A 288,358-nucleotide genomic window follows, 5' to 3' on the forward strand; every position below is an offset into this window, starting at 1 on the left:
AAGTTGTGGGGTGACTTTACCTATCCCTCCTATGAAGCTAAAAGAAAGCATTTCTGTCCTTTGGTCTAGAAAGCAGAAACCCATTTATAATCTCTCGTGCTGTGCATGCTGGGATGGAAGGATGGAGAGGCCCAGCAGGTCAGAGCAGGGCTAGCTATGGCCTTCAATATCTGCTGTCAGGATGAGAGGTGATAGGATGCACTCCCAGGCAAGGGGTGACTAAGTAGCCCAAGCTTGTAGGTTGTCCCAGTCAGGCACGGTCCTCTTCCTCATATTTTTTATCCCAAGTCAGAAGATATGATGCAAAAGTATTCGTGTTTGTGTTTTCCCGTTTCTTTTCATGAGGTCTCATTAACAAGTAGTGATACTTTCACTAAAAATAATGATTCCAAGAAATTAGAAATGTCTCCCTAAGCCCGGGATGTAATAGCAGTACCTATGGAATATTTGCCAATTAAGAATCCACTATTGACATTTTTTAAAGTGAGGGTCTAATGCCACTTAGGCTATGAACTTGTTATATATCCAGGAATGATATCAAACTTGTAGCCCTTCTGCCTCTACCTCCCAAGTGTTGGGATTACAGGTTTATGTTAGGGATTGAAGCCCTGGCTTCATGCATGCTAGGTAAGAGCTCTACCAAAGAGCCACATCTCCAGTCCCAGGAACATGCTTTTGTAAAGTGGCCTTTTCTTTCTCTTTTTACTACATTTCCCTTTACATGTGTTGAATTATGAGCACATGATTATACTGTATGGTCACAGACTTTGTTAGTGTACATTATTATAGGTCCCACACAGGACAGAAATCTCTGCCAGATTATTCTCCCATCTCATAGTGCTCTCTTCAAAGGGCATCAATTAACTTAGGTGGATATAAAGTTCACCACCTGACTAATGGCTGATTATAGGCCTTCTGCATTTAGCCTGAATACAGAACAGCTTCCTCCCATGCATCTCTCGGAGTTAACACTGGATCCAGTGCCCCTCATTAGCCCAGCATCTAGGAAGAAGCTTCCTAGAGGAATAGCAGCGGCTACTTTATGCCTGTCCTCAGCAAGCCAGCATCAGAGTGTGCGCCACCTTTACTTTCTGTGAAGCTGCTTTGTCAGACCTTCATTTGGTGGCATTGCCATCAGCTTTTATCCCAAGTCATTATGAGGAACAGGTCGGTGACTCTTTCCTCTCCATGGAGACTAGAGGGGGAAGTTAATTTCGGGGGGTCAGTGGAAGGGATAATGGTCTTTTATTTACTCAGTAACCATTTCTTGATAACCTATGGTATACAGACGCTGTGAGGTGCTGTGGACAGACTTATAAATGTAGTAGTGAAGACACAACTCAACTCACCAATTATTTCATCAACTATTATACTTTTGGTAATTGTCACTGCAAGAAATCAGAGGAACTTAAGGATGATAGAAAGGGAACACAAGAGCCAAAGAAGGTTTAGGAAATTATGTTTCTCCTGAGCAGTTACTGAATGTTTGCTACTCATTCACACTGGTTCTCTTCACTTTGGCTTCTAGAAAGCTTAAAAAATTGAAAAATTAAGAAGTTAAGTTTGTCCGGGCAGTAGTGACGCACGCCTTTAGTTCCAGCACTCTGGAGGCAGAGGCAGGCAGATTTCTGTGAGTTTGAGACCAACCTGGTCTACAAGAGCGAGTTCCAGGACAGCCTCCAAAGCCACAGAGAAACCCTGTCTCGAAATCCTCACCACCACCACCACCCCCCGCCGCCGCCGCCGCAAAATGTGAAAAAGAAGTTAAGCTTGTAACTCACCCCTGAAAAAAATCTGTGCTCTAATTTTATTTCTGGATTTCCTTATTTGTGAAATAACTACTTACTAAAAGCCTACTTGTGCTGAGGCTGGAGAGACACTGAGCAAACAAAAGAAATAAAAAGGTCTTTGACTTCAAAGAGCCAATAAACAAGCAGGAGATGTGGATGAAACTCAAATTATTAAAGGATGATGACCAAATGCTGTGTTTGGGACACACAATCAGCACAAGCATCAAAGATGAGTACCACTGGAAGAAGCTCCTTGGTACAGTTGTTAGGACTGGGTTGGGGCTCTGTTATTACTTCTCAGCCTCCATCTCAGCATCAAGGAAAGATGTGCTCATAGCAATTTAAACATTTTAAAAAGCCATGTGTGTATATATGTATGTGTTTGCCCACCACACCAGGCATTTTTACATGGGTTCTGGGGATTGAACTTGGGTCCTCATGTTTGCAAGGCTTTTACTGGTTTTGTCTTAAAGGCAGTGAGGTGTCACTGAAAAGTAAAGTTCTTTGGAAGGCAGAGGTGTTTCCGTGATTTCAAGGCCAAGCTGGTCTACACAGAAACTATATATCTATATCTATATCTATATCTATATCTATATCTATATGTAATCTATATCTATAATCAGAAGTAAGTTCTTACCACCATTTGGTGGGGATTTATTGATGGATGTCGATGGTAAATACGATCCAAGAGACCAGATGGGAAAGGTGTGACAAGGGAGTCTGTGGAGTTTCTGGGACCAGAATAATCTCTTACTGGGCAAGGCATGGGCTCTGGGGATACTGTTAACATCATCAGCCATTCACCACCATCCAGATAAGCTTGTCATGGTGGATGCATACACTTTGGTTCTTATACTCTTGACACCAACATCTCCATTTACTCCACATCACAAAGTGTGACAAGGACATGACAGACTTCAGGACCCATGACAGTACCATTCTCTTTCTTGTCAAATACCTGAAGGCCTACAACATAAGCCTTACAGGTTCCTAACCCTTATTCTTTGCTACAGTCCACAGCATGGAGAGTAGGTACTCAAAGTCCAGAATCTTCTTATTCATTTCTTTGCTTTTTGGGCTTATTAGAACCTTGGCCACCTTGGCATTGGAGTGGTTCTAGCCCAGAGCTCTCATCAAGTACCCAAGCTGGGTGTATAGAATCTTACTGTCTGTTCAGTCCAGAAGCTGGAAAACCTTCTTGAATTCTATGATTTGATCCTTAGTGAAGTCACAAATTTTACTGTTCAGGATTGTAGGACTTTTTCTCTCATATTTTACACACACACACACACACACACACACACACACACAGAGAGAGAGAGAGAGAGAGAGAGAGAGAGAGAGAGAGAGAGAGAGAGAGCACTTTAAATTCTTTGTGATCAGAGAGATTATAATCCATGAATTCACTAAGTAGGTAAACAAGTGAATTAAGGTGAGGAGACCTAACTTGACGTTCATATTATGACAATATGCAGCCAACAAGAAAGGCTATATATTCGGCTGGAGAGCTGGGTCAGAGGTTAAGAGCATTGACTGCTCTTCCAGAAGTCCTGAGTTCAAGCCCCAGCAACCACATAGTGGCTCACAGCCATCTATAATGAGATCTGGTGCCCTTTTCTGGTGTGTAGAAATACATAGATGCAGAATTCTACATACATAATTAATAAATAAATCTTTAAAAAGGCTATATATGCATTCACAGGGTATTCCTTTAATGGATAAACAAGAAACTGGGAATAGCAGTTGTCTCTGAGCAGAAACTGGGAACTGGGGCACAGGTGTGGCCTTTACATGCATGCTTTCCTTTTTGTCTTCTGAATTTTGTGTCATGTGTATGCTTTTTTAAAAACTCTATTATAATTTTAGAATATTCTCAATCTATAAAAGCTGACAACATATTTGATAATAGCTGTTGTCTCTCTTCTGCTTTGTCTCTCACTGAGGTAATCTATGAGATTGCTAGACATAGTGACCACATGGTGATGTGAGCGTCCAGGGAAGGTTCCATGCTGGGCAGAATGAGGGGGACAGCATGGAAGGATGATTCAAAGGGAATGACACACTTGCCTTGGGAGGCCATTTGCATTCACTGCAGTCTAGTCTTCATAATCTAGCGCAGTGGTTCTCAACATTCCTAATACAGCCCTTTAATACATACAGTTCCTCATGTGGTGACCCCCCCAGCAATAAAATTGTTTTTGTTGCTACATTATAACTATAATTTTGCTGGTTATGAATCACAATGTAAATATCTGTTTCCCAATAGTCTTAGGTGACCCCTGATATTGGAAGTATTTCATTTACATTCACTCCATTTTGGTCTTCATCATCTATAAGATAGCGATAATGGTAGCTTTTTCATTAGAGGGTACTTGTGAGAAAGATGTTAGATCCTTCTTATTAAAAGGTGAACAAGATTGTACCTGATAAATAAATGGAGGCAAAGAAAGGTTAAGTAACCTCAAAGAGATTCCAATCTGGGTAGAGGAGACAGACAAGTAAATAAGCAATGCCAGCACCCTGTGACAAACACCTCAGGCATCACCCAGTAAGCTGAGGATGTGTGGGAGGGATGCTGTCTTAATCAAGTCCTCTGGGAACATGGCCTGAGGTGGAGCTCTGGTATCAGGGAATGACCGGTGGGCTGGAGGGCTCAGCGCCTTTAAACTACACCTGGAAACCTTGGGTGGAGTTGTATAACTGAACGTGAGTGCTGTATATAAAGTTTCTGGGGGGGCTGGAGGGATGGTTCAGAGGTTAAGAGCACTGACTGCTTTTCCAGAGGTCCTGAGTTCAATTCCCAGCAACCACATGGTGGCTCACAACCATCTATTATGAGATCTGGTGCCCTCTTCTGGTGTGCAGATATGGAAGCAGAATGTTGTATACATAATAAATAAAATCTATAAAACAAAGTTTTTGAATGCACAACCACCAAAATGAATTCAAAGTCAAATGTGATTAATGTAAGATAGCTTTTGGCAGTGGGCACCTGTGTTGTATAACGTGATTTTTACCACAGCCTTGGTTCTAGGCATACAATGTGTACTCACTTTGCATGTACATGCAAAGCCAGTGACTTTCGCCTGAAACATCTCGGTTCAGATTTAAATCTGTTGCATGCTATGAGCTACAGAGGACATGCTGAGTTTTCTGCTGTTTTTGAAGCCTAGTAGTTTAATGACAGAAAACACTTTCCATATTTTCCTGCCATCATTCCTTAGCATCAAATTTGTATATTTTTGGATTGTATTGTGTTAGAATTGGATGCATATGAGTTGGCAGAGAGCTTTTCTGTTATAGAGGAAGCCCTGGGCTCAGTGCACAATACCAGGCAAAACAAGCACGGTGGTCCATATCTTTAATCCTTGAATTTGGGAAGAGGAGGTAGAAGGATCAGAAGTTCAAGCTTGTCCTAATACTTAAAAAAGGGAAAAGAATGTTTGGTTAAGAAATTGTTGTTGGCTGGGCATTGGTGGCACATGCCTTTAATTCCAGCACTCGGGAGGCAGAGGCAGGCAGATCTCTGTGAGTTCGAGACCAGCCTGGTCTACAAGAGCTAGTTCCAGGACAGCCTCCAAAGCCACAGAGAAACCCTGTCTCAAAAAAAAAAAAAAAAAAAAAAAAAAAAAAAAAAAAAAGAAAGAAAGAAAGAAAGAAAGAAAAAAGGTCTACGGCCATACCACCCTGAACGCACCTGATCTCGTCTGATCTTGGAAAAAAAAAAAATTGTTTGGGGGATTGGAGAGATTACTCAGTGGTTAAGGACACTGGTTCAGAGGACATGAGTTCAATTCCCAGCAACCACATGGGGCACAACCTCTTCTGGCCCACAGTGATAAATGTAGAACATTCAATCATAAAATTAAATAAAATTTATAAAAATTTTTTGTTTGGGTTGATTTGAATTTCTTAAGAATCATTAAATGACTTTGGCTTGAGATTAGATTTCCAGCAATTTCTGAAGTGGCTATAAACAGTTCTGACAGTTCCCATTACACATTTAGTCTTCTCATCACTGATGATTATAAAATAAAATTCATCAACTCTGGAAAACCTTGAAGATACCCTATGTCCTGCAAGTATTCAATCAAGATTGTGGTGTGTGTGTGTGTGTGTGTGTGTGTGTGTGTGTGTGTGTGTGTGTGTTTGCTGGGCACATGTGGAGGCTAAGAGGCCAAAGGTTAATGCTAGAATGTCTTCTTCAAATGTTTCTTCAGCTTAATTTTTCAGTCAGGGTCTCTCACTGAACCCAGAGCTTGCCTTTTTGGCTAGATTTGCTGGCCTGGCCAATAAACCCTTGAGATCTGTCTGTGCCCCCTGGTGCTGAGATTACCGGTGTCTGCTGCCTTGTCCCTCTTTTCATGTAGGTGCTGGAGATTCAAACTCAGGCTTGTGCAGGAAGCACTAATTCTTTAAAAATATGCAAGTCACTCATTTCAGTAGTATGCAAATTGCCTTCATGTTTTAAATACATATATTTTAATGTTTTTTATATATATAATTATCTTAAATTTCTTTGAGATCTATTATCATTAAATGTTTGGTTTATATATCTATATGCCTAGGGTTACTTCTTGGGTGAAAAGGGGTTATGGGTAGAAAATGTTTCCTGCTCTAGGCTAAATCCCATGAAGGAGTGAGGGGAACAACACAGGGCAAGGAAGCAGCTAAGCAATATGTGTGATTCATTTAGGAACTGGCAAGCTTTGGCCTTCATACCAATTCTGTACTACTGTAAAGAAAGTTTTATTGAAGCCGGGTGGTGGTGGCACACGCCTTTATTCCCAGCATTCGGGAGGCAGAGGCAAGCAGATCTCAGTGAGTTTGAGGCTAGCCTGGTCTACAGAGTGAGTGCCAAGACAGGCTCCAAAGCTACACAGAAAATGCCTGTCTTGAAAAACCGTAAACCCCTCAAAAAGTTTTATTGAAACAGTTTGCTTAGGACAAGCCACACTTACTTCATTATGCATTGTGGAATATTCCTTTACACTGTGTGAAGATGTGCCACCATGTTTTGTTTAACAAAAAGCTAAACAGCCAATAGCTAGGCAGGAGGTATAGCAGGGACTTCTGGACAGAGAGAGCTCTGGGAAGAGTCACCAGCTGGATGTGGAGGAAGGAGGATGGGCAAAATGGAGATGAGATAATGAGCACATGGAAGAGCATAGATTAAAAAATATGGGTATATTAAGTTCTAAGGGCTAGTGGGACACACCTAACCTATAGGCTGAGCTTTTATAATTAAGTCTCCATGTCATTCATTATTGGGGAACCAATGGTCCCTATGAAAAAAATCCAACTACAAATGATGTCCAATGTGGGGGCACATATTTCCATATAAGACCTGAGAAAGCTTAAAAGAAGGTTCCAAACACACAAAAATGGAGCCAAAAGTATCTTCCTAGTCCTGCAGTCTCTCATGAAGGTCATGGTACAGAGATGTGTCTCTTGGCCACTGCCTGTGGGGTTGAGCCACCAGCACGAACTAAGCTGTGTGGTGTTTTAAGGTTTTGTTCATGTAGACAGGAAATGTTACAGATACACAGTAAAAACTGATCCAGACAGAAAAAACTCTAAAGAGATTGCAGTGTGTTTAAAAAATATGCATAGGCTTAAAAAATTAAATGGGTATAGACAATCATAGAAAAAAGTTTACAAATAATACAATAAAGTCTGTAAAGAGAGAATAAAATAATATAAAAAGATAAGCCACATAAAGATTGAAAATACAGAGTCTGGATCTTATATGGTGTCTTGTTGATTTTGAATTTTTGAATGCTAATGAACAGAGAATGACAGCTACTTAGAGACATTGGATTATGGAAGGGACTGCTGAATTAAACTAGCCTAGATACTTTAGGAATGCCTTAACTTTAAAAATGAAAGTCAGAAGATGTATTGCTTTGGGAAAGCAGTTATGTTCTTTTGTTTTTGTTTTTTTGTTTTTGTTTTTTTTTTTGTTTTTTGAGACAGGGTTTCTCTGTGTAGCTTTGGAGCCTATCCTGGCACTCGCTCTGGAGACCAGGCTGGCCTCAAACTCACAGACATCCTCCTGCCTCTGCCTCCTGACTGCTGGGATTAAAGGCGTGCGCCACCAACGCCGGCTGTGCAGTTATCTTCTTGTTTCCACAGAAAATTAAAGGCTGTGAATTTGTTCAAGGTTAAAGAGGATCAGGTTTGCTGGGCATTGGTGGCAAATGCCTTTAATCCCAGCAGTCAGGATGCAGAGGCAGGCGGATCTCTGTGAGTTCAAAGCCAGCCTGGTCTACAGAATGAGTTCCAGGACAGGCTCCAAAGTAGTACAGAGAAACCCCGTTTTAAAAAAAAAGAAAAAAAAAAAAAGAGGATCAGGTTTATTGGGAAAGAACCCCTGAAAATCCTGACTACAGACAAAAACAAACAAACAAAACCTAGAAAAAACTAAAAGATAGGTGATGTATATTTTATCTGATCAAACATAAAACAAAAAAAATCATCTTTGTCTAGTTTGTGTACAACACACAGTCCATACTTGTGTTAATGCAGATATATATGTTAGCTTTAGAAGTCTGTGTATCTTCAGAGCAAGGGAAACATACACCAATGAAAATGGGGAAAATGGGTCTCCCAGGTGATCCAGCCCCTTAGAGTGCCTCTGTTGCAATTTCCTCAGATTTCTTTTGTTGTTGTTGTTTCGGATTTTTGGTTTTGTTTTTTGAGACACGGTTTAGCTTGTGTGTAGCTTTGGAGCATATCCTGGAACTAGCTCTTGTCGACCACACTGGTCTTAAACTCACAAAGATCCACCTGCCTCTCCCTCCTGAGTGCTGGGACTAAAGGCGTGTGCCACCAACACCCGGCTAGTTGTTTTTTTTTTTTTTTTTTTTTTTTTTTTTTTTCCGAGACAGGGTTTCTCTGTAGCTTTGGAGCCTATCCTGGCACTCGCTCTGGAGACCAGGCTGGCCTTGAACTCACAGAGATCTGCCTGCCTCTGCCTCCCTAGTGCAGTTGTTCTTATTGTATATAGTTTTGTTAAGACTTTTTTTTATTTAGACAAAAGGGGGAAATGTTGTGGGATATTCCTTTACACTATGTGAAGATGTGCCACTGTAATTGGTTTAATAAAAAGTTAAACCGCCAATAGTTAGGCAGGAGGTATAGCAGGGACTTCTGGACAGAGAGCGCTCTGGGAAGAATGCAGGCAGAGTCACCAGCCAGAAAGAGAGGAAGCAGGATGGGGAGAACAGAGTAAAGATAATCAAGCCACATAAAAGAACATACAGTAAAACATATGGGTTAATTCAAGTTGTAAGAGCTAGTTAGGAACCAGCCTAAGCTAAGGCTGTGCTTTCATAATAAGTCTCCATGTCATTTTTTTTTTGTGAGCTGTGCTGGCAGCCCAAACAACAATCTGACTTACAATTATGTATTATCTGTTTCTGTGCTATGTAGTTAGAGCTCACTTGTTTATGTCACATCAAGTACCTGCCCTCTATAGAAAGTTTGCCTTGACCTCATTCTCTGAGGAGCTGTCAACCGTGAAAGGCATCACAAAAAGCCAGGCATAGTTGGAGGGCAAGGTGCCTAGCTGACTCAGGACTGCACGAGGAGGGAATTACTAATGACGTTCAGAACAAGTCCAGGCTGGGAACAGAAACAGCAGAGTTGTCATTTTGAAGATTATTATTTGGAAGATGATTTTTAGATGGAAACTTTTTGAATGAGCCCTGCAGCAGACCAGTATTCATGGGTCAAGAAGAGAACCTAGGGACATCCAGAAAGAAACGCCTATAAAATTAGAAAAAAAAAAAATTGAATGTGTTTCCTAGAAGCCAAGGGAAGGATATTTTAGGGAGGGAATGACCAGCTGGGACGCACAGATGTCAGTGTACGGGGCTGGAAGGGACACACTATGGCTGCACACAAAAGCTTACAGGAAGATAACCTTGTAAGTCTATAAGGTTAGGGAAACAAGCTCTCCAGGTATGTGAGCATTCACACGTGTGCATTCACACCATGTACACATGGTCTTCCTTTGGGGCCTGAGAAGAGTTGGGATTAGAGTCTGCATCGAGGTACAGAGAATAGGTTTGGGGACACAAATTTCATTTTTGACAAAACCTTTTTGATGGAATTACAGAACATGAGCGGGGCTGGAGACATGGCCTCGTACAAAAAGAGGAGGGGAAAACCCCAGAGATGGCTAGTGTCAACGTTTTTCATGAATTTTGCTGAGAAGTGACAGAAATGGGTGGACCAGAGATGGATGTAGACCCCCCAAAACCGGGGCTCTGGGTTAACATGGGAGAAATTCTAACATTTCTGCATAGGGGCAGTGGAAAGAGAAAACTGATAATGTGAGAGGGAGACATTCCAGACATTGCGGAGCTGACAAACTTACATGGCACCTGAAGCAGTGGGGAGAGGCTGACCTCTTCAGTGCAGTCACCTGTCCTCAGGAGAAAGGACAATGCTTGCCTATAGACATAAAAGCAGGCTGATAGACGGAAGTTCTTCTGGTGGCTTCCATTGTCTTTGTGAAATGGGAAACTGAGACTACGGGATGGAGACTGGAAAGGAGTGAAAGGGTTCCCCAGAAGAGTGGCTGGGCGAGGGGTTCATTTTTGTACCCCTTGAGAGGCTTCTTGGTGCTCAAGAGTTTGGACATGCTGGCAGGTTCAGAGCACACTGTTGGTTCAGATTTGGAATAGTCCAGAAGTCTCTGAGAGCAGTCCCTATAGAGGTCTTCTAATTGGTTTCTTGGAATTCCACCGGTCTGAGTCATTTTCCTGTAAAACCAGTGTGGTCATGGCAGGTATACCTTTTCTTTAACGTTTTCAGTGAAGACAGAAAAAAGTGGTAAATTGCTTCTAAGGAAGGAAACAGGCCCACTGGTGTTCGGGGTCCAAGTTTGACTTTCCGTGGAAACCCTGGTGTAGTGTTCGTGGTGGAGGGTATTAAAAACCCACATTGATTTGCACACTTTTCAAAATACAAAACCAGCGATTCTCAACTCATGGGTCGCGACCCCTTCAGGATCCAATGACCACAGGTATCACCTGAGACCATCCATTAGAAAACAGATATTTACATTACGATTCGTAACAGTAGCAAGCTTGCAGTTATTAAGTAGCAAGGAGAACGATTTTATGCCTGGAGGTCACCACAGCATTAGGTTTGAGGTTGACAAACACTGCCTCAGAGGTTTCTACAGCTTTCTACTCTCCTTAGGGGAATAAAACCTTTCTTCTATGGTGCTCTGCAGGGGGCTGCCCTTCCAACCTCACCAGCCTGCTCTGTTCACTCTGCTAGGCTCCTCTGGGCCTCGCCTGGAGTCTGCACACAGGCCTTTTTTCCCCTGCTTCATTTTCTACTCCCCCTTCCCTTCTCTGTCCTTGCCAGTCAACATCCGTCTGTGCTTCAGTCCCTTTTCTGTCCCAATGCCACACACGTGCTCGCCACCCGCTGCACACGAACGCGCCCAGTCCCGAGCATTTCAGGAGGAGGCATCTGTAAAAATGTCTTCTAGTTGCTAGGAGCGGGTCCATTTGGCCTCCCTACACCCTCGGGGGTCTATGGGAGGACACCCCACGCAGTGCGCGAACATGGGCCCGTGACACTATAGTCTCGTGACCATTGTCTGAAGCAGCCACCGTCAGGGCACGTGAGGAAGGCAGGCTGACGGGGAGCTCAAGCCGAGAGGCCCGGCCTCAGGGTGACATGAAGCGGCACCGGGAGGAGGCCGCGCGGGGCGAGACCACGAGATGGCCTGGCCCGCAGGCCGAGGGAAGGCGGACGGCCAGAGCGTCCGCCGGCTATTGCGGGACGAGGCGAAGTGTGCGTGCCGGGGAGACGAGAGTCACACAGCAGCCGCCGCCGCACCGGGGGCGACAAGGCTGGCGCACCCGAGGCCCACCCACGGCGGCCACATAACACGCCCGGGGGGGAAAGAGGGGGCGGGACGCCCCACGCATGCGCGCCCTAGCCCCGCCCCTCCCCGCCCTCTGCGTGCGCACCGCCCGGAGCCCGCCTCTCAGAAAGACGGCTGGCGCATGCGGCGCGGCCGAGCACTGGCTGCCCGAGCCTCACCGCGCCCGCGTCTGCCTCGTTGTCGCTGACGTGAGACTCTGAAGCCGGCCTCAGGTAGGCTGACTTCAGGGATCCCGGAGGAACGGCTCCCGGTGCAGGAGCCTGTGGCGCCGACAGAGCCCCGGCGCGGACGGCCACGCCGCCGGGGTGATAAACGCCTGTCCTCACCAATCAGGGGAGAGGCGTCCGGGCGTCCTGCCCAATGGGCTGCATCTCTAACGGGAGTGGGGCGGGCAGCCACGGAACGCGAGGTGCCGGCTCCCGCGCGCGGGCCGCGTGGCCCTGCTGAGGAGAGGGGGCCGGCCCTCCCGGGCCCGGGCAGCCTGGCTTTGGTGTGGTGGCGGGCGCCGAGGGCCGCCGCGGAGGGGCTTCCGGGGCCTCAGCCTGTGGTGGGGCCTGGCTGGCGGCCTGGTGAATCCTTCCGGCCCTACCCCGCGGGAGGAGGGGGCTTGGAGGCTCGCTGGGCCTCACGGGCCCGACCGCCCGGCCGCTGTCGCCCTTTGCAGTCCGGGGCGAAGATGCTGGCGTTCTGGATTTCGTCTACGTCAGCGTGGCTCGCTTACGTCCACACTCATTATTTTGAATCCTCAGCACCCCGGTGACGCGAGTGCTGCGGTGGTTCTCGTCTCACTTTTTACGGCGGTGCGAACCCAGGCATCAGGCGCCTCAGGGGGCTAGATTGAGATTTTAGCACATCGGCGGTGGAGTCTGAGCTTAGTTTCACAACTTATTATTTTTTTTTCTAAAGCTTTCAAATTTCTCATCTTTCAATTTCTCTGGTGCGTCTTGATCTATATTGATCCGGTACTTGAAAATCTTTTGTGTCTTGCGGAAAAAGTTCATCGTGGATATTCAACTTTGCCCATGAGTTAGCCCTTTGCCTCCATCTTCTTTCCTTGGTGCATCCTCTGGGCTCACCTGCTTGTTCACGCTTTGCGGTTCGTTAGCTTGGTTCAATCAGTCAGCCTTTAAGGCCCATTGCAAGGCAGGTTTTCAAAACAAGAGTGCTTGGGGCCTCCCTGACTCCGGGTCGTCCCTCCCTGCCTTCTGAAGGGCCCCAGTAGGTTACCTTGGTCTTGGCACTGGAAGATGGGCTTTTTTATTTCCCTTTTAGAGCCTTGATGTGTTCTGCTTCCTTTCCTCAAACCTTATTACTTATTTTTAAATGTTTTAACTGGACTGCTTATCTGACTTATTTTTGTGGTGTCTCCATCATGTGAGTAGCTTTTCCATGGTAGGAAGTCTGTAAATATTAGGGAATGGGTCCTCTCCAACTGGATCTTTGTGGTTGTTGGGTTATTTTTTGCCAGTCACTGTGAGAGACTGCCAGAATCTTCTCTAGAGAGGTCCACTCTCTCTGAATAAAGCCGGGGCAACTCTTGGACTAATAACCTGCTCTGAACTCTTTTGGAGTGGCTGAGGAGTCTGTAGGAACATCAGAACTTTCAGTGTGTCTACTCTAGGCTTAGTAAGGTATGTCAGGTTAGGACATATCTAAAATATAGCTAAATTTGGTATGCATGCGCTAATAAGGAACCGTTCAATTATGAGGTAATGAGTGTTTCTCCTAAATAATCTTTTAATTTAAGGAAGCTGTGTGCTATATACTTTTTGGCATTCACAATATGCATGGGTTAGAGATTAGTCAGCATTTCTTTTGATTTTTCTGCTCATAAAGTCTCCTTTCCTTCTTTTGAGATAGTCTTTATAAATGTAGAAGTCTGTCTTCAAACTTGGGGCAGCCCTCCCTCCTCTTCCTCTTTTTACAGACACCACATCCAGGCAGACCCTTTCTGGAAAATCCGATTGCATTTTGCAGAAACATTTTTGAAACACTGCAGCAGAGAACAGAAAAAGCAGGATAACATTCCTTGTTGTTTGGGGGGAAAGGTATTTCAAGCATGATTTCATTTTCGTGTGTTCATTCCTGTTCCTTGGAGGACTGGGGCTGGGAAATGCTTCCAGCAGAACTTAGCTTTCCTTGTTCCTTAGCTTATTTTTGTTTTAATTTGACTTCACACAGAGGGACTCTAGAGGAGGAAAGTGTCTTCTCCATGCTAAAGTAAGCATTTCCTGCCACTTTACTGCATTTTTTCTTTGGTGACATTTGGTTTTCTTGATCAAGGTGGTCTCCCAAGCTGGGGAGTGGTGATGAATAAATCTTTTGGTATGTCACCATCTCAATTGCGTGTTGATGCTGCTTTCGCTTGACTCTGCTGTCCTTGCTTGTCAAGTGTTTCTTTTACAACCTACCATACCTTACTACTCTCTGGGATTAATGTGATCTCTGTGTGCTTCAGACTGGGTTTTTTCACAAGTTCCCATTTCTTTCAGCCTCTGTCATCTCTTTAGGGCATACCTGGGAGACATTGCTGCCAAAAAGCAATTTACGAAAATACAGATGAGAACTACATGTAATTGAAGGAACTGGAGGTTTTGTATGGCTTCTTTTAAGTGCTTAGCAGTTCTTTCCTGTTGGTCAGTCTTCTAGAACTTAGCTTTGTTCTCTGTGTGTGATAGTTTAGCCAAAGGCATTCTTTCAAGGAGAATTGGGATGCTCTTTCAAGGTTGTGATGTCCCCCTCCCCCCACATAGGGGAAATATTGAGACATTTGCCTGGTATGTCAGTGTTTGGCAATGATACTGGCTAACTGGCTATAAAGATTTATTTGTAAGATGTATGTATATAAGTATGTGTGTGTTTATATGTAAATTTCCCTTCTAGGTTAAAAAGGAAAATGAAGTACATTCTAGTTACTGGTGGTGTTATATCAGGAATTGGAAAAGGAGTCATTGCCAGTAGTGTGGGCACAATACTCAAGTCATGTGGCTTACATGTAACATCAATTAAAATTGACCCCTACATTAACATTGATGCAGGAACATTCTCTCCTTATGAGCATGGTAAGCAAACTGCATATTTCTCTCTTTTCTAAATAGTAACTGTGGAACAACATGCTAGCACATGGAGCTTAGGTGCACATCTTGCGAACTTCATTTCCTGCCTTCTACAATGGCCTTAGTGTAACAGAATGATGCTTTTTCTCTCAGCTTTTTTTTTTTTTGGAAGCAGCTATCTTAATAGATAACTAGAAGAGTTTCTATAACAGATGTGAAGAGTGGGGGCCAGGTGGGAGTGGTGGCAGCTGAGTGAAAATTTTTCCATTTCATTTGAAAAGTGGAACATATTTGAGAAGACGAAATATGCTGTTTTGTGGCCCAAGTCTTTAAAAATTACATGGGTAAGTAGAAGCTGTAAGAGAGTAGCTTTTGACCCTGTTATAACAAGTGTCCTTCAAACAGAGCGTGTTGCTTTGTAGGGATGCAAGCATCGGGTAAGCTTGGAAATCTATTTTGCTGCTGGAGTTTGAATAATGTTTATAATGAGGATCTTTTGAAGTGAATGAAAGTAAGCTTGGGGATCTATTTTGCTGCTGGAGTTTTAATAATATTTACAATAAGGATCTTGTAAGGAAGTGAGTGAAAGTTGAAACTGTGAATATGGGTGGAAGATAGCATTTTGCTTCTTTGTTACTGAATTCATACTTATGGTGTGATGAATGAGTGGCATATCCAGTATTCTTTGTTTAATTGGAAAAGCAATGTTAAAACATGCTTTAAAGCTGGGTCTGGTGGCATAGGCCTGTAGTAGTAATCCTAGCATTTAAGGAGACTGAGGAGACAGGAGGATTGCAAGTTTGAGGCCAGCATGAACTAACTACACATTGAGCCCAAGGCCAACCTGGGTTACTTGTTCAAGGCTAGCTAGGAATATATAGCAAGACCCTGTCAAAACATTGGAACACATTAAGACCCTGTGCCTTCAAGTATTAAAAATCTTTTTTTTTTTCTTTCTGAGACAGGGTTTCTCTCTATTGTTTTGGAGCCTGTCCTGGCACTCACTCTGTAGACCAGGCTGGCCTCAAACCCACAGAGATCTGTCTGCCTCTGCCTCCTGAGCTGGGACTAAAGGTGTGCATCACCAACAACCACCTAAGTATTAAAATTCTGTATGTTTGCTTCTATCTATAAGGATGTATACTGCTGTTAGCAATATGTAGCATCAGAAGATCCACATACTAGAGGAATTTTTTGTTGTTGTTCTCTCATTTCTGGCTTTGTGCATGCCAGTACTGCACACTCATCTTTGGAGGGATTTTAATATAAAGTTCATGAGCAGAGGATGGGTTTTCTCTCTGAAGGGTGAGATGAGCTTGTCCCCAATTTTGATGGTGGGAATGAATCATTCTAGGCAGCATTTCCACCATGAAGTTGCAAAAAAAAAAAAAAAAAAAAAAAGTGAAACAAAGGAATGGGGCAACTTGGACTGTTGGATCAACTGCGTAGATGTAAAGTGTAGCTCAGAAGCTGGCTTTTAAAATCAATACAGCCTTTCTTTGTATATGTCAAAGGAGTTTTGAATCATTCTGCTTCTGTTGTTCTTGAACATTTTCTGCTTGGGTAGGTCTTTTGCTCAAGATGTTGTATTGCTGTAAAGCCCCTTCACCCACAGCCTTCATTGCTGGGCTTTTCCTCCATTCTGTTTAACTCTTCCCAATAAAGAATGAGTTCAGACTAGAAGCATAAAGCACTCTTTTGAAGAATAATTCGCAGTTGTTTTTGTGACATTTTATTTTCTAGAAATGATGTCCTTGTTTTGAAATCAGGTTGTGCAGACTTTGTTCCATCTGAATGTTTATATTTCAAGAGTGAAATTGCACCATGGCCAATGTGTTTTTCATTTCCTTGAATGTGTTCACTCTTCACTGAAGGAGAAGTCTTTGTGCTGGATGATGGTGGAGAAGTTGACCTTGACTTGGGAAATTATGAAAGGTTCCTTGATATCCGCCTCACCAAGGACAATAATCTGACCACAGGGAAGATATACCAGTATGTTATTAACAAGGAACGCAAAGGAGATTACTTGGGGAAAACTGTCCAAGGTAAGACTGGATTAACCTTTAAGGCAAAAACTATTAGCCAATTTAATTTCTTTTTCTTTTCTTTTTTTCTTTTTTTTTGGGGGGGGGGGTTTGAGACAGGATTTCTCTGTTGCTTTGGAGGCTGTCCTGGAACTAGCTCTTGTAGACCAGGCTGGTCTCAAACTCACAGAGATCCTCCTGCCTCTGCCTCCCGAGTGCTGGGATTAAAGGTGTGCGCCACCAACGTCTGGCCCAATTTAATTTCTTTTGAGTGTAAAACTTTGATTTTTATGTGACTTCAGTATTTTGTCAGGGTATTATAACCAAAATACCTTTTAGTTGAAAATTCAGAAGTATATGATTATTCACTCAAAATAATTTGAGAAAGCTGCTGTTCCTCTAGTAATGGCATAGATGTAGTCAGTATAGCGGCATGGTTGGAGTTCAGAGAGCTGTTGCTTTTGCATGTTGATCAGGGAAGGAGTTACCTGAGGCATTCGTTATGCCTGGTGGCTTGTGTAAGTGATGAGGTAACGAGATTCTATTGCATATGTTGGATTTTCAGGCTTTTCATCTGTGTCATGTAGGCTGGTGGGAGTCTGAGAAGTGGGATTCAGGACCCTCTTGAGCTTTCACCAGCTTAGCTGTTATCTGTTGACTGTTCTGGAATTTTCTGTAAGTAGTCATTTGGGAACAGTGTTCCCTGCTTTGAAAAAGTGGCATTGGGACTCCATTGGTTTAGTGGGATGACAGTATGCCAGTTTGGGCCATCGCTTTCCTCTGAGTTATAAGAGCAGATTTGCATTTATTTGATTTGCCTTTGCTGCACTGAGAACTAAGGTTCAGCCTGGCTCTGGCCTGGGGCTGCCCTGGCCAGATTCTTGTCTAATCATTTTGTAATTTGGGGCTTGGCTCTGTTAATTACTAGCCCTATGAACACAGGAAGGAAAAATCTGTACCCTTTTGAGATGTGGTTTTCTTTTCTGTAAAATGGAGGTGGCAAAGGCTCCTGCTTATTGAGCTGTTAAGAATTAAAACTAGGGTGCTGGAGAGATGGCTCAGAGGTTAAGAGCACTGACTGCTCTTCCAGAGGTTCTGAGTTCAATTCCCGGCAACCACATGGTGGCTCACAACCACCTTGAATGAGATTTGAATTTAAAAAAATATTTTTTTATTATTTATTAAGTATACAGTCTTCTGCCTGCATGTGCCCGGCAGAAGACTGTATACTTAATAAATAATAAAAAATTAAAAAAAAAAGAATTAAAACTACATCAGTATGGTGCTGCTCCACCTTTCTGACGGAGAGAGGGTCTGTTGTGAATTAAGGTTATGTTGGTTGTGCAGTTTGTTGTCATCATGCAATATTTATACTGTGGTCAGACCCTTACCCTTACTGGTGCTCATTGTAAGTGATGAAGAGATCATTGAGGTCCTCATGTTAGTTGGCCATGGGACAGACAGAAAACAAATTAAATGAGATGTCTCATAAGAGGTGGGAAAGCCACTCCATAAGGTGGCTAAGGCTCCAGGAGAGAACTTGAGTTTAGGAGCCAGTCAAGAAGAGTGAAGGAGGGCGCACAGGTACACAGGCTCCAGACCTCAGGGATCTGTAGGCAAAGGACTAGAGGGGATGCGATTGTGGTTGAGACAGTATGGTTTGTGGCAACAGCAGTCACCCGGTGGGTCTTGTGTGAGGCTTTCACTGAGTACTAAGAAGTTTAAATATGGAGTAGTGGATTCTGATTAGTGTTTGTAGATCACTTGGCTGCTCTGTGTGACATAGATAATGGATATCTATGCAAGAGCACTGGTGCTTAATGCCAGATCATTCCAGTTACCTTTATACTTTAGGGGATTTCATTCTTGAGTCCAACAACCGTGATTCTAAAAATGTCCCACAATAGCTGGTTATTACTGAGTCCTGGATGCTCTGCTGTCTTATAAGATATCCTGACAAGTAGAGGTAACAATTACCTCTACTTAATAGATGGAGACACCAAGCTTAAAGATAAAGAGAGTCATAGCTGGTGAACTGAAATTCGACCCTAGATGCTGTGCCTTTCACTACTTTGCTGTGGTATGTCTCTTGCAGTGGATTGACTACACTTTGTCTAAACTGGAAACAAATGGCACAGGGCTCTGGCAGTCTATTTGCTCTTGGAAAAGTACTCAGGTGTGATGTACCCACTGCAGCCTCAGCTGAGAGCGGTAGGGGTGGTCACAGGACAGGTATTCTGAGGTACTTAGGGAGTCATTCTTCTCACATGGCTTCCAGCAACGACCTAGAAGTCTGGAAAGGAGGCCTAGGGAAGTATGAGCCCAAAGATTTATTGAGTCATTAAAGGCAAAGAGTACATCTATACCCCATTGCTTGTTCATCTAGGCAAAAAAGTGTATCAGTTTAACAGTAAATGTATTTGCCTTTATAAATGCTGATTGATAGGAAAATGTAAATTACAGGTTTCTCTTCTTTTTCTTAGTTGTCCCTCACATCACAGATGCAATCCAAGAGTGGGTGATGAGACAGGCCTTAATACCTGTAGATGAAGATGGCTTGGAGCCTCAAGTGTGTGTTATTGAGGTTTGTATGACTCTTATTTGTGTGAACTGGTTCAGTCATTCCTTTCCTTAGCTATCAGTAGGACCATGCCCAGTAAAAACCCAGTCTTCTATTTCTGTCCATGCAGTGTGCAGCAGCATATAGAATGGTGCACAGGGGAAGTAACATTTTCCCCAATGATGCTCCCTTTCAGTGTGTGTTGGACCATCTAACACCTACTCAGAGTGGCAGGACACATTTTTTTGTCCCTTTTTTGATGTTGGCAGCCCTTTGCTTGCCTCTGGCAGAGTTTAGCCTACTAGTTTCCTTTGATTTGTTTCTATTCTGTCTGTCCATCGAAGCTCAGAATTCCCAACAGTTTTGTTATAATTGGTGGTTTTCACTAGAAAAGTTATTTATACTTAACTAAGGAGACACATCTAGATTTCATTTATTTATTTGATTGTTTATTCTTTGTGGCTCTCAAGTGAATTAGTGGTATCTAAGAATTACAGTCTATCTAGTTTCTGGTACTTTTATTTTTTTGGTTTTTCGATACATGGTTTCTCTGTGTAGCCTTGGCTGTCCTGGAACCCACTCTGTTAGGTCAGGCTGGTCCTGAACTCATAGAGCTCAGCCTGCCTCTATCTCTTGAGTCCTGGGATTAAAGGTGTGTATGACCACCGCCTGATTCCTGGTACCTTTCAAACCCAACCATTTTCTTAAAATGTTTAGGTGCTATCTGTAATATTCTTGAGGAAATCAGGAGTCCCTAATAGTATCAACTTTGAGCACAAAGCAGTGTCTAAAGACTGACATTCTGCAGGGCTAGGAGTTTGCAGTTATACTGTAATCTGGGCACTGAGTGGTAGAGATTCAGTATTAATCTCTAAGATGGTGTGCTTTTTCAGCTTGGTGGCACAGTGGGAGACATTGAAAGCATGCCCTTCATTGAGGCCTTCCGCCAGTTCCAGTTCAAGGTCAAGAGGGAAAACTTTTGTAATATCCATGTCAGTCTGGTTCCTCAGGTAAGGCATTCGGTCTAGGTCTAAGCTTTTAATACTGGAGGTACAAGAAATAGGAAATAACGAACTTCTGTGAATTTATTATGATCACATGCTTTATGTTTATTTATTTGGTGTGTGTAGAGGGGTGGAGAACATATATGCCCATACCTGCTGAGCCTTCTTGCCAGTCCATGTTTTGAAAGATTAAGTGGAAAAGGTTTGAACAATGAATCTGGACAGTTGTAATAAATGTGGTAGACTGAATATGTATGCTTGTGTTTGCTATCTGTCAAAATTAGAGTGAAATAATTTAAGACAGAAATTGAAAAAACAGCATGAGGATGAGTTGGCAGTGATAAGAATAAGGAATTCACAAAGCATACTAACATATAAAAACTGAGCAGCCTTGGTGTGTACCTGCAGCAGAAAGAACCAAAAAGCCATCCTTTTTGCCCTGTGGACCCTCCAGAGGCATAAGGTGGACAATGTCAGGTTCTTTTGGGAGTAGGATGAGGACAGGATTCACTGCAAAGGCTACCCATACTTATTTGCTTATGTGCCCAGTGAGGCATCTGTGTCTCTTTCTTGCTATAATATAGTCCTAGAGAGAGTTTCCTGACAAGCAGACACTGTGGACAGTTGAGAGTAGTTGAACTATATGTTCAACTATATATATGTTGAACTATAAACATGCTATGTTGCTGAGATACTTGCTGTCTTTTACCTGTTGGTTCTCAGAGTCTTCAGAGCCAATCTAGGTCTCTCCACATGGGAAGTCTGAGACTTCTGTTACGTGTGACTAACCTAGGAAAAGACACTGCCCCTCAAGGCTCACCAGTCACCCAGTCTGTCCCTCATAGGGAACTTGTAGTTTGCTTTAGATAGGAGTCAGGAGCTAGTAACTGCATGTGCTCAGCAGGAACTGGATGCTGTAAGACAGGAACATGAGATAGGAAAGAATTGAAGTTAAGAATTAGATAAAACAGATGAAAGTAAGAAGGAGGGAAGCTGAAGAAACACCCAGGAAGTTGGACAGAGACAGAGAATAGGAGAGAAGAGGTAAGAATTGGTATAGATCTGCTATGTATAGCAGGAAACCCTGAAAGTTAGAACAAAGAAATGAAGAGGGAAATGTAGTCTGAACCACAGGTTGACAGGTTGTGCTGGGGGCCAAGGGCTATTGTTTGGCTTTTTTTTTTTTTTTAAGATTTATTTATTATGTTTATAGTGGTCTGTCTGCATGTTTGCCTGCAGGCCAGAAGAAGACATGTATATCTCATTATATGTGGTTGTGAGCCTCCATGTGGTTGCTGGGAATTGAATTCAGGGCCTCAGGAAGAACAGTCAGTGCTTTTAACCTCTGAGCCATTTCTCCAGCCCCTGATTGGCTATTTTTAAAAAATCTTGTTTTATGGAAATGGATCTATATTCCTTGGTTGATGTGTCATCTGTGGCTACTTTTATGCTGAAAACAACAAACTCGAGTATATATGAGTATATATGACAAGCCATATGGTCCTCAAAGCTCAAAATAATAACAGTAGTAATAATAATGGGCTTTGGGATAGATAATGTGTCATAGTATAGCTCAGAGTGGTCTGGACCACTGTGTAGTCTAGGCTGCTGGCCTTGAACTTTTAACAGCCTCTTAAATGTTCAGGTAATGGGCATGAGCCATTATGCAAGGTTGACCCTTAAAATAGTTGTTATCTGCCTTTTTACAGAGTTTTCTGACCTCTGATCTGAACAGGGAAACTTTAAGACACAGTTTCTAGATTTGAAGAGCCCACTAAGTGCTTACTATATTGAGTGTAAAATGGCCAGCACTAAGGTTCACAACTATGAGAGTTCAGAAAAATGGAGCAGAAGGCCTCAAAGGCCCTAAGGAAAATAAAATCAAGTCAGTACGGCCAAACTCAGAACTAGAAAGTGAAACCATTGCATTAAACATTCTTGAGGCAATGGTTCTTAACCTGTCTAATGCTGCAGCCCTTTAATACAGTTCCTTATGTTGTTGTGATCCCCAATTATAAAATTTCTTTTGTTGCTACTTCATAACTGTAATTTTGCTACTATTATGAATTATAATAGAAATATCTGTTTTCTGCTGGTCTTAGGTGACTCCTGTGGAAAGGTCACATGACTCACAAGGGGTCATGATCCACTGGTTGAAAACTACCATTCTAAGGGAAGGTTCTATACGACTGAGAGAACTCTAAACGTAGCAGATCTATCTCAAGGAGGAAAATAGCTACTTTACTATAGACATAAGTATGGTACATGGCTTAATTGAATACTATAAATACTCAAAGTGCACAGCCTTATGGGGCAGGAGGGAGAGATCAAGTGAGCATGCCTTAGACAAGTGCTGAGTTGCAGTAAAGTATGGCAATAGACTTGGGAGTTGACATGGACTGGGGTCAGAGCTCAATGGCAACCCTTGTCTTTATAAAGTGTGGACCATGCCCTGGTTCAGTTCTGCCCTAAATATAGATACAAAAACCCCATTATTTGTAGGGTTTGGAGTGTGGGAGGACAAGGCCATATAATACTGTTAAGCCAAACTCCATAGAACTATTCGAGTCTAAAATATATACATGTGTAACTTCATTAAAAATCGAGGCTGAATTGTACAATCAAAATTTCCATTTAAAGGTTTAGAGAAAAGTCATGCTTGGGAACTGTCAGAGAAATGAATTTTTTTTTTTTTTTTCCCTAAAACAGCCAAGTTCAACAGGGGAACAAAAGACAAAACCTACCCAGAACAGTGTTCGGGAGCTTAGAGGACTTGGGCTTTCTCCAGACTTGGTAAGGTTTCCCTCTGTGCCTAGTTTTGGTGTCATTGCCCACGTTTAATTAAAATCTGGCCTCAATGGCAGGCTGGATGTTTGTCAGCAGGTGTTTGATGGTGGATGGAGAAAATGGTGCTTTGAGTGGGACTGTAGTTTTTGATTTTCTTGCTGGCACATGTGAAGCCTTATACTTCCTGTGTCTTGCTTCTCACAGTCCTTCATTCCTCCCAAGAACATTGAGGAAGAGAAAACCAGTTAGCTCCTGTAGTTCACTGTTTCCCCCTGTCTCCCATGCTCTGCTTGGGATGTAGGAGTTTTGGTTTTGAAAACCAAGTGGTGGATCATGTGCACTGTGCTTAGAACTAACATTTTTATCCATCTCAGAGCCTTACCTCTTTTAATTTCAGTTGTGGAAAGCCCTACTTTGACCCTTCCTTCTTCTCTAAGTCCCTTGTTTTCTTAATTGCTAGGTGGTGTGCAGGTGTTCAAATCCTCTGGACACATCTGTGAAAGAGAAAATATCAATGTTCTGCCATGTGGAACCTGAACAAGTAAGTACATTTCACTTCTGGAAATGGCTTTTTACTTCTAATTGCCTAAATAAAGCCTTGACTGTGATCCACTTCTCAAGACTTCTTACTGTGTCACAGTTAGTGACAGAAGACTGTTTCCTAGATCTTAATACAACTTTTTTCTCTCTTCTTCCATTTCTTGTTTTTTTTTTTTTTTTTTTTTTTTGTTTGTTGTTGTTGTTGTTGTTGTTGTTGTTGTTGTTGTTCAAGGTAGCATTTATCTGTGTAGCTCTGACTGTCCTGGAGCTCACTCTGTAGACCTGGCTGGTCTTAAACTCACAGATACCTGTCTGCCTCTGCCTCTCAAGTGCTGGGATTAAAGGCATGTACCACCATTGTATGTCCCTGTTTCCTTGTTCTTTATGCACTGTCTGGGGTGAACGTCTTTGTTTCTGTAGGGTCCTACTTTATTTTTTGGTATCCAGGGCTTTGTGCATGCTAGACAGAATTGAGCATCCTGAGCCCTTAGTCTGGCCTTGACCTTTGCTTAGCCTTAAGTCTCTCAGGTGCTGGGATTACAGGGATGTGTCCGCAGCCTAGCTATTTCTTTGCTTTTGTGCTTGGTAATTCCTGTTCAGGAACCAAGTCCCCTGTTTCTGTTCGCCCAGCATTTCCTCTTGTTTATTTTATTACTAAGGGTCTAGCCAGGTCAGTGTTACCCGCCAGTGGTCAGGGTCTATGCCAAGTGTTTTCAGGTTTTTGTACTCTTATCCAAAAAATTGGAATAAAGACTCATAGATTTGCACAAGAAGCAAGCCAACTTTAGAGCTAAGTGGTTGAGGATTGACTGTGTGCCACATGAGTGAGAGTACTCATGGACCTAATTATTGCTCAGAGTTTAAGATAAGGAGAAGTTAGATACTAAAGGGCATAGTTTGGATTGATAGATAAATCATATACGTTCTCTTAGTTTGCAGGTCTCTTCCCACAGTGCATCTGATTTTAATCAAATGTAAATCCAGTCATACATAGTCATTAGATGGTAAATAGGGGATTATCCCAAAATGAATGCTAAAGGATACAATTTTGTCTTTCTTAAGCATGCATAGCCCAAACCAGTTCGGGCCAAATCAGTCCTTCTATTTTTCATACCCACATATGTTAGGAGTTTTCTTGAATACAAATGGATACATTTGGTTGTTACATCTTCACTGGCAGGGAAATTTACAGTATTGCTCAGAGATGGTAGTACATGTAGGCTGGTACAGATTTGGGGTTGAGGGAATCTGAGGTTACTGGTACATTGTTTGAAGATGGGTGTGTATGCACAATATGTGCAAGTGAAGGAACAAGGTTGCCAAATACAGTATTAAAAGGTGTGTGTATGGGGGGGGGTACATAACCCAAAATCAAATATGGGTCCCAAGCTAAACTGTCTCCTGTATTTGCCTAAGTACTTATGAAAAGTTTTACCACACCCTTTTTAACCCTTGAGGCTAATCATTTCTGTCTTTGGGTTGCTTGTATGTCTCAGATATGCTGGTGGTGAATCTGTCATGTTCCCCTTGATGCATGTGTACACATGCATCCACTTTATATAAAGTTTCTGATGTCTGGTATTTAGGATATTGAGGCTCTCATGTGCATTTTAGTCTGTTGCTGTGTTAATGAATCCTATAATGTCTAAGTATGGCACTTATTTATGGAAACTCTAGTGGGTATAAATAGAGCTTATGGTACTAGTCAGTGTGTTGTGATTTTTAAAAAATTTATTTTATGAGTGTTTTGTTTGCGTGTATGTCTGTGTTCTGTATGCATGCCTGGTACCTGCAGAGGCCAGAAGTGGGCATTGGATCTGGAACTGTAGTTGCAGATGATTGTGAGGTACCTTGTGGGTGTTGGGACTTGCACTTAGGTCCTCTGGAAGAACAGCAGTGTTCTTAACAGCTGAGTGATCTTGTTAGCCCCAGCTTTTCATTCTTATAGCAAAATACCTGACGCAACTAATTAAAGAAAGAAAGCAGGTTTGTTATAGTTTGGAGGCTGAGTCTAAACAGCATAGTACAGACTCTGGGAAGGTCCCATGGTAGCAGCTAGTAAAGAGTGCAGGGTTGCAAAGATGAACTTTTCCGCCAAGCTGCAGAGAGATGGACCAGGTTCCTTGTGGGAATTCAAGCTTTATAGGGAGATTGTCTTAATTCCTTCCAAGGGAGGATTTCCAATGACTCAAGGACTTCCTAGACCTGAGTTCCACAAAACCTTCCAGTTATGCCAGTTTGGGCCCAATCCTCCAGCCACATTGGGCGGTTGAGGGGCCTCAAATCCTGTGGAAACCATAACACTCAGAATTGGCTGAAGGAGATCAGAAGGAAGGTACAGGCAAGGAGTTTTTTAGATGGGTGTATGTAGAGTTTGTTTTACTGTTCCATGACTGAGGGTCAGGAGAGCAAACAGAAGAGCCCAGCAGACCTGGTTGGGGACAGCAAAACGGGCTTTAAAATGAGAGCAATCCACTTAATGAGACTTGGGAAAAGGGGCAGTTCAGATCATTGGCTTAGCATAGACATGCATGGAGCCAGAGGAAATTTCCTTGAATTTTTACTGAGGACTTCTCCATGAGGACTCAGGCCTTGGGGTAAGGGTATCTGGGACTGGAGTGGGGTTCCTTTTGTGACTCCTAAGCTAGGGGCTCCTTCTTAGGTTCTGCTTCACACTCAACCCATGGAGCACAGAATGATTTTTAGTTTTTCACAGTGGCCCTTTATTGTGCACTTCATTTCAGGTATTTCTGTCTTCACAAGTGAAGAGGGGGAGATTGCTGTCTTTTTGTTTTTTCGAGACAGGGTTTCTCTGTGTAGCTTTGGAGCCGAGATTCCTGTCTTCAGCAGAATTGACATTCACAAGAACTATTCTTTGGGCATGGCAATGTACTCCTTTAATCCCAGTATTTCGGAGGCTGAGGCAGGTTTATCTCTCTTAAGTTTGAGGCCAGCCTACTCTAAATAGCTAGTTCTAGGACAGCCAGGACTACTACATGTTTCAAAACAAAACAAAACAAAACAAAAACAAAAAAAGAAAAGCTGTGAAAACTTTACTGTTATTCACTAACATAGATTTGAATTCCTGGTCTTCTGCCTATTTTAAACATTAGGTTGATTATATCAAGTTGTAAGAAGTTAGTATGAATGTAGTCGTTTGTCAGGTATATGATGTGCAGTGTTTTTTCTCAGCCTCTGGCTTGCTTTTATGCTCTTAGTGGAGCATAGAAACTTTTAAATGCTCAAAGTTTTCTTTTGTGGGTTGTGCTGCTTTCTGGCTATTTTTAAAACCCTGCTTAATCATGGTCATGAAGATTTTCCTCAATTTTCTCTAGAGTTTTATATTATATCAGACACATTTTTAGTCAGCATTTGTGTACAGTGCAAGGTAAGGATTGACAAACTATCTTTTCATGTATGGGTATCCAGGTATCCAGCCCTGTTTGTTGTTGAAAGGGCTATTTGTGATCATCTTTTCTTGTATTATATGTAAGATTTGCTTCATAAACGTTAGGATTATGTATGACTTCATGAATTTTGTTACCATAGTGAATAATATTTTTAAAAATTGTATTCTTGATTAGAAATGGCCCACATGTGGGGCACCTTGGTGGTTTCTTATGGTCTATAGTCTAGCATCCTAATAAAATTCTGTTAGATACAGTTTTCTGTAAGTCTTATTTTTTATGGGCACACACAGGCAGTCATGATGCACGCATGTAGTACCAGTTATTTAGTTTTTCAAATCATATGGTGTTTCTTGTTTGACTATAATCGGTGACATCACCAGGATCTCTGAATAGTGACAAGGGCCATCTTCCCTTGTTCTTTTAAGAGTAAGCAGGAGTTTTAAGTGTTAGAATGTGGGTATTTTATATCTCCAGAATATTTCAGAATATTTTTCCTAATATTCTTTTTATTTATTAGTAGTTTGGTTTTTTTGAGACAGGGTTTCTCGGTGTATCAGTCCTAGGTGTCCTGGAACTTTCGTAGACCAGGCTTGCCTCAAACTCACAGAGATCCGCCTACCTCTGACTCCTGAGTGCTAGGATTAAAGGCATGTGCCATCACCATCCTGCTATAATACTCTTTTTTTTTTTTTTGTGGCGGGCGGGCGGGGGGGGGGGTGTTCGAGACAGGGTTTCTCTGTTTGGCTTTGGAGGCTGTCCTGGAACTAGCTGTTGTAGACCAGGCTGGTCTCGAACTCACAGAGATCCACCTGCCTCTGCCTCCCGAGTACTGGGATTAAAGGCGTGCGCCACCCACTGCCCGACTCCAGTGACATTTTATTTTTTTCCTTTTTAATGTGTTCATGTGGCATGTTCGGTGTTGCTCTTAATATTGGCGTATACTCATTGTACAGAAGGATCAGTTTGTTTATAACATTTCCATAGTATATATCATGAACTTTGAATTTATTTACTATTTATTTATTTTTGGTTTTTTTTTGAGTCAGCGTTTCTTTGTGTAGTCCTGGCTGTACTGGAACTTGCTCTGTACACCATACTGGTCTCGAACTCACAGAAATGGGCTTTCCTTTCCCCAGTGCTGGGATTAAAGGCATGCACCACCACCACCTGGCTCCAATTATCCCCTCCCCCTCTTTTTAAAAACTTCTTATTTCCCACTTCCTGCTAGTTTTCTGCCTTTTCCCTACTGTATAAATCCCCTTCTACTTTCATGTCTTGTATTTGTTCTTAAAATCTAGATTCCTTATGGGAGAGAAGCCAGATTCCACTTTAAAATGACCCACTGCAGTGGATTTCAAATTTGGCTACACACTGGGATAAGCCGGGAACCTCCCACCTCCAGAGACTTGGACCTGAGTGGTCATGGGTACAGCATAGACTTAGAAATTCTTATAAACTCCCTCAGAGATTCTTCTGTACAGCTGATTTTGAGAACCATTGATTTAAGCTGTCAGGGCTCTGTGGGCATACTTTTGTTGTTTGAGGTACTAAGCTGGCCTCCAATTTATGCTTTACCTGTCTTAGCATCCTGAGTGCAGGTATTACAGGTATGTACCACCACATCTGGCTCTCTTTATAGGATTTTGCATCCTTGTTCATAATAGTCTCCACTTATTTTCTATTCTTGAATCAGTTGGAAGTTTATCTTTTTCTAGAAAAATCACCTTTCTATTTTTGTTTCAAATTTAAAGTTTTTTTCCCCTTAAGATCATGTAGATGTAACCCTATTTAGTTGTTTTTATTAAATCCCTCCCCTCTTCTTTTTAAACAGGTGATCTGTGTTCATGATGTTTCATCCATCTACCGGGTACCCTTGTTGTTAGAAGAGCAAGGGGTTGTAGACTATTTTCTTCGGAGACTTGACCTTCCTATTGAGAGACAGTCACGAAAAATGCTGATGAAATGGAAGGAGATGGCAGACAGGTTTGTCATAAATTGTTGTGTATGCGTGCCTTAGTCTTTTGTACAGGCTCTGTTTACCATAGTAAGAAAGGAGCACAGAGGAGGAGGACCTGGCTAGGCTGGTACTAGAACTCCAAGCAGTGAGTTCAGATTACAAAGAGTGTGCTGTACTCTCTCTCATCAACTCAACAGCAGTCTAGTGGCTGAGAGGCACATGTATTCCCAGAGCCTGCAGGAATGCTAGCCTTGGCTGCTGTACTCCTGAGTCATATCACTGATATCTAAGCTGTGTTTGGGAACATGCCATTCACTCAGCTAGAAAGGGCTGAGCAGGAGTGGACTGCTGCCACCTTGTCCTAAAGCTCTAAGGTTGTCTCATTTCTGTGATACTAACTCATTGCCTAGAGCAGGGTTAGTCAAAATGTTGGAAAATAACTGTGATAACATTGTGTGCACACATAGTCTGTGATAACTGCTTTCATTTGGACAGGTTTTTGTTTTGTTTTGTTTGTGGCCATTTATGTGGCTATCTTTTGTGTCCATTTGCATGTAGCCATAAAAATAGCCTATAGTTTTTTGGGTTTTGTTTGTTTGTTTGTTTGTTTTTGTTTTTTTTTCGAGACAAGGTTTCTCTGCATTGCTTTGGAGTCTGTCCTGGAACTGGCTCTAGACCAGGCTGGCCTCGAACTCACAGAGATCCGCCTGCCTCTGCCTCTGCCTCCCAAGTGCTGGGACTAAAGGCGTGCGCCACCAACACCTGGCATTGATTTTTTTTTTTTTAATGACATTTATTTTTGTTATGTTTGTGTGATTGGATGTATGCATGGCATGGTGTATATGTGGAGGTCAGAGGACAACTTGTGGAGGTCTGTTTTTTCTCACACTGTCGATTCTGGGGACGGTGTATATGTGGAGGTCAGAGGACAACTTGTGGAGGTCTTTTTTTCTCACACTGTCGATTCTGGGGATGGATCTCAGATCATCAAGCTTGCGTGACAAGTGCTTTTACCCACTGAACCATCTCCTTACTCCAATCCTACTCTCTTTCCAAGACTGCCCTTTTGATCTGAGGGTCCTTTTCGTTCTGCACACGGTACTGGGGTGATACTCTATCACCTTCCCAGGCATGTTTCCCCCTTCTGCAGAAGTAATTTCAGTCCCATGATAGTGTGGATATTGTAAGTAACTGTCTTGACCCTTATTTGCTAGATATGATCGCTTGTTGGAGACCTGCTCTATCGCTCTTGTGGGCAAATACACCAAATTCTCAGACTCCTATGCATCTGTCATTAAAGCTCTAGAGCATTCTGCATTGGCTATTAACCACAAGTTGGAGATAAAGGTAAGGAAGGGTGTGTAGGTACAACTAAGGAGTACATGGAAGTAGCTTGTGTGTGTTTTACACATTAAAAAATTTATCGTGTGTAGGAATATGTGGGTGCATCTGTGTGTGTGCCATGGCACACATGTAGAGGTCAGAAGACAATTTATAGAAGTCCATTTTTTAATTTCCACAATGTGGGTTCTAGGGATTAAACTAGGTTGTCAGGCTTGACAACAAATTCCTTTACTCACTGAGTCGTCTAGAAGACTCAAGCCTTGTGATCTTGTAGATACTTCATGCCTGTCTGCTTTATGGTTTTTGGACCTCTGCATTCATTTTTAGGGATAAGAAAGATTTGATGGATGGGCGGTGGTGGCATGCACCTTTAATCCCAGCACTCGGTAGGCAGAGGGAGGTGGATCTATGTGAGTTGGAGGCCAGCCTGGTCTACAAAACTACACAGAAAAACACTGTCTCAAAAAACCAAAAAGAAAAAGAAAAAAATCCACAAAAAAGAAAGATTCATGTTGGTTTTTGGCTCCAAGGAGACACCAGAATATTTTCCAGAAATAATGAAAGGGCCTTAGTGCATGGGTCTGTGTGTCAGTCCCTGTAGAATGGGAGGGCTTGGTGGACATAGGTACAGCGCACAGCTGATGCTGCTGTCTAAGACTCCCTTCCCAATAGCTGCTCTGGTGCAGTGTCAGTATATACTCCCATCAAGTATCACAGTTAAAGGCACAGACTTCAGAGCGGTGGTCAGACCTGGGGTGCTGGCTCTATTGCCCAAGTGCTCTGTGATCTTGGATATATTAGCCTTCTCCTGCCTAGGTTTTCTTTAAAGGGGGATTGTGATAGCCCTTTCTCCTGTGGTTAAGAGCTAAATAAATGGTACTGGGAACTGCTGAGATTGAGTCTGCTATATAGTAACTGCTGGATTAGTCACTTCCTTTGGAAGTCAGCTGGTCTGTTTAGAGCTTTTAGTTCTCTTGCACTGGCTGGAGCTTTTCTAGGAGATGGAGGAGAGGTGAATAGGAGCTTGGTACCCAGGGCCCATGAAGGCACATAAGTTCCCACTACAGGGTGATTACCTTGTGGCCACCATGCATTTAATGGTGGGGGCTGAGAGAAAAATAAAGAATTGAAAGTCCCAGCTTTTTAGAAATATTCAGGCTCTCAGACATAGAACACCTAGGAAAGAGGATCACTTGCCTTGGTAGATATCTGAGAGAGGAAGGCCCCTGAAGAGGTTGAAAAGGGCTTGGGATGGCAGAGGGAAGGAAGGGTGTCCAAGGACCTGGAGAGTAGAACAGTTGACTGAACTAGAGAGGATCTGTAGGTGGTAGGGAGGACATGAACTAGGTCAACACAGATTTTTGCCCTGAGGTTTTGGGAAGTAACTGCAAGGTATTAGACAGGAGATTAGGCACAATAGCAAAAAAAAAAAAAAAAAAATCCAATAAGATTTGAAGAGAGGATTCTATAAGAAATAAACCAGTATAATCTGAGCAGCTTTTAGGTCAAGTGAAATTGGGATGGATCAAGCAAGGTAAGATCAGAACCTCAAGGTCATTTTCATTTACATTGTATTAGAATCTAATACTGCTAAAATGCTCATATCTTATTATTTAAGTCATACTTTGATTTGGGTTTTATCTAGCTTGGAATATATGAGACCTATCAAAAAGGAAGAGGGAGAGGCAAGGAAAGAAGTTGTAAAATAAGATGCAATAGGATAGATGCTTAGCACTTGATTTTCACAGAAATAATTGCAAATGAGTCTCAATGGGCTGGCAGCACATACCCAAAGGGTGGCTGAGAGGACAGGGGACCTTGTGCATGCTGCCAGGAAGGTGTGTTAAAGGGGCACTGACAGTTTCATATCAAAGTAGAATAGTATTATGCTTTCATTCCCTGGTATTTACTCAAGAGAAATGGAAATGTTGGCTGAGGAGGTTGCTCAGTTGGTAGAGTGCTTGCTTACCTGGCATTCAGTGAATCTCTCTGTTCAGTTCTCAGCACCTCATAAAACTTGGCATGGTGCTGTATGCCTGTAATCTCAGCATTTGGGAAGTAGAGACTGGAGGATCAGAAGTTCAGAGTCGTTCACAGCTATATAAGACAGGTGGAGGCTAGCCTGGGGTATATGAGACCCTGTTTAAAAAAAAAAAAAACAATACAAAAAGATTTTATGCCAGCTCAAGTCTAGAAACAACTCAAATGTCTATAGCAGTTCAGTGGGTAGAGTGATATATTTATGCAGTGGAAATTGATTCAGCAATACAAAGGAACAAATATCCATAGTGTATGTCAGATGGATGTCAGACAAAAGAAACCAGACTCAAGACTACAAGTTTGTAGTCTTGACTCTTTAAGAAAAGCAGCGTGCTGCCATGCAACAGGGTTTAAGCAGGGGGCTTTTTTTTTTTTTTTCTTACATTAGGGAAAGGGATCATAAAAAGGGGAGGGGTGAGACCAGCCTCCCAGGACAGGAGCAGCAGGAGAGAGGAAAAGGGGGTGGGGGGGGAAACAGACAGACAGAGAGTGAAAGAGAGAAAAGGATGAGAGGTGGGCAGGACCCTTTTAAAAGGGAACATAGTGAATATGCACTTAGTGGCTGCAGCTGAGGATATATCCTGTCAGAACTCCAATGACAGGCCAGTACAGTTACCTGAGAGTTCTAGAAAAGATGAGTTGTAGAAGAGGCAAGGCCAATCTGTGGTGGCAGAATCAGTCCTGTGGTTGTTTGGAATTGAGAAGCAGTGAACAACTGTCCCCAGGGTGAAAGGGTGTTTTGGGACAATGGCACTGTATCTGTAACTGGGTGATAATCTTCATGGGGTACCTTCTGTTTTCAGGGGTATATTCTGTCTTCACGGGGTATGTCTGTCTTAAGGGTTATGTCTTAGTCAGGGTTACTATTGCTGTGATGAAACCATGACCAAAGCGACTTGGAGGAAAGGGTTCATCTGGCTTATGCTGCCACATCACAGTTCATTATCAAAGGAAGTCAAGATATAAATTCAATCAAGGGAGGAACCTGGAGGCAGGAACTGATGCAGTGGCCATGGAGGGGTGTTGCTTACTGGCTTGTTCCCCATGGCTTGCTCATTCTGTGTTTAATATAGAACTCAGGACCACCAGCCCAGGGATGGCACCACCCACAATGGGCTGGGTTCTCCCCTATCAATGACCAATCAAGAATATGCTCCACAGGCTTGCCTTTAGCCTGATCTTCAATAGGCATTTTCTCAACTGTGTCTCCCGCCTTTGTGATGGCTAGCTTGTGTCAAGTTGACATAAAACTAGCCATTAAAGGGTACATTGTTTCTAAGTCATACTTTGATTCAGGTGGGGAAAAAAAAAATGGAAAAACCAGCTAGCAAATCCACCAAAAACATATATGGAGATGGCTTGTGGAAACTGTCATTTGAACAGAGGATAGTCTCTCCCCTCCAGTGGCTTACTTGCAAGATCTAAATACTCTGAGTGGAGTGGGAGTGGGTAGAATTGGACTTGAAGATTAAATAATTTTAGAAGAACCTTAATTAAAATATTTAATTTTATTAAATTATTAAATACTAAATTATTGAGTTTAATTATGTTCACTTTAAAACTAAAATCAAGAGAGAGGGAACATTGATAATGTTACTTGAAAGTTTAGAGTGTGGTTGGATTTATAACTCCTGTTACTCTCCCTGCCTGGTGCCCCAGTACATTGATTCCACAGACCTGGAGCCTAGCACCCTGCAGGAGGAGCCTGTGCGTTACCATGAGGCATGGCAGAAGCTCTGCAGTGCTCAGTAAGTAGACTTCTCTGACATGGCGCTTATGCCAATCAACAACACAGACCTGTGCTTCCAGTGTTGAGGGAGGTCATTTGCCTGTTAAAATGCCTTTTAATGATTAGAACGCCTAATTCTCATTTACTGGGAAGTTTGAATGCACTAGAACACTCAGGGTTATGAGCTCTGAGATGTTTAGTCAGTGTGACACAGTGCTGAGGAGGAAAGGCGCCCCACCTCCCCCACCATGGGAAATGAGAAGCATTGGAATCCTGAGGAAATGTGATACTTAAGGAAATAGTTTAGTACTTAAGCTGAGGCAGTATAGCCCAGGTTATACTGAAAAGAAACATGAATAATGAACTAGGGGCAAGGGCAGTAGTATCATCATCATGATAGACCATTATTTGTTCATGTCATGGAGCCCATGTTTCTGTTTGCACTTAGTCCATCCTGTTTACAAGCATAGAAATTGCACCCATAGTCTCCCAGTTAAAGACTCAGACCCTGGGAGCTTAGATATATGGGAAGTAAGTTAATGGCTCCGTGTTTTGGCAGTGGCTTCTTTGGTATGACTGAGGGCTGGATTAGTGGGAAAGGGAAGTTGCTTTGTGTCTTCTCTCTGCAGTGGAGTGCTGGTTCCAGGAGGATTTGGTGTTCGAGGAACAGAAGGAAAAATTCAAGCAATTGCCTGGGCTCGGAAACAGAAGAAGCCTTTTTTGGGTACGGAGCTCTACTGTGCCCTCTTCTCCTGGGAGAAAGAAGAATGAGGGAAGTTGCCAGTGAAGCAAGACATGCACACATTTTGTTTTTCTAGAGAGGAGAATTTTCTGGAGGAAATTCAATTACATTTATTTATGTGTATGTGCTTAGGCACATGCCATGGCACACATGTAGAGGTCAGAGAACGACTTGCTGGGGGGTCTGTTCTCTCCTACTGTTTTTGCCCCAGGAATTGAACTTAGGTTATCAGACGCGGTGGCAAGCACCTTTACCTACTGAGCCATCTTGTTGGCCCTCAGATTCGTAATATGGAAAGTTTATGAGCTCCATGTATATGACAAGGAATTTTGAGAAAGTGGACTTTGGGTAGGAAATGCTGTTTGCAGTGCATGTAAGGCTGTGCTTTGTGTCCTCACTTGGCAAACCAGCCAATAACTGGGCAAAGTGATTTTTGGATGCTTCCTGTTGCTGCAGATGTATGTAGCTTTTAACTTGATCAACCTGTAAATGAGAACTTAACTGAGAAAGGATTAGGAGCTTGGATTTTAAGGTACTGAGTGGAGTTTTATTTCTTTAATTGAGGAGATTTGCAGAACCCCAAATCTTCACACATAGGTCCTGGTTTTAATTCAGTACAGGTAGAGCTGTGGGTGTTTCTGACGTGATCTTAAGCATGTGATTTCCACTCAGGACATGAAAACACTGACAGGCTTGGGAACCTTAGGAGTTTCCCTCTCAGTGGAGATTGACAGGTTTTCCTTCTCTTGGAAGGTGTGTGCTTAGGAATGCAGCTAGCAGTGGTAGAATTCTCAAGAAATGTGCTGGGATGGCAAGGTAAGTAAGTATATGCTTAATAACTGATTCCTGGAGGGGCCGGACAGCCATTGTGTGCTGCTGGTGGTTGAGAGCTGTGAGCATGATGCCTGCTGTCTCAGTATGTCTCAGTGTTCAGGGAAGTAGGCACCTTGTATCCCTCTATATATGCATGAGGGAGCTCCTGAGTGAGTAGGTCTTTGGATATTGCCCCTGCCTTTCTTGTCTCAAGATTCTCACTTTGTTGAATACACTGACCACCACCCAGATGGTACCCAGTAAGAAGCCACTGACCTACTGGAGGGTTGTGTGCAGTTATAGACTTGGGCTCAAATTTTGGCTTTATCACTAAATAAGGTGATTTTAGGCAACTTAGTCTCTCTGGCTTCGGTTGGCCTGTAAAATAGGCATCAGAGTGGATCCTACTTGAAAAAATTAGGTGAAGCTGGGTGGTAGTGGTGGTGGCTACATCAGCACATGCCTTTGATCCCTCGGGAGGCAGAGGCAGAGGCAGGTGGATCTCTTGATTTCAAGGTCAGCCTGGTCTACAGAATGATTTCCAGGTCAGCCAGGGCTATACAGAGAAACCAGGTCTTGAAAAATAACAACAAAAGTAGTTGAAATACTATAAACAAATAGTCCCTAGCAGTCCTTGGCAGGTAGAAAGTGTTCAGATAGTGTAAGATCTACCTCAAACTGGATGTCCATGGGAAACCATCTGAACATCACTGTCTTCTCACAGCTCAGACTTACTTTTGAGATTGCTACAAAATTAAGCAGCATGTAGGTGTGGAAAAGCTGTCTGATTTATGTAGTGTAAGACAATCTGGGCAGCTGACTTGTGGCCAAGGCTGCATTTCATCTCACAACCCTGGGAACCATGACTCAGTGGGATAAGCAGCTTGTCCTTTATTTCTGGTGTCAGAGTCTTTACAAGGACTGTCTGCCCATCACCAAGAGCTCCTGCATCCCCCTGGGGTTCCCAATCGGGCATGTGGCCTGATGATATGCTTAGCCTGGTTTTCGGCCCAGGCAGGGAACAGTACCTTATTTTCATACAGAAAGAACCAAAAACAGTGCTAGGTACTTTGCCTTTTTAACTAGTGGCTTTGCTTATGGTTATATGATACATTTCATGAAGTATAGAAAGGTTGTTTATGTTGAAATTGGTTAACTTCCCAGCTATTTCATAGACTGAGACAGGATAGGATCACAGATAGAAGCCTGCATACAGAACAAGTTCCATGATGGCCTGGTCTCTACAGCAAGACCCTGTCTCAAACTAAAAATGAAAAAGGGCTGGACATGTGCAAGACCCTGGATTCAGCTCCAGTGCTGCAAAGAAAAACAACAAACTAGCTAATTACTAACTTAGCTGAGGATGACAGCATAATAGATGCTGAGGAAAGGTAGACGAGCCATTCTTGTTCATCCTAGAGAACCTATAACAGAATGAAAAGTTAATGTAAGAACTGTTCGACTTTCCAGAAAGTTAAAGGTTTGATAGGGCAAATTTGCCTGTGTTAAGTCTTATTTTAAAAATGCTGTCCCCTGGGGCTGGAGAGATGGCTCAGAGGTTAAGAGCACCGACTACTCTTCCAGAGGTCCTGAGTTCAATTCCCAGCAACCACATGGTGGCTCGCAACCATCCCTTAAGAGATCTGGTGCCCTCTTCTGATGTACAGATATACATGGAAGCAGAATGTTGTATACATAATAAATAAATAAAATCTTAAAAAAAAAAAAAAATGCTGTCCCCTGAAGGGGGAAAAGCCATGTGATCATGTTTTAACTAAAATTCTTAGTTTTCTCTTTTTCTTTTCTTTCTTTTTTTTTTTTTCTTTTTCTTTGTTTGAGACAAAGTCTCACTGTGTAACTCTAGTTGGCTTGAAACTCTATGTAGACCAGGATCCACCAGAGATCCACCTGCTTTTGCCTACTGAGTGCTGAGATTAAAGACATGTGCCACCACATCTGGCTATTGATGTTCCATAGTTTTCTAATCATTTATTATTTATTTATTTTTACTTTGTGCATGAGTGTTCGCCTGCATGTATGTTAAGTACAATCTGCTTGTTTGGTGTCCATGGAGGTCAGAAAGCAGTGGATCTGGAACTGGAGTTATGTATGGTTGTCAGTTGCTGTGTGGGTGCTGCAAATCAAACCTAGGTTGTCTGGAAGAGCAGTGAGTGCTCTTAAACTATGTGGCCATTCTTCCCAGCCTGTAATTATTGACTTCAAACTGAGAGAGATCATGATTTGATGCTTGGCATGAAACTAGTAACAGGTTTTGTTTATACCTATTTTCATAACTAAAATTATTATAACTTTTCAGATGCCAATTCTACAGAATTTGACCCTAAGACTAGTCATCCTGTGGTGAGTCAAGCATTTGAACCTCTCAGGACTTAGAAGGGGTGGATGGACATCTGTGATGCAGGGCAGGGTAGACAGGCAGTGAGGACAATATGTCCCAAAGACCTCTCAGACCTCATGACAAGAGCTTTTTTTTTTTTTTTTTTTGGTTTTAGACACAGGGTTTCTCTGTGGTTTTGGAGGCTGGCCTCGAACTCACAGAGATCCTCCTGCCTCTGCCTTTCAAGTGCTGGGACTAAAGGCGTGCACCACCATTGCCGCCTGGCTATGACAAGAATTTTTTGAGTTTTCATTTAGTTCCTTACCAGTCTTTCCAGGTTACCACAGGGAACATGGAATGGACAGGTATGATCCCTGCTAGCAAGGGGAGATAGCTCTCCTGTCTGCTCAGTTCCTGGAGGGAAGTGTGTGGATGGAGGCTTGCTTCATGGTAGCCACTTTTCTCCGTTCCATATAACAGTTCATGTTCTCCCTGGTGCCAGTCTGGAAGGTTGACAAGCTCAGGGGTGGTGATTTCTTTAGTGATAAGTGAAATTTTTCTAGGCTGCAATCCTGCTGTTGTTGAACACCTGGGGGCATGTGGGCTAGTCAGCCTGTGATGGTATTAAGGCTCACTGAGAAGGGGCAGTGTCTTTGTCTTTGAATCCCTAGTCCATGAGTGACAGGCATATTAAACATTTTCTTTTTTAGTATTCAGCAAATGCTGAGCATTGGTTATGTATGAGGGACTATTTTGTCAACGAGAACACTTTGAAAAGGTGGACAAGTTTTTTGTCTCAGTGACTTCGCATCTGCATATTTGTTGATATGAAGTTGGAGTTTTGTTAATGTAAGAACAATGGGCTGAGGGAGTAGAGCATAGGGAACCATGGACGGGTTTGTAAGATGCTGAGGTATGCGGTCCCAGGAGGTGGGTTAGGCTAGACCCTTCTGGCATGCCACAGTCTACCTGTTCATAGACTTGTTAAAGGCTTTTCTCAGGCTCACAGAACAGCTGTGTCTGATTAGTTAGTTAGTCTTGTGTCCATATTGCTGTGCCACAGTACATAGCCTTTAGCATCCCAAGTGCTAGGGCAAGGGACAGCATCATTAGGCAGGGTGAAGCACTGAACTCCTGCCTGGGAGTGCTCCATTTGGGGAACGAGGTCTGAGTCTAACAGCAGCAGAGTGTGGTAGTCAGATTTGTTTTCTGAACATTTCTAGGTCATAGACATGCCAGAACATAACCCTGGGCAGATGGGTGGAACCATGAGGCTGGGCAAGAGAAGAACCCTGTTCCAGACCAAGAACTCAGTCATGAGTAAGTTGTTTCACATGAGTCTGGCTTTTGTCCTGGTCTGTACAGGACACATGGGCTAGGTGGTGCTGTAGCTCCAAAGAGCCATGCCAACCTTTTATTGGCTTTGTTCCTCCTGCTTTTGCAATTCTTTCCTCCTCCCTCTTTCTCGTGCTTGTTTAGGATGTACTGTGTTAGCTAGACAGTCTTTGGCAATACACCTGAGCCCTTGGATATGGACTCCTGAACAAGACAGGCTATTAGGTTGAATTCATTGCAATTTGCTGTTACTTTCTTATAATAGTAAATAAAACTGTGGAATTTGGTAGTTAAAAGAAAAATCACATAGTTTAATTTAATCATAGTTTAAAAACTTAATGGGAATTGGAGGAGGAAAATACCTAAGAAAATTAGATATTAGACATTGCCTTGCCCAATGGAAATGCTGTTTTAACCATTAGTAGAGGTACTCTATGCCTGCCTGGGGGTTCCAGTGCCAAACTAGTTTGAGAATCATTTATACCATTTTCAAGTTCTTTCAACTGTGCTGTTCTATGGGCTTGGGGGTCTCAGTAGGCAGTGAGGAGTGAGTCAGTAAGCACCCCATCTGCACACATTGTGTCTGTTCATCCATAGTCACCAGGTGCCCACCAGCTTTTCATTTCCCTTCCAGACACACTGTTCTTGGGGAGCTGACTCTCTAGGATGGCCTAGCCTGGTCCTGTGGTGGTTCCCAGTAGCACAGTGCTTTATATTTAGCAGGAGGTTGTGAAAGTTTGTTCCTGTTATGGTACTTGGTTCGGGCAGAGAGACAGAGCCCAGGAATTATTTGTCAGAATTATATTAAGAGCAGGTGAATGTGGCTAGCAGAATTTTGGTAGCTTGGTTTACCTACATAATAGAGTGAATTGGGAAGTTAGTATTTTGCATGGATTGTTTGTGCAGGCAGAAATCATACAAATTGCCCGATTTTTTTGCAGGAAAACTCTATGGAGACACAGACTACTTGGAAGAGAGGCACCGCCACCGATTTGAGGTGAGGATGTGAGTCTGCTCCTTCTGTTACTCTGCAAAGAAAGGAGTGGAGAGGCCAGCACAATGAGTTTTTCTGTCCTACTAGGTGAATCCAGTCTTGAAAAAGTGCTTGGAAGAGCAAGGCTTGAAGTTTGTTGGCCAAGATGTTGAAGGCGAGAGGATGGAGATTGTGGAGTTGGAAGGTGACTGTATGGGTAGTGATAATTCCTTGGTGTGTGGGGAAATAAAAAAATGTGTTACCCAGGTGTGGTGGTGTCACACACTTGAAATTCCCATACTTGGAGAGCTGGGGGAGGAGGATAATGAGTTCCAGGCCAGCTGGGGCTAGAGCTAGACCTTGTTTCAAGAAAAAGAAAAGCTCAGAATCCTGACGAAGCAGCAGTATCTGGGGAGCAGCTAGCTTTTGACACAGCTCTAGAGATGGGAGATGCATCCCTAACCATGGCTTCCACAGCAGCCATATAGCCCTGGGCTCAAGTTCCTCCCCTAGCATGAAGAGCTGGTGCTAAATCCCTTTCAGCTTTCATGTGAACTGTGGGGCTCAACCTGTGCAAGTCACAGGATACTCAGATGGGACTCCAGAGAGAGCAGGAGACTCAGCCGTGAGGTACACGGTATTGAGCAAAGTGTCAGCTCACTCCTGCTTTGGACTTCCCTTTACCCAAAACTGGGTGATAGAGTTACTTTCAAATACTCTTAGGTTTTGTCTCATCTTTGGATGCACAGAATACTAATTGTTCCTTCTGAATTTGTGTTGCAGATCATCCATTCTTTATTGGGGTGCAATACCACCCCGAGTTCCTGTCAAGGCCTATCAAGCCCTCCCCGCCCTACTTTGGCCTCCTCCTGGCCTCTGTTGGGAGGCTCTCACACTACTTACAGAAAGGCTGCCGGCTCTCACCCAGGTAGGGGTACTAATTATGGTGAGGATCTACATAGTCTTAAGAAAAAGCCAGGTGGCAGGCCTGGTCCTTGTGCTGATGAAGCTTCCCATCCTTTCCCTGGGGTTTTGTTAGGCTTCTCCTGTCTTACTGGCTAGGCCTCATCTCTAGTTTCTGGGTTCTGATAATGCTGCTAGGCAGATCCTGTCCATGGCAATTGAGTCATGACCAGGTGGGCTTATGCTCGATTACTTTTTTTTATTATTATTATCTGAAACTGGTTTCTCTGAGTAGGTGGCTAGTATATCAGTTCTGAAGTATTCAGGGGCAGGGGTGGATCTCTGGGAACTAGAGGAAGGAAATCCCTCCACAGCCTCCCATGTGTGTTAGAGATAGTTGCCATGAGTGGACACATACTGCTGTATAACAGTGGTTACAAAGATGGGTAAGTAAAGTGAGTGTTTTCTGGGAGATAAGTAAATCTTCTGAATTCCACAGGGACACCTACAGTGACAGAAGCGGGAGCAGCTCCCCCGATTCTGAAATCACTGAACTGAAGTTTCCATCAATAAATCAGGACTGATCTGGTAAGTGACATTTTTAAGGTTTATTAAAAAAAGAAAAAGTGGAAACAGACTGTTGGTGAGCTGTAGAGTCTTTGAGAAATTGTCTCAAAAAGCTGGAGAGTGACAGGAAGACACTTGTCAACCTGTGTTCTCCACATAGACACACACACACACAGATCCATATACTCACACTCCCTCCACACATGCAGGCATTTGTCAGTCATTGGGACTTGCTTTCTCAGCAGCCTTGAAACAGGCTGCTGCTGTGGACAGAGTGCTTGCATCTGGCTGAGCACAGCATAGAGGTTGCTGCAGGCCTTGATGGTGCGTGATTCTGTGGAATTGCAAATGTAGGCTTCTGCAGTTCCCACAGGAACAGGACTTGTGCCTGTGGTGGCTGGCAGCTGACCAGGTAAAAATCACTTCTCTAATAAAACATCATGTAATTCTAGCCCCCCCCCTTTTTTTTTAAAACAGGATGATTCTTCAAGAAAGCCTTTGACCTGATAGTTTACAACTATGATTTTACACTCTGCTTTTGACACTTCCTTTAAATTATGTTTTTATTAAGATTATTTTATTATGGGGGAAAGGTATTTGGAAAACTTTGTCACTTGCATGTCCTATCATTTATATTGGATCCTGTGACATACCTGTTTGTGAGAAAATTCCTTTGCAGTTTCTGTTTCTGACATGGGAAGTAGGACTCTGGATGTGACCTGATGGTGGCCAGCGGCTGGTGGAAGGTCATCAACTACCCTGTTTTTCCGACCACTTGAGTCACTGTCATCCAAGTGTGATGCTGTTATTTCCCTGGGGTGCCAGTACTTACAGTCCTGGGCTGCTAACTGTGGGTGTTGCTGGAATCTCAGTGCTGCTGAGTTGTGGGGAACTCTTGGTGCCAGCTGTGGTTGGCCCTGGCCATCTAGAGGGATGTTTGGTTCTCTGGTACATCAGACAAGCTCTATGAAGTGTCACATAAAAACCCTGGGCGCTGGCTGCATTTCCTGTTCTTGGGGCTGAGAACACTCCTTGCATCAAGGGGTCAAGAAACAAGGAATCTTGGAAACTAGTTCTGAAGCCCTCTCGTGTATGCAGCATTGACTTGGGGGTATTTTTTTCTTCCAGAACGGTGTTATTGCAGTTGACATGCAATTCGAAAAGTTATTTTCTTAATGTGACACCGCAATGGGCATGGTCACGTGCCTGTACTATGGTGGCTGGCTCAGTGTATGCTCATAACTTAATAAATAATGCAGAACCATTGGTGTGCTTTCTCATTTTGCCACTTGCTGGGGTGATTTTCCATGGGCACTGAGCTTCGATTCTGGGCTGCTCCTAAGCCAGCAATCTGATCTTTATATCAAATTAAGCTGTAAGCCTTCTTAGCAACCAGAATTTCTCAGCAAGGCTTCCGTTTGTCATGACATATCATGTGCCAAGGGATCAAGAGCCAATTGCTGCTGTGTGCTACTTAGCAGGGGAAAAGAGGAACCATGGGCTGCCTGGATAGGGTCCTTTGCACATTGCAGACAGGACACTTCACACATGGAGCCAGACAGCTGATCTCCGGGCTGTTTTAACCAGCTGGTCTGCTTTCTCTCCCACTTTGCACTCATTCTTGACCTCTAGAGTTGAGGCTCAAAAATTTAAGATCACGGGGACAGGATACTTTCCAAAATTAACATTCACTCACTCTCAGGCTGGAGGCCTGGCAGTGTATAAGTGGTAACATCCTTCACTTGCTGCAAGTTGAGACATAGAGCCTTGGGGAGGAATATGCGTCTCACCAGTTATCCCAGCTCCTAACCTCAACTCCTCTCATTCCCTGGTCCAATGCCTCCAATCAAAAGCATCTGTCTTTCTCTTATTTCTCAGTGAGCTCACATGTTCACTTCTGTAAAAATCCTGTCTGGATTGTGGCTGATTGTACTTCCCACCCAGTGGTCTCATCATTACCCATACTGAGGCAGTGTGTCCCAGAGGGACCACTGCTGTTACTGCAACTGTGAGGGCTTGGCTGGGTGTGGAGTGGTTTGGAAGAGCCATTCCTGATGTTTCTCTTCTGATGAAGATGGCCTCACTATTGACCAGTTGCCACAGGCCAGCTACCCTTATAACCTGTCAGCAAAAGGAATCCCTACATGGCTCCCCATAGTTTGTCATGGGGTGGTGCTGGAAGGCAGCCCTCCATGTCCAATGACTACCAGGGCTCAGAGGCTTCTCCCTAGCAGGAGGAAACCTGCCAGGCTTCTATCCTTAGTGTGCTCACCTCAGACCTATGGGACAAGGGCAGGTGGCAGCTGTGTTGTCTGTGACTACCTGCCTTAGCAGAAACCAGCTTCCAGAGAAAGTGCTTCTGAGGATGCTGCCACCTGGACTAAAATCTAGCATGATGTTTGGTACATGGGTTGGTGATACCCAGAAATATTCTCTGCCTTCTTGAGCAATGACATTATCTTAACTTTCATTTATTTGATTATCCTGGGGCTAGAACCCATGGCTTTACTCAAGCTAATAAGTGAAATGCTCTACTACTGAGCCACAATTCAGCCTCAGCAGTGCATTCTTTGTGTAGTCCTGTGGACACCATTGTGTGGGTAAAGGGAATCTGGTGGCCTGTCTTGAGCATTTATAGTCATGTTTGATCCCTAGCAGCATTGTGGGTGGTCCAGGGAGTGTTCAGTAGCCGGTGAGTGGGGCATGGGAACTGAATTTTCAAAATTTGTGTGTGCACAGATACCAAAGAGGATACAACACCTGCCAGCACTCAGCGCTTTCCTCTTTGCTGCCTACTCTGAATGTAGCTAAGAACCTCAAGAAAGTGCAATAACTACATACTTTCATGGCAACCCTTGTCTTTTGAAATGCTATTTATGAGTACTCCATGATTATCTGGTAACCGAGAACCCAAGTTTAAGAGTATCCGTGAGTGTTTCATTAGGGAATTACTAGGTACTTACCACATGCCTGTGTGTCTTGTGAACACAGAGCACATCATATCCCTTACTTGGAGTGTGTACTTTAGTGGGAGAAACTATGGCATTGCTATACAGAGGGGGGAAAACGTAAGCTGAACATAGTTGCTCCTTCCTGTAATCCCAGCACCTTGGCAGTAGCAGGGGTATGGAGGTATTGAAGCAGGAGTGCCACAAGTCCAAGGCCAACCTGGAGGAAAGCTAAGTTCTGCAGCTCTTGAGAGATGTCTCTAGGCAGGGTAATACCCAGGGTAGAGATGGGGTGGGGTGGTTGCTGCGGCATGCATGGCTGGTGTAAGAGGAAGCAGGATCAGCTAGCACAGGTGGCTTTCTTGTGATGAAATGGGTGTGGACAGGCAAGTGGGGCAGGATCCAGCTTTTGATTTAGTGCCAGTTAAAGGGGAGACAATCATCCTGTGGCTAGACTCCTGTGAATGGCTGTTCTGCCACAGCCAGCAGATACCAGATACATGGTGGTGACAAAATGCCCCTTGCCCACTGTCACTGTCCTCACGGGTGACAAGGCTGAGGCAGAAATAGGTACTGTTGCCTCAAGTGCTGAGTCTTAGGGTAGCGCTGCAGTGGTTGCTGAGTGGCTGCAGTGCTGTGGTATCTCAGAATTGGCTCTGCCTCCTGAGCAGATGTGGGCTGGGCATGAGACATGACGCAGCAGCAGCAGCTGGCTGGCCAGGTGACCAAGTAAGTGTCTAGACGTAACTAAGCATTCTTGTGCATGCAGTGCATAAGGAGCAATGATAAGCAAGTTAGGGGTAAGAGCTGCAGGGTTGCCCATGCCCTCTAACTAGTTACGAAATACGTCTTGCTAGCTGCAAGTGGCCTTTCCAAGCTGACAAATTTCCTAGCCTGATAAATTGGCTTAGGCAAAGGTGCATGTTGGGATTAGAGTTACAGTCCCTTGGAGCTCAGTTCTAGAATGACTAGCCAAGGTTTCCCTGAAAGCAGGGCTCCTTGCGGGTGTGCCGAGAACTGATGATCATGCAATGCTGAAGGAGAGAGGCGGTGGGTGGCCCTTGCATGTTTTATTCCAGGCCTTAGCCCACATCTTCCTCATCCTCACAGGACACAGCAGCTGCAGGACAGGGACCGTCGTTGCCTCAGCTGCTGCTGAAGCTGCTCCTTTTCCACCATCAGCTCCTTCACCTTCTCCTCCAGCTTGCCCAGCTCCATCGTCCACTTCTGAGAGGACAGTGTGGCAGCAGATATCAGGCTGCCATTGTCCTAGGCCATCTTCTTTCGTGGCGTGGGCCAAATAGCCTGGGGGCCCTGGCCAAGGGTCTTGAAGTTGCCTGTATACCACCCACTGGGATGGAGTCTCCTTTGCAGCCTCCCAAGGGGACTGACAAGGGACCTGATCACCACCCTGACCATGTCTCCAGTGTCAACTCCCTTGCCCTCTGCTTTTCGACCATCGATGGTTCCCTCATAGAAAAGACTTCACCTTGGGACTCGGTCCATCCCTGCCCTGCCCCCTCACCAGGCTCTACCCAGCTACATACAGTGCATACTACTTGTTGTTTCCTTTTAACCCCTCAGTAGGCTGATCTTCCTGATTCCCTGGTCCTTCAACAACATAATGACTGAACTGCTGAGGCAGGGTGGGTGGGGCTGTGTACTGTGGGAGGGGCTACAGGTTTTAAAACTACTGCTGGGACTCTGGCTACTGAAGTATAAAATTTGGGAGGAGTTCCTTCCATCTAAGCCCTTCCTTCTCTAGGCTTGCCCAGCACTTTGAGGGTGAATGGTTGGAGGGGTCTGAGTCAGCTTGACCCTAGCCCACCTTGGCTGGGGCCTCCTCACCTGCCTGCACCAGTCCTGGATGGCGCTAACAGACAGTGGGCCCTGGATGCTTCCATCACGCCGTAGAAATACTTCCCCCTGGTCTGTCTCATATAGCTGTGGCTCACCCTGGGCCTTGGGGGTGTGCACGGTCAGACGGAGTACCTTAGCAGGGGCAACAGCAGCTCAAAGAGTGCCACACCTGATGGTGGCAGCCCCACACTTTAGCTCCCAGAAGCCTGGTGGGCTCACTGCTACCCACCCTTAGGCCATTCAGTAATGTCACAAGGCAGTCCCACTGTCCTGAGTGAGGACAGATACCAGTAGCTCACCTTGAGAGGCATGTTGGCTGTGGAAGTGCTTATTACAGGGATGAAGGTGAGGGTGTACGCATCAGGGAAGACCTGGGGTTTGAAGCCCTGCAGGATGGAGTCTACCAGCAGGCGTGTTCGGTCCTCATCACGGTGGCTACAGTGAATGCCCTGTACCAAGCCACTGTCCTCGACACCTACCAGCAGGCTGCCACCCTCACTGTTGAGAAAGGCACACACGTAGCGCCGTACGTGGTGCTTGAAAGCCAGGCTCAGGTACTCACCGCTGCCTCGCTTAAATTCCACATTCCGTGTCTCACTGCCAAGGAAGGCACCCTGGAATAGCTGCTCCTGGCCCAAGATCTCCTGGTGCACAATGGCACTGTCAGAGCGCACGCCACTGGGTCGGTTCTGAGAGATCTGCCGATGCCTAGCCCAGCACCAGTTAGGGGAAGGGTCTGGCAGTTGGGGCAGCTGCGGGCGCCTGAAGCCTGGGCTGGGGCCAGGGCTGGGGCTGGGGCTTGGGCCACTGTCGTCCTGCTGGGGTGGGGGATCAAGAGTGGGTGTATAGGCAAAGACAGAGGCAGGGGGCCCTAAAATAAGAGACTGCCAGCCCCCCCCCCCATCACACTCCTGCCAGTGGTCCTCTCCCAGGCTGAGGGCCCAATTCTGTATGTGTGCAAAAGCCAGGGCCCAAGCCAGTTCTTGGGCTCTTCCTTGGCACCTGCTGTAGGATGTCTGGGTGGGTAAAGAAATTGCCCTTTGGAGCTGGGGGACAGCACACCTGTGGGCCAGTCTTTTCTCCACTTGGGAGTCCCCAGGCCCAGATGTTCTCAGGAAGCATCATGGTACCCCCTGCAGTCCTCTGGGTGGAGCTGCAGGTCTCTGAACTGAGGGACCCTACCCCTACTCTCTTTGTTGTCCCTGGAATGTCTGCCAGCTACTTCCTGGCCAATGAAAAGTCCCCTGAATCTTAGCTTTCTCTGCCCTTCCTGAGTTCCTTTGTGTCTCCTGCTTTGTCTCTAGGGCTCTGGGCATTTTGTTTCTGCATGGCAACTTCCTTAGGGTCTTGACAGCCCATCAGCTTCCTCTTCCCATCCTCTCAGTAGCTCTAAATGCCAATCCAAGGGCCGTTCTCATTTCCCAGCAGCCTTCACCTCTACAGGGCTGGAGACTCAGTGGGACTGCTAGTGGAGACAGACAGAAGCTAGCAGCCCAGCAGCTCCCCCAGAGAAGATGAATTTAGCCTCAGACACGTAATAGAACCAGCACCAGTTAGGTGCTGTGCACAAACAGGTGCACAGCGATCAACGGTATCTCGTGGGCTTACCCTCTGGGCAGAAGACCAAGGACATTGGTAGTATAAGCTTTCAGCCCCAACAAAACTGGCCAGGACCCTGCTTTGCTCTAAGTCATTACAGCTGTAGCAATCTGGACCTACCCTCTGGTCCAGCTTCTTCCTCAGCTGCCTCTCTGGCCTCCAGACTCAGCTCCAGAGACCCCAAACAGCCTGTCCTACGTCACTACCTGAACATCTTTTCTTGGAGTGCCTTCTGTGTTCTGTAAGTCCTAAGCTTGGATTTCTGGTCCCCTGTAAATCTGTCCCCAGTAGGAAGTGAGGGCTTGCCTGTTCTCCCACAGCCACCCCGACTTTGGGACTGGCAGAGTTGGTTCTTCTCTTGGAGGGCTTGCCAAGATGGCACAGGTTGCCTGCTTCACCCTTGCTGCTGGTACAGTATAGGTATTGGTGTTTGTCAACGGAACAAATGAGGTGGGGCAAGGAGAAAACCAGGAATTGGTATGGCCTGGTCCTCCCAAACCTAATTGGAACGCAAAAATTAGTCTCCCTCGGAGAAGAGGGGCCAGTCATTTGAGTCACATCCACAGGGTGTGCAGTTCCCCATGACATTCACACGAGTCTCTTCCTTGGCAAGCCTTTCAGGGCACACTTGGGTAAATAGCACACACTTACCTCCCTGTGGTTTAGGGACTCAAAGCCCTCACTCAACACCAGCTCCTTGCCACGGGCTGTGAGCTCTTTGAGGATTAGCTGCTCCTCCAAGGCCATCTGCAGGCGCCAGGGGAGTGAAGCCAGGACATCCTTGGGGGCAGCTACCCGTACCAGTGCATAAGTGTTTCGTGGCCGCCTCACTACCTCAATCTGTTCACGGGCCACTGGTAGCTCCAGCCGCTCAAGGGTGTCTCGTAGCAGGCAGGCAAGCACAGGAACAGAGAACTGGGGGTTCAGGTGGCCCACATAAAGAGTATGTGTGCTGGGAACTGCCTTGAGGCCAGAGTCCTCAGGTGAGGGCTCCTTCAGAGGCAGCTCTGGCAGGAGCTGCTTGCCCTGGGACACCACAGGGGACTTCCACATCTGTGTCTGTGCTGACTTCCTGAGGGTCTTGCAGTCTTCCTCAGAAGGGATTTTGGTAGTCCTTACTGCTGAATGCTCTTCCTGGGCCTGGCTCTCAGACTGGCCAGGGCTTCCCAGTGGACTCACAGGTGCCGAGGCTTCTGGAGGCTTCTAGACTGGCAGAGGCTAGGCAGGATCAGAAAGAAAGGAGGGCAGAGGGCCAGTAACTCCTCTTGGTGCCTAGGAAAGAACCCACTGGGCCTGAGCCTGGCCTCTGGGCCTGGGGCTGGATAAGGGACTTGTCTGGAGGGTTAGGCGGGATCTTTGAGTCTTCCATACCCTCTAGGTGCCTTCCTTGTCATAATTCCTCAACCTATGTCTAGGACTTCCTAGCTGTCACTGGGGAATGCTCACATCTAGAAGGTTCTTAAAGTATCCAGGCCTTTATAAGAAGGTTACAGAGGGCCTCAGAGAAGAGGCCATTGTTCCAAACTCTCAGGGCTAGTCAGTAGCCCCATCACTGTCTCTCATCTAGTTTAAAACCTGCCGGGAGGCTAGTATGAGTCATTGAAACTATTTAGGATTGGGTTGGCAGGTTCTTGGGTTTTGACACACTGACAACAGCTATAGTCTCTCCCCATGAAAAGGGCCTTTGCATATATACATAAAACTTGACGCCAGGTGGTGGTGGCACACGCCTTTAATCCCAGCTTGGGAGGCAGAGGCAGGATGATCTCTGTGAGTTCCAGGACAGCCAGGACTACAAAGACAGATCCTGTCTTGAAAAACTAACCAACCAAGTACAAACTCAATTTGAGGTGCCTCAGGAACTAGACCTCAGTTGCATGTCACCCTAGGCTTGGAAACTCATTTACAATTGGTGCCACAGGCCCTCTACTCACCCCCAAGCCCCCGGCCTCCACCTTGGGTGGCAGGTACCACCAGCCCGCATCTTTCCAGATTGGATTCTTGAGGTGGTTAGAGTCTGAGAGCCACCACAGCTGCAGTGAGGGCATTCAGGGCAAGCAGGAAGAGGAAGAAAGAGGAGGCCTATGGTCTTCATGTCCTGCTAGCTCCTGTGGGGGCATGGGAGGTGCTAGCCCTGAGCTCCCACAGCTCCATGGCCCAGAATACTTAGGACTTGGCATGGAGGCAGAGAGAACCAGGGTCTAGGGAGTGGGCGGGGCCTGCACACTGGCCTCTGTGATCTCATGAAGGCCAACAATGCCTTCTGGTTCAGCCACTAGCAGCAAGCAGGGCTGGGGGATGCTGAGCAAGGATTGTCCTCAACTACCATAGTCTCTGCTAGACATAGTAAGCAGACACAGCTTGGCCATGGCAGCCCTTGGAGCAGCTTGTAGAATTGAGGGCCCAAAAACACTTCTTCCTGCTCTATCACCTCTTCAGACCCCAGCATTCACACAACCCACTAGTTACCACTTTTTTGGCTCTGCTATCTAAAGTCTCCACCCCCTTAGTCCCCAACCCCAATCTCCACTGAGTGCTAGCAGGACCTAGCTGCTCCCAGGATGAACCAAAATGTACAGGGTGGTGTCCAGGGATCCCTTGATACAACAGCCCTTTCTGTGCCAAACAGACGTTTCTTATTAGAGATTATTATCTAGAAGGGCCTGAAAACCAGCTAGGCTTGGGTGACATGCAGCCTCTGCCAGTGAGGCCTGTTCCTTGAGGGCAGGGCTTAGCTTAGATTCGTTCTCTCTCTCTCTCTCTCTCTCTCTCTCTCTCTCTCTCTCTCTCTCTCTCTCTCTGTTTCTCTGTTTCTCTCTCTGTTTCTCTCTCTGTTTCTCTCTCTCTGTTTCTCTGTGTAGCCTTGGCTGTCCTGGAATGTACCCTATAGATTAGGAGATCTGCCTGCTTCTGCCTCCTGAGTTCTGGGATTAAAGGCATACACCACCACTACTCAGAAAAATATATTTTTATTTGCATTGGTGTTTTGCCTGCATGTATGTTTGTATGAGGGTGTTGGATTCCCTGGAACTGGAGTTACAGACAGTTGTGGGTGCTGGGAATTGAACCTGGATCCTCTCGAAGAGCAGCCAGCACTCTTAACTGCTAGAGCCACCTCTTCAGCCCCAAGTACCTTTATATTATATTATTAAAAAACTGATTTATTACTATGTATGATGTTGGGGAAGAGAGCGTATGTGTCAAGCACACATGTGGAGCTGGTTCTCCTTCCTCCTGTGAGTTTTGGGGTCCAAATGCAGGTCTCAAGACTTGCACAAAAACACCTTTACCGACTGGCTCTCAGGTAAAACTTTCTTACACACTCTACATTCCTAGTAGCCCTTATTACTTACTGGGAGCAAGGGGGAGACCTTCACTCAAGTAGCCGTTTGCCTTCCTGTGGGCCACTTAAAGGCATGCCTGGATATGGCATGTTGCATGGATTGGAAGCAGAAGCTTGGGAAGGGAAATAAGACAATTGTGTACAAACAGAAAGGAAGAGGCCCAGCTCCACAGCAGGGTGGCCGAGTGAAGCTCTATGAAGTCCTGGCAGGTGCTAAATCTTTCACCCCTGCAGCCATACTTGCCCCAGCTGTCCCATAGCTCTGAGTCACCCAGCAACAGTGAAGCTCAGTGTGCTCCCTGGCCGTTGTCTCAGGTTGTCCTGTCCTATACTGTGGCTCCAGACAGCCTTCTCCACCTTCTATAAACCTGTTTACGTTGTAAGCCAACAGGCTGTGTGACCCTGGGCTTGGATTCCAGGCCCTGGTTGGTGCGATGGGTACTGTGAAGGCCTGTACTGCCTCACTTCTCACCTCACGAGGAGGATAAAGCAGCTTACTGAGGCTTTTGGGAGTTTCCAGCCCTTTGGTTGCTTCTGATGAAGCTGCAGTGCTAACAACTGTCTGACCGACAAAGGAAAGCAGCTTGGGCCTGCAAGGTTTTGGGTGCTGCAGGCACTTGGACCGTGGGACTAGAAGAGTTCCGAGGGACAATCTGGCTAAGGCTCCTTGTTTTACATGTGTGAACACCAATACTAAGTAAAGGGACAACCTTCTTGCTGAGAAACCTGGATGCCAATTAGTTAAAAAGACACAGGCATTTGTACTGTTTTTTATTTATAAACAAACGACATAAAATAGTCCAGATGGCAGTGGGGGCAGCAGTGCTGCTGACTTGCTTAGGAGGAAGCACAGTAGCTAGTAGAGGGCAAAACCCCTCCAGCCTAGAGGTCCTCCCTCCCACCATGGGGGCCCCGTGGCCTAAAGGCATTAGGCCCCATCTTTTGCAGCAATTCTGACCAGGGCAGGGAGCTGTGATGCGGGCAGGGGGTTGGGAAAACTCCATCAGAGATAGAGACTGGGGCTACAGAGGGCCTGGTGTAGGAAGAGGGAGCCTCACCTTTCCATGCCCAGTGTGCATATACCTCTCTGTCCATCCCACAGAGAAAGAGCCCTAGGGCAGTGTCCTCTGAAACAGGGCCATACTTCTCTGGAGAGGCCCTCTCTGGATCACAGAGGGTGGTCTCCTTCCCAAAAATGTCTGGTGCAAGAAAAGCATTAAGTCCAAGTGCCAGAAGCAATAAATTAGCAACAAGAAAAGATCTTTTTTAAAAGGTCTGCACCGTAAGTTCAGAGTTTGGGGATCTGTTGAGAAGGCATGGCTGGGGCCATGGACACTAGACCAAGCCCAGGAGGTGGTAAGGGGCCTGGGTTCCAGGGCCTTTTAAGGCCCTAGAATTGGCCTCTTCCTCCATCTCTGCAAGGTGCTCAGTCTAAACTTCCCGTGAGAGGCTTGGCTAGCCTTGAAATAAATAGAAGGGCCTGGGAGCCACAGCAGGCTAAGGGGGAAGAACAGCACCAGCCCTGGGCCCACATTCTTCCCTCCTCAGTCCTTCATGGAAGGACACATCATGGCAGGAAGGTAGCAGTGGTGGTTCTCCAGCCTCCTGGAGTCCTGAGGTCACCCAGAGCCCTACAGAGGTGCCTGGGAGCTGGCTGGTGGCTTCCGGGGAGAAGAATGGCTCCTGTTCAGAACTTGCCCTGCTTCAGCCGGTCAATGTGAAAGGAGAGCTTGAGGGCGGGCCCCAGCTTCAGGCCCATGTACTTCATCATCATGTCACTGCGCAGCAGGAGCAGGGCCTTGCCATCGATCTCCTGGGGGTGGGGAGGAGCCATCAGATGCCTGGTTGGTCTGACTGCCTCAGGTGTCATCAAAGACTACCCAGAGCAGTGGGAGGCACACAGTGCAGTCAGGCTGCTGGGATCCTAAAGCCTGCTCTTCTCCCTGGCCCTCTGAGTACTTCTCTCCAGGTAGGCAGGCACTATAGGACATGCTCCTCCCCCACCCTGCTCTTCTCGCTGCTTTCCTGGGCTAAGCCTCTGAGAAGCCTTGCAGTGAGTGTTCAGGCTGTGTTTATATCTACCCTCAAGATGCATTGTACCCTGAGCCCAAAGTGGACCTCTTGGGGGCAGTGGTGATCTTAAGGCTGCTTTGAAGCCCTTTCAAACCCACCACCTAAAAGATTTCCATTGTCAGTGACAGGGGGCAGACTTTGTAACCACAGGAAGGATGGCACTGAGAAGCACAGAGGTAGGGAAATGGGTTTGAATCCTAAAGTTGGGGTGTGGTCAGAGCAGGAGGGCAATGCCTAATCATGAAACCAAGTGGTCTCTTGAAGGGAGCACTGGGCTCACAGATAGGTCAGCAGAGTTGGGGACTGGTGACAAAGAGGCAGAGGCTACTTGCAAAGGATTCTTTAACTTGGGCTGAAATCCTTGAATCTCACACCAAAGCAGATGGGGTAAAGCACCCTTGGGAAGAGACAGATGGATCCTGTAACCTAGAACCAAGCCCAAATCACAAACCAGCAGGAATCTGGCTCAATGAGAGCCTGTGCTAAGAGAGTGAGGTAAACACAGTGCCCAATGGTGTCTGCTTGAGACAACATCATTTATCTTGTTTCAATGGACAGAACAGACAGCCAGGCCCTCTAAGATTGAGAGGTTGCCACATTCACAGGAGGTCAGACAGAGGCACCTACGTGTTTCCGGAAGAGGTCAGCATGGGGTCCGAGCTGAGGATCTGCTTCCCGGACAAACTGCATCACATCCTCCACCGTCCATGAAGAAGGATCCCGGCCACTCAGGCGAGGAGCATCTCGGCTCTCCAGATACCGATCTGACCCTGAAGGACAGAAGGGCACCTACCATAACGCATGAAATGACTGCTGGTCCATCCCCACTAGTCTCCTTGCACACTCCATGGCCTCAGAGGTGATGCTCACAGCAACACTGAAGTGGTAGGAGATGACTGGAGGTTGTCTGGGGAATGAAGACTTTTTCCACTGAGAGAATCCACATTTCATTCTGTAATGCAGGCCTGGCTTTTGGGAATTTTACACTGGGGCAGTGAATTGCACTGAACCTGAGGGAGGCACCTGGGTTTGGTGGTGGGGCAGGAAGGAGTGGGTATTTATTTTTACCTTGGCTTTGGGGACCAAATAAATAGCAGTACTTGAGTGAAACTAGAGCCAATTCTTTGGGGACTAGAGATAAAACTGATAAAGCACACTCTGGGTCCTCTCCTGAGGCTTGGAGAATAAGTGGCTTCCTTATAGTCTCATGTACTAGGGCAAAAACTGGTTTTTTGCCTTGGCTACCAAGAATGTCAGTATTAATTTAGGGCCCTGTTTATAGGTGTTTGTTTGTTTGTTTGTTTGTATCTCAATCATGGTTGAAACACAGCTCTTCTGTTTTCCCTATGTGATTTGGGATCTGATTATTTTGGTCATCCACCATTGTAGATCCCTTGCACATGTGTTCCCTCTGCCTTCCTTCCCTCCTCTTCCTCCAATTTCTCCATTTCTTCAGGCAAACTCCAGCTTAGCTAAGGTGGTCTTGGCTCCAAGGACCTGATCCTTTCTGTTTCAATGCTGAAATGAAGGGTCCCTCAAAGCTTTTCTTGTAGTGGTTACAGCCTGTTCTGTGGACAGTTGGTTGCTCCAACTGTGTGAGAAGGCTGGCTCCCACAGTCTGGTGAGAACAGGTGTTTAGGACAAGGAGAGAACTTGGTAATAGTTTAGGCAACAGACAACCACAAGATGCACCACAGAGGTATTTAGGAAAGCAGATGCACAGAGTAGTGCTCTACAAGTTAGAAGAAGACCTCCCCTGTTCTCAGCTCCTGGACCTCTAAAGCAGCCCTTGAAGGAGGCACCAACACCATGTCAGCATAGAAAGGCGGAAACTGAGGCCAGCGAGGTGAAATGACTAGCTAAGACTACCCGGCTAGGAAGGAGATGAGTTAGTGCCTTATCTTTGACTTGTCCTGGCCTCTTTCTGTAGAGAGTGGACCTCAGGATCCCCATTTCTACACTCAGGGAAGGCAGACTGTCTCAGTCTGAGGATGAGTGAGTGGGTCAGGCAGCGAGCATCAACAAGAAGCCATGTTAGCACACTTGCACCTGGTCCTCTGGATTAAAGAAAAAGAAGGGGCATAGACTCAAATTCTTAAGTTTATGCACCAAGCAATCTAGAGCTCTTCAAATAGAATCCTCTAGCCTTAGAGGTTCTTCATGGACAAGGGAGCTTTGAGTATGACCTGGACAGAGACTCACGATGTGTTTAGAGAGGGGAGAGCTGAGGCTCCAGAGCCAGGAGGAAAGGCAGCCCATCGCAATGCACCCCTACCAGAACCAGACCTTGCCTAGCAGGAGATGAAAAGCACAGGAATTCCCCACATACCTGGGGAATGATTTCGTTTCCAGAATGATTCCATATCCCTTCTTTCATTTGTTCCTTTTAACACTCCTGTGGAAAGAGCAGGTGGAGATGAGCATTTCCATTCTTCAGGAGGAACACTGCATGTGGGAGACGTGAGGTGAGACAACTCACTCCAGTCTCCAGGCGAGGAAACTGAGGGAGCCACGTGCTACGCCTCTATTCAGCAGCTTCCTGCTTCAGTCAGCCTCTCTCCAGGCTGGGGGAGAGCACAGGCTCCTTCCTTTGTCTCGGTTTTTATGAAAAGCTCTCCTCAAAGTCATCTTTCCCTTGTTATTGGAATCTTTTTATTTTTCTGCACTTCACATACCCTGGGCTGGGGGAGGCCAGGCCAGGCTGTGAGGATAGAATCCTCCTGCTTCCTGTTGGTGTTTCTAGACCATCCTTCTATGAAACTAACATTTCAGAGGCTAAACCTGTATCCAACCACCTGTTCTTTCTGATCACTACTATTTATCAGTAAGTCTCTGTATTGTGCTCCTTATTAAAATGAAGACCACTTTCTGTTCCACCCCAGTTCCTGCTGCTGTCTGTGGGGCAATCCATTCTCACTGTTGGTCTGGCCCATTCTTTTGACTTCCTAACTGGTCTTTCAATCCAGTACTCAGTAGCAGTTAAACAGAGTTCTGTTTGTGCCTTGCGTCTGATTGGATGCCACTGGTAGCTTAACTCTGCTCAAATGATCAACTCCAAACTCCTTAGTTTGGAAGTTTTTAATAACATAAGCCCTGACCTTTCCAGGCTTTCCCAGAGAAGTCCCAACATGACATTATGTTTCAGAAATACCAAAGTACATACAGTTCTGATACTATCCATTCTACTCTCTACCTTTTGCCCCACCCTTTCTTCCTGGAAAGCTCCCTCTTCCCCAGCCAAGACACAGCCATTCATCCAGTCTCATCTAGACAAGGTGTCACTCTCCAAGAAAGAGGGCCTTGAAGACACAGCTGGGATTAGGTATCCCTTCCTGCAATTTCATATTATCAATTATATATCTTTATTGTTTTACAAGTACCTTTTAAAAGTGTCTTATACATACGACACTTTTGTATTCTTCCCATACAAAATACAAATGGTATTCAAATAAATGGCTAAAGGCTGGAAGAACAAACCCTGCCTGTCCCTCCTAGTTCTAGGTCTTTGCTCCCAATTTATGGGTTTTTTGTTTGTTTTGTTGTTTCAAACCAAGCTCAGAACACCAACACCAATTACATTCCAGATGGCTGGGCAAGGCACAATAGTGAGCATAGCTTCAGTCCCAACATCATGAAGTAGGAGGGCAGCATAACTAGTTTCCTTTTGTACTCTTTGATCCCAGGGACAAAGGAAGGAGAATGGGCAAGGAGTCCTGAGGAGCTTACCCCTGGAGCAGAGCCTACGCACAGCTGAGGCAGTGCTCAATGGGAGGCCACACGAGGGAAGCAAGGGCCGATAACCTGGAGTTCGAAGGTTTTGGGAGGTGCTGACAAGGTTGGCAGGCTTCAAGGCAGAGTCCATTAAGTCTGAGTGTGTTTCCAAGGACCGGGCCAGGCTATTTCCAAGGACAAAGGATTCACCTGGGAAATAAAACCAGAGTTAAAGTCAGAACTGCCTTAGAAAGACTGGCAGAGTGCTGCGGGCGCCAGGTACATGGAACAAGAAGACATAAAGCCCTTTAGGGATTCAGAATGCCTGTGCATCAGTCATGGCTCCTGGCTCCCACTAGGAGCTCAAGACTTGGGTTCCTCTCTGGACTCTGGTTTTTCTAGACTGTTCCTCTTGGCCTGGGATAGTAGTAGGCCTTTTCTGTATAAGGACAACTTAAAAAGAAACTAGAGCTACTTTAGGTGGAAGACAATCCCATAGTCCTAAGATGCTAGAAAGAGGGTCAGGGCTGGTGGGAAGGGGGGCACGTGCTCAGAGGAGGATTCTGTATGCACCCATGCACACACATGTGGAGGCCAGAGAAGTGTCTTCCTTCTATCACTTTCTACCCAATTCCCTGAGCCAAGGTCTCTCACTGAACCTGAAAGTCACTGTTTTGGCTAGTTTGGATGGCTAGTGAGATTGCAAGATCTGCCTGTCCTTGCCACAAAGTGTTGGAGTTACAGACACATACCCAGCTTTTATGTGGGTACCAAGGATTCAAACTCAAGTCCTCAGTTTCAGAGCAAGTGCTCTTAGTTACTGAGCTGTCTCCCAAGGTCTCGGATGAGGATTCTTTAGAAGCAGAACTACTCTATGACACCTGGTTAAAGGCCTGTCTGCAGAGAACTGGCTCCTCCCATGCCTCTAGTCACCTGTATTGACTTTGTTCTACAGAAGCATTCCAGGGAAATTGGGGGAGCTCAGGCACAGCGATCAGGATCAGGGTTAGAACTTGACTCTGTCACTCAGCAGAGTGCTTCTCACTACATCTTGGGAAACCCAGAAGTCCATCCATACCACAGGAAGTCTTCTGAGGGGTTGGGGAACATCTATAAGCTTTTGTGAAGGGAATCTCATGCCAATTCTGCCCCTCCATGGCCAATATCAGGTAGTAAAACCCACATCATGGTCCTACTATATCACCACACAATGGAAGCTAAATCTGAGACCATCTTAGGATGGCATGCTAGCTGGTCTCCGTCAGCTTGACACAAACTAGAATTATTGGAAAGGAGGGAACTTAATTGAGAAAATGCCTCCATAAGATCCAGCCATTAAGATATTTTCTTGATAATACAAAATTGCAGGAAGGGACACCTAATCCCAGCTATGCCTTGTTCAAGGCCCTCTTCCTTAGAGAGTGACACCTTATCCAGATGAGGAATAGCCATGTCCCAGCTGGGGAAGAGGAGCATTCCAGGAAGAAAGGGGGGGGGAGGTTCACGGTAGAGAGTAGAACAGTAGATAGTACCAGGACTGTATGTGCTTTGGTTTTAAATGAATGGGGGAGGGGCCAGCCTATTGTGGGTGGTGCCACCCTGGGCTGATGGTCCTGGGTTCTATAAGAAAGCAGGCTGAGCAAGTCATGTAACAACCAGTAAGCAGATCCCTTCCATGGCCTCTGCATTAGCCCCTGCCTCTGGGTTCCTGCCCTGTTTGAGTTCCTGTCCTGGCTTCCTTTGGTGATGGACTAAAATGTGGAAGTGTGAGCCCAACAAACCCCTTCCTCCCCAATTTGCTTTTTGTTCATAGTGTTTTGTAACAGCAATAGAAACCCTAACTTAGGGGCTGGAGAGATGACTCAGAGGTTAAAAGCACTGGACTGCCCTTCCAGAGATCCTGAGTTCAATTCCCAGCAACCACATGGTGGCTCACAACCATCTATCATGAGATCTGGTGCCCTCTACTGGTGTGCAGGCAAATATGCAAACAGAACACTGTATATGTAACAAAAATATGCAAATAAACTGAAAGGTTTATTCATTAAAAAAAAAGAAACCCTAACTTAGACAGATAGTTCTACCTAAACTAAATCAGTTCCCTAGCCTTGGTCACATGTGAGGGACTTAAGTATCAGAAGATCTTACTGTCCAAGTATTTATCTTTGAGATTATGTGATTAAATATAAATTCATTATCTGGCTAAAGAGACCCTAAGTGGTAAGATGCCCTAGGATTTTAGGACTATTTCTATTACCTAAATTAGCTTAGCAAGCTTGGACCCAAAGTCAAATCTATCTTTAGTAACTATCCTCTGCAGGAGGTTAGTTGTGGAAACATTTTCCTAAAAGTGATTTGGAAAGAGTTTTTGAGGCTCCAGAGATACCTAAACCATGTACCCACACTCCTTCTGTAGTTGACAATCCCAATTCCTGCTTTCCAGGAGAGATGTTATAACAGTAGCAAGCATGTCCCATTTTGAGACATGAGAAAGCCAGCGCCCACTTAGGAGACCTGGTTCTACATCTGGCTTCTTCCTTTTATAAGGCAAAGGAGTTTGTCTTCTCTGAGGACCTGCTCCCTTGTGTATAAAAATGGAGAATACCAAATGAGAAGATGAATCTGAGAAACTGTTTTGTTTTTGTTCAGAGTAACAACAGCAACCTCGAGTTCTCTGCCATAGAGCATGTTTACTTAGCCATGGCTGTGGAGCTGTTTCTTGAAGTTAACAGATGTGAGGAAAATTATGACAGCAGTGCTAGGAATCACCAGAGTTGATACAAACCAGTGAGAGTTTCTTTCTTTCAACAAAGCTAAGGAAGCCACTTAGGCCTGGGTTCTGAGTTGAGGGATCTCAAAGCCTGGACTGGTGATGTCTGAAACTAGGTATGGCTATTAGGCCTTGTCTTAAGGAGGTGTATTAGGAAAATGAGGCCTCATGCCCACACTCTATGAGGCACTAGTTCTTGTAGGGCTGGTAAGGTGGGGTCCTGGCTGCCTCTGGTAGGGCAAGGCCTAGACAAGACCACAGCCCTTTCCAGTTGTGCTCCACTGAGTCTCAAGGTCCTTTATAGGGAAGCTCTTGGCTTTATCCCAGCATCAGTCAAAATATCTCTTGCTTTAAATGATCAACAATGGCAATTCATACAATCCTACTTTTTTTTGCAAAAATAATTTTTGCTAGTTACAATGAAATTTCCTTGTCTCTTTCTCTCTAGCTTCCATCTAGTCTTCAGTTTGTCATAAGGTGATTCCATTTTTCATAATCCTGTAGCTCACAGAAGCAAGAACAGTAAGGTCTCTGAAGGTACCCTTCATGAGCACATAGCTTTTCTCATGGAACCATCAGAGTTTGGGTGACTAATGTGTTAACTGTTCTGCAGACCAGCTTAAACATCCAATTGCTAGGGACACCTCATCTGAGAGGAGATGGGGAGGGGGGTCCTTCTGTGTATATGTTTGTCTTATTGGTTGATAAATAAAGTACTGTTGGCCAACAGGAAAGCAAGATAGGTGGGACTAGGAGTCAAGGATTCTGGGAAATGTAGTAAGAAGTCTTGTGATACAGGCAGGAAGTGACATAGCAGGCAGACTCATATATAAGCAGGAACAAACAGGAAGTTGCTCTCTTGCTCTTGCTCTTCCTCCTGATCTCTGCTCTGGTGCCACCATGTTATCCCAGGAAGAGGATGCCAGCGGAAGGCGTCTAAATATACAGATTTATGATAATTAAGACTGAGCTAGCATATAAGAAATCCTAGTCAATTGGCCAACAGCACTGTAAACTAATATAAGACTCTGTGTGTTATTTTGGGCAACCACATGGTGGCGGGCAGAACTCGGGCAGCAGTGTAAAGACTTATCGTTAAAGAATGATGTCAGCAAGTGGGATAACTCCATGCCCGAAGGTTCCTAGAGGAAGCGGTGAACCTGCAGCTGCTGCAGCCAGCCCTGTCCAGCTGCTGCCCGGCATCGGAGCAGCTTCCATATGCTTGTGCTGTCCTGTGCTCTTGGGTTTGGACTTGGCACTTCCAAGACATCCTGCAGCCCTTGAGAGTTCTAGACGTTAGGGTCTGTGCTTTAGAGCCGCCTTCCCGAGACTAGTCAAGTGATGGCAGAACCTGGGCGGCTGGTGGTAGTGTTATGAACTTCCATGTAAACTTCACAAAAGCTTAAAAAGGAATTTTAGCAGCAAAAGAACAGAGACAAGCACAACTTCTTGTTAGCAGCATTTTCTCGGGTGGGCTCTGTTTTGCTGGAGACAAACAAAGACTCGAGCAGTTCCTTTAAGAGAGGTTTCTTGCTTTCTTAAGCAAGAAACTCAGCAAAAGCAGAAAAAAACCCACAGGGCTCTTTTTAGGAGGCCTGGCTAGCTCAGTTGGTAGAGCATGAGACTCTTAATGTGGGTTCGTGCCCCACGCAGCTAGCGGTTGCAGTGACCACATCTCCAAGCCAGCAGCATGCTCCTTGATGGCAACATAGACCAAGGCAGTGAGCACAGCTCTCAGAGCTGATGGTAAATATACTCCTGCCATCTTGGAAATAAAGCAGCTAAGAAACCTGCCGCTTTAATTCTGGCGGTGTTGTTTTAACAGTTAAAAGATTGCGTGGCCAGAAAAAGGTAAAGATTTACAGTAAAGACAGATTCAGATGAAGAAAAACCTCTAAACGTTTACACTGTATTTAAAAATATATGTAGGCTTGTGAGGGAAAAAGAAACAGAAGGAAATAGAGTAGCTGGACAGTGGGAGCACACACCTTTAATTCCAGCACTCCAAAAGCAGAGGCAGGCAGATTTCCACAGAGAAACCCTGTCTCAGGAAAAAAGAAAAAAGAAGGAAGTAAAGGAAATAGAATAATAAAAAGTTATGTAAAGATGGAAAATACACAGAGAGTCTGGATACTATATGCTATATTGTTGTCTTTATTTGATTGCCGAGGAAAGAGGTACAGCTGCTACAATATGTTTGATTATAAATGCTGCTAAATTAATCCAACTTACACATTTTAAAAATGCTTTGACTTCAAAATTTAAGTCTAAGGACAGGCTACTTGGGAAAAGATTTCTTGCTTGTATTTCCACAGAAAATGGAAAGCTGTGGATTCCTTCCAGACTAACATGGTTTGATCAAGCAAGACCCCCTGAAGCAGTGGCCCAACTGATCCTACATCCAAAACAGCTGAGATGATGCAGCCATAGACGACTACGGCCAGATTTCTGTGTTTTATCATGATCCCCATGGTATAGACATCACCCCCAACCTGCAGGAAGCAGTTTGGAATGAACGACGCCCAAATTCCCAAATATTGTTTATAAATGTTTGTTTTCATTTAAATGGGTTTGGTTATAAATGGTGATGATCACAGTCAATCTCTTTTTAAAGGAAAAAAAAGGGAATAGGATATGGAGATGGATACTTTACATTGGTATGGATTTTCATTTATTGATACAAATTTAAGGTCAATTTTGTGATATGCATAATTAAATATAGATTATATAGTCACTTATAATAGTCACAACCTACAGTTAGGTTAGTTAGGTTTTCTAGATATACAGAGATGTTTTTGAGATGGATAGATAATCTTCAAACCTTACAAAGACCTACAGAATATATGGCATTTAAATGGTTTAGGGTTTTTCTTGACAGTGAGACACAACTGCTTCTGGCACACCAATTACGCAGAAAGGAGGATGGGCATCGAAGAAACTAGTTATATGGAGTTTGCCTTCAACATGGCAAGATTATCCATTTGGGCAAGAAACTGCTCTTGCCTGGACTGTGATAAACTGGACATGCAGGATCCACAGGAAAGTGACTGCTGAAGTTACAAAACAAGATGAACAGTCCTGAAGGGTTCCTGCTGAAATGGAGAAGTGTGCCAGACACACTGTGGCCTGTGGGCTGAAGATGGATGCCCCAACGTTATAGAGGAACTTTGGGTGACTGTCCAGGTAGTGAGATATCTCTGTCAGTTCTAGAGTTTATGTATTATCCTTCTGTGGTCTTTGATGGAGCTGAAGACAGATAGTTATAGTTATAGTTTTCTTCAGTTATTATAAAAGATAAGTTACCCTTCTTTTTATTTAGACAGAAAAGAGGAGATGATGGGGTCGGTCCTTTTGTGTATATGTTTATCTTATTGGTTATTGAATAAAGCACTGTTGGCCAATAGGGGAGCAAGATAGGTAGGACTAGGAGTCGAGGAGAATTCTGGGAAATGTAGGAAAGAGAAGTCTTGTGATACAGGTAAGAAGTGACATAGCAGGCAGACTCATATATAAGCAAGGACAAACAGGAAGTGGTTCTCTTGCTCTTCTTCCTGTTGTCTTCTCTGTGCTGTCACCGCCATGTGATCATGGGAAGAGGACGCCAGCGGAAGACGTCCTCGATAAGATAAATATCATAAAACATATAGATTTATGATAATTAAGACTGAGCTAGCATATAAGAAATCCTAGTCAATTGGCCAGCAGGATTGTAAACTAATATAAGTCTCTGTATATTATTTGGTGCCCTAACTCAGTGGATGGAACTTGGGCGGCTGGTGGAAGGCTTTGGCGTAAAGACTTATCATACAGAGAGGGCTATGTAAATACTGTTCCTTTTGTTTGTAATATTTCAACTTCACAACTTTTTAATCTACTTGTACTTTGTTGTTCTTCTCATTAAGCTCAGATGTCTCAAATTCCAGCAAGGATAAGGGGAAGTTCCATTACTGACAAGGAATTATTTGCAACTGATGCTTCTTGGGAAAGGGAAAATCAGTTTTCTCCAGTGGAGTGTTATGCCCCATGTCCAACACAAAACAACAAAATGGACTCCCATATGTGTGTGTGCTTTTTGTCTTGTTATTTTTTGCCTTACTAGTTTTTTTTGGGCGCGGGGGGGTCTGTTTTGACCTTTGTTTCTTATTTTCTTATTTGTTTCTTCTTTTTTATTTGAGAGAGTGAATGTATGAAGTTTGGTGGGCAGGGATGTGGGAAGGATCTGGGAGAAGTTGGGAAAGAATATGATCAAAGTATATTATGTGCAAAAATTTTTAAAAAACAAAAAAATTAAAAGATTGACTATCTCACAAGGACTGAGCCAATCTCACTGTCAGCTGCCCAAGTGCTACATGAAATGTGATAGCTTTTCTAGGTGAGAGCAGCAGAGGGTAGGAATATGAGCCAGAAGAGGACTTCCTTTAGCATGGATATGCCGTCAGCATGTACAAAGCCTGCACTTGTGTCTATGCTGGAGTGAGAATGCTCCCACAGCTCTAGCTCCATGTTCGCTCAATCACCCCTGCAAGGAACCCTGGGACCCTGGCTGTTAGCCTGGAACCCTGGAACCTTGGATGGATAGATAATATTCTCTATGCTCAGTGACTGTCTGATCTCTGCTTGATAAAGACCCCAATGAATGGTTGTTCTCTTGGGGGATTTTTGGCAATCATTTTAATGAGAGGTTTGATGGATAAAATGCCCTCCCTTTTTTTAGCTGAAATCAGTCTTCTTACAAATCCTCCTTCATGCTTTACTCTCTGTACTCCAAAATAACAGCTCTGTCTTTCCTGTCTTCCCAGAGTTCCCTGGGAGTATTTGTTACCTGTGACTTCTCCATACTCCTTCCCCACCCTTTCTCTTCTCCTCACTGCTTTGCTGGCTACCCTCCACTGCGAATCTTGTAGGGCAGCTTTGCAGTAAGATCTGCAGAGCAGCTACCTCTTATTGAGGGTGTAAGTCCCGGACAAGGGTCTTGCCTCTGCCCACTGACATTCAGTAGAGCAGTAGCACACCCTCATTCTTCAGCAACCCAAGGAAAAGTTAACTTACATTAGCCCTATATGGTTAGAGATTTCCATCTCTATCTTAATAGATGAGCAAGCTGATGCCCAGGACAAAGGGCAGTGGAGATGGATGAATGATCATGCCAGCAACATAACTCAAGTCTTTGAGTCCTAAAACAATGGCACTATTTCTCCTAGCAGGTAACAGCCAGGAAATCTCAAAACAGCAGATCTGGAAGTTAATGCTAGGCAGATTTCAGTTATAGCTACTGTTAATATCTACAACAAGTAGCTGAAAAAATTTCCTGCCTCATATTACCAATTATTTAGCAAGTCCAAAGGAGCTCCTTACTGTAGTTTCCAGAAGCCTGGCACTTGACTCAGAACACATGTGGTCCTGTAGAAGGGGCTCTACTCTTACGCTGCTTAGTCCAGCAATCCTTTCATCCATTTTCTTTGACTTTTTCTTTCTAATCACAAGTAGCTGGGTTGGAGCATCTCTGCTCCATGCTCTTAACCAAATACCTCTTTCCTCTTAGCTTTCAGAGTGCAGGGGTTCAGCCTGTTTTACCTCTGTCTCCCAAAATCTAGTATAGATTCTGGAAAACAGTGAGAATTTAAAAAAATTTTGATGACCTAAAGTCAAAATGCCTACATTGGGTCCTTCAAAATGCCCATGCAGTCAGAGAAGACAGAAAGAGTAGAGAACAGCTCTAGAGAAAGGGAGCTTAAGAGTCAGGGCAATGAAATGTACAAAATGATCTTTTTTTTTTTACTCTAAATTAGAGAAAAACAAAACAAAAAACAGCTAAAAAGGACAACAGAGATAACTTGGGAAATTCTGATGTGGGTGGTACAGGAGCACAGGAGTATTTTATTTGCATTTAAATTTAACACAAAAATACTGTCCTTCCTGTTGCCTTTCCACACTTCTCGCCCATTCTCCCTCCTTCCCCTCCTCTCCCTCTTCTTTCTCTTTCTCACAGAGGGCTTCTCTGTGTAGCCCAGGCTACCATTAACTTGTGAACTTCTTGCCTCAAATTCCTGAGGGCTGATATTACAGGTATGTGCCTATGTTCTGTGCTCTTTAAAAGATATATATATATATATATATATATAATATATATATATACTGTTGTGTGCTAAATAAACAAAAGCTATATATACATATATATTAAATATATAGATACAAATATATCTGCAAACAAAGAGACAGAGCAAATATTGCATAAAGCTAAAAGTGACTCTTGGTGAAGGAATTATTTTATATTTGTTGTTGTTACCATTTTTCTGTATGTTTGAAAGTTTCCAAAATAAAGCAGTGAAAAAAGCAATAGTCTAAAACTTTAGGTAAAGAAACTTTAAGGAATATGGACTTTTGATAGCTATGAAGTACATGGTCAGTTGGGCGCAGTCTATAGAGAGAGGGAATCTGATGGCAAGGCAGGAATGGGGGAAGGGCTCCAGTAAGCACCCCAGTCAATATAGATGGGACCCACAGATGCCACATCAGTAGAAGTGTATGACTGTGCAGATGGGCAGGAATGGCAACAACAACAACAAAAAAGACAGGTTTAAAGAAAAAGTAAAAGAAAGCTGTGGTACTGATGGGAGTTTTCTGCAGGGGTCGATAAGTAATCAGAATAATATAGGTGCTGATGAGGTGTCAGAGGCAGAGCAAAGGGTCAGTAAGACAGCAGGCAGGCAGGGAAGACAAGCTGCAGAGTAGAGAGGAAGTCCAGACAAGGCCCTGGCTTGTCTGGGCACAGTTGAAACACTGCTTCTGAGAAGCCAACGGCAGCCAGGATGAAGCAGACAATGTGCTGAAAGTTTCCTTGAGAAACTGAGTTTGGTGAGCGGAAGAGGATCAGAGGTGGTGCAGTCTGTCTGGAAGTGGGCTAGAGAAAGGACACAGCCAACAGCTGAAAGTGACACCCCTGTTCTTTGTCTTTTCTTTTAGCTGGTGAGGCAGGAAGAAGAGTCTGGATGAAGCTTGCTTCTCTTATAGGGTACTGGACACAAACCAGAACACAAGTCCCAGGAAAGGCTGTGGCATGTGCCAATTTCCAAACACTTTCATGACTGGAAGCCCATCGTGGGCATGTCCCCAGAAGCCTCTGAATCCACTGCCAATGTACTTCCCCTAGTTCCTGAAGGGCAGTGCTCCATTTAAGAATTCTGAGTGTTTGTTTCTTTGAGCAGTTAGCTGCCCTATTGGACATGTACCTTCTCTTTCAGACTTCCAGTTAGGCCTTTCATTAGGGGAACAGAGCCCAGGGCTCCTAGATGACAATGGCTGAGAATATTTAACACTTTGTCTTTGTCTGTACCAACTCCATCCTGTCCAGTACAACATTATAACTGCAGGGCTGTTCTTACAAGTTCTGATGCTGAAGAAAGCAATCTAGAGCAGGTAGTTTAAGAAGTTCCCGCTGAAGAAAAGAACCAGCTGAGGAGCAGGGGACAGCTTAGGGACCAGATGTCTGGTTTGCTTGCCAGCATATGAGAAATTTAGGTATCTTTTCACCCCAAATCATACCAGCAATTCTCACATGGTTGCAGAGGTACAGAGGGGACAGAGGAGGAGACTGGGTGTGGGCTCCCTTCCCCAAGCACGTCCTCCGTTAAGAGTTTGATGAAAAGACAACAAGGGAGTGTGAAACTCATGTAGAAGACCTCAGACTCCTGCACCCCGCAGCAAGCAGAGCAGGTGTGCCTCCTCTCTGCTCAGGACACCATCTACAGAGCAATCCCTCCCTCTTAACAGCAACCTACCTCTCTATGTTTGGGACCAAGCTTTCCTCCCTCCCTCGATTCTGCGTCCTGTACTCCAGATCAGAGGTGCCGAGCTCCACTCACTCTTCAACCTCTCTTGGAAGTGCTTAGTCACCCACCCAGCCACGTGGCATCCGCTTCTTCATTGTGGGTCTGGTATGTTAACTAAGAAAGTTATTTTCCAGCCTAGTTGGAAACAGCAGGAACTTGAACTGACTTGTTAGACTGGCAATGCTACAAGAGTTAGGGCCATATGCCAAAGAAAAGAATGGGTGGCCAATCAACAGGGAGCAGCTTTCTTAATCTCTACCTAAGACTAACCCTTGTTTCTGGTGAAGGAAAGCTATATGAGGCCTCTGACACCCGATTCACACTGGGAGATGTCCTGGGACTTCATGTGGAGCCCAGATGGAAATCAGAGACAGGGTCCTGGGGAAAGAGAAATTGTAGGGTGACAACAAAACCCTCAAGAGCTAAGGTGATAGAAGACCAAAAGTCCTAGATGTGACCCAGATATGGCAAGGTTAGTAAAGAGTAGAAAACCAGATCTCTGGACAGTGGGTGCTAGTCTCCAAGGCCTGAGGGCTACCCCTGGGCCCTTGCAGATGCTGCTGGCTGCCCAGCCCCCTTGCAGCCCAGGCCCCATCCCAGCTCCTACCTGGTAGGTACCTGTCGTGGCTGTGACTGTACTCTGTGGCAGTGAGGGGTAAGTGAGTCTGTGTAAAGGGCTGGTTGCCAAACAGATTGTCACTCCGAAGGTTGTGGCAGAGTTTCTCCAGGAAGCGGAGGACATAGGTGATGCTGTTGACTGCTGGGAGGTTGAGGGTGTGCTGTTCCCGGTCAAACATGGCTGTGGAGTTAAGTAAACAATGCAAGTCAGTTGTGTAGTGCAGTGCAGTGCTAGCCAGAGAAGCCCAGCTCACTGCTTGTTTTGGGGTTGGCTGGTTACATAAAGGTAATGCCCAAGCTGCTTGCCCATTTGTCTTCTTCCTGCTACCCTCCCTTGCTCAAGGGCTTTGATTTTTGCTTCTAACTCCAAAGGGTGTGCAATCAGGGAAGTGGCCAGGCCAAGCCTATTGCACCCTCAGGGCCCTGGAATGATTTCACTCAACCTGTGAAAATGACTCCGAACAGAATGCTGTCTGCTTCATTCAACACCTGGCTGGGCTTCCTTCAGGAAATGTGTTCGCCTAGGGTGCTGTTTTCACAAGAAAACTGCCCAGGAACAGGTAAGCAGTACAGAAGGGAATACTGCCATTGGTAGCAAGGACTTAGGTAAACAATTCCAACTTTTATGTGGACACTAGATTTGGGTAACATTTGGAGATGTTTCATGCTTATTTTTATGTTATATCCTATCTAGTTCTATCAAAATATTGGCATAATTTTTAAAAAGCAAAAAGGTTCATATAGTAGTCTTTGAGGAAAGTGAGATCTGGGGAGATAAATCCCTCTTAGAAAGTTTTGAAGAGGAAGAACTCTAGGCAGGTAGAGGTGAGGGCAACTCCAGGCACTACCCTGCAGACTGCTGCAAGGGAGAGGCCCGAGACTGGTCTGGGCCTCCAAAGGACAGACTTCATGTATTGGCAGTTTCCATTCTCCATGTAGCCAGCTATTGCCTAGACTTGGCTCCCTGACATTTCTCTGTTGTCACCCTTCCACAGACCAGTGAGACTAGAGTCTGTCATCTTCTGTTTTCCCTTTTCCTGGCCAATGTATGGCAGAAAACTCTGACACAGTAAAAGATCAATAGGTATTTGCTAAAAGAACAGTTTGGCTACTTATGTTCCCTGTTGGCTGGTTTCCTGAAGCTAGTTACAAGCTTGATAAGGAGGAAGGGAGGAGGCTGTAAGGCAGCATTACAGTAGAGACTGGAAGGCTGCAGGTCAAGCCTCTAGGCTTAGTGGGTAAAAATGATTCTGAACTTAAGAAAACTGAAACAGAAATGGTGCACAGCAACAAAGTATTTTCAGTTACAGCAAAAAGTACCACACTGTTAAACTCTCATTTTCCCCTTTGTCCTGGGATTCAGCTCCCTTTTTATGGGTCCTATAAATACAGAAGCTATGGAAGCAGAGGGATGAGAGGAGGGCAGAAGTCCTCTGAAGCCATTTGGGGAAATTCTCTTGTGGCAACAACATAGCTCCTATGTATCCTTCCTCTGGAATGGCTTTAAGCCACATACTCATATATTCTGTGGGGACAGGAGAGAGGACTCTAAGAAGAGGCTGTACTAGGCAGTCTGTTTGGCTATTCTTGGCAGATGTATGGCATATACCATATGTGGCACATGGTTCAGAAGAGCCTGGAGCTGGAAGTGAGGACTCTTGAGAAATGGTATAATTTTGCATTCTCCAGAGTTGGTAAGTATGAATTTGGAACTAGGATGCTTCATCAGAATGAAAGCTTGCTAGAACAAACAGCCTGAAAGTGTTTACCTGAGATGACCTCACCGCCGTGGCCTTGTTTGAGGAAGCTGAAGACAGTTTTCTGGTGATAAGCACAGTCAATGCAAGCCTGGACGGCCTGCTGCAACACCACAGAGGCACGGGCTGGCCCAAAATGGTCAGGAAGTCGTTGGATCTTCTTCTTATCCAAGTGGGGGCCTGTGCTGCCGCTCTTGTTCAAGTAGATACAAACTATAGGGAACAAAGAACCCGAGAACCTTACAGTGTTCAGACAGAAGTCAGCGCAGCTCTCTTCCATCTGCTAATGTCTGGACTTGGCTCCACTGCGATTCCCCACAACTACAGAGCAAAACACTGTGGGTGATAAAGGGAGGTTTGGAAAATCCCGTGTCTAGTTGCCACCCCCACAAGCTGCATGAGCAAAGTCTCTGGAGATACAGCCTATTAGGAGAAAAAACACAGAACAGAAATCAAGACACAGAGCTTGTGTTTTGTTTTCTGGACCTTGAAAAGAAAGTGTAAGCTCTTGTTTTTTTCCCCAGAATTCTCTAAAGTGAATCAGAGCACAAGCAAAGAGACAGCCAATAGGATTGTGGAAAGTAGACAGCAGATTGGAGAAGTAGCTACTGACTTAGCAGACCCCAAGAAGCTGTGTCCTAAAGCAGGAAGGAGACTGACTCCAATGTACCTAATTGGCAGAATAAAGGTGCCTATGGAGGTGACTATGAGGGTCACTCTATGAAAAGAAGGATCAGTCTAGGTCTGCTAAGAAATAGGGCTTGGGGGACTATGGAGATGTTCAGTGGATAAAGTGCTTGCTGTACAAGCCTGAGGACTGGAGTTAGGACCCCAAGAACTCATGTAAACACTAAATAGGCATGATGGCCACCTATAATCCAAACACTTGAGAGGCAGAGACAGAAGATTGTTGGAGCTAGCTAGCTACATAGACTATGCCATATTGGTGAGCTCTGGGTTCAACTGAGACCCTGCCTCAGTGAATAAGGTAGAAAGAGATCAAAGAGGACTATTGGCCTCTACATGCACACACATATAAGCACACATACTACACACATACATGTGAAAAAAAAAAAAACCAGGACATGGCACTGAACATCTGTAATCCCAGCATTTAGGATTCTGAGGCACTATTCTGAGTCCAAATTTAAGAAAACAATAATAAAAAGCAAAAGGTTAAAAAAAAAAAAAAAAGAAAAAGGGAAGATTTTCATGTTTGGTAGTGTGGCCCTGGTACTGAAATCACTAAAAATGGAGGAACCCAGAAACAAGACACTTAACACAAATGTTCATACCAGTATTTACAACAATTTCAAATTAAAACCATCTCAAGTGTCCATCAGTAGGAGAATGAACATGCAAACTATGGTATGTTCATTTAATGGAATACCACTTGACAAAAAGAAAACCTTGACTTATGGATAGGTACAACATAAATGCCTTTCATTTTGTTGTTGTTGTTGTTGTTTTTTGAGACAGGGTTTCTCTGTGGCTTTGGAAGCTGTCCTGGAACTTGCTTTGTAGACCTGGCTGGTCTTGAACTCACAGAGATCTGCCTGCCTCTGCCTCTAGAGTGCTGGGATTAAAGGCGTGCACCAACACTGCCCAGCTTCAAAAAAATTTTTTTGAGTGAAAGAAACCAAATACAAGAATGCATACAGACAGCATGGTTAATTTATATTAAATTCAAGATCTGCAAAATCTAATTTATGATAAAAAAGTATTTCAATCACAGTGGAGACAGAGACTGACTGCAAGGAGCCTGCTGGAGCTTCTGGAGTATCAGAAGTATCCTATGTCTTGATCACATGGGGATGGGGGAGTTATACAGATGCTGATATTTACTAAAATTCAGCAAATTGGCTGAGCAGTGGTGGTGCACGCCTTTAATCCCAGCACTCGGGAGACAGAGGCAGGTGGATCTCTGTGAGTTTGAGGCCAGCCTGGTCTACAGAGTTAGCTTTAGGACAGCCAAAGCTATGCAAAGAAATCCTGTCTAAAAAAAAAAAACCCAAAAAATGAAATTCAGCAAATTGTATATGAGTGTACAATATATTTGCAACTAAGATTTTGTATATTTCATGGATGTGAGTCTGATATGATTATTCTAATGGTGATTTTAAAATTAATTTTTCATGGTCATATGGTGAAACACCAAAGACCAAACCATTCAACCTTTAGAAGACTGTCAGTTTGAGAACATGGCTCTGCAAGTCTTTGGCATGCCTCTTACTGTTCTCTGTCACACTTGACAGCAGTAGGAATGATACAATGCCAGTTTCTGGCCCTAGGATTAAGAAACCAGCAGTTTCTACTTCTGGTTTCTTGGTATATTTACTCTTGAATACCAACTATTTATTATGTGTGAGAAAACAAATCATCATGTGGAGAGGTTCATGTGGTGAAACGGTAGAATCAATATGCCAGTCATGTGGGAAAAGTGGATCCCCAAGCCTAGTCAGGTTCACTCCCCATCCGGCACTGTATGCAATACATGAGTGTCTTCACAGTTGTCCCCGAAGGTTTCAAACCAGAAAGTTTTGTAGTAGCTTGTCAAAAGCAAAAGCTTACCAGAATAGATTCTGATCAAGATGCTTCAGGAACAAATGTCAAACACACAACACTAGCTTTGGAACTGGGTGGCAGAAAGCACTATTGGCAAAGTACCAGTAAGAACTCAAGCCTTAGGGTAGCTATTATTTTTTTCTTTAGTGCTGAGGATCAAATCCAGTGCTTCATCCAACTAAGCAAGTGCTCTACCACTGAGCTACATTCCCAGTCCCTTTAAGAGTTGGAAAGTGAAGACAACTGGAAGATGAAGGATGGGCACATGTGCTAGGAAGGGTCTGAACGTTTGACATAACTGTTGCCCATAGCATAAAACAGGAAATGTACTTGATGAGCTCAATGAAATCGCTAAGACACTTTTGTTTTTGTTTGTTTTTCAAGACAGGGTTTCTCTGTGTAACTTTGGAGCCTGTCCTGGCACTTGCTCTGGAGACCAGGATGGCCTCAAACTCACAGAGATCCACCTGCCTCTGCCTCCTGAGTGCTGGGATTAAAGGGGTGTACTACCAACGCCCGGCTAGCTAAGACTTTTAAAGCCATCAAAGTGCTACCTACCTTCTTGCTGCTTATAATAAAATGTAAGATGAGAGATAAAATCCTTTTTTTTAAAAAAAAAAGATTTTATTTACCCATTATGTATACAGTCTTCTGCCTGCATGCCAGCAGAGGACACCAGATTTCATTCAAGGAGGTTGCCGGGAATTGAACTCAGGACCTCTGGAAGAACAGTCAGTGCTCTCAACCGCTGAGCCATCTCTCCATCCCTGATAAAATCCTTTTTGAAGAGGGCTGGAGAGATGGCTCAGCGGTTAAGAGCACTGGTTGCTCTTCCACAAGTCCTGAGTTCAGTTCCCAGCAACCACATGGTAGCTCACATCTATCTGTAATGAGATCTGGTGCCCTCTTCTGGCCTTCAGGCATACATGCAGTCAGAACACTGTATTCATAATAAGATAAATAAATCTCCTAAAAAAGACTTGGGCTGGAGAGATGGCTCAGAGGTTAAGAGCACTGGCTGCTCTTCCAGAGGTCCTTAGTTCAATTCCCAGCAACCATCTATAATGAGGTCTGGTGTCCCCTTCTGGCATACAGGTGTACATGCAAACAGAACACTATATGTAATAAAAATAAATAATTTTTAAAAAAAGGGGGTAAGAAAGAAGGTGGGAGTACAGCGGCATACATCTTTAATCCCAGCATTCACAACAAAGGCAGGTGGATTTCTGAGTCTGGGGCCAGTCTGATCTATACCTGAGTACCAGGCCAGCCAGAAGACCTTGTCTTCTCAAAAAACCAAACCAAACAAACAAAAAGAATCTGAAGGGTCTAAGAATATGCTTCATAGATTTCTTTCAGACCAAAGATTTCCATAGGAATTTGCTAGGGGTAGTTCTTGAAGACTCTTTATACAAGATTAATTTTTTCTCTTTAATATTTTAATTAAAATAAAATTACATAATTAACCCTCTCACACAAATCCTTCCCATGTCCCCGTCTTTCCATTCCCTCTCAAATTCATGGCCTCTTTTTTTTTTTTAATTATTAAGCTTCTCTAGGGTTCATTTAGCTGTAAATGCAGAGGAAGTGAACCCTGAGCTACTCAAAGAAACCCCTCAAACTGTTAAGATAGTCATTTTGTTATAATGATTGCCAACATGACCTTAGAAGGTTCAGAGACAGTATAAAATCGCAAACGTCTGTGTGTGTTGCTCTGTTTCCACTTTGTTATTGTCTGTTTTATTCTTCTCTCATATATTATATCCAAACCAGTTTCCTCTCCCTCCTCTTCTCCCAGTGCCCTCCCCCACCTTTTCCCCAAGATCCACTCCTCCTCTGCTTTCCTTCAGAAAAGGGCAGGCCTCCCAGAGATATCAACTAAGCATGGCATATCAAGTTACAATAAGACTACAGTCCCAGAGGACCTGACACACTTTTCTAGCCTTTGTATAGGTACCACACACACACACACACACACACACACACACACACACACACACACACACACACACACACACACACGGAATACACAGATACATATTTGCAGGCAAGATACTCATATACATATAATATATATAAAACCTGCCTTCACTTCTTAATTTCTTTGGACTCCCAACCTTTCTTAGGCAAGGAGAAAGGCTAAGACTACTAGGTCTTAGCCTCATGACAAAGGACAAAACAAAACTAGGCAGCAGCACCAGACCTAATTAAGAAACTGGCTCATGTGCTCATTTGAATTCTGGAATTTCTGTGATTAGTGACTGCTACACATTATAAAGTCATTTTAACTCTGGTCCACAGCCACATGTTCACTATGTGATTCTTTAGTCCAAGGGTCTTCTGATGGAGAGGAACAACACCCACGTCCTGTGGCTGAGAAACGTCACATAAAGAGGACTTAGGCACCTATACCTCATTCAGAGAATGAGATGCTGGACATGTTGCCTTATGTTGTAAAGAGATGAGAGTTTTGATGAAAAGTCCTGTGAGGGAAGAACTGACTTCTCAAGCAGGAAAAATGTAAATAATTTATATTTAGAGAGTTGTCTGAAGTAGTTTTAAAATACAGGTCACGAATCTTTAATCCTCTTTCACTGACAGGTAAGGTCTGCTCAGGAATTCCCTATTGAATTTAGGTTCTATGGCTGATTGATAGCAGATGGTTGAAATGATGCTATGCTAAGTTTGGGGCTTTGGCATTAGTGTCTTCCTAACCATATTCTATTGATAGTAGGTATTGCAGGTAGCAGAAGTTGGAGTTATCAGGAAGAGGCATCAATTTCTCAATTGAGAAAATGCCTCCACATGACTGGCCTACATGCAAGTCTGTAGGGCATTTTCTTGATTGATGATTGATGTGGAAGGACCCAGCTCACTGTGGGTGGTGCTAACCCTGGGCAAGTAGTCCTGGATGGTATAAGAAAGCAGACTGAGTAAGCGATGAGGAGCAAGCCACTAAGCAGCACTTCTAGGTAGCTTCTTCAGTTCCTGCCTCTAAGTTGCTGCCCTGACTTCCTTTGAGAGTGGAATGTGATACGAAAGTATAAACCAGATAAAACCTTTCCTTACCATGTTTCTTTTGGTCATGTGGGCTTTTGTTTGCTTTTTAGACAGGATTTCCATGTTTAGCCCTGGCTGTCCTGGAATTTGCTCTGTAGACCAGGCTGTCCTCAAACTCAGAGATCTGCCTGCCTCTGTCCTCTGAGTGCTGGGATTAAAGGTGTCTGCCACTACCACTGGGCTTGGTCATGCCATTGTATTACAGCAATAGGAAACTCTAAATTAGGATGATCAAAGGATCAGTCAACTCTAAGCTGGGCAGTGGTGGTGCACACCTTTAATCCCAGCACTTGGGAGGCAGAGGCAGGTGGATCTCTGTGAGTTCCAGGCCAGCCTGGTCTACAAAGCTACACAGAGAAACCCTGTCTCGAACCCCCCCAAATCAGTCAACCGTCTAGACATAAAGAGTTTAAGACCAACTTGGACAATACTGAAAGACTGTCCCAAAACAAAACAAAACACCAAAAAATCAAAACAAACAACTATCAACAAAACCAAAACAACAAATATTAAAAGAAGTCAGGTGGAAAAATCATCTTACCTATAGGTTAATATCTCAGAAATCATGCAAACATAGAGAAAATATAATGGAATATCTCAATTATTATGAGAAAAGCCCCTACCAACCTAGACTTCTGAACCCCATGAAATTCTCCTTCAAATGTGAAGGTGAAATAAAGAAAAACAAATGCTAAAATAGTATCTTTCAAGAAATGTTAAGTCCTTCAGTAAGAAATAAAACAGGAATCTAGATTTTGAAAAAATGAAGGGCTCAGTGATAGAATAATTGCCTAGGACAAGACCCTAGGCTTGATTACCATAACTATTAATAAATAAGAAAATAAATGAACAAAAGAAAGGAAAATAGGAGAAAGACTAAATGAAGACAACAAGGAACAAACATTTTTATTCTCAATCTGCTAAAATTAAATCTAAATAATAATTATCAATAATATATTTGCTTACCTGTGCTTATAGGTACACACACACACACACACACACACACACACACACACACACACACACACTATGCTTAAATATAAGTGAAATGATTAGTACCAATGTCGTAGTCTATTGCTGTGAAGAGAAACCATGACCAACATAACTCTTTTTGTGTGTGTGTTTTGTTTTGAGACAGGTTTTCTCTACATAGCCCTGCCTGTCCTGAAACTCACTATGTAGACTAGGCTGGCCTCGAACTCACAGAGATATGCCTGCTTCTGCCTTCTGAGTGATAGAATTAAAGGTATATGTCATCATACATGGCAACAAAGTCAACTCTGCTAAAAATAAATCATTTAATTGGGGACTTATTTACAGTTTCAAAGGTTTAGTCTATTTTCATCATGGTGGCACACATAGTGCTGGAGCAGTAGCTGAGAGCTACATCCTGATTCACGGGCAGAAGGGGGAAGCGGGAGGTGGAGGCACATAGACAGACAGACAGACACACACACATACACACCACACCGCACCACACCACACTGAGGGCCTGAGTTCAGACAACCTGAGTTCAATACCTAGGACCCACAAAGTGGAAGGAGAGAACAAAATTGTCCTCTGATCTCCACACTTGCCCTGTGGCACATGCCAACCCCAAGTATATAAATACAAAACAAAATAAAACAACAAAAATAACCCAAACCCAGAAAACCAGATAGAACTACAATAAGTCAATTATTGTAGATGGAGACTTCAACATCCTTCTATCAGAACTGGATAGATACAATAGGACAAAATAAAAATGAAGTCATCAAGAATATAATTGAAATCAATAGTATCATTAATCAACTATCTATAATTGATATCTAACAACTATTTTATCCAGTAACTCTAGCTCAAGCTCACAAAGACCAGTCACAATAGACAGACCACATTCTGGGCCATAAGACACATTTGAACAAATTTAAAAAAGAAACCAAATAGTGTTCTCTTTCACACCACAGTAGAATTAAGATAGGAAGCAAATATCTAAATATATGTTCATTAAACAACATATCCCTCAAAAACACGTAAGTCAACAGTATGAGAAATTAAAAAAATATTCTTTAACTTAATATGTGAAAAACATCTTACTGACACTTGTGAGATACAACAGAAGCAGGGTTGAGAAACAAAGCACAACAATGAACAGATTTAGGAAAGAAAAATATAAAGTCAAAAATACAAGTGTATACCCAAAGAAACTCAAAAATAGAAACTTAAACCCAGACTAAGCAGAAGAGAATAAAAATTAGAGGAGAAATTAATAAAATTTAAAGAAAAAAATTAGAAAAATCCCAATGAAATCAGAAGTTGATTTTGTAAAAAGATAAAAAGATGGCACAAATAACCCCTATCAGAAGTGATAAAGGAGACATTGCTACATGTCATATAGTCAGTATAAGGATACTAATATTATGAATCCCCCTGTTACCTGACTTTGGTGTGGAACCAGTGAAACTCTAGTTCTCCATAGTCTTTTTTATTGTTTATATCTCTAGCTTATCTCCATTCCTTTGAGATTCCCTGCTGACCCGTAGAAACACTTTCTACCAGGGACACATAGTTGTCACAGTTGGGTGGGGTTTAAAACTTCTCTTTACCAGGGACCCCATAGCTGCCACAATTGGCTAGAACCCAGAATGGGGAAATAGCAATGATAGAACAAAATACACCTGTGGTGGTTTGAAAGAAAATAGCCCGATGATGGGGGGACGTCCTTCTGTGTATATATTTGTCTTATTGGTTGATGAATAAAGCACTGTTGGCCAATAGGAAAGCAAAGGGGGGAGTAGGAGTTGAGGAGGATTCTGGGAAATGTAGTAGAGGGAGAGTCACCATGTGATCCAGAGAAGAATGGACGCACTCAGCCAGCATCCTCGATAAGTCTTTATAAATACATAGATTAATAATTATGATTGATATTTAAGACAGAGATAGCAGACACGAAATCCTAGTCATTGGCTAGCAGCACTGTACCTAATGTAAGTCTCTCTGTGTTATTTGGTGCCCCAAAATGTCGGGGTGGAACTCAGGCAGCTGGCGGAAAGACTTATTACAAAATGGTGTCAGAAGTCTTTTGATTCAGGCAGGATCCTAGGAGGTGTGGCTTTGTTAGAGAGGGTGTGGTTTTGTTGAAGGAAGTATGTCATTGTAGGGGTGGGCTTTGAGGTCTCATATATGCTCAAGCCACACCCAGTGTTCAGTTAACTTCCTGTTGCCTGCAAGATATAGAACTCTCAGTTACTTCTCCAGCACCAGGTCTGTCTGCATGCTTCCATGTCCTGCCACAATGATGAGGACTGAACCTGTGAAACTGTAAGCTTCCACCTCAATTAAATGTTTTCCTCTATAAGAGTTGCCATGAGCCGGGCGGTGGTGGCACACACCTTTAATCCCAGCACTTGGGATGCAGAGGCAGGAGGATCTCTGTGAGTTCGAGGCCAGCCTGGTCTACAAAAGCTAGTTCCAGGTCAGCCTCCAAAGCCACAGAGAAACCCTGTCTCGAAAAACAAAACAAAACAAAAAACAGCAACAACTACAACAACAAAAAGTGTTGCCATGGTCATGGTGTCTCCTCACAGCAATAGAAACCCTAACTAAGATTACACCCATCAAAGGTGAGGCCAGGTATTTATACCAAGAAACATCCCAAACATCTTAATGCTCGATGCCTAGATCCCAGTGCAAACGTGATCAAGACAATATGCCCAGGGCGGGGAGGGCGCCTGCTGAGGTGGCTGCGGCAGTTGTGCCCTAGGATTGCTGCGGTGAGGTGGGGCCGAATTCATCAAACACTAGGAGAATGAGAAGGGAGAAGAGGAAGGATGAGGAGGACATAAGGGAGCAGGAAGGTTGTGTAAGGGGAAGAATAGAGGAGAGCAAAATAAGAGATCCCATAAGAGAGGGAGACATTATAGGTTTAAAGAGAAATCAGGCACTAGGGAAATGTCTGGGGATCTACAAAGATGACACCAACTAACCATCTAAGCAACAGTGGAGAGGCTACTTTAAATGCCCTCCCCTGATAATGAGATTGATGACTAACTTATATGCCCTCCTAGAGCCTTCACCCAGCAACTGGTGGAAGTAGAAGCAGACACCCACAGCTAAACACTGAACTGAACTGGAATCCAGTTGCAGAGGAGGAGGAGTGATGAGCAAAGGGGTCAAGACCAGGCTGGTGAAACCCACAGAAACAGCTGACCTGAATAAGGGGTGCTCTTGGTCCCCAGACTGATCACTGGGAAACCAGCAAGGAACTGATCCAGATCCAATGAATATGGGTGCCAGTGAGGAGGCCTGGGGAATATATGGAGCCTGTTGTAGTAGATTAGTACTTATCCATAGCATAGGAATGGACTTTGGGAGCCCATTTCACATAAAGGGATACTCCCTCAGCCTAGACACACCACAGGGGAGGGCCTAGGCCCTATCGCAAAGGATATGACAGACTCTGAAGATCCCCCATGGAAGGCCTCACCCTCCCTGGGGAGCAGAAATGGAATGGGGTAGGTAGGGTGTTAGTGGGGGCAGGGGAGGAGGGGAGGGAGAGGGAACTGGAATTGACATGTAAAACAATCTTGTTTCTAATTTAAATAAAAAATGGAGAGAAAAAAAAGACAATATACCCTTAGCAGAAGCCATCAGTCCTACTGTAGTAGGCTCTGAGGACCTTAAAGTGGAAATTAATAAATGCCTTAATGAAGACCATGAAAACAGAAATAGCTGAATGAAATAATGAAAACAACTTAAGACATGAAAGTAGAATTTGGCAAGAAATAGAATTGCTAAAGAAAAGACAAATTGAAATAAAACTCAAAATGAAAAACTCACGAAGTTAAACAACAGATCAAAAGACATGGAACTGAGAATTTCAGGTCTTGAAGACAAAGCAGAAGAAAAATGTAGTATAGCCAAAGAAAATTTTATTTATATATATATATATATATATATATTATATATATATATATTCCCCAACCTAAAGCAAGGGATGTTTACCAAGGTACATGAGACATACAGAACATCAAACAGACAGGACCAGAAAAGAAAATCCCCATGACATACGATAATCAAAACACTGAATGCAGAAAAAAAAGAAAGGATTTTGAAAGCTGCAAGGAAGGAAGACCAAGTCACATATAAAGGCAGGCCCATTAGAATAACACCTGGATTTCAATGGAACCTAGAAAAGGCAGAGGGGCCTGGACATATTTTCTACAAACTGAGAAACTACAGATGCTAACTCAGACTACCAATCAAATACACAGCAAAACTACCAATCATAAGGAGAAAGAAAAATATTTCAGGATAAAAACAAATCTGAACATTTTCTCCCTACTAATCAAGCTCCACAGAAAGCACTAGAAGGAAAACTCTGGTCTGAAGGGAAGGTTAACTACACCAATGAGGACACAAGGACTAAATAATCCCAGAATAGTCAATCAAAAGGGTAGACAATAAAGCAAACCATAAAAACAAAATAATAGGAATTAATAAACATTCCTCTATTATATCTCTCACTATCAATAGTCTCATTTTCTCAATAAAAAGATTGAATTAGAAAACAGGATCCATCTTTTTGCTGTATCCAAAAACCACACCTCACCATCAAGGACAGACACCACCTCAGGGTGAAGGGACAGAAGACAATATCCCAAGGAAATGGAACCAAAAAGGAAGCAGTAGGCTGTAGGGCTTGGTTGGACACCAATTGTGGGTGGATTAAGGAAGTTCACGAGCATCCGAGTAAAAGAATAACAAATACTTATTTAGGGAACACTCACACACTGAAGGTAAGCTGCCGCCGTGGTCTTCTGCCCTTGGAGGCACAGAATGCTACCATGCAGGATGATGATCAGGTTTCAGATCATCAACCCAAGTGACAGTCAGCATGACCCCTCCTCTTCCAAAACCATGCCCTAAGACTCCAAAACTATTGGCGGAAACAAATTCCCACTACAGAATAAAGCTACTGAAAGGTGGAAGGGATCACTAAGGGAATGACCCAACTAAGCAAGATGAGCATTACTCTAAACTGGGTCAGCAAGCTCTGAATGTTTCCCTATTCCTTGCAACTGGACCCACTTTCCCAGCTTTGAGTGCACAGAACAATTACCCCAGTGTGTGTGTGTGTGTGTGTGTGTGTGTGTGTGTGTGTGTGTGTTTTATATTGCTCTGACAAACAAAATGAAATTTCTATAACACTATTTCAAACACCATAGGAAATTTTTTTTTAATTTATTTATTTATTATGTGTACTGCATGTATGCCTGCAGGCCAGAGGAGGGCAACAGATCTCATTACAGATGGCTGTGAGCCACCATGTGGTTGCTGGGAATTGAACTCAGGACCTTTGGAAGAACAAGCAGTGCTCTTAACCACTGAGCCATCTCTCCAGCCCCCCATAGAAAAATTTTTTAACCTAGGTTCTACCTATGTTTAGATGTGGACAGGGCTAGTTATCGGTAGAAAACAAGAGGCTATGTAGACACTATGCCTCAGGGGTAAACTGCAGCTAGTTTTGTCCTCTGCTCTTACCTGTGGGGGCCTGCATGGCTGAACTGGGGATGGTGGCAGCATCTTGGGGAACAGTGCTGGTATCCGGTTCAGGGGTGCTGGTTGTTGGTGAGGTGGGTGGTGGGCTCAGCAAAGTCCGAGGTTTCCTCTGTTAAAATAGATGGGGAAAAGTTTGCTACCTGTGAAAGGTAACTTCCTTTTCATTCCTCTATTCTTAGCAGTCACACCCATGAAACAAACAAATTTATGAATGGAACCACACTTTATTTTCTGCTGAGTAAATGGTCCCAAAGTTGTATATATTGAAAGTACTTAGTAAACATTTTCTGAATGTATGTACATGATTTTGGTCTTCTACAGAGAAAGAGCTTAATACACTTTTATGATAGATTCATCATCATAAGAACTCTAAATCCTTTATAAATTGGGCAGATAAAAGCAGACAGCATTCTATGGCTTACTGTTATTACTTTGTTTCTTTCTTTAAATGGAAATGGACCTTCCGACTCTACCAGCTGCTTTCCTCTGCCTCTTCTCTTCAGCTCATTACCTGCTAGTCCTTCCCTTAGTAATCTAAGAGTTCCTGATTATACAACTTCTCTAACACCCTGCACTTTTACCTGGCTCACATCTTTATAATTTAAACTTTCTCTTTAACAGGAAATGTTCTTTCTTGTTCACATTATACATTTATGTCCATCTAGGAAGCTTTCTTACTTCCCCTCTTCACTCCACACTTTGTATTCTCCATGTATTGTTATTACCTGCTTGCACACTGATGCTCCCCTTTAACCCAGAGCTCTGTGAGGGTCTGAGTGTCATTCCTCACATGACACTAGACATATAAGTATTAATAAATGTTTATCATGAAGCACACAATGTAGATTACCAATAAATGGATAATGAAGAAGATCTGAGAGAAAACTATTATTGTTAGTATTTTTTTCTGGAACTCAAGAATGTTTCCAGAAACAGTTTCTAAAACCTTTTGGTATGCAAGAAAAACAACCATTACCAAGATCCAAAAATCCTCTTTCACAAAGTGTTTGTGTAAAGTACACTGCTGTATAAATCTGTCTGCCTTCTAGGGACACATAATCTAGAGAGACCTGCTGACAATAGCGGCCATACATCAAATGACTTCACATAAGGAAGCCATCATGAAAAACCCTCAGAAATGGACAAAGGCTCACATTATCAGGTAATCCTGAAAGTAGAATTTCATGTAAGTAGTAAGTCATGATAGAAGGGAAATAAATACTAGTTCAACTTCAATGAGTTGGTGCTATGATTTTAAGGGTCCCTCAGAGAGCTGCCTAGTGAGTTGAGTACCCAAATGTTGTAGAAGAAAGCAGAAAGATGGAAGCTACCACTAGCATTTTAGATAGGTGTAATTACATGAGTTACATAGATTCATGTATTAGCTTAGCTCCATTTCACTGGGGAGAAGGGGGCTCAGTACTTGACTGAAAGAAAGTATTCCAAAGTCACATAGCTGACCATAAATGGGGGATGAGATCAAAGCCTAAATGTGTCTGTTTTCTAATTCTTCCTTTTTGTTTCAAAAAGAATTTGTGTTATCACAGGGAAAGCACATATTTTAACAGAATCATGCAAAAGAATAAAAGGGGGAATTAGGGTCAGAAGCTAGGACAAAAACATAGAATATCATGAGAACTTTTACCTTCAAGAGGATGGAAAGAGGACATTGGCTACTATGTTTTTGATTTCCTGAAGGGGGCAGAAGAGCGAAATCATAATATCTGAGGTCTTAGTTTTCAAGGGATATTAAAGGCACTTTAATATAATCATCTTCAAAAACAAGAAAACAAAAACAAACAAAACCACTTCAATCCTCCATCTTTCCCCTCTCTCCATTTGTCTTGGTGGCATTGGGAGCTGCTGTGTGTCATGCAGTATATCCTTCTGTCTAAACAGCTTTACTTGGCAAATGTTCATTGTGTAATGTGTTGTTGGTCAGGTTCAAGGCCTCTGGCATCTGGTACACCATCAATACTAGACCCTCACCAACATTACTCTTGGATATCCTGATGCTTCCTTGAGTCATTTTTCTTGGTTTTGTTTTGGTCTTTTTGTTTGTTTTGAAATTAATATTCTTATTTGTATTTTATTTTTATTATTTCTTTTTACGGTTTCCCTTGGGGAAACCTTAAACATTACAAAAGTGAAGGGTGAATATGGAGGGATTGGGAGATGAGTGGGATTGGAATGAATGATGTCAAATTCCCAAAGAATCAATAAAAATTATGATAAAAGACTGAAGATTATAGTAATTTTAATACTTAGCATTCTGATTCTATGATTGTGATGTGTTTTTTCCTACTTATTCTGTTTTATTCTGAAGAGAAATTCTAGAATAAATATATTTAAATGGCTTATACTTTGTTAACTACCAAAATGTATGCTAGACAAATTAAAAAAGATTTAGTGACAGGTAACAGATAAAATGAAAAAAATACCATCTTTAGTATTTCTTTCTTCCTTTTCCTGAATCAGACCCCTGGTAGAGCCACCCAATCCCCAAGAAAACAATCACAGGAGCTTACTACTATTTGAAATAGTGCCTTATGTATTGAAACAAAGCCCTTCTGTTTGAATTTCCATTTACTAGCTCTCATTTTTGTTTTTGGAGTCTCTCAGATACATACATTCCCTCTTTTGACTACCCTCAAGATATGCCCACATAATCAAAACCATGCCTCTTTGGCCTTGGCATCCTTAAGGCCTTCACTCAGCCTCCCTCTCCTCTACAACAGGAGAAAGAGAAGAATAAATAAATAGTGTAATAAAGTAATAATAGTAGTCGTAGTTGTAGTCGTAATGATAACAGTGTAGTAGATAAGAGTCAGGACCAGAGTTAGGTATTAGTGGCAATGGGTCAGAAATAACATTGAATGTTATACAGAAAGATTAAACGTGACACTGAGAATTCAAATCCAATAAAAAAGAGACAATTAAGAGTGGTAATATCATGACTAAAATCATCCATCTACCCACCCATCCATTTTGCATATACAGAACATTTCGCAAGAGACAAGGTACTGCAGGAGGAAAAGAGAAGGGGAAGATTAGGAGCTTGACCTTGAGGAGCTTATATTCTATAAGGACTAATGCTAGCTAGAGTTACTAACAAGCATAGTAAATCAAGCAAATAACCAGCTCTGGGGAAAATATGGGACTGCAATGGAGGTTCATGGAGAACAAGACATCATTTCCACTGGGTGATTTAAGTAATTAAATTCAGGAGGGAGGCTTTGAGAAATCCTTGATCACTGGTAAGTGATGGAAGAGAGATGCTTAGGGTCCTAGAGAAGCTAGGACCAGTGCTTCTTCTAGGGAAGCTATCTATGAAAACACTGAGTGACTTAAGAGGTAGCACTTTCAGTACCATGCTCAGTGAAGTTTGACTTGATCTTTTACCACATTAGAGGGAAGTATACAGCCCTTAGGTATAGAAGATGTGTGTGTGCAGTAGTGATCTTGGAACTGGATCTAGGAACCAATCAATGCAGTCTTTGTCATTCACTTGCTATTTCTCACATCTAAGTTTTAATTTATTACACAATAAAGTAATGCTAATAGAATCTCCCAGAGCTTTGTGATGATCATGGTATGGATGCAATGGCATCCAATATAGTCTGTCATTCAATGAAGTTTTTAAAAGAAGTGGTAGCAATAGCAAAAGAAATATATTTACAGAACTAAGATACTCTCTGTTTACATGTTGGGCATCTGTTTTGTGAAGGTTATTGAGGCAGGATCTTTTATCTATGGAAGACATTGGATAGAATCTCTCAAAACTAAAATTGGGTTCTACCCCTACTATCCTATCTTAAACATTAGCAAACTCCAGATTAGTGCTAAACAGGGATGGCAATCTAGATTTCTCTTAAAAACCTTCAACTAGGTAGACAGGATGGCTAGATGTGCTTCTTTTTGAGATGAAATGTGTGGATGCATTGCCTCTTTGCTGCCCTGTACCTATTTCTGGGAAGCCCACATTTTTACCTACCTTACTGCCAGGCTTGGGACCCCTCTTCTTTGGGAATTTCAAAGGTTCAGCTGACTTGGATGGGGTAGAGGTGGGATGGGGAATAAGGATCTTGGGTGTTCGGCCCCGCTTCTTTCCTGGTTTGCGCCCCCTCTGCCCTGGTTGATGCTCCAAGACAGTTTTGGTGCTGTGGACGCTGGACTTCTCAGTGTTCACATCAGATGCAGGGGAAGGATTCTTTGGAATCACAACTGTAAGAAAAAAGACTCATTCCATTATCCCTTCTCCTGTATTCACATCTGTTTTAGTTGGAGTTTCTATTGCTGCTACAAAACACAATGACCAAAAAGCAAGTTGGGGAGAATAGGGTATATTGGGTTTACATTTTCACATTGTAGTCCATCACCGAAGGAAGCCAGGATAGGAACTCAAACAGGACAGGAACCTGGAGGCAGGAGCTGATGCAGAGGCCATGAAGGGGTGTTGCTTACTGTCTTGTTCCTCATGGCTTGCTCAGCTTGTTTTCTTATGGAACCCAGGACCACAGCCCAGGGATGACTGGGCTCTCACCCATAAATCGCTAATTAAGAAAATGCCTTATAGCTGGATCTTATGGAGGCATTGATCAATTGAGATTCCCTCCTTTCAGATAACTCTAGCTTGTGTCAAGTTTACATAAGATCAGCCAGCATAACATCCCAGACAGAAGGAAAAATAACTTGTATTTTTGTCCAGAGAGTTTGCCCAGGAACTAAGTTTCTTGGCATTTGATATAGGTGCTTAGAAAATTACAAAATCAATTAAATTTATTTTGGCTGCAATAGAAGGTTTTTAATTATTTCTAGTAGATACAGGAAAATATTAAAAATTTCCTTAAGCATCTCAGAGAAGCATTGTGACCCAAGTTCAAGGAGAAGCCTGTGGCTAGAACCAGAGACTCAGACCTGGGATAGATCTCAGGCATCTACAGCCTTCTTCTGATGAGGATAAAGATCTAATAGAAGAGGAAGTGGTGCCTCACCTAGGCTACTCAGTGAGGCAAGACCTTTTGTTTTCAAACTGAGCCCCGACTGCCAAGATGACATCAACATGGTTGAGGTTTTAGCATGATTAGTGCAGTGAGAGGAGTTAAATATGAAAATGGAAATCATTTATCCTCAACTTAAATGATTTCTCCTTGCTGTTTATTAACTTTAAGGTAAAATCTAAATTCCTTATCATGATTCTCAAGAATTTTGGGCTTTTGCCTCTGTCTTGCACTCTAGTTATGCCTGATGTCATACTGCATCATCTCATCTACTTTTATATTCTTGTTGCCCTATATATTGAGCTCTTTATTATTCTTGGTTAGATATGTATCAATACTTAGTTTTCAGAGCTTAATATAGGACCACATTCTCATTGAAGCATCTGACCAGGCCACCACGAAGTCAGAACTTCTGAAGTATTCTGTGGACATTGGTGTTATAGGACTACTTTATGCCATTTATGCATCTTCACCTTAAACTGAGAATATTTAGAGATAAGGAATCCCAATTCATTACAAAAATAGTTACTGAGCACTTGCTATAGGTTATATACTGTTTTGAGTCCTGGGGATAGAACAGTGAACAGAGCAGGCATAGTTTCCACTCATAGAGCTTATCTTTTAGTGGGAGAAATAGAAGGGGAACAGTATGTAATATAATATCAGGTAGTGACAAGTACTATGATGAAAGTAGGATAAGGATACTGCATTGTTTGGGAAGACTTCTTTTAACAGAAAGTATTTACACACTGTTCCAAGGAATAAGCCTATGAAGACCCCACAGAAGAGTCTTCAAAGTCTATTTTGTAAGTCTAACGTGTAACAAATAAAAGTTCTGAGTGGTAACATGTTAGTGCGTTTGAAGTTAGCATAGCTGGACATAAGTTAGCAATGTGGAAAATAGGTTAGAGAAGAATAGCAGTAATAATGCTGGGTAGATAGTCACTAAACTGTTTGCTATGCAAGTACAAGGACTTAAGTCTGAACCCAGAATCCATCTAAAAGAGTTGGTATGGTGGTGTGTGCTTGTAATCCCAGCTTTGAAGAGACAGAGATAGGAAGACAGCTGAGGCTCCTTGGCCAGCCAGCCTAAACGAGCTAGTGAAGCAGGACAATGAGAGACCGACCCCAACTCTGAAACCAAGGTGTGTATGGGGAGTGCTGTGGGATGGTGCAGTCAGCAGAGTGCTTGCTTACAAGCAAGAGCATCTGAGTTCAGACCTTCAGCACTCATATGCACCAACATAAATATAGTATACAAAGACATACAAGTACTTGAAACTACCATATCCCAACAAAAATCCCAAAGGTAAAAAGGCTGAAATCCATCTCTAACAATGATGAAGAATGTGAAGGAATTAGAATTAAACACACTTAGTCTGAATATAAACAATTCTTTAAAATTGCTTAGTTGTATACCTTATGGCCCAACAAAATAAATAATATGGTTACCAACAGACGTGCTAGGATATTTATCACAGCATTTTTCATGAGGTAAATGCTGGAAACAACCCAAATGACAGACAGCAGAATAGAATGTAGTATATTCATATAAAACACCACAAGAAGCACCAAAGAACTACTGCTAATCATTTTTATATGTAACAACATAGCTGAATTTCACAGAATTGTGCCACATGAAAGAAGCCACATAAAAACTAAATGACAAAAAGCCAGAGTATACAATTTGTGAAGTTTGAAAAAGAAAAAGTAATCTAGATTGATAAGATGTTAGGTACCTTTGAGGGACTTGGATACTATGAGGGAGCCTTCCAGATGCTTAAAATGAACTCTATCAGAATAAAAGAAACAGAGAAGACAGAACAGGGCTGAGGAGAAGGCTCAGTGCTTTGCTGTACAAGAATGAGGACCTGAGTTAAGATCCCTAGCACTCACATAAAATTGATAAAAGTGGGCTCTAGTGGTGTGCACCTGTAACACTAGTGGATACCAAAGGCTCATTAATCAACCAGTCTAGCCTAAAAGGCAAACTCCAGGTTCAGTGAGAGAATTTGTCTCAAAAGGGGGCAGGTAGAAAGTGATAGAGGAAGACACCTGAAATTTACCTCTGGTCTCCACACATGCATGCATGGGTGAGGGTACCCTTATACACATATGAATACATGCACACACACACATGCATGCACACACCCCACACACACCAAAGATAATGGTGCATTGAAATCTTGTTATTATTAGAGAAGTAATTGGATTCAGAATACATTTGAAGGAAGAGTTGACTTGATTGGACGACAGTGAGCCAAAAATTAGCAAGCAAACCACAAAACCATATTGAACACATTCAATTAAAATCATATCTAATGAAAAAGAAGTAATTGAAACAATGTTATTATCTGGAACAGCTGGGAGAGTGATGCCTTTTATTGAGATGGAAAACACTGGAGAAAGAGATCTGGGATTGAATTTCTAAACTTGTTTCTGGTGAGCTGTCTACCAGATATTAAACTATGAAAATATTAATTAGGAAGTTATATATCTGAGTCTGGAATCCAAAGGAGATGGTAGAACTGAAGATAAAAATTTGAGAATCACCAGGCATTTAATCCCAGCCTTTAATCCCAGCACTTGGGAGGCAGAGGCAGGCGGATCTCTGTGAGTTTGAGGCTAGCCTGGTCTACAGAGTGAATTCCAGGACAACCTCCAAAGCAATACAGAGAAACCCTGTCTCAAAAACCCAAACCAAAACAACAAAAAACAATTTTGTTTTGAGAATCATCAGTGTGTTTACTGGGATATAAAATCATTTGACTAAAAGAGATTTTATTGGGGCTGGAGAGATGGTTCAGAGGTTAAGAGCACCGACTGCTCTTCCAAAGGTCCTGAGTTCAATTCCCAGCAACCACATGGTGGCTGACAACCATCCGTTATGAGATCTGGTGTCCTCTTCTGGTGTGTAGATATACATGGAAGCAGAATGTTGTATACATAATAAATAAATAAAGTCTTTAAAAAAAAGAGATTTTGTTGAGTATGAACTCATACTCCAGAAAAGATGGAAAAAGATAGTTTCTAAGTCACATTAATGTACATCAGTTAGATAGAAGAAGAACAAGCAAAGAGATTGAAGATTGGCCCCAAAGTGAATCCAAAAGAAAATGAGTGTGACGTCCCAGAAGCCAAGTGAAAGAAGTGTTCTAAGAAAGGGGGAAAGCAGCACCTCAGACTACTGGTCAAAGCTACCATCACCCACCTGAAACACACCCAGTTTACTTCTAATGTGATGGGCTGAGAATACCATATATTCATTTTCTTAGCCTCAAATCAATTACCTTGAGGTCAGACACACCAAAACTGTGGTTGGGGGGGAGCACATTGACCCCAGACTGCTGTCTGGGAGGCCAGCAAGGGACTGATCCAGACCCCTGAACATGGATGTCAATGAGGAGGCCTCTGCCCTCTAGGGGGCCCCTGGTAGTGGGTTAGTATTTTTCCCTGGTGTAAGAAGGGACTTTGAAGCCAGGCGTTGGTGGTACACGCCTTTAATCCCAGCACTCAGGAGGCAGAGGCAGGCAGATCTCTGTGAATTTGAGGCCAGCTTGGTCTATAGAGCGAGTGCCAGGATAGGCTCCAAAGCTACACAGAGAAACCCTGTCTCGAAAAACCAAAAAAAAAAAAAAAAAAAGGGGACTTTGAGAGCCCACTTCTTGCCCTGGACACATGGGGGGGCCTAGGCCTGGCCCAGGATGATGTTGTGGACTTTGGGGAGCCCCCCCCCCCCGCCCCCGCCGTCGAGGGCCCTACCCAGCCTGGGGAGTGGAGGATGCATGGGGTGGGGGCAGGTGAAGGATGGATGGGGTGGGGGGCAGGTGGGAGGCTGAGGGGGGAGGGTTGGGCTGGAGGGGAGGCAGAGGAAGGAGGGATTGACATATGAAGCAAGTTTGTTCCTAATTTGAACTAATAAAAAAAATTACAAAAAACCCCTGAGGTTCAGTTAATGAAACAACTAGCCTTGTCAATGTTACAGAGAGAAAAATACAAGAACTCTTCTTGATGCAGGGCATCATACCCATTACCGAATAAATCAGAGCATGCATTTACCCTATGACTTAGCAGTTCGAACCATAACTCCAGGGAGGTTCTTGCACATGTATATCAGCATACATGTGAAAATGCTCATAGTAGTATTATTTTTTAATAACAGACAAGTTAAAATGATCCAAATGTGCACTATTAGTAAAATGGATTTAGGCTGGGTAATAGCTCACTGGCATAGCATGTGCTATGAGCATCATGAATCATGGGCTTAATCTACAGCACACACACACATTAAAAAAAGGAAGGGATAATACATTATATGCTGTGTAAGCTAAGAATGGTGGCTCACATCTATAACACAAGTACTTGGGAAGCCACAGCAGGTACTGTGGTGAGTTCAAGGTCAGCCTGAGTTACAGAATTAGACTCTGTTTCAAAAAAAGTTATGAAGATATCAGGTCCCAGAGTGTGGTCTGGAGATTTATAGGGAGACTGCTTAGTTAGTAGAGTGCTTGCTGCCTAAACATGAGGATATGAGTTTGATCTCTGGAATGTCAAAAGCTAGGCATGTTGGTATACGCTTGTTATCACAGTGTTGAGGAGATAGAAACAGATGAATCCATGGAGCTGGCTGATACTAGGTTAATCAGATAAGCCCTAGGCCAGTAAGAGAACTTGTTTCTAAAAACTAAGACAGTGCCAGAAGAGGAATGGTACCCAAGTTTGTCCTCTGGCCTCCAAACTCCTATGCACACATGTAATTGCTTTCCTGTACACATGAACATGCAGAGATACAAAAAGAAAAAAAATAAAGGAAAATCCTTTTTGAGAGTCTATAAAGTCCAAATTGTTTCTAATGGTGATCAGTATTATTTTCCCTTTTCACATTCATTCTTTCATGGTGGACTTTTCCAGAGGCTACTCTCTGTGGGCTTCATTGTTCTGAGAGGTAACAAAGTGTGTACTTGTGTATATTTTTCTTGAACTATTTACTCATTATTAAATACTTTTTAAAAAACAGCTTTCTGGGGGACAGAAAGATTGTGTAGTGGTTAAGAGCACTGGATGATCTTCCAGAGGACTTAGATTTGATTCTTAGCATCTATGTAGCAGCTCACAATTATAAGTTACTCCAATTCCAGGGGGTCCAATGCCATCTTCTGGCCTGTGGACATGAGGCACGTATGTGATGCACAGACATACATGCATGCAAAACATCACAAACATAAGAACAAAATAGAAACATCTTTCCTTTGCATATAAATACACACATGCTGGGTGGTGGTGGCGCACGCCTTTAGTCCCAGCACTCGGGAGGCAGAGGCAGGCGGATCTCTGTGAGTTTGAGGCCAGTCTGGTCTCCAGAGCAAGTGCCAGGATAGGCTCCAAAGCTACACAGAGAAACCCTGTCTTGAAAAACCAAAAATAAATAAATAAATAAATAAATACACACATGTTTAATGCACATTGCTTGATGAGTTTGGATACATGCACATATTTACAGTACCACAATCAAGGTGAAAAACATAGTCATCATCTCTAAAAGTTTTCTTATGTCTGTGAGTTTCTTCTGTATGTGTATGATAAGAACATTTAGCATGGTATTTGAAAGAAAATGGCCCCCAAAGGGAGTGACACTGTTAGGAGATGTGACCTTGTTGGAGAAGTGTGTCACTGTGAGGGTGAGCTTTGAGGTCTCTTTTGCTCAAGCTTCCCTCAGTGTGACTTTTAATCAACTTCCTGTTGCCTGCAGGATGTAGCACTCAGCTCCAGCACCATGTCTACCTGCACACTACTATGCTACCTACCATGATGATAATGGACTGATCCTTTGAAATTGTAAGCTACCACCTCAATTAAATGTTTTCCTTGTAAAAGTTGCTGTGGTCATGGTGTCTCCTTACAGCAATAAAAACCCTAAGACACATGAGAACTACATTTCTAACAAAATCTTAAGCATAGAGTATATATAGCCATTATGTTGTATAGTAGGTCTCTGGAACTTACCAAACATCACTGAAACTTTATACCCAGTGAGTAACAACTCAGCATTATTCTCTCACTTACACTTTGGCAACTGCCATTCTAGTTGTTTCTATACATTTGGCTACTTTAGATACTTCATATGAGTATTATTATCCTTTTATGTTTGGCTTATTTCACTTAGCAAAAAGCCCTCTGGGTTTTTCCACATATGTTATAAATGGTATTCATATTTATATTCTTATCCATTCTTTTTCTCTCTTCCCTCATCTTAGTTTTTTTCCTCCATTTTTAATTTAAATTAGAAACAAGACTGTTTTACATGTCAATCCCAGTTCCCTCTCCCTCCCATCCTCCCCTGCCTCCCACTAACACCCTTCCTATCCCATACCATAGTCTTTCAACATCGAGTTTCACTGTCTGCATACACCATAATTTCTCAATCTGTTTATCTGCTCATAAATACCTGGTTTGTTTCCATGGATTGCATTCTTGTTCCTGTTTTAAAAAGTTTGATTTGGGGCTGGAGAGACAGCTTAGCAGCTAGAAAACACTGGTTGCTCTTCCATAAGACCTGTTGGAAATTGTCCCAGCAATAACAGAGCAATTCACAGCTGTTAAAACTCTAGTCCCAAGGGATCCAAACCCTATCCTGGCCTCCTTGGGCATCAGGAACACACACGGTGCAGACATAAATGCAGGCAAAACATTCACATACATAAAATAAAACAAATAGATTGGAAAAATATATTTTAAAAGATGCATGTTTTAATTTCTACTATAGTGATGTGAAGACATAAGTCACACAAAATTTCTTTGAAGTGTTTAAAAATGTATTTGATAGTTGATCAAGTCTATTTGATGATATTTAGGATCATTCAGAAGACAAATGTCTATGTGTGTCTATGATGGTATTTCTAGAGTTTTAAGGAGATGGGAAGACCTACCTCAAATGTAGGTGGTACCATTCCATGGGCTGGGATCTTAGACCAAATAAAAACTAGACAGCAGAAAACCAGTGGAGTACCAGCATTCATTTCTCTCTGCTTTCTGACTGCTAATACAACGAACCTCACATTCTTGCCAAAAGCTAGAAGGACTACTGTGTCCTCAAATTGTGAGGCAAGAGAAACACTCCCTTCCTTGAGTTGCTTTTGTCAGGTATTTGGTCACAACAACAGGAAAAGTAACACCATATAAATATCTACAAAACAAGCCGAGTGGTGGTAGCACACGCCTTTAATCCCAGCACTCGGGAGGCAGAGGCAGGTGGATCTCTGTGAGTTAGAGGCTAACCTGGTCTACAAAGTGAGTTCCAGATCAGCCTCCAAAGCCACAGAGAAACTCAGTCTTGAAAAAAACCAAGAAAAAAATATTACAAAACAGCCCAGCACATATCAACAGCAATACTCTGAGAAAGTTCTAACACATTTGCATAGAAAGAACTTAATTCTCATTAAATTCAGCATTCTACTTATTTTATACATTAGCCTGAGTAATTAAATAAGCCAAATGGCCTCACTTTAAACTGATTATTATGAGTCCCAAGACAGTGATAGCCCATGAACCTATGTAGGGCAGGGAAGTAATGAATCACTTTGGAATTGCTGCTGTCACCTGACAAACAAGGTTCTTATTTGGTACCTAATACATGGATATAGAATAGAAATGAAGCCAGATAACAAAAGAACATTCTTCTGTGTCAGCTCTTTCCAGCAATCTAATAGCTTGCTTCTCTTTTTCCCTGAAGGCTAAGCACAGTGTAGTGTACAACTACGAACTGAGGAAGAAGTTGCCTTCACTGGACTAAAAGATCTAGAAGAAAAAAAACAAACAATTCTATTGGACAGTTCTTGAAAACCAGGTTATTCATGTCTTTTGTGAGCAACAATGAGATGAGGCTTCAGGAGAATTTAATAGCTTAATAACTAAGCTATCCTGAGGGAAGAGCTGGAGGTTCTTCCTATTAGGAAGCCCTGATCTGCCTTGCCACATTCTAACTTAATTATCCTGGTTAAAAAAAGAAAGAAAAGATGGCATTAAGGGACCAGGGGTCTAATTGTAGTTCTGTCCCTTATGATGTGACCTTGAATTTGTCATTTAAGCACAATCTTTTCTCACTTTTCTAGATGTAAATGATTAACCAATTTAATGCTTGTCTTATTTCAGAGAAAGATGAAGGACATGAATACAATCCAACACATTTTGGTGTACTAAGGTGGGAAGAATTCACCCCCTAATCAACAATACTTAAGTTCTTATACACTTGGGGTTCCACTTGGCCTTCATGACAATCTTGTAAGACTGACAGGCCCTTCTCTAACAAATGAGGAAAGCAAGCTTCATCAAAGTTAAACTGGTAGAACTGGGTATGATTCCAGTCTTTAATAGTGTCATGTAGCCTGGAAGAAAGAAATCTCTCTGTGAATAAATGGGAGAGAGCTGGTAAGCTCCAGCATTCACCTCTCTGCTCCTGACTGCTAAGGCAGTGGAGCTCACACTCCAATCAACAGCTAGAACTGTTCTCATCATCACACCTTCCTCAAGGAAGCCCCAGGAGCAGCAATTCATCTGCTAATTAACTCCACCATACCAACTTTTGAGAATAGGATCTACATGGGAAAACAAAACAAAACAAAAACCAGTATGACTGACTCTAAAGGAGCACAGTCTCCAGAGGACTGGTAGAATTTTGCCTAACAATATGGTGGGTGTGGAAGATACAAGGTGGCCTGGACATCTAGATGAGAAAGTAATGGGATTACTGGAAGAAGGATGGGGCCATGCTCCAAGAACTCGTGAGTACATTACAGGAAGCTTTCACTTACTAAACAGAGGACAGTCTGAACATCTAAACAGATGAGAGTAACAAATTATAGCTAGTTAAATAAGAACCCATGAGTTCACACTATATAACTAAATAACTATTAAATAGGGAAGTGGGAAAGCTCTTATTGACTAATTCAGGTTAATGAACTGACTATAGTAATGTTATCCTATCCTAACTTTATTTTGTGCCTGCATGGCCACTTCTCAGACTTCTACCCCTAACATCCACATTTGCCTTGGTAACTCTTCTGGGACTGTCCATGATCTTGACCTTGGCCCAAATGTTTTATGTAGTATCTGGAAAATACCAGTGAGCTTTACAAAAAAATTAGCTGCTACTAGCTGCCTACCCCCAAATCCCTCCCCTAACCCCCACTTCAAACACTGATGTAACTGGGGATTTGTCTTAAAAATGCCATACCTCTTGAGTTTGGGTACCAAGAGGCTTTTCAGAGGTATGAGCCAACTCTTGGTCTGCCCATTAATAAAAGATCTAAAATTTTATTGCCTTAATTAGTGTGGTTGTCAATAACTTTCTTGTTGGGATCATCTTAGGTAATGAATATGAATAAAATGAGAAAATTAAAAATTAGGAAATAATTAAATGATTGATTCAAGCAATAGATGCTCAAACTATAGGATGAAGATTTGATGAAAAATGAGATATTTGGGGAAAAGACAAATATTGCATATTCTTTCTCATATGTGGCATTCAGATTTAAACCTAGGTTTAAAATACAATAATATATACACATGAAAATGTCATAGTGGAATCTACTATTCTGCATGCTAACTAAAAATTAAGAAAAAGTAATGAAAAAGAAAAGCAGGACATTTATAATCTCTAAGTATTTTCTCATAAAATATCAAGGAAAAATATTCTGTGGTAAAGAAACCTGGAAGACAAGCCTCAACCACATAAGTAAAGTTACTATATATAGTAATGAAATGGAGATATCAAGAAAAAAATAGGCACTATATATTAAGAGGCTGATGCAACACTAATTTGGGGGGAATCTTGGTTCAAGATGTAGGAAAATCTTTTTATTTCTGCTGTAAATTTTTTGTTAAGGTAGAATTATGTTAAAAGATTTTTATTTTGAAAATACACTACTATTGAGAGTATCAAGAGAAATAGATGAACATGTGAGGAGCAGAAAAAGAAAACAGAGCTTGGTCTACTCAGTTAACCAGAAAACTCCTAAGATGAAAAGAACAGACATTATTCAAACCAGCAAAATTATAGGAATCTGGGAATACCTCTCAGCAATAATCTTAAATGTCTTAATTCTTCACTTAAGAGATTCAGGCTAGCTGACTGAAGTAAAAACAAGGTCCAAACTCTTTGTTGTCTGCATGAAACATACCTTATTGGAAAAGACATACACAGATTGAAAGTGAAGTAATGTACCAAGTCAATCAGTTTGAAAGTAACAAAAAGTGTTAACATACTTCATGAAAATTGCTGAATTTACTTTTCCTAAGTATTGTTGTGTAACAGTTTCCTCAGAGACTGAAATACTCCCCCTACCAGGAAACTTTTTAAGCAGGGTGCACAACAACTCAAAATAGTTTCAGGAAGTCTCTGAAACTGACCAGATTCAAGATTCACTAGGCTCATCCCTCCCAGAATAAACAGCAGACTGCTGAGTTACCCTTAAAGGAGCCAAGCCATAAAGAAGATGCTCAGACAAACCAAACTGCAAAGACTCTGAGACTAGACCTGATGCCTGGAAGAGGTTTAAACCATCTGAGTCACTTGGAAAGGATACTCTCCAATCTGTTGGCCTGTCTGTAGGATGTGAAGTGTGCTTCAGGTTTGGGCTATGGCCCATGCTGGGGTGGGCTCTGGAGATGCTGCTCTCTTTGAGTCATTTCTGCTCCTGTAACCCTCACTCATATTCCTGTAAATAACCCCAATAAAACTCAATGGTTCTCCAAGCTGGACTTTAGTCGTATCTGTACTTGGGATTATTGTGGGTTCCCTATCTGGAGTGAGTAGACCTGTGTGTTGCTTCTCTCTAGGAGAAGTCTTATTACACAAGTATCATATCTGCTCAAATGATACCTTTTAGTGAAATTTTCCATGACCATCTTATATAAAACAAACCTCCATGCTTTCATTTTCCAAACCCATGGAAAGAGTTATTTACCATTCTCCTTTATCTTGTTTTTTTTTTTTCAGAAAAATTATTAGTATCTGTTTATTTCTTTTCTCTTTTCGTCTTTTGTGGTGCTAGGGATTTAACCCAGGACTTCACATAAACTAGCAAACACTATACAACTGAAGTGTATCTTTAGCCTCTTGCTTATTTATTTATATTCTGAGGAATATAACTTACTAAGGACAATACTATTAACTGTACTTTCTAAAACTGTAATTTACCTATTGTAGGTGTTAGTTGTATCAGCTATAATATAAAATCCAGTATTTCATTGCAGGATTTTGCTGATGTTGACTTCTTTTTTCAGTATTTTTGTTTTGTTTTGGGTTTTTGAGACAGAGTTTCTCTGTGTAGCTCTGGCTGTCTTGGAACTCAGTCTGTTCAAACTCAAGAGATCTTCGTGCCTCTGCCTCAGAGTGCTGGGATTAAAGGTGTGTGCTACTACCACCTGGCTAGTGCTTTTTAAAAAATGTTCTTAAAAGTTAATCTACAGTACATAGTTGCTAAAGCATTAGGCACAAGCTTTGGATAGAGTACATGCATTCTCCTTCTTAGGGAATATGCTTGAGCTTTAAGTCACAATTCCAGATAATACCTGTTTCTGAATAATAGCATACATATAAAAATAGTAGAAAATTGCTTAAAAAGCAAACAAAAACCCCAGTTCCTTCTGGTTTACAATAATTGTAGTTAAAGAGCATTGTATCTGTATGCTACATAATGCTGACCTCTTAGATTCTTGGATCTGTGTTTCCATATAAAAACATGATGGAAGCAGGCAAAATGTCACTTAGATACTATTTTCTGGTCGGTTTTAATAGAAAGATTCTTGGTGAAACATGAGAGATACATTTTAAAAATAAGAATATTTGGTCTGCATACAGCCAAGGTTCTTAAAAATATTCTGCTTCTTTGACAGTCTTGTACTTTTGTGACCCTAACTTAAGTCTCTAATATTTGGCATAGAAAAAGATGCCTAAATGTGTTTAACATATCACTATTTAAAAAGAAAACATGGAACATAAAACTGAAGGAAGATAAGGAATTAAACAGGCCTATATATAATAATAAAGGACTTTAGGATTCTATTACTTTCTACATTTTTCTAAATAATCCTTAGTTAGCAGTCATAGCTGTTCCAAAGAAGAAGTTACCTTTAGTTTTATTTTTCTCTATGGAAACAACAAAGCATATAGAATTAGAAACAGATTAATAAAATGTAAAACAATCGTGTGTGTGTGTGTGTGTGTGTGTGTGTGTGTGTGTGTGTGTGTGTAATGGGAACAACAACTGAAGTAGGGAGAAGCTGTCTGACTTAGAACTGTGTCTTATCCACCTAGGCATAGTGATTTAGAAGCTATGTTCTCTCTCCCCTTTGTTCAGGGTGGCTGGGCTCTGCTCTGTGTTACCAGCTGGGCTTATGCCAAAGCTAACAAGCTAACACTCTTGTTATTCTGAACCTTAGTTTTCTTAATAAACCCTGACTGCCTGATGCTTCCAACTAGCTAACCCTTCAGCACCCCATGTCCTACTCCTTTTTATACTGCTGACTCTCATCCATGTGGTCTGGGGAGAGGACATTTGCAACTACAATAACTCCACATTTTCCTAGAGCCTTCCAAGTGGGAAAGTAGAAAGATAATTAAAATCACACTTCAAAAGCCTCAATTACCAAAACTCAAAGGTATGACAGACTTAGCTGACCAAAGTTAAAAGTAAAAAGAGCAACCCAGAAAGAAGAGGGTTGTATCTTCTCAGATAGACTGCTAACATGTTTGGCCAAGTTCATCCAGGCTACTCTGAGAGGTACCATGACAGAACACTGTGATGAAGCATCTGTTGATCAGCCACTTTTCTTAGCCTAAGAATAATATTTTTTAAAAATGTGGAGCTAAGGAATCACAACCCAGGTCTTTTTACATGCTAAGCTAGTGTCTATGAAACTCTATCTCCAACCTCAAGACAATAAATTTTAATTGTTATAATCACACTCTTGCCTTCTCATCATGTGGTCATCATAACCTCTTGTTTGTCATTGCTTTAGGAGTTTTCTGAATTCGTGTGTTCTTGGTATATACACATGCTTACATTTTTCTTCTGGTCAGTCACTATTAAGACACGGAAATGCTCATTTATAACTGTAATATTTCCTCCCAAATTATCTAGGGGACTGAGTGGAAATTTCCTAACACAAATATTTTATTGTTGATTTCCTAAGACTAATTTATTTGAGGGAACACATCTAAGTACTAAGACCAGGCAGCTGTAAGCTCTCAGCCTAGATGGGACAGCTGTACCACCTCTCCTCTAGAGCTCAGGAAACATCTCCAAAGATGGGATAGAAAGAAAGCAAAAGCCTGAGAATGGGAAGGAGTGATGTGAAATGCTGATCTTTGGACATGACATGGCTGCTGTACACATGAATTCATAGCTGCTGTAGTTACCTACACAAGATCTGCACAAAATCAACCTACTTAAAAATTCCAGTATGGAGCAGGGAGGGTATCCTAAGTGCCATCCCTAGCTGAGGAACTGTTATTAGCTGATGGCTACCAGGAAAGAGTCTTTTGATTGCCCCAGGAGTATGTCTACTGCTTGATTCCCTATGCTTATGCATATACAAACAGTACTATTGGACTCAGTGTGTTAACTAAGTAGATGAACAAACAAATATAAAAGGAGGACATGACATTGGGAGGGAGATATGACTGAGGGTCCATGAAAGAGTTAGAGCGGGGAAGTAACAAGTGCATAGGATCAGGATACACTATATACATTTATGAACTATTTAATAAAATAAAAATTTAAAAAGTAGAGGGGTCTTAAAAGTCAGTATGCACTGATCCTGGTCCATGGTACAATAAAAGTTTGTCAATCAATCCTCCATGGCTTCTATGTATTTCCAAGAAAATAGCAGTTATGATCAACTCTGTGAATGGCTTAAATCACACCTTCCTTTTGAAAGATACCAATACATATAACAAAACCTGCTATCATTCTCAAGCATCTGGGCATCAGCAAGGGCAAAACCTGGTGACTGCCAACACTGAGGGGCAGCTTAAGGTATTTGGAAGAGAGGCATGGAGCCCAGGTTCTTTACTTCATAATACAGTGAGTACTACATCTCATTTCCTATATTTCTATTTGTGCCCATAAGTAAGCAATCAAGAGAGGACTATTTATGGAACAAATTGCACAAATCTCACATCAAAAAATATTTTTTTCCTGACCAAAATTGAATACTTCTAGACTGAATGTGTAACTTCCTTTTAATTGGAATGCCTGGGCATTTTAATTTAGTTATAACTAGATAGTACGCCATTTATTATGGTGCTTTGCATCTACAAACTCACCTTTTCATTTCAAATTTTAATTTGCCTTTAGGGTGGACATTCTCTACAGCCCCCTCTGGGCCTCACACTGCTAATAAGAGATGCGCTACACATGTTGGGGAGATGTATAAAGGTCAAGGTCAAAGTGATGACAAAGGTCATCACTAGGTGTGATGAGATCACAAGGTCAAAGTTAGAATACTGACATATTGCATGTTTTGTGGGAACTGAAGGAGGAAATAGTATATTAGTTCAGGGAAACAGTGGAGACAGCTAGTTTATTAGCTATGATGTGCCATGTGTCAGACCATAAAAGGTAAGGGATAAAAAGAGAAAAAGAGAAAAGCAACTGTTCTCATCCAGTGTATAAAAGAATTTACTTTAATAATTAACCAAGATTCACCTACCCTCCCCCTTTCTTTTTTTCTTTTTGGCATGGCTACCAAATGCTTCCTTAAGAGACCCAGAGGAGCATCCTAGTTATCAGAAGTTTCCTGCAGAGACCATGTCTCAGAATCCGAAAGTGACTATAGCACTGTGAGGTGGTTTGAATAAGAATGGCTCCCATAGGCTCATATATTTGAATGCTTACTCACCAGGGAGTGGCACTGTTTGAAAGGATTAGAAGGATTAGGAGGTGTGGCCTTATTAGAGGTAGTGTGTACCTGGGAATGGGTTTTCAGGTTTCAAAAGCCCTGCCAGGCCTAGTCTGTCTCTGTCTCTGTCTCTTTCTCCCTCCCTTTCCTCCACACCCCCCTCTCTGCCTACCAGTCAGGGGATCAGGATGTAGCTAGTTCTTAGCTACTTCCCCAGAACCACATCTTCCTGCTACTATTCTCCCTGCTGCCATGCTCCTTGCCATAATGATAATGGACTAAGCCACTGAAAACTGTAAGCAAGCCCCCAATTAAATTCTTTCTTTTATAAGAGTTGCCTTGGTCTTGTGTCTCTTCACAGTAATAAAACAGTGACTAAGACACATTGTTTGCTATTTAGTTTTACAAAAACAACAGAGAAAATACTTTATAGAAGAAAAAAGTAAGAGACATTCTGATGGATTGATCTGTAAACATTCAACTGCTTACCATCCAGATGAGGGTAGTAGTACATCTAACCAAAGCATTGAGTCATATTTTTAAGGTTTCTCTTTGCATAGTGAAACCTGTCATGTTACAGGCAGAACAGGTGAAATGAAGATGGAAGAAGCCTGGCTAACCATATATAGCAGCAGGTGTGCTCAAGGATGGTGGACAATCCCAATTAACAGAATAATGTGTGGAAGAAGCCATGATAGCAATACTCTGGATTTATTAAATAAAAATATGAATATCATGTAGGATGTATCTGTTTTCTTCATCTTATAAAAGAACTTAAGAAGCCAAGCTATACTGAAACTGGCATCAAATCAAGCAAGGGGAAGTTAAATGACTTATGATGACTGAAGGCCTGATTAGCATCACAGTATGCCAAGTGGTATGAATTCTTTCTTTTACTTTTTGCATTTAGAAATAAAGCATGCACTATTTTAGTTTTGAGTTGGTTAAAACTGATTAAACTGAAAAACTAAATAAAAGGCTTTGCTTTTTGTTTGGTTGGAACCTCCACTTCACCCCTGCATTGTCTGGAAAGCCCCATCCACATCTCTTGCTCTTTCTCCAAACCAGAGAGTCTCTGAACAAAGGAAAGGCACCAAAAAAAAAAAAAAAAAAAAAAAAAAAAAAAAAAAAAAAAAAAAAAAAAAAGACCAGTTCCATATTCTTGGCGGATACAGCAGCTTCCTCCCCTGAAGTTGCCAGCTGCTCAAGTCCACACCTAAAGCGCTCAGCTTTTGGCAATACTTGGGCACAAACCCAGTTTGTGGCAGATATGTCATCAGCCCTTGCCTACAGCCTATAAAGTCTCCCTGCTTTTGTTTGTGGGTGCATCTTCTCAAGCCTTAATCTCTGGGACTGGAGAACTTGCCCTGGAGCTGCTTTGCTCAAATAAACCTGTTGTTATACTTTATAAATTCAGCTTGATCTGATTTACTGCATCAGTGGAGAAACTTATTATGGGGTGGAGGTGGGGCAGCAGAAAAACTATTACCCTGAATCAGTTGGTTACATGGTAGCCACAGTTATGAGTTTAGTAGTTAATAGGCATATGCCTGACTTTGTAAAGGAGAGAAGAAGAGGTGGTAAACAGCATGTAGGATTCTCTTTACACAGGCAGAGTTGAGCAGTAGGTGAACTAACTCTCTGGAATTAAGTAGGGGACAAAGTCATGAGTCACTCGATACTTGCTCCCAAGATCATTAGTACATGGTACTTTTAAAGACTAAGGCTCTTCAAAGCCCTAGTTAAACCTTCTTCATTCAGGATGATTTGTTCAAAGACAAAACAGGTTTGTGATATCACTGAGCCTAGACCCTATTTTAGAACCTACTGTTAGTATAAACACTGTCTCTTTGCAATTTCCTGCCAGGACCTAAAAGGCCAAATCTAGGATCTCAAATGAAGCTTTGAAAAAGTATGGGCCTCAATTTTCATCAGAGAGGCTTCACATAGCTACTGAAGGAAACAGATGTGGAGACCCACAACCAAACCTTGAAGGAACCGGCTTCCCTTTTGGCAGCCATAACAGCCGAACACGTGCTTGCCATAAACCTGCCTTGGTCACTTAGAGGTCAGATGCCTGTCGTGTGACAAGGAACCCATCAGAAGTTAGTCACTAGAAAGTCAGATGCCTGCCTCGAGACAAGGAACCAATCAGAAGTTAGCTGGTGGCGCTATGCTTTACGACCCTGGGTGTGCTTTACGGACGAGCGCACGACAATGACGTAGAGAGCATAGCAACCACCCTGGGAGGGCCTATGGGCCATAACAACCAGTTGACCAATCAACACAGGGCAAGCCCTCCAAGCCTGGAAGCACACCAATCGTGAGCCTGTGCGTAAGCCTGTGCGTACCCCTAGACACTCCCCTTACGCTGCCCTATAAGATCTTTTGGGAGACCCAAGGAGCCGTCTTTTCTAGCCGTCCGCCATGGCAGGTGGGTAAAAGACCCGAGCTAACATGGGGTTAGTTCGTTAAATTACAATAAAGCCTCGTGCAGTTTGCAGCAAGCTCTCGAATCCGCCTGGTGATTGGGGTGACCGCGAACCTGGCCTGAGACCCCGGATACTTGAGTTTTCGGGGGTCTAACACCTTAGGCAGATTTCTGGTAATCCTGTGGAAGAAGAGGAGGAAGGAGCCAGAGGGGTCAAGGACAACACAGGAAAACCCACAGAATTAACTAACCTGAGCTCATGGGGCTCACAGTGAGTGAACAGCCAACTAGAGAGCTTGCATAGGACTGGCCTAGGCTCTCTGCATATATGTTACAGTTGTATAGCTTGGTCTTCTTGTGGGACTCCTAACTTTAGAGGCTGTCTCTGACTCTTTTACCTGATTTTGAGACCCTTTTCCTCATACTGGGTTGCCTCATCCAGCCTTAATAAGAGGGGAGGTACGTCTTACTGCAACCTGATATGCCATCGCTGGCTGATACACAAGGAAGGCCTGCCTGCCCTTTCCTGAAGAGAAATGAGGAGTGGGTGGGGGAGGGGGACAGGAGGTTGTGGGGACAGACTGGGAGGGGAAACTGTGATTGGTCTGGGAAAAATTAATTAATTATTTAATAATTAAAAAAAAGAAAAGTACAAGCCTGTGGAGGAGAACTGAGTATAGGGTGACGTGGGCTGATGTGTAAGGGCAGTGTAGCTCAGTATACTGGCCTGACAGTTGTTTCTCCTCACATATCACATACCAAGTCACTTCAAGCTTTAGTTTTTTCATAAGTAAAATGTATCTGAAAATAATTATGCCTAATTTAGAGCTACAGGGAAACAATATATGTGAAAGAAAATTAAGTATTACTTTTTCTTACCATAACAAGAAGCATTCCTATCTGACTTTGAATTTTTAAACATTTGCATACTAATGACCAGAAGGTAGGGAAGATGGAGGAGACATTGTAATCAGAAGGGAAACAAACAGGCTTACACACAGGAAACATCTTGTTTTCTGAGAGACCGCATAATCAAATCACATTCCTTCCACATGTGTCACCTGCTTCCTTGTCAGGGCAGGAAGCTCCCTAATCCTCTCACTTTGGGACCTACTGAGGCAGGAGGGAGGAGACAGAAGCAAGAGAAATGGCAACGCTGGAAATGCTGTGGAAGGTCTCTGCCCTCTCTGTCATTGAAAGTCTATGGCTTTCTGAAAGTCACCTAAGAGCAGACATCAGATAGCCCACTCCCCTGGAAGCACCAACCATACAGTGAGTCATGCATCAGCATGATGCAGTCAGAAGCAGGTATGTGGCTAGCAGTAGCTGGATACAGCCTCTCAGCTACTCTGGCTCTGTGGCCTGCCAGGCTGGTCTAGATTTTCCAGTAACAGAACAGAACTTTCAAGGCAAGGTATGAAATCAGTCTACTCCTGAACAAAACATGGAGAAAAGAGCTTGTCTGGTTTTAGCCGTAAGTAAACAACCTCAGCATCACTAATTGAAACCAACCATCCTCATCTCACTTAACACAACTGTATGGTATAGCTGTGCTGTAACACCATCAGCAATTCACTCCTGTTTTGTTGTCAAATAATATCTTTTTAAGTGGATATACTGAATTTTATTTACCGGTTCCTTGGCTGGTGAGTATTAAAGTTGTTTCAACTTTTGAGCTATAATAAACAGTGCTGCCAAAACACCCATGTTTTATAGGGATGTGTTTTCTGTTTGGGGGAGGGTATATACCTATGAGTGGAAATTCTGGGTCATACAGTAAATATATCCAGCTGTTGTAACTTCCAAACTGTTTTCTAATGTGTTTGCAGCATTTTACCACCTTACCAGCAATGTATGGAGAGTCCAGTTGTTCTATATCTTCTATAATACTTATCACTATCCATGTTTTGATTGCAGCTGTATCAATGGGTATGAAGTGGTATCGTACTGATTCAATTAGCATTTCCCTAATGACATGATGTTAAGCACCTTTCCAAGGCCTTATTGGCCATTTGCATATATTCTCTGGAGAAATATCTACCCAAATAATTTGCCTGTTTATAAGTTAGCATACACAGGAAGCAATAGGTTTCAGTACACCATTTTTACACATGTATTAATTATACTTTGTTCTTATTCACTTTCCTCCCCTACAGTACTCCCACATATCCTCTTGCTGGTTTTCTTGACCCTGCTAGAGAGTTATACCTTCTCTTTTAATGTTGCATGTATTACATTACTGCAATTTTCCCTTATTTCTTCCCCTCAAGAACTTTTCCTTACCTCCGACCTACACACACACACCCACACCCACAAACACAAATCCAGAGTCCACAGATAAAATATGAGTATTTATCTTTCTGAGTCTGGTTTATTTTGTTTAACATTATAAGTCCCAGTTGTATCAATTTTTCTACAAATATCATCATTTCATTTTTTATTATGGAGGAATAAAATTCCATAGTATGTGTGTATGTGTATAATTACACATATATATGTATATATATATTTTTTCTCCTTATCCATCCATTTGTTAATGGACATCTTGCCTATTTTAAAATTATATTATTTATGTTTTCTATAGCTGAGCTATAAGTATTCCTTTACATTCTAGAAAGTGATTTCAAACAATAATTCAAATATCTTCACTCCTTGTAGGCATATCTGACCAGTGGCCTGGCTGCATGTATCCCAAGGTATCTATATTTTCAGACAACAATTTGAAAACATTGACCTCCCTATGCTGTTCTCAAATTAATTTAGAACAAAGCCCCAAACTGCCACTCTGGCTTACAAAGCCTTGTATGATTAGGCCGATGCCTGCCTCTGCAGCACCTAGTAATATCACCTTCTCCCTCAGCCTACATGCTCCTTACATCTTCACTCTGTTCATGCATGTTAATGGCATGGTGTCAGTGGTTCTGTCTGCATGTTTGTACTCCCTTTTCCTAGATGTCTCCTTCTTATCCCTCAGGTTTCAATTTAAATAGCAATTTTACAGACAAATTTTCCTGAAAAGAAATTCTGAGTAAAGAAGTTCCTTTTCCCCAAAGAAACTTTGGGGGGTGACAGACCTAGTCACTATTTTGATTATGGTAATGGTACCATGGATACATATTTATGTTAAAACTTTTTCAAAAGGTACATTTAAAATATGACCTTCTTTGTATGCGTTGACGATTGAGCCAGGACCTCGCTTATGCTACTGCACTATTCTACTACTGAACTAGCGATATCTCTAGCCACTGAAATGATCTTATCACATTATTTTATTATAAATATTTATGTCCGGCTCACATCACTGAAACAGAAGGGCCATGGAAGTGGGAAGACTGTCCATTTGTGTCACTGCTAAATCCTCAGCTTGGTTTCTAGTTAGGCATTAAATAAATAACTTGGTTAATTAATGAATGCGTTCCATAAATGTTTAGAAAAGAAATTCTGAGACAATAGGGTAATTTTCTATTCTTTTAGACTCATTGGTATGCTTTAGACTTAAGAGAATGGGGTTATTATTTTTGTTGCTAAGAGTATCTGTTTCAAAATCTCTCTTGGATATGATGAACCAGCCTGCCTCCATCTTGGGCTTGAAAGCTACCTTACAGTAAAGACAAACTAGGCTGATTCCTGTTTCTGATTAAATCTTGTTTCTTAAGGATGGGGCTCTGCCTCACCTGTAACCTTAACTGCAAATGGTTCTGTACTGTCTGTTCCAGGAAATGGTAACCATGTCTTTGTTTCAGAAAATTGTTTATAACCATCTTGTAACCCTACTTTTTTTCCCCAAAAAGTTGTCATGAGTACCTTGCAACCATGTCTTTATTTCAAGAGGTTGCTATGACCAACTTGTTATGCGTATGTTCTGCTTCTGTAACCTGCCTATTTGCCTGCCAAATCTCCTATTTGGAAATCTCTGACTCCTGAACTATAAAAACCCTTATCTTCCCCATGTCCAATGCTGATCTTTTGAACTCTGCCTTAGGGAGAGATAGCCCAAGTGCAGGAATAAAAATAAGCTTGCTTTAATTAATTTGGCCATGTGGTCTTTTTCCTCACATCTGTGGGATTAACAGATGATCCTCACCATCATCACTAGAAATATTTATGTTTTAGCCAGGCATTGGTGGCCCACACCTTTAATCCCAGCAGAGGCAGAGGCAGAGGCAGAGGCAGAGGCAGGCAGATCTCTGTGAGTTTGAAGCCAGTCTGGTCTACAGAGCAAGTACCAGGACAGGCTCCAAGGCAATACAGAAAAACCCTGTCTCAAAACAAAACAAAACAAAACAAAACATCCAAAAATCCCCCCAAAACCAAAAGAAATATTATTTATGTTTCATTTAGTTTGGCACTATATTCACCCATTTGTAGTGGTTAATTTTATAGTAATAGTATTATAATAATGGTGATACAGTACAGCAATAGTCTAATATATCATGTATAATACAGTAACGATAACACAGCATATAGCTGTGTTATATAATAGTCACAGAAACGCAATAGAAACTGTCTTAGAGTTTACTATTTTCAAGACATGAGCATTTTGTCCATGTGATTTCATTTATTCCCCCCCCCCAATTTTCTGAAGTAGGTGTTCCCTTAGACGTGGGAATTCGAGGTTTAGAGAGGTTAATTAACTGCTGTTGAAGGACAGAGTTACAGCCTACCCTCAATGGCTTTATATCAAAGACTCTACTTTGTCCATCCTGTTCAGTATTTTTAAAATGTTCATCAACAGTGTTACCCAGTTCATTATACAACTCTCAAGGCTTGGGGAAGACATTTGTACTGAGAATGACACTTCCAAACTTTGAAATGGGTTAGGGGCAAAACTAGAAGTTGCCTGAGAATAAGTTGGGATATTTAGAAGAGAGAATATTTTACTTTATCCCAAATTTCACGTCTAGATTAATTTGATTTTATTTCTGAACTGTTAGTGGTTATTCTCTGGCAGCCCTGGGTTTGTACCTAAGGAGCCAGCCCTGATTCTTCCCCTTCCTATAGTGAAGTATGTTAGTAAAGACACATTGACCACACCAACCTGGGGGATTTCTCACACATTTAAGCTCTGATTTTAGAGAACTACAGGGGCTCTTTACCTTTGGTGCCAGGTGGCTGCAGGTTATCTCCAGTCAAAGAACACCAGCCCACAGGAAAGATGTCCCGGGAATCAAAGCGGCACCAGTAGTCAAATGCCCCTCTCCACCCATCAAAAGTGACAAGCACCTCTGAGCCTCGAACTTCTCCAATAGTGGCCGGGCAAATGAAATGAGGGTTCTTTCTGTCTACAGCTTCTAACTTCATTCCCATTTTGAAGAAGTTGTGGGAAGGTGATGGTGGCTCCTAGATGAGAAACAGAAACAGATCGACCTCTAGTTTGTAAGGAAGCTACATAGATCAAGCTTCAAATGCATTCATTGTCCACTCTATTCTTTTCTCCTAGTAAACGAATACCTGGTTTGAAGTGTCCTATACCTTATCATTCTTCAGCATTATTTTGAGTTGTTCTTTCTCTTTCATCTTTCAAATGAATTAACCAGCTTTTCAAGTTAGACAGAAAAACCTTATTTGGATCTCGACTGGAACTACAATGCATTTATGGATTGATTTGAAAAGAAATAAACCTTTACTACTGATAACATTAAACTTTATCTATGAACATGATAGCCTTTTCCATTTAAAACATCTTTAATATAGATTTCTCCTCTATACAAATTTTAAATCTCCTTTATAAATATATTATGCTTTAATTTTTTATTGCATTCATTTAGTGTATGGATATGTGTGGGGTGTATACGCTGTAGCACACATGCAGTTAAAACACAACTTATGGGGGTTCTACCACATGGGTCCCAGGGATAAGACTTGTATTGTCAGACTTAGTAGCTAGCCCTCTTACCCACTGAGCCATCTTGCCAGTTCCTCATGCTTTTTTACTAACATTTTTTCTAGACATATTAATATTCCATTTTAAACATGAATGGTATTTAAAATTTTTTTATCAAACTATTAGTTTCTATAAAGTAGGAATGAATGATGCTTTAAAAGTTGACCAATGATACTCACTGATTGATATGAATCTCTGCCTGCTTTATTATCAGTCACTGAGAGATACACATGGAAATATTTCCTACTGAAAAACAGGTTTTCCAGTTTTGTTGTGTGTTGTAGAATGGGGCCCTTCAGAGCAGCTGCATCTGCTTACAACAGACCAGCACTAGTAGCTCGTTGATATTCCCTCAGAGAAGGAGGGCAGAGGAAGGGTCACTGGACCCTCTCCTGTATTTCCCAGTCTTTATGCAATTCTGCCATGACTACACACAGTCTTAGGGTCTAGTGAGGTACTAGAGTACATAGGCTGTGGGAGTTTATCTGGAGAGAGGAGCTCCACCTACTTATGCAGCTAAGGGGAAACTATCATCTATACTGGATGAAGAAGACTTTCCAGTGCAGCTGCTGTGAGGTCACTTACGTTTCCATAAGCAGAACCTCATTGTGCTCTGGAATATGCCCAATGAATCCACTGAACTCCTAGGATGAACTTTGCTTTGTCATTGGGCCTTATAAGGAGAGGCTAAACCGTGCTTACATCTTCCTAGGGTAAGAATTTCCACACCTCCACTGATTACCATTTTTTTTTCCTTCATGTATTCTGAGGCTATTTTCATGGAGCAATGTACTATGATTGTGTTGTTTTCTTGGTGAACTGTACCTTTTAATCATCACCTAGTGACTTATTTAATGCTTTTTAATATCAGTATCTCTGTCTGATGTAAGTATACTTTATATCAATTTTATCCTGATAAAGTTTGTCTGATACTATCTTTTCTGTTTTCTCTTTATGTATAATATAGGGTTTTACTATGTATCCATGGCTGGCCTGGAGCTTGCTATATAGACTAGGCTATCTTTGAATGCAGAGAGATCCACCCACCTCTGCCTCTACCTCCCAAGTGTGGAATTAAAGGCATGTGCCACCATGTAGCTCTATCAATATTTTTATGTTATTACGCTTAAGTACTGTCTGTTACAAATGGTTATGTTGTAATTAAAAATTTCTCATGATAACTAAAGTATCAGAATATTTATTTACTTATTTGTGAGAGGAGATCTTCATATGTTTCACAGTTTGACCCAAAAGCCTCAATGGATTTTCCCATTTCAGCCTCCTGAAATCTTGAACAGCATACAAACAAGGTGCCACTAAGCCCATCTATATTTATTACAGATATCTTACTGTCAATGTTTCTATTTAGTTTAATTTAGGACTCTTTTACTTTTTAAAAATTAACTAAGTTTTCTTATTTTCCCTTTGTTTTTACTGAGAAGTTAAACATTCTATTTATAACTGTTTGGTGGATCCCTTAAGATTTTAACTGTATAGCTGATACACAAATTCTTAAACATCTTTATTGAAATTTCTCCCCCTTTCCTCCTTTACTGATTCAGATGTTATTCTATTATAATTGTTTCGTGGATTCCCTTAAGTGTTTAACTCTATAGATGACAAAATCTAAACCATCTTTCTAGTCCTAGACAATGGACTGAGATAAGTAATTAATTCCTATATTGCCTTTACTCCTGATTACTTTGATTATTATAATTAGGGTATATAGCAATCTACATGTTAACAAACCTATTTCCTCACCAATTCTTCTTAGACTTCATTCTTACTTTGTGGTTCAATTGCTTTCTTACTGAAACATACTTAATGGCTATGCTAGGCTCTACCTGCACTGGTTTGTTTGATAGTCTGATTTCCACCTCCATTCTGAAATGACAGTGTAGCTAGATGTCAACTCCAAGGTAGATGACTTAGTACTTTGACACACAGTCTATTGCCTTTCGTTTGGACTGCTGCTGTGGAGAAATGTGATGTAGCTAACGTAACCAGATCTTCTGTTTTGACCTTAGTTTCCTACAGTTAAAATGCTGCCTTATTCTTATAATATATATTTATTATATTACACATGCTGGAAAACTTATGATCTTTTCAACTACTACTCCCTTTTCACTCTTTATTACTAGTATTCCTGGGTATCATCATCTCTATTTATGAACCCTCCTTATAGTCTCCTTTTTTTTTCTCCTCAGCATGTATTTCCATTTCTTTATCATTTTATAGTCTGAGGGGGAACTCCTTATATATTACATATTTTAGTGGATGTCTTTTAAGCTACATATGTGCTATTAATCTTTAATATCAAATGTTTAAAATTTCTCAGTTTTATTCAGATGTTTAGTTTGGTTCTTTTAAAAATGTGGCATTTAAAAATGGCGTTTTGAGCCAGTGAGATGTTTCAGTGGTTAAAGACACTTGCTGACAAGCCTGATTATTCAAGTCCCATCTGCAACCCAAGTTTCATTCCCAGAACCCAAAGAGTGGAAGGAGGGAACCCACTCCTGTAAGTTGTCCTCTGACCTCCATATATGTATGCTATGGCATTTATCCCTCCCACAAAATAAAATAAAAATACAAATATTAAATTAAAAAGTAAATGTTTTGTATTTCTTCTAGTTCTTTAGCATTTTCAAATACTTAGGTGATACCCTGTAGCTGATATCTGTATTGTCTGAAACTACTTGGGGTGTGTGATGTTTGTTATATCTCTATCATGTGAAGTTCCTAGACAATCCAACCACAAAGAAGACTATTTAATCAGAGATGGCTGCACCCCACTCCTTCCCAGAGTTTCTTCTTTAGAAATGTCATCATAGTTTTCATTAAGGGCTAAAACACAAGGGATCTTGCCAGGCCAGATCTACTTTCTTCCTTGCATGGGTTCAAATGTCAATTTATGTTTCACCAGAATTCTACAAAGTAAGATTGGCAGAGCCCCCAAGACAGCTATGCATTTAGCACATATGGTTAACACTGTTTGTTGTTTTTCTAACTTTCTAGAAAGCTTCATAAAGCACAGAAGAGAGTTTTGTTGGCTCTTCCCTATATGCCCCCTTCTCATTGAAAGAGGTTTCAAGTAGCCCAATATCTTATATTTGGAAACCAGAATATTCTCATGATTTAGATTTAACTGGCAACACAGGCAAACCTAACTCAGTCATCTCTACAGTAATTCCCACCTCACTGGAGAAGTTAACTACCAGCAGGCTGACACTCTCTCCTCAAGGCATAGAAAGAACACAGGTTACCCATCCCTGTTCTGTTCCTTAATAGCTTTGTGATTCTGAGCAAGTTCCTTACTCAGAAGCATGCATTCTGGGGGCTGGAGAGCTGGCTCAGTAGGTAAGAGCACTGGCTACTCTTGCAGAGGACCCAAGTTTGGCTTCCAGTACCCACATGGTGGTTCACAACCATCCATAATTCCAGTTCCAGGGAATCTGACATCCTCTTCTGGCCTTCATGGGCACCAGGCATGCATGTGGTACAAATGCATTAATACAGGCAAAACACCCATACACACAGATACATATATAAATGCAATTAAAAACTTTAATTTCGTTAATGTAAGTTAGGTGTGGATATCAAAGGTGATAATATGTATAAGGCTACAAACATATTACAGATAATTAGAACAGACTATACAACTCTGTAAGAATTACTCCTTTAGGTTTGTATTATACTTCATAGTTCTAATGAATACATCTTGATTTCTTAAGAACCCTGTAAGGCAGACAGCGTTCACTCTGCAGATAAAGTCAGAAAAGATCGTATTAGATTAGCTTGTTATTGGCAGCTAGAACCCCCAAGCCAGAAATCCTGTCTTTTTTTTTTTTTTTTTAGTTTTTCAAGACAGGGTTTCTCTGTGGCTTTGGAGGCTGTCCTGGAACTAGCTCTTGTAGACCAGGCTGGTCTCAAACTCACAGAGATCCATCTGCCTCTGCCTCCTGAGTGCTGGGATTAAAGGCGTGCGCCACCATCTCCCGGCTTCCTGTCTCATTCTTACAGTCTAACATAATTCTCTGAAGATAACACCTGCTTCATAGATTTTTAAATCTTCTACTGAACTAGTTTCTGAGAAGCACTCTCAATGACATAGAAATAGAGATGGCAGAGGCTCAGTAATTGCAAAAAGGCAAGTATTTGACTCTTTTTTGTTTTTGTTGCCAGGGTTTCTCCATGTAGTCCTGGCTGTTTTGGAACTGGATCTATAGACCAGGCTGGGATTAGACCAAGTGCTGGGATTAAAGGTGTGCAACACCACTGCCTGGCTGATTATTTGAGTTTAAGAAGCTTGCAGATGGCAATAGCTAAAGGACAGTATACCTTATGGAAAATTTTGATGGGGGCCATCTCTGCTCCATTTAGTGTCTTCAAAAGGAACATGGGCCAAGAAGAGGCATTCAGCCGAAATCCTGCAATAAATATAATGGAGAATGGTTAAAAAAAATGTCCCCAAAGGGCAAGGTGATACCAAATTCTCCCTCTGGAATATACCTATTCCTGTCACACCTATGTTGTGACAGTCACAGAACTATAGGCCCTAGGAAAGGGCTTAAAAACTGAACAAGAGAAATGGCTCATTAGATAGATGTAGGAAAGGAGGCCCATTGGAGGGAATGTAAATTTATCCTAAGTAATACAGAAAGTAAGTAATACAACAGGATCTCCAAACCAATGTTTTGACTTTGAGACAAATATTACCATAATTCCTCAATTACTTCCTGCATAAATCCAAGACAGATATAAGATAGGATGAACAAATACTTGGAAGCGATCTAAACAGTAGATTATAAAATTGGATTTTTAATAGTCAAGAAAAAAAAAGTCGACTAAGTCAGCTTTACAGGTCTAATACACAAGTCAACCACTATAAATTATGCTATTTTCCCGTGGCTCTCTCTGAAGACAGTCACACATGCACACATACTTTTTGACTTTCTTGTCTTCTTAAATAACTGAGAACAATGAATGATGAAACTGAAGATCATTCTACCCCAAATTATTTATTTTCCCCTAAAGTAAGAAGCCTAAAAATTTAATTGTCCATTGAAATCCACAAAGTCAATGATAATATAGTATCGAATTAGTGGGTTGTGAAAATTAAGATCATTATTAAATTTGGTCTTCTGATTTGATCCTCAAGTCCTCCTTTCAATTTGGCTTCAACTCTCTATCCTGAAATGGGTTTAAAACTGTCTCCCAACCTCGGCCTTCTCATCATAGTCAGTCAATGCTGAACATATGGAGCTAACAACAGAAAGTACAGGTGAGTGTGAAGCTCTGTGCCAATCACTTTCCTCTAATTGCTGAATCCTTAAGATAGCCTCAAAGCATAGGGGAGAAAAGAAAATGAAAGTTAAGAAGGTACTATACCTCAATGATTTACATTTTCTGCCCCAATCTGACTCTGCTAAGTCAACCTTCTTAAGATGAAGCAGGCTCTTGAGAGAGCTCATCCCTATCTACAACAACAATAGCATGGTGGGATTTTATCACTTAATCTAAAGCAGCCATCTCTGACTTTTTTGGTTGCTTAGCCTGTTTTCTCTTTTGAAAAACAAAACAGAACAAAACAATATTCTTCATGATTTGGTGGCGATCTCAATCAGGTTGCTCTATCTACTTGACCACAGGGTAGAAAATAATGTCATGTTAGAGCATCAGGCTCATTTAGGTAAAAATTTTATATGTAAATGTGGGCCAATTATTTTGCGTCATTAAAAGTATGCTAAGAGGGGTCATAGCTGTAAGAATATGTATAAATTCAGCATTGCTGCATGGAAAACATACCCAAATAAGACCAATGTAGGCCTGGAATGAAGGGAACTACAGAATTTAAAACAATTCAGACACAATACCGGATAATTTCTTGGCCTCCTTGGCTATGATTAAATAATTCTTGCCTCCCTTTTTTCCTTCTCTAATCTGGCTTGAGCTAGGTTTTTGACTACTATACTTGCTTTGATCATAGTTTTTGTTTGTTTGTTTGTTTTAAATCAAAATCATCCAGAAATTCAGGACTGAGGTGTGTGTGTGTGTGTGTGTGTGTGTGTGTGAGAGAGAGAGAGAGAGAGAGAGAGAGAGAGGGGGGGAGGGAAGGAGGGAGGAAGGGAGGATGGAGGCATCTCAATCAGATGCCTGCACAATTAGGAAATTCAGGTTTCATGCCCTCAATTTCTAGTGACTAGAGTGTCCAGCCAGGTAATTCAATTCCACTTTAAAAGGGTCACTGAGAGTCTCCCATTTCATTCGGAACTTGTACTGAATGTATTATCCACTTTACATGCCATTTCTTACTTAACTTTCAAAATGATACCATAAGGCAGATACAATTACCTGCAGTTTATAGAAGATGGAATGGAGATAGAGTAGTAGGTTGTCCAATGTCACATTAGTGTGGTGGGGGACAGATTTCTATATAGTGATTGTTTATCCCTGTATTTTTTTTTTAAAGATTTATTTATTGTGTACAGTGTTCTGCCTGCATGTATGCCTGCTTTCCAGAAGAGGGCACCAGATCTCATTACAGATGGCTGTGAGCCACCATGTGGTTGCTGGGAATTGAACTCAGGAACTCTGGAAGAGTGGCCAATGCTCTTAACTGCTGAGCCATCTCTCCAGCCCTTATCCCTATATCTTATAGTTATTTGTTTATTACCTCCTGAGTATAGTGTTACTATACTCAGGGGGTAGAAGGGCAACATACACGTTAACAAGGCAATAGTAAGGAGTCTTATTCCATTGCATCCAAGGTGATGTGGATTTCTTTCCCCATCCAAATTCAAGAGAATAGGTAATTTGTTTAGTGTTCTTGGAAGTCATAGATCTGAGTTTTACAATGAAAATGGGCTTGGATGTAAATTATTCAAAGATTTCATATTGCAGAAGACAAAGCTAAAGAGAAGGCAAGAAACCCTTCATAGCCACTCAAGCTGCTCTGCCCTGAGCTTCATATTCTCATATCCAACTGCCCTTTTTCAGTAACTGCTGGGTGCATAAAAGGGGTCACAATGAGTAAGTCCAATATAGCACTCTTTTAAAAAAAACTATTTATTTATTTATTTATTTATTTATTTATTATGTATAGTGTTTTCCCTGCATAGTATGCCTGCAAGCCAGAATAGGGCATGAGATCTCATTACAGATGGTTGTGAGACACCATGTGGTTGATGGGAATTGAACTCAGCACCTCTGGAAGAACAGCTGATGCTCTTAACCTCTGAGCCATCCCTCCAGCCCCTAATATAGCACTCTTAATATTTCTATCCCCTGTATACTACTTTATTAGGAGCTCATGAAGCATTGTACAAGAGGGAATACAAAGAAATAGCCTAGTAGTGGTGGTGCACATCTTTAATCCCAGCACTCAGGAGGCAGAGGTAGGTAGATCTCTGAGTTCAAGGCCAGCCTGGTCTAAAAAGCATGTTCCAGGACAGCTAGAGCTACATAGAGAAACCTGGTCCCAAATGATGGATGAGGAAGAGGAAGAAGAGGAGGAAGAGGAGAAGGAAGAGTAAGAAAAAGAAATGAGCCAGAGGAAGGGGTAGAGTGTTGTGGAACACTGTCTTCTGGGCACAGCATGAACACTATACTCAGGATCTCAGCTGTGACTACTTACACAAAAATACACAAGATTGGCCCATCACTATCCTGTTATAGAATGGGAAGAGGTTCATGAAGCTTTACCCCTCTTTGAAGATCTATAAGCAGTTAATGGTTGCTGGGGGCAGTATTTTCCTTTAGTGGTGTAGCCACTGGTAAGGTACTTATCTGCCTATAAATAATCCTGTACCTACACAACCCAATGAGACTATTTGTGTCACCAAATAAATAAATAAATAAAGACATTAAAATAGGAGGACTAGTTAGGAAGAAAAAGAGGATGAGTAGTTATGGGAGGAGTACAAGAGACGGTAATAAGAGGTAAATATAATAAAAATAAATTAAATGTGTGCATGAAAGGGTAATAATGAAATCCAGTATTATGTGTAATACATTCTAATAAGCAATTGACATAAATCTTAGTGTGTATGTTTTTTCCCATCTAGGATAAGATTGATAGGAATTTTACTGAAGGGGAAAAATTCCATTTGTTAAATGGATGTCAGCAATTAATGGATGGTTCACCATGTTATTCAATTTGTCACAAAAGTCAAGCGTGCCCATGAGAACTTATTAATGATGCTTCAGGTGAAGCAACTGAAACTCGATGTTAAAATCAAGGTAAAGCAAATCATTTTTGGCCACACAATTTTAAATCAGTTCTGGAACAGTCTGCAAGTGCTCTGTGCTTACTTGGCTGGGATTGTTTTTAAAATCTTCAAGAAGAAGCGGTTCTAAAGCATTTCCAGGTGTTCTAGGAATCACTGGATAAGCTACAGTCCAGGTGTCCAGTGAACTATCAAGGCATAAATTTAAATGCGGATCAACAGAGCTATACTCTAATCATAACTTGCACCCTCTAGTGGCATGAAATAGAACATCACTCGCTGCAGGTAACAACAGGTGAATGCACCCCATTCTCACGTTACCACTGTCTTCTGTAATAAGCTGTGGAGAGGTCTAGAAGCTATGACTATCATTATGACTCCATGGCTCCTAGCCTGGCTCTCTTCCTGAAGAGCCTGACATGTGAATGTACATACAGAAGTGTGTCCATAATCTCATGGATTTTCCTTTCCTTTCCCTGTTTCTGGATTTACCAGATAGGATGTAAGTTACCTAAAGTAGTAGTAACCTAAAGTACCAAGCCCACTTGGTAGGAGAAATAGAACTAGAAGAGAGGTATAGATTGAAGTTTCTGTCCAGCCCGGTTCTGCCACCCTTAAGTCCCAAATAAACACACAGAGGCGTATATTAATTATAAACTGTTAGGCCTATGGCTCAGGCTTCTTCTTGGCTAGTTCTCTCTTAATTATTAACCTATTTTCAATTAATCCATGTATCTCCACATGGTCTTGGCTTACTGGAGAATGCATGAGTGTCCTATCTTCCCAGTAGCTATATGGTGTCGCTTGACTCTGCCTACTACCTTTCTCTATGCCTGTTTGGATTTCCTCCCTGGCTAAATCCTGTCTGTTCATTGGCCAAAACAGCTTTATTCATCAACCAATAAGAGGAACATATATTCACAAAATACAGAAGGATATCCCCCATCAGAGAGGTGCTAAGGAGTAGACTATATGTCTGTTTTTATTTGGGAAGGACTTCTGGGCTTCCTCCTGGTTCTGGCAAGACTCTACCACCACTTTCCTGTTGTACCTGCAACTCAGACTTCACTGGCATAGGTGCTGTGACTGGTCTTGTCATAGCAAAGGTGCAGATGTGGCTGTACACACTTTTCTTGCATTGTCAGTGCCTAGAGCCTTGCTGCAGAGGTCAGTGAAAACCTTAAAAATTACCTTTATAAAATAAGCATTTAAGGTATCATCATAAGGCCTCTTCTAAAATTTTGATTGTTTTTCACTAACAAAATCTTACAAATGTCTACAAAGTTCAAAAGATAATAAATGTATCTTAAAAAAGAAATCTCTCTACTGATCCTCAAAGCTACATAGCAAATAAAAAGATTGCCCAGTGATATAGAACACACAAAGCATCCCTTTCAAATCAGCAAAGCACTCATCTATCAGATGGTAACCAATGTTGCTGAGCAAATGGTTTATGCTGTGCTGTTCACACACCTGACTAGGTGCCTCCCCAGGGGCTACTTATGCTCTAAGCCAGTGACTCAAAAATTTGGACACTGGACTCTTCAGGGGAGATTTACAGGGTATATCAGTTTCCTACTGCCCCCAAATTCTGACTTAAGGCATTTTAACAGATATCCAAGTTTTAGAATTACTGTTTCAGAAGCCCTGCTTAGAATTAAACACAGTATTGAGTACACGAATGGGTCAATAATAATAGTAGTTCTGAGGAAAAGGTTGCCATCTCTGACAGTGTAATTGAAGAGGCTTGTCCTGCTCTACTGTGTTGAGCCATGTAGTCTATAATGTTGTCATTTGGTAGCCTAAGCATACTAAGACACTGCTTTTATAATGTATCAAGTCATATGTATACTACTACTAGATTTTCTATTATTTCATAGTTTAGCTTATCTATTCAAACACCAGTTACACTTGGGTTTAACTAGAGCTTTCAAGTATGTTTTAAATTTACTTACAAACATTCTTTCCTTTGTAGAGGTACTAGAGATCAACCTCAAGAAAATGTATTCAACTGCTAAATCATCTTGCAGGGCCTGTCTGTGTAATTTGTGGATTCTTAATTATAACTTTTTCTTCTGTGGGAGTTCAACTTTTTCTCATTCATATTAACTCTTTGAGTATTCTATACACCATATTTTAAACATATTCATCCCCCCTTCTTGTCTTCTTCCCTACCCACCCAACTTTGTATTCCCTTTTTGTATGTGTGTTGCCCATACATTCTTGGATGTGTACCTTTTTTACTGAAATGTGGTCTACCTACTAGGGGCCATTTCTTTAAAGAGCCTCTACTTTCTCTGTCCCAGAAGCTATCAATTCCCAACAGTTCCTTAGCTTGGGTTTGGGATTTCATATGCATTTTCCTCTCTATGCTGAGGTTTTTGTCTGGCTTGAGCTTGCACAGGTCTTGTACATGCTGTCAAAATTGCTGGGGACTGAACCTATGACTGTACCACTGAGCTAAATCCCTAACCTTTTTTCCCTGCTTAGACACATGCTTGGTAATTTTTGTTGTGGAAAAATACACACAACATAAAAATTATCATGGTAGTTATTTTAAACTGCATATTCCCAGTGTTGTACAACCATCATCACCATGTTTCTCTGGAACTTTTTCATCTTCCTGAATTGAAACCTATTAAACAATAACCCTCAGTTTCTTCCTACTGGCAATTCCTCACAACACAGAAGGAAAGGATCTGTTTCCTAGCCCTAGTGATTGCTCCACAGCTCCCGCAGCACTCTTATCTTCTTTAGTGCTGGATTCCTGCAGTGGGTGGCATATAGTAGCATCAGGCAGCATTTCAATTACCATCATCACCTAGGGCAGTTTCACAGCATCCTCCTCCAGAGACTCTTCTTGAACATCCTTCTCAGAACTAGAAGAGGCAATTTCCTAGCAAGTTCTTCCAATGAGAACCATGTGACTTCTGTTAATCAGAAAGGTATAGCTGTACTCTTTCCAATATGGTCTTAACTTCAGCCTTGAGACTACAAAGAAGGCTCTTCCTGAAGTACTGCATCTCAGTCCTAAGAGGGTGGCTTTCCTGTATGGTTGTTTGTATATATTTAAGAAAATGCCTCATTACTCCAATTCTTTGATATAGTTAGCACTTATATTAAAATTTCCTGTGCTCAAATTAACATGTTATTTCTCTTATCACTAGACTCAGAGTGAGATGGTGAATGGGTATGAAATTCCACCTTGTCTTATCCCATGTGTATTAGACTATTTTTTGGCTGTACAAAACTCTTTCTTTCATCACTCAGACAGGGCATGGTATCACAGCATTTCCTGAATTGTTACATTCTGAAAATGGTTTCATTATAATCTCATTATCTGAGGAAAGTTTGACTAGATGTACATCCTTACTCCTATCTTCCCGAGTTTCTTGAAAATATTGCCCACTTGTCTCACTTTGTACTCTGCTACTGTAAAATCTGATAGAACCTTGACTTTAGTAGCTTTGTAAAAGACTTGGCCTTTTCTTCTTTTTAAAAGAATTTAATAGTTTTACTAGAATAATGTTTCAGAGTTGACCAATCTGAATCTCACTTCCCAGCAATGGGAAGTGAAAATTGGGTCCCTTAAATGTAGATTTCTTTTTTCTTTACTTTAAAAAGGTTTATTTATTCTGTTCTGTTTTGTTTATCAAACAAACACACATGCACAGGTTGGGTCTTTGTGGACCATGTTGTATGTTTCAGTACTTCCTTTCTGGTAGACTTTACCCTTTCTAGTATATCTTATTCTCTCGGATATTTTTGCTTCTCTCCTCAACATCCTTCACAATATTTTCATTTGGCTCTGTTGTCTCATTGGCCATCTTGGAACTGAATTTTTTAATTGATATGATTTTGATTTTTCAACGTTTCTTGAGTTTGGACAATTTCATTTCACATCTTCCTGACTATGGTCCATTTCTAGTGTGATTCTCACCATGTATGAGTCAAGGTATTTTTCTCCAGCTCTTCTCCTTTAGTTCAAGTTGGGTTGTTGTGCAAGTTTCTTTCTGATTAGTCCATTGGTTTTGGCAACAAGATTTTCAGTAATTGAAGCAGTCTTATCTTCATCTGTTTTTTTTTTCCTTTTTATGGATGTTGACTAATCATTTTAAAGTGTCTATTTTCCTAGACCAGCAAAATACAGAGGGTCGATTTTGGCTGGGGACTTAGTTTCTGAGTTGCCATAATGAATTGTAGTTTCTTTAGAAGATGGACTTCTTTGGAATGGGATGAGGAGACTGGAATGTTTTTTGGTTCTACATAGACTTAAATTCCACTCCTTGCTTCCCTGTCTCCTCTTTCAACATTGTCTTCCCTCCCACAACAGTGACTTTTCTCCCCAGGATTGTTATACTTTTTCTAGTTCTTCATACTATCAGTTCAGACCCTCCTGCATTTATTTAGTAGCATATGCCTGACTCCAGTAGGTCTCAGCTTTGTCTTGAATATCTCCTACTCTGTATGGGTCTATTTCTTTCTAGGCTGTGTTAGATCTCCAGTGCTCTCCTCCTTTTTATCCAGTTTCTGCCTGTATAAACTGTTTATTCCGGTATGCATCTGCTGGCATCAGACCTTCATATTCTCACTAACATGTAGATGAAATTTGTGGAACTCTTAACTCAAAGTTACCAATGGTTCAATTTGTTTTCTTCTTTGATCTTTAGGCTTATAGAGAATTTTTTTTCAATTCTAGGTTGATTTCTCTCTCTCTCTCTCTTTTTAGTTCTAGTTAGGGAACAAGCTTGTTTCACATGTAAGTCCCTTCTCCCTCTCCCTCCTCTCACCCCCATCCCTCCTCCCCCACCCCAGCCTACCCCCCTCCCCATCCACCCACCACTCCCCAGGCAGGGTAGGGCCCTCAACGGGGGCTCTGCAAAGTCCACCAAATCTTCCTGTGCTGGTCCTGGGCCCTTCCCCATGTGTCCAGGGCCAGAGTGTAACCCTTAACGTGGGATGGGCTCTCAAAGTCCCTTCTTACACCAGGGAAAAATACTACTCCACCACCAGAGGCTCCCTGGAGTGTAGAGGCCTCCTTATTGACATCCATGTTCAGGGGTCTGGATCAGTCTTGTACTGGCCTCCTGGACAGCATCTGGGGTCGATGTGCTCTCCCTTGTTCAGGCCAACTGTTCCTGTGGGTTTCTCCAACCTGGTACAGACCCCTTCCCTCTTCATTCCTCCCTCTCTTCAACTAAATTCCCGATTTCACCTCAGTGTATATCTGTGGATGTCTGTCTCTGCTTCCATCAGCCACTGGATGAGGGCTCTAGGATGGCATAAAGAGAAGTCATCAATCTCATTTTAGGGGAAGGGCTTTTAGGTTATCCTCTCCACCATTGCCTGGATTGTCAGATCGTGTCATCCTTGTAGGTCTCTGGAGATCTCCCTGGTTCCAGATCTCTTCTCGGACCTATAGTGGCTCCCTCTGATATGGTATCTCTCATCCTGCTCTCTCTCCTCTATTCTTCCCCCAACTCAATATTTCTGCCCCTCCATTTCCTCTCCTCTACTCCTCTTCTCTTGCTCTTATTGTAGCAGCTCCCTCCCCCCTACCCTCATGCTCCCAATTAGTTCAGGAGTTCATGCCACTTCCATTCCTGGGGACCATTTATCCCTTAGAGTCCTTCATGTTTCCTAGTTTCTTTGGTGAAGAGGATTATAGGCTGGTAATCCTTTGCTCTATGTCTAAAATTCATATATGAGTGAGTACATACCATGTTTGTCTTTTTGTGACTGGGTTACCTCACTCAGGATGGTTTCTTCTAGTTCCATCCATTTGCCTGCGAATTTCAAGATTCCATTGCTTTTTTCTGCTGAGTAGTACTCCATTGTATAAATGTACCACATTTTCTCATCCATTCTTCAGTTGAGGGGCATCTAGGTTGCTTCCAGGTTCTGGCTATTACAAACAATGCTGCTATGAACATGGTTGAACATATGTCCTTGTATGAACATGCACTATTTGGGTATATACCCAAGAGAGGAATGGCTGGATCTTGAGGTAGACTGATTCCCATTTTTCTGAGTAACCGCCATACTGATTTCCAGAGTGGTCTTACTGGTCTTACAAGTTCACACTCCCACCAGCAATGGAGGAGTGTTCCTTTTTCTCCACATCCTCTCCAGCATAGATTGTCATTGGTATTTTTGATTTTAGCCATTCTGACAGGTGTGAGGTGGTATCTCAGAGTTGTTTTGAGTTGCATTTCTCTGATGGCCAAGGATTTTGAGCACTTTCTTAAGTGTCTTTCAGCCATTTCAGATTCCTCTGTTGAGAATTCTCTATTTAGTTCTGCACCCCACTTTTTAATTTCATTGTTTGGTGTTTTGGTGGCTAGCTTCTTGAGCTCCTTATATATTTTGGAAATCAGTCCTCTGTCAGATGTGGGATCGGTGAAGATCTTTTCCCATTCTGTGGGTGGTTGTTTTGTCCTACTGACTGTTTCCTTTGCCTTGCAGAAGCTTCTCAGTTTCAGGAGGTCCCATTTATTAATTGCAGACCTCAATGTCTGTGCTACTGGTGTAATGTTCAGGAAGCGGTCTCCTGTGCCAATTTGTTCAAGGGTAATTCCCACTTTCTCTTCTAGAAGATTCAGTTTGGCTGGATTTATGCTGAGATCTTTGATCCATTTGCACTTAAGTTTTGTGCAGGGTGACAGGTGTGGACTATCTGCAATTTTCTGCATGTCCGAATCCAATTGTACCAGCACCATTTGTTGAAAATGCTATCCTTTTTCCATTGTATAGATTTAGCAACTTTGTCAAAAATAAGGTATTTGTAGGTATATGGGTCAATATCAGGGTTTTCAATTCGATTCCATTGGTCTATCTGTCTATTTTTGTGCCAATACCAAGCTGTTTTCAGAACTATGGCTCTATAGTAGAGCTCTGAAGTCAGAGATGGTGATGCCTCCAGAAGATCCTTTATTGTAAAGAGTTGTTTTGGCTATCCTGGGTTTTTTATTTTTCCATATAAAGTTGAGTATTGTTCTTTCAATGTCTGTGAAAAACTGTGTTGGGATTTTGAAGGGGATTGCATTGAATCTGTAGATTGCTTTTGGCAGGACTGCCATTTTTACTATGTTAATTCTACCTATCCAAGAGCATGGGAGATCTTTCCATTTTCTGGTATCTTCTTTAATTTCTTTCTTTAAAGTCTCAAAGTTCTTATTGTACAGGTCTTTCACTTTTTTGGTTAGTGTTACCCCAAGATATTTTATGTTGCTTGTGGATATTGTGAAAGGTGATGTTTCCCTGATTTCTTTCTCATTGGATTTATCATCTGTATATAGTAGGGCTACTGAGTTTTTGAGTTAATTTTGTATCCTGCTACCTTGCTGAAGGTGTTTATCAGCCGTAGGAGTTTTTTTTTTTAAATGATTTTATTTAGGTAGTCATTATTATCACCAAGAGTTTATAGTTTTAATAATCTCTGAAGATACTTCTATTCTATTATTTTGAGACATGGCATCATGAATCCCAGGCTGGTCTTTACTCACTATGTAGACAATGATAACCTTAAACTTCTGGTCCTCTTACCTCTATCTTCTGAGAGCTGGGATTATAAACATGGACTACCACACCTAGTTAACTGAGTGCTTGGGGTTGAACCCAAGATTTTCAGTCTAATGCATGTTAGGTTATCTCTCTACCAATTGAACTACATTCTTAGTACTAAAGTTTTCTTCTTTTTTGTTGTGCTGGGAATTGAACCTAGGGCTTCATATATGGTAGACAAGTGTGACAGTGCTTACCACTGAGTTATATTCCCAATACAAACAATAATTTCCTTTTGTTATTGATGAGTTTTGTTATTGCTGTTGTTTTGAAGTGCTGGAGATTGAACCCATATATTCATGCATGCAGAGCAAGCATTCTACCAACTGAGCTATATCTTCAGCAAGATGCTTCTAAACTGCTATTCAAAAGTAGCACAATAATACAGCACTGGGCAACTGGAAGAAGCAATAGGAATAGTTCTATTTCACTGTGAAGTCATTTTTTTTTTTTTTTTTTTTTTTTTTTTTTTTTGGTTTTTCCAGACAGGGTTTCTCTGTGGCTTTGGAGGCCGTCCTGGAACTAGCTCTTGTAGACCAGGCTGGTCTCGAACTCACAGAGATCCGCCTGCCTCTGCCTACCCAGTGCTGGGATTAAAGGCGTGCGCCACCACCACCCGGCATAGTCAATTTTTTTTTAAAGATTTATTTTATTTATTTATTATGTCTTCTGCCTGCATGCCAGCAGAGGGCACCATATCTCATTCAAGGTGGTTGTGAGCCACCATGTGGTTGCTGGGAATTGAACTCAGGAACTTTGGAAGAACAGTCAATGCTCTTAACCGCTGAGCCATCTCTCCAGCCTGTGAAGTCATCTTTAGGACATACTAGTAAATGAAAAAGACCAAGCTAAGACAAGTATGCAAAGCATGCTACTTTCATAGGCACACACGTGTGTGTGTGTGTGTGTGTGTGTGTGTGTGTGTGTGTGTGTGTGTATGTGTGTGTAAATATGTATACATATATATATGCTCATTAGTCTTAATTGTCTAATATAGTTATTAATAATAATTAAGCTTCTGGCACAAATACCCACATATTAATATATAACAGTTATATATGTGTGTGTATACATACAGATATATGTATATTTGTGTGTATACATATTTGTCTAAATGTTTTGCTTGCTTTTATATTAGTTTTTCAATGTTAGGTACTGAATCCAGGATCTTGTGTATGCTAGGCAAGTGCTCTATCTCTGAAATACATCCCAAGTCTGTGGATATATATAGCCATGCACGGCTTGTGGCTATATTTTTTTTAATGAAAAAACAATAAAGTTAAGGAAAGTGGTTACCTATTCGAAAAAGGAAAAACTATACTGAAAGGAATTTTTATGAATGTACTTTGATTCATAAACTTAACTTTAAAATGCATATATTTATCCGGGTGTTGGTGGTGCACGCCTTTAATCCCAGCACTTGGGAGGCAGAGGCACACAGATCTCTGTGAGTTTGAGGCCAGCCTGGTCTACACAGCGAGTTCCAGGACAGGCTCCAAAACAATACAGAGAAATTCTGTCTTGAAAAAACAAAAAAAATGCAAATATTTATGTATTTGTAAATCAAATTAATTAAAAATCAATTTCACAGATAAAAATAAATGAACCTTAATTTCTAAATTAGCCACCAAAAAATTAATCTAAATAAACTTTTGGTCTGTATTTGCCTTGGGAGTTAAGAAAATGCAAATAACTGAACAGTATCCATATTCACAATGGTGATATTTGGAGTCTGAGTCTACTGCATGTTTACTGTGGAATAAAACATATAAAATACTTTGTTTATATTAGGGTAGAAAGATACAGATGTAAGATGACAGAGACAAAGTAGACAAACAGGCCACTGTCCTGAATTTAAGTAGGATATACAATATGAATTTAACGTTATCTAAAAAAGAAAAAAAGGCAGGTTCTATCTTTCTATACCAATAAGTTCTAAAACAAATATCTATTTAACCAAAATTTTGGCTTTCTAGTGCTCAGATTATAGTCTCTAAATACCATTTCTCACTAAAAGGATTGCTATCAGTTACTTTTTATCAACATTTTGATAAAAATGCCTTAAAAACCACAACTTGAGAGGAGACGGGGTCATCATTTGAGAGGGCATTGTCTGTGGTGGTACAGAAGGTATGGCAGCTGGAGTGGCTTGTAGCTGAAGCAGTGGGAGATGGGGCAGCTGGCTACATCCACTGGCTGTCAGGTAGCAGAGAGCTCGGGCAGGGATGAGGACTGGGCTAATACCTAAGGCCTGCCCCTCTTCCCCCAGTGACCAACTTCTTTCAACTAGGCCCACCTCCTAAAGGTTCCAGAAACTCCTAAAACAGAATCATAACCTGGCAGGCCAAATATAAGTGACAGGATTCTTCGTGAGAAAGTAGCCCTGGGAGCTGCTAGAGAGATAGCTCAGTAGCTAAGAGCATTTGCTGCTCTTTTGGAAGACCCAAGTTCTGTTTCCAGCACTCACATGGAGGTTCACAAACATCTGTAACCCCAGTTCCTGGGAGTCCAGTACCCCTTTTTGGCATCTGTAGGCACCACACACTCATAATACACATACACACACAGAGACACACAGAGACAGACAGACAGACAGACAGACAGACAGACACACACACACACACACACACACACAGGCATGCACACACTCAAAAAACATTCATACACATAAAATAATTTTTAAAAAGAACTTAGTGAGTGTCTTCTAGTCCTGTTCCCAACAGAATACTTGTTCCCTTCTGAAAGTTTGTGAGCACAGCCTTTACTGTCTGCAGTCCTACTGACATTCTGGTCTTTCACATCTAGTAGACATTGTTGGTCATGGCTTAGACCAGAGCTGAGCTGGTTTTCCTAATGTGTCAGATGGTATGTATTTCAAGCCAAGTTCAGGAAGATTTTGGAGTTGCAAGCCTGAGACTCTACTAGGTTATAAAACAAGGAACAACCAACAGACTGCCAACTGTGAGAAATGTGTGTGTGGAAAAAAACCAAAAAAAAAACCTGAACCTGAGTCTGATTAAACCTCTAGATTTAGAGACTGGTTTCTAGGAAACAGGAATGGAAAAAAAAACATTAAATGACACTAATGGATACAATCAGCAAAATATAATTATGGTAAAATTTAAAGACTTGGGGTTTGCAACAAGTAAGTTTCAAAGGAAGAACAGGAGGGAAGGAAATCCCATACACTAAGAGGCTTAGCATGTATACCAATCAATTTTATTCAAAGAAATTCAAGATGAGAGAGGACAGAGGAGAAGAAGAAGAGATGAAGAGAGAGGAATGTGGAAGAGGGGGGGATGATAGGGAAGGAGATAAGAGGAGAAAAAGATGAGGATGGAAAGAAGAGAGGAGGTAGGAGGAGAGGGAGGAGAAGACAAGCAGGAGAGGAGATCAAAGAAGAGGGAAAGGAAAGGAGAAAGACAAGGAAGGAAAGAAAGGAGTAAAGGTAGCATGATGATGAGAAATTTTAAACACCAAATATTTGCTGGTAATTAAATAATAAATGTATTCATATGTGATAAATTTATTCATATGTGGTATGGTTGTACTTTTAAAATATTCTTGCCTATGAAAGAGACATTCTATTTCATGGTAAAGTAATACTACATTTGTACTTTAAGGCAGACATAGTCAAGTACATATAAAACAACAATGCTGATAATTATAACAATAGAGGTTAGATAGACATAACTGTGTTGTCTTACTTACTTTTATACACATCTGAAATTTTCCCACATAAATTTTTATATGGAAGAAAATGTTAAACTCTTTCAAATGATACAAATCCCCTAAACACAATTAATATAGCTCAGCATCCTGAAGGGAACATGGCCCAAAATCCCTAACTTACAATTCTCTTTCTCTCATGAAGACTCAATGCAATCAATAGAAACTGTCAGTAACTGATGAGATGGCCTGATTTTCTCAGGTACTGAGGCAGAAAAAAAGGATGACTATGAGCTAAAAGAAAAGTGTGATTATTAGGTTAACTAAAAGAATAGATTTCCTTAATAATGGATTCTTAATAAAAAAATTCCAAGTTCCAAGAAAGAACTGGGAGAGAAGAACTGCGGGAGAGGACATAAAAGAATTAACGTAACAGGTATCCTTTCTTCCAGGTGAATAAATTGGGAAAGAGTATGGTTTCTTGTAAGTTAAAATAGAGTGTATGAGGACTAGACACCCCATACTAATGTAAAGATAACTAGCTTCATATTAGGTGGGGCTTTTAGGAAACTACTCTGCAAAAGACAGGGTAGTCATGTGTTCCAGGGTTTCCCATCACAGAATGTATAAGTTTTGGAACCTAACTGATTGGTCAGGGAGAACAAGGGCCTAGTCACTCACCTAGAGGGGGCTGCAGCATTCCACCATTCTTCTCACAGTTTCCAATTGGCTGGATTTCAGAGGAGTCAACTAGTCTCCAGAAGTCATTCTTGTTGTCACTGCCATCAAGGCGCAGACGGAGTCGGGCACCTGTCAGTCCAACTACTGTAGCAATGCAGGTGGATGTGGTGTTCCTGGGGTCCTGTGCTTCCAATTTCATGCTGATCTTAAACTCATTGCTTGGAGGTGTGTAGGACTGAGGAGAACAAGTCAAGGGAATTAGGTAGACTAAGTATAAACTACATCAATAGGAATGTTAAAAAAAAATGGAACTTGAAAATGTATGCATTGGATTCAAATTGGTTATAGATGGCCAAGAGCAACCAGTGTGGCTTATTCCCTAATGTTTAGGGAAGGTTTTATGCAAATGAAGCATTAGAAAGTAAAATGAAGAAAAAAGTTTCTTTCCTCTGAAGTATCAAATATTAACTCATACCAGTACAAGAAAGGGTAGGAGTATCTAACTATGTCTGCAGCTCATTTGCTTTTTCTGTATCTACCATACAGACTATTAGGGTTTGACATTTTTCTTATTTTAATATTAACTCATAAATAAATAATGTAATTGACACACATTAAACTGTGTGTTTTGGTAAGTCTTGATATATGACATCACATGAACTCAATCTTGCTCTGAAAACACCATTTGATCAAAATAATGAACATGCTATCATCATGAAGTTCTCACATGCTTCTTTGTAATTTCCTTCTCCAGCTCCTCTCCTTCTAGTCTTAGACAGAATCATGGAGGAGCACTGCTTTTTATTGTCTAGATTTTTCAGTCAGTGTAAGTATAACAATATTCTCAATATTGTTGACCTTATCAGTACAAGTGGAGTATATCTAATCTGAAATTATGAAATTCAAAATGAGAAGCTTTGTCACTGACATGCTGATACAAGAAAATTCTGTATTTGGCACTGTATAATGTGTTGAAGTAAAAATACCATTAAAGATATTGTATAATTACCTTCAGACCATGGGCATAAGGCATGTAAGAAACAATAATAAATTGCATGCTTAGATCGGTCATATACATATGATATGTTATTATATAGGAAAATATTCCAAAATCTAAAACTTATTTCAAAAGTTTAATGTTCCTGGATCTGATACGCATTTCTTTTTGTTGCCTAGCAGTAGGCCATTTGGTTTAGTTCTAGCTTTGGCTCTTATAAAGAACGTGGCATAGCCAGATGGTGGCAGTGCATGCCTTTAATCCCAACACTCAGGAGACAGAAGCAGGTGGATCTCTGTGAGTTTAAGGACAGCCTAGTCTACAGAGCAAGTTCCAGGATAGGCTCCAAAGCCACACAGAGAAACCCTGTTTCAGAAAAAAACAAAAGTAAACAAACAAAAACAATGCCCCCCAAACAACAAAACCCCACCCATATGGTTATACACATGCATAAACAAATCTCCATAGGAAATATACAATAGTCCATAAGAAAATACTCTCTGTATATGTTAGTATAGAAACCCTTTTACCTACCCACCCCGTTTTTTTTGAGGTAGGTGTCTCAATCATAGTCTAGCTGTACCTGGATCTCACCATGTTGTTCAGATGGGCCTCTAATACTGTGGTCCTGCTGCCTCAGTCTCCAAAGTGCTGGGCTTATAGATGTGCACTACCACACCTGGCTTTTCCCAAATATTTTTGGTCTGCTGTTGATTAAATCTAAAGATACAGAAGCCACAAACAGAGTGCTACTTTCTTTTATCTTGCATAAACTTCTAATAGTAGAATGGGTAGGTTTGTGTGTAACTCATACATCAAAAGTTAGCTCCTTTGGAGTACATAACTCAGTACATTTTAGCATATTCATAGTTGAATAAACACCACCACCTATCCATTTTATAACATTTTTATCATCATCCTAAAAGAAATCCCATCATTGTTGGAGTTATTTTCCTTTTCCCTCTCTGCAAATGCCTCCTTATAGACACTATTTTGCTTACTTATCATTGATGGAAATTTGCATTGTTTCCTCTTTGGATATTACATATGACTAATATTAAGAAAATTAATTACAACTTTCCCTTGGGAAGTCCATATGCCCACTTCGGTTTGTCTGTCTCATACAAAAAGACTGGATTAGATTATATTTAGTAACAAAAATACACAGCTGTTTCATAAAATTCTAAAATTCTCTTCTGCACCAAAATCAGGAATCACAGTTTGTCTTGAGTTAAGGTCCTTCAAGGGTTAGGGGAAGTCCTCATGTTGCTGAGAGTAACAGTACAGTCATGCCTCTGTCCCCCACCATTGGCAGAATTACATCAGTTGTAAAGAGTGACAATTTGACTTTTCTTTCTTTCTCTTGCTTAAATGCTCTAAAATTTCTAATATTATACTAAATAACAAAGTGGCCGGGTGGTGGTGGCACATGCCTTTAATCCCAGCACTCAGGAGGCAGAGGAAGGTGGATCTTTGTGAGTTTGAGGCCAGCCTGATCTATAGAGCTAGTTCCAGGACAGCTAGGGCTGTTACATAGAGAAACCCTGTCTCAACAAAGTAAAACAAACAAAAAAGAATTGTGACAATATAAAATTTCAAGACACACTAGGAGATATACTAACCACAATGCAGGTTATTTTCTGATTCTTACTGGGGTGAAAAGATTTTCAGTTTTCCTCATTCAGTAGAATGCTGCCTAAATGTTTGTCATATACAGGCTTTATTATGTTAAGGTATAATCCTTCTATACACAATATGTTCAGGACTTTTATCATAAACAATACTGAATGTTATCACTACTGTTTCTGCATCTATTGAGATAATCATAATTTTTATAATTCATTCCATTTATGCAAGGTATTAGGTATACATTATGTAATATGTATTTGACTTGCATATTCTGAACCATTCTTGCATCCCTGGAATGAAATAAACTTGAACATGATGTATGATTTTTCTGACAAGCTCGATTTTAATTTGCAAGCATTTTCTTGAGGATATTTGCCTTTTGTCCATCAAGGTTATTGCTCTATGGTTTTCTTTTGTTGTTACATTGTCAGGCTTTGGTAACAGACACTTCAGGCTGAACAGAATAAACTGGGAAGGGTCTCCACTATTTTAGTTGTTTTCCAATTTTTAAAAATCAGCACACACATGCTAGATAACATTATAATATTTTTCAAACTAAGTATGCTTTTGCTCTTTTTCCCATCTCACCCTTGTTCCTCTGTTGTAGCCACACCCACACAATCCAATACAATGACTCTTGTCTTCTTTTATGGTTTGAGCAGCATTAGTTTGGATAAATTCAGGAGCCTGGGATGTGATTTAGTTGGTAGGATGCTTGCCTACTGTATACAAAGACCTGGGTTTCAACTCCCAGTACTGCATAAACTGGGATGTGGATGCAGGAGGATCCAAACTTCAAGGTCAACCTCAGCTACATAGAGTTCTTGAGGTCACCTTGGAATATTAAGGCCATCCCTATATCCCACCTCCCCAAAAAAGGAAGGAAGGAAGAAATAAAGAAAGGAAGAAAGAAAGAAGGAAGGAAGGAAAGAAAATGAAAAAGTTGCATCAAATTCAGCAATGTAACAATCTGGTCCTGGGCTTTTATTTAGTGAGACTTTTTATTACTGATTCAGTCTTTCAATATTATTATTTCTTATAGGTCCACATTTTGGGTGTGTACAGGTATACCTGTGGTGGACATGTGTAAGCAGAAAAGGCCAGTGGGTGTCCTGCTGTGTTATTCTCCTTATTTTCTTGAGACAGAGTCTTTCACTGAATCTGAGGTTAGGCTGGCAGTCAGCAAGCCACAGACATACACAATATCTTCTTTTAAATCATAGCCATTAAAAATATATGGTGATATCTTGCCATCATCACTTCACATACTCCTTTCTCTTTCTTCTCTTCAGGAACTTCAATTACACATCTATCTGGCAATCAGAAGCTATGCTTTACTGTTCTCTATTCTCTTGTATCTGAGCTGCTTTCTCTCTGAGATTCATTTTGGGTAGTTTCTGTTCCTGTGTCTCAGAGCTTAGTAATATTTTCTTGTAACATTAATATTACCTGTTTATTTTGAATTTTACACAGTTAGTTCATCTTCCTTGGAACATGATCTGGATCCAGGGGCTAAGCTGGCAAATCATACAGGTTTAACTCATTTGTTTCCCATTTCTCAGGTCACTGTTTGGTTCCTTGATCTTTGGTGACTTGAGAGCTATTGCTTAGTATATTTGAATTAAAAATGTTTTAGGTAAAATATGAATTTAGACTATATTATTTCAAATAAACAGAAATAAGTACTTTTCACTTAGAAAGTAGGTAAAAGGTAAAGTTAAACGTTGATAAGGAAATAATTGAGGTCTAAAGGAAAAGTGACATAAAGAACCTGTGGCATCCTGCTCTGTTTAGCAACAGTACACTGCTTAGCCTACCAATCTTACTACACATTGCCAAGGCAACATCACCACACATTGTCTGGAACACTTAGTTCTGTAAGAAGCTCTGAATGACTCGAAAGACTGGGTTCAGTGTTCTTAAAAAATGGTAAGATTGTGGCAGAGGTGTTGAACACAGGAAAAGGAACACTGAGCCTCATGCAGAAACCGTCTAAAGCCTGCAATTATCTTTCCCATCTCTCTGAATTAAGAGCCCCAGGGAAAAAAATGCTACTTTTTTTTTTTTCAGTAACAGAATAACCTTAGAGGAAAGATGGTGTTCCTTAGAATGAAGTTGGGGAAATGCCTGGTGCTAAAACTCAGTGACCAACTTTTACTTGAGCTCCTCTCATACAAGTTTATTTTGGGGTCCTCAGGTGAGAAGTCGAAGGGCTCCTACCTCATGTTCTGATTACTCAACACCAGAAAACATTGTCTCCCACCTACTAACCATGCTGAAAGTCAATTACCTGCTTGAAGCAATGCACAGGCGCTGGGACTGAACATGTTTCTTTTAGGTATTTGTCCCAGGTAAAATGACCTGTAAAGGAAATAGAAATCTCTATCACAGTCAACTTCCTAAAAAACACTCTTAGGATGTACTCTACACTAAACATCAAGGAAGTCATTAGTGGGCTGGTTTAAACTTTCTTCCCCACCCCATTTGATCTAAATCAAAGATAATCTTAGAGGGAAGAAACCAAGTGACCTGGATGAATCATTTTAAATTAATGTTTTAAAATCACAGCCATAAAATGACTTAAGCTGTTTTATATGTAGTCCCTAGACTGACCAAAAATTCTAGAGTAGGGTATACTAGATCTTAAAGAAGTGCCAAGAAGCACATGGAAAGCAGAAGAGGCAGAGGGCAGTGGAGGAATTGTTCTTCTTGAACAATCTAACTCCTGGAGAGGCCCTGCATTGCAGTCACATAACACAATTTAGCACCCAATATGGTTTGATCCCACACGTCGGCTTAGGATGTAGAAAGCAGAGACTATCTGGAGACATGGGCAAGAAGATTTCAAGGGAGGGAAAGCAACATGAGTTAGAAAAATATCCTTTAAATTGCCACTCCAGGTACAAAATGCTGTACTGAGGTATGAAATGAAGGATATGTAATAATCTAACCCAAAGTAGGGCTTGAGAAGCAATTCTGATGACAACAAGGAAGAACAAACTGGGTTGTCTACAGAATCTTTTAGTCCCTTGATTCTGTCTCAAGTATCTCAAATATAAAGAACAATGAACTAGAAGAGAAATCTTTAAGGTGACAGTAATTTGGGACTAAAACAACATGGAACAGCATAGGCTGTTATATATAAATATCATTGGACCACAAAAGATTACCAAGTTCTTTATTTCAAAGTTAAAGCAATTTACAGTTTCCACCTAATACCCACCTAGAGGTGACCCCATGATGGAGCAGGGAAGGTCCCAGAGACTCTCACAAGCTAAAACACTGTAGCAAACCAGCATTTCTTGAAGTTTCCTCTGTGGCGGAGTAGCACAGGGCCCCTTTGGGCCATGCAAAAAGCACTAGCTGCTGGGAATAAAAATGAATCACTGAATAATGATATCTAAATCACTAAAAAGATGATGCCAAGACTTTACACTCTATTGACTTTATAGCTTCTGTTTTAAAATTGGTTCCTTTCCCACCATCCTTAACTAAGCATATAGGTTTGGCCAGAAAGCTCAATCAGTTCTGAAATATTTCACAAGCCAGTCAATGATTAAACAACATGACCAGACAGTAAATGAGAGAGTTATTTCCTGGAGTGAAGATTTTAAAGAGGTTATCAAACTTTAATAATGAATTCGCCTGCTATTAGTTGAGAAGGTCTTAAATTGAGGACTGAATAAGTGTTACTATTTTCTATCAGATAAAGAAAACATTGTTATTATTACATCTTTACGAATGGAAGATTAAGTCAAATTTTATGTCTTGGATTTCATTGGCCCAAGGTCGTTTAGCTTAAGCTCTCTACCATGTAGAGCAGCAAGTGCAGTTCAACTTTTCTATGCTGACAGAAGTGAACTGTGTATCAGTGCTATCCAGTAAGATAGCACTAGCATATGATTTTTACATATAATTTTTGAACATTTTAAATGTGACTAGTGTAAGGAACAAAATTTTAAATCTTATTTAACTTCAAATAATTTCAAAATGTATGCGTGACTCATAGCTAATATATTAGGAAACAAGGTCTAAAAGCTTGGCCAATTCTGGATAATTGCTTTTATAAGCTTGTTCTGATCAAAGGCACCCAAGAGACTTTGATTTTAAGAATTATGGCAGCATTAATTACGGTTGCCTTTTACACATATCAACCACGCTAATCAACTCCTGTGCTATAAGGTAAAAGGGCCAGAAATCTCAGGCATATACTATGTAGGAAACCTTCTATTACTGAGTAAAGGGGATTATGTTAAAAGCAGTCCAAACACATTGATGACTGATTTGAACCATACCTTTTTTTTTCTTCTATTTGATTGCTGGGTTATCATCAGATAAATTTAAAAATAAGATGCTTTTTATTAACCCAATCAGATTACTAAAACACATTTTTTCATGTATACCATAAGGTCAGATATCATATGACTTTTGAATCAGCAAGTATTAAAATAATCACAAAAGAAATGGCAGTAATGCCAGTCATTGGTGGCTCAAGCCTTTAATCCCAGCACTCAGGAGGCAGAGGCAGGCATGGATCTCTGTGAGTTCCCGGCCAGCCTGGTCTACAGAGCGAGTTCCAGGACAACCTCCAAAGCAATACAGAGAAACCCTGTCTTAAAAAAAAAAAAAAAAAAAAAAAAAAAAAAAAAAAAAAAAAAAAAAAAAGAAAAGAAATGGCAGCAAGCAAGGTATGGATCAAGAGTTAGTTTTAAAAAAAGAGATAAGAGCTATTATGTTTTGTGAGCCACATAGTCCATATCACAGCTGTTAAACTCAGTCATTCTGGTACTGGGCTAGAAGGTCAGACAATGAAAAGTAGAAAGAGAAGAGAAAGCTTGTATTCTATGAAACCTTGACAAAAGCAGGTTAACATGTTCAGTGTGGCCCTTGAACAGTAGCTTCACAACACAGGGTCTAAACTGTTGATTCCAAAACCATAGTCCTAAGTGTTCTCATTTCTTCAAAGTTCATGGGACTACCCTTAAAAGTTTTCACTCAGTAGCTTCAAGTTAAATCTGTATAGACTACTGGTATTTTTTTAAAGATATATTGTAAGTCAAAAGATGTTGCTTAAGTCTATTTCTATAGAAAATTTAACCTTCCAAGCCTCATCTGAAAGATGGAGATAATTTTATATATAATGCATACAATTATATATAAATTCATTTGATAAATAAATATGTAAGATCCTTCCAAGTATAAAGAACTATGTTAAATGTTGGTGGACCAAGACACACACAGTTCCTACATCATGACACTTTCAGTCACTAGACAAGCAGAAATATTAAACTTACTTTCACAAATAATATTGTAATTAAAATAAGTTTAAGTTAACAAGGCAGTACAGATCCCCATGAGAATGCAGTATAGGAAAATTTAAATATTTTATTTTTGTTATTTTAATTATATATATATGTATGTATGTATGTATGTATGTATGTATGTATGTATGTATGTATGTCAGTGTTGGAGTGGACTTTGTGGGTGTCCATAAAGTCCAAAAGAGGCCCTCACATCCCCTTAGAGTTAGAGTTATAGGTGAGCTACCTGAACTGGGTGCTGGGAACCAAACCAGAGGTTCTCAGCAAGAGCAGCAAGTGCTCTTAATTGTTGATCCATCTCTTGGACTCCCAAAATAGGGAAATTTAGTTCATACTTGGGATCTTACTAACAGACATAAAATGTTTTATAATGTAAGCATATATAAAGCAAATGTTTTAAACTGTTCATATACAAATCAAACATTAAATATTATAATTTTAATTTTCAATTATTTACTCAACACATTTACTGAGCATCTTCCTCAGAGGAGGCAGTTTAACAGGGATCCCTACCTTACAGAATTTACATTGCATTCTGGTATATGACAAGGCACAATTAGCATAGAAATAAGAAAGATGACGAACATTTGAAAGGCATGAAGTGGTGTAAAAAAAGATAAAACAAACAAAGAAGCAAGCTTATTTATTTCCTCATCAGCTCTACTTTAGCTGGCTCTTTAAGAACTCTACTTTGTTCTACTTAGATGTGGAAAGAAAAATCCTGAAGACCAATAACAATGATCCATGTCTCTAAATTAGAAATTCTACTCCACGATTACTGTCTAAACATTGTTTCATCATGCATATTATAGTTTGTGATGGTTATTTTAACTATTGCCTAATTTTTTAATTCACATCTTTGTGTATACGTCTTTGAGTACCTTTAAAATAATCTCTGTGATAGTTAATCTTAATTGTTAACTTGGTTGGATTGAGAAATTGAGATTATTAAAGCAACCTCCTGGGTTTCTGTGAGCATGTTCCCACAGATGAATACATCATGAGGGCTCTGATCTAATCAATGGTTTAATCTACTGATAGATTCAAACTGTCAACAGATTCCTGGGAGGTGGTCAGACTGGAAGGTAGGATCTAGTTGAAAGAAGCTGGTTACTTGGTGTGGGCGTTGAAGGGTTTATCTTGTCTTTGGCCCCTTTTTGTTACTTCTCTTTGCCTTGTTTTCTATGAGATAATTGGTTTTCTTCCTTTCTTCACAACACATCTGCTTTCCCATAGACCTAAAAGCAAGCTGACCATGGACTAAAACCTCTGAAACAACAACCCCAAACAAATCTTTCCTCCCTTAATATGTTTCTCTAGGTATTTGCCTATCATTTATTTAACTGCTTATGCTTTTATTAACATATTAATTATATAATATACTTCATTATAATGTTTCATATATGCATATAAAGTATTTTGGTCATATTCACATCATGGCCCTCTTGTCTCCTACTCTCTCAGGGTTTAGTTAGTGACAAAAATCTGACTAACACAGTCTCCCTGGAACAAATACCAAAGAGGAGTATTAACAGACAAATTGGATATTTTAGGTTTCAACACAATCTATATCACTGAAATGTCCTCTAGAAAGAGTGTGCCAATGTTTATTTCTATCAAAAGCACATGAATGAAGAGGGGGTAGATATGGCCAAAACATATTGTATACCTGTATGGAATTCTCAAAAAAAAGATACATAAAATGAAAAATAAAGTATATAAGTATGTATTTCATGATTTTGCTAAAGTTATATTTTGACAATTTCTAGGTTTTGGTATTTTTTTTGAGACAGTGTCTCATTTATATAGCCCAGTCTGGTCTGCAACTTGGCTGACCTCAAACTAGCAATTCTGTTGCCTTAGCTTCCCAAGTGCTGGGAAATTTGATAAATCTAACAGCAAACAAACAAACAAACTAAAACCCACTTATATACATTTTTGGATAGTTCTTTGACTACTAATAGGGTTGAAGACTTTGGAATCATATTAACTAATTTTAATTTTTTGCCCTTTTTATGCTAACATAAACTTCCATTTCTTACAGATTCTAAGGTCTTTGCAAGTTAATATAAGCCCTTCGTGTATATGATTAAGATGCTTGTCTCATTTGGTAGGGTTAGTCCTCATATTTCTCTGTCATCCCTTTTATGGCTTCTTACTTTTCATACCACACTTTCCTCACTTAAATATTATAAAAATATTAACCCATGTTTTCTCCAAGAATGTCTCTGGTTTCATTTTTATATGTAAGCATTAATCTATTTATAATTTAGTTTATGAAATAAATGAAGCAAACATCTAGTTCTTTTCACTTTGTTTTCAATAAACGTGCTCTAACATAATCTACTGAATAAATCATCTTCTCTCCATGGGTTTGAAATCACCTTGATCTTTCATTAGTTTTTTTATACATTCTTAGATCTATTTCTGGACTCTATTCTGTTCTTCTCATTAGTCTGTCTATCCCAGAATCAGGGACACTGTTTCATGCAATTTCATAATCAATTTAAATAATTTGCTTGAGTGAATTCTTTTCATAACTCATACTTTCCACACTATGTGTTCTTGGCATTTTTCAGATGATTAGTAAATGGTAGCATATATAACTCTAAAATAATTTAGTTATTATAAAATGTCTAGTGCTAAATAGTACTCTCAAAACATCACCCAGATTATTAGCTTTAAAATTATTAGCTTGATATTTTAATGTATCAGCTAAAAATAAAACATCAAACCAAAAAAATTTCTGAAAACAAATAACAGGAACTGAATTATATTATTAGTGTCTTCTCTATACCACAAAGATACCTCTTAGCTAAAAGCAAAGAGCTCATCAAATACCCTGGCTAAAAAGGGAAGTTTCAAGTAGAAGCTCAGCTCCCACAATCAATACAATAAAAATTCACTAATATACATTCCAACCATCTGGTTTGGGGTTTTAAAAAAATTTGTGGATAGAGAGGCATGAGTGACTTAGTATGTACAGCCTTTCATCAAATGCCTGAAGACTAGAGCAGAAGGTTGGGCAAAACAAAAACCAAACATACAAACCAAACCCCAAAACAACAAAAACCTCAAACAAAACAAAACCAACCCAAGTGAACAAAAAAACCCAAACCAGTTTCAGCTATGACACTAACATTTTCATGTAGTTTCTTCACTGAGAAAAAATGAAAAAGAAAAGTCACTTGAGGAATAACTGTTACTTAATAGAAATAAAGCATGTAGAGCAAAATTGCTGTTCTTGAAGCAATGAGGAAAAGAGGCACTGACAGGTTTTCTGGAGAGGTCAGGCAGGCAACCTGGAGTGAAAAAGTTTTGGGTTGGAGAGGCTTCACAGGCCCAGAATCATGACACTCAGGCTAGATGGGAGTTTCCTCAAACAAACTTTTAGATACTTTTTCTTGGCCTTGTATCATTGCCCAACCCACCCATATACATTCACAGAGATTCAAAAGAAACTCCTATTTTCTCTGCAAAGCCTTCTGGTTTTTCCTCTCCCCTCTAAGATCCTTTCATACTCATCCCATTGTATCACTGTGATGAGCTATTTAAATGCTTTATGCATAGGGACTATTTATTCCTTTTCAACATTTGCTCTTTAACATAGTGCCTTGAAACTTGGTACAGGCTCAATTAGAGCTTTTGGGTGAATGAAAGCAAGAAGGAGGACACAAGTACTACTTCTATCTGGTCTATTAACATCACATGTGGGTGTTAAGTTTTCTCTGACTCTGAGAGAGACACAGCACACAAGAATAAAAATGGTGACTTTGTGGTAAAGAGATCCAAAAGCATGTCACCTGTGAACCAATTGAAGGAACACTCCATTAGCATTAATCATGAGTAAGAAAGCAAAGTCTCAGAGCCATTTCCTCACCCATTCTTCCAAGAATTATTTACAGTATTGTGCTGGGTACTGGAGATACAACCATGATCAAAATATTGCCCTTGTTCTTGTGAGCTTCAGTCTAGGGAGGGACAGAAACTAAATGATCCATGGCAGAATGGTGTAGTGAGGGCTGCACTTGCAGAGGTGGAGGGTGCTGTAGGAGCACGCAGAAGGTTTGTGGAAGGCTTCCCAGAGGCAATAATATTCGGGTTCCTAAGTATAAAAGGATAAGATAAGCAGGAGTCAAAGCAAAAGCAAACTTTTTCAGAGAAAAGTTTAAAAAAGAGGCTGTAGACAGAAAGTATTTGGGTATCAAAGCACCCTTTACACCACATAGTTAGTATAGTCAACCCAATAGGACACAGAAACACCATAGAAACAAATTTCTGGGCATGTCTGCAAAGGTTTATCTGGATTAGGTTCACTGAGGTGGAAAGATCCACACTGAATATGTATGGCACCCTCCAATGGGTTCCAGACCACCTAAGATGGAGAAAGTTAGCAGAGTACAGGCACTCATCTTCATCTGCTTCCCAGGTGCGGATGTGGCCAGCTGTCTCAGGTTCCTGACACCTCGACTGCCCTGCTCTCTACATGCCCTGTTCATGAGTATCAACTCAGACTGAATAACCCCCTTATTTCTTCCTTAAGCTGCTTTTGTCAAGTATTCTGCTACAGCATCAAGACAAGGAACAAACTCACCATGTTCATGAGAAATAGAATACTGATAAATTTAGGGTGCAGTCTGCAGTGTTAAAATGGACTGGAGAGGAATAAGGCTGGAGGCTGGAGGCTGGAGGCTGGAAGACTAGTTAGGAAGCTACTCCCAAAACCTAGGTGTGAGATGACAGTGGTTGCACTATAAAAGTGGCAGAGCAGCAGAGAAAAGTTGGTCCCTAGAACTGCCATCTAATATTATTACCAAGCCCAGGGCCTTGAGCATGCTAGGCAAACACTCCATCACTGACTTATAGCCCCAATCCTCAAAAGCAGATTATTTTAGGGTCTTATACAGAATGAAGGTTCCAGAAGTCTACTCTCGATTCTCATTGGAAAAAATAGAGCATGAAGCCTCAATGTATATCAGAGAATATATGTCTCACCAATTACTCTCATGAGGAAAATTGTACTTTCAAATTATAAACTCCCTTGCCTACTGATATAATTCATGTAAAATGAGTAACTAAACTCCCTGTCAACAAACATATTGTTGACAACATGCTCCAGGCTGTCAAGTGAGCTACACTGTTATTATTCATATTAGCAACAAGACCAAAAAGCAGATTAAGACTATGGCTGCTTTTCCTGTCTGTGTCAGATTAGCTCAGCATTTCAGTTTCATGTTCATTTTAAAGATGAGGAATTATGCCAGAAAGATTAATTCGCTTGAAGTTATAAAACTGATGAGTGGGGAACAGGAATTGATCCAAGCCTGTCCTGTCTGCTCATGATTTTCCCATTTACACACTAATACCATAAAAGCTTGAGGAAAAATTTAAAGAATAAAGTAATATCTATCATTTGTTCACCAAGTCCCAGTACTTTGCCCTTCATCATTTCACTCCATTCATTTGATCAGCTCACATGCATAACGCTTCACTTCAAAAAATGCCAGATTGGACTTAAAGTGTGAGCTCAGTGCTGAGAAGAATGAAAAGCATTACAATTCTCCAGTTTAAGGCAAATGCAAGTTTTATGGTGTTTTCACATTCATTAGCTTATGTGATCTTCCCAATCCTGTGAAGCAGACAGGATGAGATTATTATTCCCATTTAATTTATGGTAAGATTAAGGATGGGAGTCACAAAGTGACTAAATGGCAGAGCCAGCTCTCAACCACCCAGGAATTCTGTTGGACTCCTCCCTCTAGTTTTCTACTTTGTTATTTTCTGTTTCAGGATTGACAAAAAATATCTTATAGGAAAAAAAAGGTAAGAGGAAGGCAGTAGATAATAACTATAATACTGCTGAACACATGGAATTATCATAACAAAATATATCAAAATACTTGAGCAAAATTTGGTAACGATATGAGGATGTGAGCACTTATGTGATATACAAGACACCACAGGACTCTTAAAAAATGACTACTTTTTATGCAGAAACCTTAAAAGCTGGCTGAGAATTGTAAGTATTAGTTTTATTCTTCAAATCTTAGTCCTGAAATATACTATGCAGGATGAAAACCAAATGTAGTATCAGTTTGATTTGTTACTTAAATTGGTATGTTTGTGTTTTTCTGTGGTTTATAAATGAAAGATACCAGCTGGGCATTGGTGGCACACGCCTTTAATCACAGCACTCAGGAAGCAGAGGCAGGCGGATCTCTGTGAGTTCGAGACCAGCCTGGTCTACAAGAACTAGTTCCAGGACAGCCTCCAAAGCCACAGAGAAACCCTGCCTCAAAATAAATTAAATAAATGAAAGATATTATATTTAATTTTGGTTCAAACTATCTTGTGAGTAATTTCTTTTAGAAAAATGTCACCGAATGTATTATCAAGAATGGAGGTTTGTTTTAGCTTGGACTTGGTAAACTAAATTAACTATATCACTTCCCTTTTTGCTACCTTGGTCTGTGTCCTCCTGATAAGAAGGGCTTGATAAGACATCTAAGCTAATTACATGCTGATTAGGCAAACAGTGATTCCCTGAATTATGAAACAAAGATACATGGAGTTCTTTTCCTAGTGGATTAAAACTGCTTACAATCAAATCCCTGGACTAGTAAGTTCCCTTATTTATAGAAAAAGAAAAATATCTTACCTAGCTCCAGGATGTCAGCAGGTTCTATTAAAGAAAACAAATGTCAAACCATAGGTCATCATGACAATTGTAACAGAATGATAGAAAGATAAAGTTCTGTCACAAAACAGGGATTTGAAAGTTTATCTAATACAATTCTCTCATTTTAAAAGAGTTTGTTAATAACTGTAGAAGTATATATAGCATTTGTGGTGGTTTGAAATAAAATGGTCCCCCAAAAGGAGCAGCACTATTAGGAGGTGTGGCTTTGTGGGAGGAGATGGGCTTTGAGGTTTCTTTTTCTCAAGTTTCCCTTACTGTGTCAGTCAGTTACTTTCTGCTACCTGCAAGATGTAGGACACTTGGCTATTTCTACAGCACCATGCCTGCCTGCCTGGCACCATACCCCCTGCCATGACGGCCTGAACCTCTGAACTGTAAGCTGCCCCCTCAAATTAAATGTTTTCTTTATAAGAGTTGCTGTGGTCATGGCGTCTCCTCACAGCAATAATAAACCCTAACTAAGACAGCTTTCAATTCTGCCTTCCTTTCGAGCCTAAAGAAATAAAAATGGAAATGCAGAGGCTGAGCAACTGTGCCTAGAACACTGACATTAATTTGGAATTATTTATACTTAGAATCTAGGTTTCTAGATCAAAAGAAAATATATTGCTTTTGACCTCTACAAATGATAATATATGCTTTTGACTGAACCAGTGAATTATTGACAGTTTTATGGCAAGAGATATTGAATAAAATTTTCCATGCTAAATCGTTTTTCTCTTACCTTGATGCTGAGATGCAGACTCTGACAAGCGGCCATACTTACGCTTTCTCACATCACTCCAGCCTATGGTTACAGAAAGAGATAAGGGTAAGTCATGAGGAAAGAAAAGACAAGATTCAATACTCGAGGCACTATGCATTAATAGTTCTTAATAAAGAAAAACATCTTGGAGATTTCATTCTAAGGAAATAATACAAATATAGAAAAAAAGTTTTATTTGAAAAGGTTCAGCATTGTTTCTAGTAACAGAAGAAGACAAGAGTTTGAGGATTTGGTATTGTCTCTAGGTTCAGGCTTGCTTTAGTTGACTCTTTCTTTGGTATGCTCCTATTCCCTCCTTTTGGAATGGAAGTATTTATTCTGTGCCACTGTATAATGAAAGTATATAAACTGTTTATAGGCGTCCACAGTTAAGAACTTGATTGCATGAGTCTCCTTTGAACAGCTTTAGATCTGTTAAAGATTAGGGGAATTTTTTGAAGTTGGACTGAATGCATTCTGAATCATCAGATTGCCATGAGCCTAATAGGACAGGCTTAAAGCAATACATTTGGATGTCAAGTTGGCAAAGGGTAGACTGTGATTATTATTGTCAACTTGATTAGATCTAGGATCACTTAAAATATTAGGAATGTCTTTCTAGTTTCTAGATTGGATTAAGGTGAGAAGATTCTCCATCACCAGAAACATATGTGGGTGGTATCATTCCATGGGCTGGCTTCCTAGAATGAATAAGCAGGAAGCAAACACTGGCAAGACATTCACTGCTCATGGTTCAGGCCATGCCAGTCAGAACAGGTAAGAGCCCCACCTGCACTTGGAACCCTCCCATGCCCTCAGTTCGGATTCCAAAGACCCACCCTGCAGACCCTCCTTTCTACCCAAAGACCCACCCTGCAGACCCTCCACCCCACCACCCACCACTGCTGCTGTGCCCTGACCCTACCCCAGCTCTGGCAGACATCCACTGCTCAGGAAAAGGCCATACCAGCCAGAACAGGTAAGAGCCCCACCTGGCCTCCACTCCCTGGGTTCTGAGCCAGATCAGGGGCCCAGAAAATATTTTCAACAAAATCATGGAAGAAAAATTTCCTAACCTAAAGTAAGAGATGCCTATAAAAATACAAGAACCTTATAGAATACCAAATAGATTGAACCAGAAAAGAAAATTCCCCTGCCACATAGTAAGACACTAAACATACAAAACAAAGACAGAATATTAAAAGATGCAAGGGGGAAAGGCCAAATAACATATAAAAGCAGAGAGTTATACCTGACTTCTTAGTGGATACTCAAAGTCAGAAGGGCCTGGACAGATATCTTGCAGACTCTAAGAGACCAAAGATGACAACCCACAGTAATATATTCAGCAAACTTAATCTTCAGAGATTGAGAAAGCAAGATATTCAATGACAAAGTCAAATTTAAACAGTATCTATCCATAAACCCAGCCCTACAGAAGGAAAACTCCAACCCAAAGAGGTTAACTACACCCATGAAAAAACCGAAAATAATCAAACAATCTCACACCAGAAAAACCAAAAGGGAAGAACACACACACACACACACACACACACACACACACACACACACACACACACTACCAACAACAAAATAACAGGAATTAACAACCACTTGCCATTACTCTCAATATCAATGGACTAAATTCCTGAATAAAAGGACACAGGCTAACAGAAAGGATGCAAAAACAGGATCCACCCTTCTGCTACATACAAGAAACATACCTCAACTTCAAAGACAGACATTACCTCAGAATAAAGGGTGGAAAAAGATTTTCCAAGCAAATAGACCCAAGAAACAAGCTGGTATACCCATTCTAATATCTAACAAAATAAACTTCCAACCAAAATTAATCAAAAGAAATGGGGAAGAATACTTTATATTCATTAAAGGAAAAATTCACAAAGGTGATGTCTCAATTCTGAATATCTATGCCCCAAATGCAAGGGCACCCACATTTGTAAAAGAAACATTACTAAAGTTTAAATAACACATTGAACCCCATACATTAATAGTGGAATACTTCAATACCCCACTCTCACCAATAGACAGGCTATCTAGACAAAAACAAAACAGAAATAATGGAGCTAACAGATGTTATAATTCAAATGGACCTAACATATCTACAGAACATTTTTACCCGAACACCAAAGAATATACACCTTCTTTTCAGCACCTCACAGAACATTGTCCCAAATTGACCACATAATCTGTCACAAAACAAGCCTCAACAGATACTCTGACCCTGAAGCTAGAACTTGACTTAATAATCATCCCAATAAACTTAACAACTAAAGCAAAAAAAGTGGATGAAGCAAAATAACATGTAGAAAAATTTAAAAAACATCACTGGGACAAGATTGAGAATCCTTAATTACTTTGAATTAAGGTTTTTTGTTTTGTTTTGTTTTTTGTCCTTTTTTTTTTTCTCCTGAGACAGGGTTTCTCTGGCTTTGGAGGCTGTCCTGGAACTAGCTCTTGTAGACCAGGCTGGTCTCGAACTCACAGAGATCCGCCTGCCTCTGCTTCCTGAGTGCTGTGATTAAAGGCGTGCGCCACCAATGCCCAGCTGGTATCTTTCATTTATAAACCACAGAAAAACACAAACATATCAATTTAAGTAACAAATCAAACTGATACTACATTTGGTTTTCATCCTGCATAGTATATTTCAGGACTAAGATTTGTATCCTACCAGACCACCAAGGATTAAAGCTAAATTTCAACAACAGAAATAACAGAAAGCCTACAAATGCATGGAAACTGAATAGCTCTCTACTGAATGACTAATGGGTCAAGGCAGAAATAAAGAAAGAAACGTAAGACTTCCTAGAATTCAATGAAAATGGCTTGGTAGTGTAACACTTTGCTAGCATAGGCAAGGTCCTGGTTTCAGTAACCAGAACTTGGAAAAATACAAACTAACAAACAAAAAAACCCCAAAAATCCCTGGACAAAATCCAACACCCATTCATGATAAAAAAAGTCTTGGAGAGATCATGTATACAAGGGACATAACTAAACATAATAAAGGCAATTTACAGCAATCTGATAGCCAACATCAAATTAAATGGAGAGAAATGCAAAGCAATTTGGCACTGCCATATCTGATGGGAACGGCAAAAGTCATAAAGCCAGTATAGCTGCTTGAAAAAGATCCAGCAAAGCTGAGCCTCATGATGGCCACCATGCCTCTTTTGGTTTTTTATCTCTGCATGTTGTAAGCTTGGCGGGGAACATTTAATATTTGGGGATATTGGATGGATGGGAAATTTCTTACGAATCATTTATGCCTCCTCCCAGGAGTACTGCTTCTAAGCTTCCCCAGGAAAGTCCTGAATATACTACCCCTCCCACTTTTAGGGAGATATCCATATCTACTTAAAGGTCTTCCTTATGCCTTGGAGTTTACGATGTATGTAAAGAAGCCAGAGGCTTCTTTATGAGGCTCTGAGATATTCTTAAAACATCTGCCTCTGCACTTACTCAGGAACAAGATAATCAAAGTAAAGTAAACTTAAAAATGTCAACAAGATTTGGTGGGCTAGTGGAGTTGGCAACAGATCAGATTACAAGCCTCTTAACAAAGTTACGATTAGTTGACGTTACCTCTGCCCTACATAGGGACTTATATTAATGGACAAAGAATGGTGTAGAAAGGTGAAAAAAGAATGGGGTGTCAGGACCTCCTTTACTTAGAAAAATTAGCTCATTCAGAGTCACTGTGGTGTCATATGACCAAGGGACAAAAGAATGCCAGGATTATACATATAAATACATTCTATAAAGATATAAAATATAAACACCATATTGTGCCAGAAACTGAATAATAACTGCAGCAGTTTCGGCCTGAGGATTTTTCTTGGGCACTTTGACCATTGCTCAGGACATGGCAATCTGCTCAGGCTGGTTTGGAGATTTTCTGTCTAGTGTCCATAAAACCACAAGAGCTGCCTAAAAGTTGGGTTATGGGGTTGAAGAGTAAACATGATTGTTCTGTCATGGTTTATCAATGATGACTAAAAGATATGCAAGAGGAAGGTGAACATGTGTACAAGAACAGAAATGATATTATCTGTTTTGGAACAACATCAGTCTATTCTTGCATACTGAATTCTATGTAAATAAACATTCTGACTGCTAGTCAGTCAGGATGCAAGACTCTCTCAGACAAACAAAGGGCCTGACTCAATCCTCCCTTACCAACTTCTTATCTCCTGTCTGGGACCAGGCCACAGCTGGGGTCATCCCACAGCAGCAATTCCACTAAAATCTGGAACAAGACAAGGCTGTCCACTCTCTCCATATCTATTCAATATAGTACCTGAAGTGCTAGCTAGAGCAATGACACAACTAAGGGAGATCAAGAGGATACAAATTGGAAAGGAAGAAGTCAAAGTGTCATTATTTACAGATTTTATTATAGCATACATAAGCGACCCAAAAATTCTGCCAGCGAATTCCTACAGCTGATAAACCCCTTCAGTGAAGTGGCTGAATACAACTTTAACAAAAAAAAAAAAATCAGTAGCCCTTCCTATATACAAACAACAGACAGGTGGGCTGAGAATTAGGGATATAACATCCTTCACAATAGCCATAGTAATATAAAACTTGGGGTAACTCTAGCCAAGCAAGTGAAAGACTTGTATGACAAGAACTTGAAGTGTTTGAAGAAAGAAATTGAAGAAGATATCAGGAAATGGATAGATCTCCCATGCTCTTGGACCATTAGGATTAATATAGTGAAAATGGTCATCTTTCCAAAAGTAATCTATAGATTCAATGCAATTCCCATCAAGATTCCAACACAATTCTTTATAGACCTTGAAAGTACAATACTCAACTTAATATGGAAAGAAAAACCTGTACAATAAAACAATCCTGTACAATAAAATAACTTCCAGAGGTATCATCATCATCCTTGATTTCAAGCTCTACTACAGAACTATAGTAATAAAAGCTACATGATATTGGCATAAAAACAGGCTGATCATTATCAGGGGAGGGCATTTAAGGTAGCCTCTTCTCTATTTCTTAGATTGTTAGCTGGTGTCATCTTTATAGATCTCCAGACATTTCCCTAGTGTCTCATTTTTCTGTAAACCTAAAATGTTTTGCTCTATTAAGGTATCTCCATTCTTGTTATCTTCTATTCTTCGCCTGACTCAACTTTTCTGCTCCCTCATGTCCTCTGCATCCCTCCTCTTCTCCCCTTTTCATTCTCCTAGCTCCCTCTCCCCTCTTCCCATGCTCCTAATTTGCTCAGGAGATCTTGACCCTTTCCCCTTCTCCAGGGGACCATGTATGTCTCTCTTAGGGTTCTCCTTGTTTACTAGCTTCTCTGGCACTGTGGATTGTAGGCTGGTAATCCTTTATCTATGTCTAAAATCCACATATGAGTGAGTACATACCATGTTTGTCTTTTTGTGATTGGGTTACCTCGCTCAGAATGGTTTCTTCAAGTTCCATCCATTTTCCTGCAAATTTCAAGATTCCATTGTTTTTTTCTGCTGAGTAGTACTCGATTGTGTAAATGTACCACATTTGCGCTATCCATTGACACCTGACTTTGTATAAAGAAGTCAGAATTAAAAAATGGAAAAAAGAAAGCATCTTCAACAAATGGTACTGGTCCAACTGGATGTCTGCATGTAGAAGAATGCAAATAGATCTGTCTCTATCACCCTGCACAAAGCTCAAGTCCAAATGGATCAAAGATCTCAACATAAAACTAGATACACTGAATGTGATAGACGAGAAGTGGGGAATAGCTTTGAACACATTGGCACAGGAGACAACTTCCTGAGCACCAATAACGCAGACACTAAAATTGACAATTAGTAAGCGGGACATCATGAAATTGAAAAGCTTCTATAAGGCAAAGGAAACTGTCAATAGGACAAAATGGCAGCCTACAGAATTGAAAAAGATTTTCATCAACTCCACATCTGACTGGGGGCTAATTTCTAAAATATATAAAGTGGAGAATAGCCTTGAACACAATGGCACAGGAGACAACTTCCTGAACAGAACATCAATAACAGAATATCAACAACTCAAGAAACTAGACATCAGCAAACCAAATAATCCAATTAAAAATGGAATACAGATTTAAATAGAGAATTCTCAACAGAAGAATCTCAAATGGCTGAGAAACACTTAAATACTTAACATCTTTAGCCATCAGGGAAATGCAAATCAAAACGACTCTGAGATTCCATCATAAACCTGTCAGAATGGCTAAGATTAAAAATACAAGTAACAGCTCATGATGGAGAGGATGTGGAGCAAGAGGAACACTTCTCCACTGCTGGTGGGAGTGCAAAGTTGTAAGAGTCACTTTGGAAATCAATATGGTGGTTCCTTAGAAAATTGGGAATTGATCTACCTTAATCCCACTCCTGGGCATATACCTAAAGTACATTCCTTCCTACTATAAAGACATTTGCTCAACTATGTTCATAGTAGCTTTATTGGTAATAGCCAGAAACTGGAAGCAACCTAGATGTCTTTCAACCAAAGAATGAATAAAGAAAATGTGGTACATTTACACAGTGGAGTACTCAGCTGCTAAAAAAGAATAACATCATGAAATTTTTAGACAAATGGAAAGAACTAGAAAAACTCATCGTAACCCAGACCCAGAAAACCAAACATGGTATGTACTCACTTATAAGTGGATATTAACTATGAAGTAAAGGATAATCATGCTACAATCCACAGACCCAGAGAGGATAAGTAACAAGGAGGGCTCATTGGGGATGCAAGGATCCCTCTGGGATGGGGAAACAGAATAGATATCTCAGGTGGACTAGGGGTGAGTGGGATGGGAATAGGGGGTGGTGGGGGTGGGGTGGGAGGGGGAGATGGAGAGAGTACCGGAAGAGACAACTGGAAATGGGGGGCATTTCAAGGGTGAGGTAGAACCTAGTGCAATGGAAACTCCAAGGAACCTAGTACAATGGAAACTCCAAGGAATCTACAAGGATGACTCTAGCTAAGACTCCTAATAAGGTGCCTTAACTGGCCATCTCCTGTAAACAGGCAAGTTTTTCAGTGGGGATTGGGACACCAACCCAGCTACAAAACCCCTCGACCAAAATCTGTCCTGCCTACAAGATGTGCTGTGGTAAAGGTGGATCAGAAATTGTGGGAGTGGTCAACCAAAGACTAGTCCATCTTGAGACACATGTGATAAGAGGGAGACCACCCAGCACTGCTGGAGGGCCAGGAACCAGAGGCTAGATAGTCCAAAGACCTAGGCTAGAACCAAACACAGCTAGCAGGGAAAAAGTCAATGAAATGATTCCTAATGATAATCTGCTATGCTGGTATTCAGGAACCTAACATAGTCATCATCAGAGAGGCTTCATCTAGCAACTGATGGGAACAGATGTAGAGACCCACATCCAAACATCACATAGAGCTTGGGGAGTCCTATGGAAGAGGGGGAGAAGGGATTGTAGGAGCCAGAGGGATCAAGAACACCACAAGAAAACCCACAGAATCAACTAACCAGGGCTCATAGGGGCTCACAGAGACTGAACCAACAATCAGGAAGCCTGCATGGGTCTGACCTAAGTGAGACAATTTGAATTTACCTAACATATCCTCTGAATATGTTATAGTTGTGTTGATGGGGGAGGTCCTTCTGTGTATATGTTTGTCTTATTGGTTGATAAATAAAGCACTGTGGAGAGAAGGAGGATTCTGGGACATGTAGGAAAGGGAGAGAGTTGCTATGTGATCCCAGGAAGAGAGGATGCATAAGGCCAGTGTCCTCGGTAAGATAAATCCTTATAAAAATATATAGATTAGTAATTATGGTTGATAATTAAGACTGAGCTGGCAAATAAAAAATCCTAGTCATTGGCCAGCAGCATTGTAACTAATATAAGACTCTGTGTTATTTGGGAACCCTAAAGAAGCGGCAGAATCCAGGTAGCTGGTGGAAAGAGTTATCATAACAGTTGTGTAACTTGGTCTTCTTGTGGTTACTCCTAACAGAGGCCATCTCTAGACTCTTTTGTCTGCTTTTGGGACGAACTCTTTAGCTCCTACTGGGCTGCCTCCAGCCTTAATATGAGGGGAGGTGCCCAGTCTTAATGTAACCTGATATGCCATGTTTGGTGGATATCCCTAGAAGGCCTATCCTTTTCTGAAGGGAAACAGAGGAGTGGTGTGTGTGTGTGTGTGTGTGTGTGTGTGTGTGTGTGTGTGTTACGCGCGTGTGTGCAGGCCGGACATAAGACATATGACAGAAGAATGATTTTTTTTTTAAAGGAGAAAACAAGCTGAGCTTCCTATAATGATTTAAAAGTTCAAATTAAGAACTTCCGGGTAAGATTGGCAGATTAGAAGTTGCATCTGCATGAGCAGATGAATAGAATATAGTGACAGAAGAATAACTACAGTTTCTGGGTTATTGCTCTAAGATGTTCCTGCCAACTCTCTTTCTCACTGACCAGTGTTTTCTTACATATCAATAAATGTCTACTAATGGACCTAGGTGCTCTATGAGTCTTGACTGTTCTTGCAGCAAGCAGGCTGCCAAAGCCACCAGTGAATCAGCATTAACTGTCTGCCAGGGAACTGTTAGCAGGAGCAACATAGGAGTTCCAGAGAGAAGATCCAGACTGAGAACCAGAACCCAAGACAGCTAGCCAGAGGAAACAACCTTCCTTCAACACTCTTTTCAGAAAACAACGCACACAGGATCTTAGGAAGAGTGCTGTGGACCCTAGCACAGTATTCAGTACATGAAAATACTCAGATGGGCTAGCTGTCTATGTCTTTTCAGAGCCTGACTCACAGAAAGCCCTACTTAGGGTAAATTCAATCCCCAATTCATTAGTTATGAGACTGTTAACTTGCTTGGGAAGGAGACAGGGAGCATATCTGAATGAAGGAATGCTTAGAGGTTTGTATATTAATTTAATTTCAGATTCAAATAACACCTGCTATATACATATACTTGGCCAGTTTAATAGTCTCATATATATCATATCAGGTATTATCAGTATCTTTTTAAAGGTGAGAAATTAGGATACAGAAAGATTTATAGTGCCACAGAGGAGAAGGATTGGTTGGGCAAGAGCAAGGAAACATACCTATACAATAACATTCTACAAAAAAAGTTAACTCACAAATAAATTGAAATCATTCCTAGGGGGATATCTCCTTACCTCCCTACTAGCTGTTGGCCAAGAAACCCTGAAGGCCCCTAGAACAATATGGATTTTTGCCATTGTTCTTGGATGCCCATCAGAACTTAATGGGAAGATGGTGTAGATGTAACCACACGCTTCCAGAACACAGAGAAATCAAGCTGGAACTGAGCTGGGAGTTTCCTTTCTGCTGGCTAACTCTTGTGGTGTCAGAAAGTGTCATGCAGGATACTGGGGGTGGGGAGCATTGAACAAGTCTTACCCAGCTGTGAACCCTGCAAACTACAAGAGTAGACTGCCAAGAGTCACAGAAGAAAACCCATGCCTGGTACTGTAAACTTACTAAAGAGCCCACCTGGGGAGGGCCATAGGCCCCAAAGGGGAACTTGCTAGTATTGTTTTGCTAAATGGACAAGTTGTCAAATTGCTTTCTAATTACTAGTGTTTATATCCACAAATTGGTGCTGTTCTCAAATTTTGTCAGAGAAGCTACTTACTGGTACTGGAAGCAGTTAATGAAGAGATTCAAAACTGGTCAACATGCCAAGAATAAGTGACAGTGCTCTATTCTAAACAGGACATCGGCATCACCACTTCCAAGACTTAAGAGACATTTTGGAAGAGAGGGCAGAAAAAATGTTCCATATTTTTATTCAAACAATACATATCAACCAATCCAGCCCTACAGAAAGTTCTGGAAGGAAAACTGCAACCCAACGAAGTTAACTACAACCAGAAAAATATAGGCAATAGATAATCCTGCTTTACCAACAGCCAAAAGAAAAAGGGATAGAATCCCACACATAATTTCACCACCACCACCAAATCAAAAACAAACAAGAATGAACAATCAATGGTCATTAATATCCCTCAACATTAATAGTCTTATCTTGCCTATAAAGCAAGATTAGCAGAATGGATAAGAAGACAGAATGCATCTTTCTGCTGCATACAAGAAACATACCTCAACTTCAAAGACAGATGGTACCTGAGAATTAAAGGTTGGGAAAAGATTTTACAATCAAATGGACCCAAGAAACAAGTGGGGGTAGCAATCCTAATATCCAACAAATTGGACTTTAACTAACTAAAATCAATCAAAAGAGATGAAGGAGGTCACTTCCTACTCGTCACAGGAGAAATCCATCAGGATTTCTAAACATTTATGCCCCAAATACAAAGGCATCTACGTTTGTAAAAGAAACATTACTAAAACTCAAATCACACATAAAACTGCACATACTTATAGTGGGAGACTTCAACACCCCACTCTCACCACTAAACAGGAACACCAGACACAAACTTAACAAAGGAACAAAGGAACTAATAGAAGTTATGGCACAATTGGGCTCAACAGATATCTACAGAACGTTCCATCCAAATACAAAACAATTTACCTTCTTCTCAGCACCACATGGAACCTTCTCTAAAATCGATCACATACTTGGAAACATAGCAAATCTCAACAGGTACAAAAAAATTGAAATAACCCCCTGTATCTTATCAGACCACTATGCTTTAAAGTAAGAATCCAACAACAACACGAACTACAGAAAACTTACAAACTCATGGAAATTAAGTAACACCCAGTTGCACAATTCATGGGTCCAGGAAGAAATAAAAAAAGAAATTAAAGATTTCCTAGAATTCAATGAGAATGCGGACACAACATACCCAAACCTATGAGATACTCTGAAAGCAGTGCTAAGAGGAAAGTTCATAGTGCTAAATGCCCACATGAAGAAACAGGAGAATAATTACACTAGAAAATTAACAGCACAACTGAAAGCTTTAGAACACAAAGAAGCCAATAAATACACCCTGGAGGAGCAGACGCCAGGAAAAAATCAAATTGAGGGCTGAAATCAATAAAATGGAAACTAGGAGAACAATACAAAGAATCAATATAATGAAGAGTTGGTTCTTTGAGAAAATCAACAAGATAGACAAACCTTTATCCAAACTTACCAAACAGCAGAGAGTGAACATGCAAATTAATAAAATCAGGAATGAAAAGGGGGACATAACAACAGACACAGAGGAAATCCAGAGAATCATCAGGTCATACTTTGAAAACCTATATTCCTCAAAATTTGAAAATCTAAAGGAAATGGACAATTTTCTGGACAGATTTCACTTACCAAAATTAAATCAAGAACAGATAAGCAACTTAAATAGACCTATAACCCCTAATGAAATAGAAGCAGTCATCAGAAGTCTCCCAACCAAAAAAGCCCAGGGTCAGATGGTTTCAGTGCAGAATTCTACCAGAAATTCAAGGAACAGCTAATACCAATTCTCCTCAAAGTATTCCACACAATAGAAGCAGAAGGGTCATTGCCAAACTCTTTTTATGAGGCTTCAATAACCTTGATACCCAAGCCAGACAAAAACACAACTAAGAAAGAGAACTACAGACCAATATCCCTCATGAACATTAATGCAAAAATACTCAATAAAATACCGGCAAATCGAATACAAGAACACATCAGAGAAATCATCCACTATGATCAAGTAGGCTTTATCCCAGGGATGCAAGGACGGTTCAACATACGAAAATCCATCAATGTAATCCACCATATAAACAGACTGAGGAAAAAAAACCCACATGATCATCTCACTAGATGCCAAAAAAGCCTTTGACAAAATCCAACAACCCTTCATGACAAAGGTCTTGGAGAAATCAGGGATAACAGGAACATACCTTAACATAATAAAAGCAATATACAGCAAGCCAACAGCCAACATCAAATTAAATGCAGAGAAACTCAATGCAATTCCTCTAAAATCGGGGACAAGACAAGGCTGTCCACTCTCTCCATACCTCTTCAATATTGTCCTTGAAGTTCTAGCTAGAGCAATAGGACAACAAAAGAACATCAAGGGAATACAAATTGGAAAGGAAGAAGTCAAACTTTTACTATATGCAGATGATATGATAGTCTACATAAGTGACCTGAAAAACTCTACCAGGGAACTCCTACAGCTGGTAAACACCTTTAGAAAAGTGGCAGGATACAAGATTAACTCAAAAATAATCTGTAGCAATTTGTAGTCCTACTATATACAGATGACACATTGGTGGAGAAAGAAATCAGAGAAACATCACCCTTTACAATAGCCACAAATAACAAAATACCTTACGGTAACACTAACAAAAAAAAGTCAAAGACCTGTACAGTAAGAATTTCGACTCTCTAAAGAAAGAAATTAAAGAAGATACCCAAAAATGGAAAGATCTCTTGGATAGGTAGGATCAACATAGTAAAAATGGCAATCTTGCCAAAAGCAATCTACAGATTCAATGCAATCCCCATCAAAATCCCAACACAATTCTTCACAGACCTTGAAAGAACAATTCTCAACTTTATATGGAAAAACAAAAGTCCCAGAATAGCCAAAACAACCCTGTACAATAAAGGAAATTCTGGAGGCATCACCATCCCTCACTTAAAGCTCTATTACAGAGCTATAGTCCTAAAAAAAGCTAGGAATTGGTACAAAATAGACAGGTAGACCAATGAAATAGAGTTGAAAACCCTGACATTAATCAACACATCTATGAACACCTCATTTTTGACAAACAAGCTAAATTTATATGATGGAATAAAGAGAGCATCTTCAACAAATGGTGTTAGCATAACTGGATGCTGGCATGTAGAAGACTACAGATACATCCAAGTCTATTGCCATGCACAAAACTTAAGTCAAAATAGATCTAAGACCTCAACATAAATCTAGCCATACTGAACCTATTAGAGGACAAAGTGGGAAATACCCTTGAGTTAATTGGTACAGGAGACAGCTTCCTGAACATTACACCAGTAGCACAGACACTGAGATCAACAATTGATAAATGGGACCTCCTGAAACTGAGAAGCTTCTGTAAGGCAAAGGACACAGTAAATAAGACAAAACTGCAGCCCACAGACTGGGAAAAGATATTCACTAACTCCACATCTGACAGAGGGCTGATCTCCAAAATATACAAAGAACTCAAGAAGCTAGTCTCCAAAACACCAAACAATCCAATTAAAAAATGGGGTACAGAACTAAAAAGACAGTTCTCAGTACAAGAATGTAAAATGGCTGAAAGGCACATAAGAAAATGTTCAACATCCTTAGCCAACAGGGAAATGCAAATCAAAACAACTCTGAGGTACCATCTTACACCTGTCAGAATGGCTAAAATCAAAAACACCAATGACAGTTTATGCTGGAGAGGATGTGCAGAAAGGGGAATACTCCTCCACTGCTGGTGGGAGTGCCAACTTGTACAGCCTCTTTGGAAATCAGTATGGAAACTCCTCAAGAAAATAGGAATCAGTCTACCACAAGATCCAGCAATTCCACTCCAAGGCATATACCCAAAAGAAGCACATTCATACAACAAGGACATCTGTTCAACGATGTTCATAGCAGCACTATTTGTAATAGCCAGAAACTGGAAGCAGCCTAGATGCCCCTCAACTGAAGAATGGATAGAGAAAATGTGGTATATTTACACAATGGAGTACTACTCAGCAGAAAAAACAAAGGAATCTTGAAATTTGCAGGAAAATGGATGGAACTTGAAGAAACCATTCTGAGCGAGGTAACCCAATCACAAAAAGACAAACATGGTATGTACTCACTCATATGTGGATTTTAGACATAGATAAAGGATTACCAGCCTACAATCCACACTGCCAGAGAAGCTAGTAAACAAGGAGGACCCTAAGAGAGACATACATGGTCCCCTGGAGAAGGGGAAAGGGTCAAGATCTCCTGAGCAAATTGGGAGCATGGGAAGAGGGGGGAGGAAGCTAGGAGAATGAAAAGGGGAGAAGAGGAGGGGTGAGGAAGACATGAATGAGCAGAAAGGTTGAGTCAGGGGAAGAATTGAAGAAAACAAGAATGGAGATATCATAATGGAGACATTTTAGGTTTACAAAGAAATCAGACACTAGGGAAATGTCTGGAGATCTACAAAGATGACACCAGTTAACAATCTAAGCAACAGAGGAGAGGCTACCTTAAATGCCCTCCCCTGATAATGAGATTGAAGACTGACTTATATGCCACCCAATAGCCCTCATCCAGCAGCTGGTGGAAGTAGAAGCAGACACCCACGACTAATCACTGAACTGAACTGGAATCCAATTGCAGAGAAGGACGAGTGAAGAGCAAAGGGATCCAGATCAGGCTGGTGAAACCCACAGAAACAGCTGGCCTGAACATTGGGTTGCTCTTGGTCCCCAGACTGATAGCTGGGATACCAGCCTGGGGCTGATCCAGACCCCAGGAACATGGGTTTCAGTGAGGAAACCTGGGAAATCTACGGGACATTGCCAATTGAAAATAAGTTCAGTACTTATCCCTAGCATAGGTGTGGACTTTCGGAGCCCATTCCACGTAGAGGAATACTCCTGAGCCAAGACACACGGGGGTGGGCCTAGGCCCTATCCCAAAGGATATGATAGATTCTGATGACACCCTATGGAAGGCCTCACCCTCCAGGGGTATCAGCAAGGATATTTGATAGGTAGGGTTTTAGTTGGGGAAGAGGGGAGGGAGAGGGAACTGGGCTTGACATGGAAAACAATCTTGTTTCTAATTCAAATTAAAAAAAGTATACAACATGGCCAGTGAACTGATGAACCTACAGCAGCCATGATGCACAAGACCAGCCAAGATTGGGCCAGTCAACATTTCATCATGGATGGAGGAAGCGTTCATGAGGCCCCACCTATTACCTAAGGAACTACTGGCAATTTAATAGCTGCTGGTGAGGGAACTGTCATTTTCTTCAGAGGAAAGTTGCCCATACTACAGTAAATAATCCTCTGTTTATGCTCATGCTAGCACAAGAGACACAAAAGTAGGAGGGGTACTTCTTGGGAAGAAGAAAGGATTCAATAGAAGAGGGAGGAGGAACAAGTAAGGGTAAGTGGGGTAAAAATAACTAAAATTAATTATATACATGTATGAAACTTACAAAGAATAAGAAAAATAGAAATAACACCTGTAGCCCTGTTTATGTAGGTTTATTAACAAATATTTATCAGCTACTATTTATTTCTAAATATTGAGATTTATCACTGAATAAAGCAGGCAAAGACCCTTGCTCCAGCTTATATTCTATTGCTGTGCTCACCAGGGATTTCAAAAATTCTTTTTTTTTTTTTAAATTAGAGGCATCCTTTTCTTAAAGATTCTACTATTTATTTATATGTATGTGTGTGCACATGCAAGCAGGATTGCATGAATGTGTGTGTGTTCTGTACACATGTGTATGTGGCTGCTAATAGAGGTGAAAAGAGGGCTTCAGATTCCTTGGATCTGGAATTACATGTGGCTGTGAGTCACATGACATAGATTTGGGATTCAAACTGCAGTCCTTCGGAAGAGCAGCAAGTGCTCTTAACTGCTAAGCCATCTCCCCAGACTCTTATTGGGGGCATCTTTTTTAATTAATTAATTTTTTTCATTTATTTTACATCCAGACTGCAGTTTACCCTCCCTGCTCTCCTCTCCTTCCCTCCCACCTCTACCATCTCTCCTTAGCCACCTCCCCCATCCATTCCTCCTCTGTTTCTGTTCATAAAGGGGCAGAGCTACCATGAGCATCAACAAAGCATGGCATATCAAGTTGAGGTAGTAGTAAGCTCCTCCCTTTGTAGTAAGGCTGGGTGAGACAACCCAGTATGGGGAATAGGATCCCAAAGCCAGCTCAAGGAGGCACAGGTCAGGAACTTATAGATAATGAGACTTGCCCTGTGTTTATTTGTAACCTAAATAAGCAAGCAGAAAGGCTGGGTGAGCACTTATTACCAAAGAGAGGTAAAACCTTCCAAGCTAAGGAGGAATCTATAGGTTGGACAAGGGAGGTAACCAGATAAACTAATAAAATCCTAGTAAACCTTGGAATTCTCTTTAAGAACCACAGAACACTCGGGAGGCAGAAGAAGGCAGATTCCTTAAATTCACTCTTTGTTACGTCTCCTTAGTTCTATTAACTGCTAGGACAAATAAATGAATACTTACCACTAGGCTGCATAGTCAATGGACAAAAAAACTAAGCAAGGAGAGAAGAGGCTTGGGACTTATTTCTTGATCCACCTATACTTTTCTTTGACCTCTGACAAGTCAGTTTCTTTGTATATTAATTTCTCCATCTGTAAAGAAAGGAAGTGGAGAGAAGACAGTTAAAATCTTATGGTGAGACCTTTAAGTACTAATACTGGGCTGCACTATTAAGAAAAACAATGCATTTCAATACATATTTTTGCTACTAGAGTTTCTCAGAGTTGAAAAGTACCATATTACAAGTACAATAATAAATACAAATATTTTCTATATTTGTTCCTATGCAAATATTAAATATAAACAGTTTCCAACTAATCAAATAAAACCAGAAAAATCCAAAAATCACAAAACCCATTAATATGTATTATGAACTAAACTCTACCATCCATATTTTGAAACCCTAGCCCCATAATTTGAATGTATTTAGAGACAGGGTTTGAAAGTGTCCACTGTATTGGAAACTGCAGATAAAAAGAATATAAAGACTTTGATATTTTTGAAAAGTTTTTTTGTTTTGTTTTTCTTTGTTTCACTATATATATGTGTGTGTATACCTTGTGTATACACACACACACACACACACATACACACACACACACACATATATATACACAAACAGAGAGAGAGCGCCCAGGCTTGCCTTGAACTTAAAATCCACTTAAGTTCTCAGGCTCCCAAGTCCCAGGATTATATGTATGTTCCAGTATACTTGGAGGTATTTCTGCAAAATTTTAAAAGAAAGCTATGTGGAATATCAACAGGGCTATAGAAGAATTCTTTCCAAGTTTGATAAAACATCACCCTGATCACTCCCGAAGACAGGAAAGCTTGGGCAAATTCAGCATATGATATTATAAAAATCAGCTGTAAACTGTAACATATATTACTATTAATTCTTAATGTTATATAACTATCACTAAAGTATCCACCATATGCCAGGTCATTTACTAAGTATTTTTACTGATAGTATCTTGCTGAATAATTCACCATATTAATATTATTATTATCTCCTTTTACTACTAAGGAAGTAATACCAAGTCAATTAACTTCCTTTCATTAGAAAAATCAGAACTTGAACCCAAATGATATTCTTTTAAAACATTTTTCATTTTATTATTTTTTTATTAAAAAATCTTTCTTGTAAGAAGTGATATTTAGGCCATTTCTTTCTTTCATTTTTTGGGGGGAGTTTCTCTGTGGCTTTGGAGGCTGTCCTGGAACTAGCTCTTGTAGACTAGGCTAGTCTCGAACTCACAGAAAGAAATCTGCCTGTCTCTGCCTCCCGAGTGCTGGGAATAAAGGCGTGCGCCATTACCACCCGGCCTAGGCCATTTATTTATTAAAGATTTCAATTATGAGTATATGTGTGGGTTATGTGTATATGAATGTGGATTCCTGCAAGTTCAGAAGCATCAGATTCCCTAGAGCTGGAATTACAGGCAGGTCTGAGCCATCCAGCATGAATTCTGGGAAGCAAACTTGGGCCCTCTCTAGTCTATAGTGCCGCTGGCAGTGGAACCAGTATTTATCCCTAGTGCATGAATGGGCTTTTGGAATCCATTCCCTATGGAGGGACACTCTCTCAGCCTAGATACACAGGGGAGGATGTAGGTCCTGCCTCAAGTGATGTGACAGACTTTGATGATCCCCCATGGGAGGCCTCACCCTCCCTGAGGAGTGGATGGGGGTAGGATGGGGAGATGGTGGGGGGAGTGGGAGGACAAGAGGGAGAGGGAACTGAGACTGGTATGTACAATAAGATTGTTTTAATTTAAATAAAAATTAATTTAAAAAAACTTGGGCCCTCTCCAAAAATAAATAGTATGTGCTCTTAGCCACTGAACCCTCGCTCTAGCCCTGCTTTCTATTTTTATTGAGTGTGTGTGTGTGTGTGTGTGTGTGTGTGTGTGTGTGTGTGTGTGTCTAGTTTATGAACATGTGCATGGGTAACCTGTGGAAGTCAAAAGAAGGTATTGTATTCTCTGGAGTTAATGTTACAAGTGGTTGTAAACTACCTGTATAGGTACTAGGGACCAAATCAGTTCCACTGCAAAAAAAAAAAAAAAAAAAAAAAATGCTCTTGATTGTAGGGAGACACTGTAACCACACCTCCTAAGGGCTGGCTACAGGTGTGCCCGACCACTCCCATTGGGGTGTGTGCAGGGTGATGTCAGGGTGAAGTGGTAAAGGTTTAAAGGGGTCTACAGCCCGCCCTCTATCCTGCAGTGGATGCCCTCGCCTCAGGTGAGTCTGGGTGCTCCTCTGCCCTCCCCCCAACCTCCTCCATCAACACCTGCTCTCTTCTTCCTGAAACACCCCTCCTCCCCCAGACAAGAGTGGACCAGCCCAGACTGGAAGACCCACCCTGAGTCAGGACACACCTCACCCCTGTCTACACCCTGCCCTCTGTCCTTCGGTGGATGCCCGAGCCTCAGAGGCTGAGCCCTCCACCAGCCACCAGAGAGAGGGAGAAACACCACCTGCACTCACTGGAAGAAGGGATTGGAAGAAGACAGAATAAGAAAAGACTCAACAACAGAAAAACCAATAAGACACCACCAGAATCCAGGGACTCCACACCAGCAAGATCTGAAAAGCCCAACATAGAGCATGAAGAAGAGATGGACCTCAAAGATTATCTTAGGAAGATGATAGAATCCTTTAAAGAGGAAATAAGAAAATCCCTTAATGAAATAGAAGAAAAAACAAGCAAAAAATTACATGAGATGAAGGAAAAGACAAGCTGAAGAATTCAAGAAGTAAACAAATCTCTTAAAGAATCTCAAGAAAGCCAAGAAAAAACAACCAAACAAGTGAAGGAAGCACTTGAAACAGTTCAAGGTTTGAAAACTGAAATAGAAACATTAAAGAAAACACAGAATGAGGTGATGCTGGAAATAGAAAGGATGGATAAACGATCAGGAACTAAAGATGTGAGTATAACCAATAGAATTCAACAGATGGAAGAGAGAATCTCAGTTGTTGAAGACTCTCTAGAGGATACACAGTCATCGACCAAAGAAAATCTCAAGTCCGACAAATCCTTAACACAAAATATCCAGGAAATATGGGACACCATAAAAAGACCGAACCTAAGAATAATAGGTATAGAAGAAGGTGAAGAAATACAGCTCAAAGGTACAGAAAACATATTCAACAAAATCATCGAAGAAAACTTCCCCGACCTACAGAAGGATATGCCTATGAAACTACAAGAAGCTTACAGAACACCAAACAGACTGGACCACAAAAAGAAGTCCCCTCGACACATTATAATCAAAACACCAAACCTTCAAAATAAAGAGAAAATATTAAGAGCAGCAAAGGGAAAGGGCCAAGTAACATATAAAGGCAGACCTATCAGAATCACACTCGACTTCTCAATGGAAACTTTGAAAGCCAGAAGGTCCTGGATAGATATCCTACAAACACTAAGGGAGTATGGATGCCAACCCAGACTACTGTACCCAGCAAAACTTTCAATCACAATAAATGGAGAAAATAAGATATTCCATGACAAAACCAGACTTAAACAATACATATCCACAAATCCAGCACTACAGAAAGTTCTAGAAGGAAAACTTCAACCCAACGAAAATAACTACACTCACAAAAACACAGGCAATAGATAATCCAATTTTACCAAACACGAAAAGAAACAGAAGGGTGAAACACACACACAATGACACCACCAACAATAAATCCAAAACAAACAAGAACAAACAATCAATGAACATTAATATCCCTCAATGTCAATGGTCTCAACCTGTCCACAAAAAGATACAGGCTAACAGAATGGATACGAAGACAGAATCCATCCTTCTGCTGTATACAAGAAACACACCTCAACTTCAAAGACAGGCATTACCTCAGAGTAAAGGTTTGGGAAAAGATTTTCCAATCAAATGGGCCCAAGAAACAAGCTGGTGTAGCACTCCTAATATCTAACAAATTAGACTTCAAATTAAAATCAATCAAAAGAGATGAAGAAGGACATTTCATACTCGTCACAGGAAAAGTTAATCAAGATGAAGTCTCAATCCTGAACATCTATGCCCCAAATACAAAGGCACCCACATTTGTAAAAGAAACATTACTGAATCTCAAACCACACATAAAACCACACACACTTATAGTAGGAGACTTCAACACCCCCCCCCTTACACCACTAGACAGGACCACCAGACAGAAACTTAACAAAGAAACAAAGGATCTGACAGAAGTTATGTATGACCCAACTGAGTTCAACAGATATCTATAGAACATTCCATCCAAACACATAAGAATATACTTTCTTCTCAGCACCACATGGCACCTTCTCTAAAATTGACCACATAGTTGGCAACAAAGCAAACCTCTACAGATACAAAAGAATTGAAATAACCCCTGTATCTTATCAGATCACCATGCTTTAAAGCTAGAATTCAACAGCAATACGAATGGCAGAAAACCTACAAACTCATGGAAATTGAGTAACACCCAATTACACCATTTCTGGGTTGAGGAAGAAATAAAAAAGAAATTAAAAGACTTCCTAGAATTTAATGAGAATGTAGACACAACATACGCAAACTTATGGGACACTTTGAAAGCAGTGCTAAGAGGAAAGTTCATAGGACTAAGTGCTCATATGAAGAAACTGGAGAACAGTCACATTAGAGAATTGACAGAACAACTGAAAGCTTTAGAACAAAAAGAAGCAAACTCACCACAGAGAAGTAGATGCCAGGAAATAATCAAACTGAGGGCTGAAATCAATAAAGCAGAAACTAGGAAAACATTACAAAGAATCAATAAAACAAAGAGTTGGTTCTTTGAGAAGATCAATAAGATAGACAAACCTATATCCAAACTAACCAAAACGCAGAGAGAGAGCATGCTAATTAACAAAATCAGAAACGAAAAGGGGGATATAACAACGGACACTGAGGAAATCCAGATAATCATCAGATCATTCTTTGAAAACCTGTACTCCACAAAATTCAAAAATCTAAAGGAAATGGACAGTTTCCTGGATAGATATCACTTACCAAAATTAAACCAAGAACAGATAAGCAGTTTAAATTGACCTATAATCCCTAATGAAATAGAAGCAGTCATCAAAAGCCTCCCAACCCAAAAAATGGGCCATATGGCTTCACTGCAGAATTCTACCAGAAATTCAAACAAGAGGTAACACCAAATACTGCACAAGTTGTTCCACACAATAGAAGCAGAAGGGATATTGCCAAACTCTTTTTTACGAAGCTACAATCACTTTGATACCCAAGCCACACAAAGATACAACTAAAAAAGAGAACTACAGACCAATATCCCTCATGAACATCGATGCAAAAATACTCAACAAAATATTGGCAAATTGAATCCAAGAACACATCAGAAAAATCATCCACTATGATCAAGTAGGCTTCATCCCAGAGATGCAAGGATGGTTCAACATACGAAAATCCATCAATGTAATCCACCATATAAACAACCTGAAAAAGAAAAACCACATGATCATCTCACTAGATGCTGAAAAAGCCTTTGACAAAATCCAGCACCCTTTCATGATAAAGATCTTGGAGAGAACAGGAATAACAGGAACATATCTAAACATGATAAAAGCAATATACATCAAACCAACAGCCAACATCAAACTAAATGGAGAGAAACTCAAAGAGATTCCACTAAAATCAGGAACAAGACAAGGCTGTCCATTCTCTACATATCTCTTCAATATTGTACTTGAAGTTCTAGCTAGAGCAATAAGACAACAAAAGGAGATCACAGGTATACAAATCGGAAAGGAAGAAGTCAAACTCTCACTATTTGCAGATGATATATGATAGTCTATATAAGTGACCTGAAAAACTCTACTAGGGAACTCCTACAGCTGATAAACACCTTCAGCAATGTAGCAGGATACGAAATTAACTATAAAAAATCAGTAGCCCTACTTTATACAGATGATAAATGCAATGAGAAAGAAATCAGAGAAACATTGCCCTTCACAATATCCACAAGCAACATAAATTATCTTGGGGTAAAACTAACCAAAAAAGTGAAAGACCTGTACAGTAAGAACTTTGAGTCTTTAAAGAAAGAAATTAAAGAAGATACTAGAAAATGGAAAGATCTCCCATGCTCTTGGATAGGTAGAATCAACATAGTAAAAATGGCAAACTTGTCAAAAGTAATCTACAGAGTCAATGCAATCCCCATCAAAATCCCAACACAGTTCTTCACAGAAAGAACAATACTCAACTTCATATGGAAAAAAAAAAAAACCCAGGATAGCCAAAACAACACTGTACAATAAAGGATCTTCTGGTGGCATCACCATCCCTGACTTCAAGCTCTATTATAGAGCCATAGTTCTGAAAACAGCTTGGTATTGGCACAAAAATAGACAGATAGATCAATGGAATTGAATTGAAAACCCTGATATTAACCCACGCACCTATGAGCACCTTATTTTTGACAAAGATGCTCAATCTATACAATGGAAGAAAGATAGCATCTTCAAAAATGGTGCTGGCACAATTGGATTGGAACATGCAGAAGATTGCAGATAGATCCATATCTGTCACCATGCACGAAACTTAAGTGCAAATGGATCAAAGATATCAGCATAAATCCAGCCACACTGAACCTTCTAGAAGAGAAAGTGGAATTACCCTTGAACTAATTGGCACAGGAGACCACTTCCTGAACATTACACCAGTAGCACAGACATTGAGATCTTCAATTGATAAATGGGACATCCTGACACTGAGAAGTTTCTGTAAGGCAAAGGACAGGGTCATAAAGACAAACACGACAGCCCACAGAATGAGAAAATATCTTCAACCCCACATCTGACAGACGGCTGATATCCAAAATATACAATGAACTCAAGAAGCTAGCCACCAAAACACCAAACAATGAAATTAAAAAGTGGGGTGTAGAACTAAATAGAGAATTCTCAATAGAGGAATATGAAATGGCTGAAAGACACTTAAAGTGCTCAAAATCCTTGGCCATCAGAGAAATGCAACTCAAAACAACTCTGAGATACCACTTCACACCTGTCAGAATGGCTAAAATCAAAAATACCAATGACCATCTATGCTGGAGAGGATGTGGAGAAAAAGGAACACTCCTCCATTGCTGGTGGGAGTGTGAACTTGTAAGACCACTCTGGAAATCAGTATGGCGGTTACTCAGAAAAATGGGCATCAGTCTACCTCAAGATCCAGCAATTCCTCTCTTGGGTATATACCCACATAATGCACGTTCACACAACAAGGACATATGTTCAATCATGTTCATAGCAACATTGTTTGTAATAGCCAGAACCTGGAAGCAACCTAGATGCCCCTCAACTGAAGAATGGATGGAGAAAATGTGGTACATTTATACAATGGAGTACTACTCAGCAGAAAGAAGCAATGGAATCTTGAAATTCGCAGGCAAATGGATGGAACTAGAAGAAATCATCCTGAGTGAGTCATAAAAAGACAAACCTGGTATGTACTTACTCATATATGGATTCTAGACATAGAGCAAAGGATTACCAGCCTACAATACTCTTCACCAAAGAAATTGGGAAACATGAAGGACTCTAGGGGATAAATGCTTGGACCCCAGGAATGGGAGGGGCAGGAAATCCTGGGCTGATTGGGAGCATGAGGGTAGGGGAGACGGAGCTGCCAGAATGAGAGGAGGAGAAGAGCAAAGGAGAGGAGGAAATGGAGGAACAGAAATATTGAGTTGTGGGAAGAATGGAGGAGAGCAGGATGAGAGACACCATATTAGAGGGAGCCATTATAGGCCCGAGGAGAGATCTGGCACTAGGGAGATTTCCAGAGACCTACAAGGATGACACGAACTGACAATCCAGGCAATGGTGGAGATGACAACCTAAATGCCCTTCCCCTAAAATGAGATTGATGACTACTTTTTATGCCATCCTAGAGCCCTCATCCAGTGGCTGATGGAAGCAGAGGCAGACACCCACAGCTAAACAATGAACTGAACTCTGGAACCCAGTTGCAGAGAGGGAGGAATGGTGAGCAAAGAGGTCAAGACCAGGCTGGTGAAACCCACAGAAACAGCTGACCTGAACCAGGGGGAGCCCATGGACCCTAGACTGATGTCTGGGAGGCCAGCATGGGACTGATCCAGACCCCTGAATATGGATGTCAGTGAGGAGGCCTCAGCACTCTATGGGGCCCCTGTAGTAGATCAGTATTTATCTCTGGCATAAGAAAGGACTTTGGGAGCCCACTCCACGTGGAGGGATGCTCTCTCAGCCTGTACACATCGGGGAGGGCCTAGGCCTTGCCCAGGATGATATGACAGACTTTGGGGACTCCCCCAGGGAGAGTAAGGCCCTCCATAGGGAGTAGAGGGGGGATGGGGTAGGGGATTGGTGGGGGGTGGGAGAAGAGGGGAGGGAAAAGGAGAGGGAGGAGGAATCCACACTTGTTTCTAATTTAAACTAATAAAAAATAATTTCTTGGAAAAAATAAAACCTTGAGAAAAAAATGATCCTGGAAGACAAAGATGCATCAAACATACTTTGGAAGACCCACTAAGAAAAGACAACTCCTTTGGTTTTGGATAAAACATAATTCTAAGCCAGTATATACGAGCTCAAAATGTAAGAGCTAGAAATAAAACACCTGTTTGGAACAGCTAGAGAACCGGTGTGGAATACACAACTGATGAGCTACTTCCATTAGCTGGTATTCTTAGTGCCTCTCAGTTGATTCTCTGTCTCCAGAGCTGTCAGAAGCCAGCCTTGGCGACACCCCATGCCTAACTAGCTGCCAGCTAGTCTAGCAACCCACCCCTCAGGTTCCGGGACCTGGCCTGAGAAGCAATTAGCATCTATTCCTTCTCCCACTTCCTTAGGTTAGTGCTTGAGGTAAACACAGGAGATTCCAGATGCCTGCTCTGGCCTGAGAGCAATTAACATTCATTCCTCCCCCTACCTCCTCTTTCTCTGCTTCCTCCTTTCTCTTTAAAAACCCCTTGTAATAATCGATAAAGTCAGACCTTGACAAAAATCACTTGGTCTTGCTCTTCTTTTCCGCCTATTATTTTCAGGCTTGATATACCTCGGACTCACGAATTACCAGAGTCCCTCGGGCCGGGGCAGGTGGCACCCAAATGTGTGGCTCAAGGTAGGGATTCTTCGCCGAACGGAGACCGCCACCCCCCAAGGAAACCTCGGTAGTGCACACCGACAGGAAGTTCTGCTCACCGGATTGCGACAGATGCTGGTCTGGGAAAAGTTCTCAAGGCTCATGAGTGACTGATTCCCTGGTAAGTCCCCCCTCATTCCATTCCATAATTTTGGGCCAAATATTGTCTAAGGAAGTCAAACACTTCCTTTCAGGAAAGAGGAGTTTGAGTAAAATGTAAGGACTTGATTCAGTTTTTTGCCTTTTTGTCAAGAACAGTCCATGGGTCATTTTAGAAAGCCCAGACATTCATCCCCTAACTTGGAAATGAAGGAACCGGCTTCCCTTTTGGCAGCCATAATGGTCGAACATGTGCTTCTATGACCTTGTCCTAGAAACCAGAAAGTCAGATGCCTGTCTCGTGACAAGGAACCAATCAGAAGTTAGCTGGTGGCGCTATGCTTTATGGCTCTGGGTGTGCTTTACGGACAAGCGCACAGCAATGACGTAGAGAGCATAGCAACCACCCTGGGAGGGCCTATGAGCCATAACAACCAGTTGACCAATCAACACAGGGCAAGCCCTCCAAGCCTGGAAGCACACCAATCGTGAGCCTGTGCGTAAGCCTGTGCGTACCCCTAGACACTCCCCTTACGCTGCCCTATAAGATCTTTTGGGAGCCCGTAGGAGCCGTCTTTTCTAGCCGTCTGCCATGGCGGGTGGGTGAAAGACCCGAGCTAACATGGGGTTAGTTCGTTAAATTACAATAAAGCCTCATGCAGTTTGCAGCAAGCTCTCGAATCCGCCTGGTGATTGGGGTGACCGCGAACCTGGCCTGAGACCCCGGATACTTGAGTTTTCGGGGGTCTAACAGAAAAAGGTCAGAGAAGGACCTTAACAGATTGCTCATAGAAAAGGGACCTGAGGCAGTTTCTTCACAGACTTTTAGTTACGGGCCTTGAGCCTCATTCCCCTAAAAACCTTAAAAATTACCCTGTCTTTAGTTCAAACCCCAAACCAGAAACAGATAGTAGAAGCCTAGACTGCTCAAGTACAGGAGATTTTAGAGTTTAAAAGTTTTAAAAGGATCCTTCCCGCTTACAAAAGCCACCGCCATGATGCAGCATTTCGAGTTGCGCGGGGTCTTGGGAAGACATAGGTGCGGCCTCACATACACGCAGGCCCTCGGGAGATATCTAGGAATGTAATGGAGAAGAGAAACCTCCGCGCCTACTAAGGGGCAGCGGGATGGTAAAGAATATACAGGACCAATGATTGGGATCAGCAGGAAGAGAGAGTTAATAAGTACCAAGATGGAGGGAGTCTTCACCTCCTTCTTTCATTTTAAACTGGAAATACAGAAAGGCAAATACTCAATGGTAAAATTCTGCAAGAGCTAAGAGCATTGGAAATTTTAGCGAAATTGCTTACAGGAGATAAAAAATTTACAGGTTTCCTTGGATCAGAGAGAGTGGCTCAGGGGAACATAGCAGGATACATGTGCCAATACCATTTAAACAGCTCTAGGAACTAATAATGGCTTATGTCCAGTATGGACCAACAGAGGCTGATAGGGAATATTGCTGTAGAAGCCTCACCCCTAGGAAATTGAAAGCGGGTAACCAAGACCTGCTGGTCAGGAGGAAGATATTTGTTACAGACAGCAGGCAGGGACCTAGGGAGTTAGTTGAGAATTGATTTCTAGGCCTATATGGAATTTTACAAAAAAGTTGGAGACACAGATGTTGGAACTTTGATTGTGAAACAGCTAGCTTATGAGAATGCTGGTACTGCATGCCAGACCACGCTAAGGCCTCACAGGAAGAGGACTGATGTGGCGAGTTCATTAAGAATTTTTCAGATGTGGACCTAGCTTACACTCATGGATTAGCGATGATGGCTGCCTTACAGGAAATTCAGTTAAAAATAAGTTATTCCTACACAGAGAGCAAGGCATAGGGAGGAAGAAATGCACAGAGCCTTCTAGAGGTTGTTTGGACATGTTCAGGAAGGGTCCCAGGTCAGACAGAGTCCCAACAAAAGAGAAAATAAGGTATCAGGCTTGTGCCCAAAATACAGCTGCAGATTTTTCAGTGGCCCAGAGGGCATAGTCGAGCTAAGGCCAAGGTCAGCTATGGCAGCGGCCTCAGTCTGCCAGCCCTCAGCCAGCGGCTTGGTGCCACCTCGTGCAGGCGTCTGCGGCAGGCTAGACAAAATGGCTGACAGAGCAGCGGAGAGCCTGCCTCCTCCTGGTAACTTACAGCCTTGGGAGATGCTGCCATGTCTGATGGCTAGTCAATGTATATAAATGCTATGGATACAGCCAGACAGAAACTGTTTTTGAGACTTATAGAGAAGAAAGGACAACATATTTAAGCTTAGAATTGTTCAAATTTTGGATGCTCATATTTCAATGATTAACTATAGCTACTATGTTAGAAATTTCAATTAGGGATTTTTCTTTTCAACAAACTGATCATAACCTAGGCAAAAGGAGAAATGTGAGACGTATGCAAGTTATGAATGAACGGTGTGGCCACACCTGAATGTGTGATGTGATTGTGAATTTATGAATGCAGATGAATGGAAATAACCTAAATTGCCTTGGATATGATTAGAGATATTTACATTGCCTCGGATATTGTTTAAAAAATATCAAAATCACTTTAATATGGTCAAAAAGAGCATTCAGTCAGTCAATGTCTTAACCGGAAAAATAATGATTTGAGCCCTAGGAGATAGTCAATTAAAAAGTTAGCAAAAGCCTATAGCGTCAGCTTAGAGACATGAGAAATCTATGGATGATTCTGTAAAATTTGGCAGATGAGAGGATACAGGTCTTACTAAAATTTTTATGGTTCAAAAAGGAAAATCTATAAAATAAAAGTTGATACATGATTTTAAAAAAGGGTTTATAAGAAGCCTCAGGAGAAAGCCATCCTGTTAGATTCACAGCTTGAATATGTCTTTGCAAGTGCAATTAGGCCAGGTAAACTAAGATGCAAATGAGATCTTATCAGCTTGTCAGGTTCGAAGGTTAGATTAAAAAAGACTACTCAGAAACTTTAAATAAATCTGGAAAATTGTTAAGGACATATGTTGTATTCTAAAGAAATTAAAGCTTAATAGATAACAATTGGAAAAGATAGTTTAAAATCTTCAAATGAGTTTTTTAAAGAAATTGTTATAAAAGATTCATTGGTTAGGTACCTTTTTGGGGACATCTAATGATGATTTAAATCATTTAAGTAAGATTCTATAAGGAGATAATGATCCAGATGTACCCAGACAGCTAACCAGGAAGGTAGACAAGTTCTATAATTAGAGGAGGTGATTTAGCATCATCAGATATATTGACTATGCAAAACCATGGGAAGCTTATATGCTCCCCACAAAGCATAGTCCGACTTCTGTTTTATGGCAGAAGGAACCATTACTATGGTTGCGCCTACCCATCCTAAATATTTTAAACCCTTACTTTAAAGCATTAGCCTACATGGTACAGAAATGCCATATAGATTCTAAGAAGTATTTTAAGAGAAAACCAAGTATGATATGTGTCTCCTACACTAAGCAACAGTTTAATTGGTTGTTTCAGAACAATAAATCATGGGCGATTGCCTTTGCTCAGTTTTCAGGAAGAATTGATAATCAGTTTCTAGCTCATGGACTGTTATAATTTGCACTAATGCATCTTTTTGTATTTCCAAAATTGTAAAAAGCAGTCCTGTAAAAATATGCTATGTTAGTTTTTACCAATAGTTCTATTGGGAGAGTCACTTGCATAGGTTATTAATAGAAAGGAATAGATAGAGCAGACAGACAGCTCTGGCTTCAGCTCAAATAATCAAACTGCAAGCAGTTGCAGTGGTCTTGCAGATCCTGGTAAATAATTCATTTAATTTGTATACTGACAGTCACTATGTCTTTAAGGCTTATAAGGTAACAGAAACAGTCCCATGCATAGGGTCTAGTAATACTCAAGTCAAAATGTTATTTGAGCAAATTCAAAATATTATTCACCTAAGAGAATTATCATGTTTATGGGTCACACTGGGAACCTATTAAATAGGCCTTTCCTTGATTACTAGCCAAATGAAATGAATTAACTAATTAACAAAATCAGCTGAAATAGAAAAAGCTCGACAGGCTTGTAACCTTCTTCATCATAATAGCAAAAGTGTAAGAAAGAAATTTGGCTTAACCCGAGAGACTGCTGGTCAAAACATCAAACAATGAGGAATATGTCCACAATATGGCTATGGCTAATTTAAGGGTGAATCCTCAAGGTCTGCTCCCCAACCATTTATGGCGAATGCATGTTATAAGTCACTGTTTAAGATGTTTTGCTTACATGGGAACGCCAAAAGTTATAAAAACAGATAATGGGTCTGGATATACTAGCAAAGCTTTCCAGCAATTTTGTGCTGGTGCTACCGGAACAGCCCGCATGGCCTAGTCCTGCCCAGCTCGCGTGGACCTGCCTGCCGAGCCCGGGCTAGCAGCAGGGACGGCTGGGCCTTTGGGGACTCGGCATGCCACTGACTTGGGAATGAAGCACCTGTCTCCGTGCTTCTGTGCTTCTGTAGCGGCGGCGAGATATGAGGCGAGTCCACAGCTCGGGCAGTGGTGGCTCCTGAGCCAGCGGGGACGCATGGGCCTGGCGCGGTGGCGCACGCCTGTCGTTCCAGCTACTTGGGAGGCTGAGACAGGAGGATCGCTTGAATCCAGGAGTTCTGGGCTGTAGTGCGCTATGCCGATCGGGTGTCTGCACTAAAGTTCGGCATCAATATGGTGACCTCCCAGGAGTGGGCAGCCACCAGGTTGCCTAAGGAGGAGGAGTTCTATACCATGCATTGTTTGTGCTAAATTTCCTCACATATGATGCTACAGGAAAATCAGCCACGGATCGCCTCTGGCATCCATCAACGGCTCAAAATTATGCTCAAGCCTTATGGAAAGATCCCCTAACTCACAAATGGCACGGACCAGATCCGGTCCTCATTTGGAGAAAAGGACATGCATGTATTTTTGATACTCAGGCCAATAATGCTAGATAGTTGCCTAAACGCCTTTTAAAACTATATAATCCACCCAGGGAAGCCCCTGAGAAGCCTTCTAATTCTGCTTAATTCTAGATAAAAGATGCTGTCGTTTTGGCTACTTGTGTGTTCCCATCTTCGATTGCTGTTGCTGCTGGAAGCCCTTATCAGATCTACAACTACACCTGGATGATCATCAACCCAGCCTGTGATGCTGCCAATGCCTCCGCAACTATTACGACCTATTCCCCCCTGATAGTTGACTTATGTGCTTTAGCCTTAGGGGCCTCTCCAGACTAGGGAACCCCTGACCATTTTTCCCCCCAGGACCTCCCTCCTCCGCTGACTCACTCTCTCCTTAATTAACCCTACTGTTCAGGCCCTTCATCAAGCCAACCACTCCCTAATATAGAGGACTGTTGGGTCTGCTATTCTTCCACCCCTCCCCTTTTATCAGGGAATTACAGGCACTTAATTTCTACCTTGCCTGTTCTACTGGATTGACTACTTATACTGTCACCTTTACCTTTTCAAAAACTAACCAGATTCATTAAGTCTCAGATTGACACCATCCTCGAAAAACCGGTTTTGATCCACTACCATGGCCTGGAGGCATTAGATTCTGAGCTGCCTGACGACAATGAAAACCCCCACAGTCCTAAAGGACTGGATTTTTCAGGCCTTGAACATTGAACCTCCCGATTTCCTTAGCCTTGGAGCCGTCCATGTTAGGAATATCGTGGTGCCGCAGGCCAGATGCCGACCCACCCCAAAGGCAGTAGCGCCCTCCATGAGGGGATTAGCATGAGGCCAACCCCCAGATGCCCACTCCAAAGCACTCCCAAGCTGCTAGCCTTATGAAAGGTCACCTGAGTGCCGGGGGCGGATGCACCTCATGTAGCCTAAAACAGAGGCACTACCCCTCACTGTTATATAAATTACAATACCATAAAACATAGGGTCCTGGCTCTGGGTGCCCATCATGTAGCCTAAGCCAGACACTCCATTTTATTATACTTAGTAGGGGGAGATGTCAGAAACCAGCCTTGGCAACCCCCCCCCCATGCCTAACTAGCCGCCAGCTAGTCTAGCATCCCACCCCTTAGGTTCCGGGACCTAAGCAATTAGCATCTATTCCTTCCCCCACTTCCTTAGGTTAGTGCTTGAGGTAAACACAGGAAATTGCTGAGCAATTAACATTCATTCCTCCCCCCACCTCCTCTTTCTCTGCTTCCTCCTCTCTCTTTAAAAACCCCTTGTAATAATCAATAAAGTCAGACCTTGACAAAAATCGCTTGGTCTCGATCTTCTTTTCTGCCCATTATTTTCAGGCTTGATCCACCTTGGACTCACGAATTACCGGAGCCCCGAGGGCGGGGGCACAGAGCCTCTTAATTCATACACTTCATTTGGAGACTAGAGTTAGATTAATATTCCTCTGGGGTGATGTTCCAGAAGAAAGAACAGCAAACCAGCCAATCCTGTTTCCTCTACATAGCAGATGTGAACAAACAAGAGGAGGCAGATCTCTCCCACTTGCTTTATAACAAACCATGCATCTCTGTGTGTGTGCATACAAAGAGAAGAATCCCAGAGAATATCAACACTTTCTTCAACAAGCAAAGGCAGCTAGTTCATAGAAATGCTGACCTTTTCTAACATCTTCCATAAGTGTGAGCCACAAAGGAGAAGCTGATACTCTTTAGAATTCTGGCTCATGCTTCTTGAACAGAGAAGACAGATGTAGATGTCATGAAAGAAGTAATGTTCCACTACCATCATCACAAACCTGGCTAGTACTTGACTTTCAGTTTGTTGAGATGAAGTCTCAATATACAGTCTAAGTTAGCTTCAAATGTGCAGTCTTCTAAAGTATCTGAGATTTAGAGTATCACCATGCTCAGCCTCATTAGAATAAAAGAGATGATAGTTCTATATGCTTTACTTTGTGTCAGAATAAAACAGAGATAGGTCCTTATCCTCAAATCTAGATCTGTAACTCTGCATGTGCTATGGGTACATAATCTCATTTCAAATAGACAAGGACAGAAAGCTTTTTTTTTTATTACATGTGTATGGATGCTTTGCCTACATGTGTGTACAAGTACTATATGTGTACATGGTACCTGCAGAGGTCAGAAGATGGCATTGGATACTTTGAAACCAGAGTTACAGATGGTTATGAGTCACCATACAGGTGCTGGGAATAGAATCTAGGTCTTCTGAAAAACCAGCCTATGCTCTTAACCACTGAGCGATAGCGATATTTCCAGCCCAGGGTATGAAACTATGGAAGGTTAGGAGGAAAAGAACTGGGAGAAAGAGACAACTCATTTGTAAATATCTGGAGGCCTCTTATGTAGAGGAGTGGTGAAGTTTGCTCTTGTTCAATATTACTCCAGGTGGGGGAGGGGGGATGCCAACTACAGATTGGAAGTAACAGGTAAAAAGGTATGAGCACATTATTTAGAAATTTTGGCAGTCAGAACCATCCAATAAGACAATCTCATTGTAAAGAAAAGGATGAATTAGAGGGTTCAAAAGCAGAAGCAAGACAGTCTCTTGGTGAAGGTTTTAAGTCACTAGAAAGAAAAGGAGGATTGGACTTGTAGCCTTTAAAGTCCTTTCCAAATCTGATATTCCAAATCTAAGACCTTGTTTTAGCTTATGCAATCCTTTCCAACTTAAAGTTTTGCATATATATGTATTCAGATGATCTGTGATTTATTGTGGTTTGACTTAAGATTTTTCAACTTTACAATGGTGCAAAAGGTACCTGTCTTGGTCACTTTTCTGTTATGATGAAACATCATGGCCAAAGTTATACAAGAAAGAATTTATTTGGGGCTTACAGTTTCAGAGAGTTAGAGTCCAAAACCTCTTCATGGGGAGGAATGTAGCAGCAGGCAAGCAAACATGGTCTTGGATATGTAGCTAAAAGCCACTATCTTAAGATACAACCAGGAGGCAAAGAGACACTCAAAGCCATCCCCCAATGACACAACTCTTCCAACAAGGACACACCTCTGAATCTTTCCCAAACAGTTCCAAGTATCAAACATATGATCCTATGGGGCCAATCTCATCCAACCACCACAGTACCCAATGCAATCATTCTGTTTTTCACTCAAAGTATAGTATTTAACAAATTACATGAGATATTCAACTTTATTGCAATTTAGGTTTTGTGTTGGATGACTTTGTCCAACTGTCAGTTAAATGTAAAGCATTCTATGCATATCTAAAGTAGGCTAGGTTAAGCTATATGTTTGGTAGGCTATGCATACTTAAATGTATATTTGACTAAAGATTTTCAACTTGAAATCACTTTTTGGGGGAATGCTAAGAAGAACATGTGCACACATTTACTTTTTCATATTAAATATGCACACACAGTACCAACTCTCTCAGATGGCTTACTGAAGTGTGACACAGGAGCAGAAAACCCAGAGTTGCCGACACAGAGGCTGTGGCAGTGGCAGTGGCAGTGGCAGCAGTATCTTTGCTTCCTGCTTATTCACTTCTCACTTACTGGTACTTTATATACTTTATCTTAGGTCCATTTAGGTTTTATCACTCTGTGAATCCCAGGAATAATAGCATCAGGATCTGGCTCAATCATTTACCCTTTATCTACCACAATATAACTTGGTAACTAGTTTAAATAATAAATAGTGGGAAATGTGAGCCTAATTTGCTTTAAAAAGTATGCACAGTACTGAAGAGCCAAGTGTTAATATAATTTTTATTAAGAAATGAAGTGCATCTTGGAGACAACAACAGATTAATTTGCAAAAGATACTAAGATGATGGTATGCTATTTATAGAGTATTTCAATATCATCCCATAGACTGTGTTATTTTTTAAAAGATAGGCATTTTATGTCCATATCTGTTTTGTTGGTGATATTTACAACTACAAAGGAGTTACAATGCTTTTATAGACTTTATATGTGCTTGTTCTGATGTCCATGAAGCTGGAAAATATTCAGTTAATTATGTTGACTATTATTTGCAATGTATTGGGAATATAAGATTTAGAGGCAAAAGTGTGACTAAGCCCTGCAACTAAGATTCTGAGATAGTCTCTCTCTCTTTTCTTTGTTTTTTTTAGAGACAGGGTTTCTCTGTATTGTTTTGGAGCCTGTCCTGGAACTCGCTCCGTAGACCAGGCTGGCCTTGAACTCACAGAGATTCGCCTGCCTCTGCCTCCCGAGTGCCGGGATTAAAGGTGTACACCACCAACGCCCAGCTCCTGAGATAGTCTCTTAATCCATCATTGTCATAACACAAGGATAACAAATACTACTTACTTCATAAAATTATTGTGAGGACTACAAGAGATAATTATGTGGAAAGTACTCTACAAACTATAAAGAGCTATGTAGTTGGTCCATAGGATTTGTTAAAGCTACAGAATGAGCTGGCAAGAAGGGGTAATTTTTTATTTAGTCTGTTTTTGTAACACAAAATGTTCATACACAGTTAAAACAGAGGCTAAGTCTATATTCATACCATGTACACACTTTGGCCTTTTCAAGGATCTGGTTTTGCATAGCACCATCAGCTATAGCAAATAGAAAATTATTCTTCCTTAGAAAGCTGTGAGGAATCTGGAAGCAAAAACATATATAGAGAGAAAAATAGAAAAGTGAACTAATGTAGATCAAGAGACTTGTGGTGATATTATGTTTCTAATCACAGGAAGACATTAGACTGGTTACCTAGACAGATCTTTCCAAGAGCAACAATTTGATTAGGATTCCAGTTTTCATGATTCTTCCCTTAGTTTTATGGACTCTAAATAACAATTCTGTTTTTGTTTTTTTTTTTTTTTTTTAAGATTCCATGAGTAAAGCTATAGGTTTGTCCACAACAATGACAAGAAAATTAGGATGATTATTTATGGTAAAAAAAAATTGTCAACCATCCTAAAATTTTCAATGGCCTATGACCAGGACTGTTTAATTTAATAATACATATATGCCAAAATCCACATGAGAACCAGGAAAGTTCTTGGGCAGAATAGAACCATTTGAAACAGTGACAAAGCTGTCCTGTAAAATGCTATAATAGTAGGATCTAGAGGGATATTCGTAAAATAAATTTTAAATTCTTTTTAAAATGTTAGTAATATTTTCAGTTTGAGGAGCTATGTAGTAGCTGCTGAAATAGTCCAGCTCTTTTGTTGTAGTATGAAAGAAGCCACAGGTCACACAGAAATTAATGGGCAGGGTTGTGTTCCAACATTTTATTTAAAAAAACAGGCAACAGTCCATACAACTATGAATGCAAAATTCAGCAACAAAACACTACCAAACAAAACTTAGCAACAGGATTTAAGGGTTATTACATGTAAATATCAGAAAAAAATATTTCCAGAATGCAAAGATGGTTCACCATATGAAAAAACATCAATGCAATACATGTGACAAATAGGAAAAAAGTTTTTAAAGAGGCAAAAATTTGAAAATCTCAATTGATGTTAAAAAAGCATTTGGCAAAAATCAACATTTTCATAATAAAACACTCAATAAATTATGAATGTACTAAACATAATAAATATTATACATGAAAATATACAAACATCAGGAAAAGACTGAAAGCTTTTCCCTTAAAATTGGGAACAAGTCATCTCCCACAAACCATTTCTGGATTACTTAAAATACCTATAGACACATATAATATATGAATGTGATACAAATAGTTGTTACTTTATACTACTCAGGGAATAGTAAGAGAAAAAGTTTTTATATCACATCAATACAGGTGTGGTTTAAGAAAAATTTTATAATCTATGGCTGATTGGGTACAACAGATACAGAGTACTCAATGTGGAGCCCACAATATAGGTCTGACTGTGCTGAAGTTCTATCCAGAGCAATAAAGTATGAAAAAGTAATTAAAGGCATCCAGATTTGAAAGGAAGCAGCAAAATAATTTTTTTAGCTGACAGAGTCTCTTATATAGAAAACCTTAATAAGTATACACACACACACACACACACACACACACACACACACACACACACACTCCTAGAGCTAATAAACTCAGCATAGTTGTAGGATGTAAATGATGGACTATCTGAAAAGGAGATTAAAATAATATGAAAAATACACAGGAATTTTTCAATCAAAGAAAGATTTTACTGAAAGTAATCAAACACTTCTGAAATATATTAAAGGCAATCAATAAAATCAATAAAAAGGCAACCCATGTTCATGAATTTTAAGACTAGTATTGTTAGGATTATGATACTACCTAAAGCAATAAACAGAGTCAAAATGCAATTACTATCAAAATCTCAGTAATTTTTTCCTCTCATACAGATAGGAAAGTGGTTTTAAAATTTACATGGAAGTGCTATAGAGATAGTTCAATAAAGTGCTTGCCATGCACACATGAAAACCTGAGTTCAAATCCTAGAATCCAAATAAAAAGCCAGCTACTGTAATGGCATGTGCCTGTAATCCTAATACTGGGAAGGCAGAGACTAAAGGATTTATGAGGCTTGCTAGCCAGCCAGTCTAGCTCAGTTGGTGAGGTCTGGGTTTGGTAAGAGAGGCTGTCTCAAAATGAGATAGAGAGCTATTGAGGAAGACACCCAATGTCCACCTCTGGCCTTCACACACACTTGCACAGACACAAAGAAATACAGACATCCATCTCCAAAATGTATATAGTTGAAGAAAGGAGGGTGTGATAAATGTGTATGCATGAAATTCTCTCTCTCTCTCTCTCTCTCTCTCTCTCTCTCTCTCTCTCTCTCTCTCTCTCTCTCATGAAAATCTTAAAGAATCCCAAGCAGTTCAAAGAAGAATAAAAAACAAAGTTAGAAGTTTATACTTCTTGACCCTAAAACTTTCCACAAAGCAGTCATCAGAAAGGCTACAAGCATCAAAACTAGTGTAGTAATTGCATAAAGTCAAGCACATAGATACATGCAAGAAAAATCCCAGAGATAAACCCTTACATGTCCAATAGATTTTTGAGAAACCTGTCAAAACCATTTAACGGCAAAAGGACACTGTTTTTTAAAAATGGCACTGGGGGCAACTGGATATCTACATGCCATAGAGTGAAACTGAACTTCATACACACACACACACACACACACACACACACACACACACACACACACACACAAGCACGCATGCACGCACAGGGACCAAAATGGGGCTGGAAAGGTGGCTCAGTGGTTAAGAGTGCTTACTACTCTTGCAGAGGACCTGAATTTGGCTCCCAGAACCTATATGGTAGCTCACAACTGCCTGCAATTCCAGTTCTAGAGGATCTGATGCCCTCTTCTGACCTCTGTGGGCACCGCCACACACAGTGATGCACATAAACTCATACAGGTACACACATGTACACATAAAAATAAGTAAATATTTTAGGTAAGCATAAAAAATCATTAACAAAATGACCTTTTTCATATTAAGTCTTCAAAATCTGGTAAATGGTTATAATTCATATCCATTTAAATGAGAAGTTTTCAACAAAATAATAATCTGTATTTTAGTTTTTTAAGTTTACAGTTGAAAAATCATCTCACATACTCAACTTGTTCAAAATATACTTAAATTTTCCAAGAACTTAAATGAAGATTGGTTTCTGATGTAAAGTTATGTTAAATTAAAAAAAAAAACAGTAGTTCAAGTTACACCCAACTGCACAGCTTATGGGACAAAAGCTTGAAAGGATAAATGTTAATAATAGAAATTTATTAAGTACACATCATGTGCCAAATTTTCTCTAAACATTTCGCAAGTATTAAAATGTTCAATTCTTCCTATTGTATAAGGCAAGTGCTATTATTTTTCACAGTAGTAATGAGGAGGCCATTGCAAAAAAAGGTCTGAAAATGTGTTCAAGTTTAACCATTCAGTTAATGATGCATTTATTTACTCACAAGCAATAGAATCTGGCCAAATTTCTTACCTCTAAGGCTTGGTGCTTTTTAAGAAAACTAGAATACTTCATTTTACTTAGCAGAAAATGCAACCTTTTGTATACGCTTTAGTTAGAGGTTCTCAGTATTGACCATTTAATCTTGTCTTGATTATATATTAGTGTACAGTTGATCATATTATTCTATTTAAAATCTTTCAAAGGCTGCAAATAACTCCCACAGCCTATATAGTACTATGTGATCTGTCCCTGAGCGACCTCCCTTCTACCTCATCCCCTAGCCCTCACCATTTACTCTAAGCTCCAGCCATGGCCGTCTTCTCAGTCTCAACTGAGATGCCAAGAATCTCTGCATTACCTGAACTATTTCATCCTTCTGTTCACACCTGGCTAACTTTTTTTTCAGATCTCAGTTTAAATGTAAGCCCCTCAGAGAAACCTTCTCTGATCTCTCACTCAAAAGTTGTCACTCAAACCTTCTCTGCTATATTATTCTTTAGTTTTCTACATAGTAATTAGATTAAACATTTTCTACATCTACTTGTCTCTCCCAACAGGACATTGTCTTTGTTATTTATTTAGCCCTAGATCTCAACACCTGAATGTGCCTCGCACAGAGGAGACAGTATTTATGAATTAAATAAAGTATGCCAATAACTAAGAAAATAGTGCATTTAAAAATAGGATAAGAAATAACACAGTAATCACACTTGAATTCTTAAAATATTTTACTTGGAAGGACTGTAATTAGAACCCATGAGTAGATTTCTAAGAGAAAAATAGTTAATGAGAACCTCCTAAAATTAAACAAAAATAAACTGAAAGCTTTAATATCTATCTGTAAGTCACTGAAACTTGACAGGATCATTATTTAAAGATACCTTCATGATGGAAGGAATTGAGTAACATAATCATGATTATAACTCAGCTTTACAAGAAGTTCTGGATACAGTTTTCAAAACTTACTAAGGAAATCTACATGACACAAGGCAAATGCTAACTGATTAAAAGCCATTTAAAAGTCATGTATTGAAATGACGAAAGAGTTTAAAAATATATTACATAGCTGCTTAGCACTGGAAATAGGGAAGTGCCACCAAAGAACCAGAAACAAAAGAATTTTTGTAATATAAAACACAGACAGATTTTTTGAGAAAATAATTCAAAGCTGAGAGTCTCAAAACAAACACAGAAAAATAAAACAAAACCTATTTATTAACTTGGACATAAAGAAAGGTCTAATTTTCCTGAGGAGAGAGGTTGGGAAGAACTAAGAACCCAAACTCAATGCTAGCACCCCACCCTGCCAGGAAGTTCTAGCTGCAGAGGTGGTCATGAGGCTACTAAATCCACATTGACCAATATTGTTTTATTAATTTTAAAAGTTCTTTAAAAAGGGAAAAGGCAAAGACTAGAGTTTAAAACACCTATTCTAAATGAGAAATCTCAAAAAGACCAGAAAGTACAATCATTTCAGTACACAGGACTCCCCCTCCTCAAAAAAACAAAACAAACAAAAAACGTCAATGACAACAAAAACAGGGTTTTGATGTGTAGCCTTGGCCATCCTAGAACTTGCTCTAGACTATGCTGGCCTTGAATTCACAGAGATCCACATGCCTCTGCCTTCCAAGTCCTGCAATTAAAGTGTGTGCTACAACTGCCTGGTTCCAAAAATATTTTAAGCTGAAAGAATGGGAGAAAGCAGCAGAAGCCACTCTCATCTTTCCCATTCTCCTCCTTAGAGCTAGGCAAAAAACCTAAGAAAGGTTTCCCACTCTCCCTCAACACGAGTCCTAGGACCCTCACAGTAAAAGGTGTCTCCTATACCAGAGGTTAAGTAACAAAAAGCAGAGATGCCAGGACAAATCTGAACAGACTGCCTGGGACTAGTTGCTGAAGCCTCTAGGTTATTACCATTATACCACATCCCTTTTGTTCAATTTTATTTCACCGTGACTACTTTACTAAGCCTGGTATAACACACAAACCACTGAGTATCATGTCCTTACAAAAGCTCAGATGTCATCATAAACTTACATAAGTTAAATAAATGCTTTTCTCTTGTTAATAGGTCTTTCATTATGTGGAGGCTCAGAGTAACTTAGCCAGATTATTTGGGTATCAATATTAAGCCTGACCGTGCTGGAGATCAAAATGCACACATAGACTTAACAACATGAACTCTTAAATCATCTTTATCATTTATTTTTTGATATTTTGGTTGTAAGCCCAATCTTTAATGGCTGAGCCATCTCTCCAGCCCTTTTACCATTTATTTTTGAAAGGTGTCCAACAAAGTTACTATCTCAGCTGTACTTGGAGAGGCACTTTAAATAATGAGAATAATAAAATACACTTACAAAACCTATCTGTATAAATATATCATCCAGTTTCAAAATCCTTTATAATTTTCAGTCATCTGACTCACATACTGACCTATTTGTGTTAGTTATTTGTATATTTATACACATCAAATTTAAAATTTTAAGATTTGATTCAAGATATTTCCCCAACTCATCTTCTTCTCTTTCCATTCTTCTTCAAGTTGTTCTAAAAGATTCACAACACCTTGACTCATCTGCTATAGACTGAATTCAACTTGCTAACTTATAACTCATCCTTTACTGAAAAACAAAACAAAACAGTGAAACCTTTCTCTTTCAGCCTTCCTGACTCTTTTCCCTTGGTAAACAATTCCTTTTCAATACCACATTTATAGTGGGTTCAAACTTAGAACATTTAAATCACATTATAACTCTCTCTCTCTCTCTCTCTCTCTCTCTCTCTCTCTCTCTCTCTCTCTCTCTCTCTCTCACACACACACACACACACACACACACACTATATTTTTAAAATACTCTCACTAAATTAGAAAACACATAGTACTAAAACAGTATTGAGATTTTGCAAAGTATGTGTTTAAAAGGAAATAAAACAGAAACCTCAAACCTTTTAACTAAGTTGTGCACAACAATGACAGTTGCCCTGAAGGTCCCTGTTAGCACTCTGTGCCCCAGCTGGCCTCTAGAAGGTTCATTACTTTCATATTACCACTGTAGCAATTTATTAATGTGCTTCATACAAATAAAATAAATTGAAATGACAGTCCTGACAAACAACATTTCTTATCACTAAAGCTTTCTCTCTACCAGTAGTGCCATGGATAAAATTGTAATTGTAAAACAATTTTTATATAGCTTCTAAGAGTCCTTCAACATTGATTTTAGTACTAAAAAGAATAAATAAAAAGCACACAATGACTATAGGTCTTCATGAAAATAGACCAGTCATAGAAGCACAGCCCTGTCATCCTAGGACACAGGAGGTTGAAAGCACTCTAAACAGACAGCTACTTGGTACCCACTGCCTTGCATTAATGAGCACAGTACCCCAGGTAACAATCCTATGCTTTTCCCAGAGCTGCTATACTCTACAGCAGCTAAGGAGTATATCATGCTACAAAGGCCAATGTCTCTGGTCAAGCTGTTGACAGGCCTGTGTCCTTTTAAAGTCTGCAGGTGAAGAGCCTTCCTTGCCTTTCAATTCTAGCAGCCCCAAGAAACTGATAATGATCTTTGTACCTAAAATGGAATGCTGTTCTAACAAACAGTTAAAAATGAGAACTTGATCCTGGAATTAAGTTATGAGAAGGAGTTGGAAGAAGTTTAAGGTCCTCAATAGAGGACCCACCTTGACTTGATGGGACAGGTGATTTAAAAATGTGAACACTAAAGGTATTTCTGGTGGGACCTTGGAAGGAAATAAAGTACAAGTTTATTGAACATCTTTAAGAAATCTGTTATAATAAAGTGGCAAAGAAAACCCTTGTGTTTAGCAGCTGGGTTTTTCTAGAAAGTAAAAACAATTAACTGGGATGTTTCCTTTATATTACTAATTAAAATGTGAAAAGGGCCTAGAGTCTTCTTGGTGCTTGAAGTAAAATGTAAAGACAAATTAAAAGGGCTGGGGTTGGCAGGACTCAATGGACTGCAGCCAGGGTGGTTGGGCACTATTATGATCTCTTTGTGATGAGGGAGCATGGACTTGTCCAGGGCCATGATACTCTAAACAGGACAAGGACACCCACATATGGGCCTAGAGATGCCCCAGAATTTGAGAAGAAAACACTGGCTCACCTGGCACCTTGCAGTGCCAGGCAGCTGGCTCTACTATGGTGAGCAAATGTTTTAGAGTGATATGGGTATGGGAGAGAGAGACAAGATGGTTCATGTCCTGTGGACAGGCATATCTGAAGAGGGGAAAGAGATGAGGAGTGGGGCTGAGGTGGGTGGCTTCATTACCACCTAGGTGATGTCTGGGCCTGGGCTTCTGCTTGGGCCCATGTCTGGGTCCAAGCTCTGATGTAGCCATGGTCTCTGTTGATGTCTGTGACTCCTGATACCATCGAAGGCAGAGAGGATAGAGCTGTACAGAGTTGGCCACACCCCTCACAGGCCATAATGCTAAGAACTGGTCCTACCCCTCACAGGCCGTAATGCTAAGAAGAACTGGTCCTGCCAGTTCACTGGCTGAAGCACTTAGGAGAGAGGATCTACACCTCTCCTGGGCAGCACAATAGAGCTAACCCAGGGCATAGGCAAGCTGGCCCTGAGGGTTTGAGAATGGGAGAGCAGGTTGCACCCCTCTAGTCTACCATGTGGTGGCACTGGTGAGGGAACGGTTCCCTCCTCTTGCCCCTTGCCACCTGCAGTAGGTGGGGGACCTGACCAAACCCCTCACCAGCTGCAGCACTCAGGAGAGCAGGCCCTGCAACTCACCTGGGCAGCACAATAGAACCAACCCTACCGGCACAGGTGTGGGTGAGCCAGCCCCAAAGTTGTGAGCATGGGAGAGCTGTCCCCACTACTCATCTGTTTTGTAGCAGCATGGGCAGGAGAGAGATGTATATTCTGGAAACAAGGTAAAAATGAGGCTAGACAATCACCTGTGTGTGATTCATTCAAGCATCTCAGGAAAAGGCAGGAATAGGAATACCTTACATAGGAAAACCATAGGGAGACATCTTTTGTCGGGTGGCTTGGGTACTAGCACATGGTATGGGAAGACTGACAAGGTTTTGAGAATTTCATACCAGCAGAAATGCCTCCAGACTGAACCAAAGGGACAGAAATAGAACAATATAAAGGTATATAAATGCTGAAGGCAGCCACAGATACGAAGCCATAGGGTTACGATAACTTCTTGGGATGAAAGGATAGGACTATCTTAGCACTCAGAAGACACAATTTAACCAAAAGGGCTGTTATCATATCTTGGAATCAAATAAAATTTCTCTTGCAGAATTGTGAACTTTCTCTAAACCAGTGATATCTTTACCCTCAGGTCCTGGGAAATTATCCCAATGCCTTGAGTATTTTCTATGCAGGTGCTCTATCACTGGACAATATAAACCAGTCCCCAAACCAATGGCTCTTTTATTCTTATGAAAACTTCTCCCTTTTTTATGGAACTCTCTCTCCTGTGACTGCTCTATCAGGATATCTTGGAAGCAGGTAACGTGCCTTCAGGTCTTCACACAGAGTTGATTCTGTATCAGAATGAACCATATCCAGGGGCTTACTCATGCCTGACTCAGATAACTAGAAAAGATTTGTAATTTTATTTAGCAAAGATCCTGTTTCAAAAAAACAAAAAAGATGGAGGGGGATGGATAGTGCCTGAGAAACAACACCTGAGGATACACTCTGACCTACACACACATAGCATGTGCATGCGTGTCATGCACACACACAATGTGGAGAAAAAGAAACTCTACACATGGTTAGTGGAAACATACATAAGTATAACTATGATGGGCTGTAAATAAGTATAGTCAAATGACATAACTTCCTTATTCTTCACTGATGAAAAATCCATTTTGTATAAATGCTGTATTTTCTTTATTCATTCCTCTCTTGACAAGACACCATTGCCAGTATCTTGAAATGTTTTCTGTACTTTTTCCTCTAAGTTTCAAGGTTTTAAGGCTTACATTAAGGTTTTTAATTAATTTGAAGTTGAGAAACATGGATCTAGTTTCATCCATGTGTGATTTTCAGACAGTCTCACTACTATGTCACCCTGGTTGACCTGAAAGTCTCATCATGCTAAGTGAATAAGTGAGATACAGAAATACACATATCACATGTTCTCTCTCATATACAGAATACCTAGAGTTTTAAGAAGTAAGACCTGAAAGGAGGAGGAGGACTGTTTGGACAGAGGGAGGAGACCATCACAAAGGGGGCAGGTATAATGGGGATGGAAATATCAAAGTACATAATACATACGTATGAAAAATGTCATAACCTATGTATTATTTCCTACAATGCATGTATGCTTTTTTAAAAAGTAGATTTAGCATACAAGACAGCTGTCCTAATTCTGGATATGCACTGGAAAGAAATATAATTAGTAAGCACAGAGACACTTCCGTATCTATGTTCACTGAGGCTCTATTCATAGTAGCAAACACAGAATCAGCCTAGGTGCCCATCAAATGAATGGGTTAAGAAAATACGTTATCTGTGCTTGCTAGTTTTTGTCAATTTTACATAAGCTAGAGTCACCTGGGTAAATGGAACTTCAACTGAGGAACTGGCTCTATCAGATTTTGTCTACAGGCAAGTCTGAGGGACATTTTCTTGATTAATGGTTAATGTGGAGGGCCCAGTCCACTATGAATGCTACCCTTGAGCAGGTGATTTTGAGTTGTGTAAGAAGGCAAGCTAGCCAGTAAGCAGAATTCCTCCATGGTCTCTCTGTTTCAGTTCTTTACCTTCAGGTTCTGTCCTTGATTCCTCAAAGATGGGGCTGTAACCTATAAGCTGAAATAAACCCTTTCCTCCCCTAAGTTGCTTTTGGTTAGTGTTTTATCACAGCAACAGAGAAACAAACTAGTAAAGTAGCTTATGTATCTATCCGTGTGTGTGTGTGTGTGTGTGTGTGTGTGTGTGTGTGTGTGTCAGAGAGAGAGAGAGAGAGAGAGAGAGAGAGAGAGAGAGAGAAAGAGAGGAGACTATAGATTGATAACTTTCAAGCAGTGAAAAAGAATGAAATCCTGTCATCTCCAGCAAGATAGATGAAACTAGAAGATAATTAGTGAAATAAGGCAGGCAGAGAAAGACAAGTACCACATGTTCTCTCCTGTGGGAGGTTAAAAAAAGTAAAAAAGGAGGGGGGCATTGTAGTGATATATTATTTATGATTTATTAAAGCTTGACTGAGGATTTAGAAAGCAAAGTCAGCCACAAGCCATAGAAGTCAAGCACACACCTTTAATCCCAGCAGCCGGAAGCTAGGAGGTAGGTGGTGATACACATCTTTAATCCTAGGACCCAGGATTAAGAAGTAGGTTCATCTGTGAGCCCAAGGCCACCAAGATCTACACAAGATTGATCCAGTCTTAAAGAGAAACATCTTACACAAAGATGATCTCAGCACCTGGGATTACAAGCTTTTAATCCCATCATTAGGGAGGTATATAAGACAGGAGCAAGGTCTCAGTATCAGGCATTCATTCTCCAGCCACATTGAGGATAGGAAGACATTCAGTCTCAGGCTTCTCCAGCCATGCTGAGGAGAGGCAGCATGATCAGCCCATTCAGTCTGAGGTAGTGGTAAGAGCTAGTGGCCTGCTACTTTGCTTTTCTGACTTTCAGTTTGAAGTCTGAACCCCAAGATCAGTCTCCGGTCATTTATGTTTTTGTGCTACAAAACATGGTAGTCTTGACTATAGAATAGTGATTTCTGGAGGGTGAGGAAGAAGATCAGCTAGACAAAGAGGGCTAGTAATATCACATTGAACACCATCAATGTGTAGAATCAATGCATGCTAATAAATAAGATAAAGCCAATTATTTTAATTTCAAAATAAATATATTCAAACCTTTCACTGAATTTAAAAGAATCTTGTGTTGATTTAATTTTTACCTCATCTTTCATTTCAACTATTTATTCATTCATTCATTCTAGAAATCAAACTCAGGGCTCAAACATACTAAGCAAGTTAGGCTATACAGTCCCTGTCTTGTTTTAAAATTAAGTAAATGAAATAAAGGTAGGAAAAAATAAAGATACATTTCAAAAATTCAACTAACAGTTCTCAAGAAGTCAATGTAACAACTAAGTATCAAAATCAACATAAAAACAACCCTACCCATTGGCTCAACAGTAGGATTTGCCCTGGGCTTAACATACTTGCTTTGTCATGGACTAAAACTGCTTTAAGTCAGCTGCAGGTGTGATGAAAATCTGGCATTCAGAGTTGGAGGATTTGGTGAATGTGTTCTTGAACAAGAAAGAAACAAGATAATTTATAACTATAGATATTTGTTTAGCAATAGTTTTCTATAGTAAGAGGACTCTGAGGTCATTAAATATTTACAGAATATACCCTGAGAGATTTCTACAAATGGATTTCATTACATAATCCTAACTGATAATGAAAATACTTTAGTAGAACTACAAACTCTTTTGAGATTTCTCAAAGAGCTTTATTCTTTGATGTGTTTGTGTGTGCTTAGGTGTGTGGTACATGCATGTGTGTGCACATGTGAATTAGGATGTGTGTACCGGTATGTGTACAGGCCAAAGGTAGATGTCAAAAATCTTACTTTATCACTTTCCACTTTACTTTTTCACACAGGGTCTCTCTCTGAACCTCAGGATCACTGGTTGGGCTATACTGGCTGACTGTCCTGTCTCTACCTCCCAGAACTGGTATTATAGGTGTGCACTACCATGTCCAACTTTTCCTATGGGTGCTGTGGATCTGAACTCAGGTCCTCATGATTAAACAGCAAGCATTTTACCTACTGAGCCATCTCCCTAGTCCCTGAAAAGGTTTTATTTTTAAAAGTAATTATAGGACTTCTAAGTTTATCCCATACTTCTCATATGGCCAAAGTCATAACTCATCAACTGACAGTGATATACAAAGGTAGTAAGTATTAACACCTTTTTTAAAGCACCACACAAACAACTCACATAAAAAAACCACATCTAGGGCTGGAGAGATGGCTCAGAAGTTAAGAGCACTGGCTGCTCTTCCAGAGGTCCTGAGTTCAATTCGCAGCAACCACATGGTGGCTCACAACCATCTGTTATGAGATCTGGTGCCCTCTTCTGGGGTGCAGATATACACGGAAGCAGAATGTTGTATACATAATAAATGAATAAAATCTTTTAAAAAAAACATCTATATATGAGATCATTCTTGTTCACAAAGTCAATGTGGGGACATATTCATAATCATGCCAAATAATGGCACTGTGTTTTCAATTAAGAAGCAATATTATATGGTAAGAATTTTTTACATTTGTCTGAATGTTATTGACCTGCACTTGGCATATTGTACCTGTAATGCCAGTACTGGGAAGGTGGAGAGGGGAGAATCCTTGCTTAAGAAGATGTAACAACTAAATGCACTGTAATCACTTGGATGTTATCTTGGAACAAAAAGAATGTGTTAGGAAAAACAAAGGAAGTGTAACTCAGGCCAGTCTAGACAAATCTGTTAATTTTGGGCTCAGTAAGAGATTGTCTCAAAAAATAAGGTGGAAGGCCAGCTGAAGAACACACACAAATTAATCTCTGGCCTATAAACATGCACACACCTTCTAATATATACACATGAACAGGTATATACATAAAAATATCTGCTAAAGTCACTATTAGTGTTGGTAAGTTCTTTAAGATTTTATTGCAGGTACTAGAGAGATGGTTTAGTGGTTAAGAATATTGTTTGCTTTTCCAGAGGACCAGAATTCAATTCCCAGCACCCATATGGCAGGTTAAAATGGTCGGCAACTCTAGTTCTAGGTAATCCAAAGCCTTCTGGCATCTGCCAGCATCAAACACACATGTGAATCACTCAGGCAAAAACCCATACACATAAAAATTATTTTCTTAAAAAAAGATCTTATTGTAAGCATCACTATTGCTCACTTTGCTGCAAATGAACAAAGATATTAAGGGATGGTGCAAGGTGACCCTGAAATTAAACTCTCCTTGCTTCCCTGGCTGCTGAAAAGGGCTCAAAAAGCCAGACTACTCTTAAAGAACATTAGCTGTTTCCAACACTCCATGGATACTTTGAAGAAAAAAAAAAAAAAAAAAAAAAAAAAAACTACCTAAAGACTGCAGCTGATTGCTCTGGCTCCTGAAGGTGCAGCCTTAGCCAGGACTATTTCAGTTTGTATCTGTCCTTTTGCTATTATAAGCCTCAGTGAACTCCAGATGACCCTGTAACCATTTCCAACAAAAGCAGAAGAGGGAGCATTTTTCTTGATGGGACTGCTGTGACAGGTGCTGAAAAGACAGTGTTGCAATTGGTGTACCCAAACCTTTATCTGAATGCCAGGTTTGCTATGATTGGTGCAAACACCAGTTCTCTGGTAGTATGAGCAAGGAGTTTGGTTACTTGGTAAATTGGCTGGGAGACAACTCCTCTGCCATTGCAAAAATTAGGTGCAATTATAAATTTCTTGGGTGGTCTTTTCTTGTCTACTTTTATTAGTGGGGACTGAGCTAGTAACGGAAAGAAAGAAGCAACAGAGAAAGTTCAACAGCAGTAACAGTAAGGCAGCAGAAAGGCAGCCACAGAGGCACCGTCAGGACTCTGAGAGGCAAAAGCAGGAGATCTGTATAGATAGGACCACAAGACTAGCTTCCAAGTGCAGTAGAAACAGCAATAGCAATAACAGCAGCAGAAAAGCAGTGGTAGTCACCTCCTGAACAGTAGCAACTGGGAAAGGGGTCATAGTAAAAAGAGGGAGCTGAAAATTCAAGAGGCCATCTAGGGCAGAAACCAGAATGGCATGGTAGAAATAGGACAGACTTGAGGCTGACAAACAAACAAACAAACAAACAAAGAAGGTTATAAGGAACCAGGGTAGAGAAGCTACAGATCCCCTAGTCACTTGAAGAGCTCTTGAACTGACAAGCCCTTAGGAACAAGCCAGAGGTCTCAGACACCCCAGGCCAGGATCTCTAACACTGATGGCTGCTAAGGGCTAAGGGCTCTCAACTTCCTAAGCCTACGCAGGAGCTGGAACACTATAGAGCTAAAGGGCTATGTTCCCGAAGGAAGCCTGCAGGAAAGTAATGACACTGGAAGGTAGTGTCTGCTGCTTCTCCACCTGTCTACTGTCATGTCCTCTGCTGCCAAATGCCAAGAGAAACCAAAGTTGCCAAAAACTAGCTCTCCAGCTTTGCTTTGCCTATCCACTATTTCTATCCTACTAGAGCAAAAGGACCCCAGTCAACAAACTGGTAACAAAGTCACCACAGGAAGAAAACATCTAATCTTCCTTTGTATCATCAGGAAAACAGTTTGAACATAACTGGTTGAGATGGGGAAGTGGATGCAGACTGGAGGCTGAAAGGGTACAGAAATGTTGGAATTTATTAAAACATGAGCACTGATTCTTTCAAAAGATGAATAAATCAAACATTTTCTCAAATTCAAAATCATCCTCAAGCTGAGTAAATGACTCAGTTGGTGCAGTGCTTATCATGAAGCAAGTTCTAATCCCCAGAACCCACATTTTTAAAAAAGCTAGACATGGTTAATGTGAACTTATAACCTCAGCACTGGAAGGCAAAGACAAGAAGATCCACAGGTTTGCCAGTCAGCTGACCACCCAGCCTAGCCTAACAGGTGAGCTCCCCACCACTGAAAGACCCTGTTTCAGAAATAAGGTAGACAGTATTTCTGCAGTTTTCCTCTGGCATGCATACATGCATACCACATGCATACCGCCCTGCAGGGGACCAACACACAAACACAGAGAATCTTGATTGATTCACTGAAGTATTTCATTCTTCTATTTAGATGTTAATCAATTTTCTATCATTCTAACAAAACCTTAGGCAACCTACTAATGAAGAGGAAAATACTTATTTTGGCTCAATTCTAGAGACTTCAACCCATATTCAATTGGCCCTGTCCATCTGGGCCTGTGGCAAGGCAGATCAGCATGGTGGCAGCACAAAGATGTCCACTTCATGGCAGGAAGCAGGAAAAAAGTGGAAGAACACACTGAGGTCCCATTATTCCTTTTGAATAGCCCAAAGACCTCCAATATGGCCTGTATTTTAAAGGTTCCAGCAGCTTCCAAAAGCAACAATCAGGGGACCAAGTCTTTTGGCAGGGGGCATTTAAGACCCAAACTAAAGCATCAGGATTCTAGCTTGCCTATACTGATTGATGGAATAATACATGTTCAATAAACATGCATGTGCTAATTCTCATAAATGGACTGATAAAGTCCTAAAATTATAGAACACTGCTGGGAGTAGTGGACATGGTAAATGGAAAAGGCAATGGGGTTAAGTCAGGCTAGCTTGTGTTTGAAACTGGGTTCTACCCATACATTTCTTGATTGTGGCTGAATATCTGAGTCTCTCTCTGGGTCTTTTTGTTGTTGTTTTTCAACAGCCAATCAAATACCTGATGACTCATTTATCAAATTTTGGGCCAAGAGTCAATAGAACCAGATTCTAGTTCTCATGCCCTTGCCAAGCTATTCTTTTCTTTGAACAACTGATTTAACAGTTCCAGAACATGAGTTAGAAGAGATCTTAGATATCAGCATCTCGATGTCCTTGCCTAAATCACAGATCCAGCAAATGGAAGACTAGGATTGAAGAGGGACTTTCTAACAAGCCATACAACAATTTCCAAATTGTTGAGTTTTTTTTTTTTTTTAATGGGTATATGGGGGCGGGCAGTGCACACCAGTACAGGAGTACAGGTGCCCTCAGAAGCCAGAGGCATTGAATCCTCCAGGAGCTGGAGTTATAGGAGACTGTTATCGATCCAATGTAGATTCTGGGAATTCAGGTCTTCTGTAAGAGCAATACACACTCTTAATCACTGAATCATCTCCCCAGAACCCAATTTCCAGATTGTTAAACTCTGCTTCTAAGTTCTCTTCCATCCTCTCCTCTGTGAGGCTGAAATGCTGGAAAGTATCTAGAAACCCCTTACTTTGTCTTGAAATCTACTAAAAATAGGGTAAGTTCTATTTCTGTTAAAAATCAGAAGGTACAGACAGAGCAAACAAAATTGTCAATATCAATTCTGTTAGCTAAGAGAAACTATGATTTTACACTACAAAGGATAAAAATTCCTTTCTTCATGTTGACCCACCAAACACTTTAAATATAGAGATCTCTTTTGAATAATATCTGACTCAATCATCTTCTCAATTAAATTGAATTATGAGCACCAATACAGAGAACTGGTAGGTTGAATAGTCAGTATTCTGAGAGAGCTTAACTCTATCATCTTGGTGTCCTGTACTTAAAGCACATGGCTTTTTTTTTTTTAAGTCAATGCTGTCTATTTAATATTTCTGTTTTGACCACGTTGGGTTTTCACACTGATAACTATTCTTTTTTTAACTTACTGTTGCTCCCTTGACATTCAAAACACCATTTCCTACCAATTTTGCTTATAAGCTTATTGACTACATGCATAGACTTTGGTCCCAGGTTGCCAAAGTTCAAATCTTAGTTTTATCATTAGCCAATCTTGTGACCTTGGGCAGATTATGTTCTATACAGCTGTTCAGTACTATATAGATGAGTGATGTTATATATGACCTGTTCCTCTTAATCCTTCCTCCAAGGCATTTCTTTGGCCTCCGTTATTCCATTCAAAGGGGTCTTTACCTCTTCCTATCTGAAGAGCTGTCTTTTCATTATCTCTTTCTCAGGGTTCATATGCTATGAAGCCTCATATGCTTTGGAGCCTCTCACTACTCCAAAGGTCCTCTTCCTTTTCTATCTTAGCACATTGCTGTTCTCACCTTGGTGTTCTCATTGCAATTTGAATGTTTTGCAACCAATGCAATTGTTGTGCTAGACTCAGAGTTTAGGTCATTTAAAACAACCTGTATTAGGCTACTTCAGACCTACAAAACCAGAAATTTATATGATTCAATTTAATTATATCTTTTTATACTTCTGCTATCCTCTTCCTGTGCTACACTCATAAAAAGGGTTGTATATTGTTGCTTAAAATACAAATGGTAAGATCAGATTTTTAAAATATAATGAATAGATACATATATTTACTATGCAGTTGAAATACAACTTAAGCTATAATATATATTATTTTCTGAAATTTATTCTTTTTTTTTTTGGTTTTTTGAGACAGGGTTTCTCTGTGGCTTTGGAGGCTGTCCTGGAACTAGCTCTTGTAGACCAGGCTGGTCTAGAACTCACAGAGATCCACCTGCCTCTGCCTCCTGAGTGCTGTGATTAAAGGCGTGCGCCCGGCTTCTGAAATTTATTCTATACTTAAATTTTTATGAGATTTCTCAAGTTCATTCATTTGAATTATATGTAATTATATTAGGTAAAGTGTCAACATTTTCATTCTTTTATTGAAAGATATTTGAGCTATTTTTTTGTTTGTTTTTTGAGACAAGATCTCTCTATGTAGCCCTGGTTGTCCTAGAGCTTGCTATTTAGAGTAGGCTGGTCTTGAACTCACAGAGATCCATCTGCCTCTGCCTCCCAAGTGCTGGGATTAAAGTTGTGCACCACCTTGCCTGGCTTATTTACACTCTATTTAATTTTGTTCTTCAGTCTGGATATTTTCTCCTGACTCATCTTCCAGTTCCTTACAACCCTCTCCAGTTGTATCTAATCAGTTATCAAACTTATCTTTTAAGGTTTTTAGTTACTGAATTTTTTTAGTTCCACATTTTTCTCCTGCCAGGTTGCCTCATCCAGCCTTAATATGAGGGGAGGTGCCTGATTTTTTTTTTTTTTTGGACAGGATTTCACTGAGAATTAGAAGTCTAAACTTCTAAATTATTTGTTCAAGAATGGATATATTGGCTCTTCTGTTTTCTATCATACTTAACAGGACACAATAGTTAAAGTAGTCTTATTTCCACCATGTTAGAATGCTCCAGAGAAAATGTTTATGTAAGTGTCTTAGGGTTTCTACTGCTGTAATAAAAGCAACTTGGGGAGGTTAGGGTTTATTTCATCCTACACTTCCTTATTACAGGCCAGTATCAAAGTAAGTCAGGGCTGGGACCTGAAGGCAGGAACTGACGGAGGCCATGGAGATATGATGCTTGTTGGCTTGCTCACTATGGTTTGCTTACCCTGTTCTCTTATACCACTCAGGACCACCTACCCAGGGGTGGCACTGCCCATAGTCAGTTGGGCCCTCCCACATCAATGCTCACAGGTCAATCTGGTGGGGGCATTTTCTCAACTGAGGTTCCCTCTTCCCAAATGACTTTCTCTAGGTTGTGTCAAGCTGACATAAAAGTAGCCAGAACAATAAGCATGGTACAAAGCAACTCTAATGAAACAGTCTAAGAAAGCACCAGAGAATGTGCTTATAATAAGCCAAGCAGCAAAAACCATTGTGGACAAAATGAAAATATGTGTATATGCTTTCATTTTTAAAAATGAATAAAGCCAGGCGGTGGTGGCACACGCCTTTAATCCCAGCACTCAGGAGGCAGAGGCAGGCAGATCTCTGTGAGTTAGAGACCAGCCTGGTCCACAAGAGCTAGTTCCAGGACAGCCTCCAAAGCCACAGAGAAACCCTGTCTCAAAAACAAACAAACAAACAAAAAGAATAATATTTATAAACAAACACAGAGGGTAAAAAATAATGCAGCAGCCTTTATAGCATCAAAAATTAAGAAAATTAATTCATGATGACTTCCACGAGAACCACCATGAGGCTCAATAGTACATACCAAATTTTTAGAAAGGTCAAAAGAGGCAATGAGTCTCTCTGGACAAAGTATAGAGTGTAGTAAGATTTGGTTTTGAGGAGTCATTCTGACACTTCCTAGTTGTTCAAAATTAGGCACATCATTTCCTCCATCTACACTCAGTGCTTTCTCAGAAAATGCTGTTAACAATGTCTGGCATCCCATTGACAGGATTAGTACACAATTCAAATGTAAAAAAGATGCATACAACATCCGTTAATATTCTGCAGCTATAATCATCTGTCCTTCCCCACCTTCTTCCTTCCTACCATGATCTACAGAACCCCTGTAACTCCTAGGCAGAACTGTACACTAACTGCTCAGAGGTAGATATTAATTTGCCAGAACTATTGTAACAAATGCTGAAAATAAGGTGGCTTACTGACTCAGGGAGATATGGCTGGCAGCTGTTTGTGAAGTACATATGGGTAGCTAAACATAGGCTAACTAACACTCAGAAGAAACAGCAGGACTGCACAAGAGTTTGAGTCCTGTGTATGCAGGTGTGCTTGGAAACCAAGCGAGCAGTTGCTTGTTAGGAAAATGTGGTGGGGGGCAGGCAAAGGGAGAAAAGTTCTCACCCAAACACCGAAGGGCACTGAAACCCAAGAGGAAAAGAAAATGTTTTAAGAAAGGGGATAATCATGAAAGTAAGATGCTGCCAAGGCTGGAATGTACTGCTTTTAATACCTTTGCCTACTTCAGCACCAAGGAGGAAACTGATGACCTTGAGTACAGCAGTTCCAGAGTCTCTGCCACTTAACTGTGGTGACTGGGATAAATTCCTAAACCTTTAAATCTGTTTCTTTTACTTTTGAAGTAAGAAGACTATTATCTTATGAATACATGAGAAATTGATATAAGCAGCAACAGCTAATATATACATGAATGTAATTTATGACAGTTATACAATGTACCAGACACGGTACCAAACACATACAGATTATGAAAAAAATTAAAACTTACAGAAATCTTGAAATGCTATAGCACCTAATAAGTACTCTAGTATCCTCATTTCCAGATAAGGAAACTGAACCTTACTAAGTTAAGGAATGGTGAAAACATAAAGGTGGAGGGCCTTCAAGATGGCTCAGCATGTAAAGGGGCTTGCTGGCAAACCTGATGACCTGAGTTCAAATCCCAGGACATCTGACCTTCAGGTGCGTACACACACACACACACACACACACACACACACACACACACACACCTAAAATAAAATGTAATAAAGAGGGTAAGAAAGTTTATATACTCACTACATACAACTTAAGTTTATATAATGGGTAAGCAATTTACAAGATTTATTTCATTGATAAGATTTGTGTGTGTGTGTGTGTAGTCAGAAGAGAGAAGAGAAAGAGGTTAAGGATTATAAAAGACAGGGCTCAGAGATTTAACTTAAACAGAAGATACAGGAAAACACAGATTTATAGTTTAAAGCAACTTTGTTAGAAGGATCTGAGACAAATACCCTTTTTAAGCAGTTGGCCATGGGTTGAGATTAAGAAGAATTAAGGAGATGGGAGCCTGAAAAGAGAGTATTTTTTACACATGACATCACAGATTATAAGACAAAGAAATAAGTATGTAGCAAAGGCCCAATGGCAACAATCCATGTAATAGTGTGGTTTGTCTCAGGTTCAGTAAAACTGATGAAGGCAATGGAAGAGGTTAATTTGCGTCAAAAAGGTTTATGACTTCAGTCAGACAGGGGCAAAAAAAAAAAAAATGGAGCATGGTACTAGAGGGTAATGGCAAGAGAGTGAATAAAAAGTATATGAAAGAAAACTGAACTGGAAAGGGAAGGGACTAAAAAGATCACGGAACAGATCTAGTGAGAATAACCAAAGGCCAGGTAAAGGAGAAATTCTACAGAAAGCAGCACACCTTCATTTATCATTTTAGAGGTGGGCCAGCTCTAGGTGATATGAGGTAACACAGGGAAATGGATTACGTATAGAGATAATCTCTTGAGTTGAAGAAGCCAGTGTTTAAGAGGAAAAATAATCTATATGAACACAGAAGTCAGTGGGAATGAGGAAAGAAACGGAGATGGTAAGAGACAGTGTGTGCCAGGGCCTGAAATGATAAAGATCTAACCAGGGCATTTTAACAAGAAAGAAAGGATATTCTCTGGAAATTGTGGTAACAGAAAAATTAGGTATCCTAAACTCTCCCACTGAGATGGTTGTAGGAAAAAGAGTTGTATTTAAAAGGGTTACAGAATAATTAATACCCCCACCAGGACTCCAGGGGTGCACACACACTACCATCAGTGAAATGGTCAACAATACAGGAAACATGAGTTTAGGAGAACATGTAAAAATGTTTGAGAAGAAGAGAATATGGCTTAGGAGAGAGAGGAAGAAGTAGTCAGGCCAGATGAGACTAAGAATACCAAAGATGACAAATGACTAAAAGGCTGGGAAACCAAGAGTGGCTGGATTGATCCGACCATGAAGTTATCAGAGCAATTAACTCTAGAAAGTCCCTGATAGCTAGAGTTAGCACTAAAGCTTTGACCAAGGTATCAATTACAGAGGAGGAAAGAGGGACCAAACACTTCAGTGCCTTAAGTGACCAATGACTGACAAGAACTTTACACAAACTCTTTTAGTTCAACCTTAGTTACACCTTCCCTCATTTTATAAAGAAGCTGAGTATATAAGTAACTGAGAACGTGCCTCTATGCAGAATTTAATGGAAAGATTCTATACTTAGGAACACTGGGAGATCTGAGCTTTGTTTTAACTCTAAATCAGTACAATGGGAAAGAGAATCTTGCCAATAAAGTTCAGAGTTTGACTGAGCCTATCTACCAAACAGGGTCACTACAAGGATTAAACGACAGCTCCAAAACAAAACCATTAGTTACTTTGTTAACCTGGAATTGGCCTACATAAGAACTTATTTTCAAATGTGGAATTTATTTACTTCAAACAAAAACCTAAACTTCTGAATTAATGTCTATACATGAACACATAGTAAACTGAGGTAGGTAGAGAGTATGTACAACCTATTGCTCACTAATATATCTAGAAGCAATTCCAAACTTGATAGTGTCAGGGCTTTCATAGAACAATCCAAGTCCATCGCTATAGTCACATATCTCATTATGACTTAGATATCATACTCAAATTTGTGTCAAAGCTAATAATTTTAAACAAAATACTCTGTATTTGAAATACTTGGTAGCTAGACATAATTATTATTTAATCTACTGAAATTTGATCTCCAGGGCCCAAAGAAAATTTATTTTGAATGTGAAGACTAAACTTGTTTCCAAATGTTTCCAAAAAATGACTGCTCTCTCCTCTGAACTGCTACACTACTTTATCCCCCTAAGGTAAAAGAAATTGTATTCTAATAATTCCAATAAGTATGGATGAAGAAAGCTTTATTTCTGCATGCAGAACATAAGCCCACTAAAAGTAGGAATAAGAAAATTAACATTTACTTCACATCTATGAAGAGCCAAATGATTTTCTAGGGACGATTTTTTATGTAAACATTGTAAAACTCTATAAAATAAGAATTTATTTGTTTATTTTTTATAGCTCAGGGTATTTGCAGTCATAAGGCTAGAAACAGCCTAGATAGGAATCCTGGTTTTTCTAAATCCAAAGCCTGGGCTTTTTCTACTAAACTGTCCCTAAACCATGAGTAAATCTCACTGCTTTATCTAATTGTTTCCTATTCACCAATCATCTGAGAAAAACCCTTTGTCATTATATATGGGAAAAAAGGATTTAATACAGGGTATCTGCCCTTACTTTCTAGACTCAAAAAAGGCTTCTTGGTGCAAACAATAATTGATGTGAGTCCTGAATAAAAATGAAGAGATCAGAACCTTGTCTATAAGAAGGAAAAAGTAAAAAACCATTACTTATCCACTCCTGTGTTAAAAAAAAAAAAAAAAAACTCCTCCTTTGAGGTTTGTGCCATCTGGCTATACCACTTTCTGCCCGACTGCCTCGTGTGTCATCTACTGCCTCAATTATTCCTTTATCTTTATTGCACCTGGGTCACAATTTTCCTCTTTTCCCCATCCCATCATCCTAAATCACTCTGCTATCCACACATGATGCATTCAATATATACTAGCCTCACAGCTCCTTGTCATACTCCACTGACCTTCACTTCTGTTGTATTTTAGTTATACAACCCCCCGACACCTAGTTGTCACCTAGAGTAGCTTCATATTCCATATCAGACAACTCTATTATGAATAATAAACCAATATTTCACTTTCTGACCACAACCTCTTTTCTTCCACATTATATTTGTTCCCTGATCTAACTCAAGAAATTGCTAAATCTAAAAACAAATAAAATTAAAGTTAAAAATTCTCCATATTTATATATGGTCCACCATGACCCTGCTTCTGCCTGGCAGAAGCCTTCTAATTTAGTATGTTTTATCTTAACTTTTACTGGCAGTCACAAAATGCTGTGGCTTTTGTGTGGGTCACTCCTTTTCTCACACTTTTCCTGTACTTATGCATATTCTACTCCTCTTGGCCTCCTTATCATGGAGCCTGGGCTCATCCCTCCCCAGGCCTTTCCTCAATGCCTGGCTAGTCCAAGATCCCTCCCTTTCAGGCAACCAAAGCATTCTCTTCATAGTTAACTGAGATAACCTATGTAAGCACCACACTGACCTGGCTCCACAATGATTAGAAATGTCTCTTATCTCTGGGTAGCCTGCTTAGCACCACACGTAACACAATGCCTGACACATGGTAGTATATAAGTATAAAGGCTAGAATACAGCAAGTTTAAACTTCATTGTAATGATCACATCAGTGTTTTCTGATCTATGCAGTCCTGTACAGAATGGTGCTACACACATTTTTTTTAACCAGTTTACAGAAAAGTGAAACAGCATTTGTTTAAACATGCCAGAAATTAATATCTGACACATACATGGGGCTGGAGAGATGGCACTGTGGTTAAGATCATGTACCTCTCTTCCAGAGGACCAAGCTCAGCTCCTAGCACTCACCTGTCAGTCAGCTGACAACTGCCTGCAACTCCAGCAGTAGGGCACTGATACCTCTAGTTTCTATGCTCGAACACACACACACACACACACACACACACACACACACACACACACACAGTTAGAAATAAATGTTTTTAAAATTTTTGACATCTCTGCTACAAACTTTAAAACCACTAACCAATTCAAGAAACAAGGACAAGAGAACAAAGATAGACAGTTCTGACTGCTGGCAGTGTTTGCCTCAGTGCTCCCTTAGAGCTTGAACAAGGTCCCAGACACAAGAGTTTAGCATTTTATCTACAAGGCCATCACTTCTCTAATGGGCTTAAGAAATTACTCATTTGCAGGGCTGCTTAGGCAAGGGTTTAAGAAATTGATAAAAGATCCTTTCAAAGTATTTCAACCCTATGTGCCACCAAGGCTAAGTGACTTTTAAAAAAGGAATGTTTTAAAATGAGCAACAAAAAGTGCTGTTTTTCATAGCAAGTTGAGGCCTTCTGTTGGCAGAAAAAAAAAAGCACACAGTTCATTGTAATAAGGCAGTCCTCTCTCCAAGCAAATATTAAATTGCAGTTTGGCACCAAACTAGGTCTCGGGCCTTTTTAGGGCAAAAATAACATGCTTTTTATTTGCATGATATATTACACTGTAAAATCTCTTGATATACATTAGCTCACTTGATGAAGTGTTCACAGACATTTTTTAAAGGAAGAGAAACCACAAAACAGGATGAGAATCTCTTTTAGCTTGGGTGAACACATGCTACTAGACAGCTTTCCCTCACCCCCACCCCCTTAAGTTCAACACAGCTCAGAAATGAGGAAGGGAGAGTACTTTGTATTTAAGAAGGTCAGTCCGTGAGGGTCAAAAGAGCTTCCTTCAGAAATGATCGAGTTTGTTCTCTCTACTCACAGTAAGCTCTTCTCTGAGGGCGATATGGGCGAACTAGATCTCATCAAAGGAGCATATCAAAGACCCGAGCAAATGAAACGACTAAAAGAATTGGGAGTTAACCAAAACAAGACTGGGCGGGGGGGGGGGGGGCACTGGATTACTATCTTCACTCTTAACAGCTGCCCATAGGGGAAACGAAGCAGAAAGACGGGACACAGCTGCTTCTTTCCGCTTACAACCAAACCCATTCCGGAGCAGACTAAGTTACCTTGGAACGGTATTAGGACAGAGAGCCGTCTAATGGGTTCGCCAAATTATTGAGTGTTATTTGGGATTTTTAAAGATACTTCCGTTCCGAATAGGCGGAGAGTGGAAGAACCTGGATGACTGTTCTCTTCGCATTCGGGATGCTGAGGGGCTCACCCATCTGCCTGGGAACCCCTTTTCCTGCTGTGCTCCCTGGCTGTCCGCCGTTCCCCGCCTGACGTTCGAAACCTGCTGTAGCTGCCAGGTGCTGGCCAGGATCCCGGCACAGGCAGGTGGCACATTGAGTTCTCTCAGCCCCGAGACGCAGGCAGACAGCTAGCTCCAAACCCTCTCTCTGCACCCTCGACCCTCGGTCCTCCGCTGCCGGGACCCGGGCGATTCTCTCCCCGCGACGCGTCCCGCCAGCCTCCGCTCCGCACGGGGCCCGACCCAGGCTCCCGGTTCCGCCCCAGCCCCGCTGTCCCCTCAGAAGGGGCCCTGTGCCAGCACTCGCGCGCCGCGCCCCCAGCCGACCCCGGCGCGTCAGGCCGATGCCGGACACTGGGCCCGAGCGGATGTCGCGCAGGCCGCCGGGGCTCGGGCCGGGTTGACACAGCCGCCCGAGGGCCGCGGGGTCACCGGGCGGGAGCTCACTCTGGCCAGTCGCCGTAGGCGGCTCCTCAGGGCACACGGGCTCTGCCGGCGGCGGCTGCGAGGCTCTTACCTGAGGGCGACAGCGGCGCGGGGCGCGGGGGCGCGGGCGGCTCACTCCCTTCCAGCCGCCATGTTTCCGCCGTGCAGGGAGCGAGCGAGGACGCCGGCAGGGGCGGGCGGCGGCTCAGGAGAGCGGCGCGGATGAGGCGGCGGCCGCGGCGAGCGGCGGGCGGCGGGCGGGGGGGCTCCACCGAGGCGGCGGCGGCCGAGGGGCGGGGCGAGAGCCGCGCAGCCCCGCCCGCCAGCGACTCCTGCCGCGAGGTGGCGCGCGCCGGGGCCGTTGGGCTCGCGCGCGCCGGGCGGCGGGAAGGAGCGACCCCGCTCGCGCCTCGCGCCTCCCCGCCTCGCGCTCGCTGGCCCTTGGCGCCCGGACCCATTGTACTGCTTCGGTCTCCCAGACGAGCGTCGTCCTCTGGGGACCCGGGTTCGAATCCCGTCGGCCCTCAGCCGCCACCCGGCCGCTGGCCGACGGTGGAGTGTAACCTTATCAAGAGTTCCTTCGTACCGTCTCCCAGTGCACCTGCGGGAAAAGGTTGGCGTGAGGAGAAAATGAGTGTGCCCCAGAGGGTGCAACAGCGCTAACGAAAGCAGACCTTCTCTTTTGCGCTGGAATGGGCTTTGAACCATGGTGTGCCAGGCATGGTGACCCGGGTCAGTCTTTGGGTGATACCCTGCACCCCCACCACCACCACCACCACCATTGCGATTCATGGACTTGATGTTTTAGCTGCGCGGAAACTGTAGTTCAAAGAGGCGAAGTTACTCATCCAAGGTCGCACAGCTTCAAAGATTGTGCTGCTGCCTGAGGGCCAGGGCTAGCGGGTATGCTGTCAACTTGAAACAAATCTAGACATATCTCGGTAGAGGGAATCTGTGGGCGTTTTCTTGATTAATGATTGATGTGGGAGGTGCCGCCCTTGGACAGTGGTCCTAGGTGGTATAAGACAAGCAGGCTAAGAGTGCCATGGCAAGCAAGCCAGTAAAGCAGTGTTCCTCCATGAGGCCTGCTTCAGTTCCTGTCTCCAGGTCACTGCCCTGACTTCCCTTCATGATGGACAGTGCTGTGGAAGTGGAAGCCAAATAAGCCCGCCCCCGCCCCCTCCCCCGAGCTGTTTTTGGTCCTGGTCTTTATCACAGCGATGGAAATAAAACTAGAACTGGAGGGTTCCAAGAAAGCGGCCCTTGAGCCCAAACTCGTTTAAGCTGTCCCCTAAAGAAGCTGCAAGGGAATGCATCTCAGGGAAAGGGATGGCTGAGGGCAAAAGTGTCAAGATGTGGCAGGGATGGCTCACAGGGGTATGAGAGGCTCCAGGAATCTGAGGTGATGCTAACTTTAATAAATTAGAGAGGGAAGGGAAGCCTAAACATAGGAGTTCCTTGCACATCTGGATTAGAGCTTCGAATTGATTTTTTTTTTTTTAAGTCCATGGTTATAAGGATTCAGGCATTATGCTGGCCTGCCCCTGTCACCTGGCAGAATGCACTGAGGCAGTACACTGGTCAGCCCAGGGTTCCATGGACGTGCACAGGACCCTTTAAGAGAAAGATCCCGCCCACTTAACAGTCTTTTTGCCTGCTCATTTCTTTCTGCTTTCTTCTCTTTCCCACTCTCCTCTCTTTCCTGCTGTTCCTCTGAGGCAGACTGGACTTTTCCTGTCTCCCTCTTCTCTTCTCTCCTGTCCTCCCTCCCTCCCTCCCTCTCTCTCTCTCTCTCTCTCTCTCTCTCTCTCTCTCTCTCTCTCTCCCCCTCCCTCCCTCCCTCCCTCTCTCCCTCCCCCCTCTCTCTCTCTCTGTGTGTGTGTCTCTTTACCTCTTTTCTCTTCCCTTCCCCCTTCCATCTTTGTTCCCGGTTGGCCAACACCTATCCCTCTCTTCACTCCCTTTTCCAATAAACTCCATGTGGGTTTGTTGAAGTTTAGTGGTTTGTGTTTCATTGCCCGAAGTAGCTGCAGCAAAAGAACAGCAATGGTAATGTGTAATCTTGAGACTCAGGGTGTCCCTGAGATCCTTTCAGGGGTCAGTGAACTGAGGTGTCTTTTTCCTAATAATGCTTTCTTGGGAGCACAGCATGTGCCTACATACAGATCTCCAGGAAAACCAGAAATGTAAACCAGGTAGGCAGCATCCCTCTGTGGCCTCTGCATCAGTTCCTGTCTCCAGGTTTCTGCCTCACTTGAGTTCTTTACCTAACTTCCCTCAGTAATGGGCTTGTTACCTTGAAGTATAAGCAAAATAAAACCCTTTCCTCCCCCAGTTGCTTCTGGAAATCACTTTTCATCACAGCAATAGAAACCTTAACTAAGGCATAAGTAATCCAAGTTTGCCAGGATCTCATTGAATAGCCTCTGAACAAGGGTCTCAGGAGCTATGTATATGAGGTGAAGTATTGAGGCTAGCCAGGGTGGCAGTTGAGTAGAGTGGTTGGAGCTAACCTTACCATCCCTGGCTTCTTTTTCCTTCTCTTTCAAATGTGGTGGCAATCCCAAAACTTGAGAGCTTGAGGCAGAAAATCACCTGTTCAAATTCAGCCTGGCTACATAGTAAGACCCTGCCTTGAAAGCAAAACAATAAAACAAAGAGCAGAGAGCGCTTTAGAATGCGGGATTATTAGATGCCTTTCTCATAGTGTTGTTGAAAGGAATAACTCAAGGCATTTGATGTTTATCATTGACCCTCTGCTCAGACTTGCTTGTTCTAGGCTCCACTTTTAGTATACAGTTCTGAACGGAGCCCTTCAGATTCATGGGTTAAGAAGTAAAGCGGTGACTTCATCTTTGTTTACCACTTCAAGTAATGGCACCATCATGCTGCCAGTCATCTAGGGGTAGAACTATGGTCATTGTGTTAGTCTGTTTTCTGGCACTGTGACAGAGTACCTGAGAGAAGTCAGAGGAACAAAGGTTTATTGGGGCTTGCAATTTCAGAGGTTTCCATGCACTGTTACTTTACCTGGTTGCTGTATGTTAAATTCATGTATGTGTTTATATACGTGTGTGTTATATGCATGTATGTGTTTATATGTATGTGTACATGCCTGTGTGTGCACTTATAGAGGCCAGAGGTTGAGATCCAGTGTCTTTTTCTGTTGCTTTCTATCTTATTATTGAACCTAGAGCTCGCTGATTAGCTAGGCTGGCTTGCCTGTCTTCACCCACAAGGTGTTGGGGATAGAGATGTGTGCCATTGTGCCAAGCTTTTACATGGGTGCCTCATGCTTTGCAAGCACTTTGCCCACTAAGCCATCTCCCTAGTCACTACCCATTTGCTTTTATGTGTGTGGTAAAGAAGCAATAAGAGAGCTCACTTTTATAGCGAAACCCTCATCCCCAGACCCATTAACTTTTGAATCTATTCATTGACTTATCCATTCATGAGGTTAGATCTTTCATGATCTAATCACCTCCCAAAGTCCCACCTCTGAACATTGCTTCATTGAGGACCAAGCCTTCCACATGTTAACTTTTAGGAGGCATTTAAGATCCAAACCATAATGGTGGTTTTGAAATGACTTCCTATCCTTATCCAGGTCCAATAAAGTAACTATAGGGGTTGTAACCCAACTCCAGGCTGTGTTCTCTCCAACTTGCCTCCCACAGCTGCCAGATTCTGGCAGCATGTCTCCTAGTTCATAAAACTTAATAAGACCTCATTAGCAATGGGACACAATCCAAACTTCTCAGCCTGGAATTCAAAGCTCTCCTTGGTATAACCATAGGCTTCCCTTCTAAATGTATTACCCACTATCCTTCTCTCCTCCTCTTTGATTGACTTGTTTTCTAATTTGTCCCTTGTCTCGTCTAGGCTTCCCCATATACTCTCCATCTTAGAATGCCTTTCTCTCCATCTCTGTGTGTCTGAGTCTTCCCTGGCTCTTAAACCCCCGATTTAAAACTGCCTTCACACTGTCCTCCATGATCTTGAGTGTCAAAGCATTTCCAGTGTTTACTATGAGCCAGGGACTCATTAGGTGCTTCACATGTTCTGTCTTCACCCATTCATGGGGTACTGACCTTTCACAACAAACCTGTGCACTAAGCAGGGTTGTGATTTATATTTTATAGTTAAGAAAATTGAAGCACGGGGCTGGAGAGATGACTCAGAGGTTAAGAGCACTGACTGCTCTTCCAGAGGTCCAGAGTTCAATTCCCAGCAACCACATGGTAGCTCACAACCATCCGTTATGAGATCTGGTTCCCTCTTCTGGTGTGCAGATATACATGGAAGCAGAATGTTGTATACATAATAAATAAAATCTTTTTTTCTTTTTTGCTTTTATTAGTTCAAATTAGGAACAAGCTTGCTTCAGATGTCAATCTCTTCTCCCTCTCCCTCCCCTCCCCCCTAACATCCCACCTGCCCCTAGCCATCCCCCCTCTACTCCCCAGGCAGGGTAAGGCCCTCAAAAGGGGCTCCCCAAAGTCTACCACATCATCCTGGGCCAGGCCTAGGCCCTTCTCCATGTGTCCAGGTCAAGAAAGCATCCCTTCACATGGGATGGGCTCTCAAAATCCGTTCTTTTTTTTTTTAAAGACCTTACATATTTAATACAGTGCGTTACCCCTATACAAATGGAAAAAAATTAAGTTAAAAATTTCTAGACCAATATGGCTGTTAATTTTTGTACAATGCCAACTCAACACAGTAAACTGGGATTTTTTTTTCCAAAGTTGACAGCACAGCTAAAGTTTCCAAAAATTCAAATTATATATGTGTATATATATTTACATTTATATAAAAAGACCAATAATGGCAGTATGTTATGTATCAATAGCAGCAACAGCTTTTCCAGGTTCTGCAGTCATTTGAACAAAATTGTAGAGACATCCAGCACTCTCCATTTAAAAAAAAAAAAAGGTAAAAAACAAAATCCCAGAAAAACAGCACAGTTCTGTTACTCTTGTGGTGCCTGGCATCATTTTTTTTTTAAATTAGCTTCTCAATCATCATCTGGAAGGAAACCATTCAGAGCATCATTAAAAACAGCTCTGATAAAGCATGGTCACTACTATGTATCATAAAGCAGGTCCACATATGAATGAGTACATATCATGTTTGTCTTTTGTGATTGGGTTACCTCGCTCAGAATGGTTTCTTCGAGTTCCATCCATTTTCCTGCAAATTTCAAGATTCCATTTTTTTTTTCTGCTGAGTAGTACTCCATTGTGTAAATGTACCACATTTTCTCTATCCATTCTTCAGTTGAGGGGCATCTAGGCTGCTTCCAGTTTCTGGCTATTACAAATAATGCTGCTATGAACATGGTTGAACAGATGTCCTTGTTGTATGAATGTGCTTCTTTTGGGTATATGCCTAGGAGTGGAATTGCTGGATCTTGTGGTAGACTGATTCCCATTTTCTTGAGGAGTCGCCATACTGATTTCCAAAGTGGCTGTACAAGTTGGCACTCCCACCAGCAGTGGAGGAGTGTTCCTCTTTCTCCGCATCCTCTCCAGCATAAACTGTCATTGGTATTTTTGATTTTAGCCATTCGGACAGGAGTAAGGTGGTACCTCAGAGTTGTTTTGATTGGCATTTCCCTGATGGCTAAGGATGTTGAACATTTTCTTATGTGTCTTTCAGCCATTTTAGATTCTTGTATTGAGAATTGTCTATTTAGTTCTGTACCCCATTTTTTAATTGGATTGTTTGGTGTTTTGGAGAATAGCTTCTTGAGTTCTTTGTATATTTTGGAGCTCAGCCTTCTGTCAGATATAGGGTTGGTGAATATCTTTTCCCAGTCTGTGGACTGCTGTTTTGTCTTATTTACTGTGTCCTTTGCCTTACAGAAGCTTCTCAGCTTCAGGAGGTCCCATTTATTAATTGTTGATCTCAGTATCTGTGCTACTGGTGTTATGTTCAGGAATCGGTCTACTGTACCGATTAATTCAAGGGTATTTCCTACTTTATCTTCTAGTAGGTTTAGTGTGGCTGGGTTTATGTTGAGGTCTTTGATCCATTTTGACTTAAGTTTTGTGCAGGGCGAAAGGCTTGGGTCTATCTGTAGTCTTCTACATGTTTGCATCCAGTTATGTCAGCACCATTTGTTGAAGATGTTCTCTTTGTTCCAGCGTATGTATTTGGATTGTTTGTCAAAAATCAGGTGTTTGGGTTAATTTCAGGGTTTTCAACTCTATTCCATTTGTCTACCTGTCTATTTTTGTGCCAATACCAAGCTGATAGAGCTTCACCCTTGAATTTCTAATCCTCCTGTCTCCACCTCCTAAGTGCTGGGCTAACAGGTGTGTGCTGTCATATCCAGGGAAATTTTCTTTTTCTTTCAATGATTCAGAATGTAAAACCAAAGCTGGGGACATGGATAAACAGTTAAAAGCATTTGCTGTGCAAGTCAGACAACCTGAGTTCAAGCCCCCAAACCCAGGTAAAATGTTGATGTGCTGATAACCTCAGTAATCCCAGCAACCCCACTAAAAGACAGAGACAGGACAGTGAGCAGGGTGCTCAAGCCAGCTAGCCCAGGGGTATGCAACAGGTACAGCAATAGAAACAGTAGCAGAGACTTGGCCTTAAAAAAAGTGGAAGGAGAGTACTAACTCCCTAAAAATTAACCTCTGATCTCATGTGCACCATGGCACGTATGTGCCCACTCTCTCCTCCTTCTCCTCTTACTCTGTTTCTTCTTTTTCCTCCCCCATACACAACAATAAATAATAAGGTTTCAAATGTCAAGCCATTTTTAGTTTCTGTCTAAACACAAATAGGAAGGGTCACATTTAGCCCAAGGACAATTGCTGGTTGATCTTGCTACAGATCACTCATATTTTTCCCTTACTAGTCTTCTACTGTATATCCATTCATTTAGAAATATATTCAAATGGTCTGCTAGATTAAGCATTGATTATGCTTTTAAGAAACTTACTGTGTATGTAGGCAAAATAAATCATGTAACCCAGGAATGAGACAAAACATATTGAATTGCCCTTAGAGAACATCACATGGCAAGCTGCGAGTGCTAATGGGTACAGGAAAAGCCATTTCGCATTGAAACAGTGGCTGAGAAAGGGAGCTCCAAACACACTGCTCAGGGTTCCTTTGTGTGCCCACCACTTACTGGTCTGACCTGGGGACAATTCACTTATTTTATGCTTCAATTTTCTTTCTTTTTTTTTTTTTTAAAGATTTTAGAAAATCACATGATCATCTCACTAGATGCCGAAAAAGCCTTTGACAAAATCCAATATCCCTTCATGATAAAGGTCCTGGTGAAATCAGGGATAACAGGAACATACCTCAACATAATAAAAGCAATATACAGCAAACCAACAGCCAACATCAAATTAAATGGAGAGAAACTCAATGCAATTCCTCTAAAATCAGGAACAAGGCAAGGCTGTCCACTCTCTCCATGCCTCTTCAATATTGTCCTTGAAGTTCCAGCTAGAGCAATAAGACAAAAGGAAATCAAGGGAATACAAGTCGGAAAGGAAGAAGTCAAACTCTCACTATTTGCAGATGATATGATAGTCTACATAAGTGACCCGAAAAACTCAACCAGGGAGCTCCTACAGCTGATAAACACCTTCAGCAAAGTGGCAGGATACAAGATTAACTCAAAAAAATCTGTAGCCCTACTATATACGGATGACACATTGATGGAGAAAGAAATCAGAGAAGCATCACCCCTTACAATTGCCACAAACAACATAAAATACCTTGGAGTAACACTAACCAAAAAAGTGAAAGACCTGTACCGTAAGAATTTTGACTCTCTAAAGAAAGAAATTACTCTCTAAAGAAAGAAGATACCCCAAAATGGAAAGATCTCCCATGCTCTTGGATAGGGAGGATCAACATAGTAAAAATGGCAATCTTGCCAAAAGCAATCTACAGATTCAATGCAATCCCCATCAAAATCCCAACACATTTCTTCATTGACCTTAAAAGAACAATTCTCAACTTTATATGGAGAAACAAAAGACCCTGGATAGCCAAAACAACCCTGTAAAATAGAGGAACTTCTGGAGGCATCACCATCCCTAACTTTAAGCTCTATTACAGAGCTATAGTCCTGAAAACAGCTTGGTATTGGCACAGAAATAGACAGGTAGACCAATGGAATAGAGTTGAAAACCCTGAAATTAACCCACACACCTACAAACACCTGAAGAAGCCTGGCAGTGTTGACACACGCCTTTAATCCCAGCACTTGGGAGGCAGAGGCAGGCAGATTGCTGTGAGTTTGAGGCAGGCCAGCCTGCCCGGTCTACAAAGCTACACAAAGAAACCCTGTCTCGAAAGAGAGAGAGAGAGAGAGAGAGAGAGAGAGAGAGAGAGAGAGAGAGAGAGACAGAGAGAGACAGAGAGAGAGAGAGAGAGAGAGAGAGAGAGAGAGAGAGAGGAGTAGAATGTCACAGCATAGGAAACTCATGTGACAAAATTTTGTCATAGTTCAATTAGGCTTCCTGTGGGAGCCTTTGTGCTGCATTGGACCTTCTGACCTACAGAGCCTGAAGAGAGTCCTGCTCTTGAACTATAACATATCTTAATATGAAAACATCTCATAGACATGCGCAAAACTTAAGTCCAAATGGATCAAAGACCTCAACATAAATCCAGCAGCACTGAACCTATTAGAAGACAAAGTGGGAAATACCCTTGTTAATTGGTACAGGAGACTGCTTCCTGAATATTACACCAGTAGCATAGACACTGAGAGCACAATTGATAAATGGGACCTCCTGAAACTGAGAAGCTTCTGTAAGGCAAAGGACACAGTAAATAAGACAAAACAGCAGCCCACAGACTGGGAAAAGATATTCACTAACTCCACATCTGACAGAGGGCTTATCTCCAAATTATACAAAGAACTCAAGAAGTTAGTCTCCAAAACACCAAACAATCCAATTAAGAAGTGGGGTACAGAACTAAATAGACAGTTTTCAATAGAGGAATCTAAAATGGCTGAAAGGCACATAAGAAAATGTTCAACATCCTTAGCCATCAGGGAAAATGCAAATCAAAACAACTCTGAGATACCATCTTACACCTGTCAGAATGGCTAAAATAAAAAACAAAAAAACAAAAAAACCCACCAATGACAGTTTATGCTGGGGAGGATGTGCAAAAAGGGGAACACTCCTCCATGCTGGTTGGAGTGCCAACTTGTACAGCCACTTTGGAAATCAGTATGGCAACTCCTCAAGAAAATGGGAATCAATCTACCACAAGATCCAGCAATTCCATTCTTAGGCATATACCCAAAAGAAGCACATTCATACAACAAGGACATCTGTTCAACGATGTTCATAGCAGCACTATTTGTAATAGCCAGAAACTGGAAGCAGCCTAAATGCCCCTCAAGAATGGATGGAGAAAATGTGGTATATTTACACAATGGAGTACTACTCAGCAGAAAAAAACAATGGAATCTTGAAATTTGCAGGAAAATGGATAGAACTAGAAGAAACCATTCTGAGCGAGGTAACCCAATCACAAAAGACAAACATGGTATGTACTCACTCATATGTGGATTTTAGACATAGAGTAAAGGATTACCAGTGTAATTACCAGGTAATCCACACTGCCAGAGAAGCTAGTAAACAAGGAGGACCCTAAGAGAGGCATACATGGTCCCCTGGAGAAGGGGAAAGGGTCAAGATCTCCTGAGCAAATTGGGAGCATGGGAAGAGGGGGGAGGGAGCTAGGAGAATGAGAAGGGGAGAAGAGGAGGGATGCAGAGGACAAGAGGGAGCAGAAAAGTTGAGTCCGGGGAAGAGTTGAAGATAACAAGAATGGAGATATCATAATAGAGGGAGACATTTTAGGTTTACAGAGAAATCAGGCACTAGGGAAATGTCTGGAGATCTACAATGACACCAGCTAACAATCTAAGAAATAGAGGAGAGGCTACCTTAAATGCCCTCCCTTGATAATGAGACTGATAACTGACTTATCTGCCACCCGATAGCCCTCATCCAGCAGCTGGTGGAAGTAGAAGCAGACGCCCACAACTAATCACTGAACTTAACTGGAATCCAATTGCAGAGAAGGACGAGTGAAGAGCAAAGGGATCCAGATCAGGCTGGTGAAACCCACAGAAACAGCTGACCTGAACATTGGGGAGCTCTTGGTCCCCAGACTGATAGCTGGGATACCAGCCTGAGGCTGATCCAGACCCCAGGAACATGGGTTTCAGTGAGGAAACCTGGGAAATCTACGGGACATTGCCAATTGAAAATAAGTTCAGTACTTATCCCTAGCATAGGTGTGGACTTTGGGAGCCCATTCCACATAGAGGAATACTCCCTGAGCCAAGACACACGGGTGTGGGCCTAGGCTCTATCCCAAAGGATACGATACACTCTGATGACACCCTATGGAAGGCCTCACCCTCCAGGGGGACCAGAAAGGATATGTGATAGGTAGGGCTTTAGTTGTGGGTGGTGGTGGTAGGGGAGGACAGGAGAGAGGGAACTGGTATTGTCATGTAAAACAATCTTGTTTCTAATTCAAATAAAAAAAATCTGCAAAAAAAAAAGAGAAAGAAAACATCTCAGAAACAACTGGACAGAAAGAATAAGCAGTATGATGCTCCTTGTCAGGGAAGCAGATGTGTTAATAGCTATGACAGCAGTGCTGTTGCTGCATGAGCAGTTAGCACAAACTTGCCAGCTTTAAACAATACCTACCAATTAGCTCTTAGCTCTGGAGGTCAGAACTCTGGCCAGTGTGACTGCACTCTCTGCTCAGTGTGTCCAAGGCTGAAATCAAGGCAACTAGAGCCCCAGTGAGGGAAAGATCTGCTGTGAGTCCCTTTGGCAGAATTCCTTTTTTGTGTGGTTGCAGCACTGAGGTCCAGTGTTGCTCACTGTTAACTGAGAACTGCTTTAGGGTTCTTGCCGTGAGGCCTCTTAGCTCATCAGCGGAGAACCTCTCACACATTCACTTCCTCTCATCCTTTGAATCACTCAGCTCTCCAGTCTGAGAATACTCCAACCTTTAAAAAAACCTGTAGCTAGCTCTTTGTAAACTCTCTTTCTGGCCTGAAGGGTTCTTGAGAGCCAGGAATGTCACTCATACTTGTAGCTCCAGTGCTCGGACCAGGCTTCGCAGGGATGACATGGTACTACTTTCCTAAAAAGTAAATAAAACCGCATATTGTCTTTTTACTTCCTGCTTTTCCCTTAGATCCAGCTCAGAGCACCTTTGACACTTTTCAGAAGGCTCACTGCTCCCTCCTCTGGGTGGTCACTTAGTAAACACCAGCATATGAAATGTATTGCATTGTAGTATTTTTAAGTGAGGCTGGTTTCCTTGGACACAGGAGTTTCATTTATATTCCACACTTAGCATCCCAGGGTACAGCCATCGTAGATGTCATTAATTGTGTAGTGTTTGTGTTTTGTTTTTTTGTTTTTTTGTTTTTTTGTTTTTTTTTAAGAGGAGATCAATGGACTTTAAAGCTCAGGAAGCAACTGGAGAGTGAAATTGGACAGATGCTGTGACCCTTGGGGTCATAAGGAAGAAGAACAGAGGCAAAGGAGAAGGATAAAAACAGGCAAATTAGCAAGTTAAACAAGATACAAGCTTTTTTTTTTTTTTTTAAGGATGCTAGAAAGTCCAGGTCTGACGTTGTGTGTATTACATTAAGGAATTAAACCCGGCAGAGCCTTCCAGAAAGACCAGTCAACAAGAGTGATTGTTGTGTCATTGCCAATTGAAAGAACAGTATTTTACTTTTATTGTGTTCTTGATTATCCAGGGGCAGAGCTGGTGAATGCAGTGAAAAAGCACGGCTTCTGGTACTTAAAGAGATGGAGTGGGAAAAGGAGAGGCACGGACACAGTTTGGTAACCTTCTTCTGCATATTGACAGTGCCCCACTCGCATCTTCCTGTTTGTGACTGCTTTTCTGTTCAAGATTGTGTAAGGTCATTAAATGGGAAGTTTAAACTTATCATCTATGTTCCAAATCTGGACCTGAAGAAGAGTTGGAAGTTTTTAAAATCTGATTTACTGGAACCTCTGGACCTACTGTCCCCTCACAAAAAACTGTGATATGAACTAGCAGGTATAACACAGTGGAGAATGCATTAGCCCTGACTCAGTGATATACCACATGACAAGAACTGGCAGCTTATTAAGACCTCTCCAAGCCCTAAGCCTCTCTAAGTCTGTTCATCTATAAAGGAAGAACAATGTACCTACACCACAACTTGGTAAATGTTGACCCAATGGTGGCTCTTGAGTATTCTTTGCAGGACCATTGGGTTAGATTGTTTTGTTTGGAAATAGTCTCACCATATAGCCTAGGCTGGCCTTGAACTCTGTGTAGTTTAGGTTGCCTTGAACTAATGATCCTCAGGCCTCTGCCTTCTTAGTACTGAGATTATAAGCTTGTGTCACCATAACCCCGATTTTATTTCTTATCAACTCATTAGACTCACAGGTACTTCTTGCATTCCATCTATAACTCTCAGCTAGCTTCATCCTTAGGGCACCCATCAGAAACATGTAGGAGGATGTCAAAGGGTAGCCAGATTCTGATGCTAGAACTAGAGGTGACTTGGCCTGCCAATATGCATGCTTGAGTTCAGGAAGCAATTGTAGGACTAACCAAAGAAAGAAAAAGTAGGAATTCAGGTTGCCCTTAGGTGATAAGTTTCAGAAAGTTCATTTAGCCACTCTGTGTGTTCAGAGCCCACATGTTGACTGAGGAGCTGGTGGTCCTCTCAGTAATTATCAAGTGGCCCCATGTTTAAGACCATTGGGAGAAATGGCAGCATGGCATGTAATTCTTAAGGCATTTGGAATCCAGTAGGGACAAACTATGAAATAAGACAGGAAAATGTAAGTACCACAAGGAATATATAATCAAAATGCTGCTGTGTGTGGAAGAGACCCAAGAAGGGTTACAAAGGCAAGGTGGGATTTTAAATGGGCCTTCAGCAATGGGGAAAAGGTGATTAGAGGCTTGGGGTGGGGTTAAGGGAGTGGGGCCTTGTGTGGAAAGGTATAAAAAGGATATATATTAAAACTAAGGGGATCAGTTAGAAGATGATGAGTGGTTTTCGTGGCCAAATCAGAGGGTCCATGTAGAGGAGACCTAGAACTATGAGCTAGTTGTAGGGAATCTCAAATGTCAACTGAGAATTCCAAAAGTATAGCAAGTGAGCAGAGAGGTGGGGTAGGTGCAGGGAACAGATGTTTGGTTAACTTTGCCAGGCTCTTGCTGTTGCCTTTGCCTGGAATGCCCTCATCAGTCTCCTGCAATACTCCACATCCTATTCTATGGCCTATCATACACAATCTCTTTCAAAAAAGCTTTGCCCTGTCCTCTGAGCCAGCCAGTCAGGCTCTCCTCTAGCTCTCAGTGACTACAGCACACCATCTGACTCTTTCCAATGGCATTAATCACAGTGCACCTGCCAGGCAGGAATTGTAATCTACTTTTCCCCAAGTTCTACATGTGTTATATGCTTGGTAAATAGTTTTAAGCTTTAACAGACTCCTCGGGTACTCTACCTGCATCTTCCAGGTACAAGACCATCATGGTGTCAAAATGTCACTTAAGTTAACCTATAGCATGGTAGATAGATCACAGGTTTGAATGTCTTTGCTCAGGAATACCATAAATGGTGCCTTAGAATTCTCTAGTCCTCATTTTACCATTGAGGCCCAGAGAGGTACAGTAAGTTCACATGGTAAGGTAATGTTCAGAAATAAAGCATGTGAAGAGTTTGCCACAAGGTGTAACACTCCCCAGACACTTAAACCCGTCTATGTCCCCAGACTCTTAAACTTTCAACCTTGAGCTGCTTGTAATTCCTCCCACACTAAAGCAAACTTCATTCTGTTCTTGTTTTTGCCATCCCTGGAAGTTTTCTTCTTTGAACTATCTTCACTGGGTTAACACCTACTCATGAACGAGGAGTGCCTTCCCTGGGAATGTTGATTGTCTGTTGCATCCTCACCTGGTGGTAGGGCAAATGACTCTTCTCTTGCTGTCCTGGTAGCCTGGACACACATTTCCATTACTTAACTAAAATGTGTGTCTGTAGTCATTTCTGTAGTCTATGCTCTAGAGGGTGGGAGCTTCCTGCTCACCACGTCCCCAGCACCTCACACCTGGAATAGAACTGCTGCTCAGTAGATATTTATGGAATGGAGGTGAGCAGTAGGACCCTCTCTCTCCCAAGCCACAGGCCAGGAAAGCAGTTTCTCTGTAACACAGAGAGCCATTTAATATGCAGAGTCTGATAACAGGAGTGCCTTGAAGAGACAAACGGAGCCCTGGGCCTCACTGTTTATCTAAAACACTTGTCTCCCTCCCCTCTTGTAAAATACCAAATAAAAATAGTTCCTGGAAGCCATGTGGTTGAGAAACTCCAGGCTCTGTCTAAGCTCTTAGATCAAGGCTGTTATTGTTGGGCAGCTGGTCATTAATCCAACATGCCTTTTCTCTGTGCTTTGGTTTCATACCCTTCTAAAGACACTGATCCTTTTTGTCCTTGATTGCCCTGAAGTCTGCCACTAGCTAGACATGGGGAAAAAATAATAACTTGACAGCAGTTGATGTAAAAATGATTTACCGGTATCAGTTGATCTCAGGCTCATTGTGCTCTGGGCTTGTGATGTTAACCAGATGGCTTGGATCCTAAGTTTTAAAGCAGGAGAAAGAACATATACTTTACCAGATTTTTGCGTGGAGGACAGGGTCTGACACAGGTCAGTGGTATAGAGAGCACTTCTTCCAGGTCACAAATGAGAGTCCTCACTCACACTTTGCTCTGCTTGGCTGTACTATGTCGTCATTGAGTGTTGCCTTAAGTTTCATATATAGAAAGAGGAATACTGACCAGTTGGAAGCAAATAATCAGCCAAGGAATCTGGACATGAGACTATCTAAGAAATAGATGAAATATTTGTGACTATTTATCTTGCATAACCAAGAGTAGAGTGTGGTACAGCAAAGCCTTAGGTCTTCAAAAAACTGAAAACACATGTGGAAAAGGATTAAGCTTGTTCAATTCTAAAATGTTGGTGCTACTGGGTGCTAGGAATTGAGGATGCAAAGTAAAATATGACACCTGCCCTTGAGGCATGCTTGTAGACCTCAAAGGACCAAGAGGCAAGGCCAAAGAGGCTCTTGCAGAAACCCATAGCACGTACTAGAGAAAGTAGAGAAAAGGATATTTTACTGGAAGAGAATGAGCAAGCTTTATTGGGAAAGTGACATTTGAAGAAGCCTTAAAGGAACATCATGATTTCTTTGGGTAGAAAAAAGAGGGCCAGGATAGGATGGTAGCATGCACAATGCATACAAAGACACAAAAGCATCCTCTTGGGAAACCTCAGGGCACTGAAGGAGTGGCGGAAAGTGGGTATATGAAGTCTTCTGAGAGCCAGGTTTTCAAGGGTCTTGGTTGTTCAGCTAAACAGTTTGGATTGTTTACCTCAAGTGGGCATTGAAGAGCCATCAGAGGTGTTCAGTGGGGCATTTGATTTTAAAAGTGAAGCTTTAGCACAGGCTGCTGAGATGGCTGTACAAAAGAGATACAGAACAGAGGCAGGAAAGACAGAGAACACACAGCATCTAATCTTGTGCTTGTCACTGTTGAACTTGGGCGTTTTCTTTAAATTCTCAGAACCTTTTGGGTTTTTGTTTATTTGTTTGTTTGTTTGCTTGCTTATGAATTGGGATATAGGTAGAACATTCCTGAACTGAAAATGTGAAATCCCAAACCTTCTGAACACCAATATGCTATTCAAACAATTTCACATTTTGGAGTCTTTGTAGCAGATTTTCTTGGACAGCCAGCTCCCAAATCATGACACAGAGATTTATTATTAATTATGAATCCTCAGCCTTATGCTTGTCCCACTAGCTCTTATAACTTAATTTAATCTGTTTTTTTTTTAAATCTACATTTTGCCTCAGGGTCTTTTACCTTTCTTTCATCCTGTAGGTCCTACTTTTCTGCTTCCTCCATGATTGCCTGGCTGGTCCCCAGCTGGCTGGCTCCTGGCTGGCTGACTCTTAGCTGGCTGGCTGACTAGCTGGCTCACTTTTTCTCTCTGCCCACCAGCCCCACCTACCAGGCCTAGCTACTGGCCATTCAGCATTTATTAGACCAATCAGATGCCTTAGGCAGGTAAAGTGAAAAGAAACATATCTTTACATAGTTAAACAATTATTCTGCAACACAAACAAAAGCAATACATCTTTACAAATAGTTAAACAGTTACTCTATTCCACAACAGTTTTGGGTTAAGGATACCTAGTCAGAGCAGGGGCATGCCTTAAATCCCAGCACTCTGGAGACAGAGGCAGGAGGATCTCTGTGTGTTCGAGACCATCCTGGCCTACAAGAGCTAGTTCCAGGACAGCCTCCAAAGCCACAGAGAAACCCTGCCTTGAAACACACACACACACACACACACACACACACACACACACACACACACACACACACAAGAATACCTAACCAGGAAAGTCCATGCAAATATTCCAAAATTCAAGAAACTCTGAAGTCAGCTCTATTATAGAGCTATAGTCTTGAAAACAGCTTGGTATTGGCACAAAAATAGGCAGTTAGACCAATGGAATCTAATTGAAAACCCTGTTATTAATCCACACACCTATAAACACCTGATTTTTGACAAAGCAGCTAAAACTATACAATGAATAAAGAAAGCATCTTCAACAAATGGTGCTGGCATAACTGGATGCTGGCATGTAGAAGGCTGAGGATAGAACCATGTCTATCGCCATGCACAAAACTTAAGTCCAAATGGATCAAAGACCTCAACATAAATCCAGCCACACTGAACTTATAAGAGAAAGTAGGAAATACCCTTGAATAAATTGGTACAGGAGACTGCTTCCTGAACATTACACCAGTAACACAGACACTGAGTTCCACAATTAAAAAATGGGACCTCCTGAAACTGAGAAGCTTCTGTAAGGCAAAGGACACAGTCAGCAAGACAAAATGGCAGCCCACAGACTGGGAAAAAATATTCACTAACCCCAAATCCAACAGAGGACTGATCTCCAAAATTTATAAAACTCAAGAAGCTAGTCTCCAAAACACCAAATAATCCAATTAAAAAGTGGGGTACAGAACTAAATAGACAATTCTCAATAGAGGAATCTAAAATGGCTGAAAGACACATAAAGTGTTCTACATCCTTAGCCATCAGGGAAATGCAAATCAAAACAACTCTGAGGTACCATCTTACTCCTGTCAGAATGGCTAAAATCAAAAACACCAATGACAGTTTATGCTGGAGAGGATGTGGAGAAAGGGGAGCACTCCTCCACTGCTGGTGGGAGTGCCAACTGGTACAGTCACTTTGGAAACTAGTTTGGTGGTTCCTCAGGAAAATGGGAATCAATCTACCCCTAAATCCAGCAGATCCACTCTTAGGCATATACCCAAAAGATGCACATTCATACAACAAGGACATCTGCTCAACAGTGCTCATAGCAGCATTATTTGTAATAGCCAGAACCTGGAAGCAACCTAGATGCCCCTCAACTGAAGAATGGATAGAGAAAATTTGGTACATTTACACAATGGAGTACTACTCAGCAGAAAAAAACAAAAAACAATGGAATCTTGAAATTTGCAGGCAAATGGATGGAACTAGAAGAAACCATCCTGAGTGAGATGATCCAGTCACAAAAAGACAAACCTGGTATGTACTCATATATGGATTCTAGACATAGAGCAAAGGATTACCAGTGTACAACCCACACCACCAGAGAAGGTAAGAAACAAGGAGTCTAAGAGAGATACATCATTCCCTGGAGAAAGGGAAAAGGACAAGATCTCCTGAGCAAATTGGGAACATGAGGAGAGGGGAGAGGGAGCTAGGAGAATGAGAAGGGAGAAGAGGAGGGGTGAAGAGGACATGAGGGAGCAGGAAGATTGTGTTGTGGGAAGAATAGAAGAGAGCAAGATAAGAGATACCATAATAGAGGGAGACATTATAGGTTTAAAGAGATTCAGGCACTAGGGAAATGCCTGGAGATCTACTAAGGTGACACCAACTAACGATCTAAGCAACGGAAAAGAGCCTACTTTAAATGCCCTCCCGTGATAATGAGATTGGAGACTAACTTATATCCCATCCTATAGCCTTCATCCAGCAGCTGGTGGAAGTAGAATCAGACACCCACAGCTAAACACTAAACTGATCCATAATCCAGTTGCAGAGAAGGAGGAGTGATGAGCAAAGGGGTCCAGACCAAGCTGGTGAAACCCACAAAAACAGCTGACCTGAACAAGGGAGGGCTTTTGGTCCCCAGACTGATAGCTGGGAAACCAGCATGGGACTGCTCCAGACCCCACAGACTTGGGTGTCCGTGAGGAAACCTCAGAAATTTATGGGGCCCCTTGTAGTAGATCAGTACTTATCTCTAGCATAGGAATGGACTTAGGGAGCCCATCACACATAGAGGGATACTCCCTGAGCCTAGACACACAGGATGGGCCTAAGCCCTAACCCAAAGGATTTGACAGACTCGGAAGACCCCTCTGGAAGGCCTCACCCTCCCTGGGGAGCAGTAAAGGTATGGGTTGGGAAGGTGTTAGTTGGTGGGGCAGGGGAGGAGGGGAGGGAGAGGGAATTGGATTGACAATTAGAAACAATCTTGTTTCTAATACAAATAAAAAATGGAGGAAAAAAAAAAAGAAAAGAAAAGCAACTCTGAAGTCTGAGACTTCTGTTCCCAAGTGTTTTAGGTAAGAGGTAGTCAGCCTGTAAGACACCTACTTTATAAAGCATACTCTATGAAAGAGAAGTGAGTTGTCCTAGTTTTGTTTCTGTTTCTGTAATAAAAAAAAGACCCCAACAAAAGGCAACTTAGTGGAGAATGAGTTTATTTTAGCTCATAGTTCTAGGCCACACTTCATTACTGGGGGAAGTCAAGGCAGGAACTTGAAGCAGCTAGTCATAGCACATCCACAGCCAAGGGTGGAGAGAAGTGAGTGTGTGTATGTACAGTTCTCAGCCAGCTTTCTCTGCTCTTATGTGGCTCAGGGCTCAGCACCAGGGGATGGTGCCACCCCGGGTCTCCAGGCTGGGTCTCCCCACATAATGTCAGTCAAGATAATCCCTGCCAGACATGCTCACAGGCCAACTTTTTCCAGGCAGCTCCTCACAGAAGCTGTCCTCCTATGTGATTTGAGGTTGTGTCAAGTGGACAAATTAATCACCACACAAGAAATGGTTTATCCAAGGTGCATGATGTGTGCTCAGTGCCCCTGTCCCTTTCTCCCAACGACAGATCAAACAGAATTCTGCACACTGAAGGCCAAACAACAGCACACATTTCCTTGGAAGGGCTGGATACACTAATGAATATGTTCAAGAAAGTTATTTTATAGAAAGGGAGTTGGACCAGCTAAATATCTGAAATTCATCTCTTACTCTTAGAATCCATTTCTACCACCATCAGGGTCCTGGTACTGGGGAGATTGCCAAGAGCCTAGGAGATTTTAGTGTTGACCTTGTTTAGAGCAGCCTCTTGGACCCAAAGGGAACATGGCTTACCTGAATGAGTATTCATGACTTCGGTGTAAAATCTGGAAGGAGTCACTGTAAATTTACCAGTCTCTTGGGACTAACTATATTACAGAAGCAAGAACATTGGGTTGGAAGCTTAGAGGTCTGCACTCCAGAGTTGAAAGTTAAGGATTTTGCTCTGTGGGCTTGAAGAGGTCACTACTATGTTTTGACCTTAATATCTCCATCTGGTATCCATCCTTGAGAGACCTTCTAGTACTAACCTTTTGGGATTCTGGGAATCAAAGTTATTAAGGTCACGAAATTGTGGCTATATAAATATCAGGTGATCCCAGGGGTGTTCTTACAGCACCTGTATTACTCCCAGGTTATACGTCAAATCTCACAGCGTCAAATTCCATCTAACACACTTTCCAAGATGTGTCACATGCACTAGGGCAAGACTTGCTTGATGTTCCTCTTAGAATCAAAATTTGGGGATTCAGTGCACTTCAATTTTCAGCATTAACTTAGCTGAAATTGGATTATTTCATATTTCTGGTTGAGTGAGATGGCACTTTCTCCAGTATGGCATGAAAATAAAAACGTCAGTCATCTGTCACAGAAGGAGGAGATTGTTTTATCCCTGAGCTAACTTCAGGGCACAGAAACTGCCTCATTTGGAAGCAGACAAAGATACAGACGAGGTGTAGGACAATGTTGCTTTTGTATTGTACTCTCCTTCCTGCTGCGGAATATCTCCACAAGCTCCTGCTCATCCTCTGATGGAAGTTGTCCGTCTTCCAACCCTGGTAGAATAAATGTATCCATTTGCAACACTTTCCATGCACTTTTCTAATATTATAGCATCGATTGTGCATCGGTGTGTAATGACTAGTGCCTGTAGTACCAATTCTGTTAGAAAAGCAAAGGCCCAGGTCACTAAAGTCTAATGAGCTCCTGCAGTATGCCAGGACTATGCATCTTTTATCATCCACGTGAAGCAGCTGTTGTTATTTCCTGTTTAACCAAGGAAAGTGATGTCCTGGAATTTAAATGCCTTACTTGGTCAAGATCAAATGGCCAATAAGTAGCTGAGTCTGCCTTTGAATCAGGCTGTTTTGGGTTCCAAAATAGGCTTGTGATTATTCACGCCCTTTTCTTGTTTTCTTGCCATCTCTGTAACCTGAACTCTTAGTATGGGTCAAGCCTTGGGTAGACATCAATTACCATTGTTGAATGACAGCCCAATTCTGCTCAATCAGTTGGTAAAGATTTCCTGAATGGAGCAAAGCTCTGGGGAAGCTACAAAGGAGAATGTAATTGGGTGAGGATCAAGCTAGCCTTTCCTTGACTTGCAATGAGCTTCCAGAGACATCTGCTTTGAAATAAATACTCTCATTAGCTGTGTTGGTGTCTCAGCTCAGCGGGAGGCTGTGGTAGTCTTTTGACAGGGCCAGCTGGCACGATAGATTTGTTTAAACCAAATTAATTTCACGTCTTTCTAACAATCCCACTTTGAGGTTCTCATGTCATAGAAAAAGCAGGACTCAAAAACAAGTGTCACACATAATGAAAAGAACTGTGATAGAGACTGTATAAGACTCTAGGAGCAGAATGGAGGGAGTGATTCATTCTCCCTGCAAGAATCAAAAGGTTCTGTTGTTGTTTTTAAGAGCATTGAGGGAAGACTCTGGGAAAAGGTGACATTTCAGCTGAGACTCAAAGGACAAAAGGACAGAAAAGAAAGGGCGTTCCTGGTGGAGAATATGTAAAGGGAGGGAAGGGACACATGAAGTACCAACAGTCCTCTTTGGTGGGGCATTGACTATGACGGGGCAATGGCAAGAAAAGAGAGAAAAATGCTTGCTTGGTGTGGTAGTTTGAATGTAATTGGCCCCCATAAGCTCATAGAGGGTGGTACTATTGGGAGGTGTGACTTTTTGGAGTAGGTGTGGCCTTGTTAAAGGAAGTGTGTGACTATGGGGACAGGCTTTGAGGTCTCTTTTGCTTAAGTTTTGCTCAGTGCCACAATCCACTTCCTGTTGTCTTCTAATCAAGATGCAGTAAGGACCATGTCTACCTGCATGCTGCCATGCTCCCTGCCATGATGATAATGGACTGAACATAAGCCAGCCCAAAATAAATGTTTTCCCTTATAATAGTTGCCATGGTCATGGCATCTCTTCAAAGCAATAGAAATCCCAACTAAGACAGTTGTGCCAAAGAATCCAACAGCCTTAAATGTCTCACTAGGGATTAGGATTTATTTTATAGTTACCCCAAGACATTCCAATGCCTCCCACCCTGAGCTACAGCTTCTAAGTGTCACCCAAGTTTATTATATCTTTTGTCACCGAAGTCATGATATTAAGCAGAGTTAGCAGCAGTAGGAATATGGTGGCAATTGAAATTCTGGATTTTAGTCTGACAGTGCTATTTAATCCCACTGGCTGCTGGCTCTCCCTAGACTTTCTAAGTAAGGCAAATTAATATATATATATATATATATATATATATATATATATAATGTGTGTGTGTGTGTGTGTGTGTGTGTAAATGTACATTATATATAATATATATGTGTAAATGTAATATATATATATATATATATATATATATATATATATATATTTCTAAGGCTTACTGTGCCCAAATATGCTTAGTAGTTTTGCTAGTAAAATCCCCTAAAAGGTTTGCCTCAGCTCCTGCAGTGAGCAAATCATCCATCATCTCCTTTGCTCCTTCTGCAACTGTGGCTTGTGTAGTTCCTTCCATGTTAGTGTAGCAGGGGCCCGTGACTTGCTTCTAACTGGTAGAATCAGCACAGGCAGTGGGTTGGAGGGGTAGCAAAGTCATACTGCCTGAAAGCATGACACCTGTCTGGCAGAGCCTCTGTTACTCCTTTGTTGGTTTTGAAGAAGCAAACTTCCATGTGCTGGGCTCCCTATGGTGGGAGACCTCCAAGGCAAGGAACAGAGCTGAAGGTGGCCTCCCTGACAGCCAACAAGAAACCTGAGCTGTCAATCTGCAACTAGAGAAACTGAATTCTGCCAAAACCACAAGTGTACATGGAAGCAGATTCCTCCCCAGCCAAGCATAGAGGAGACTCCAGTACTGGAAAATGCATCCATCGATTCCTGACCCACAGAACCCAGGTCTTAGTCCTGTGGGTTAAGCCTCCGAGCCTGTGGTAATTTGCTGCAGAAGTGCATTCAATTCCTGACCTGTGCCTGTTTGTTTATAACTCTATGCTGCCTCCCTGTGGCGATCTCCAGTCAGTAACTATGTATATTTGTGAGCTTTTTGCTTTTATGTTTTTTGTTTTGTTATTGTTTGTTTTTTTCCCATGTGGCATATAATCGACTTATAACAGCTGATGTTACGATGTTATGTGTTAACTTGATGGCATACAGGATTCCCACTTAACTGAGCATTAGTCCTGGCTGTGTCTATAAAGGTATTTCCTGGAGAGACCAGTGTTTGGATTGATGGAATGACTGAAGCTTCACTGGATTGACTGGGCAAGATGTATGCTATTGAGGGTCAGAAGAGAACCAGAAGACAGAGGAAGATTGCTTTTGCTCTGCTCTCTGCTGTCTGCGCTGGGACACTGATGATCTCTGGCCTTTCGTGTTCCTGTTCCTCAGACCTTCAGGTCTGGACTGAAGTCACCTCAGCTCTCAGGTTTGCAAGTAGCATTCCTGTCTCCAGATATTACATAGCAGAGTGTGGAACTCTTCAGCCTCCAAGACCCTACCTTATCTACATCTATCTATCTATCTATCTATCTATCTATCTATCTATCTATCTATCACCAAGATGGGGGGACTGGCTTCACCCACCCTCAGCTAGTGTGTGACAGGCACTCAAGACATAGAGGTGGAATTTTGTCTTATGGGGGTCTAACCTTTGCTGTGTGTAGTTGCGGTGTCCCTTGATGTGAAAGGGAGGACAATGACTCTCCTGTTATTGAGCTACCTGTCTTTTCTATTGATTCTGTTCTCTGGAGAACCCTGAGACCTAGGGTTTATATTCAATATTCCTATTCAGAATTCATGTTTTATGGGAAATATTTAGCACATTTCCAGCACATCCAGAGACAGTTCTCCTGATACTGAGAAGAACCACTGGTAAGGCTGATCTAACGGGAGAAGAGGCCTGAACCCAACACTTGGTAAATGAGTTGGTTTTCACAGCACCCCGCTTGGTTTTGTCAGATCTCTAACCTGGGAGTTAGTGTCACAGAGGGGGCAACAGAGCCCTGGAGAGGTCAGGGAACTTCTCTTTTATTACACACATCATACCAACGGTCTCCAGGCTCTTAAACTCATTTCTTCCAACTTCCAACGGTTTAACCAATTAAGAATCCCCTATGCATTTCCATGTGTTAATAGATTCTGTCAGGAGATCTAGCAGGCAAACTCACCCAGAAAATTTTGGAGATGATGTGGGTGTGGGTGGGAGTCTGTCTAATTCCAATGTCTGTTCATCAAGGAGCTTCTAACATCACCTCAGAGGTGCAGAACCAAGATGGTGTGTGTGTGGGGTGGGATGGCTTCACCCACCCTCAGCTAACATGTGGCAGACATTCAGGAAACAGAAGTGGAATTTTGCCTTCTTTGAGGGTCTAACCTTGGCTGTGTGTAGTTGAGTTGTCCCTTGATATGACAGAGAATTTTAAAAAATGTTGTGACAATCACACTATGAAGCCAAAGCATCATCTCAGGAGACCTGACAGAAAATGCGGATTCCAGGGTCTTCCTCCCTAAGTTCCTGACTCAGTACAGCCCAGAAAGCATTTTTCAACAAGACCTAATTGCTCTGATACACGTAGTTGCAGACCACATGAATATTAATAGCAAGAACCACAGTTTGCCTGTTCTCTGACAGGAGTTGCTCCTAAACATCCCTACTTATGTCTATCATCCTTTTTCTTCGTGGAGAGAAGAAGCCAATGGTATGCTGGCAAATGTTTGAAAACTGAATCTCTTTAACAACCTGAAGTGTTTGCTGTAGTATTTGCTGACATCTATGATGGAGAGTCATACACCAAGGCTGACCGAGCTACTGCTGGGCCTTCCCTTAACACCAGAGGCTCATCATTGCCCCTTGAAAAGTAGAGGGAACTGGCTTCCCGCCCATTGGAGGAAGTCCAGAGAGAAGCAAAGGATTTCCCTCTTCTGTCCACAGTTTCTTCACTAAGTAAGAATTCATGAAGGACAAGTGTGCTTTCCTCAGAATGGATGCTTCATCTTAGTCTGTGGGTTATGTATGGGGCTACAGGAGGCTGCATTGACATAGGGGAGTTGCCTGGACAGGGTGGGTTAGCTCTGCTCACTCCTTTTTTTCTGAGAAAGGTGGGATGCCCACAGTTTTTGTAGACCAGCCAGGGTATAAAGGGACAGTCCTGCTTCATATCTCCACCACACTTACCTCTGTGGTCTTGTTTCCTTGTCTTCCAACTGGGAATAAATGATAAAGACTGGCATGCAGCTAGGTTTCTACAAATAGTTTTCTCTCCTTGTCCTCATTTCTTTTCCTGCCCAGGAAAGTTTTGCCCAAATTTTACCAGAGACCCATTAGACCAGGGGCTTAGTTTTTCTCAGTCCCAGGCTAGTAAGTCACCCACACGGTATAATTTAAAGAAAAGATCTTGTGACAAAAAATGTGTATGTGTGTGCTTCTATATATTTCTCCATTATTACATAGTATGGGCTGAGCTTCTACCATTTAAGTCTTTGTGAACATCCCACAACAAGACCACCAAGAAACAAATCCTGTACTCAACATTGGATGACTCTACATTGTACCAAGAACATGGCACACCATGGGAGCATGTGCTGGCAGAGGACAGCGGCAACTCTGCAGTTAGCAGTCTTTTCATTTTTATTCAAGAGAAGGAAGAATGAAGCAGGGCTGAAGCTGTAATTGGCAGAGAACTTGGGACACTCCTGTTGCTCAGGGGAGAGGGATGTTTGATCCCTTTAATGATTTTTCCCAGTGTTCTTGTCTATGTTAGGATTCAGACACAGTTACAGGGTGGTGTCTTTCTGCTCCATGTATTGTAACGACAACAATCTTGTCTGGCTTGGTGTTCTGTGAACTCCTGAATATTCCACAGAATTCCACAGCCTAGCTGTGAGTGCTGGGCCAGCAAACTGCTGACATGGCTGCTTTTTCCTCCTCACTCGCACATCAGCTGAAATCTTAGGCACAATTACACACCTCACTACTTCTCACCCCCAAGACAACTCTGAGCAGCGCCTTTGTCTCTGTTTTATGAAGGCTAAAAGATGAATGGCTTTTCCAATTCACCCAGATCAACAAAAGGCAGTGTCCAGCCAGGTGTGGTGATGTACACCTTCAGTCCTAGTTCTCTGGAGGCCATGGCAGGTAAGGCAGGTAGATCTCTGTGAGTCTGAGGCTAGGGCACAGAGTGAAACCCTGTCTAAAACAAAAACAGTGTCAGGGGACATGTCCCTAGGGAGTCCAGGAGGACCCTAAATCTTCTTTCCTTGTCTGGAAGTGATGCTGCTACTGACTGGACTGGCCCACCCTGCCCAGGCCTTGACTCCTATCAGTTCTTTGCTGTTTGAGAAGTGATGGTCTTGGGTTACAGACTTGCTAGTGACTCCCCAGTGTGACCCATAACAGGTGAGTCTTCCACTCTAGGCCTCGGTTTCTTACTTTCTATCCCCTGTTCTTTTCTTTCCTCCTTTTGTCTTCCTCCTCAGAATGAAATGTCAGCTCTCCAACTTGCTAGGAAAATGCTGTACCATGTAGCTATGTCCCCAGCCCCCAATTTCTTCTTCTAATGCTCTCAGAGCCCTTCACCTGGAAAACCTGAGAACAAGTGGTTGGATAGATGAGGGAGTGTGGTGTGTAGATGAACGACTGTCTGGCAGAAAGGACTTTCTGAGTGAGGACTCTGTTGCTTTTCTGTTTTCCTAGTGTGGCTGGTTCTGTGCTCCACCCCCACCTGCTCCTCCCGCTCCACCCTCTGTAGTGTTTCTGGCTTTTCCCCAACTAGGGCTCTGGGTCCCTTGAACTTTCCTGGCCCAGTCACCCAGCAGCAGCCGTAGCTGACACGCTGCATTTCCCAGGAGCAGAGCCCCATCATCTCAGCTTCACTTCCAGCCATTCTGCCCTTGGGCGATTGCCAGTTTCAGCCACTGCTCCCAGCAGCCTCCTCCAGTGGCTCCATCTCTGCCTGCCCAAGTTCCTGAGGCAAGGGTCTCTCAGGGCCATGTCTCCAGGGGAGCTTGATGCTTGCTTAGAAATGATCCAGTACAACTGCCTGCGACTCAGAGAGGTGCAGCATAGGACCCAGATCTCATCTTCCTGACCACTAACAGTGCAGCATAGGATCTGATCTCCCATCTTTCAAGGAAGTTCTGGGTCCTGGGCTGCTCTGAAGCCTGAGATTTTGAGGAAAGAGACTGTCCCCACAGAAGCCAGGGTGCCCAGCAACCCCACCTAGGAGGCTCCTGTACGTGAATGTGTTCATGTGTGCAGAGGCCATGGGACAAACTGAGGTACTGCTCTTCAGGGACTATCTGCCTTTTCCCATTTTGTATTAGTATTATGACTAGTAGTAGTGTTTTGAGAAGGAACTCCCGATAGCCTGGAGCTTGCCAAGTAGGCTAGGCTAGCTGGCCAGCAAGCTCCATCCACCTGTCTCCAGATTCCTAGATCTGGAATTGCAAACACATGGCACCATACTGGCTCTTACTTATCTGGCTTCTGGGGACAGAACTTAGGTCCTTGTGATTTCAAGGCAGGTACTTTACCAATTAAATTATCTCCCTAACCTGGTATCTGTCATCTGTGACCTTGTCCCTTTGCCAATACACACTGTATTTTGACTTAGCTATGTGAAAACCTCCTTAGAACCTAACCCATAATAAGGGTCTTTGTGAGTACTGGCCAGTCTAATCCCCAGTTTCACAAACCAGGACCCCATAGTAGCCTGGTTTAGGATTTAAGTCTGCATATTATGGCTGAGGTGTCTTACACAATGGAACTTAGGATAGAAAAATGCTCCTTGGGCTCACTTCGTCTAAGAATAATGTCAAATTTTATTGACATTATAAATCTGGGTGACCTTATGAGGAATGTGTGTGTCACACAAATGACTTTAATAGCTGCTTTGTCTGCAGCTCTGTGTGTGATGGTTACAGGAGCTAACACAGTCCTGACTGTAATGTGCCAGGCCTTCACATGGTCAGGCTCAGTGGCTTAACAAGAAGAATTAGGTGGCATATAGAATCAATATAGTTTTTAAAATGAACACAAATTACTACCTTATAAGCCAAACAGTTTTCATATTCTGATTTTGAAGAGAGGAAAATGTAGGCCAAAATGAATAACTTGTCCATGGTGGCATAGCTATTACATGACAAATCGGAGGCCATGACCTCAACTGTTGAATGTTGGTGTTTATAGGAGCCTTTGAGACCATCTGAATCAATCCTTTTTTCCCTGGTGCTGCTAAAGTCCACTGAGGATCACTAAGATTACTTAGCCAGTTCTTATGAAAGAACTTGACCCTGGGTATGGGTCTTCTGACCCTGCTCAGTGTCCTCTTTGCTTCATTACTTTAAAAGAGCCTAATACATAGGATGGCCCACTGAACATCTCAATGCCTAGTTTGGGCTAGATGCAATTGTGAAAAAAAGACAACCCTAGACTTGGACCAGATTGATGACTCACAGAGTAAAGCGGTAAAGGCACTTGCCAGTGTGCCTGACAATTTGAATTCGATCCCCAGAGCCTCAAGATAGGTGAGAACGGACTTCTGCAAGTTGTCCTTTTGCCTCCACATGTGTACTGCATTTGTGCACGCATGCACACACACATACACACCACACACACACACACACACACACACACACACACACACACACACACACACACACACACACACACGCGCACACACCACAAATAAATATATAAATGAATAAATAAATAGATAACAAAATTTTTAGAGCCTTGAACTTGCAGAAACAGGGTCTGAAACCAAATCCTACCTCGACTGCTCACCTAATGACTTTAGAAACCTTGAGTGAATGCCACTTTCTGTGTTTCAGCCTCCATTTTTCCAGATAAGGAATAAGGTCACATGGATTTTAAGGACTGAATTTGAACGGTTGCACCAGAAGGGGAGTAGATATTAAAGACACAGGTCCCTACATCCAGCCCTCTGTCCTCAGGATACACAGAAAGGCTGGCACATGTTGGGGACTGGAGGGCAGCAGAGAGCAGTTGTTGGAAGGCCAGACAGTGAATGTTAAGACAGTTAATGTGTCCTTGGCACCAAATAGCAGAGGAGCTCTTCTTAAGGCCATTTCAGGATCAAGCAATCTTCCTGGCCTGCAGAAACAAATGATGGCCACTAGATGGCGGTAGAGACCTTCAAGGAACGGGAGAGGCCAGGCCGCTGGGAAATCAGTGGCCAGAGATCTCTAAGGAAGGGCTGCAGAGACTGGGTCAGGTCATCCTGCTCCTGCGAAGGGAGGGGCACACACTTTTGGCAGACTTAGTATTCACAGCCAACCTCTCAGGTCTAGCTCTGTATCACATTGAGTGGGAGAAGTTAAATCATTTCCCAAAGGAATACAGTTGAGAGCTGGCTCCAACCAAGCCCACAGCTTCCAAGTCCTGCTCTCATCCCAGAGAGTAAGTGCCTTCCAACCAGTGACTCACTCTTGCAACACAGCCTAGTGCGCGTAGCTCTTAAAAGTGGGTGCTCTGTTTGTAGTGTTCCAGGATGATGCTCTCTCTCTCTCTCTCTCTCTCTCTCTCTCTCTCTCTCTCTCTCTCTCTGTGTGTGTGTGTGTGTGTGTGTGTGTGTGTGTATGTGTTGGCTGATTTCAAGCTTCCAGGGGACATCACTGAGCTCAGAGCTGAGAGGTGAGCAGTCAGGGCTGTACTGAGGGTCCACACGGAGAATGAAGAAATGTGGGCCCTGGACTGCTTCTTCAGGCAAAGTGTGGATTTACTTTTCTTTTTCTTGTTCATCCTTGAGTATGCATTTCAAATCCTCCTTTAATCCTGGCAAAGTCTTAGTCTTTGCTGCTTTAATCTTGCTTCTCTGGCAGCCCCTCAGTTCTGGAACCCCTCCACGGAACCGTTCAATCTGTGTCTCTGAGCTGCTAGGGCCATACAATGCCACTTGCCTCCCAGTACCTAGACCCCATTTTCCTTAACAAATAAATTTTCTGCCTTTTAATTAGGCACATGGTCTTTCAAAATAAAGACCACACTTTGAGGTCTTCCACTGAAACATATGTGGGCAGAAAATAGTTCTAGACTGAATACCAACAGGAACGGGGGGGGGGGGGACACTTTAAAGGATGTTCTAGTCCTTGGCCTGTTCCTCTCTATCTGTTTGAAAGATATATGAGATGGCTGTCATTGGGCAGCCTTTATGGTCCATGATGTAGAAGCATGTAATGACGTTACACAGTTGTCTTAGTCCTGAACTACATAAGGCTAGACCACTCCAGGAGAAAGTTGCATCTTGGTTAAGCTGTGGTTCTTTTCTATTTGTCTCTGTTTCAGTTTCCAAAAACAAACCCTGGAACAAGGATTTACATGTAAGTGGTTTACTCAAGGGATGAACACAGGAAATACAGCTAAAAAGCCCCATAAGATAGAAAAAAAAACACCAACAAAAGACACAAGCAAGTTATTGTTGGATACAACTGAGACTGTATTTTTTTCACTGCAGTAATGATCCCAAGCCACCATAGTCACCTTCAGTTTAGTGACTTTGTCTTCTGCAGATGCCAAATTGTGTCCACTCATTTTAGTAGCCATATATGGCACTATACTCTTCCATTTTTGTTGTTGATACTGCCACATTCTTGCTGTTCCATCTCTACTTCCACTAACAAATCTTAAACTGTCTCCATTGTTACAGAACTGAACACCAACAACTTTGTCCATATGTGATTCTAATTCAGCAATTTTCCCTGGCATCTCCAAATAGTATATTCTAATAACATGGTTGGTGCTACCTGTTATAATGCACATACCACCAGAACTGAAAGATGAACAAGATGTCTGAAGTCTAGGTCTGGATCTCTCAGTAAATTTTACTGGGTGGTCTCTAAACATCATTGTTTTTACATGCCACTGCCAGAAAAAAATCGCACCAGCAGCACCAGTAGAAGCGAAGTATCTGTTTGTGCTTGTAGTTAATGGGCAAAACTGGATGGAAGCAATAGAAGCTGACCATCCTGAAGGACAGCAACTGGTGCACAAGTTCAAAGACACCATACTCTCACAACTTTATCACAGCTGCCTGCAGCAAGGAGAGTGTTTTCATAGTTAACAGCCTTGCCGGAGATTTCAGCAGCGTGCCCTCGCAGTGTAGCAAGGAGGCGTGCGTGATCTGTATCCCAGATTTTCACCAGTTATCTGAACCTGTAAAAATTCGATCAAATGCTACACAGTAGACAGAAGATAGGTGCCCCAGAATTCTCTTACGCGTCTTAGTGTGCTGGTGAGCAGATGAGGGGAAAACCTGGCTGAAGCGACTACATCCGGTTAATTGCTTGGCTGAGGTGATGCTCACCACATTTGGAGGTTTCACATAATTTACAGGTAGCTCTGGAGGTCTGCCTCTGTGTAGAGCTGCAAAAGCAGACCCAGTCCATCGTGTACTCTTTCAGTCTTTGGCATCCGGTAACAGAGACTGCTGACTAACACCTAGCAATGTCTGCACCCCAGGAACACTCTGAGGGATCTCCTTATCTAATAAGGGACTGATCCTCTCACAAATTTGAAGGAGGTAGTCTGGAGGAATATGTGCATTGGCTGCCACTAGATCCTTGAAGCTTCTTTGGTGCTCTTTGCCCTCCCAGTGTAAGTGGCGCAGGGTCAGCTGATGCCCCTCGAGCTCTTGCACTAGCATCTGAACAGATCTGTTGTTACAGGGTCCAGACTGCAAGAACCTAGTGATCAGGTAATGCAGCTCAGCTTTGTTCTGTAGGTGCCGCAACCATCCATTTCCCGAGGGGGTTTGGGGTTCACTCTGAGAGATGGTGGGGGCAGGTGGGGGTGCTGCCTCTAGCCCAAGGAAAGGGGCTCTAGGAAAATCCCAAAAGTCTCCCGAGTTTGGGTGGCAGCTGAAGACTGTGTAGAAAAGCTACAACCGAAAAATCCCACACTTGCTCAAAGATTTGAGGAGAAAACCTAGCTGGTCAGGCAGGGACTCAGGCAGGAGGGCGGCCTGCTGCTCCGGCTTGGGCTTGGGCTTGGGCTGGTGGCCTCAAAGCTACTTTTTTTGTGAATTCATGCCTTACTTTGGGTGCCAATTGTAGCATGATAAATAAAAGATACTGGGGCTCAAGCTTCAAGCTGAAGATCAGAAAAGCAAAGCTGCCAGCCACTAGTGGTGATACATTATTTATGATTTATTAAAGCTTGCCTGAAGATTCAGAAAGCAAAGTCAGCCACGAGCCATAGAAGCCAGGCACACACCTTTAATCCCAGGACACAGGATTAAGTGGTAGACGGATCTCTGTCAGTTCAAGGCTACACTGACTACACGAAATTGATCCAGTGCTAAGAGAAACAGCTCACACAAAGATGATCTCAGCACTTGGTATCACATGCCTTTAATCCCAGCACTAGAGAGGTATAAAAGATAAGAACAAGTTCTTCAGAAGGCTCAGTCTGAGGATTATTCTCCAGCCACATTGAGGAAAACATAACATTTTGAGATTGCATTCTAAGGTTTGGTGGAGCCGGGATCCCCCTTCAGTCTGAGGTACAGGTAAGAGGTAGTGGTTGGCTGCTTTGCTTTTCTGATAATCAGCTTGAAGCTTGAACCCCAATATCTGTCTCTGGGTCTTTTGTTTATTGTGCTACATGTATTCTGCCAAGACAAGGATAAGGAAAGTCTTAGGGTTTCTATTGCAGTGAAGCGACACCATAACCACAGCAACTCTTATAAAGGAAAACTTTTAAACGGGGCTGGCTTACAGTTTCAGAGGTTTAGTCCATAATGTCATGGCGGAAAGCATGGTAGCATTGCAGACAGACATGGTACCTGAGAAGTAGCTGACAGTTCTATATCCAGATCAGCAGGCAGCAGGAAGACACTGGGTCTGGTTTGAACATCTGAAACTTGAAAGCCCACCCCCAGTGACTTCCTCTAAGAAGGCCACACATCCTAATCCTTTCAAATAATGCCACTCCCTATGAGCCTATGGGGGTCATTTTCATTCAAGCCACCACAAGAACCCAGTACAAATGGGCTACATAATTTTTCCCACCAAGTCAAAAGAAGCCTGAGCATCTAGCCATGAGCTGATGTCCTTTGCTGGACCAACAGCTTTTCTGATATCTGCTTTTGTACTCTGTCCCTTTATACACTGAGTGGCTTTGTGGCCAGAAGCTGCCCTGAATGACTGCTCAGGTCACTCAAGGGAATGTGGGCTGAGCACTGACACTATCTACAAACCAACCTTTCCTGGAACATTCTCATTTCCTAGGTGAGCTATAATTTGACTCTTGCTGCATCCTTGATGAAATCTCCAACTCTTGCCTCCTGTGGCTGCCTGCGCCACCATTAAGTCCAAGTATCGGGCAAAAGCCTGGAGATTTTGATGAACAACAAGACACTTGGTCCTGTTCTGAGAGAATGTCTCCCACCTTTATTGTGGAGCAGCCTTATATACAAACTTACAAAACCCCAGGTGAAAGAGTTCACAATAGGATATTGATGCTAGTGGGGTGAGGTCAGGAAAACAGGAGGTACCTGTGGTTATGCTGGAAAACAACTCTTAGAGACCCCTTGGGGGTGAGGTCCCAACATCTCCCCTTCTTTATATATAACAAAACAGTTATCAAGTAAGAACTATAAGATTTCAACCATTCTATCTTAATGTGTTACTATAATTATCTGTCTTCAACTCCATCAAAGACCGTAGAAGGATAATATGTAAACTCTAACAGAGACATCTTGCTTCCTAGACAGTCACCCAAAGTTTCTTGGTAACATTGGGGCATCCATCTGTAGCCTACAGGACACAATGTGTCTGGCAGACTTCTCAGCAAAGCAGGAAATTCTAAACTGTCCACCTGCATTGGCAGTTTGTCGGTCACCTTTTTTCTGTGTCCTGCAGAATGTCTGGCAGACTCTTCCATGAAGCAGGAACCCTTTAGGACTGTCAATCTTCACTTTCCTGTGAGTCCTTCATGTCCAGTTTATAAAGCAACAGTCAAACAGTTCAGGCAAGAGCAGCTTCTTGCCCAAATGGCTAGTCTTGCCATGTCAAAGGCAAACTTTATTTCTTCAATGCCCATCTTCCTTTCAGACGTATTTGGTGTGCCAGGAGCAGTTGTGTCTCACTGTCAAGAAAAACTCTAAACCATTTAAATGCCGTATATTCTGTAGGTCTTTGAAGGCTTTGAAGAATATCTATATATCTAGAAAACCCAACTAATGTCAACAAATGAAGATCCATTCTAATACAAAGTATCAACAAATGAGGATCCATTCCAATACAAAGTATCATTTCTATATCACATCCATCCTTTTTCCTTTAAAAAGTGATTAGCTGTGATTACTACCATTTCTAACCAACCAAATTTAAATGAAAACAAATATTCAGAACACCTGGGCCACTGCTTCAGGGGATCTTGCCCCATCAAACCACGTCAGTCAAGAAGGCATCCACAGCTCTTCACCCTCCATGAAAACAAAAGCAGAAATTCCCCTCCCAAATAACCTGTACTTTAACAACTGTTGCTCCTTCCCCAGCAAGTAAATGATTCAAAGACAACACAATAGCATTACTCTATTTCTTTTACTTTTACCTTTTTCTTTTGTTAACAGTCACACATTTATGATCACACTTCATACGCATGTGTGGCCACACCATACGTACAAAACATACACACATCTTTGTGTAATTGAAATCTCTTGTTAACTTTATCTTAATGACAGAAAGGGACACAACCATTGCTGCCCATGTGATGAACCAAATGAACAAAACTCACAAAGGAGAAGTGGTGTGGGGAGGGATGGCCCCTTTACCATAGCTTGGCATCTTTGGAGGGCCTTGAGGACTGTCACATCTTTGCCCATTCCTATATGGTCTTTTGTAGGGCCTGGGTCTTTTCTTTATCCACTTGGACATATTCTACTTTTCATCCAATGCGACAGATGATGTGGATGGCTTGTGATGAGGGCTCGGGGAGACTGGTTGGAAGTCCAGGGCTATGTAATTCACGTTGCTAGTACTCTTTTTTTGGAGCTGGGTTGTTGGTGCCACTGGGTACAGGGGATAAAGACACTGGGTTCTTCATAGGGACATAGATCTCCTCGCTGTCTCTGGAGTCCATGTTGGTGATGCTTTGTGTGGTGATGACAGTGTTGTTTCTCATGTCAAGGGATGCTGGCTTTGCTTTTCAGCCAGGCTTGAGGTTGCGATTGACCTGGGGTGTCTGGATCTCACTTCCTCGGCTGGAGCCTCTATGAATAGGAAGGACTGTGGATGGGTAGCCTAGTGGGTCAAAGTGATGGGGCATTGTGCTCATGGGAATGTAGACACTTTGGATATTGTCCCCTGCTTGTTCGATAACCATCAGGGTAGAAGAACCTGGGCTACGGGCACATAGTTGTCACCAGAGCTGGCACTGTCTGATTGACCCACAATAGTCTTTTCTGGAGATTTAGCAGACCAGCAAGTGGTTTCTCTGCCTCTTGTTGGGTACTTGTAGTCACTGACTAAAGGTCTTTGTTGAGGGCTGCCCCACCGAGGTGTCTGTGCCTTGAAGGTGTACACATCCTCACTGTCTGCTTCAGAGCCTGTGAGGCTGCCCTTGGTGTGGCTGTGTGAAGCCAGGCTTGGCTTACAAAGGCTATAGAAGCCATGGACCTGACTGCTGACTCTGTTGATACACTGTCTATTGTCCTGGGCAAGTTTTTGTATGGCTGTGTCACTCTTCTGTCGGGTGCTCTGAGAGAAGCTTGTACTCCTCGCATTTTGTGTCCTTCAGATTATGCACTTGTATAAGTGTTGATACTCCTGAGGTGCACTGGTGGACAAGGCAGGCCAGATGTGGCTTGACACGGGGGCTGGCTAGAATGTGAAGGAGCTGAGGACTTCCTTGCTCAGAGCAGGTGCTGACTGGAGCTGCTGAACTCAGCTGGAGAAGAGCGGAGACTATGACTGACTGAAGAAAGGTTTCTCAGGGAGTCTGTGCTCTCTTTAGTCTGACTGAAGCAGCAGATCTGGCAGATGCTCTGGACCCACCTGTTCATGTTGGACTCTGTCTCAGCCACCAGGAAGAAGGTGCACTCATTGGTCTTGATATCAAACATAAAACTCTTTTTTTTTTTCTGAAGGTTAGTCCTACATCCATCCACCTACTTACAGAAGTTTAGGTTAATGATCCTCAGGGGTTTCTTGGAGTATTCATTCTTGTAGTATTCCAGAACATCTGGGTCACCACTCATCTGACTGCACCGCAGGATAACCCAGCATTGCTTCCAAGCATAGTGCCCCAACTTTTTCTCAGGAGGCAATTTCTTCAGCCAGCCTATGCACACCACATCGTTGCCGGCTGACTGGAGCCCCCACCTGGCTCAAGTGGACAAGGGCATTGGCTGCTGGTGCACAGCTCTCAGGGGAGGGATTCCTCTGAGGAGGATTTTCCGTATTTCTTTAATAATTTTCTTAGCATTATTACTTAATCCAAAGTTAAAATGAGATCTTACCAGTACCTTGTCTCTTTAAACTTTCTCTGTGTGATTGACTGTGAGCTCTATTCCAATCCAACTCTCTTAGGAGTTGAGGCACCCTTCCCGTACTTTTCCAATCCAGCTCTCTCAGGAGTTGAGGTACCCCTTTCCCAGTGCCTTTATAGTCCAACTCTCTTAGGGGTTGAGGCACCCCTTCTCCAGTGCCTTTACAATCCAACTCTCTTAGGAGCTGAGGTACCTATTTTCTAGTACCTTTTGCAATCCACCCTCACAACTCCTTACTTGCTGGCCAGCCTTCTGAGGGTGATCTCTCAGGGTCCCCTTTCTTTCCCAATCTCAGTGGGACCTCCACTTGTGGCTGCCTGCACCACCACTAAGTCCGAGTATCGGGCAAAAGCCTGGAGATTTTGATGAACGACCAGAAGCCTGGTCCTTTTCTGAGAGGAAGTCTTCCACCTTTATTGTGGAGCAGCCTTATATACAAACTTACAAAAACCACAGGTGAAAGGGTTCACAATAGGATATTGATGCTAGTGGGGTGAGGTCAGGAAAACAGGAGGTATCTGTGGTTATGCTGGAAAACAACTCTTAGAGACCCCGTGGGGGCTGGGTCCCAATAGCCTCCAAGTACTTAAGTCTACCTTTTACCACATCTAATCAGATTTATTTGGTCTCCTGAGGTTATCTCAGTAGAATGCATACATATATGTACTATTTCTCACTGTCAGTGTTTTAAAACGGTTTATGCTTACTATTTACCCATCTTTAATTTATAATCTGTTATTATTGATTTTATATAGTGTGTGTGGGGGTGGGTGGGTGGTGGGTGGGTGGGTGTGTATGTGTGTTTGCCATTGCATGCTTGTGGAGGTCAGAGGACAACTTGTAGGAGCTGATCCTCTTCTTCCACCATATGGACTTGGGGAGGATCAAATTCAAGTTACCAGACTTGGCAGTAGGCCCCCAGCAGAGCCATCTCACCATCTCTATTCTGGACTTTTTTTAAAAGTACCTTGAGCATTAATTTTGAAGTTGTTTTCATGTAACCCCAGGACTTACGGTTTGTCTGTAATGGAGTCATTCCCAAGCCATTGATTTGGTTTCCCCTCTTTGTTCTGGAATTTTCTTTTACAGTTTTCTGAAGAGGGATTAAGGATCTGTGGATCGAGGATCCTTTTTGTAGACTCTGGATCTCTTCCAGTCTATCCTGGAATCGGCTTTTAAACAGATGGCTCAATACTCTTGTCCCGAAGTGAGAGTGTGGACTTTGCACACCAGTCCCTGAACAGGTGTGAGCTTTGTACAGCTTCATGTATGGCTCACATAACCTTGTTGGTCCTAAGGGAGCAGATGGCTGGAGAGTCCCCTGCTGCTGGAGTCCCACCCTGGCTGAGGTTTACTCCCTGTGTTCCTGGTCCACAGAGAAGTTTGTCCTAGATCTGAACATGGCACTTCCTGCTCTGTCTGTCTTTCACACCATCACTCTAAGTTGAGTGCAGCTGATGAGGAGTATACAACTGCAAACATGAATTTGCAGTGACATCTTGACCAGATGTTTATGAACCCCTTTTATCTGTAAAGGGAAGACATCCCTGGCTAAGTGTAGGGTTGTCCTGGGAGTCAGCATGAATAGTCAGAGAACAAAGCATCCTTCCTCCTAGAAATGTCTGTTCTACTACCTGAGAAGGCAGGTCTGGTGTGCATTTGAGCCCCTAGACTCCCAGGCTTGCCATTCCTTGCACCCCGACTCTTCGCAATGCTCCTAGCCTGGGGTTCATGCCAGCACTCCACCTCAAGGTCTCCTCTCCCTGGAGCTTTAGGTGTCCATGGCCATATTTGCATTTCAAGAAGAGACCCATGAGGATGTTTTCATCTTTCAAACGTGCAGGAATGGAATGTAAATGGCGGGATGACAGGCTGTGTGTGGGGTTGATTGGCTGGGTCAGAGCCATCACACCTGGCTGGCCCGGAGAGCTTCTCGACAACAGGAGCTGTCCAACATGGGGTGGGCTGCTGTCACTGGAGGAACTGAAGCGGTGGACAGCTGACCTTCCCCTGGAGCCTGGGGGCACTGGGTAGAGGGAGGCTTAAAGCAAGAGTGAGAAGCAAAGGAAACAGCTCCGTGAAAGCAATTGCTGCCATGAGACGTCATGCTGATGAATTTCCAAAAGCAAGACCTGAGAACTTGGGGCACAGGCTTCCATTTGGGGGGGTCTTGTCTGTGAACTTGGTGGTTTGCAGAGTCCAACCTGGAGACTGGGTACTCACTGCAGGGCTTCCCTACCACTCAGGGTCCACAGCCTACCCACATGTCTACCTACCTGTGTGGCCACTTTTGTTAGGTAACCTCCTGCCATCATTAGTGTACTCCCAAACAATAGCAGCAAATCATGTTTCTGGAACATTTGATGGCATTTGGGGAATTTCCTAAGGGCATTCAGATGCATCTTTCCTGCTTGGCCCCAGAGGTGAAAATAAGGTGCTCTCGGGTCAGGGCAGCTGTCATGGCTGATGGCAGTCATGAGCACTGAAGGGACTCATCTCTATTGAGCATCATGCATTTCACAAGTGCTGTGTCTTCTAATCTGTATAACAGCCCATTTTACAGATAAGGAACTTGGGCCCAGAGAGGCAGAGTGACCTGCCCAAAGTCACACAGCTAAGAGGCAGTTTGCACTTCCTTCTCAGCAACTTTCTTTCCAAATCTGATTGGTTTCTGTTTCAACGTCTTTTCCTGGGGGAACTTCCGCTAATGTGAGAATTATGTGGACTGTAACCCTTAGGTTATGGCAAGATATAGTTTAACTTTCATCCACGTAATGATTAACATCTTAGGATAAAGTCCTGGTTATAAAATAGGACATGTTCTATTTTTGGTGAGTTTTTAGTTTAAAATAATTAGACATTCACAGGAAGTTGTCAAATATGTACAAGGAAGTCTCTTGACTCTTTGCCTAGTTCCCCTAAAGGCCAAAATTAAAATCAGGAACCCAACATCTACACTGCTTACATCATTTTATCACATGTATAGATGTGTGCAACCACTACTGCAATCAGTATACAGAACCATTCAAGTACTGCTAAGGTCCCCCTGCTACACACACAGTCTCTCCCTCCCTTTCTCCCTCTCCCCCCCCCCTCACACACACATGCACACCCATCTCTGGCCCTGGCAATTGTTAGTCTGCTCCTCAACTCTACAATTTTCATTTCTAGAATGCCATAGAAATTGGACAATACTATATGTAGACTTTAGAGACTGACTTTCTTTACTCAGCATGATGCCTTGCAATCTACTCAAGTTGTCAGGCACACACACACACACACACACACACACACACACACACACACACACACACAGAGCACAGAGCAGTATAGGAAAACAATTCCAAGCCTTCAGATTGGTGGTCTGTTTGGTCCCCTCTTGGCCAGGCTGAGTCAGAACTGGCCCAGGGCTTGCTGTGCTGATTCTGCAGACACAGGCCAGGTGAGGGCTATGCTCCTCGCCCACTGCTCCCAACATGCTCCTCACCAAGACTCCCTCTGGCTGCCACCACTTCTCTCTTCATCTGTCCACTCCTCCCCTCTTTTGCCTGCCCTGTGTATGTCTATCTATCTGTGAGTGAGTCTCGCTTTTTCTCAAACCACAAAGCATGGCTAAATGCAATGTCCATTGAATATGATCTCGTGTTTGGATTAGTACATGCTTCCAATTGCACAATTCCCCTCCTTCCTCATTTTCTCCCCAAGACTTTCTCCCACATGTTATGGGCATTTGGGGGCCTGATTTTGACAGCTCTGCTTTTGAATGCTTTGGAAAGTAGAGGGAGTGCCTCTTTCAGCCCTGCCCCGCCAGGGGTGCATGGTTGGCAAAGCATCTACCTGAAATGATCCAAGAGCCTTCTGATGGCCAGCTCAGGCCTTCTCCCTCTGGGTCCAGACTTCCTCCTCAACCCAATTCATTCATCTCTCTGGTCTTTCATTCATACAGACTGTGTGGCACTGCCTCTTGCTCCAACAGCCACTGGAGTTTTGAAATGGGCTTGAGAGACAACAATCTAAAGATCAACCAGCCTATAGCCACACCACCTGAGATATGCCTGATTGCATCTAGATAGCCAACAAGAAAAGCATGGCTACATTTCTGTGCGATGTCCTAGAGAATGGGATATCACACAGCTGTCAGATCATGGCTTGGAAAGCTTTGGGGATAGGAAAATATTTATCATATAATATTAGGTTCTTAATGATATAAAATCATGTAAGTGTAGGAAAACAACTCAGAAAGCCCCACAGTGCTAACAGTTGTTATTTCTGGATGATGGGGTTTTACATGACTTATTAAAAAAATTTTTGATGCTGCAATGATGGCTCATTGAGTAAGAATATTTGGTACACAAACACAAGGGCCTGAGTTCATATCCCCAGCACCTATGCAAAAAGCCAGTGTGCTTTGTAATTCTGGTGCTGAGTTGGGGGGGCAGAGAAAGTAGGACCCCTAGGGCTTGTTGGTCACTAACCTCTCTCACTTAGGTTCAGTGAGAGACCCTGTCTGAAGTGCACAAGGCAGAGAGTTATGGAGCAGGACACTGACAGCCTCCTCTGGACTCTGTGTGCATACACATATGCACACATGACATTTTTCTTAATGTTTAGAATAAGCATTTTTCTTTATAACTGGAAACTAGTATGCATCATTAAAACTAAATGAGATCTGCAAGATATAAGAAGTCACCTCTGAAGTTTTCTGCTTGAGTGGTGTCACAAAGATCCCATATCCCCCCCTCCCCATCCAGTAACTCCCTGGGAGAGGCAGAGTGAGTATCTAGACCCTTTCCTTGGCAGCCCCTGCTGTGATGCTGCACTGATGGAACCATGCTCTGCTCTGCAATGGAATGGCTGCTTGGCTGTCCTCTGAGAATGTTTCCAAATGACATTTGTGGAGTAGGCAGGTCCTACTTGATGCCCCCACCCCTCTGCATGAAGCCAGGCTCTGCCCATGTCATCCCAAGTAGCTTCATGGTGACTCTGATGATTCCCATGCCCTTGTATTCTCTGGGATCAGGCACCATACACAGCAGCCCTCACACCGGCCCTACTTGGGGGTGAACACCAACACTGACTGACATTCTGCATTTTCTGCTTGGGACCCAGAGCTCTCAGCTGCCAGCCCATGGAGAGTTCAAGAGATCTCAACTCTGCCTGTTGGAGGGAAGAGACCAGTAGTCCCATTTGCCTGTGGGGAGTTACCTGGGGGAGCACTTTTTGTTTCTTTGTTTCTTTAGTGTAGGGAGCAAAGCCAAGTGCAGTGCATGATGCTTTTGACAAAGGGATTTTAAAGTCATTTCTGGGTGTTATTCAGGCTATGTCTCTGATGGTTTGGGGCTAGACTTGGAGCCAGTCTGTCTTGGCTGGAAGTCCACCTCTACCAACCTGGATCATTTTCCTACTTCTTTTTTGTGTCTCAGTTTCTGGAGTGGGAAGGAGGAGCAGTGAGTGCCTGAACCTTCTCTGTTAGGTCCTTGTGGGAGTCTTCACAAGTCCATTCACAGGATCTGGAGAAGAGCATCTGTTTAGGCCTGGCGCGCAGGGAATGCTAGCCATCACACTGATTACTCCAAGCTGTGTTCATGGGGATGCGAATGTGGGATATCTGACACTGGGGCTCTCCCAGAAAAGCCCAGATGTGATGAATACCAAATGAGGATCACCAATTAAAAGCCCTATGTTGTCTGTTCCATAGCGAGACAAGGTATAAAGAAATGCATGCTGTTCTGTAAGGGGGCCTGGAAAGAAGAAAGTGGCCAGGGGCACTGGTCAGGAGTCCTCTGTCCCCACCCCCACTGCCACCTGCCTGTGCTTGGCCTTGAAGGAGGGCAGGAGGCTGATGGAAGGGCCTGACAGGAAGAGCATGCACCCCTGGCAATGGGGGAGCTGTATTATAGCAAGCCTCTTCAGTAACTGAGAAATCCTAGCTGGGGCTGGGGAGTGGTCCATAGATAAGACTGGATCAAGAGGCAATTTTGAATCCATCCCTGATTCTCGCCCTTTCTCTTCTGCCTACAGGGCAAGCCTACATACAAACAAAGCAATACAGGCTCATCTTGAATCATGGCTTGCTCAGGACTCTGCACCTGGGAGGGGTGGGTGGCTCTGAGATTTGAACCCAGGACTGTGCATTACAAGACTTCAGTTCCGGCTTTGCCAGGACCATAGAACTCTTCACTGCAGAGGTGGGGCTGAGAAGGCCAGAGGTCTCAGAGGGGCCATATTATATGACTGCAGGGAACAAGGAGCAGTGAGGGGAGACCTGGTCCCAGGTGTGTGAGAGACCCAGAGCTGCTTTGGGCAGGCACATGGGAAAGAGCAGAAAGTAGGTCAGTCACGCAGGAGACAGAGCATGAAATTAATGAGCACATGGGAGCTGGAGTAGTCACCTTCCAGGAGGGCAGTAAAGGGGGCGGGAAGTCCCTCTGGGAGAGATAGTGGGGCCTGAAGATTGGAGCAGGTGGGAAGAGGCTGGGATGTGGGCTTTCCTTTCTAGTCCTGGGTATTGGGGGGCACATCAGTGGGGCAGGATAAGGGGATGATAGGGTTGTGGGGGACACAGACTGGTGGTGCTGGGCGACAGACATGAGCTTTGTGGGGGCAGAGGCCACGTGAATTCTCTAAATGCTGACATTCCTGCTGCCTAGGACAGTGCCTGGCACAGGACAGGTGTGTTGAGGGGTTACATGAGGAGAAGCCACTCTGCCTTGTATATTGCTGTGTGGCTCAGGGAGGTGGCAGTAGCGAGGGCTATATTTCTTATTTGTGTAGAGAAGCACCATCTGAATCTAGTAGCATCTGCTGAGGGCTTGCCAGGTGCCATCTCTGACCTCCTGCCGGGCACACAAAGATGTGTGAGGTGGGGCCTCTCCTGTGAAGCTCATCTTACAGAAAAAAAGGCTGTAAATGAGTTTAGCAACCTGTGCTAAGAGGGAAATGGATGACTAGTGGGGACTCAGGGAAGTTCTGTAACAATGTTATCAAACAAGAGTGGTTCTGTAACATTGCTTTGAGCAAGGGATTTCTAGGGTTGGAGAGGCTGTCAAAGCCTAGGTGCATGTACCAATATGTATACACACACACACACACACACACACACACACACACACACACACACACACCCTGCTCTTCCAGGACTTGGATCTGGTAGGTTTTTCTACCTTGTCATAATTTACACTCTAGGCTAGATAATTCTTGAGGGGCACCACGCAGCGTAGACATCTGCTGTCTAGGGATAGTAACATCCCCCCAAATGTGGCAACCAAAGATGTCTCCAGACATTGCCAAATGTCACCTGGAGGTAAAAGTCCCTTGGGGCACACATGCCAGTGCAGTTTGCTGAGTGCTGTGCCAGAGAGGAGCCCAGGGGGAAGAGTGGGTGAGAGAGATAAGACCCTCAAAACTGGCCAGTGGCAGGAGGCCACTTGCCAGAGAAGTTGGGATTCAGTCCTGGAATCTCTATACCTGGTCCCAGTGCTCCCCTGCCCACACCTCCCTGCTTCTCTCCAGGTCCACCCACTGCCCTCAGCTCCCCCAATAGGACAGATTCTGCTCTGGGAACCAGCCCTGCCGCTTAGAGCAGCTTGCCTTCTCTGGCCTGGACTTTGTTTCTTAGTTTGCCATAGGGTTGGTGCCTAATAAGCTTTCACGCATGTTAGGAGAGGCTCTGTCTGTCCCCTGAGATGGCCCACTGAAAGCCGACTGGGTGGCCACTTAAGTGCTGTGCTTATGCGAAGAACAATACTTGAGCAGAGTGCTTCAACGTAAGTACTTCCAGGTCCCCCACTCCACAGGAGCTGCAGCGTGGGAAGGAGATGGCTCTGTAGTGGGTAAGACTACAGATGGGGCTCTCAGCAATACCCGAACAGCTGTGGGCCCCACTCCAGCCCTCGAGACTGCAATGCTTCCACTTCGTGATCTACAGGGGTGAGGGGTGCTGCCATGCCTTCCCTTGTCTCCTAGTGCCCTGGGGAACCTGTGAATACTCAAAGGCAAGCATTTTATAAATGAATTATTTACATGTAAACTCTTTTCTGAGTCTCCAAGGGCAGTTTGTGGGGTGGGTCAGTGTTCTGTTCTTACTCTCCTTTTAGAATTACTACTTGGATAGTCATCCACACACTTAATGAGTGTTTACCAAGTCCCTTCTCTGTGCCAGCAACTCAGAGGCACCATACTGAATAGAGGCAGAAAGTAAACAAAAGTACATTCAGAACAATGCTAAGGCTGAGAAATTGGGGCAAGTGCTGAATGTTAGGTAGGGAAGACCTCTCCAGAAGGTGACATTTAATTGAAACCCCGAAGGCAATCGGAGGGAGGGTTACAGAAGGTATTGCAGTCAGAGGGCAAAGCAAAAACTCCTCCTAGGGTCCTGAAGAGTGGTGAGGTGAGGTGGCCAGAAGCAGTTGGGGGTGTAGAGGGACAGTGGGTGGGAGGGGAAGATGGCAGGTAAAGAATGAAGGACAGGGAGGAGAGGGGAGGAGGGGGAGGGGAGAGAAGGGGAAGGGAGGGAGGCAAGAACTTTGGCTCTTGTCCTGGACAGGTGGAGGAGGGGCAGATGGCTTCAGTTCTGCCTGATAGACAGAACCTTGAGTCTGGCAGGTCACATGCTTGCCTTCAAATTGTATTCAGGGGAACCCAGATGAAAGTTGGTTCTACTTTGCTACTTTGCTGGACCTTTCTCCTGGCCAGCAATTAGAATCACACAGCCAAGTCCTTGATGAAGCCAGGCCCTGGTTGGTCCCCTCCAAGCCCTGTGGTTTCCATCAGGCCATTCCCACCCACAGCTTACTCCAGCCTACTCTGAATCTTCATGGAAACAAGCAGAAGTGGTCACTCTTACTTCTGGTGGGTGAATGTCGCTCTACCCAGATGTCCTTTAACAGGCAGACAAAGACAGAGCTTGCTAGATTGGAAGGCCTGAGATCTGGTCTGGATTCTGTCATGTTGCTGCTGTCCGACCTTCCACTTGTGGATCTTGAATTCTCCTAACTGCCCAGAAGTCTGACGGAGACCAGGAGCCAATCCCGCCTGATACTTTCCTCCTCTATTATGCTGCAATGGAGGCCAAGGGCCCCTAGGTGGCGCAGTTTCCTAGGCTCAGTCCCCGTGAGCAACTGCTGAAGGAGGCTAGAAGATTTGGGGGAAATGGAGGGGCTAAGATGATCCAAAGTGAATCAAACTGGAGATTGAGGTGAAAATCCGAAGCCAGAGTTCCTTGTTTCTCTTTTCCTAGGCCCCGTGGGAGTTGGTGGCACAGGGCACCCCTGCCACTCTGGCTATCATATCCTGCTGTGGGATCCTGGAGGCTGTAGCCCTTACATATGAGGGGCGAATGTCTTGGGATAGATAGGACTCATTCTCTTTTGCAGGTGAAGATGCTGAAGACAGAAGGGCTTGTCCGATCACCAGGGTAGCCAGAAAACACAGTGACTGTCTAGCTGGCCTCTGCTGGCAGCAGGGCCTTGAACTCAAAGCATGTAGTGGCATCCCTTGATTTGCCCATTTCTCTTAGCTCGTGGCCTTCCCCCTCCCTGCATTTCTTCTTAGGCTTACCTTCTTTCCTCCACAGCCATGGCTTTCTCAGGAAATCCTAGAAGAGGAGTTGTTTGCTCCTCAAACGCAGAACTGTGTCTCAGGGCAGTTATAGGACATGGGGTCAGGGTCAGGAGACTTTGCATGCCACCTGCTTCCTCTGGCTTTCTTTCTTCCTATAGATATCTAAGACAGAGTGAAGAAAGAGGGAGTTGGGCTAATAGCCAAGGTCACCATCTAGTTTGAACCTTCTGAGTTGTCCTTGAAGCTCCCTATCTTCCATCAGCCAACAGGAGAAGTCAAGCAGGGCTCCACTTAAGAAGAATGGGGGGCGTGGGAGAGGTGCTGTGTCACTCTTATTCTGACATCTGGCTTGGCACAGATGACAGGCAGCCACCAAGGTCAGAGTCCCCGTCTCTGAGTTCCCACAGTGACCACCTTGTCTGGGGAAATGCAGACTGCCTCTCTCAGGCTTCAGAGGAAACCATGAAGACTTGGCATTGGGCAAGAAAAGAAGCCCACCCTCACACCTGTGCCCATGCAGGTGTCCTTCTTGGGCTCCACTACTGACCCTCTGATCGTCTGACCTTGGGCTTTTTCCAAAATCAAACCTTCCTCAAAGGAAGGAAATAGGAAATGAAGAAATTCAGAAAACAGTGCTAGAGGAAAATATGTGAGAGGAAAGGAACAAATGCCCACTTCTCATTGGCCAGCCATGAGATAGCTACTATATGGTCCTCTCTGTGCATTAACTCATGGCATGCTGTCAACCACAGATTAACTTCTGTGCTGTCTGAGGTAGAGTCCCAGAGGACATGTGTCATTCTTCCTACAGTTGTATAACTGTGAGTGTGCCATGGCCCACTCATGTCCCCCTGGAACACAAGGACCAGGGAAGGCTAACAGAGCCAAGACAGCTAAGGCTTTACAGTTTCCAAGCCATCACCACATCAATGTCTGATTTCACTCTCAGATCACTCTATAGTCAAACGAGGAAAGGGAGGCTCACACAAACCCAGGAACTTGCCTAGCTGTGGTCACATAGTAGCCAGGCTAGCTTTGAAGTTTGTCTTTGAACCCAAAGCCTGTACAACTCATAAAGAAAGCTAATTCTCTGACAAGCTAGGTTTCTTTTGCATTCATTTCTTCGTCTTGTGGGACTAAGGGGTTAGATCAGATGCATAGGTAACCATGAATTCCCAGACTGTCTTAAGAAGTGGGAAATGGGATGTGGAGATACCAGAGAATCAGGTAATTTGAATTTTTTTTTGTTTTTTGTTGTTGCTTATTTGTTTTCCTCAAGTTTACTAAAAAGAACATTTTGTGAACTAGGTATATAGATCAATTGGTGGAGTTCTTGCCTAGCATACACTAAGTCTTGGGTCCAATCCCCAGCACCTCCTAAAACAGGTATGGCGATACATCATGTCTATAAGCCCAGCACTTTGAAGGTGGGAGTTGGAGGATCAGAAGTTCAAGGTCATCTTTGGCTACATAGTAATTTGAAGCCAGCCTGGGCTACATGAGAGTCTTTCTCAAAAAGAGAACATTTTACTTTCCAAAACCTAGAAGGATATAATTTTAGCATAGAGAGAGAAAACCGAACATACCTAAGAAAAGAATTCCTCTGAGGAATTAACTAAGCCAGCATAACACCTTGATGAGCCATTGTGTTTGTAGCAAACACTTGATACCTACGCCTGGTTGGAGTGAGCCAGAAGGCAGATAAAATCAGAATAATTCCTTTAATAGACTTGATTTGCAGCTGGGGACTTGGAAAGGACAAGCAGGTAGGTAATCTGGAAACAGAAGTGTTAAGAGTCTCAGAGACCATCTGCAAAGGTCCCCAGATGAAAGGCAGAGAATGACCCAAGGACTTTAGGGAAAAGGATGGCCAGTATCCAGCTTTGATTGGCAGGTGTCTTTTTCTTCCAGAACCTGCTGATACTGGGGGCATCCACGAGCCCTCAAACAGAGGATACTGCTTTGGCTGTGCAAACAGGTAGACCCCAGTTTGAGACCTAGCTCTGTCACTTGGAGGTCATAGGAGCTGTGCAAGCTCCAGTTTCCTTCTCTGTGAAACGGAGATGATATCCCTGGTGGGAGGCTGATAGAGGAAATCAGTGGGACTGAGGACTCAGCACAGTACCTAGTGCTCAAGCACTCAGCAAACAGCCATTCAGCTGCTGGCTGTGATTAGGCAGAGTTATTTGGATATCCACAATCTTATGTACTGTGGCAAGCATGTGGGAGGGTTTTGTTTGGAGGGGGGTAAGTTTTGCTGCTGTTAAATCCAGCACAAGATCAGACAGTATATCATCTGGGAGGAGGAGGGGGGGGAATATAAAATCTCCAACTTTAGCCCTTACTGCTTTCTCAAGGCCAAATGCTGTCTGTGCCTGAAAATCTGCCCCCGCCCTGTTGGAAATGACAGCTTCTCCTTCTAGGGCTGAGCCCAGAGGGCAGGACTCCCGACAAGGACAGGCTAGGCTGAGGCTGAGACACAGAGGAGGGTGAGGGAGTAGGAGGAGATAGGAGGAGGGAGAAAGTGCTTTCAGAGACTGACAGTCATTCACAAAGGCAGAGGGAGTATGCTTGTGCCTGTTTGCACGGCGAGCGTGACTGTGGAGTCACATGTGTGCATCAGGTAGCAGGTGCATGCAGTGTGTGTGGGGGGTGTGTCGGTGTATGAATGAGTGTGAAAACTGCCAGTGTTTGAGCATGCCAGTGTATGACTCTGCATGTGAGTGTGTGCGCTCTCTCTCTCTCTCTCTCTCTCTCTCTCTCTCTCTCTCTCTCTCTCTCTCTCTGTGTGTGTGTGTGTGTGTGTGTGTGTGTGAAGTTCATGAGCACATGCATCTTGGGTGGGCTTGAGTGTGAAGCTGACTGTGTGACTCTCTGAGTGACGGTGAAAGGAGAACTGTCTTCTAACAGTGCCTGGGTAGCACATGGAGTACATATATGCCCCTGAAGCATGGAATATCTAAGAGCAGGGACCTTCCACAGCTTCTGGCTCCCCTGACTTCCCACCCTACCCCCACCAATCTTGCCTCCCTCCTTCCCCAGTCCATTCCAGTACCACCAGCACCACAGCACCAACCTGCTGATCTCAACAGTGAGGAAGGAAGAGGAGAGAGACAGGGGAGGGGGAGAAGTGACCAGCCCCTCCTATCCCCAACCCTTGGTGCTGCCAGGGAAACGTCCTCCTCCACCCCCACCCCCCAATCACCGTGATTCCTGCTGTGAGGGAGAGAGGAACCCTCTGTTTCCATGGCAACATAGCAGCCCTGCTTCTCAGCCTGAGCCCAGGCTCCTCTGAGCCATGGAAGGAGTGGGAAGAAAGCCCTTCCTCAGGCTTTTGAGCCCCCACCAGGTGTCCTGACCTCTAGACTCCCAACCTTCACCCTGAAGACCCCCCAAGTCTTCTTTTGTGTTCAAACTTCCCCTGAGATTCCCTAATAGGCGTATCCACCCCTGCTGCAGCTTCTAGGGTCTGGAGACATGTCTTGTCCTCACAGGAAGGATTAGACCTGAGCATAAACCCCAGACACTGGTTGAATTCTGGACTTCACCTGAAAAACTTACCGGTGTCCCACCTCTCTGGGTTCTCATGAAGAGCAAATGATTTCCAATGACACACAAGTTCAGTGTGTCACACCACTGTCAGGGTGTAAATTAGTTCAGCAAATTTTTGCACGGGCACTTTCTTTCTGGGACTTCACTTATTTTGTGGTGCCGAGGCTAGAACTCACAGCTTTGCCCGTGTTGGGCACGTGCTCTAGCCTTGAGCTACCTCAGCACCTCAGGTTCCCTCTCCTGTAGAGACATGCTTGTTCACAGACATGCATACAGGGGCATTGATTGCAAAGTTTGCTCTGAGAAGGAAAATCTGGACAGCACCCCAGTGTCCACCAAGAGAGGTGATTGAAGGAATGTATCCACAGTCTCAGAGATCTTAAAGAGGAGTACACATGTGCAACCTCAAAGAGACGACATCAAGATGAAGAGATGGGTGAACTGCAAGGACAGAGTCCTGAAGTAGGCAGATGAGCCATGAAGAGGCAACAGAGGACAAGTGGCTGACTCCTCATGGGGACACCCTGGGTACATCATTCACTGTCAGTATCCTGTCCACAGGTGTGATGGTGCACAGCTTACTAGGTTTGTGTGCAGACTGATGCCAATGTAGAAGAAGCTGTAGCATGCTGACATAGAGATAAGGAGAAGGCATTTGACAACAGTCTAGTTATGTGCCAACTCTTAGCAGACCCTAGTCAACCAGGCCAGGTCAAGCCTCACCTGTAAGGTGACAGGGGACACCGAGATAGGAGAGACTCCGAAACTCTTCATGAAGGAAGGTACAATACAGACAAGTGACAAATTGGCTAAAAATAGTCAGTTCTAGACCCATCTGGACTACAGAAGACCCTATATCAAAAAGCAAAACAAAAACCTTTATGTACAATCCATAGTGTGCCAATCATGAACTAGATATTTTAATGTATTTATCTAGTCTTCACAGATGTTTTAGGAGACAGATATGCCTGTATTTATGAGGAGGAAACAAGTTCAGAGAAACTCGTTCACCCACCCACCCACTGGTCCACCCCTCTGACATTCACTCACCCATTGTTCACACATCCATTCAGCCACCCACGCACCTTCATACCCATCCACTAATCATCCATCTATCCATCCTTCATTCATCCCTCCATTCATCATTCCCTCATCATCCATCCATCCATCCATTTATCTGTCTATCCATCTATTCCCTCAGCAAATACTTTTTATGCAGATTCCATAGTAGACACCATTCTCACTGCTCAGAGATTGAAGAGTCCTGGCCTCATAGAGAGTATACAGTCTTGAAGAGAGATAGTCAGAGGCTAATAATGTTGAAGGATCATCAGTGTTGTGCTGAAGAGAAACCAAACAAAGAAACTTAGAGCATCAGGGGTAGATGGGATAGGTTGCTCTGAGTTTTAGTTAGAAAACTCAGTAAAGTAATGGTGCATCCATCCTGAGCAGAGGCAAGCAAAGGCCCTGGAGTGGGAGCCTGTCTGCTGTAATCAAGAAGACAGATGTGGTTGTGGGAGAGGAATGGATGAGACTGGAAAGGGGTAACAGGTCTAGAAGCACATGTTTTGTGAGGCTTTTCAAGTCAAAGCCAAGGTGTGGGTGTGATTCTATACTGTGTTGGTTTAACCGGGACAGCCTTTCAGTCTTGTTGTAAAAGATCACTTTGACCAGAAAGTATAGATAGGATCATAGATGGCAAGGCGGGAGACAAAGGGTTAACTGGGAAGCCATTGTACAAGTTCAGGTGAGAGGAGAATAACAGTGTGGAGCACAGTGGCAACCTCAGATTGTAAACAGAGAAGTCAGCCCCGAAATGTATTTCAAAAATAGAGATAACAGTGTTCCCTGTGAGTTGAGGGTGGCAATGAGATCAAGAGAGAAGCCAAGAATGACTCCCTGACTTCAGGCCAGAGTGACTGTGTGAATGTGGGTGCTGTTTGCTAAGATGGAGCCAATAAAGGAAGGGCAGGTTTGGGGACAATGAGGGTTGACTTTAATTTTGAGATGGCTTTAGACATCTAAGTGGGAATGTCAGCTAGGCAGCAGAATGTATGAGATGGGAGTTCAGGGGAGATGTCGGGACTGAAGGTATAAATTGGGAAGCTGTCAGTGTAAAAGGGTTGTTGAAAGCTATGGAGTGGGATGATATCACCGGAGGGAGGCACAGGCAGAAGATGGGCTGCTTCAGCTTTGGTAGTATAGGTGAGAGGATCCAGGGACTCTGAAGACTTGTGGGGCCTTCCCTGGAAGCTCTCCTGCTAATTCCAGGAGGGAAGCACCAAGTGCTGTGATGGTGAGCCTCAGAGTCATCCGGGCTTAATTCACAGGCTGGCTGGGCAAGACCCCCCCTTCCCTCCTCCTGAGACAGGAACATACAGATTGGGCTTCAAGTATCCCAGGCTGGCCTCAAATCTGCTACAAATCCTCTTGCCTCCACCTCCTGAGTGTTGAGATTACTGATGTGTGTACCACTGTGCCCGTTTAATGTGTATGTTTGGCGAGCACTCCTACAAACCGAGCCACATCCCTAGCACAAGAATTGCATTTTCCCTTCTTCTCCTGTGTGTGTGTGTGTGTGTGTGTGTGTGTGTGTGTGTGTGTGTGTGTGTGTGTGTGTATGTTCACATGTGTGGGCACTCACATGCATGTGCAAGTACATGTGTATGCATGCACATGGAGGCCAGAGGCTGCTATTGGGGATCATCCTGTTGTTTCCACCTTATTCTTTTGAGGCAGCATCTCTTTATTAGACCCAGAGATTGCTGATACAGCTGGTCTCACCAGCAGTTTGCTCTGGCGATCATCGGTGTCTGCCTTCCAAGGCTGGAATTACAGGCTGGCCACCTGGCATTTACCTGAATTCTGTGGATCTGAACTCTGCTCTTCATGTTCACATGGCAAATGCCTTAACCACTGAGCCCTCTAAGCCAAAAATTACATATCTGGTAGGTTTCCTGGTGACGCTGCTGTGAATGTCGGGCCACTTTGTTGGCCCCACTTTACAGGGTAAGAAGGGAAAGATCCTGCAGCAAGAACCTGGTTTTTGGGGTCACCTCAAGTTGGTTTCAAGCCTAGGCACGAAACACTAACTTGCTGTGTGACCTTGGATCAGATATGATGGCTTTTGGGGCTCCATGTCCACATCTGTGCAATGGAACAGTCTCTCTGAGCCCCTGGATTATTATGAAGACTAGCAAGTCACATCTTCAGTCATTCTTGACAAATTCCCAGACCTGTGGGGTGAGAAAATGATGCTGTATGCCTGCAGCATCCATGGGCAGACAGGGATGGTCCAGGCCTCTTCAGACCCATGGGGCTCCACGTGCTCAGCTGGAAGAATGATAAGGAAGTGTCCACACTGGAGCCTTGCTTGCTTCAGGGTGCCTGCTGTCAGATACCACAGGAGAGGCAGTATGCTACAGGCTCCCCTCATCCCTACCCTGATGTCTTCTAAGCTTTTTTTGCCTGCCACCTTTCCTCTAACTCATGTCACTACCAAGGTCCCCACCCCTGTTGGATTTTGTCTCTTGTCTTCAGTGACCAGTGATTGTCTCTGTACACTCTTGCCCTGTATCCCATCTCCATAGACATTACCACCCAGCCTGCCCTGGAAGGGAATGTGACCTGATGGCAAGAACCTGGCTTGGCATCACATATATGAGGCACAGCCTCGGGGACAGGGGCAACCACAGGAGCAGAGCAGCATGGTACAGGTGAGAGTGTAAGGTAGCTTGGGGCTCACAGTAGGTATGCCCCGCTTGCTCCTTTCTCTTCCCTGTGCCAAGAGCCCCCCACCCCACCCCCAGGCCTGGAGTGCTGAGAAGAGCAATGAGGCTGCCTCCCCTCCCCCCTGTTGCTATTTAATGCCATTAACAATGGATTCATTAGCTGGGATTAATCTCATACACCAGCTCTCTATCCCCCTGGCTATTAATCACTCACTTCATTAACAGGACAGCATTAGCCAACCTGGGAGCCAGGACATGGCGCCCATACCAAGTACCTGTGTCTGCACCTTCTGGTCTTTGCTCCTGGCTGATCCAGCCCTCCCTGCCTCCCTGCCTCCCTGCCTCCCTCCCTGCCTCCCTGCCTGCCTGGGCCCATTGCTTGTCACCACCCACATCTGCAAATGCAAGCGTCTTGCTCCCTGTGTTTCCTGCTGTGGTCTTGTCTGTGCCCCAAGCCTTGTAGGTGCCCGTTTCTCCTTTTGTCCTCCCACTCCAGGCCCCACACACAGTAGGTTCACCTTCTAGGCTGAAGGAACAAAGCACCGAGGGAACCAAGGAAGGAGCCGCCAATCCCAAGAGGCTTATTTTTTTAAAATTGCCTTTTCTGTTTACAAAGATAATATATGCTCGCTGTACAAAATCCAAACAACACAAGAAAGGAAGAAAAGAAAAAAAAAACCACAAATTCCCTGAAATCCCCGTCAAGATAATAACCTTTCGAGTTTTGGTGAGCATCGCCTCCGATCTTGAGTGATATATATATAATTTTACCTAAATGGGATCATACTAGGCATGCTGTTTTGCAACCTGCTTTTCCACTCAACAATATGTTGTGGAAATCTTTCCATATCAGCGAATATAAATATACATCAGGCTTTTTAATGGTTGCGTAGCATTCTGTCTCATGGAAATAACATAATTTAGTCAATGGATCTCCTATCGATGAGCTTTGAAAATGTTCCCATCTTTTCACGGACATATTTGACACAGAGGGCAACATTCTTACCTCTCTATCTCTGTGCATTCGCCTAGTTAACTCCTTAAGATTCATTCCCAGAAATGAAAGTTCTAGACAAAGGGTTGGCATAGTTTACATTTCACCATAGAAAAGCCTCACAGAGCCAGGTGCCTGAGATTCAAAGCCAATGTTACCACTGCTTAGCAAAGGTCTCAAGTAAATTGTATCTGCAGGCTTTGGTTTTCTTATCTCTAAAATGGGGATGATGGAGGGCTGGCGAGATGGCTTAGCAGATAAAGGAACTTGCCACCAAGCCTGATGACCTGAGTTTGATCCCTGGGACCCCATATGATGGAAGGAATCAACTCCTCTCAACTGTCCTCGGACTTCTATACAGACATATGCCATAGCACACGCAACCCATCCCACACCCTCAATACATTAATAAATGTAACAAAAATGTAATGGGATTGATAATAAGATTTATTCATGAGTTTAGCATTAGGATTAAGTAGACAGTTACATGCAAAACACTTAGAAAGCTGTCTGATGCAGTAAGGGCTATATGTATTTGCCTGCATGGACACAGTGACTGACTGATCCTCAGAAACACTGAGCCTGCATGTCTTTCCCTTCCTAGCAGTGTGGGGACAGTGCCTTTCTTTATGCCACCGACAATCAAAAATACCCTTGCCCATCTGGAAATAAAGACAGGCTTCTGCATTTGTTGGGTGACAATGGACTTCCCTTCTCTGTATCCTTTGATCAGCAGTAACCAGCACGTGGACTTGAACTCGGGTCTCAGCAGATGTTCACATCTCATCCCCGAGGCATCTGGTCATGTGCTTGGCCCACTTCTCCACTGGAGTGTTAGTCTTTTTTCTTATTCCTGGGAGCTGTTTTGCATATTAGAGATCATATCTCTAATCTTTTTCTACTTCATCCTGACTTTCAACCTTATTTATTTCTTGTCCTTCATAAGTACTTGATTTTTTTTATGTGGTGAAGTCTGCCAGCTTTTCTCTTTGTAACTTTTATATTTCATGTTGTGCTAGAGAGGCCTTTTTCCCCCCTAAAATGTGGATGCACACTTCGCTTTAGTGCACTTGTCCTTGATCACTTTTTGCTATTTATACTCCATGCTTTTACCCCTTTGAGTTTATTTTGGTGCAAAGGGCAAGGCAAAATTCCAGAACTATAGTTTTTCAAAGGATTGGTCAGTTTTCTAGTTTGCTTTCTGTTGCTGGGAAAAACACTGTAACCAAAAGCAAACTGGGGAGGAAATTGGCTTATGGGCTACAGTCTATCATCAAGGGAAGCCAAGGCGGGAACTCAAGGCTGGAGCTTGAAGCAGAAACCAGTGGAGGAACACTGCTTATACTCTATTGCTTCTAGGCATTAGAGATCAGCTACCTTTAGTGGCCAGCCCAGGCCCACATGCCTAGGGGTGGCACCACCCACAGTGGGCTGGGTCCTCCTACATCACTTAGCAATCATGAAATGTGCCACACGACAACAAGATGGAGGTGTCTCAATTCCCAGGTTGCCGAGTTGACAACTGAAGCTAACAATGACAGTCAGTTGAACGTTTGTTTATTCAGTGAAGACTATAGAGGGGAGTGAAGTACAGAAGCAGTGTTCCATGAGAGAAAGGGAAGCCAATAGGTCAGAGGAACAGTTCTGAATGGGAGTTCCCAGGGATCCCTCCTCCTGGTGGTCCTGCTTGTCCTGAGTGTGTAGAGAAGACCCAGAACTGTTGTCAGGTACTATACTTTCCAGGGGGACTGGAAAGATGGCACAGCAGTTAAATGCATGTGCTAATCTTTCAGAGGACTGGAGTTCAAGTCCCACCACTACATCAGGTGGCTCACAACCACTCATAACTCCAGCTCCAGGGGCATCCAACACTGTTGGCTTCTGTTAGCATCTACTCAAGTGCACATATTCACACTGATCCAAACATATAATTTAAACAAAAATTTTAAAATAAATATTCTTAAAGGCCCTTCCAGAAAGAGCTATATGTGATGGGAACCTTGTAGCTGGCTCTTAGAAATCAAGATCAAACTGTGCCTGCTTTTGGTGTCAAGAGCAAATTGCCTTGTGACTTGAGACCTCACCACCATGGTTACTTTAGCAGCCACTCTCCCCCAAGACCTCCAAACTACCAGTGTACCATATAAATAAGTCATCCTGCCATGCACATTCATTCTGTTACTGCCTGGTGTGAGCATTGGCCCCAGAATGGTTTAGAGACCTTCTATGCTCTTCAGGAAGATGCCCTGAGCCACCATACCCCGTGTGTACGAAGTATGTTAGAGCTTGGGGGATGGAAGCTGTGCTATGTCAATCATAGCTTCTGGGTCACCTGTGCTGGAAGAGGCTAGATCCTTATCATTGGTGTCCAGGCCATGGCCGCTGGATCTTCTGCCAGTTTGCTTAAGGTAGCTTGAATTCTAACTTAATGCAATTACAAAGCAGGTTGTCTAGAAGGTCCTCAGGACAAGTGTTCAGCACAGGGGATCCCAGAAGAGGTATCAGGTGATTGAGCATCTCTGAGATTCACTACAAGCTTACATGTGCACTGTCTTTGTACAATGGCTGGACCCCACTGCAAACCAGGATGACAAGTGTAGACAAGCCTGGAATCTCTGTCAGGCAGAATGCCAGGCTGAGCAGTCATCCTGTGGGCACCAAGGATAAATTATAGCACCAGGGCCCACAGAGCAGGCACAAATCATGGGCCATCAGGAATAGGGAGAGGCAACTCCAGCCTCCCTCCTCAGCAAGATTGATGGGCTTAGCTCTCTGCTCTGGGTTCAAGATGATTGGATTTTAGGATGTTTCATTTCCCCAGGACACACCCCTTGGTCAGAGCATGGCATAGGACTGTGTGTGCATGAGTGTGCACATGCATTTATCATGCTATGTGACTTGCTGCGATGCTGTGGGCAGCGGGTTCTGCTGTCTGTGTGACTTGCATTGGGGAAGGGCTTGTAGGGGTGGGAATGTTGGGTCACAAGCCCAGTGTGTCTGTCATGGGATGAAGATGTGGGAAGCTGTGGAGTCAGTGAAACTTATGTGTGGCTAGGCCACAGTTTCCATGTGTCAGCTGGAACACATTGTGGGGTCCCAAGTTGTGTGCCTGGGTGCTTTGGTTATGTCCCAACCAGGGAGAAAGAAGGACAGATTTGGGAAGGGAGGTTTGGGGTCTAAGTCTAAGATCTAGACAGAACACCAAGGGGAGATGAACCAAAAGAGAGATGAGACTCAGGGCAAAGCCTAGGGCAGGGGGGTGGGGGGCAGGCTGTCATCCACATGTCCAAGGGATAATACATCGGAGGAGGTAGGGTTTAACACCCCCCCCACACACACACCACACACACACACACACACACACACACACACACACACACACACACACTTCTTAATGTAGAGAAGATGCCAAAGGCTATGCTAACTCTGGCTGGTAAGAATCAGTAGGAAATTTCTCAGGGAGCTACGGTGGCCTAAAAGGAGAGTTGAGAGGACTTCCTGGTGAGGATGAATACCCAAGAGTCACAAGAAAAGGAAAGGGTGAAGACAATGAGGTGGCCTTCAGGATGGGGATGGAGCAGTGTCTTGTAAGACGGAGCCCAGACAACAAAGTATTTTGCTGCTCATAAGGCGCGGCCATTGACTCAAGGAGACATTTCTAGTGTTGGGTTCAGGAGAGGGTTCTGTGCACTGAGTTGATTTGGATGAACTGAGTGGATTGGAGTCCTGACCAGAACCGCTGTGAGGGACTCTGGGTGGTTTGCTACATAACTGAATATCTACACAAGTCCTCAGGTGGCAGGAAGTGGAGGGGCAGTTAGGTTTTTAAATGTGACTCCCAGGTTCCTCAACATGACAGTCCTGTTCCCACATCTCACCCTGTTTTTAGTGAATCAACTTTCTTCCCACTTGTTTCCTCCCAAGATCTGAGTCATAACCCTATCTTGCTTTCCACATCCTTCATGGCCTCTCCACTTTCCTCTGCCCTGCCATTGACTCAGTTTCCTGACTACAGCATTTCTAGGCTTGAAACATGGAACAGCTTCAGTCTGTTTTTTTGTCTGAATAGATGAGGGTCCAGACAGAGGCCAACCCAACCTGGCTGTTCCCACACACACCCTGCTTGTTCTGGTTATGAGGACAGGAGTGTCATGCACACAGGGGGAAAAGATACAGGATTCGAGTCTGACAAATGGTAGACTTCTAGGGAGAAAGGCTCTAGATCCATAACCAGGTTCTAGAAGGTGACAGGAGTTCTCTAATGGGGCTCACGATTTGCCACCTGCACAGGTGTGTCAATAAGGGTCAGCCTCAGGAGCTCAAGGGGAGATCAAGGGGCTTCTGAAACCATGTGTGTAATACATTTTTGGATGCTAGTTTTAGAAGATCCCCAACTTGGAGACTGTGAGCTGAGCGAAAGAAGATATATAAATGCCTAATCTCACATGAGAACTCCCCAAGAAGGGGGAAGAATCTCTACCCAGTGGTTCTGTGATGTTATCAAGGACCCATGTTCCAGCTATCATCCCAAGCCCAATAACCACCATCAATTTGCAAAAGATCATCCCAGCTGGGTTGGTTGACTATTCACGCCCCATCATAGAGAGGCAGGGAGGGTCACAACACCCTCACTTGTGTACCTAGTCATTCCATACTACCTCTTGCCACAAGAAGCCTTGTGTAGATATTCAAAATTATTTAGCACTCCACCAAGAGTCCCTCACAGCGCTTCTGGTCAGGACTCCAATCCACTCAGTTCATCCAAGTCAACTCAGTGCACAGAACCCTCTCCTGAAACCACATTAGAAGTGTCTCCTTGAGTCAATGGCCGTGCCTTCTGAGCAGCAAAATGCTTTGTTGTCTGGGCTCCAAGTCTTAAAAGACACTGTCCCATCCCCATCCTGAAGGCCACCACATTGTCTTCACCCTCTGCCTTTCGTTTTCCTTGCGACTCTTGGGTATTCATCCTCACCAGGAAGTTTTCTCAACTCTCCCCTCTGGGTGCCTTTTAGGCCACTCTAGATCCCTGAGAAATTGTTGTATGTAATTCTACCCTTACTGTACATGGCTTGGGGACAGGGTAAGAGTACATAGGTTTCAGAAGACTAGAGGAAGTGTACTCCATCTATGTGACAGCAGGAAAACCATCGGCCCTGCTGGATAAAGACTTTCTGGTGCCGCCTTTTGTGGGAGGAGCACCCACACCCCTATAGGTAAACCCTCATTCATGCTCTATAATGAAGCCAAAAGAAACCTGTTGGTTCCCCAGAGTATACTTTCTAGGAATCACACATCCATTTACCTTTGACACACACACACACACACACACACACACACACACATCCATTTATCTTAGGAGGAGAGGGATACATTGTTTATGTCTCTCCCTGGGAAGGAATTTTTAGGGACAGTTGACTTTGTTGTCAGGCTGGTTCTCCCCATGGTCACAAAAGAGCTACTCAGATCCAGGTACCTCATTTAAACAAACAGCATGTTTCCAGTAAAAAGAAAGGACACTCCTTTTAGGTTTCTTTTAGAAGTGAGAAATTGCCCTTAAAGCCTTGTCTGAAAGTCTCCTCTCCACATGCTTGTACCAAAACTAATAAATGGCAAGGGAAATGGGAGGGTGCTGCCCCCACAGGCTGGTCATAATCTGCCTTGGAATCTGGACTTGTGATTGGATGGGCCCAAGGCCTACTGCTCTGAAGCACAGGCCTCATACAGGAAGAATACAAATAGCCACACTATAGTTAGGGAAAGAGAGTGGATGCTCAGCAGGTAGAAAATTCTCTCTGCTACACTGGGCATCCACCAAGGCTAGAGAGCAGTGAGGTCAAGACAGAGCTGCAGGGGAGTGGCTGGGAACTCCACAATGGGAGACCAAATAGCACCCAGTCAGTTGGGATGAGCCTGCACCCTGATGGAATTAGGGTGCTATCAATCACTTTCTCTGTCCCAACTTCTCCCATGGCCACTTCAAAACCAAATGCCCCTGAGGCCTGCAAAACCCTATATGATATGCCCTCTGCCTTTTAAGCCTCTGTTGGACAGAGCTCCTGTCTTCCTTGCCACAGAGGCTTTGGCCTACAGCTATCTCTCCATTTCTTCCCATTATCTCATTCTGCAGTGCCTTCCTCCAGCTCACAACAAACCTCTCGTGTCTTTGGGAAGCTGGCAATATTATCTGTACATTGGACTATACTACAGCTCCTTTTCAGCAAGGACAGCGTCTACCACATGTACCCTATGCTGGCCTCTCTACCCAGCACAGGGTAGGCTTCTGATAAATGTCTATGAGATGCATGTGTGAGAGAATCCCTGCAATGAAGGGCATGGCTGATCCTAAGCTTTGGGCAGGCATCATGGGTGGGGGATTGGTGAGGAGTGTGGTCTGGTAGAAACCCCTGGTGGTTCTTGAACACAGAAACAGTGTGACCACAGTGGATTCCAGAACAATAAGTATACCAGCATGTGCAGGGGAATGGGTAGCCAGCTAAGACTCTACACTCACCTCCAGGCATTGGGTCTACCCACAGAAGCAGTATCCAGAGAACTGGTATCAGTGTGTGGTGAGTGCTGGAATCGGAAACCTAATGTGAAACGATGATCAAACCTGTACAGTCTAAGGAAGAGTAAATGCTTGACATGAGAAGGACTTGGCCTAATGTCAGGTGCACAACAAGTAGCCTTGGCTTTTTCTTTACCACCCCCCAACTATCTGTGGTGAAAATCACACACAGGGTCTGAGTATGCTGGCCAAGTCCTCCAATACTGAGCCATACCCCAGCCTGCCTTCACCAGCTACTTACTCTCCATGACTTACAACACCAGCCCAGATCCAAGCCAGGACTGAGCCAGTGTCTCCTCTCACCTGGGCTGGGCTCTCTACGAGTATCACCCTAAGCTCTTGCTGAACCGCCTTCTATTTTAGTTAAATGGGGTCATCATATGGCTCTTATCTGGCTGGTAGGTCAAATAAGAGAGCGCCTTTTAGGGTGCTTTAGAAACTGTGAAGGGCTGTGGGCCGCAAGGAATCACGGTTCTCATTATCTTCTTGGAGTTGGGCTCATTCCTGGGCCTGGCATCTGCTTTGACTTTCCCAGTTCCTGTTTCTTGCCAGTCTCTGATTGCTTGTAGCCACCCACGATTCTGGCACAGATTGTGGAAGGATGGGGAGTTTGAATGCAGAAGGAACGTGACAGCAGACAGAAGCCCCCCCCCCCCCGCTTCTTGCTCTCAGTCTCTAGGATGACCTGCTATCCTCCTGAGTCAGAAGGCCCCAGGCCGTACCATTCCACATCTCAGTCCCAGTTATTATGGTGGCATCACAAAACTCTCTAAAATGTAGGGACTTGGGACAACAATTTATTATGGCACTGGGGTTGGTTTTTGTGGACCCTGTTAGGGCTGTGGTTTGTGGGTGGCTGGAGCTAGTTGCCTCCAAAGGTGGCATGGGAATGGACATTCATGATAGCTTCACTTTCTTTCCTCTCTCATACATCAGGTGGCTAGTTGCAACTTCTGGAATAGCATGGGCTGGTTCTCCACAAAGCCTCTTCAGGGCTACCTGGTATTTCTCATTGCAGAATGGTCTTAGTACAGCTGGGCTTTTTAACTGGCAGCTGGCTTCTCCTAGATTTAGTGGTTCTCAACCTTCCTAATGCTGCAACCCTTTAATACAGTTCCTCGTGTTGTGGTAACTCCAACCATAAAATCTTTTCATTGCTACTTCATAACTATAATTTTGCTACTGCTATGAATTATATTGTAATATATGATATGCAGGATATCTTGTATGTGACCCCCAAAGGGGTTGTGACCTACAGGTTGGGAACCTCAGATCCAGCACCTGCTAAAGAACCAAAGTGGGAACTTTGTGTATCTTCATTCGCTTAACTCACAGCCCTGCTGAGTTTTATTGATTACATAGGGTCAGTCCAGATTCTATGTGGGAGCCATCTCTGGAGAGCAGCTGGCAAGGTGCTAGTCTATGATTGGAACATAGCTCCATAGAGCACCCTTGTCAGAGTTTGGAAACGTTTGGGTGTAACCACCCAAAGGTTCACCTGTTGGGGCTCGGTCTCCAAGGTGTTAGGATTGGGAGATGGTGTAGAACCTTCAGGGGGTGGAGCCTAGTGAGAGTTCAGTGAGTGGTGTTCCCTTAGAAGGGATTCAGGTATTTTTCACAGCACCATGGTTAGTTATCTGGGGAGGGGGGGTGCTATAAAAGCCTGAGCCTGGTGACATCGTGGGGGAGGGAACAGAAAGATTGTAAGAGCCAGAGATCAGGAAGGATGGAAGCAAAACAATATCTTCTGGACATGATAGGATCATTGCATCCATGAGCTCATAGCAGCTGTGCTTGCCTGCATGAGACTTACATAAGATCAAGCCAGTCAACATCCAGCATAGAGTGGGGTGGGGCTCAAAAACCCCACCCCTGAGAAGCTACCCACAGTTGATGGCTACTGGGAGAGGTTTCCTTTAAGGATGTGGACCTAGTTAGTTGACTATGGTGGTTTGAGTAAGAACAGCCCCCATAGGCTCATCGATTTGAATGCTTGGTCACCAGGGAGTGGCACTATTTGAAAAGATTAGGAGGTATAGTCTTGATTGGGTATGTGTGACTTGGTTGGAGAAAATGTGTCACTGGGGGTGGGCTTTGGGGTTTCAAGGGCCCAAGCCAGGCCCAGAGGCTCTGTCTCTTCCTGCTGTCTGTGAATTAGAATGTAGAACTCTCAGCTCCTTCACCGGCACCAGTCTGCCTGCACGCCGCCACACTCCCCGAGGTGATGATCATGGACAAACTTCTGATACCCTAAGCCAGCCCCAATTAGACACTTTCTTTTATAAGAGTTACCTTGATCATGGTGCTTCCTCAAGGCAGTAGAACACTGATTACAATACCAACACATATATCTGCATGTATGAATTTCATAATACACATTATAGCAACAACAAGCTGATCAACCAGTGGCTGTGATGGCTGGCATGGGTGGAATTTTGAGGACAAGGAAATATTCTGGGGCCATAGAAATGCCATGTGTTGATTGTGGTTATGGTCTCATGACTACACATTTGTTAAAATTCATCAAACTGTTTACCTAACAAGGGTGACTTTTCCTGGCCAGAAATCATATAGTCCTGACAACCTCCAAAGCAAAAGAAAAAAAAAAGGAAAAAAAAGAAAGACAGAAAGAAAGAAAATCCAGGCACCTCTTTTCCTCACTTGTGTCCTTAAATCTAATCAATTTCTGAGCCCCCTTTCATTCCTGTTTTTCTTTCTAGAAAGCACCACATATCTGTCCTACCCACCAACACACAGCCTTCAGAAGCCCAGTTCCCTTTCACTACCTCTGCCCTACCTGCCACCTGGTTAACCTTTACTTAGCCTTTACTTTCCAGCAGAAACCTTTCCAACCCTATCTAAATTAAGTATGCCTTGCTATTTACTGGGATGCTTACTTTTTTTTTTTATTTTCCCTTTTGGTTTTTTGAGACCTGTCCTGGAGCTTACGCTGTAGACTAGGCTGACCTGGAACTCAGTAATCTACCTGTCTCTGCCTCCCGAGTGCTAGTATTAAAGGCATGTGCCACTATGCCTGGCTTGCTTTGCCTTCTTTAACAAAGGGCAAGCTCTATGGGGAAGGGGACAGTGTTATGCTGATGTCTGGCCCACATTAGCATTTCCCTCATTTAATGAATTAGTAAACGAGGCAAGGGTGTGCATGTCTTCCTTGGTCTTGTGTTGCATGAATTTGTTGACCTATAAGCATATGATACTTTTTTCATTTTCATGTATTTTTAAACTCCTTGTTAATATTGAAATAATTCAAAAGTTCAAAGAGTAAAAGATAAAAAAATCTTTCACATACAGTGTTCAAAAAAACTAAAAACAAGACGCTGCTTCTCCCTGTTAGCACATGGAAACCTTCCTTATTATTTTTAATAGGCTGGTGTGATGGTTAGCTTTAATCATCAACCTGACACAACCTAGAGTCACTGAGAAGAGAGTTTCAGTGAGGAACTGTATACATTGGGTTGGTCTATGAGCGTGACAGGGGAGATTATCTTAATTAAGTTAACTGTGGTGGGAAGGCCCAGCCCACTGTGGGCAGCACCATTCACTAGGCAAGAGGTCCTGAATTGTATATGAGCACAAGCAAGCAAGCAAGCATGGGAGTATATATGTGTTTTTTACTTGACGTTGTTTATGCTTTGTTATTAGCCTTTCTTTCTCCTGAACAATACTTGAAAATCGTTCTTATTGTATATAGTTTTGTATTAGTTTTAGAAACTTCTTATTTAGACAAAAAAGGGGAAGTGTAGTGGGTATTCGCTCCACCCACGACCTTGGGCTATCTGGCCTGATAGAGGTGGTGCTTCTCCCCTGCTTCCGACCTCTTAAAAAGGAAGGAGGGAGGGGATCATGCTCTCTTGGGTGGTGAAGACCAGGTCAGGCAGTGTGAAGCAGCATGTGATCTGTCCCTAGTTTTCCAAGGTCTCTGCAACTAGATTTACCGTATCTTATATTGGTGAGTGTATTTTTCCCTTTCTCTGTTTATTACCCCCTAAACAGATGCATGTAGATTTCTCACAACAGTTACTACACACTTGCCAAGGTGGGGAAGCAGCCTTCCCCAAGTCTTACTACTCACACACCATGTCATAGTTTTGATGCTCCCCCCCCCACCATCCCACACACTGTTACTGTGGTGGCCCACATTGTCGTATGATTGATAGCTTTTTGTACATCTTGAACTGGAACTCCACGGTGCTACCTTATGCCTGCTTTTATGTTCTTTTGCTTTGTTATTTTCAAGACAAGTTCTCACTACATAGCTCTAGCTGTCCTGGAACTCACTGTGTAGTCCAGGCTGGCCTTGAATTCATAGAGATCTGCTTGCCTCTGCCTCCCTCCCCAGTGCTGGGATTAAAGATGTGTGCCACTATTCCCCCATTTTTTTTTTGATAATGTTCTTGCCTTGTTGAAGTGTAGGAACTCCTTATGTATGTATGACATGGAAATCGTTGGCTGGAAGGTTATAAATAACTTTTAGGGGTGACGGAGATGTTCATTCTTGATTGTGGTGATGGTTTCACAGGTGTATACTTATGTCAAAACTCATCAAATTTTGTACTTTAAATATGTATTGTATGTCAATCACACCTCAATACAGCTGTTTTTAAAAGAAAGTTACACAGTTTATAATTCATGTATTTTCTCGCACATTGTTCTTCCTTAAGCTCTGTTTAAGACATGTAAAAGTTCTATACATACATGCCAATTATCAATTCTGTTCTGGAGTTAGCTGTGTGAGTTAGGCAAGTTACATCATCATGTGTGCTCAATTTCCTTATGTAAAATGAAAGAGTAGCTACTGCAGTGGATCAAGTGATTACATAGACACTGATCTGTTTTAAAGATTTGGGGGCCGGGAGAGACGGCTCAGTGGTTAAGAGTGCTTATTGCTCTTGTAAAAGATCCAACTTCAGTTCTTAGCATGCATCCACATGATAGTTCACAACCATTTGTAACTCCAGTTCCAGGGGAGCAGACACTATCTATGAGGGGCACATGCATACACGGTGCACATACAGGCAAACAGGGACACACATACATGCATAAAAATATTTTTAAATTTTATTTATTTTATTTCTGTGTATGGGTATGTGCCTACATGAATTTATGTGCCCCGTGTGTGGATAGGAACCCTCAGAGATCAGAGAGGTTATTGGGTCCCCTGGAACTGGAATTTCAGATGATTTTGAGTCATCATTTGGGTGGGTGCTAGGAAGCGAACCCAAGTCCTTTGCAAGAGCAGTAAGTGCTCTTAACTGCTGAGCCATCTCTCTAGCCCAAATCCATACACAGTAAAGGTTCTTAGAGCGATAACTGACATATAACCCCCAAACAATAAATTAACCATTGCTCATGATGTCATTTCTAATTTAGGAAAACTTTTCATCCCAATATTATAGAACATTCTTGTTCATTTTCTTTGAGTAACTAATATTTAGCTCTTCCAGTCCATTTGGAAGTTAATCTAGGCAGTGTGAGTCAGGGGTCAATTTTTATTGTTTTCCAAATGGGTAGACAGTTGTTCCATGCTATTTATGGAATAGTCTCTTTTCTCTGTTCTAATTTCATGAATTATCTTTTCTAAATAGTAAATTCCCATGTAGGGGTATTTCTCCACTTTGACTAAATCCTTGCTGTATTTATTCTTTCCCTCTTACTTTCTACTGGCAAATGATTGTGGCTTCTATTAGCTCTAATCTGGTCATAATTCTTGGTGATTTTATGTTCAAACATATCCTCTTTAGGACACCTTGATTCTGTGGTTTGAGGGTTTGTACGCCTTCCAAAATTTACTTGTGGAAACCTAATCCCCAGTGTGAAAGTATCAGAAGGTGTAGCCTTTAAGAGGTGATAAGAGATAATTAAAGGTGCTGGGGAGTTGGCCCAGTGGTTAAGAACACTTGTCTCTTTTGCAGAGGACCTGGGCTCGATACCCAGTACCCACATGGTGGCTCACAACCTTCTGTAACTACAGGCTCAGGGGGTATTCAGTGCCCTCTTCTGACCTCCTCAGCACCAGTAGTGCACACACATACATTAAGGCAAAATATTCACACACATGAAATAATAAACAAATGAGTATAAAAATTTTTTAAAGAAATCACAATTTAAAAGCAAACACAATTAAAGTAATTATTCTTACAAGGCCAAGGCCATTTCTTGGAATGACACTGCTGTTAATGTGGGCTTGTAGAAGCAAGGCCAGACTCTGCCTTGATACAGCAAGGCCTTTCCTGAATGCTGGCACCTTGGCCTGGGACTTGCCAGCCTTCAGAACATAGGCCAGTAAATGCTGTCTGTTAAGTCACTCAGCTGCAGACACTCTCAATGGGCTCAGACACTCTGCCCTTTGCTCCTTTGACTTCCTCTCCACTGTAGTCTGTGCTTTCAACCACTTCCTCCACTCAGAGCTCTCATCAGGCTATAGACCTGACATGACCCACAGCTCTGACTTCTCTGCAACCTTGATTCAAGCAATTCACTGTTAGGCCTTTCATCTTCCCTGCTCTTTTTTCTTGTTCATCTACTCTGAGAGGCCTTCAACCCACCAGGACCTACCATCCGGTGATCATGTAGTCTCACTGTCCTTATCTTCCACCCTGTCCAGTTAAGAGTCTATGGTTCATCATCACAACCTCCTCACACACCTCACCACACCCATGTCATCATATTCGGTCATCAGCTCCCAATTTTAGCACATTCCAGTGGTCCAGAGCCCCCTGTTTTCCTTATGCAGCTAAATGAATTTGGAAGAACAAAAAACCATAACAAGCTGGCCTCCAGGCTCAAGTGGTCTTGTGGTGGGTACAGGGAAGGGGAAAGGTTCCCAGCCACTCACTATCTTGCTTTCCCATTCAACACCTTCTCATCACTCCTCAAAAGACTCGAGCCACTTTGTAAAGAAAGCATCCAAATGGCTTTCAATGTACAAAAAGGTACTCAGCTTTATTCATCATCAAAAGAATGAACATTAAAGCCATGGCTGGGATACAGCTCAGTGGTACAGCACTTGCCTAGCATGTATTAGGCTGTAGGTTCACTCCCAAGCACCAGGAGGGAAAAAGGAAAACTGTAGTGGGGTACCATGACACACCCATCGGAGTGGATAAAATTAAAAATGCCTGTGACGGTGCCAAGTGATGTGGAATGAGTGGGCTGCTCTGCTGGTGGCAGTGTAGATTGATGCAGCACTGTGGAAAACTGTTTGACAATTTCTACTAAATATGAAGAAACATTCACCCTAACACCCAGCAATTCCAATGCCCTTTCTACACCAAAGGGAGATGCAAGCGTTTGTGTTTGAAAGGCACATTCAGGCATGTTCACAGCAACATTAAATATAACAGCACCAATAGAAAAACCCTCTGACTGTCCATCCATCAGGAATAGAATGGACACATAAATTGTGAAATGGTCAGATAAGAGCATTCTAGATGACAATGGAAAGAAAGGGATCGTTGCTGCCCTTGGCTCACACTGTTGAGAGAAAGAAGTCATACCGAATGGCTCTACTACCTAAATTCCAGAAATAGATAAAGGCAATTTACTGCTTAGAATGGTGGTTACCTTTGGGGAAGAGAAAGTGGAAACTGAAGGGGACAGGAGGGGCCTCTAAGTGCTGTCAATGTTCTCTTTCCTGATCCAGGCAGTGGTCTCACTGACAGGTACACTTCTGAAAACTGTGAGCATAAACTTAGGATGTGTGCACACCTCTAAATATATGCTATACTTTAAAAAAAGTTATATGTGTATGTACATGTACATGTATGTATGTAATTTTTCTTGATTTTACTTTCATCCCAAACTATTATATGACTTTATGTATTTATCTCCTTGACTTTTCAAACGAACTTTCAGAATGTTGTTTATATTCTTAGTCTCAGATTTTAGGCCTCTATTTTCTCCTGAAATTGTTCTTGTCAGGGTCACCAAGAGCCACGCTGCAAAGCCTAACAAGCTAGGAGAAGCTGCGTTCTGGACTTTACCCTCCTCTTGGGCATAATTCTTCATTTGTCTTTCACTCTTCCAGTTCTATTTGTTAGTCAGCTTTCCGATGCAGTGACGAAATACTTGAGCTGGTTAGATTAAAGGGAGGAAAGGTTTGTTTTGGCTCAGGATATCAGAAATCCATGGTCACTTGCATGTTTTGGGGGTCTGTGATGGCACTGGATATCATGGCACGAGCATGTGGGCCAGCAGAGGACGAAGACCTTATGCCAGCCAGGAAATGATGAGAGGTGTAATGTTTCAACAACCTCTTTGAGGGCACATACCCAATGACCTCGCTTCCTCCCATTGCATACCCAATGACTTCACTTCCTCCCATTAAGTCCAACTTCCTGAAGCTTCTACTGCCTGGCAACAGCACACCATTAGTGACGAAACCCTCAATGCACGCACCTTTGGGAAACATTAAGAGTCAAACCTTAGCTTCTTATCTCCCTGGGGTGGGGTGGGGGGCACCTATTCTCAGATTCCCTCACTAGCCCTCATCCCCAGCCTCTAAACATCTGTTCTGCATCTGCAGTTACCCCACTGGTACCCATCGATGTTCACAGAGTTTCTATTCATGCATTGATAATTTATATTTGCATATCAAAGCTCTTTCCTGACAGGGGCTCTATATCCAACTGCCAACTTGCTATGTTTGAATGTTTAATAAGCACCTCAAACTGAACATGTCCCCAAACAAGCTCCCTGTCCCCTCCTGTTTCCTTAAAGCTGTACCTCTGCACTGTGTTCTTAGGAACTTGGACCAAATCCTTTGTGACAGACAGTCTTTGACTTCTCCCTTCCTCTTCCTCCCCACAAACAATCCATGAACAAATCCTCCTCTTCTACCTCTTCTTGTCACTGTCAGTGTGCCATTACTTGGGAATGTGTCACTTTTATTTTTCACCTGAGTGTCACCCGGGTTCCATGACGGGTCCCTGTGTCCATCCTCACCCCCTTCGTTTGGTTGGGATTCTATCTTGGGGTGCAGTATCATTCCATGAGGGAAGCAGTTCTGTGGGAAGACTGAAGAGCCAGTTGGGTAGCAGGGAGACAATTCAGCAGTCATCCATGGCAGGAACTTACAAGCTCCCTGGACTGTAGAGGTGAAGGGTGACATTATCTACACTGGGAGCTGTGGCTGCCTAGGAAGAACCAGAACCCTGACTGGCTTGTTTGGCAGGTACTGGGGGTACCAAGCAGAGAAGAAGGAGAGTGGCTGCTCCTTACTGCTCTGTCCTGTCATTGGTCAGGCTGTCCTGTCCGAAGGTGGCTGACAGGATCCCTGGAAAATGGCCACAGGCTCACTCCCCTGCCATTGGAGGTGGGGTGCATAAGGATGAACAATGGATCTCAACAAAGACAGAAGGACAGCATATGGCGCTTGTTCTCATCCATACTCTGTACCCTTCCGAGACCCATTCAGGTCTTATAAGACCTAAAGCATAGACACTTACAAGGACCCACATTAAGAAAAACATAAAGGGTTAAAAAAAACCAACAGGAAATTAAGTATAAAAGCAAACATTTAGGATGAGAAATCACAGCAAATTATACCATTTTAAAACAGATAAAGAAGCAGATGTGGTGGCTCACACCTGTAATCTAAGCACTTGGGAGTCTGAGTCAGGAGGATTGCTGAAAGTTCAAGGCTAACCTGTGCTACATAAGTTCCAGAGAAGCCTGTCCCAAAACAAACAAACAAAATGATAACAAAAGAAAACAAAAACAAAACAAAGCAGGTGAGAATACACACACCTGAAAAAAAAAATCCAGAGAAAGCCAGCAGTGCTTTTTATTAGTTGCCCACCACTTTGTTACCTTTCCCTTTGTTCTTGATGAAGCAGTTGCTTATTTTGCAGGTCGCCATTCTTTGTCAAAGGTAATTTGAAAAATATTAGCTCTTCGATAATTTTGTAATTTGATTATCCTCCCCTTCTGTACCCTTCCCAACTCCTTCCAGTTCCACCCACCCCACCTTCTTTATCCACTCAATTTTGTGTCATAACCCCCTTTTTTAAGCCCTGAAGACCAATTTGTGTTTCCCAGATATTACTGGATGTGTGGCCTTCCACTGGGGCTTGGCTGACTTACCAGGGACTATACTTTCATCGGCTAACGGTTGCCAGCATCTCTGTGGCTGGAGGTGCCCACCCCACCCCCATGCTTGGATTTGGTCTGTGTGGAGACTGCACAGGTTTTGTATGTGCTGTTACAGCCCACGTGAGTTCGTTTGTGCATCTGTCCTGCTGTGTCCGGAAGACACTGTTTCCGTATTGTCACCCACCACCTCATGCTCTCACGCTCTTTCTACTTCCTCCTACCCGGTGATCTCTGAGCCTTGGGCAGAGAAGGTATGGTAGTTTTTGGAGCTCTATAATTTTGGCCACTGGTTTATATGATTTTATTTGTAATGAAATTTTCAGTAGAATGAATATAAATATCCCCTCTCCTACAGTTGGGTAAAATGCATTAATATGGCTAACCCTTCAGAAAAATTTCCTCTGCCCTCACCAGTTTTTATTGCTAAAGGGGAGTAAATTTTGGGGTTGTCTCATTTGCTAAAGATCTATCAAATGTCTTTTATATGGGAGTAGTAAGATGTCTTGAGTTTTTCAAGTTTTCTTAGGCAGTGACTAATTTTAAAAACTTTTGCGAGATGACAACACTCAATTAAATCTCTCACGTCAAGATCCAGGGTACGGCAGCAGAGTGGGTGGGAAGAACATTTCTGGAAACCATTCTTGCTCCAGGAAAGCTGGTAATAATTTCCAATAACATGGAAGGAACCATGGACCACACTAATACACCCTACAGAACCCAAACTAAAGATGCCTCCAGGCATGTCTCCTTGGATGCCTCCCCAGTATACCCAGGTCACTCCAGCACTGAGAGAACACCCACCTAAGAAAATCACCAGGTACTCATTCTGGATAAAATATCTTACTTTCGAAAATTTACCAAGTGTGTGTCATGTGAATGCATAGGCTGAGTATTGTCTTCTCCATGTAAGGACAGGATGTGTAGGTTCTGAAGACTAGAAATAAGCCCTTCAGGGAGAGGCACTATTAAACCTACTCTCTCTTATAGTAAAATCTTTCCTAAGCACCCCTTGAGAAGGTAGTTTGGGAATGGACATCTGAAAGACTGGGCATGGTGGTTCATGTTTGTAATACCAACACTTGTGGGCCTGAGGTAGAAAGATCAGTTTGAGTTTGAAGTCAGCCTGGTCTATACAGTAAGTTCTAAGCTAAACCAGATGGCAGGCTCTTACTGTGTCTCAGAAAGAAAGTGAGGGAAGGGAATAGGCCTCATGTTTCAACCTGCTGAGAAGGAATACTATAGCACCATAAATAAAAGACCCAGAGACAGACATTGGGGGTTCAAGCTTCAAGATGAAGATCAAAGAGGCAAAGCAACTGGCCACTAGCTCTTACCTCTCTACCTCAGCTCAGACCAAAGGGGCCATCCTCAAATTCCTCCTGACTTCACTGCTCCTCAGATTCACTCAGACTGCTATGCTCTCCTCAACGTGGCTAGAGACTAACTCTCAGAGTGAATGCCAGCTCTGAGACACTGTTCCTGTCTTACATACCTCCCTAATGCTGTGATTAAAGGCATGCGATCCTAGGTGCTAAGATCATCTTTGTGTGAGCGGTTTCTTTTAGGTCTGGATCAATTTCGTGTAGTCAGTGTGGCCTTGAACTAACAGAGATCTGTCTACCTCTTAATCCTGAGTCCTGGGATTAAAGGTGTGTATCACCACTGCCTGATCTCTATAGCTTGAGGCCGGCTTTACTTTCTAATTCCTCAGGCAAGATTTAATAAATCACAAATAATATATCACCACAGAATGCTTCCTGGAGTTCAGTTGTATATGGATTTAGAGCCCCATTATCAGTCATGCCCCCATTATAGAAACAAAACTACTAGGAGATTCCTGCAGGCAACTGGCTTATGTCACTATGGGGCTGGTTAGGTCTGTCCAAAACCTATAGGGCAGGCTGTCAGAAAAGACCTGAATTGGAAACTGGAATTAGAGGTGACACTTCTGGGCAACCTTTGTTCTGCTCATAAAGTCACTGACTGAGCCAGGTCTTCCCAGATTATCAAATATGATTTCCTTTAATTACAGGGATTTATGGACTTTAATCCCAGCTACTAAAAACCCACAGTAACACCTACAATCAATCACACATGGTGTATGATTGAGTAACTAGAACCATACAGCGGGTAGCATCTAGATACAACCAATCAGCCTGGGATCCTTGTCTGGTTAACATAATTTCTTCCTTTTCTTTATTATTTTTTTCTAAATCGCTGGGATTGAACCCAGGGCCTCATGCATACTAAGCAAGGGCCCTAACAATGAGCCACACCTCCCCCATTACGTAAGCTTCTTACAATTTCATTTTTAGTTTTCCATAGAGGTGATACTTCCATTTGCTTTACTATGTCACTTGTGAACTAAAAAGCATCATTTAGTTCATGATGTTAAAATGGGGAGTTGGTTGGGATAAACCTGTTTGGTCATGATTTATCAGTTTTATGATGTAGAATAGTTAAGATGGCTGCTATTTTATTTATAGGCCATCTAGCTAAGTAACTGATTGGGCCGAATGCCCTTGTGTGTGTTGTCTTTGTTCAGCTGTGGCACCTCAGGGTTAGTGGCTTCAGCTGATAATGACAATCTCGGTTGATTTAAAGACTGGCTCTGTATGCTGTGGGGGAGGCACAACTTAGGCATGGTTGTGTGTGGGTTCTGTAATCAGATCACCTGCTTCTGCTTCCCCAAGTTAGCTTTCCTGTCCAACTCCATGTGGCAGACAAGTGTCTGCCCAGAGGAGAGTGGCCTCCAGGTCAATAGCCACTTCTTTCCTGAAGTCCCTGAAAAGTGTTTTTCTTTTTGCTGTCTTTCGCTAAAATCCCACACTCATCCCAGAGTCATTCACACTGGATGGGAGGAAGCAAAGGCTGGCAGAGCCTGGTCTGGTACTGGAGCCAGAGATGGTGTGTATGTCCCTGGGGGGATGCAGCCACAGAGCAGGAAGAAGAAGGAAAGTCAGGGCACAGAGGGATGAATGGGAACTCAAGAGCTAAAACAGCAGATGCCTAAGATAGCCCAAGGGACATGTTGAGAAGACTCCCACCTTTAAAACTCTGTGACAATGCTGAGAACAGAAGTTACTTGTTCCTTGACTGTCTCCTCTAACTCATGCTAGGCCTGACGTCATTTTCAGGGTGATCCAGTTTCTTCATGGATGTTAGCATTTTCACCTCTCCTTGAGCCCTTAAGTGAATGCGCAAACAAAACGGCCAGCATTTGGTTTCGTTTTTCCGTGTCTACATTTGCTTCTCATCTTAGTAATTTCTGCTTTTGTCTGTATTAATCCCTTCTTTTAAGAATGTTTTCCCTTCAGCTTTCTCTTTCCCAGCTGCCTAGATCCAATTTTCTCTCTTCCCTTCTAACAAATGTGTTCAAAGCTATATATTTTTCTATAAGCACCGTGCTGACCTTGACAATCAGTTTCATCTCCCAACGCCCTCAGTGACACTTATTTTTGAAATAATCAGTCATTTCACTCTTGAGTGTTCTATAGATGGTGTTTTAAGTTTCTGAGAGCTGAGTTTTTGCTTCTCTTCTCTCATTGAAACTATTTCTTTTCACATTGTAGTCAGAAAATGTCTGTATGCTTCCTACTTGTTTCAAAACTATAGGATTTTTTTGTTTTGTTTTTCATTTGTAATCAACTTCAAGGATTGGCTATTTTTGTAAGTAATCCATAAATATTTTAATGTATAAATATGTTTTCTTGCCCATTTTGTGTTGCTTTAGTAGAATACAGCAGAGGGGATAATTTATAATAAACAGAAATTTATTTGGCTCCTGGTTCTTGAGGCTGATAAGTGGAGGTTTGGGAGGTTGAATCTGTGAGGGCCTCCTTGCCATTCAAACATAGCAGGGTCTGGAGGAGGCCCTATGGGTAAAGTACTTACTGTACAAATGTAATCCCTAGCGTCCATGTAAATGCCAGGAAAGCATAGCAGCCACTTATAATCCCAGTGTTGGGGAGGAGGATTCAGGATCTCTGGAACACGCTGGCTCGCTGCACTGGTCCATTGGAAAGCTCCAAGTTCAATTAGGAGACCCTGCTTTGACATATAAGATAGGGAGTGGCTTAGGCAGATACCTGGCATTAACCTCTGGCCTTCACATGCACACAGGTGTGCCCTCACATGCACACATTAATGTGAACAGGTATGCACACATTAAAAAAAAAAAACATTTAAAATGTGGCAGAAAGCCAGACATGGTGGCACAAGCCTGTAATCCCAGCATTTAGGAGGGAGGAGGACATAGTTGATGGCCAGCTTGTGCTACACAGTGACATCCTGTCTCAAACAAATGAATAACAACAACAAAACCCAAAACCCAACACACACACACACACACACACACACACACACACACACACACACACACACACCACACCCCAAGCAAACAATAACAGCAAAAACAAAAGAAAAAGAAAAGTAAAAATGAAATTTACATGGTAAGAGGTGTGACATGGAGGAGGGCAGGGCCCAAACCCATTGTTTTGTCAGGAACCACCCAAAGGACAGCTGACCCAATCAACCAGTAATGGCATTGATCAAGTCGAGAGAGCCTGAACTCCTGGCCTTATCACTGCTTCTTCCTCCTCAGTCCTGGTGAGTTTTGTTTGTTTGGGTTTTGTTTCTTTTTTTTAATTTCTGTATTTTATGTGTCTGAATGTTTTGTCTGAATGTATGTATGTGGATTGCATGCATGTCTTGTACCTGAAGAGGTCAGAAGAGGTATCGTATCCCCTGGAACTGGAGTTATAGATGGCAATGAGCCATTGTGTGAGTGCTGGGAATCAAACTCAGGTCCAATATAAGAGTAACAAGTACTCTTAACCACTGAGCCATCTCTCCAGCCTGCCTTATCTCTTCATAAAAGTCTCATCACTCAACATTATACCTGTAACTCAGTTTCTGAAGTGTTCTTTGAGGAGGACAATAGAAAAAAAAAAGAAAGAAAGAAAGTAGACACACGTATCTTCATTACAGTAAAATTTCTTATGTAAATCTTAAATTGAGCTTTCTGGTTATATTATTCAAATTATCCTGTAGCTTTACTTACTTTTGACCACTCTACTTACCAATTTCTGGAGACGCAGGCAAAAGTTAAGTATTATTGCAAGTTTGACATGTTGTCTTTGCAATTCTAAAGCTATTTCTTACTCTATTCTAATACTCCATTGTTTAGTACAAAACACATTTTATTCTCATATCTTCTTGTTCGATTGTACCTTTTATAAAGTGCCTTATTTGTTCCAGGCAATGCTTTTATTTTCAATTCTATTTAATCTGATACTAATGTGTGTGTATCATTTTTGTTTTGTTAGCACATACTGATTTTCCATTCTGTTGTGGCTTTTTTTTTTATCTTTTCTGTGTTGTGTTGTTTTAAATGGGACTCTATGAGGTGCCTCGTTAGCATGGTAAGTAGAGTGTCAGTCTCACAATGAGTCTCTGAAATAATAGCACTGTGTGTGTGGATGTGTACATGCACATACATGAGTTATTGAGAGTCTCTGTAGTTTAGTAGGATGTTCTAATCTATTCATATTTATTATTATTTCTGATATGTTTGGATTTCCCTCTGCTTTTGACTTGACTGATCAAGTTTTCCTTATTTTATTTTTTTGTATTTATTGGCAAGTTTTATGTACCATTTGTTAGTTCCTTACATTTCAGATAAATTTATTTAAACATCTTTTTCCTTCCAATAGTGTCTTAAACCTCCTACTCCCTCCCACATTCTGTTAAAACTTTAGATACAAGTATTGTGATTTTACTTTATTTCTAGACTTTCAAAAGAAGTCATTTCTTAAAAACCATGTGAACTCTTATAGATACATTTTTATTTATTATTTAGACTCTTGGATATGTATTGGCTTCTTAAAATTTTGTGCTCCTGTGACATTCTCTTTCTTGAATTCCTTTTTTGTTTTTCTGAAGTACATAATTATTTTTTCAGCAGGAGTGAATGGGTAGTAAATTTTCTTTGTCCTTTATTATCTGAAAATATCTCAGATTTGTTTTTCATGCTTGATAGCTTGGCTGATGTAGAATTGCACGTTCAAAAAAATCCAGAAGCGTTGAAATTTTTGTTTTTATTTTGTAACTTAGAAATGTCACAGGATGCGTGTCTTTTTAGTACTTTCTGCTTAGCATTTGGTAGGTCTTTTTATAGTTTGAGAACTCAGATCTTTCTCTAGCTTTGGGGAGATACTTTAAAATCATATTTTAAATTATTTCATCACCTCTAGTCTTTGTCATTTTTGTTGCTAACTCATTCAAGGTAAATATTGGGTCTTATATTTTCTCTCATTTTGAATTTTTTTGTGTTGTCATTGTATCATCTAGGAGATTTCTTTGACTTTATCTTCCTGCTTTTAATGTTCAGAGATGATCTCCTCTTTGTTTCTTTCCCATAGCAATCTCTTCTTATTTAATAAAACCGAATACCTTAGAATCTCTCTGAGTTCTTTAATGCTTCCAAATCTCCCCTACAGCATCTCCACTGACTCTGGGATGAATCATTTTGGGTTTTCATTTTATTCTTTCTCATACTCCAGAAGTTATCTTGTGTGTGTGTGTGTGTAGGTGAGTGTAGTGTGAATGTATGTGTTCACATGTGTGAATCTGGTTGCACATATGCCACTGTGTTTGTGTGGAGGTTAGAGGACACCCTCAGGTGTTGGCCTTCAATTCCTACCTCATTGGAAACAAGGTTTCTTCTTCTTTGTCACAGCTAGCTGGACCACCGGCTCCTAGGGTATCTCCCTGTCTCCACTCCACATTTCACTGAAGCAATGCTGGAATTAGATATGTACTGCCACTTCCAGTTTTACATGGACTCTAGAGATCTGAAGTCAGGTCCTTACACTTGCCTGGGAAGCACTTTGCCCATTTAGCTGTCTCTCTCATACTCTTTATTGTCTCAAGTGTCTGATGGCCAAAGATGGTCATTTCAGGCTTATAAAGTGCAGCAGGATGTCAAGTCTTTCGGGAGAGCAGGGTATATTTGTGCCACAGTTGTGGTGACATGCTTCCAGAGTGGGCCATTGCCGTGAAATAAAACTGAATGCTGCTCTGTGCAAGAGTCAGCGGAGGCTGTCACACGAGGTGTCCTTTTAGGAAGCATGAGAAGACCCTGTGTGGGCAAGTGGGCACTCTCAGGATTGCCAAAGGAAGAAGAAGACATCACACTGTGCCTGAAGTCTGGAGCAGAACTGTCTCACAGCCTGCTTTTCCTTACCAGGAACACTGTAGAAATACAGCCAGGGTCTCCTCCCCCAGCTTAAAAAAGCATGCATGAGCAACCCTCGTCTCCTTGTCATCGCTGACCGTATGACCACACCCATAATGACTTAGTGATTCTTCTATTCCTGCCTTCTTTTCCACAGAGCATGGAGCTAGGCTTACTGGCATTGCTCCTTTCAGCAGGTAGATAGGCCAAATTTGGAAGTCCTAGATGACTTCTTTTAACTCTGGGACCTTGGTGGCTTACAGTCATCAGAGACACCTCATTTCCCCACCAGGTGGCCTCTTTTTCTACATGGTTTTTGTTTGTTTGTTTTTATACATTTTGTTTTTAATTTTCCAAAGATTGGCCTGGAAGCTAGGTTGGCCTTCTTTTCATGAAAAGATGCAGGAAACTCACAAGCATATGAACACCAAGAGAATGGTTCATTGCCTCAGTTTACCACACCTCTGAGGTGATCTTTCATCAGTCACTGGGTTTCAGCATCAGGGAAAAGAGCCACAGTCGGGCATTCTATGTCAATTGGGAGAGGAAGGGGCTGGACTGCCTCCATGCTTGTTCGGCAGTTCTTTGCCTGCCCTCTGCTCCTGGCACTTGGAGTGTCTCCAGGGTTCTGTTGGAAGGATAGCATACATCTCTTTAGCCAATTTCTTCTGTGCTGATGTCATCACTCGGTTTTCTCCACAAATCTAATCCTGTCTGCTGTTTATCTTCTAGGAGATCCTCAAATTTGTCTGATATCAAAATTTCTAGTTTCCTTAGGTTAGTCAGTATGCAATCTTTTAGGGGATGCCTATTATTTCAATGAATTTTACTTGGTAAAAAGGAGAAGAAAACAATGAGATCTCTGGTGATGTAGGCCTGTGTTCACACAGTAGGGATACTGAAGAACCATCATACTTGGACCAGATAACATTTTTCTTATCTTTCCAGTCATACAAGATGCTGTGAATACTGGGCCTTTGGCCCCTTCTTGCTCTGGAGGCTTGGGCTTGTAAATTAGATACTGATTTTTGGGGAGCCAAATGTCTGACCCTTTTGGGGGACAGAATGGGAACTCAAGGAGCTGGTGCTCATTTTAACACCCTGGCTTTATTCTGAAGAGATGAGGTTCAGGAATGGGATCAAAGTCACCCCATAAGGCAGCTGTGGGACTGGGTTTAGAACAGGGGTCTTTGCTTCCTAACCCTCTACCTCACACTTGTCCATATTATGCCTCAATTTGCACCTCTGGTCACCTTAGTGAAATCCAGAGTCTAATGTCCTGAACAGGCCCGGGCAATACCGTTCCTGTATAATACCTAGAAATGAGGGATTTGATACAGGAGTTGCCTCTAAATGAGACAGGCCTCTGTCTGGCCCCTCCTCCTGAAGGCGATTATTTAAGCTAGGATGAGAGTGCCTTTGGATCGTAGATTCTCTCTCCCTCCAGCGCCCTCTGTCTCCTACTCCGTTATCTATTTACCTATCTATTTACGTGAGCTTTCCCCCCCACACACACACAATGAATTACGTCTGCAAGGCAGTAAAATGTTATGTATTTGCAAGGCCCATAATCTTTAAAAGCCCAGTGATGCCAGATCCAGACAGCAGCGAGCTCCCTCCAGTATGTTAATAGATAGTATTAGGGCAATAATGAAAACACTTGAGACAAGTAAGCTCCTATCAAAAGCTGAGTAATAGGGCTTCGCCGAGTGAATCACAATGCAGAAGAGATTAAGACGTCTGCCGTTGTGCAGTGTCTATTCAGACTAACAGCTGCTCTGCTTCTGATTAAAATGGGGTTGGGGAACCTTTCTGAGACAGTCCCCCTTTCCCCCTGCACTGCCCTCGCCCTTCCCACCTCTACCTCCACATACAGAAACCTGCAGTTGTACTAGGCAGAGCCATTCGTGTGTGTGTGTGTGTGTGTGTGTGTGTGTGTGTGTGTGACACACACACACAGTGGAGTCACAAACATTCATTGCATCTTCAGACAGAGACAGAGCCACCATTGCATGCACCGCCATTAACACACAGCCAGAGTCACACCAGTATATCCAAGCATGCACACACACCACATCCGCAAGCACAGGTACATGGCCACGCATGGAACCACTCTCTCACAGCCTCATGGCCTCAGCCAGTCTCTGTCTCACACCCATTAAATTACAATCTGTCATGAACACAGTCTCACATCTCTCTCTCTCTCTCATTCTCTCTCTCTCTCTCTCTCTCTCTCTCTCTCTCTCTCTCTCTCTCTTTCTCTCTCTCTGTCTCACACCACACACACACACACACACATACACACACACACTTTTCACAGTCACAAACAGACACCCAGAGACAATTGAACAAGAGTCACAAACCCACACATATCTGGCTAGTCATATTCACATGCAGCCCTTGGAAGTCCTTTGTATGCAGAAGCCCACGGGAACATTCATACATGCAATCACTGTTTGTCATCGACACACAGACCTTCATTCACAGAAGCGTTCCTGCCCATACTCAGACAATCATCAATACTCATACACAGCCGTGCACTCATGCAAGACCACCCAGCTGATAGGGCATGGTGCGCTGAGACGCAGAGGCAGTCTGCACACCTGCAAACCAGCTACAGGTGTGCTGTGCTCAAGGCACAAGTCACAAACCACCTGGGTCCACACATGCAGAGAAGCATTGCTCCACATATGATAGTGATGATGCCAGAGTCAAGACCACACTACAACTAGTTTGGTGGTTTCAAATTTCTCAGGATAGTGATGCCACAATCTCCCATCTCTGCAAGGCTGTGGTGTGGAGAATGATAGAATAATTTATGTGGAACCTAAAAGCACAAAGAGCTCTGACCTTGAGTGGCCTGTAGAAGTAGATTTAGAACCTGGAGCTATACTGGGATAAAGTAGCCTCCTTTGGGAGGTAGCGAGCATCTGGACAGTCAAGATGTGCACAGAGGGAGCAGAGAGCCACTCGGCAAGGATGGTGACAATGCCTTGAGGATCCATCCTGGTCCTGGTACTGATCCTGTCTGTCCTGTCCCTCACTCCTTGCCCCATCAGTGATTTCTTTCCTCCAGACCAGCTCTACAAAAAGAAACCAGGAGTCCTGAGCATCTGCTTCTTTCCTCTCATGTAACATCAGCTCCAGGAGAGCCTTG

The 288,358-nt window shown here is 42.3% G+C and overlaps 3 protein-coding genes and 2 pseudogenes across 16 annotated transcripts; 1 reads left to right on the forward strand and 4 right to left on the reverse strand.

The window, feature by feature from the left end:
* Positions 1-2,582: 2,582 nt before the first annotated feature.
* LOC100757407 lies at positions 2,583-10,440 on the reverse strand (annotated as a pseudogene).
* Positions 10,441-11,761: 1,321 nt separating this feature from the next.
* Positions 11,762-54,758, forward strand: Ctps1 (CTP synthase 1). Of its 6 annotated transcripts, none has more exons than XM_027399142.2 (19): positions 11,762-11,915; positions 14,587-14,765; positions 16,634-16,804; positions 19,267-19,367; positions 20,237-20,353; positions 23,057-23,140; positions 23,595-23,675; positions 28,916-29,067; positions 30,256-30,388; positions 34,085-34,173; positions 34,784-34,878; positions 35,650-35,712; positions 38,027-38,070; positions 39,271-39,367; positions 40,324-40,379; positions 40,464-40,560; positions 41,139-41,283; positions 41,758-41,846; positions 42,303-43,091. In XM_027399142.2, exons 2-18 carry the CDS (start codon positions 14,600-14,602, stop codon positions 41,840-41,842), a joined length of 1,776 nt encoding a protein of 591 aa, XP_027254943.1. In that variant the 5' UTR covers positions 11,762-11,915; positions 14,587-14,599; the 3' UTR covers positions 41,843-41,846; positions 42,303-43,091. The 6 variants fall into 6 exon arrangements, with proteins under 6 accessions (XP_027254943.1, XP_027254945.1, XP_027254944.1 ...); XM_027399144.2 differs by lacking the exon at positions 11,762-11,915 and adding an exon at positions 12,369-12,503; XM_027399143.2 differs by lacking the exon at positions 11,762-11,915 and adding an exon at positions 12,505-12,640.
* Positions 45,645-50,280, reverse strand: Slfnl1 (schlafen like 1). The gene is made up of 6 exons (XM_027399012.2): positions 50,167-50,280; positions 48,884-49,435; positions 48,366-48,380; positions 46,933-47,451; positions 46,622-46,765; positions 45,645-46,000 (listed from the first exon to the last, which is right to left on the reverse strand). Exons 1-6 carry the CDS (start codon positions 50,278-50,280, stop codon positions 45,878-45,880), a joined length of 1,467 nt encoding a protein of 488 aa, XP_027254813.1. The 3' UTR covers positions 45,645-45,877.
* Scmh1 (Scm polycomb group protein homolog 1) lies at positions 52,330-207,384 on the reverse strand. 9 transcript variants are annotated; one of them, XM_035439656.1, is made up of 18 exons: positions 207,216-207,384; positions 162,441-162,571; positions 146,224-146,286; positions 145,458-145,481; positions 136,702-136,841; positions 135,769-135,839; positions 130,853-131,087; positions 115,053-115,141; positions 109,927-110,170; positions 86,493-86,722; positions 82,481-82,607; positions 70,346-70,546; positions 68,566-68,757; positions 57,375-57,569; positions 55,978-56,043; positions 54,276-54,418; positions 53,374-53,388; positions 52,330-53,268 (listed from the first exon to the last, which is right to left on the reverse strand). In XM_035439656.1, the coding sequence occupies exons 5-18, from the start codon at positions 136,775-136,777 to the stop codon at positions 53,263-53,265; spliced, it is 1,890 nt and encodes a 629-aa protein (XP_035295547.1). In that variant the 5' UTR covers positions 136,778-136,841; positions 145,458-145,481; positions 146,224-146,286; positions 162,441-162,571; positions 207,216-207,384; the 3' UTR covers positions 52,330-53,262. The 9 variants fall into 9 exon arrangements, with proteins under 9 accessions (XP_035295547.1, XP_027254934.1, XP_027254935.1 ...); XM_027399133.2 differs by adding an exon at positions 142,680-142,904 and having other exon boundaries at positions 52,330-53,388; XM_027399134.2 differs by adding an exon at positions 142,680-142,904 and having other exon boundaries at positions 52,330-53,388; positions 136,702-136,844.
* A 29,907-nt stretch (positions 207,385-237,291) lies between these two features.
* LOC100757981 lies at positions 237,292-238,691 on the reverse strand (annotated as a pseudogene).
* Between the last annotated feature and the right edge of the window lie 49,667 nt (positions 238,692-288,358).

This window comes from Cricetulus griseus, chromosome 2, assembly GCF_003668045.3.
Source record: "Cricetulus griseus strain 17A/GY chromosome 2, alternate assembly CriGri-PICRH-1.0, whole genome shotgun sequence".
NCBI classification, from domain to species: domain Eukaryota; kingdom Metazoa; phylum Chordata; class Mammalia; order Rodentia; family Cricetidae; genus Cricetulus; species Cricetulus griseus.

Excerpts from the sequence above, each read along its gene's own strand:
- Ctps1 (XM_027399142.2), top strand. The coding sequence starts at position 14,600 with ATGAAGTACATTCTAGTTACTGGTGGTGTTATATCAGGAATTGGAAAA. Across the intron at positions 19,368-20,236 it reads CTCAAGTGTGTGTTATTGAG|CTTGGTGGCACAGTGGGAGA; the intron begins GTTTGTATGACT and ends GTGCTTTTTCAG. Across the intron at positions 35,713-38,026 it reads AAATGTGCTGGGATGGCAAG|ATGCCAATTCTACAGAATTT; the intron begins GTAAGTAAGTAT and ends ATAACTTTTCAG.
- Slfnl1 (XM_027399012.2), bottom strand. The coding sequence starts at position 50,280 with ATGCCCTCACTGCAGCTGTGGTGGCTCTCAGACTCTAACCACCTCAAG. Across the intron at positions 46,766-46,932 it reads CAGCCAACATGCCTCTCAAG|GTACTCCGTCTGACCGTGCA; the intron begins GTGAGCTACTGG and ends GCCCCTGCTAAG. Across the intron at positions 46,001-46,621 it reads TCCAGGACTGGTGCAGGCAG|AAGTGGACGATGGAGCTGGG; the intron begins GTGAGGAGGCCC and ends CTGTCCTCTCAG.
- Scmh1 (XM_027399131.2), bottom strand. The coding sequence starts at position 136,777 with ATGCTGGTTTGCTACAGTGTTTTAGCTTGTGAGAGTCTCTGGGACCTT. Across the intron at positions 56,044-57,374 it reads GCGTAGGCTCTGCTCCAGGG|GAGTGTTAAAAGGAACAAAT; the intron begins GTAAGCTCCTCA and ends CTCTTTCCACAG. Across the intron at positions 54,419-55,977 it reads GAAACGAAATCATTCCCCAG|GGTCAGATCGGTATCTGGAG; the intron begins GTATGTGGGGAA and ends TCTGTCCTTCAG.